Below are 288,358 nucleotides of genomic sequence, written 5' to 3'. Positions count from 1 at the left end.
CGATGTCTCCAGGTTAATTCACAGCACCAATGTTAAAACTGGAGCAACGTGACAGTGCTTTATTTGAACAGTTAATCATTTGGAAGCAAAAACATTTATGATTTAGTTCTCTGAATATATAGATGCGGTAGGAAATACAAGAAGCAGCACTCAATATTTACATTATCTTCCTAATCAAAAAAGAAATATTACAACTCCTGAAGGACTAGGAACTACTTGTTATAAAAAAGCTCTGTGTTAGTTGCCTTGCCAATGAAAACACTCATCCTGCACTTGAATATTAATCTGTACTTTCTAAGACAGGCCCAATATGACGCATCACATTCTGCTTGTAAATAAAGTACAGATGAGATACTAACTTTAAAGAATTCAGAGTTTGATCCGGCTTTCAGTGAAGTCAGTAGGAAAACTTCAGAAATATAAAACGGCCTTCAGAAAGCAATTAGGATGGCCTCAGTTTTGGGGACGGGGGAGGCTTTTGAAATGGTGAAATAAACTTGGATATCTGTTCTCTAAGTTTTCTAATCCAAAACCAAGTTAGTTGATAGCAGTTTCTACAACTTTGTGGGACTGCACTTAGATTTGGGCTGGACCTCATCTTTGCTTTGAAACCCACTCAAACCCACCAGCAGACAGTGCTGTTAACATGGTTAGCAGAGAGTGTCTTTGAAGCTTTTTTTTTCTTTTCCTTTCTCTTTCTCAGGCTGCTAAGAAAGTATGTAAAGCTCAAGTGAGAGGAACTGCCCCAAGTACCTGCTGGTTTCTGAGGTTTGGCAAGGTAAAGAGGGGACAGAGACTGGTCCTTTGGCCATGGCTGCAGACACCATTAGGTCCATAGGTGTGATTTCTGGACCTGGAAGTGCTCACACGAGTGTCAGGTGTCACAGCGTATTCCCTGGGCATCGCATCCTTCGGAGCCAGGCTGCTCTGCGCTCCTTTCTTTGGCCCACAGATACCACTTCAAATAAAGATAGGTATGAGTGGTCAGGATGGAAATAACCCCAGGAGACTGAATGCTGAGTGAGCTAGCATTAATTTCTAGGGGCATTTCTAGGTGGCCAAGTAAAATATATATGGAGCTACTGGAGAGAGGCCAGTGAAGGACCACAAAGATGATGACAGGACTGGAGCATCTGATATATGAGGGAAGGCTGAGAGAGCTGGGACTGTTCAGCCTGGAGAAGAGAAGGCTCAGGAGGTATCTCATCAATGTATGCAAATACCTGAAGGGAGGATGCAAAGAGGATGGAGCCAGGCTCTTCTCAGTGACAGGACCAGAGGCAATGGGCACAAACTGAAACACAGGAGGATCTTTCTGAACACCAGGAAACATGTTTTTGCTGTGAGGGTGACCAAGCACTGGCACAGGTTGCCCAGAGAGCTTGTGGTGTCTCCATCCTTGGAGATATTCAAAACCCAACTGGTCGTGGTCCTGGGCAGCTGTGTCTAGGTGGCCCTGCTTGAGCAGGGGGGTTGGACCAGATGACCTCCAGAGCTCCTTTCCAGCCTCAACCGTTCTGCGATCGTGCGTGTGAGATTCTGTGTGAAAACGAACAGCCTGAGGCTTCGCGACTTCTCTGTCCAGCCACAGCCCATATGCTCCAACTGCCTGCCGGCCCCAGGGCACCTCACCAGACAGGGACCCTGGCCAAGCTCTGCTGGGACAGACTGGTGAGGGTCACGGCCACAGCCACCCTTCTCTGGCCAGCTGGCAGCTGCCTACAGGGGAGGCGGGTGGCCGCCGTTGTTTGCTGTGCGTTGCGGCCCGGCGGCCAGGGTACGACCAGTGGAGAACGGAAGACCGTCCATAACTGTTGTCAGCAAGGGCGGCCGCTCCACTGAGGGAAGGGAGAGGTGTTCAGTGGCTGCACAGCAGAGGCCTTTAGAAACAAACCCCGCAAGTAGGGGTACTGATGCAACGTCCCTGTGAGACACTCTGCCCGCCACGTCCCCGTGCCCGGCCATGGCTGCCCGCTCTCCCTGGGGAGCTGGTCGACGCGCTACAAACACTGTGCAAGTCCTTTGCGTAAGCGCCGGGGAGGTCAGGCACTCCTCAGAGCAGCTCTCCCGCCCCGCCGCCATCCTGCCCACAGTCACCCAGGCCCCGATTTTGGCTCCTGCGCGGCCTCGGGCCCCTTGCTACCCTTCCCCACCGTGGCACACAGGCTGAAGTGGGGCCATCACCGCTCCTGGGCGGGAGGCTGGTGGGGAGGCCAGCGAGCAGGGCAGCCGCCAGAGCCGGGTTTGGCATGGCTCAGGGCTCAGGCAGCCCTGCTGAAAATGGCGGCTGTCGGGGTGTTCATGGCACAAAATGGCTGCGCAGCAGAGCCGCCGCGCTCGAGTCCAAACCAGAGGGATTAAGCCTTGAGCTGACTCAAACAGCCGCGGTTGTAACGCAGCCACAAGCACCGGCCGGCCGGCACGTCTGGGTCTGGCCGGGACCCACCGGCAGAGCAGGCGTTGCCTGGGCGGTCTGGGGGCAGCGAGGGACAGCTCCGGGATGCCCCAAAAGGGAGGCTTGACCAGGCCAGGCTGCTTGCCGGGCCAGGCTGACATGAGGTTTCTCCAGGAGGAAGGCAAGCTCAGGCTGCGAGGCGTCACCACACTGCCATGGATAAAATAGTATTTAGTGCTCGGCTGGGGGCACGTGCAGCTCCCAGCTGCTTCAGTTTTCCCTCCAGAAATGTGGGCAGTCATTCCCTGACAAGAGGAAATTAGTGCCTGGGTCACGGCTTCAACTCATGACCAGAAAGAGGGGCTGGCGGAGCGGCGGGCACCCGGAGAGGGCCTGTCCTTGGGGGGAGGAATGCCGGGCAGGCGGCTCCCTCCTCCGCCCCCAGTGCCGCAGGAAGGAGAAGCGGTGGCACTGCCCGAGCGAGGAGCTCGGGGGTGGTTTAGACATCCCTGAGCGCGCCGGCTGGCCGACCAGGCATTAAGGCAGCATGTGGTGGCAGCCCACGGACGCCTAGAGGACGAAGAGCTGCGCACAACTTGCAGCCAAGCCAGACTCCTCCTAGGGTTAAAGTAAGAAAATGTAGGCTAAAGATCAGGAAGAGCTTCTTGGCAGGGAAACGCGCTGAGTGGGGGGGGTCGGGAAAGCGGTTGTAGGCTGGGGTGCGCAGCTGCGTCCAGCAGGCACGCCGGGGACCACCGCTGTGGAGCCTGGCACCGTGCCGACGAAGCGGCCGGCGTGGCTTACCGGGGCTCTTCGAACCCCACCGCACTGTGCCATCAGCACCGGCGTTACTGAGCTTTCAGGAGCTGTGCGAATACGTAAGGGTTTCAGCTTGTAGGAAAAGTGAGTTTCTGTTCCTTGGGGGTGTAGAGAGAAACTTGGAAGTGTCTAGAAGTCTAACCTAAAAGAAAAAAGCAGACGAGAAATCCTATTTTTGTTCTTTACATAGTTCTTACACCCATCATGTGATTGTCTTCAGTAGTCTGAATCACAGTTGGTTTAACGTTTGTCATTGACAGTAAGCGACTGAGGACTAAAAAGCAAAGGATGACTTTCCCAACGAGGCACACTGTTTAGGAATCACACCGGGTTTCCCCTACAGTTATTTATCTGCAGGGCTCACGCAGAGGCAGCCTGGCTTCCTACGAGAGAGGGGGTGAGCCGCACGCAGGCATTTCGAGAGAGTTTTAAGCTTCAAAGTGTCACTCCCCCATGGAAGCTCTCCCACCGCCGCGTCGTGCCGTGCCGTGCCGTGCCATGCCTGCCTCTTCCACTTCCTGCTGCAGAGCCAGTTCTGCCGCTTACCTGGGAGAGGCAGGGAGAGTGTCGTAAAAGGAGGAGGAAAAAAAAACACCCAGCTGGCCGAGGAAGGAGACCCGGGCACGCCAAGAGAGCGACGGGTTGCGCAGGAGGCACGCCAGCCCTCTCGCTTTCCTCGGTCAGCTCAGCGCAAGCCTCCCTCGCCCGCAAGGTAAGAAGTATCAGAGATGCTGCCTTTCTCGAGCCCTGTTTGTAATTAGCTGTTGACCCACTTCTGGTTCTCGGGGGGGGGGGGGTCCCCTCAAATTGTTGTCTCGCTCCCTTCCCCCCCTCCTCTCGAGTTTCACAGATGGTTACAACATGTTTCAGCCATTTCACTGCAGTTTTGTTGTGTTTTTTTTAAATCAGGAGGGTTTGGGGGGTAAACACTGGGAATGGATACACCTGGTGTCGAAATGTTGTTCTGCCTATTTACGTAGCTGCCTGGCAATGCCTGGCAGCCAGGCCCGCTCCCGCTCCCGCCCTGCACGGCTGTGCAGCCTCAAGGTGGTTTGTGGGCCAATGGCCCTCTCCTCTCCTCCCCTCTCCTCTTCTCTCCCCTCTCTTCTCCTCTCCTCCCCTCCTCTCCTCCCCCTGCAGCACTGCTCAAGGCTGTGTAGGATAGGTCCACAGACCTGGTGAGAGAGAGGTGGCTGGAAAGCATGAAGAAAACAGGATCATAGACCCTGTTTGCACCATTCTCCATGGCGTTGGTATGGAAACAGTGGGAGTGAGCCGGTAGTACTTCTTTTTAATTAGAGTAAAATCAGCCATATAAAACCCGCTCCCATTTCACACAGTAACTGATTGTTCCAGGACTCGGGTTTTGTAGGGCAAATGTTGGCTGGGCAACGAGAATGGCAGATCTGAGCTTGCTGGTCCCCGACCGCCACCACAGGCCACCAGACCAGAAATTCCCATTTCCTGCAAGTCCCGGGCTTGTTCAAGGCTTGGCCTGGCCGCATCCGTGCCGTCTCAGGCGGGCGGTGATGCCCCGTCACCACCGGACGGGGCTGCAAGCCCCGCAGCGGGTGACGCCGAAGACGGGGGTGCGAGGGGTGCTGGCCGCAGGGCCGGTGCCCCAGCGAGCGCTCGCCAATGCCCCTGGCTGCTGGCGAGCATCTGCCGATTGTGCTGCTGCTGCCTGCGATGCTGTCAGCTTCTGAGGCCGGGCTTGCTCTTGCTGAGCACCAGCGATGTCTTGAAGCATGCTGTATTTTTTTTTTTTTTTATGGGGTTGGGTTTTCTTTTTGTCTTTCTAAGGCAGGAAAGAAGGCATGTGCAATTATGGTGTTCGTGTCTGTCTGTGCCCTCCACCCCCAGCAGTGACTTTTGAAGTTTGATAGAGGGTACACGTCTGAAAGAGATATACATTTTTGCACGTTCCATGAAAGCAAGTGAGCGAAGCTGTTCTCACACCAGCCGAGGGAGACGTGTCAGGTCCCCTGGGCTTCCCCATGCCCTCCCACCACCCACGCACCCTGCAGCCCTCATGCTGCAGAGCGGGGAGAGCGGTTAGGGATGAGGGATACATCAGCCCCGCAAAATGCTGGAGGTTCTCCCTTATTAGGAACCAGAGGCTCCAGTGTAAGGCACGAAGCTATAGGAAAGCAGGCTGGAGAGATTTACACCTCTCAGGGTGGTCCCCCTGTCCAACCCCACTCAGCTAGCCCCAATTTTGTGCCAGCATTTTTAGACGTCCCAGGGCTGTGGGATGTCCCAGTTTGGGGGTTATTCAGTGCCTATGGGAGTTTTATCAGCATCAGAAATAGGTGGGAAGCAATCTCTGAAAAACAAACGCATTTTTAAGGATGCCTAAGATCATTGCAGACATTTTTATATTTCACAAATATTAGAAACCTAGCAGAGAATGCTGCCTATATGTGAGATGCCTGTTTGGATCCTTCCAGAGGATGTTGCACTTAGAGTTTCATAGTACTTATTGCCTAGCATTCCTATTACGCGCGTATCAAAGTCTACACTAAAGAGGTGAAAAATATCGGGTCTATGCTAGCCATTGCACCATGGATTGCCCAGTGAAGCAACATTAGTGCTGCAAAAGGGAACGTGATGTTTGCCATGCAGGGAGGGTTGGAATTATGTTCTCCCAGCGTATGTAGACTTTCATGCCATGGCTGCAGAAAATATGTAAAAGAGCAACATAGTCAGTGTGGAAGAGGAACATTGTTTTCATATTCTTTTTCTACTTTTTCCAGAAGTTGTAAAAATAAACATTACCTGCCCTAGAGGGCTTCAAATCTGGGCTAGGAATGTGACACGTTGCCTTAGTCTTCGCTGTGGAGGGTACCCAAGGGAGACGGTTAAGCACCCGCGATGACAGCAGCCAAAATTCTTCATGGTGAAGTGTGAAACTCTGGAGCTTGGATTTCCTTGGCTGTGTTTATTTAGGTTATAGACCCAAAACAGTTCCCACATTTGCACTTGCTCTTCCTAGAAGGATTTGTCTCTGGGTTTTTTTGAGGAAAGTTTCTTTCTAGTGTTTCTGTAGGGAAAGCTGCACTGAAGGCAAGTGTACTCACACACTTACGCTTATCTGACCCCATGGCAACAGCATTTGTTGTAATCTCAACATGTGCACCCTCACGGCAGCTTGCAAATTCTGCATCCGTTTACTCCCATCCTGCAGATGGATATCAGCAGCACCAGGGATTTTAAAGGATTCAGCCAAAGTACACAGGAATTATTTGGAAATCAAGAAATTCCTGTCTATCCCCACCCCTTGTGAACTCAGCTTTGCCTTAATCTATACCCGTGCCATTTCAGAAATGCCATGACTGGTGAATAAAAAACCCTTCCCTTGTGTGTTGTGCACCAAGGAAGGTGAGCTTTCTTTCTCATCCTAATATTTTCTTTTTTAACAATGTAGACAAATATAACTTTGATCAAAAGAGCAAAGATATTTTCCCCCTCTCCGGAAGTGACGGGGAGCGCAGCTATGCTCGCATTGCAGAGTCTCTCTTCTGTTTCTTCACAACAGAAGTTTTCTAATCAAAAGCAGATAGATGGTTAGTGCGTGTTTTGGGACAGCGCATCCTGACAAGTCTTGGAGCTGGGAAACAGATGAAATACCTGACGGATTTTGCAATCAGCCGCAAGAAAACCGCACAGATGAGCCCGAGCCCTCCCTCTCCCTGGGCAGCCCCTTGCCTCTGTCGAATGTTTTTTTAGGGGAGTTTGGCCCTTGCTTCAAACTTGGGTGCTCAGGCCCGTCCCTACCGACCTGCAGAAGAATTTGTTCCCCTTCATTTAGGCTCTCCCCGCACCTTCCTGGGAGCGGCCATCGCCAGCAGCGGCCAGCCGTGAGCAGGAGGGCTGGGCAGCCTCCCTCCGGGCTCCTTGGCAGGAGCAGCGGGAGAACCTCTCCAGGTGTGGGAAGGCTCGCAAGGGAGGTGGAATGGGGTTTCTTCCCAGGAGCTTGAGTCACTGAGCACCCACCCGGGAAAGGTTATTTGCTGAATTAATGCATGTTGCAGAACTGGGTGTATGAGCAGAAGAAGGAAGAGAAGGAGAAAGGGTGGTTTAAGGAGTTCCCTCGACATTTTTGAGAGCAGTCCAGGCCTGGCTGCTCTGTCTTTTAGGAAGGGCCTCTTCACTTTATTACAAGCAGGAACATAGGCAAGAGCTCCAGCTGGTTATCAGTAATCTCCTGCATAGTCACAGGTGCAGGGGGGATATTAAATTCTCGAAGCTTTCTGGCAATATCATGATCTGACTTGAAGCTGCAGTGTCTTTGGAAATGAGATTGGGCACGATCTACGCTCTCCAGCGGTTTCCATGCCAGAAAAGGGATCAGGCTACAGGTTTCTGAGGGTATTTCAATATGCTGAAGCAATCCTTTACCCTAATTCTTCAACACGGGAGACCTAAGCAAGTAATTTTTGTGTCCTAACTATATTTGCAGGATAAGCTAACTAGAAAATTCAAAGGAAGCCTAATGAAACTCTGAGGTACAAGGCAACATAAAATACCAGGATAATGGGCTCAGCGTTGGGTCTTTTTCCAAAAGCTGAGGGTCTTCAGCAGAGCGGAAACAATGTCTTGAAGCACTGCTGTTGGAGGAGGATGTTTCTGAATCATCTGTAACATTTCCAGCAACGTGGGGATTTCTCTTGGGAATTCCCATCCACATACCATTGCCAGCATTGCTCAAAAAAGTGTTCAGCACGTCCTGGGGTTAATTTATCCTCAGGGCCATCTCTACAGACAGAGCTCTGCTGTTTTAACAGCTTCTCTCTCCAACCAGAGCTACTGAGGGAGGAGGAGGATGAAGTCACTTTTTCTCCTTTTTAATGATGTGTCTGTTTTAACACCAAAGCCCTCGGCCCCTCAGTGCCTCCTACCTCCGCCCTGCGGGAGCAGGGGCTGTGCGTGGGTATCAAAGCTCAGCTTTCGCTGCTCAGCTATCCTGCAGCAGGGTCTAAGCAAAATCATATTTTAAAAAACTAGAAGCTTTTCCAGGTAAAAACACAAGTGATGGAATCAGGTCTTTCTTCTCTCTGACCAAATTATTTTTACTTAGATATTTGGAGTCATTTTCATAATGTTTAGCTCATGTTACACAGGAAAGAAATAAGGCTGTCATTTAAATATTAAATTGATTTGAGAGATAAAGAGGTATTTATCCTTTCAGAGGGCTAAACTAATAGGAAAGGCATTTTTTAAACTATTCTGAAGTAAGCCATTTGAAGAGTTTGGTAGCTGATCATTTGCAATAAAGTTTAATAAAGTCTTAATATCCCTTGTCCAAAAGGCAGAGTAAATACACTAAATAACAAACTGAAGAAAACAAGTCTGAATTTTTTCTGCCCATATTGTGCCTTTCATTAGGTCCACACAGTCTGTGCGTGATCCGTTTCACAGATAGCCAAATGTTAGCAATGGAACTAAAAAAAAAAGACCAAAAACTTTGGAGGTTGTAGCCTCCAAAGGAATTTAGTAACTTTTAAATCCCATCTGACATCCAATCCAAAACCTACTGAAGTCAATAGAGAGATTCCCATTTCCTTCACTGAGTTCTGGACTGAGTTCTCGGTTTCTCTGCGGAAATCTGTTCTTCCTGTCATGGTGCTAAACTAAAGGTGGTTGAATACAGAGGATCTGAGTTCAAAGTGTTTTCTAGCAATTTGATCTGACTACTTCAGAGACCATCAAAGAAGCATCTCAGTGTATGAGGCTTTGCAAATTTATTTCTGAAAAGCCACGTTTGGGTGTTTGGTAGGCATTATATCTAATGGGGGAGACGCTCAGACAACACGTGGGGCTAAAGAGGTGGAGCTGTACCCCAGTACCCCACAGCTGAGCTTGTGCTTTGTGAACAACAGGGTGAATTTTGCACAAGGAACCAGTTCACTGGAGATGCTCGGGGCGGGGGGGATAAGATTTTGCAATATGATTTGTGCTGCTCGAGTGCATGTCATTCAGCTTACAAGCAAACGGACAGAGATATCTACAAGTCGAAGCACGTCTGAGCAGGCACTTCAAGGCCAGATGATCCAAGGGTCGGGTTTACAAAGCTGTTCAGATGAGGGAAAGGCAGATGCCTTGCAGGGAGTTTGACACCTAACCTTCACAGGCTCTTCTCTAAGTCTGGTAGGGGACCACTCGGCAGCTTTACACCCTGATTTGCATAAATCTGACTTTGCACCGTACTGTCCTGGTGAGTCACCACCACAGGACAGTCATCATTTAAACTGCCATCTGACCAAAGGTCCCAGGTGAGGGACATTTTGCCACCACCGCACAGGACAGCGCAGCACAAGTCCCCGTCACAGTTCTGTGCTGATTATGAGAGCTCGAGGTTTTCCCTTTCCCATCACATCGGTTATGACTGTCAGAGAACCATGACTCAGCGAGCAGGGCCGGCGTTAGTGACGTGGCGTACAAGAAAAGCGATGCAACCGCAGGGAGAAGTGTGTGGTGGTGGTGAGCTGACCGTCAGGATTTCAAGCCTGGGTGCTTGTATGGGAAGGAGCTGGTTTGGCACCAGACCCAGCGCGCTCACGCAGGGGGCTGCAGCTGTCAGAGCAGCAGCCTGTTCACTGTGTTGGTGCAACTAATAGCTGCTCTGAGGACTTGCCTACATGGGAAAATTTACCAGCATAATTATCCCACTGTAATTATCCCAGGATAACTCTCCCTGTGGATGTGCTTATTATACCATAGGATATGTACGAATATATGGTAAATCTTCTGCATAGATGGGTTTTAAGTTACACTGAGGAGGAGTATTTACACTGCAGCCCAGCAGCAAAGCACAGTTTTTATCCTACTTCCCAGCAAATGTTACACCCAGAATTTTCTACGCCAGAGGTACTTTCAGTGGGAAATACATATCATTTGATCTGATCAGCATGAATGGAAAGCCTCACACTTGCCCTATAGCATGGGGCACATCATTTGCTTTCACAGAATCGCTGTGGGAGCCAGGGTGAAGGTTGGGACACTGCCTTATACCTCTCTGTGATCCTGTTCAACTGTCTTTAATACTGTGGACATATGAATATGTTCTTCATTTGACCTTTCTGTTCAAGCTACTGTGACTGAAGTTGGGAGAAATCCTTGGATCACTAAAAGCTCCTCAAATGTGTTGTGATTTTGACTTTCTTTACCAGGCTTTCAAGCCAGATCCTGTTCTCAAACGTTGTCATTCCTGTTGCTTGAGTGCTTAGTCCATTCTTCTCCGATAACTCTCCTGCTTGGGATTTTAGCTTCTCCAATGTGATAGAAGGAAAACAGCTGGGGAAATTATGAGCACTGGGCTTGTTTTTCTATACTCCACGGTAACAGATAAAATTTGCTGGGAGCAAGCCAAACTGCACCCCTGTATAAGAGGATGAAGATGGCTGCACTTCCTGAAAGCCCACTCAGCATTCGCCCGTCACTGCTGCTGTCATTCCAAGTGAAGGTGGAGCAGAGGCATCCATCATCAGGGATCACTTGGCTGGACCAAATTTACTGACAGCACCCCCAAAAGGAAGTGATAATTTTGATGTTTGGGCCCAAGCCAATTCCAAAGGAAGGGAAAAAAAATCCAAACAGTAACTAATGTCTCTAAATTGTCTTTTAATTTTCAATAATTTGAAATAACAACAGCCATGTGGTAATAGGCTGGATGAAGTGGTTTGATAAAATAAGCAGCAACACTTGGAAACAAGATTTGGAGTTGAAATTACTCAGCTAGGTGTGTGGTGAAGTTTAGATCCGAGGCATCGGTGTAAAGCTATTATTAGAAGGTCCGGAGTAAAATAATTGCAAGTGATTTTGTTCCCTGGAATATGCCTGAGCCAAACCTCCAGACCTAAACAGCCTGCTCTTTTGCCAGGTGCAGAAATTACCTCTGAGAGACAGTTCATGTGCTTTTCCCCCCTCCAGTCTCAGCAGGAACAGTAAGTTCCAGAAATCCCATAAAAACGTCTGTTTTGCGCAATGCGATTTCCAGAACTCTGACCGGTATGTCTTTTCCAGGCTCTGAGATAGAGTTATTTTAGGATTATTGCCTGTGTGAAACTGTACCATGTTCACAAGAGCCCTTTCTCTTGTTTTCCAGTTTGCTGGAAAATCCTGGCCTTGCAGTAAGGCAGCTGACTCTCGTTTCCATTGCAACTACAAAACTTGGAAATGGCCTCTATGTCAGGTTAGTCCAAATTATAACTCTGTGCTAGCCACACTCCAGCTAGCCCTCTACTTTATTGCTTTGCCAAAATTCAGCCAGACCTTTCTTGCTGTTTTCCGCCTGTCTTTTTAAAAAACATAAAAATATAAACAATATAAAGCATACATATTGCTCTTCAGTATTCCAGCTCACAGTTATTGAGTAATGACTGATGACAGGCATTTGTCTGTACGGCTGTCCATCTACAGTGTTTCTTCTCCCACTTTTTCAGGCACTTTTGTAGGTCGAAGCATACCAGTTGAAGTGGATGAATCCATGCCATGGTCCCCATTTCCAGAACATGTCTTGGAAAAGGCTTTGCAGCCTTCTGGAGAGGATATGGAGGATGAGGAGTCCCAGAGACCATGTGTTGCTCAAACGCCTCAGCCTGTGGCCGATCCATCATGCCTCTGCAGAGCACCAGCACATCATCAGTCAGCACCATCCGTGGAGCCGGACAGCAGTTTGTGGTCAAAATATACTGATCCTGATGGAGATGGACACTTCTGTTCCCCCGGTGAATCAATAGCTGGAGTAGTTCCCTCCAAGATGCATCTTGTAGCTATGGACAAACCAGGCATGCAGCCAAGATCACAGCTTTCAGCTGACACCGGGCACAACTCCAGTAAATCAGAGCAGAGCTTGTCTGATGCTCCCAAGGACTCACTGGAGGAAAGCAGCCAAGGGAGTTCATGGTCACAGCAACCCTCAGGAAAAAGACCCCCAGCAGAGCTGGGGACCGTGGACACAGGGTACAACTCCCAGTCACGAGACGTCATGGGCATCAAGCACCTGGAGCCCCCCTTACCGCTGGTGTCTGTGCTGAACCCCCAGGACCTCCCAGGACCACTGATCTCCAGAGAGTTTTTTGGACCTGAGCATCAGCAGTGCCCTATGTGCCAGCACTTGCCCCATCCCAATGCCTCCTCGCAAGCCCACGGCTGCTTTGGGCACCGCTGCCCGGCAGAGCAGCACCCCCAGGGCCCATGTGAGTAGCACCGCTCACCCCACGGGAGGTTTTCTGGGTGTATCACAGCCATCATTCACCAAGCTGGTGTTTTCCTGCTGTACTTAATGGCAATGCACAGCATGCAATTATTAACCTTTTTAAACATCTATTTGCAGTCCATTTTATATTTCCAGATTTTCGGGTTATGCAGCCAGACTCTCTGATGCAGAACCTCTGAGCCAGATAAAAAGTTAAAGAGGTCACAGTTACTCATCAAATGAAGGCTAATGATTTTGCCTAGAAACTAGCCTTTGTCGGTCATGCTGAGCATACACAGCCTTCTCCCTGCTGTTATTTCATATTCTAGTCATTTCCTTCCTCCTTGCATCAGTCATTCAGCAGCCTCCTATACCAACTTAATTCCTGTTGTTTCCATAGATTTCCTTGCTCCCACTTGGATCCCCAAAGTTGAGAATTTCCTGCCAGAATCAGGATGGGCGGTTACCCTTGATCTCTGTAAATAGTATCTCCCAGCATTCTGACCAAACTCACCCATGTGTTTTATTTCTATGTGAAAAGAGCGTGACATCCATCATCCTCATTTTTTTCTGTTGTCAGCTGAAATGAAAGCTCATTACTTAAAATGGAGCCCTCTCAGCTGCTGGTGATTGTATCACTGAACGCTGATGTGACTCCGTCAATATGGGTGTTTTGGCTCTTGGAGACTACGACGCAGTTTACAGCCTGCTATTAATTAGTATTCCTTTTCAGTCTCTGAGATTTTTATCTGTTATGAAGTGAGCTTTGAACATTCAACAGTAATATCATTGTTTTAATATAATTTATATTACATTAGACTCATGAGACCCTGACCTGTTTTGGGCTGGCTTTGTAATAAAAAGCTGTAGGCCTGTTCTGATAACCCTTTTTTTTTTTTAACCTTCTATTGACTCCACAGCACTTATATTACATCCGTTTAAGGAGTTTTGTCATTCCAGCAATGTGCTATAATTAGGTATATGAAAGAGAGAGGGTATCAGAGCCTCAGTTTTCACCTCTGATCTTGGGACTTTGTAAAGGGGAAGGGGCTACAGATGGACTTTCGTCAATGTCTACAGCTGAACATTTGCAAAATGTCCTCTGGTTTTCTTTTCATACCTTCTCCTTTCCATTCAGCTTTAAGCAGACAAAGAGCTGGTTGCACAACACCCCTCACTGTTTACCTCCATTTACCTCCTCCACACGCTGGCATCGTGAGAAGTAGGACATTTACTGAATGAGGCTATTTTGTTTTAAAGCAGGAACTCTGAAAGCCTTTCTTTAGAAAAATCACTACCGTTTCAACCACATCCAGAGGGCAAAAAGAATAAAATAAACTGAAATGGCTGGAGCAGATTTGGTGAGGACCAAGAAGCTGGCAACTGTACTCCTGTTTCTCACACGCCTGGTACAGCGTAAATCACCTCCTGACAGCTCCTTGCGTTTCAGATAATTGTTGGGCAGTGGCAACCCACAACAAAGCTCTGCAGTTTGTGTGTTGCAACACGCCTCTCCTGGGGAACAGCAATTGTGCCCGTAGGCTCTAAGCTGGCTCCGGACACCTGCTATTTGAGATACAACAGCAAAACTGCTTCTGAAGTCAAAGAAATACTTGCAGCAATGCTACGTGCCCAGGGACCATTATCTCAGATATTTATATATGGGAGCTGTTGGTGTGTGCAGGCATGCATGCCTGGCCATACTGTGCTTCTGAATGGCAGTGGTTGCATCCATTAAAATACTGTAGCATCAGATAGATCCAAAGGAAGCTGGTGAACCATTGGCCTAAAAACCTGTAAACCAAACTGAATCTCCGAGAGCCCAGCCACCTTCCCTAGAGCTGGTCATGAGGAACCATATTTACTTTCAATTTTGCTCTCCCAGCCTCTTTCACCCTGTCCTGTTGCAAATAGTTAAGAGGGGGAGCAGGAAAATCTCCTAAAACAATCTCAACAAATTCGTCAGGAATCTCTTTGCAATTCTGGGGTTAGTTGGGTTTTTTTAAAGTATTGGCTCCTGGAATTGGACTATTTCATTGAAGCTTTGTTGTCTTTCTTTTTTTTCCTCCCCTTTAAAAAAAAATTTTAGTCCTCATGGCTGCTATGAAAATGAAAGCAGTACCCCAAAATAGCTAAAAGGATTTAAAAAAAACAGTCTGGGGGGGAAAGGAAGAGTGTTTGAGTACTGCAGCTTTCAGAGCCAGCTCATAACACCATAATCATGCAGCGCTAATAAGCCCTGCCAGGCTGGACTTTGATCTGCGCACAGCAGCTTGAAAGTGCGCAGAGCTGCTGCCTAATGAACACTGCAAGCAGAAAGACTGAAAAAAAAAGAAAAATCGTTTTCTCCGTTTGAGAAACAAACGGCTTACATATTGCTTTCTCTTTCAGTTTATGCCAACAGTTCCACCGTACGTTAGTTATTAAACAGCATTACATGTGTGCGGCCAACAACAGTAACGTTTTTCAGAATTACTTAAGCAAAATTGTAACTTTGGTCTTCCCCTACAGCCTCCTGGATAGCAACAGGAGCAGCAGCAAGGCCTTAAAAGGTCACTTAGGCAGAAAATTCATACAGGGTGAAGTAACAAACCAAGAGATTATTTCTTCTCTTTTCATTTACAATAATCACAGTCTGTTTAGCCTTAGTGTTGCAAACTGATTTGTTCCAGGATTTTGCATCTGCTTTCATGAGAACGTTGGGATGATTCATTTTCGCAAGTTATTGCCAAAAAGAAATTTAAAAAAAAAAACCAACCACCAAAAACCACTGAGGCATGGTAAGTGCAGGGACAAAGCAGCCCTGAATGTTTAACTGTCAGTTGACCCAACAGCCCAGCCCAGGGCAGGAATCTGAGCCGTGCCGTATATGAATGGGAAATAGGAAACTTCAGACTGTAAAATGTTCCTTAATCTGGGTTCTTTCAGACCAAGATACCTGCAAATGCCTCCAAACTGCTCAGTTTCCCAAGACATGAAGGAGGACGTGCCTGGAAAGGATTAAACACAAACTGAGGCAAAAATGTATTGGCTGAACTGATAGTTGCTGCCTTTATTTTCTCACCCTCCCAGATGGCAGAGCTCCTTACCAACATTTTGCACATACGTCGCAACCGTTTCCTCCTGTTCCTGGACCTTGCATGAGAGTTATCCACCCAGCCCAGCAAGTCATCCCAAATTACTCAAACCTTCGTGCTCCCAAGGGCACCGGAGACCGACCACCCCAGAGGACATGCTCCTCCCCTGGTCCTCGATTCCCGTAAGTATGCCTCGGGGGGGTGGGTTGTGCGCGGTAGAAGCTCCTCTGATCTGATTTTGTGGGCTTTCAACCAATAATTCTGAAGCCTTGTAATGTTAGCGTGCCTGGGCTGCAGGGGTACATGCGAGATGCTGGGTAGTTTTCTTTATTTGCTATTTTACACCCAACAGGGGCCTGACCTTACCCTAGAGAACTTCAAAGCCGGATACCTGATATGTTGTTACAGCGCACCCTGAAAAGCATGCATTAAGGAAGATAAACGCTTGAAGGTTAAAGGGATGAGGGGTTGAAAAATATCTTAGCTGAAACCTTAGAGCTCTCCTGCTCGAGAGCAAAGGTCAATTTGGTGGCTCACTGCGGTCTTCAGCTTTACGCTGTACCAGCCTGGGATGCCTCAATCACTGGCTTCAGTCATTTCCTTCTTATCTCTTCCATAGTGCAGAGAAAAAGGGAGGAAATCTCATCCATTGCTGATACATCTCTACCTTGCAGTTTGCAGCCTTTTCTATGATTTTTCATGTAGTAATAAACCACCCTGTCTAGCACTTCTCATCCAGGGCTTTTTGACTCATTTTCAAATATTAACTTACCAGGCTTTATATCTCCCTCCTTATAAGGATGTCATTAACAGATGGGAAATACTATCCATGCAGGGTTTTCTCCAGACTCAGCTACTTGAAGACAAATTGAAGCTTCAGGTATCGAGCACTTCTGAAATCAGACCATTTTTATTTAAGTGCCACAGTACTTTTAGAGGTGCTAAACTTACAGGTATCTGTGTTTGAAAATGTCCACTTACGTGACATGGTCTTGGAAGAAAACTGGGTGAATAGGCGGGACAAAAGAGGACGAACAGCTGAAATACTGCACTGCTCTGGCCTGCGAAAAGTTAGGGGCTGTGACAGCAAGATAAGGCAGTACTTGCAGTAGAGATAATTGCACTGAAGAATTTGTACGAAAATGTAAAAATACTGAGGAATAGTGGGTATCCTTTGGAGTAGTAAAATTTAAAAACAGGCTCCTAATTTTTGGCACATTTGTTAGATAAGGTGAAGTTTTGGGAAGATCTGTAAATTAGCCATAGGGTAGTTCTTTGTGGCCGTTGATGAAGTACGTGTTGCTTTTCTTGGTACTTTCTTCTGCTAAAAGAAATCCATAATATGCGGGGTCTGTCCTGCGGCTGCGTGGCTAGTGTTTGAATGCTGATTCCAGGAACAGCAGTTATATGTTGGTAATATTTGCCTATAGAGTATTTTGTAACAGAAAACATCTGTACTGAAATGAATAAACCAAATCTTAATGTGACAACAGAAAACATGCTGTGACCAGCCTGTCATCATTCATTTAAGGAAGGCAAAGAAAAAAAAGAGAGTGGGCTTGATTGACTAAACATCACTGCTCTGTGGGGAAAAGCTCTCAGAGAAACCTAACACTCATCCAACAGATTCAACCCAGCAGCTTCAAAGCACACCTCACGTAAAAATCTCTATAGATTTCCCTTCCTATTGACTTAAACTGTGAAGCCAAAGTGTAGTGGGACAAGAACTGCTAAGCTTCCTAAAATCACCCCTTTCTGTCTGTTACAATGGAGAAGACACTAGGCAAAGTTATTGCAGGTCTGGAGCGCAGATCCCTGACATGAGAAACCCTCATTGGGTCTGCTGTTGCTGGTCAAGAAATTAGCTTTGTTCCTTTTAGCAAAACTCTTGAGTTTTGCCCAAAACTGGAGATGCTCCAAGCTGTGCCAGAGCTGGAGGTGGAGTGCCCTTGTACCCCCATTTTTCCCAATCCCCATCGTGCGCTGTGCCTCCTGTGCTGCACAGGACATTCTGAGAGCACCTGAGGTGCGATGAAGCACCCTTTAGATAATGGAAAGAGGTTACCCAAGTGCCACCCTGCTCCCATGCGTGCGTAACAACATCCACAACATTTCTCACTCAGAAACAGCCTTTGCTTCTGCTAATTGCAAACATAACAGCTTTCAGCTAAGAGGTGCATTTACTTCCTGTGGCTAATGCTGCTTCTGCAATAAACTGCTTCTTGTGGCAGACTGTCACCAAGGTATCATCTGTTCAAAAGATGCTGTAATAACTAAGTAGAAATGCCGAGCTAAGCATTTCTACAAGAACTTTTCCTAGCTAATATGCAGATAAAGTTCTTAGCATGTTATTAAAAGAAAGAAAAAATCTGAATTTTACCTGAAAATAAATATTTTTTAAATGTTCGCTTGCTTTTTTTGTAGAAACCAGCTATACAACCAGCTACCTAATGGTCAGCTGCCCCCCAAGGCATGCGGCCCAGATGAAGCATGCTGTTGTCCTTCTGACAATTTGCCATCTCCAGCTGCCGTCCCGAGACCTCTCAGTAACCCTGCAGCCAAGGGAACTCTGAGAACCAGCAATTTGCCGGAGGAGTTGCGTAAGTGGTTAGCAAATTTGTTCTGTGCAAGATTTTACAAAGCAGCCTGACAGCTTTAGGTGGGAAAGCTCCGGGGGGGAGAAGGCAGGGGGAACAACATTAAGACACAAAGACAACAAGAAAAGAAAATACTGAGTGTCATCACATCTGTAGGGTGTGAGCATTTGTATTTAGTGGGATGGAATTATCCCCTTGAATCCTGAAAACATAATTGTCATTAATTATTTGTTATTTTGTTTACAAAAAATAAATACTGTTTAGATTGCTTTGGTACTTCTTGCTAAACAGGATGTCCCTTTGAGGCAGAGGCACTGAAGCTTACAGTAAAAGACTAATAACAAACAAAGCCCTAGGGATAAAGTGTTTCTGCCTGTCCCAAACCAGACAAATATGTCGAGTCTCAACCTCAGTTTCTCCCTGACCTGGTGAGTGGAGAGGACTTCTTTGGGCCGGGAGCCCACACGGAGGGCTGAGGGCAGCACAGGCACTGGCTGAGGTGCTTCCACTGCCACCAGCCCCTGAAACGCTTTCACCCTTCAACTCTTACGGGAAAGTAAGGTTTCAGAAAGCTGGCTTCCTTCTTAATGGCGTGCTGGCTAGCAGGTGAGATATACCATTGCTAAGAACCCTCCACATCTCTCCTGAGGTTTTGATTTTTCCTTTATTCTTCATTTTGCACATCACCTTTCAAATCCAGAGACTTGCATCTCTCTGGCCCGCAGGAGTAAGTTATGACACCGGATACCACTCTTGGATAGACCCTACTTTATCAGTTAGTGTGTCCTAGATACAGGAATTACTGGATAAAACTGTGTCATTTGTGATACACGCACAGCTGGATTAGATTAGCCAGCTGGCTCACCCTGACCTGCAAACCCATGATTCTTTAGTTAGTAAGAAAACTCCTTCCACGATGGCAAGGACAGCTGAGAACATCGCTGTCATCAGCCATCCTGCCTGCCTGCACAGGAGGTTAATGCTGCTCTAAGGTGAGGCAGTACGGCGTGCGTGAGGGTTCCTCCAGCTCTCAGTCAGATCAGTGAGGTCTGGAGGAAAGCCGTGCTGGTTGCAGCCGGTGCAGGCGGCACGAGCTCTGGGTGAGGGCCCAACCTCACCTTCGCCAAAGGGCTGGGGAAGAAGCAGCTCTGGCAGCAGGGCAGGGCGAGCAGCAGAGCGATGTTACCCTCTGCAGCTTCCGCAGGGGTGCTTGCCAGCGGCAAGGCGGTAGGAGCTTAAATCCAGAGCAAGGTTTCTGTACGGGGGGTTGAGTTCAACACCAAGCCACTGCACTGTCCCGCATCCATTTTGTAAATAATCTGAAGAGATGTAGGTGAGCAGAACCCGCAGTGTGGTGGAAAAGGAGGGCTGCGAAAGTCTCGCCCTCCGAATGGTGTATTTTAATGCATCACATATTCATATGGACTCTCTCTCCTAGGCAAGGTCTTTATAACCTATTCGGTGGATGCAGCGGTGGAGGTCATGAAATTTGTGAACTTCCTGCTTGTAAATGGATTTCAAACTGCTGTAAGTATTCCTTCCGGAGAACATGACTTTCAACCAGGAGAGAAAAGAGACATTTTTTTTAAAAAGCAGAGGCGATACACTGTCCATTTAAATGTTTTTCTGTTTATCATCACATTTTGTAGGTTAAAGAAGATACAAATAGAACGAACTAGCCTTGGCTTTAAAAACTGTAACTTAAATGATTTGCCTTTTTGTTTGCTCATATTTTAACTGAATTTCATGCTTTGAAATGTGTTTTAATAATGACCCTGGAAAATTTCATTTCGTGACACCAGACAGTAGATGGGCAATAGTATGAGGTTTTGTGAGCTATTCCATTAACTTTGTCTCATATTTGATCTGTAATATCAATATTAAAAAAGGTCAATTTTCATGTTCATCCCATCCCAGCTTTTTTTCTGCGATGCTATTACATCGTTAGTTCTTCAGATGTGAATACCTTTCTGCTAAAAAATCATCTAAAATCAGTGTATTTCACACAGCTTAATGAAACAGCCCATCTCATGGTTTCATTTGCTTTGTTATAGTTTTAAAAGGGATTCTAAAATCACTAGCCTGAAAAGGTCTGTGTCCTACTGTCTAATCCCATAAGCTATCCAGATTTTCATTTAACTTCTCATGAGTTTGCTTCATCATAACATCCTTCTCTAAGGGAACCATCCACAGAGGCTCTAGGATTCAGTGTTCAACAAAATCTTGATTCATATTTTCTTATTTCAAGTACATATGCTATCTGACCCCTCAACCTTCACTCTGGCTTCAGTTCAGGAAAGCATTTAAGTAAGTGGCTATCATTAAACTGAATGAGACTCAGTGGGGGGCTGTGCACACGCTTATTTATTTTCATGAATCAAAGATTTTTTCGAGAGACTGCAATTATACTTCTATCCAGCAGTTCTGTACTATGACCAATTCATAAGAAAGCTTTGGGCACCATAGCGGTATGGAGTAGAAGGCTCATTAATGGCACCTTTGCTGGACAAAGAATTCTTGGAGCCTGCTGCAGCATAATAAATATAGCAAAATGGTCCCAAAGCAGGGAAACAAATATTCTCTCTACTTTCAAAAGGGGAAAAATAAAGACTTGAGAGCAGAACATGACTCTTTTATCAAAAGGTTGGAGAAGTTAATACTTACTCCTTGGTCACAGTCATTGATTGCCAGTTTCTGGGCTTACTGAGTGTGCAGGGAGCTGAGTGGTGTTGGTCATATTCAGTCCTCTGAAGTCCTCCACCTCTCTGCTGTCGCTGAAGTCTGGGTTACTGCATCCAGTATCAGTAACCTGGTTGACTTCCCACCACACACCCTGAAAATTTAGTTCAATATGAAGCTAAAACTTGACACTGAGTATATAACCTTGCAGCCAGAAAATAGTTGACATTTGCAGCTACACAGATAGAAGAGGTGGGCAGCCATCCGCCTTCGTGAGGTGTTTAAAGAGGCAAAAAAGCCATTTTGCAAACTTCGCATATCTAACGTTCGCTGGCAGCGGCTGTTTCTTGTTCCGTTGAGCAAAAAATGCCTGGGAGTTGGGAGCTGGCAGGGCAGGGTGGCCGGTCGAACGGCCGGCTGAGCGGGAGCCCAGCAGTGTGCCTGCAGCAGCCCCACTCCGCCTGCCTGGGGTGCCCATCCAGCTCGACTCCGGACTGCAGGGAAAGGGAAGTTGTGCATGCACACGTTTCTTTCCTAAGGGAATTAGGCACACATGTTAGAAACTAGGGAAAAGAGCAGGTGCCTTTTCAGTGCCACCAAATGGGGAGGAAAGGTGAAAGGATGCTCACCACAGGTTTTCATTCTCTTGCAGATTGATATATTTGAAGACACAGTACGAGGTATTGACATCATTAAGTGGATGGAGCGCTACCTAGGTGATGTATGTAAAGGCAATTTAACCTTGTTCATGGCAGAGGTGACCTGAGGAAAATGGTTGAATTATTCTAATAGTAACAGGAGCAGAATCAAAATGCAAGACCCTACTATCGTCTTCCCTGCCCCTACACAAATGGCAGAGGCCTTACAGAGAGACCATAGGCAAATCTCACTCACTTCCATATCTTATGGTCCCAAAGCTCTTTCTTTAAGAAATGAAGTGCTAATCCTGGCATTCCTGCCAAATTCCAATGCTGGCTGTTACATTCAGCCTGAAGCTGCCATTGGACCAGTTGCTCCTCCATCTCATTTTTAAATAGTGGGGTTTAGCTATGCTTGGTTAAAATGATATCTGGTTTTCATCCCAGGCTGCATAGTAGTGGCTAATGTTCATTCTGCTTCTCACCTGTAGCTTTTACGTTGCTATCTAAAACACTAAAGGGTTCTGCTGGATAAACCATCTTATATGTAAACTGGAAATTGGTGTTCTGTTAGTCAAATGATAGATTTGCTCTCATCACTGTGTATCTATCTAAGCAGTAAAACAGAGATTTATGTTGCTGCCAGCACAGCCCCCCGCAGCAACAACTTCCTCTGAAGTTCAGCTGAGCAGTGAGTGCACATATCCTTCAGGATCACGCTAAGTGGTCCCATTACACCAGCACAGCTGGACACAAACTGGCGATTCTGTCTCTCGACACATGCCATCATGGGGTGGCTTCCTTTGATTCGTGCCTTGCTGGGTAGCCACTGGGCCTCTGACTCTGGGCAGATCTCCATGGCTTGGGAACAGGATGACAAAGTGGTGGGCTCTCCCCCACCTGAGCAAGGAAGCTCAACCACCTGAGACAGCAGTACCCAGGTTTCCTAAAGGTGTCCAGCAGGACACCTTGGCTCAGGTGCACTACCACGCAGGCATGGTACTACTGCATGCGGAGCAAGCTTGGGGCCTCTGTTGCGGCAATGCAGTTATCCCTTCTGGGACTTTCATCAGGGCAAATTAGGCTTGGGCTCACTATGTGCAATGGAGGTACTGAAATCAGAAGCCAGGGTGAATTTGCTTTTGCCAAAAACATCATTATCACTTAAAATGCAACCTGGCAGATCTCCTTTGGGACTCCTGCACAGTCAGTAGGAGAGACCAATATGTGCAGGGAGCAATTCCCTGCCTCCACATGAGGATCCTTCTCTGACTGCCTGCCCCAGAAATGTTTGTTTTCCTCTATTGACTGTAAAGGCAGTTTCTAACTTCAAAACCTTTACATGTGTGAGGAAGAAAGGACTGCTTGGACACAAGCAGGGGGATGTGTGCAACCGGGCATGTCTCTGCAAACCCTCAACATCTGTAAGTGCTTACATACATGTCAGGCACAAGCAAAAGTAATTCTGGAGTATGTTAAGTTGGTGTAAGGGATAATGGCTCCTTACCGTATTTGACCCTGTGGTGGGGCAAATTCCCTTGATATTGCACAGAAGGAAAGAGTTAATTAGGTGCCAGGCTGACTATGAGGCACAGACTTGGAAGCCTTACACAGCCTGATGTGGTGGGGATGAAAGACAGGCCCTAGGTAAACACAAGTAGGAGGCTTTCATCTGCTGAGCCTCTTCACCGGCCCACCATTAAGGAGGAGAGACGTTTCCCAGATATGAAGGATGGCCCCTCTGTGGAAACCTGAGCTTAGTGGGGGCCTGGGATTAAACAGGCCGCAGGCAGGATCCGGTCTGTCCCGGCAAGGCGAGGAGCATTGCCTTCAGCCCACTGCAGCAAGGTGGGACGGAGCTGCTAGGTAACCCTAAACCTGCCCAGGCCATCCCGCAGCAGCCCACCCCTCTGCACAGCCACCTCTCTGCACGCTTCGCTGCTAAGCTCAGCAAGAAAAGTTGTCATTTCTGTTGCGGAGAGCCCTAGATGCAGCTTCCATAGACAGCTGCCTTTAGTGGCTTTGTGCATAAAAAGCCATAGATGGTTAAATAGATGCACTTTTACATAAGCTGTTGGAAAATATTTAGGTCTGAATTTGAAGATAAAACTTTTCTGTGTATGTACATAGACAGTCTACACTGATAAAAAGTAGCTTTTTATTACAGGGATTCCAACTGTAAACTGGTAGCTGCTAATATATCTCTTGACATTTAGAATTTCTATATTATGAGATCTCGAGAAATAATGAGGAGAACGAGTGTACGAGCTTCTCCTGTATTTCCTGCCAGAATGAATGAGATCCTCTCATGTTTGCCAAGAACATAAAGATCACTTAAAACACAAACTGGCAGATTTCCGATCTGCCTCTACCAAACACACTGCGTTTCCCAATTTCATAAAAGTGCTTTTCTCCCTAACAGAAGACGGTGATGATAATCATAGCAATCAGTCCAAAATACAAACAGGATGTGGAAGGGGCTGAATCCCAGCTGGACAGGGATGAACACGGCTTACATACTAAATACATCCACAGGATGGTAAGCAAGGACATGCATTTGCTGTTTTACAAAGACTCTGTCTCTTCTTCTCAAAAGACAAATCTGTCTCCAAATGGCAGGTTCTTTGCTTTGTTTTCCCTAATCCCCATAGTTAAACACCCCCCTTTGGAATTCATTAATCCTCCCTCTCATCAGCTCCGTATGCTCATTAACATCTGCTAAGAGGTTCAAGGAAGAAAAGTCCTATTAAACATGCTCATCTTGTTTCTCCATATTCTTTATTGTTCTATTTTTTTTTCCCGCCTTCACCTTTTTGAGCCATTGTTGCCCTGCCATATAGCCCTGAGCACAATCTTATCTAACAGTGCCTGACCTTCCTCCCTATAAACCAGCCCCTATCGCTTCGGCCATCCTGTAACTGAGGTCTTTTTTCAGGCAGCAGTAAAGCTGGCTGAAAGGTGGAATTGCAAAGCGAAGGCCAGAGCTGCAAAGGGGGGGGGCTCCTGGGGAGTGCAGGGTGGCAGGGCACCAGTGGGGGTCACAGATGCCCATCTCTGCAGTCTGTCACAGGATGGACATTTAGCCCAGAAGAGCCCACAGAGCCGTGAAGCTCATCCTTTCTCCCTCAGTTTGCAGTTTGCTGCCTTTCTTAACCTATAACCCATCCAATTCCCCGCTTTGATCCTGCGGTCAGACTTCTCAGAAGCTGTCACCAACGAATGAGCTCTCAGCAGCACTTTGCTGTCCTTACCACCCCCAGGATGCCTGTGTCTGGGGACACGGGGGACAGGCTGGGTCCCAGCTCAGACACGGAGCTGGGACATGGGGAACAGGCTGCGTCCTAGCTTGGACACAGAGCTGGCCTCCGGCTGAAATCTTTCACCCTGTTAGAGACTGAACAGGGGCCTTAGTCAAGTCAAGCTTCATCGGTTCTAGATGGATTTCATGGGATTGAAACTGCAGCTAAACCCACAATTATTTCACACCACAGAACTAAATGCTCAAGAAATGTTGATGGATCTTTCCTGTACCCTTTCTGTAGTAATGAAGAATCAGATTAAGTGGCCAAACAAAACGATACCGAGTCTACCAGCAATAGACCAAGTCAGTTAACAGAAGAGCAGTTTAAGTAAGCGACAAATGTTTTTATGCATAGGATTCAGATGCATGTGAAGAAAAATTAACATGTCATTACAATAAATCTGGCAATTTGTTCTATTCTAGATGCAGATCGAGTTTATACAACAAGGAAGTATGAACTTCAGATTCATCCCTGTGCTTTTTCCAAATGCCAAAAAGGTAACATACATACATGCATATATACTTGTCACACGATTAAGCACATATTATTTTGATCACTGTGCACCAGATGAAATCTTAAAACCCAAGCCCTCAATTTCTTGGTTCTTAATATCCCACTAGTAATATTCCAAAGCTACATTTTACATTAAAAGTTTATAGTTTTATGTACATACAAATAAAAAACATTTCATCCACAATATAAATCAGCGCATAAATGTATTTCTGATGATGAATGTACAACTAAAACTCAAATTGTCTTGAGCATTGAAAGAATTTAAATGGAGAGAGACAATCTATCCAGCAAGCATGCTTTTTATATTAACCCTTTTATAATTTTCTCCAGATGTAATGCCGATGAGTGAGATGGGAGAGATTTATGACTGATGTGAAGTGAGGATCTGGAAGAGGGTGGGTTGAGAATACAAAAATAAAGAGGATAATAAATATTAAAGTACTAGGCCATTGCTTGAACTTTGATGGGCCCATCAAAGGCAAACTATAAGGTTTTTTAGGACTTGCAATTTCATCTGCCCTCCTTATTGGTTTTAAAGTTTCATTTGAGAATAAGAAATAAGTAATGCAACAGATTCCCATCTCTTCTTCCTCACTGAGAGAATCTCTTGGATTTTTACAAGGCCAGAAAAGTTAAACAGCTTCAGTTATACTTGAGAAATTGCATTCTTCCCCAAACATAGAATGGATGTGTTGTATTCGTGTTCACTTTTCATCGCTAAATGCCGTGTGTACCGTTGGGTAGCTGTCATGTTACCCCCTAGGTACAGCTGCATTTTGGAAAAGTATGGAAAGATTCTTTCTATTTCTTTAGGTGCCCAAATTTTGGAATGCGGGTCAAAATTTAAACAATGTTATCAATGACTGTAGGGCTGTGAAGTTCCACTGCACTTGTGGATTTTAGTGTAACAAAGTTCTTTATTTAGGCACTGATTTAATATAAGCTCAGAAAATTGAAATTATGTCCCTGGCTTTGTAAAATATGTGAGGTCCTCTGGAATGAACAGTAACTCTGGTATTCCATGTCATTCAGCTCCCTTCCTGAATGATCACAGTCTGGTATTTGCCTCAAGTGTGAAAAGCTGGGAGGTGGCCCTGGTGGGAATTGGGCAGACCAAAGGCAGGGAACTGGTCCGCTTTTTCAGTCAGTCTTTGCAGCTTGGTCTGGGGGGAAAGGGCAGGACTGCTCCTGACCTTGGGGGCTCCTTGAGTGCCTGCCACATGAACCGACCATACAGCCTGGCCACTCGGCACCTTAAGGGTTGCAGAGAGAAGTGGCCCAGCAGGCACTACAGCTGCCTTTGGGCTTTGAGGCAGACACAAGAACAATACACTTACATTAATTTTGGCTGAACTTTATGTATCAGAAGACTATTTAGCATATAGCGGCGGTTCTCTCAGACAGTGATCTATAAGGAATTTCCAGGGTTGGTTTATTCAGCTGCTGCTATCAAAGCATCAGGCTCCAGGCAGCCTTCCTGCCCATCCTCTGTAGTCCACATCACCCTTCAGTTTTTCAAGAGGTGCCTTTCTCATCTAAATTATGCAGATCAGCATTTTCTATTGCCATTGCTTTGCTCTCTTTCTCCACACATTTCTTTGGTACATCATCTACCTTCATCTAACTAGTTAAATGATAATATAATTGAGGACATCATGGGTGGGAGGAGAGCATCAGAGCCTGAACAAATTGCAGTAATGAAGTCTGTGGGCAGATAAAGCAAGGTACCTGAAAAATGCCACATCTGTGTACAATTGGATGATACTGGTGGGCAAATTACTTTCGTTTTGTCTTTTTTGTACTGTCCTTTACATGTTCAAGTACTACTGTAGCTGACAGTGGAAAAGAGCAGGAAAGCAAGGTTTGGAAGGTTTCATCTGGGGACGGGGCTATTATATGAGTTAATATCTCATACGAAGCACATCATAAAGCACTGCTGGTATGTGAAAGTTAGTCAGCCTCCAACAGGAAGGGATCTATGTGATCCAAAGAGCATTCATTAGGAAATTGAATAATGAGGGGGAAAAGCACAACACACAGTTAAGGTGGAACTGGTATTTCCAGCTTCCCATTGTACACTGCTAAAGGAAACCTGGGTCTTGCTGGTTCAAGGCTTGCATTGAGCCAAACCACAGAAATGTGTCCTCCTGATCTGGTCACCCCATGACCAAAGCATTAAGCCTGATTGCCCCACACTGGAGGCTCTCTCTGGCAGAGCAGCAGCAGCCGGAGGGGTGAGGTGAGCAGGGTCGGTGCTGGAGAAGCCAGGAGAGCTCAAACCATGCTCCGCCGACATGGCCCTGAACACACAGCCCTGCCCTCTGCCCTCTTCCTACCAGTTTGATCCTCAGACTTACCAAATACTCTCTGTGGTGTAGAGAGAATTTCCTCTCGGCTTACATATACACAGCTGAAAAAAAAAAATTAAAAGGGCGGTAACCATTTTCCCATTACTCCCACCCACAATGACAGCTGGTGTCACATAGCAAAGAAAAGCCCCCTTCTCACTTTCTCTGCTCTCCTTCTGGATCAAAATAGCAGCTATAGTTACCCCTTTACCCCTACACACCTCCCTCAGGTTGAAATTCTTGCCAGAGTTGATAAGCATGCAGGTAGTTTTTGCACCGAGTTCATTATGGAGGATATTAAATGAAATTGGCCACAGGAGCAGTTCTGGAAGAAAGGAGCAGAGCCTGTCCCTGGATGTATAGTGCCTCTCTCATTATATCCCCACTTGCTGGTTTCTTACCTACTATACATTTCTCACACTAATTCCATCTTTTCAAGCTTAACTAATGATTTCCCATGTGGACCAATATCAAATGCTTTACTGAAGTCCAGACCGACTATGCCTACTGTATTTCCTTCCTCCAAAAAATGTAGTTTCTTATCAAAGACAGAGAGACGGCTCATTTGGTAAACCCTTGCTGTATTTCATTGCATTTCCTTCTATAGCTCTTAACAAGATTTAGTAAAGAAACAAATTTTACATAATAAGAGTGTGCACGTAAACATAATTATCTTTGTGTCTCCCAGTAACGTTTGAATCTCCTGGCCAATTTCAAACAGCTTTGTCAAAGGAGTAAAGTTCACAAAGATTAAAATCCATTCCTGTGCAAAAACAGACTCGCAGGTGGAGGCAAGAAACGTTATTCATGCTCCTACCAAAGGGAACGCTGCAGGATCTTACCCTTGTTGGGCAGTGAGGTGTCCACCTGGAAGAACAACATTTTAAAACCTCCACTTTGCGGAGATGGTTGACCAAAGCCTATACTTTCTCAGTCACTGGAGAAAGAGGAAAGCCAGGCTTGATAGATACCTTTGCCACTCACCAAGCTGCTTGCTCAGAAGTCTAGGTGAGGTCAGACTAATGGGTCTGTAGGTGCCTGTGTGACTTACCTCCTTCTTCTTATACAAAAATCGTACAGATCTAACAAAGTGGTTGCATCAATTAACACAAACCGCTCCCTGAGCAGTGGAAATGATGCAGCCTCGTTCCTATGGCTATACAGGCCAAGGAAAAGGCAGCCAATTTGAGAAGCATGAGGCTTCGGAATGAAAGATTTGGACTGCAGCTAGGCTGTTTGCTGGCAGGCAGGACGTGTGCTGCCCCTGCCAGGGCATCCCCTGGCAAGGAGCCAGAGACGTGGTCCATGCCAGCAGCTTTTTTCTCTGTCCTCTTGGAGCTAGCTCCACTCGCTTGACAGGGGTTGTGCTGCTCCTAACAGGGGCCACCTTGGGAGAATACTGCCCTGCTAAATAAACTCTCCAAAAAGAAATCTCCACCTCCACGGTGGACATGAGCTGGTTTTGGTCAAGGATCAGTCTTTGACCCTCTTAATGAGTGGTATGATAATAGCCCTTCACTCCTACACATCCAGGCTGTCCATACGGAAGCCTCCCAAGGCTGTGGAGACATGGGAACATGAGGTCTGAGCAGGCTCCTCTCCATCAGCCCGCTGTCACTGTCCAGGGGCACGGCGGTCCCAGCTTCATTGTGTTAATGGACATAGCCAACCCCTCTGAAAGGCTGCATCTTTCCCAGGATCCAGGGAGTGGTGGAGGTTTGACCCTGCTAATCTGGAGATGCATTAGCCTCTTCTCAAGCTCAGCATTGGCCTCAACCTCCTGCTGAGGAGGTGGCCAGAGGACACCACACTTGGTGAAGGAAGGTGCAAGGGGAGGGGGAAGAAGGCTACCAGGATAAGAAATGCTCCGCTGGTGTCCTGCTCTTTCCCTATTGATTCTCATCTCAAGGTTGAACATGTTGTGTAGATCCTTCAGCAGCTACTAAAGTGGCAGCCTTTCCCTGGTAGGGGCACTGAAATGCCTCCCTTCTCTTCTCAATGTTTATTTTCACAAGCCTTTAGATGCCTGTCATTGAGATCAGATTGCCTTTGAAACGTGGTGAAATTAGCCAATGTGATGGCAGAAAAGAAAGAGAGACAGGCAAGCTGTGAGATCACACGAAGTTCATTTATTTAGGAACCCAAATACAATTCTGAAGCCAAATTAAAATTTCTTGTTGTTACGGGAAGTGCCTAGAACAGACAAAATGAAATCTTGCTTGGCAGAGTCTGATGGAATCTGCAAGGTGCTGGTACAGATTCAGGAGGATTTATGGGATTTTGCTTTTTTTTCCATTTGTTTTTCAGGAACACGTGCCTACCTGGCTGCAGAACACTCACATTTATAACTGGCCAAAGAATAAGAAGAACATCCTTTTGCGGTTACTGAGGGAGGAGGAATACGTTGCTCCTCCAGTAGGACCTTTACCAACACTCCAGGTTGTGCCATTATGAACGTTATTACTTACAGTGCACGACAAGCAGTTGTTAAAGGGTTGTTCTTGGCAGAGAGCCAAGGCTCTTCCAGATGGCTCTTTTTGATGACAGAAGACACGCTTTCTGCAAAAGGAATTGGTTGTCTTGGGTAACTCAGGCTCGACTTGTTCTCTACCATGTTAAACATCTACTTCTGAAGCTGATGGGACAGAACTCTTTTCTCTAGATTTTTAAATAAGCTGCAAATGGAAAGAATGCCCAGTTTTATTTTAACATCTGTTTTTAACATATTCCTTTATTAGTCGATATAGCAAACAAATACCAGAAATAATGTTGCAATAAGTGTAAAATAAAAATTACATCCTCCTTTTTGCTCAGGGTTTCTTTAAAGATATTCCTGCCTTGTATAGCATTATCGAACAGTTAATTTGTATAAACACTATTAAATATATTTGCCTTTTGTAAGGCAACCTTATATATTGCGTCAGCTTTTATTATTGCTGGGAACAACGGAGGAATGGTAACTGTTGGGTAACGCAAGTTTTCCTTAGCCTGTCTTGCATAAAGACACTGTCTTCAATTAGAGGACTCTCAGATCTGAAATCTCTGGAGTTCCATTTCCTTACAGCTTGGCCCCTAACACCTTCAGCATGTTGCAGCAATAGTTCACAAAAGGAGAGCTAAACGCATGCCTATGTGTGTGCTGTCAGTACCGTGAAATGCTACAGTACTTTTTATAGCAGGCCTTTAGCTTCATTACTGCTCTTTGGCCCTTATTTAAAACAGAGCATGTCAAAGGACAGTTGGCATTTGGAAAGCCAGCGATTGTTAAGAGAAATAACATTGACTCCTACAACTTGTATGCAGTATGAAACAATAAAATAATCAAAGATGTTGGAGAGCCATGGGGTGTTAGCAACCAGGAAGGTTCAACAACATCACATCTGCTAAAATTTGAACTTTTTTTTACAGAGCACACGACTTTGGTGAGGGTTCTTTTTTTAAAACTGCCTTAACCTTACTGAGGTAACAGTGGACCGCATTCTCTTAAAATTCCGCAGCCCTTATTCTTTAGAGTAGTTGTACAAGAATGTCCTGCTCTGACACAGAGCACTTCATGCCTGCTCAATGCAGGCTCTTTCCAAGATCCTCCTCAGCTTTATTATTTGTTATAGAATGACTCAAACACAGCTTTATAAAAAAGTACATGTGTTTGGCAGTCCAAAAGTAAATTAGCCCAGAAGTTGATACTCCTGTTACATTACCCAAATTATTTAATTAGCTTTCCATGAAGGTGATGCCAGTGTGGTGTGTTGATACAGGATGTGCTTTGTGGTGCTGATGAGAAACAACTGAAGAACCACATTGCAGATATACTCACATTTTCCTTTAGCAGGCTTTTGCATAAAGAGTTGCAGCCATTTAAGAGAACTGGGAGAAGGGTGTAGCCAGTGTTGCCAACTCTTATAATTTTGATTGAGGTATTTATTTGCTGTGCTTCTTACAACTCCGATTCTAAAGGGAAGCACAGCAACTGAAATAGGCTAATACCTACCGTGCCAGCAGCTTCTTGACAAGGCACAATAAAATTGTGTTAGGTAGTGGTACTTCTAGTTACCTACTTGCGTGTGGGGAGGGGAGATCCATTTTCCATGTGATAAAATGAAAAACTAAGCTTCCAATTAAGAAAATAACTTTCTAGTATATGGTGACAAGCCTCAAATCATGACAGAAATCCTTCTTAAAAGGTCAACAAAGTGAAGACAAAAGGAGTGGGATGTGGGTATCTAAACATTGACATTTAGGGTCACTTGGAGTGCCCTACAGTATTGAGCTCAGCCTCCAGGTTGAGCAAGTCTCCTGAAATGCTATGGCGTATCTGCCAACTCGATATGGCCGTCTCCGGTATTTTAAGATATCTGAAGTCTTTTAACACTATGAACTAGTCTGTCTCAAATGGCTTCTGAGCCCCTTAGCCAAGTTCTACCACATTTAATAGGGAGAAGCTCAAGGATACTACGTGCCTACGAGTTTCATGGAAATACTTAACCTGAGCAAAGAGCTAGCCCCAAACCTGCATGCTGCGGAGGGAGAGGCTGCGGGGGTTCAGGCCAGGGGAGGTCTCTTCCCAGAGGTGGGCAGCTGGCCAGCCAGCGCTCACAGGAGTCACAGCTGGCCACCCTGACCGTGGACGGGGCTGGCAGGGTGCTGGGAGGGCTTTCAGGGTGCACAGTCTGGGTAAGGCTGGAGGAGAGAAATCTGTAGGGCATGAGGCTGTGTCGGTTTTGCTGCTTGCAAAGCAGCATATTAGGGAGCGCAGTTAAGCATTCAAAATGATTAGCGAGGCTGGGTAGTAAATTCCTTTCATCATTTTGGCTGTCATCCTAAAATATGTGCTCTAGATTTACCACAGATTTGCTTGGTTTGGGCCAGGGAATTTCATTAAGTAACTCCTGCATCATGTGATACACAAGGTTGCATTAAATGGTCCAGTGATCATTTCTATTCTTCTGTTTCAATGATCCTTTTCTGAAAAACAATGCTAGCAGAGCGAGGAATTAAAACTAAGCATTAGTGTTTAGGAATTACAAAGACCCCAATCTATTTAACTGCTGGGGCATTATTTTTTTTTAATTGAATAACAATTCCCAGGATTCATTGATCTTTACATTAGTTAGAGCATCCTACAAGGACAGAAACCATGATGGGGAGAGTGTGAGTAATGAGCTAGCAGCCTAGTGAATCATTTCCCCTAAAGCTTTGTATTTGTAGAGAGACAGATGGTGGGAGCTGTGAAGAGGGAGAGGGAGGAGAAAAGCCTTTTTTTGCAAACAACAAAAGTAGGGATAGAGGACAGTGAAAAAAAGAAATAATCAGCAGGTAAGGGAGAAGAAGAGGCTGAGAATACACCAGCTGTTTCAAAACTAATGCGTTAATGTCAAAAAGGATTAGGGTTAAGGGAAAATATAGGAAGGAAATTACAGAAAACAAGAGCTTTGTGGCCAAGAGGGGAAAAATTTACCAAGAGCAGCCCTAAAAACATGTTTGTAGATGAACTCTTGAGTCAGTTATTAACTTTATGTGTAAATAATGGGGAAGTAGCTGAAAGTATGCAAGTCTCCCTCCCGCAGGCTGGCAGGTACCCACAGAGGCAAAAGGCATTGCTTGAACGGCGACGGTACCGCTGGGGGTTTCTCTCACAGCGCCTGTATATTTGCAAGGGGTGTGTGGGAGAGGAAGTACACTGTCCCTAATGTGGAAAATAAAAAGCAAAGCAAGAGAGTTACATACTTAATGCTGGGATGAGCGCAGCATTAAGATAGAGACAGAGATCATTGAGACAGAGCCTGCTTTGCGGGCTTGCCAAAGCTGAGATGACATTAATCCATGTAAAGATTTTTTTATGCAAGTCACCTCTGTGACAAAAATATGATTGTAAAGTTTTTATCCCAAAGTTAAGCTAGATCGGCCTCTCCAGTGAGGGAAGTGTACGGCAGTTCTCGTACAAAGTTAATCCAATAAAGCCTTGCATGCAAGACATGAAATGCTGCCCTAAGAGCTCATTTTCTCCTGGTAGGCTCTTAACTGCTATCATTTGGTGCCATTTAAGAACATAAAGCAGCAGACCTCCCTGCAGCCTCTCTGGGACCAGCAGCAAGGCAGATAGATAACAAAGCTGGCTCATTAGAGCAGCTCCACCAAAGGGCACCTTGCTAGGAGCATGCCCTTCCTTTGACTCCAGCCAGCGACCAGGCTGCAGCTACTGGAGATCTGGGCACCTTCATAACAGCATCAGTCCGGGCAGCAAACTTTGGCGACATGGTCAGCTCCACAATGAGATGTACGGATGGAGGAAAAGGAGCAACTGCCACCATTATCATGCTTCTAGGTTGTCCGATTGGAGATGCTGGTAAAGCTGAGGGAGATGATACCTGGTCTTAAAAGGTAACGGAGGGGGAGAAGGGGGAGCTACGTGGCCTCACAGTGCAAAAGGTCTACTGTGGTAACAAAGGAAAACACGCCTCGGAGAGTTTCCTCACCCTCAGCGTGCAGAACAGGTGCACATTATCTTCCAAAGCAAACACCTCTCTTGTTATGCTTTGGCTTTAATTTAACAGGTTCCCCCATGCCCACACCTGCGGGAGTCTGCCACTGTTTAACGCGTGTTTGGGAAACAGATCCTGCCTGGAAGGTCACGGCTTTCAGCGGTCTCTCCCTCCACCACCCTTTATCACGAAGTTGCTGCAGGAAAGCACTCCCTTAATACTGGGTTTGCAGTACCGATGGGCTAGTGCTGCTCCTCCCCGCTCCCCGACACAGGTCTTCTGAAGTTCAAGGCTGGCACGCAGCACATCAGTGTCATCAGAAATCTCCACTGTGTCATTTCTGCTCAAGCTGTGCCAATAGCTGCTCACACGGGTCCCTGCAGCCAGCAGGAACCATGCTGGCACACGAACACCTCACAAAAGCCACTTGCGAAGCCCTCTCTGAGATGCTAGGGCTTCAGACGCGCACCTCTCCCACCTTGTCTAATGCTGTCATAATTAGTAAAGGAAGAACAGTATCTGTGTTTGTGCGATATTTGTATTAAAACAGTTACTGTGAACAGTGAGAGGTGTTCTCTGGTCCGCAGGAGATGCGTGTCTGGAGCAAGCAGAGGCATCCATCGTGCGCCTGCTCTGAGCCACGGCCGCAGACGGGTGCTGGATGCTGCTGCCCGTGCAGGCAAAGCCAAACCAGGCTCCGAGACGCCAGCCCGCAGGACGAGGCAGCAGAATAGCAGCCTCTCCAGTGCCAGCTCCAAATTAAGCCAGGAGTAAGCTGGAAGAGCTCAGCCCCACTCCAGCTTTTGCAGGCTCGGAGCCCTGCCTCAGCCTGATCACGGAGCCATGCACAGACCACCAGCTGTGTGTCCCTCTCTGTGGCCAACATCACTTGTAAACAAACAAAAAATCATCTAAAACTAAGTTTCCCAGCCTGACCAGATCTGCCAGCTAGGCTACATTTCAAGGGATTGCTGGTGTAGATGGGACCAGACAAATACAAACGCACGTATCCTCTGTCGCAGCTCCGGGCACTGCACACCGTTGTGCCGATCTGTGCAAACTGGAAGAAATGCCACCAAAAGCAAAGGCAGGATTTTTTTTAACTATTTGTTCTTCATTGAAAGGTATCAGGAACTGCTCCCGTTTCCAGAGGGGGAGAGGGCAAGCATCTGCATGCCCACCTAACCCTCAGGTCAGGGGAGCTTCACAGCAACTTCTGCAGCCGCCAAGCCCATGGGGCTAATGGATGGATCCAGGGAATCTCAGGAGAAACACAGATGGACCCAGTGGGTGTAAATCCCTGCAGGACTGGCTGTTGTGGAAAGGGGAAAGGGGTGGCCTAAATCCTGCCAGGGAGTAGGCAACTTCCCAGCACCTAGTTTGCAGGTTGGGCAGATGAAGTCCTCTGTTGTATCGTACCAGTCTTCAAAGGTGGGGGGAAATGCATGCTGTGGGAAAGCCCCAGAGAACCACAGAAGTGTGGGCTTTCTGGGGCTGAAGAAAAAGGTACTGTAATGGCAGACACTGAACAAGAAACAGTGATTAAAATAGTTAATAATTAAAATTGATTTTAAAAAATCATGACCAGCACCACCTGCAGTGAGCTCATTCTGGCTGAATTTCATTCTTTGGATTTTCCACTTTTTTTCTAAAGAAGTGTATTCTGGAAATACTGTCTCAGAGGCTCTATTCAAAGCCACCTTCCTTTACTTGGGATGACAGCCCTTACAACATGCCTGTTCTGTTTTTCATCAGCTACCTCCAGTGAAAATCTGCTAAATGTGATGCTTTGTGACTGGCATGTTCGGCACTGCAATGCTCTCATGTGCCAGCCTCAGGATTTCCAGCAAGCAGCAGGTGCTGCAGTCCACTGTTAAAAAGCCTGCAGTCTTCAAAAGAAGCAATTTAGCGAGAAAGATTTCTAAATAGATAACACTCCTGGGGATTGAGTTGAACGGTCCAGGAGCAGCAAGTGCATCAAAGAGTCTTTCATCCCTAGGCTGGGAGAGAGAATTGAGCCTGGCTTGGCACTGACCAAACCCAGTCAAGTTAGTATCTGGTTGCACCACTTCAGTTCTCAGTGGGCATTGTGTACATCTCACTCACACGTGTGAATGCACACAGCCAGATGCACACAACACCCATCATAGTCTTCCTCCCAGATCTTCCCTCCAAGCAGGTCGTGCAGAGACACCGAGATCCAGCCTCAGCATCGATACGGGCACTAGTGGTTCCCAAATGCCAAATTAACAGCACACAGCAGACAAGTGACCATTTCTCTTTACAGCAGACTAAAGATATCCCTACCAACAATGATCCCAGGTGCTTGGTACTGGCTTTCCCCATGTACAGGGCAGTGGGTCAGGCACTGAAAAATCATTTGGAAAACAGAAGTTTTATTCGCCACTTTACTACTGCATTGCTGCAGACAGCAGAAAGTTATCAACTCACTCTGCTCCAGTCTCCTTACCTAAGAAGCTGAGACGATAGCAAACTGGCCACTCAGGTAAAGTTACTGGAGACTTATTGATTAAAGTACTATGTGCATACAAACAGTATTTATTTTTATGGGACCATTCTCCTCCCAGCCTTACTAGAGAGGCACTTTTTTCTTGAAGCACCGGCTGTGTAGAAGCTGAAACAGCAGAAAGCCAGCATTAAGACTGTCCCAAAAGAGAGATGAAGTGGGGGCTCTTTAAATAGGCACAATAGAAACTGAGAAGACAGACAGGAAGTACGATAAAGAAGTGAGAAAGAGGAAGGGAACTATACGGTAATAAAATTCAATGAAGTAGCAAAACTAACCATAGATTCATCTTTTTTGGCTTCATGCTTTATTTTAAAAGAGGTAAAATAACTTAGCATTTACTATTTTTAAAATGAAGAGGGAAAAGACAGCAAAACAGTATTTTCCTCCAGGCTTTTGTGTCCTGTTTCAACTTATTAGTTGGAAACCAACCTATTAAAGCAGCACAGTCCCTCCTGAGGACACGGCCATACCGACACTGATTTGGTATATCGGTATATCAGCAGTCAAGAGACATCTTGCTGCATCAAGACAAGACAGCCAGGTACAAAGTACATGGAAAACAAAGAGGTTTCCTCTAACACAACGAATGAAAACTGCACATCTCAAACCCTCACATCTGTTGATTGATGCAGTCCAGACTCCTTGCTCATTCCAGGCTGAAGTTAATTACTCCCAGGAGAAATCAACAGGTTGAATTTTAAAGCTCTGGGCTGGATGGACTTCAGCATCCAGTGAAACAGGTCACAAAATTCACGCCATTGTCAGGGCACCGCTTTGCTGGAATGGTAAAACCTGTCCCTGGACAACGGCGTGAATTTTGTGACCTGTTTCACTGGAGCTATGCTAGGAAAAAAAGCATCATCCCCATCAAACCAGCTTGGGGTTTTTTGTTTCTGTTGCCCATAGTTCTCAGGCCTGCACACTTCCCTGTTTTTGATGTCTTACGGAGTAGCTTGTCTTGAACTGCCCGATGCTCCTTGCCCCAGTGGCAGTTTCCAGTACAAAAAAGGGTTAACCCGGAGACCCACATCAGGCTCAGCCTGTGCGTCCCTACACAAAATCAACATTCGGTCTGGTGTGACCCTGTACTGCCTTCACACAAGCTTGGGAGGTCAAAGAAGAGGTGTAGCCAAGCAGCGCTATCATATGGAGACAGAGTGGTGCTTGGGAAAATTATTCAGGGCATTTCTACATTAGGGTTGGTTCAAGCCTACATCTGTGGTGGTACCCAAACTGGTCTTTAGTAGATAGCAAGAAGGCAAGCCTTTACGAGATACTGTCTGTGAAACAGCATTAGTGAGAAAATCCAGTGAGTGCCAGAAAATCTGGTGTCACACCGCTTGTGACAGAGCTCAGAAAAATGAATGCCTTCAAGGAGGCAGAGCAGCCCTTGACCTACCTGCTCCCTACAACCAGAACAGTTCTAGGCACATCACAGGGAAATGCATTTTATCCTACCAGATGTACAGTGTACAAACACAGGTTGCAAACAGCATGTCTGCGAGCTCCTAGCTTGTCAGACAAGTCTCAGTGTCTCAAACCCTAGCGCACGCTGGGATTTAGCAGGCTTTCAAGGCATTTTGCATCAGCCCAGATATTGGGTCTGCTACTATTATGCAGTGTATGTGCCATCACCCAGCTAAAAGCATGGTTTCAGTTCTGATTTCTCTTTTTTCTCACATGCTTCCATTAGCTAACCTCTAATCAAAAGAAGCTAATAATTTCTCATGTGTCATCTGTATTTTACAATATTAGAGCCAGCCACATAGATAGCTGCTCTGTGCCTAACGCTGAAAACCAGAAGGCTGTTCTTACGAAGAGCTTACAGTCTGAGTCTATCTGGGATTTGAGTGGCTAACTAAAATCCTTTGCAAATTATCTGTCGCTTCTTTGTAAGCCCTGCTTCCTTTCTTTACGTCTGAATTTGGACTGGGGATAATGAACTTCCTGTATCATAGACCAGGATACAAGGAAACTCATTGTACACTCACCAAGGAAGAGTATATCAGTAAGTAGCTTATAAGGCAGCTCTGAAGGGTCTTGTTAGAATGACTTATTCTCCGACTTTCAGTGGTTTGATTAAGTGGATCATGTGATAAACACTTATAATGAACTTCTTCAGATGCTGCCAGGGGAAACCCAGCAGATAAAATGCTGAATCCCACGGCATTGCTCTCTGCATAACAAACTGATTACAAAGATGGAAAAATCATGCAATTCACTGGCTGCTTCTCCTACTCAGGACAGCACAACAGTGTTATACAATTTTCTCTCTGCTGCCCCAAATTAAAATATCCTTGCTACTAAAGCCAGTTCAAACTAGTGCAATTTTCCTCCTACAACTCACCAGGCCGATTACAGCTAAATGTAACCACCTGTGAGCAAGCTTAGTCAGGCTTCTGAGCGATTTCTTTCTTATTAAAGAAAACAAAATAATACAAACAAACAAAAAAGCCCCAACCAAACAAAAACTGAGCATAAACTCACAAGTAACATATGCTAGTTTCATTTGTTTAAAAAAACCAAATCTAAGTCAACCTGAAGCACCATAGGGTAAACCTCATTTCATTGACAAGTGAGAGCGGTCAAACAGCAGGCCATGTTCAAGAGCATCCCTTGCAGTTTTGGCCAATACCTGTAGGACCAATGACCAGGGTAAGATACCAGCACCTGCTACGCTCTCTCCTCAGCCCAGTTAGCAGCTCGTTGTTTCTGCTTCTCAGCAGCACAGCCTCTCGTCTTTAATGCACTCTGCCAAGCTGTCTCCATAGAACAAGCTACAGTGCCTCTGCAAAAGGCATCCTGGCTCAGGGACGAAGCATGGGAGGTACTTGTTCCTGCCCTGTCAGCACAAATCACGGCGCTGCTTCTCCAAGGCCAGTGCTGTATCACTGACTCGGGTGTCAGCTGTAGCAAGTGTGATGGATGGGGTGCCTTTAAGAAAGTCTTCTTCAGGTCCTGGGACTGAGATGAGGGAAAGACCCCAATAGCCTCTGCTCCCTGAGTAGCAATACCCGCGTACTCCTGCTACCACGGGCGATAGCTGTTTGCACCAGGACACGCATGTTGGGCTGGTCCGATACCTGATTAAAGGATCTGTAAAGGCTCTGCTATGCAGAAAAGGGCTAAGAGCTCTGCTGGCACTTTCAGGTGTCAGGGTAGAGGGGCAACCATTTCAGCTGGGTATGGTACTGCTGTCAGTAAGCACGTGGAGAGATACACAAGTGCTGGGCTCTAAGTGAGGTAACTGGTTTGACTTGGGACCCTTAATTCAGCAAAGGTGGGGGGGGGCACAGGGGGTGTGGATGATGCCCCTTCTTTTAGCTCCTTACTGACACCGGGTTTCCCCCAGTCCAGATCCCAGACCTTACAAAGTGGTAGCTGCGATGGCAGAAGCTGCAAAGCCAGCCCCCAGTAATGCCTGTCCTCAGGCTCCCTCACTCCCTGTCATCCCACTGAGTAATCAGCTCTTCAGGGTCACTGGGTGAATCACCTTAAAGGGAATTGCGTTGGGAGTGCTGGTGTCAGGAGAAACAAGGAGGTAAAGGGTGGTAAACGTCATGTCACCTCAGCAGTTCTGTCCTGCACATCACCAGTAGGTCTGACATCCGTCAATGACGCGCAGTGGAACCAAACTGGCAGTGCTAATTCCTCCACCACACATACAGCCCTTGCATTTCCCTCCTGCTCGGCAGCCAGTACGCACAAGGCAAGAGTGCCCAGCCTGGCACAGAAGTGCAATTGCTTGTGCATCATCACTAGAAAGCCTGTATGGCCAAAAGCCTGCTTTTGCACAGCACTTCGGAGAATGATCTTGGTTTTATGGCTGGCATCTCACTGTGGTCCCCACTCTGTCTGCTCCTCATGCACATGAGCAGCCCCACATAGCCTGTCCATTGTACTGAGCAGTGTGTTATACCACCCCACTGACTACCAGCGTATTAAACCACTAGACACGCACAGATACGCAGACAACCTTGCAAATGAGATCCTGCGCTTGCAGTTTGCATGGACACTAGAGCTGGCCCAGAGCCAAGTCTAGGAGCATCCTTGAAGTACAATACCAACATATTAACACGCTTCATGGGATGACAGACTCATCGCACCTAGTGCAGCTGTTATAAAGAGTCCTAGGGATGAAATAATTGCCAGATGAAGAACACATATATGACTATCAAACTGACCTGTCAAATAAATCACAGCATCAGAGAGGTGTGTTGGGGGGGGGCCTTGCTCCCTGGCTTGACCCATCAGAATACTTATCCACCAGTTCTGCTTTGAGGAACAGTTCAGTGGTTATGGCATCTCACAGAAGTCCTAGCGGATGGTAAAAAACGTGTTTTTTTCAAGCAGCCAACCTGTAAATACAACTGCAGTTTAAAATGTACATCAAGCTTTGTATATCAGCTTTCCTATGCAACATTACTAGCCATTAAGTTTCCCCAGGTCATGACATTTTTCAATTAATGGGATTGTACAGGTGTAATCGAAGGGATGATACCAATCATCCATATGATACCAATCAGCTCTCATCAGTTGTGATGGCATGTGAGAAAGAGGGCCTTTCTTGATTTATTTTACAGCCCAGGGGAATTCATGCACGTAATAGTGAGAAAAAAGGTATCTTTAAAACACACTTTCTATGCAACCAGTAAGAATCAATAACAATAGCAATGCTGCTATTAGTCATCAGAAAACAATGGAATTTTAATTCTGTAAACCAAGCCAGAATTTTCTCTTTAAATTATGTTCTTTCCACTTGACAAGGAAGACTCCTGGAAATGTTAGCTCATTGTCCTTCATCACATTTTGCTATTTTGAACTGAATATACCCCCACAAAGTATTCCCTTCAATTCTACTTGCAAGTTTGGTATTTCAGATTAGGTACGGATGTTGGACATGAAAGGATTTTTCTCCCCCAGTTCACACTTAAAACAATTCAGGTAAAAATAATTTAATTCTAGGAAGCAGCTAAAGAGGAAAAAAGCCAGTATGGTTTTGATGTTAAATCGGTGTGTCCCAAGCTCTGCGTGCCCAGTTTTAAGAAACGGAACCCATCAAATTCCCCAAGAACTAAAGGAGACTTTTGAAAATGTGAGACATACTGAAGCTAGGTATTCCAAACAGAAAATTGGGTTACAGTACTTCATTTTTCACTCATCTAGCACCACAATAATTATCCTATTGTATCCTATGTAATAATCCTATTACAAAGGTCTATTGTGAGACTTTAATATTTAAATATTTAGCAGCCGAAGAGCATCAGTGAGTGTTAAGTAACATTTCTTTCCCACTTCCTAATCTTTACCACATCTCTTCCTTCTGTATGACAAAACAGATAAAGGTGTTCGTGGTTTAAACCACGGACGCTAACCTATCCACAATCTAGTCTGAAATTTTGAATTAGATCAATTTGGAGTACCATTCAGTAGCTGCTTTTTTACTAGTCTCATACTTGTATGTATTAAATATCGTCCACAGATTTCCTGTGTAGGCCTGTCCCCAGGGACTAAAAACCTGATGTACACAACTCATAAATAAAGCTAGTGAGACATGAGCAAGAAAAAGCATAGCATACTTCTGGGAATCACTCCAGTAAAATAAATATGCAAGATGGCACATCACCCTACACAAAGCTGGCAAAGGTAAAATAACATTTGGGTTTGATCATTATGGAAAATAAAATAATTCTGTGTTCATATGTACATGCTGATCTTCCACTGAAACAAAAGGGCAAAGGCAAGACCGGAGTTTGACTCACAAGAAAACAAACCTGCTGGTAGCAGTTGTAGCTTATTTACCTAAATTGGGGGATCAAGTCTGAATTCAATCTCTGGCTTTCAGAAGGCCCGTGAATTGTCTGGAAATGACCACCATAATTTATTTCCTATCTCTGTGGTTCATGACTCTTTCTATGGCATATGCTTGCTTTTAAGAGCCTATCTAAATTCTAGGTATACCTTTCCCTCAACAGTCACAATGCATGACTCCATAGAAAAGTAGTATCAAAACACAGTGAAGAATGAAAGAGGAACAATAGTCTTGCTTTCCTATAATGGGTTTGGATGAACACGCCCTCCCACTTCCATCTGTGCTTTACTCTTTTTTTTCTTGAGAGTAGAATATTACATTTACTGGCATTGACTCTTTCCTCAGAGCTTATTCTTTTGCTCCCCTTCTGCTCTGCTCTCATTTTCCCAGTCTTTTCTACTTTTTTGTATAGTCTCCTGAATCCTTATTTTCCTATCAGGTTTTGCATTACCTAGTCCCCAGTTTTGTTTACTGTTTTTATTTATTAGACAGTGAAAAGTTCAAGCCACTGTATATAAGCTATGACAACAATATGATTGCACAGAAATGTTCATTATTTAAGGGATGAATTGGCACAAGAGACATCCTGCAACTATTTAGATTGTAGACAGATGTCTACGTGTGTTTTGCTTGGCTGTAATTTGGAAATATACAGATTTCTTCGAGAGCAAATGTGATGTGTTCTTGCCAAGTTTTATTTCATTGTGGATTGGTCCATATTTTTGCTTGCAGGGAAGAAGGCTTACTGTTGTCTTATAACTGTTTGTTGGTAATTTTGCTTGGGTTCTTAAATATTGTAAGTGAGAGTAGAATTGCACACTTCCTGTGCAGATATAGCTTTAAAACATGATATTTATTGATGTCACATTTCATTAGAAAATTTTAAAATTTGGCGTTTAAGAATAATATCTTAAAAGCAGTAAATAACACTATTCCAAATGTGTTTTGTTCAGGTACTCTTACTGTTGCTTTGTGTGGGGGTTTTAAAATCGCCTTATCATTTGTATGATTGAACATCCTTATGCTATCAGATATCACTACTTTTGCTGCACAAAGAACCTGTAGGAAAGCTTTTCATGCCTCTGATGAAAAGTTACTTACAATATAGGAACAGAAGTTAGATGAGAGGTATACACGCGTTATCTACTGGTGTTGCACATTTGCTTATGGGACTGCAGGGCCTGACATACCTATATAGCACATGTAAGCCTTGAGACTCCTTGAGATTTTAATTTGGGCAATAGCACACTCAGTGCACCTGATGTCTATGGGAATCCCAAGTGTGCAGGAGTGTAACGAAAAGAGAACAGGGCTGTGGGGGATATGCACACATCTAACGCTGATCAGTTACTGATAGGTAACTCATTTTCTGTTCTCCTCCTGGCATTTATCTGTATGCAGTATATATCCATATTTCCACCACAGTGTACTCAATAGCAATCATTAGTTTCTTCCATGGCAGGCTCAGATTCTTAGGAGGTTGTGGTTGGAACACTTTATGTTGTATCCCATCAAGAGTTGTTAATATACCCTACATAACATCTGTTGAATTAGGAAGACAGAGCTTCAGGTTGATGCTCTGTAGATGTCTAAGATAAATAATTTTCTTGGTGAAATTGCCGGCACAGATGCTGCTCTGACAGCATATGATCTAACGGTTTACCTGGAATTGCCGTAACAATCTTAAAACAGACTTGCAGTCTGGAATGTAACTAGGTAGGAAAAGTCAAGTGAGTATCTTAAAACACTTCACTTTTTGTAGTTGACAGGGTACCTGTTACATCCCAAGTCTGGAGAGATGACTCTGTCTCCAGGAACTTGTGGTTTGAGGGAAGAATTCAGAAAGATGGATTTTCTAGTTCAGATGGAGCTCCGTAACCATCATTGGCAGAAATCAGAGGATGCCATTAAATGCTCTGTATCCATTTAGAGGAGAGGGATCTGCTGTACTCCTTCCTCACTCTTGTCACTGAAGTGATGGCCTCCAGGAGGTCATCCTAGCTGACAAAAATCAAGGGCATAAAATTTTTGTCAAGGATAGGGACTCCTGGTATGTGACATGTCCAGACACAGGTTCCAGTCTGAGGTGGGAGGACAGCCATCCAGCATGCAGGCTAAGAGAGGGAACAACTTTTAAGTACAGATATCAAACCATTCCTTTGTCCAGTGCCTCCAAATGCAGGAAGTCCATAAATTCTGCAGATACTCTATTCAGGGTATTTGGAAGCCAGGACTCTTTTGGCAAGTGGAGATTAAAATGAGTCTTACTCGATTTTGCCAAGTAATCTAGGAATTAGAAGGATTGACATATAAGTATAAAAGGAAACAGCTATCCCTGGAACACAGAAATCATTGTCTTGTTGACCTGTGCTGTGAAGATGTCCATTCAGAATAAGTCTATTTTGAGAAGATGCCTTCAAATGTATTTGATTTCCTGTGTTTCGAAGAGGAGCATCTGCTGAAATCTTTTACCCAGCTATTCTGCAGACTAAGCACAACACAAAAAAGAAGATTTTATGCAAATGACAATTTAATTTCTTCCTGGCACAGAGGCTAATGCCACATTCTCGCACTATTGACATGAAGCCGTATAAGATCGCTAACAATCATGATGGCTTTTCTGTTTTAGGTATTTGTCCACTAGAAACTGGTTTAAGGGTCTGACTTAACTGTAAAGGGGCCATCCAAAAACTATCAGATGACAGTAACTTTCTGTCAAGACTTGTGTGGTGTCAAGAACTAACCTATATCCTGTGAGTATACATTTCCTACAGGAAATTCATCTTTGCTACTATCATGTAACAGAATAGCAACCACCTATTCTGCACTGAAATATTTGTCTGCTTTCTGCTGTTTCAGTCTAGCAGGCATAATTTTCCTGAATTGATGGTATTTTTAGAGTAAAATGAGAGGTAAGGGTTCTGTGGTTTGAGGAAGTCAAAGGCAAGTTCAATGTCTGATTCAAAAGCAAATTTCTTTGTGACAATGTGCAAACTGATGGGTTTCTTTAGCTCACTGTCTCCAACAAGAAAAAAAAAATCGAGGGATAAATTGATTTGTATTTGTGAAATATTCAGCTAATCTTCCCCCTTGACTTGTAAGAAACCGAGTGATGTATTTTGGGTTTGTTTTTTAATCCTCAGTATTTGGAAGCTCCATCTCCCAGGGTAAATGAGACCACTACAGCTATGCCTACACTGTAATGGGCCAAAAAGTCCTTTGGACCAGAAGTAAGCATGGCATGTTCCGTACCACCTCTCCCTCAGCCCTATCCGCTCCAGATACATCATGGCAGCAAGGACCACCAGCAGACTGCTTGTGAGCATTAGCATGCTAGCGCTACCCACCAAACTCATTCAGGTATGCAGATGCCAACATGCTCTGAAGAAAAGGCGATGTGCCCATCTGAGGTCAGTCCTGTATGCTTGCAGTATAAAATGTGGGTAAGTGTGATTTTCAGCAAGGTTTCAGGTCTGCTTTCATTGGAGTACAGATGAAGGTCTTAAGTGATTATGTAAATGTAGTAATTATGTAAATCTAGAAGACTTATAACAATTGGAATTAAGGCTGAGAATGTAAATGAGGACCTTGCTATCTTGCATTTGGTGAGAGAAGTTTTATTTTTCTGAACAATGTAACACATGAAAACCTCAACACAGATCTTTACTAACAAATCAGGTTGATGGGTGGTAGGATAAAGGTTAAGCATAATTTGTTTTTTGCAGTTTTCAAAGTCATATACAAATCCTGTGTTCTGAGTGCTAAACTCTTATGCCCCATACATATGTTGTTTGTTTCATTAGACTACATGTGAACGAAAAGAACAGCTGTGACCTCCCCTTGTACTTCTAAAGGGCCCTGACAAAAAACCAAACCAACCCTCTTTAAGAAAAAACCTCTTAATTTTAATTCATTCATTCTGCATGTGTAAGGACCCACAGAATTATTCCACATTTTCACTACACTCAAAATTAATAGTGAAAAGGCAGCTAAGGTAGAATTGCACACCTGTTCATATTCAGTTTTGGAGTTCTCTCTTAACATTTCGGTTACACTGCATAGCTCTCCACCACTGTTTTCTAATCTAGAACCAGACTCATTGTAAACTGATATGACATTCATGTAAGCCTCTACCTGGGCTGAAACTGTGAGTTCAAGTAACGCTATTTCCTCTTTGTACAATCTTTGGTTACCTAAAATATGTTATTAAAATGATTTTTCTCTTTCCATATATAATTTTAACAATTCTTTGTTGGATTGGGTGTAATTTTTTAAGTGTAATCATTACGCTGATACAAGTATTTAGCTTATTTTAATAAATTCACTAATATTACTGTATCTGCACTGCAGGCTTATGTTGCTTTTATTACACCAAATGATTTGTTCCAAACAGCTAAAGGTATGCAAAAACCGGGTGTGTGTAGCCCATAGTTAAACTAATGCAAAGCCCTTTTAAAGGGCTTTTAAATCTTTTAAAGATTTAGCTTAAGTCGGTAGATGAAATAATTAATAAGTTTTGAATGTGACGAAAGCATAATGATACACGTATTTCACTGTTCAGCACTCACAGCTATTATCGATCACCACCCCCTTTCTATGCCTCTTGGACTGCATGCACTCCTTTTTTCCCCAGAAAATACAGATCTTCAAATACAAGCACAAGTAATGAGAATACACAACAACAAAACAACAACAACAAAAAGGCCTCTGAACTCAGCTGGAGAAGGAGGCTGCTGCCTCCCCATCAACAAGACGGTGTTGATCAGCTTGCCTTTCTGCTAGGCAGCTGCTCGCAGCTTCTGCTAAGCTCCGCACTCAGTATGGGACGTGGAAGAGCAGAGATACGGATGCTGGGATAGGAATCTGGAAACAGGGAATACTGTAGTTCATATTATGGTGGGGAAGGAGGTAAGGAAGGAAAATGCAAGCAAACAAGTGATTTGTGACTCACTAACACTGTATATTTTATTTGCCTTGTTCTTGGCCTGTGCCAGTTTGACAATCTCTGTCTTTTGGTCTTCTTCCACATACTCCCACTGCTGTCTAAGCTTTCCCATGTGTCAAGTGACCCAGATGTTTCTCCTCCACTGTCTTCCCACTTGACTGAGCTACTCCTGTGATTAACAGGCAAGAGGTACATGAACAGCGTGCATTTTCAGTAACAAATTCTGCAGCTCATTGAGAACTAAAAGTTAATAAAAATATTTTTAACATTTAGGTAGTAGCAGAGTCTGATTTGGTGTCTACTAATTTTGTTAATTTTCATATGTAATCATATTTAAAGAAATTTAAATTATACAATGAATTACCCAAGTCTGTTACAAAATCTCTCATTTTTAAGACAGGAGTAACAGAAAATTTGCTCATGCTTGCTGTATCACTGCCTGAAGAGATACAGGAACAGGCAAAGAAAGCAAGCAGAACATAGCTGTAGCTGGCTGTGCTCATGTAATCCAAATAATCCAAATATTTAATAGCCAAATGTTCCCAACAATAAATAAGCAATAATAATCTATTCTATATCAAAGGATATATTTGAACTCCCTGGGCAAGTTTTGGCTTAAGCTTGTGAGGCATGTGGTAGTTGAAAGGAAATATACAAATAAAAGATAAACATGTTCTGAATTATTTTACCAACAAAGGGGAGGGGAGGGGGCAGGAATGACCTACACTGTTCTGGACTTTGTTCTTGAAACAAGCAGAGTAACTATCCTCAAAGCACACACTGTGAACTGCGCAGTCTGTGACAAGGTACCAGGCCTGGCCAGATACCCAAATCAGCTCAGCATGCCCACTTGGAGTCACGTAATGTCAGCGGGCGTGTTAGCTTAACGCTCAAAGGCGTGATAAGAATGTATTTATCCAGCCGTGAGGAAAGTGCAGTAAATCTCCCTGTGTCATATTCCCCCATGTTCTTCAAACACAGTTACATAAACCCAACCCACATTTCCCTCTTACTATGTGGCAAATATAATCCTCTCTCTAATAAAAAAAAAAAAAAATGAATCTGAAATAACATGTTAAATAATTTGCAGGAAAGATTAATAGTTCTGCTGACTGGTAAAAATCTGGTTAGAGCAGTTAGGGTATGATGACTTTTTAGGAGCAGGATAAAGTTTATTCGATTCTCTGAGTGTCCTCAGCTGAACTTACCAGCCCTTTGCTGTGCAAGGATTATAACTCACGCTGCAGTTGGATCAGCCTCCATTTCTATTTTTAGTGCAGATCTTGCTCCTTATTTAGTCCTGATTGCATAGCCAGAACTGCATTCTCAGCAGCTCAGTGAAAAGCCTGCCTGTTCCATTTTATAACTTTTCCAGACAAAAAGATGGGAAGCCTGTAGCTTTCCAAACAGTCTTATTTTAGGAGCTTGCAATACGATACAGTCCAAAACCCAAGGGCCACATGAATCCCTGCTGAAATACTATTGACTTTCCTGGAGTTTTACACAGCAAGAGTTTGGCTGCTTCTAAGTTAACTAGGATATTAAAAAAAAAACCAAACACAAAACCAAAAAAACCCCAACCCAAAACCCCCCAAAAACCTTCTTCACCCTAAATACTTAAAAGGTATTTATTGAAATCGTAATATACATCTGGATCAAATTCTCCAGAAAACATTTTATCCTCCTTAGATTCATAGTTTATAAATCCAATTCATGGAGGCAACTACTAGCCAAGAAAGAAATAAACAAGGAAAAATGGAAAATGTTGGTTTTAAAGAATCTCTTAGCAGGGATGACCACACAGAAGTAATTTTCTGCCACTCAATTAAAACCATAAGAACATTTTTAGTTTTGAACAAAGTTTTCCCACTACAGCAAGGAGTTGCTGTAATTCTGTCAGGATCAGCTGCAATGCTTCACCTTCACTTCTAGGATTTGTTTCTGGAGTATCTCCTTAGTCATATATACTTAGTAAGCTATATTTCCATGTGTTGCACGTAAGTGCATGACTAAAAACCAAGATCAAGATGATCAAGGCCATTGTGAGGCTGTAAACACACAAAATGCAAAAAACCTACACTGATAATACATGTAAAACACATTTTTATCTACATGTACTGAAATACATTGTCAGTAATGGATCTTATTTCCATGTGTGAAGACACTTTGCATCTTACTTTACACTGAAATTACTGTCGTGGTTTAACCCCAGCCAGCAACTAAACACCACGCAGCCGCTCACTCACTCCCCCCCACCCAGTGGGATGGGGGAGAAAATCAGGAAAAGAAGCAAAACCCGTGGGTTGAGATAAGAACGGTTTAATAGAACAGAAAAGAAGAAACTAATAATGATAATGATAACACTAATAAAATGACAACAGCAATAATGAAAGGATTGGAATGTACAAATGATGCGCAGTGCAATTGCTCACCACCCGCCGACCGACACCCAGCCAGTCCCCGAGCGGCGAATCCCTGCCCCCACTTCCCCGTTCCTATACTGGATGGGACGTCCCATGGTATGGAATACCCCGTTGGCCAGTTTGGGTCAGGTGCCCTGGCTGTGTCCTGTGCCAACTTCTTGTGCCCCTCCAGCTTTCTCACTGGCTGGGCATGAGAAGCTGAAAAATCCTTGACATTAGTCTAAACACTACTGAGCAACAACTGAAGACATCAGTGTTATCAACATTCTTCGCATACTGAACTCAAAACATAGCACTGTACCAGCTACTAGGAAGACAGTTAACTATCCCAGCTGAAACCAGGACAATTACACATACGTCCAAATAGATCATTATTCCTAACCCAAGATAGAGAGTCATACCCTCGCATGCACAGATCTCTTCTTAGATGTAATCCTAAACCCTTGCTCTCCCAACCTGCCACAAATTTCTAAGAAATTGTTATGCTGGTCAGGGAGTGATCACTGAATTCAGCCATCTTTATTGTACATGTAAGGATATCCAGCATTCCTCCTGCAGTGGGGAGATTGATTGCAGATGGAAATTTCCCTCAACTGCCCCTGTATTCAGGCCGTTGACTAGTCCTTTTATGCCACACTGAGAACACAAAGGCAGATTTAAAAGAAAATTAACTGGAGGAGTAAAGAATAAAAATCAGTGAAGGGAAGGATGGACTAATATATTCTCATTGTAAATTCAGTAATTTAATTAGCCCTCAGTCAAACACTGGACAAATTACAAAGCCAATACAAAACAGAAGGGCCATAAAAATTACGTATTCAGCAGGTCTGAATTTGCATATTCTGTGTTCCCCAAATATCCTATTAATTCCATGAAAATGGAGGGTATTCCAAATACATGAAGTCAAGTTCTGTATCTTGATTTAAATGACACAAGCTTGAGAGAGAGAAGTTGAATGCCAGAAGAAGTACTCAAGATCACTATCTCAAAGGCAGGAGGTTAGAAACTGCAAGGACTGGAAGTTATTAACCGAAAAGAAAAGGCCTAAGTACTTGAAAGCCTCTTCATCCTAGCTGCTATCAGGAACATTGTACCCTTGTACCCTAAATGGAGACTACTGAAATTAGGGTATTTGGGATATGGAGTGTCTTGACTGTGCTTCTCAATCTGATACATAAAGTTGAAACTCTAACGCATTTAGAAAAATATAATCATAAAATACTGGCACTGTGCTGCCAATGCTTAAATCAGGGCAATGGAATCATGACGTGTGTGCCTATAAATTAGGAACAAAAATTTAGGTGTGACCATTCTGACACAAAGGTGTTTAAGAACAAAGCTTTATTCTCAAAGAGCCATGAAGGCCACTCAGATTTTTTTCAAGATTACACTGAAAGAGACTAAACTGCACATGAAATCCTTCAGAAAATGTCTAAAAATATAACATATCCAGAGCCTATGCTAACTTCCTTTGAGCCCTTTTCAAGAACGGGCTTTTGAGCTGATCCATGGCAGAGGAGCCCGAGAAGCTGATGCTGAACTGCAAAGGGCCAAGATATAGTGTGGAAGTCTATACCTTTAGGAGAATATGCCATATTCCAGGAAGGTTTGGAGAAATCTTCCACAGGGAGGCTCTACATCTAAGAATAAAACTTAGAGGAAACACCTTAAGGAATCATGACAAGATTTTCTCTAGCAAGCCACTGGCATGGACTTTCTTGTGAAACACCATAGTATAGTGCAAAAAGTATCAATTTGCCCACAACTACGTTCTGGATGTAATTTTTAATAAAGAAAGTGACTGCTGAATCCATTTGGAAGAAATACTGATCTAAGTGTATATAGCTTTGTTTGTAATTCAACACTATAAAGAGTACCTTAACAAATTACGAGTATTTTGTGTCTGATGTAATAACTATTTCTGTATTTTCAGTTAGGAGTGACCAGTTCTGTGTTTTGAGTTAGGAAATGTGCATAGCATTAAAATAAATTATTCAAGTGCCATTTTAAATCAAAATGAAGTAGGTCACTTTGAAGTCAGCTTTGATGGGCAGTTTTGTTGTTGGGTTTTGGTTTGTTTTTTTTTTTAAATGAGAGCATGAGTCTGTTCCCTTAGCACCACTTAATCACTGCTAACTTTCATGAAGAGCAAACAAAAGGCCTCTTTTATTTATCCATTATGTTCCTAAGAGGTGAGAACAGCTTGATGCAAATGAAAATCATTAAAGCATTCTGCACTACCATTAACTGTCGGAATATCTGTCCATGCAAATGCAGCACATAAGCCAGTGAAACTGCAGCCTCATGACCTTCGGCATTGAAAATCCATGCCTTATGACTCTCTTAACTCAACAGTTAAAATACTCACTATGACATGCCTTTGCATAAGTGCTTGGTTTGGATAGGCATGGAAATGGAGTGCAAGCCATTACACAGAAACATATTCAGTTTCAGATACCCCTTCACCCTGACTGGGCAAGGGGTAACATCAGAGATACCTGATTTGTAACAGTGCTACAGTATGAATAATAAGCTAAAATGCGATTGCCCAGATTGGATCTTGCATGCAATTACACCCATAACTTCACTCAAATGAGTACTTCCATTTAAGACACAATGAACATATAATAATGCAAAACCATAAGTGGTTTGTAGGATTAGAGGCCTAATTAGATATAAAACCTACTGACCTAATTCTTTAGAACTTTGTCCTTTGTGTAGCCATTTATGCCCATGCGAACGGCATACAGAACACTGCTATTCTCACCAACCGACCAACAAAGATGGGTGAATGTATGGAGCTAGCGAGTTTAGTCCTCCAACAGCAGTACCTAGCAACAGAAATGCACCAGAACTCTGGCATTCTTAGTAGTTTCAACCGGAGATATACTTGTGATAGCTCAGACAGCTGGTTACAGAAGGCCATTTATTGCTGTTCACTCTTGTCTCCCTCCTTGGCGAAATTTAGGTCAGTCATCAGGCACAAATTTACATCTGCTGCCTAAGAGCTTTTCTAGAACTACGTCTTGGCAAAGGTTAAGGGTGTGTCCCCCTCCTTCGGGACACATACCTCTGTTGCATACCCTTACGTAGCAGCAGAGTGGTTAGGACACCGCATTATTCAATAGCAGCTGAAGAGGCAATAGTAGATTGGATTCTAGGCTTTCCATTGCTTGAAGGACACCAAACCAGACTCTCTTGTCTCCTAGGAGAGTGCCCCTATCAGCAGGTGGTTGCACGTGAAGCATCTCTTACCTCCAGCTTGGGTCTTTGCCAACCAGCACTGAGGAATGGAAGACTTAGAGGCCAAAAAGAATAAGGAAGCTTTAATCTCCTAGGCCTGCTTATGTTTTTCATTAAACAGTAATTATATAGCTTGCATGTGTAGTACTGAGTGCAGGGACTAAAGGACTCTTAAGCGAGGGCCCTTCTTACTCATTTATTTAGATGTTATGAAAAGTAATTAATGTATTTGAAGCACTTAGGAAAGAAAGAAATCAGTGGAGCTGAATAACCCTAAAGGTCTTGTTCTGAATTTGGCAAATTGGCACATTTAAAAAACCTCATCTGAGACACTGCTGCTCTGCCTACACTGCTTAGTAAAATGGTACCAAGGAATAAGCTTGAACACCAGCTTGCTCGTCACCCACGCTGTTAAGCTGCTAGCACGCTGTGTGGCAGTTTAGGCCCATAACAACTAGTACCATCTGAAACAGTGCTCCCACACTGCGCAGGGGACAGCATTCGGAGGCAGAGGGACATAGCAGTCTCTCTAGCCCTGTTTTATTTCACAGTGTAGATGTAATATATGGTAAGGAACATTACGAAGAAGCCAACGAGGAAATTATGAATTCTACTGTCACAGTACAGTTCATGCCAAATCATTCGGAATTTTTGAACCTTTGAAGTAGCAGTGTTATCAATTTCTACACAATTAAATTAAAATAAGCTTTAAAAGTTTTGTTTTTATTGGGGACATAGAAATAAATCATGCTAACAACAATACAATATTTACAGAAACATTGTGCCTCTAACATGCTCATTCATCTCCTTTTCTGTCAGAACGTAAGAAATAAAGGATATGTTTCCAGGTAGTGCATTTTATCCCTTTTGGCAACTACTGCTGTATTTTCTCTTTATCTGAGCGAAATTTACTTCAAAACAGAACTATTTAATTTAAAAAATGCTAATACTTTCAAAGTGTGATAAAAGATAAAGCTACCCTGGATGAGCTTGAAAAACATGGATGCTGTTGATTTCTTTTGTTTAAAATAAGCAATTTCTGAAGTACTCCAGGCAAAAAGCAATTCTGTGCCAGTCATGAAAAGAAGAAATAAGGGAACTGACTAGTAATTTCATGCTGCAGCAATAGAGAGAAACTCAGGTTACTGGTAGTGAAATCTTTATCACAAAACAGGTTTAAAAAGTTGCAGCTAGAACATGGTCTTTAAACACATTTTTTTCTCTAACTACAACTACAAAAAGGTGGAGATTTTTTGGTAAGAAATTCAATTTCCTTTTCAAACAAATAGATACTAAAAAAATCTTAGTGATTTTAAAAGCTTATTCCTTACAGCACAAAAATACAGTCTCATTTTTAATGTGCACCTAAAGATTCACCCAGAGCCACCATAACTGCTATCTTTAGAGACAATGATGAAGAAAAACAATCAGGGGATGCAGGAAAGGTATTGTTTAATGAAAGACATGCCCATTTTTCTCAAAGCACAAGAAGTCTTGGCACTGACAATTCTTGCTTCAAATGTCCAGTCTTAATGCCTTATTTCAGAATGATATGGTTTTGCAGACAAGCCCACAACTACATTTGATTTACTGACTGATTCTCTTCTGTTTCCTTTTAAAGATAAAGAATGTGTTTAAAGCCAAGTGTGAGAATGTGATCACTCCTTGGAAGGCTCTCTTCCCTCTCTGAACAATCTGAGACTCTTTTAAAGTTATTTTTACAGCATAATCATTTCCTACTTTTCCCTGCATATTCGTACTTTCACTCAACAATCATTTTCTTTGAAAAAAGCATGGTCCTAATGTGAACACATCACTTAAGTATTATCACATCATTAATTATTAGAGAAAAAAAATGAAATAGGTCAAAAGCCCAAGTGCTGTCCTCAGAGAAACAGCTATGCACAATACTGTCTCCACGAAATAGTTTAAAAAGTAGCATAGAAAAAGGAAGGTGGAGGTGCAGTGGGTGGGGAGACTGGACTATGGCATAGTGCTTAATACTTTACAGATTTTGGGGGCAGTGTTGTATAATCTTATTAGCCAAGTCATCAAGTTCCTGCTTGTGGACAAAAACAAGTATTACTGATTTTCTAACTAAAGCAGCTGCAAGATTACTCAAGAGACAGCAGGAAACACGCACCATATTATAACAGAATCCAGTCTCAGTCACTTAACTGCACAGCTTCCAGAGAGAATGTATCCGATTTCTGTACTCGACTAGGAGTCTATAAGCAACACACACAATTTTCCCCCCAAGAATCTGGAAACGGAATCATGGTGTCTTTCCTTTCAATTTTTCCTAACTTCAATTAACCTATCACATTAGATTAGCAGATCTACTCTATAAATTTGTTTTCTTCCCAAGTTTGTATCTCCAACTGTACCTATCTCATGCTTTGATATATAAAATGACCAATATACTGGTATGAAAATTAATTTTATTTGCAAGACTCCAAAATTGTTGAGGTAGATCTGTGTGCTGATGGGGCCTGCATTTTCAGTGTCATCCTTTAGTAGGTACTACTAGAATTGGTAGATTAATAACAATAACAAAATAATGATAATAATATCATCTCAATATGTAATAATAATAATAATAATGTAATAATATCATCCCTTCAATGCGAGTACTGGGCAAAGAAGAATGCTAGCAAAAAGTCCTCAGTAAATGAACATTTTTGAAACTAGGTTTCAGTAGTCACAAAATTAGGTTTTTAAACATCTAGATAAGAGCACCGCCTTTGAAATTCTAAACTACACTAAACAATTTCAGGACACACAAGCCCAAAAATGTCAGCCTTAAAGGACAACAAAATACTAGGCAATATTTAGCCTATAATAAACCAAACATCAACACTTTCCCCAAAAGCCAGAACAAAATACACAGTCCAAAGGAAATCTTTAGATATTACATAATTCAAGTTTACGAAAGCATTTGGCACTCTCATGAAACCTCAAAAATCACTCAGAATGTGTTAGATAGACTATGATGCTGAACAAGAGGTACAAAGACACAATGACCATGTAAAAATTCTGAAGCTTAAGGAAAACAGTGACTATTGTAGGGCTCAAGATAAAACTGTGAAAACTGACAGCAAATAAAAGAATCCTAGGAAAAAGGATAAGTAGCAATCTGTCTATATGCGTGGTGCCACAGGAACTGTTGTGAGGCCCTGTTTTATTTGACATCTTCATTAATCCCTGAGAGGCCACCATGCAGACAACTTTGAGGACACTGATACACCTCAAAGTAACTTAGTGTGGCTGAAATGCAGTCAGAAAACAGTAAAATGAAATTGAGTACATGAAAAAACAAGCTACTGCTATGGAAATGACTGAGACAAATATTCTGGAACAGATTCTGGAATATATTCAATAGGATGGAAATACCCCAAAGGCATAATATTTGTAAAGGATCTAAGGATAACAAGCAAGCAGGAACTACAAATAGATTTGCAACAGAGTACCAACAAAGAGACTAATCTAGATTTGACTTGCATTCTTGGAAGCACTGTATCCTAGAGCATGAAGGTAACAGTTTTTATACAGCAGTAGGGCAGACTGTAGAACATTTTATTTGTGGACAACTAACAAAGTCCTTCAAGCCTCTTGGTGGACCAGACATTAATACGGTCAAGTAATTAATTCTGCCCTACACATAGAGGTCATATGGATGCCTGAAACAAAGTAAAAAACTCTCTGGACATAAACCATAAATTCTTCATCCACGCTCTTTACAACCACGCCTGGAATTCACCAATGAGTACTAGGCATATTACGAGACAGATCTCTGCAAATTGGATGGAATTCACATAAAAATAACAGAAATTCTTTGGGAGCTGGAAAGACTCAAAAGGAAATGTTACAAACCTATACAAGTGTTACCTTACTTGCTCAAGCTAAGCAAGTAGGAAGTTCAAAATGCTTCCTTCTTAACATTCAGTTTGTTCTGGAAAACTATTTCAAAGGAACAAACCCCAAGAAGGAATAATAATTATTCAAGGTGATAAGAGGTTATATATACATACTCAATTAGGAACAGAAAGATTTAGACAATACAGGAAAGATATACTGAGTTCCAAACTACAGGTAATTGTTGTAATAGAAAAAAACAGTAGATATCTGAAACTGCAGCATAAGATATACGTTCATATATTACAGGGATCAATGCTGACAGATATGGACAAAGCATTTAATGGAGCTCTGCCATCCCTAATCTAATCTTAAAACATTTTAAGTTTACTCTTATGGCAATACTCCTCTCTCCTTTTGGATAACAGATGGCTGTTTGTGATCTACATATTGGACTGAGGTTTCTTTCACTTTGTCTGATGCATGAATGAGGAATGCCTCCCGTAAGTCAGGCTACATTATAACTACAAATATAGCATCTAAAATTAAATGGATTTCACCACTTACCATCCAGCCCCATTTCTGTGATTCATTCACAGAAACACATTTCACATTTTAAAACAACAAAAATTCAAATAATAACCACATACTCATGTATATTTGGCTACATAAGTTATAGGAGACTGATAGGGCTTTTGGCAGTTATAGTACTTGAAAATTTTCCATTATGTCATCTTTTTAATTACTTACTATTTGAACCATTTGGGCTAACTCTCTTCACACCAGACATTTCTCAGTTGACAGTTTCAACTAAATGCTTCAGCTGTTTATTAGAACTAGAATATGAAAGATTATGTCTCGCTTGCCTGTTTAGAAACAATTCTTACAACCATTTACCTGTGCTGCATCATATGGAATAGAAATTTCAGAGTTTGGTAGGGATATGTATACATGCAGAGATGATGGAAGGATCAACCGCATGCAGCCTCAACTGGCAGCTCTGTTGTAAAAATAAACCAATTACTTTTATTTTTACAACAAAAGCTATTCAAATGCTCAACCATTTTTCCCTTTATACTCCACTACTTGCCAGAAACTCTCATTGTTGAACATACCATTCCCACAAACAGTATTAATGTTCAAGTGTTATATGCCATTACACACAATTTTCTCTTTTAAGTCCATATCCAACTTTTATAGTCATTAGACCAAAGCACTAGACATCAGGTTTTTTAATTATGCTGATTCAGCAATGCCACTCAAAACCAGCTCTAGCACTATTCCTTATCTAAGACTTAATCAGTTCATCTTAATCAAATTTCATCTACGAAATTCTCATTGTCATATATCCAATCACTAAACTTCACTTATTACTATACTGTTAACTGTTCCCCAACAATGTGTATGTTCTTGTTATACTAAACTTAATTCCTTATGCAATCATATAAACATTTCGCTCTTGATAGTAGGTCATCCTCCCAGAATGGGAGGGAACCTCAATCCGTTCTTGACATGCAGAATTCTGTCAGCACAGAACAGACCAGGAATCTCATCTTTAGAATTAAAATTAAGTGTTTACTGATAATTTTCTCTACCTTATGCATATGTTGCCTCTCAATTAAATACATTTTATCAACTTAAAGAAAAAGTGGTATAGTCCTACATTGTTACACGTGTAATTCTTTATTAATTTTTATATTTCAGGTAATATTATTTTCTTGAATACTTATGCACTTTCCTGTATGCACATTCACCGGTAGGTTTTTCTGATATGAGGCAACGGCAAGACCTGAAAATGTTGGAAAAAAAATTATTACTTTCAAAACAAAAAATTGAATAACTTTCAATCAAAACTTCTGTTTGAAATGGAAGTTGCTAAATGCAAATACAACCCAGGAAACAAAAATGGTCAAAGGCGACTTTGCATTTTCAGATAAACATTATGTATGTGAATGCATATACACAACTCATTTACAGATATGAACATATACATATGGCCACAATACGTGTTGTAATGGTTGCATTTGTGCTACAGTCAAGGTTTTCTGAAACAGAAAGCTATACCATATTCATGGTATACAATGTATTTTGTACAATGATGATGAATACTCATTTATCCTAATGGGTAAATTGTCTGCATCAATTAGAGGAACCCACTGTTGAAATGTTCAGGGAACTACATGTAATTCTTCTAGAATTTTGATCATCAGGTGCAGTCATGTGCGATAACCAGCAAATATCATATAAGCCTTTTCATAATCTCATCAACTTCCATATTAAAACTTGCTAAAATGCTCTGCCCTCCTACTTTCACCGAGAGAAGAAATTCATTCCTCCATTGGTTAGAAACCTTCTTTCATGGCAAGTTAATTTCTAGTTTATATCTAATCATTCTACATCAACACTGCTCTTTGGCTTAAATAATTTTTCTTTCTTGCTTACTCCAAAGTTACAGATATACTTACAAAGTTCACTTATATTCTTTCATCTTTTGTTTTTCTAGATGAAGCCAACTTATTTTTATCTTCTTGATAAAACAGGCTTTTCACATCCATGATCATTTTTAGAACCCCACTCTGTACCTCTTCTAGTTTAAATTCATCCCTTTTGATGACTTAAAAAATAGTCCAAATAAGGTATGATGAAGATGTATAATCATATCGATATATCACTTGCTTTGATAGACATAACTCACTTCATGCAGTTTAGGATTGTACTTATCTTTTAGGACCCATCATGGGGATAGATTCATACTACCCTGACTCCCAGATCTCTTCTTCTGTCATTTCTGACGTTCTAGTTCAGAGCAGAAAATTCTTAGCAATTTTAAAGTGCAAAATCTTGCCTTTCCTATGCAAGATGTTATGACATTCCTATTATTCCAATCCAAACCACACAATCCTTCCTATATGATATGCTTGTTCTCCTCCAAACTTAAGGTTACCAGTAACTTTTATTTATATGCTAAATAGGACTACGCTAAAGACATTAAATGGGCGGACTCTGCCTGTAGCCAGCTTCCAGTTTTATAGTTCTTTTTTTGACACAATCCACTGTCATTTCCCATTAGCAATTCTTTATGTTACGTATTCTACTTCATTTCTCATATGGCACTATACTGAATCTTTTTATGAAGTACAGATTAAATCTCCTTCATTTCCTTTGTCAAGAAATTGATTATTTTATCACAAAACTACCCAGTTACCCCAACAAAATCTACCTTTACTACACCAAAGTTACATTTTTTGCTATTTCTATGCCTTTGCTTATCCTACATTATAATTTGTTTCCTATGTGCCATATACTGCAACAGTTGCATGTAACACTTCCTTGGGCTCTCCTTCAAATACACCTTACTTTCCAATCACATGGCACCATTCTTGCCCTGATAGGTTTATTGAGAGTCTTTGCTAAAAGACTGCTTTGATACTTCTAATATTTTCATAATTGAGACCTAGGTTAATTTTCCCATCAGGTTTCTAGTGGTAAGACATTGTTGGTGTAAGGCCATTGACTAAATATAGTGACTGCCCTGGTTCTGTCAGAATTTGACTACATTACACTTCAGAGCCTATTGCCTAGCCTGCATCTCTTCACTGAGAAAAAAAAAATAAAATCTCATGAATTAGGATCTTAAGCATTATTTACAAAGCACAGTTACCTCCACGAATGAATTCAGCAGCCTAAGTGGCACTTTAGGCCAGTTTGGTATCCACAAGTTGCTCAATTCCTTGCTGTTCACATGCTGTCCTAGGTTTTTATCTGATAACATCCAGACAGTACTTGACTTTCTGCTGGTATGATGGGCATGTACAATGTTGCCTCAAATTCTGGCATAAATGGGCCTAACTAACTGGAGTAGAACAAGGCTTGTCATGACTCTTATATGAGGAATCCTCCTGTGTACCTTGCCTATGATATGTGATTTAATAAGCATTCTTAAAACATGAAAGACCACCAGAAATGAATCTTCCCGAATATTTACCATAGGTGCATTAGTTCATCCATTAACCTACTGTTAAGGCACTCATATGTGAAATGCAAACCTGTTTTCAAATCCCAGATCTGCTCGACTTGGAAGAGCTATCTTTCCCTGTTCTTTTATCTCCCAGATAAGATAAAAGTTGTACTTGCTTAGGTACCTAACTCTAGGAGAGGACTCCAAACTGAGAATCCTGAGAGAGGACTTCAGCCTTACTCCTTTGGGCAGGGTAATGTTGAGTTTATACTTTCTCAGCATTTCTAGACAGCTTCTCATCCAGTGTACTCATTTTTGCGGACTAAGAGGACTACTTCTTGCACTGAGCGTTTAGGGAGCCCGAGAGCCTAACATGAGACTATGGATTCGTGTATGTGGCAAAGTACATACAGGTTTGGCAGTCCAAAATTACACAGCGTAGCACCAAATATTTTAGTCTAAAGATTCAGCCTTTTTTCATTCACTTAGTCTGTGGGGCACACCGGGAAATAAACTTCCAGTGTAATGCAGACGCTTGACTGTCTACGTCAGGATACCAACTGGGTGGACCACATACTACTCCTGATCCGCGTGCCCAGGTTTTCTCCCTGCAGAAACCATGTTTCTGTCACCTGAAAAATCAACACCTGAGAATATGCGGGCCACACTCAGCCCTCATTCTGAAATATAATTTGGATAAATCCAGGGCATCCCCAGACTGAGAGAGCACTCCAAGATTTCAGACCATAGACCTCAGAAATACTGAACATCCTGGAAATCAATAGGAACTCAAACACGGATAGAGAAGTCAGTTTTGAAGTTAAGATGTACTGTTCGAAATTCTACCTTTGTGTTATAGTCTAAACTTTTATCATCAAATTCTGTTGCATCCTGCTACTATAATTAGATATTTGAAAAATGTGGCTTTTCCCTGGCCCCATCATGTTTAGTCACTAGATGATTCTGTGTCTGCTCATATTTGCATTTATAAATTTTTTGTGAATTGCAGATACTGTTTTGTGACCGTTTTTTCTTAAAAGTAGGTACACAGTAAGGATTAAGAGAAAGAAAAAACTGATGTGCCTTTTGTTCAAAAAAAAAAAGGCAAAACTATATTGATTTACTCTATAGAGGAATTCTAACTTTTACGACAGTCATCAGTTATGGTGATAACTAATACTATTACTACTCAAATTTTTATTGTACAGCTGTTTAACTGTGCATGATTAGAAGCAGTTATATATTCAAGCTTGATTATTTTCATGCAAATACATAGCTGGCTAATGGGGAAAACAGCTGCTGCTTAGCAACTGGAGGAACAGAGAAAGGGGGTGACTTGCTTTATAACAGAAAACTGGATGAAACCTCTTAGAGAGAGTACATACAGAGTTTGGAGATACCAGGGAAAATGGGTGGTAGTGCCCTCTAACCATGATGTTTCCTTTTGCAATTATTGACATCTGAGGATGGCACCATTTTCAGGTAATAAAGGATAAACTACAAGAAAATTTATATACAGTAGATGCATGAACAACAAATAAAACAAGTGCTAAAGACAAACCCTGACACAGAAGCTGAAATGTAGGAAATTCAGAAACAGGCTTTGTGACTGTCATCTACTGTAAGGGTTAAACTGACTTTTAGACTTCAGCAACTTGAACTACTGATCTTAAGCTACCACAAGCCAAGACTGCTGGAAGAAGTGTTTTCTTTTTCTTGCTGCTGCTCAAGCTCAGCCCCTGCACTGCCTCCTCCACTGTGCAAGCACAGGCTCTCACACACCTACATAATAAGGCAGATCAGGGACCTGATCTAGGTTAAAACTAACCCATATTTTTCAGTTGGATCACTTTTACCTGGATCAGTTTCCGAGTCCCATTTGTTATGCAGCTACTCAAATGCTTGCACTGACATGAGGAGGAGGGCAGGGGGACCTCCCATGACAGTGCTGACTCAAACCTTTTCTGAAAATATATTCTTACCTTGGTGTGACCCTGCAGACTAACTTGACTTGACTGCAAGAAGAAAATGAAAGCAGAAGTGCGCTCTACGAAATGAAGGGAAACTGAAAAGGCACAGCTCAGAAAGCATGTGAGTTCCATATAAATGTCTGCATGGCTGTAAGACTACCACTTGGATCAAGCTCCTTACATCAAAAAGGGAAGTCACTTAATTTTTTTCTCTGAGAGTAACATTCAACACTTTCAGAAATCAAATTAATACCTCATATGAACAGGAAGCTGGCTCTAGGTTAGGTATCAACTGTTCTTGTCTCAGCCCTGCTGCCTTCCGTTTGCAACAGTTATTCCTAATTCAAAGCATGGTTCTCTCTGATTTTAATAAACAACATAAAATTTTTTGTAATGAAATAGAAGACTCTGAATGATGTGCTTTAGTGAATCCTGCTGTATGCTTCTAAAAAGCTAGTTATTCCAGCTATCTACACTATTCTGTTGCGGGCAATTGCTTTCTCTTCAGCAGGACTACTACCAGATACAAACCTGCGCCTACACCTCACGCACCACGCTCATTTAGAAAAAGCCGGAATCCTCCAGTAGCTTAAATGTCTTGGATTATGTACCCACCCAGCTGAGGTGCAGATGCACATCATGTTCTGCTGCCTATGTATATGACAAGAGAATACAGTAGTGGACTGGTATCCCCTTGCACAGAAGCGGACTGCTGATGTCGTAGTAATCTTAAACTCATGCAGGAAGGGGCACCAGAGCACATCTGCCAGTGTTCAAAGACATTAAGCCGTCAGTGAAATAAACAGCGGTGGGAAGATACAATGCTCAGGAAGTTAAAGAGGACCATGTGAACAGAAAGACAACAGAGCACAGAATAGAGTTAACACAAGAGCAGAGCAGTGTCCCTACCAAAGTCCTACGGAAAATGCGGGAAATGTATTAGCTTAGCACCAGTTCAAAATGTATTCAAATAACAAGAGTTAGAGATGCTATTTCTTAACATGCTTCACCAGTAACCTCCTAGTGATTTATCAGCCTTTGTGAAATTTCAGTATTCATAAGAGTATTCCTGCAGTTCCAAACGTTTTCCAAATATTAGCCTTGCAAATGTAAATAACTGTGAAAAAATTAAAGTTGTAGCTCAGTTATTCTTTAGATACAATGAAAATAGTTTGGGTTTCAACCCTATTTCAACTACTTATGTCTGTGACGCAAGATTTCTTGATAACTAGGTAGTTCGACTTTTTTTCTGTTTGCATAAAAATGAGTTTAAGGAGGAAAACAGATGTGAGCTAGTGAACATAAACAGCTTACAAAGAAAGAGTAGGAAACGAGTTACCCTTGAGTAGACAGGCAAGCTTCCTGTTCATTACAATGAAAAAATGAAGGGTAGCAACTGCCTGACCTGTCTTTTGTTCAAATCTAAAACCAAAACATATGTAAGCAAAATGTGAAACATATGTTTTACATATTGGACTTTTGTCAGATTTTATAGATTTGTACGTTTGTCTCATATCATCCAGTCTTGCACGCATATGTAACAATATCATTCTAAGTAGATGTAAGAATATTTGGCCTTTTTATAGGCTGATGTTCCACGCTGCCAACTCTTTCGATAGTTTTTTTTCCCCCCAAATCCTCAGCTCTGAGACAAAGAGACTGCAATAGGAATCCCAACTCAATGTTTTTTGTTATCATTTGACATGAAAACCTGCACGAGAGAGCGGTAAAATGCAAACCAAGCTCCCCTAAAGGGCCAAATAAGAGAAACCTAAACCCTCGTGAATTTTTACCCGAATTAACGACGGGGAGCAGGAAGGCACCCAGCTCTCGGGACTCTCTTCCTCCCGATTAACGCAGGTCTCTCTGCTGGGGCCCAAGAAGCAGGGAGCCTGACCCCCGCCTCGGGGCGGCCCTCCCCAGCCGGAGAGGACCCGCCGTACAACAGCAGGCCGCTCTCTCACCCCCGCCAAGTACCGGCGGGGGGCAGCTCCCAGCCCGACCTTTATACCCCCGGGGGGGGGGCGGGCAGGAAGGTAACGGGGCAGCCATGGCAGGGGAGGTGTAGAAAGAAACGCGGTGGCCGTGGGGAGAGCGAGGGCGGGGGAGGAGCGCCATGGTGGAGCATGCTGAGAAGAAGAAGAAGAAGGAGGAGGAGGAGGAGGAGGAGGCCGGAGGGGCGGCGGGCAGGCTGCGGGCCGGCCCCCGCCGCTCCGCCGCAGCGCGCCCGGCCCCGCCCCGCCACCACCCGCGCGCTCGGCAACGGCACCAACCGCCGCCGCCCTTCTGCAGGCCTCGCCCCCCGCGCGCAGGGACCGTTACCGCCAAAGGGGGCGCCGGCTTCGGCGGAAGCGCTGTGCCGCTATGCGCCCCCCGCCGTGAGTAACGGCGGCAGGAGGTTTCCCCGTCTACCCTCCCCCCTCGCCCCCCATATTTTTCTGTTGTTGTTTGGGGTTGGTTTGTTGTTTTTTTTTTTGTTAGCCCCCGCAGCCTGCGGAGACTCACCTTCCCGCAGCGAGGCGGCTCGGCATCCAAAATGGCGGCCGACCCAGTTTAACCCCATCGTGTCCCAGCAGCGCTCCCTCCCCGCCCCATCCGCGGCTCGGGATTCCGCAGCCTCACCCTAGCCCGCGCGGCCGATCGCCGAATCACCGAGCACCCCCGCCGCCGCCTCCCGCCACCGGGGGGAGGAGGGTAAAGCATCGGAAAGGTTTCCCCCACGCCCGCGCGCACTCGCGCCCCGTCTGCCGAGCCCACCCGAAAGACGGGGGAGGGGGGGCGGGTGTGCGTGTGGGGGAGTGACACTTCCCCCGCTCGTTGCCCCCCTCTTCCCCCCCCCCAACACACGGCCCGTCCACCTCCCCGTTCCCCCAATGGTTGCGTCCGTGACATCATCATCATGGCAACAACAGCTGCAGCCCGGAGCCGGGGAGCTGTCGCCGCCGCCGCTGAGGCGTTCGCGCTGCTGCGGGGGGACGGGCCCGCGCTGCCCGTCAGGCGCTCGCGGCCGGCCGGGCTCTAAGAGCCCCGCGGGGGCGACCCGGCCGAGCGCGCGCCGCCGCGCACGCGCCCGGAGCAGCAGCAGCAGCAGCAGGAGGAGGCGGCGGCGGCGGCGGCGGGGGGGGGGGGGGATAGGAGGAGGAGGAGGAGAGGGAGCGCGAGCGAGCGAGCAGCGACAGACAGAGAAGGGCGCGCGCCCTCGCACGCGCCTCTCTCTGTGTGAGTGAGCGAGCGAGCGAGCGCGTGTGAGGGAAGGCTGCGCGCGCGCCGGCGGGGCGTGTGCGCGCGCCGGCGGGCGGGCGGGCGAGGATCGGCAGGCGGGGGGCTGCGCTCGCTCGCTCGCTCGCTGCGGCGGGGGGAGCCGTGCGGGCTCCGCGCTCGCTCCCTCCCTCAGTGCGTGCCTCGGCGGCGGCGGCGGCGGCCAACAACATGTTCTCAGTGCGGATCGTGACTGCCGACTACTACATGGGCAGCCCGCTGCCCGGCCTGGACCCCTGCCAGTCCCACTTCCGAGAGGCCCCGACCAGGCGGGTGCCCGTCGTGAGAGTCTTCGGCGCCACCCCTGCAGGTAAGGGACCCCCGTCGTCGTCGCCGCCGCCCCGCCGCTCGACGGCCGGGCGGGGACGGCCCCGCTGCGGCGCGGGTCCTGCTGGCGCCGGGCCCGCCGCCGGGCCCCCCCCCGCGGCGGAGGCAGCGGCAGCTCCTGCTCTTTGTGGCTGGGTCGCACCCCCCCCCCCCCCAACCCCCCCCCGCCGCTGCGGCGCGTCTCACCTGCCAGCGGCGGCTGTAAGGGAGCGCGCCGGGCCCAGCCGGACACCGCGGGGCGGCGGCGGCGGCCGGTGAGGAGCGGTACCTGCCCCGGGTGTCCCCGCGGGGGAGCCCGGCAGCCGTCGCCGCCGCGGGCGGAGGTGTCGCGCCGCGCCGCGCACCACCACCCCTTCCCCGGCTACCCCCGGCCGGTGGCGGTGGGGGGCCGCAGGTGCGGGCCGGGGCGGAGCAGGGCCCGCGGCCGGCAGGGCTTTGTGCGCGGCGCGGGGGGGGGCCTGCCCCGGGCGAGCGGCGGCAGCTGTGCAAACACCGGGGGTAGCCGCCGGCCCCGCGCCCCCCCCCCCCCCTCGATCCCTGTAAAGGGTAGAGTAACGGCGTGTGGGCATGGGGGGGGGGGGGGGGGGGTGTGAAGGCGGCACACCAGGAGGTGTGTTCCTGCGGGGCGAATAGCGAAAGGGTGAGCGTACAGGGGGGGAAACCTTCGACCGTAGTCACGAGTGAGACTTGTGCAGGACTTAGAAAGTGGGGGGGTTGTCTTGGTCTTACGCTAGCGTGGTACAGACCGCGTAAAACGACAGGCATGGGTGCTGCACTGCAGAAGGGAACGTCCTAACCGCTGGCCACATGTTGCCCCCCGGGACTTCCTAATGTCACACCCCGCTTCTTCGTTGCCTCTTCTCTATGGACTCATGGTTATAGTCTTCCCACGTCTCAAGTATGTTTCTGACTGTCATAACAAATTTCTAACGAATTTAGTATTTAGGAAAACGTATCTCATGTTTATTGTAGTTTACACATACGTTAAATGTGAAGTTGGAAAAAAAACCCTGTTCTCTGAGATGTTAGACATGTTAAGCGTCATTGCTTGTGATCCCTTTATAGTTACATCGTGTAATGCTGACCTTGGGAATTAAGGTATTTCTGCATATTTTATTGACTTATATGTTGAAAATGAGGTACCAGTATATACATTAAACGTTAGGCAAGACAAAAAACATGCAATAAAAAAAGCGCAGTAACAGTATCTTTCCCTTCACCCAGCTATTATAGTAGAACAGATTTTTTTGTTGTTGTTGTTTTTTGGGTTTGGTTGTGGTTTTTTATTTAGAATTATCTGTCCGTTCTCTGTTTAGGCACAGAGGAATGTGAGATATTAAAGCTGTTGTGCTCTGATGCATCTACAGCTCCAAATTCTTAAGTGGATGAGTGGGATTAATAGATACAATATTGAAATAGTGGGACCTATTTTATTGTAGTTCCAATTTTGCATACAAAGGAGATATTATGTAATAATATTTATGTAATGGCATGAGTAACTATTTCATTATTAAAAAATGTAGAGCCTGAGGTTGTCTGGCAGGTAGCAGGCTTTCTGTGGGTGCGTGTGGTTAACTCATTAAGGCTTATTTTCTTTTAAGAAAATGTTTAGGCTATGCCATATCATGAATGTGGCATCATAAAGTAAACAGTGAAGCAGTTTTAGTTGTCCAGCTATTAGGAACACAGTAGGAAATCCCTGGCTTCCCAAACCATAAACTTTAATATTAGTTTGCATAATAGAAGCGTTTCTAATTCGTCTTGGTTAGAGAAGACACTTCACTACAGTCTGCAAAGGAAGTGTGACTTGGCTATCTTCTATTTATTTCCTTGTTAAACTTTTTTAATGGCTTTTTTTTTTCCTTTCTATACCTTTAGTAATGTTTGCTAGTAAGCTTCAAGAACTTATTACATTTCTGCATTATTTTTTTCTTTTTAAAAAAAGGAGACAAATGTAATTCTGCCTCTTTTTCAGAGGTGTTGGACCTAAGCAGTCATTGTCAGAAGTAACGTGTGTGACTTCAGAGGAAGGGCTATCCAGTTATTTACTTGAGAGTTGAAATATAAAAATGAAATAAAGTATTAATCACCTACATCTACATTGATATTTTCTTTGGGGAAAAAGAAATAGTAAAAACAACTTCTAACATACTGTATAAGACAATGGGGTGTACTTATTGTTTGGCTTACAGGCAGTGTGATGCTTGTCTTCACTTGAGTTGGTCTGGATAAGAATAACCTTTTCTCACTGGGTTTAACGTGTACGTCTTGCCTGCAGGAAAGGTGTTCAGTTGCCATGCTGCCTACGTGACAGCAAACCACTATGTGTGTATAGGCTGCTTCACCTCCGGCGTGATTAACTCTGCATGAATCTTAGTATGTTTAAAGCTGTGTGTCCATGCTGTGCAGCTAATTGGGAGTCAGGTTCAGAACAGACTCCAAATTCCACCTGCTGAGTGAAGGGGGATTGATTGGTATGTGGAAGAGGCTTTATGCATATGTTCAGAAAGTCAAAGCGTCTAGCAGCACTGTGTCTTCTGTCTAGTATCAGCTATGGACGTTGGTTCTGAAGGCACCTACCTATGCTTTCTGCCTCTTCTGGAGGTATTGTGCTCAGTGAGGTGTATGAATGATAAGGGTTGCCAGTGTTCTTAGCTTTGAGGGCTTTTATGTAATCCTGTACTAAACAATTGGTTTGTAAAGGTTTGCTGGTACGATCTATAAAATTAAAGTGGTTCGTGGTATGGTGGTTGGGGGAGGTAAAAAACCAGACTTTTAGTTAAAAATAATGGAAGGATGAACTCCTACAATGGACTGTGTTGGCAATAACATTTCACAACTTCTTTAGGTCTTTTGAAGAAGAAATGTCATTGTATTTGGCAAGACTGTGCGAGTCATCTCTTGACGTCCTACATCTTTGCGTAATAAGAGCTTGAAAGGCAAGGAATCAAAATTCTGTTTAAGCCCAAAGATCTGGCTACTATTTTCTGTTGTTCTGTGAAATACAAAGAGCAAAATTCTGACTACAATAGCAAAAGGTGAAGTGAAGCACTACTAGAATTTATGTTTGAATTCATCTTAGCTGGTTGAGCCATTCCATTTTAGCTGTTTGGTGCTTGAAGCAGACTGGCATGTCTGTTGACATAGTGACTTGGACAAAAGTATAATTTAAAAAATGCTACAATGCTGCCATGGTGGTAATGGAATGAAAGCAGTGTTAAATTTATGCTTTGTTGTATAAGATCGTAGCTATTATTTGATATAGTAGTCTTTGGATCTATAAAGGAGTCTTGTAATATTGCTGCTTGTATTTAAAAACAATAGGTTTTAATTCACTAAGTAGTGGTCAACTATGAAACAAAATTTCATTATCTTCTCAGGCAGTATTTCTTTTTTGGTAGCTAGCAATTTTTGTAAATGCTTTTCATAAAAAAAAAAGAAAAAACCTTTGAGAAACTACAAGGCCTGTTTATTAGAGTGAAATCGTAATGAGAATTGAATTTTCTGTTTATGTGTGGTCTTCTGTTTAATTGGGAATTCTTGAATTGTCATTCTTGTTGCTAAGTTGTGGTGTATGGAGGTATCAAAGTTTTGATTTATTTCCTACTAGCTTTTGGCCATTTCAAGCTCTTGGAGTCGTTCCTCAAGATTTCACTGACCACTTCAAAATAAGTATGTGAATGGTCAGTTGGGTGTTTCTGTCAGATGCTTATTCAAGTGCAGGAAGACAGAACCAAAGTGTAAATCCATCCATAAAGAAATTGGGGTGCGACTAGATGTCACGTTAGGGGAGACATTAACAAACGAGCTGAGGTTGCTAAATTATTGCTTCACTTCACAAGACTGAGTGCAAGTAGCTGACGAGACCAGTTGTAAACCGCATACAAGATACTTGCTGGCGTATGATAATGAATATTGTAAAACGGAGAATTGAAATATTTTTTAAAATCACAATTCTTATTTGGGCATGATTTGAGGCTGATACATGATAAATTTTACAGAAATAGGTACACATTTTAGAATTGCTTTTGAAGAGTGTTAGGCTGGGAAATACGTGTTCAATTGGCAGGAGGGCCTTTGGAGAAGGCAGATAAGGAATTTACCTAAGAAAAAGCAATGTGTAATTTGAGGAATAATATAACTCTGCTGTCCTCAACTGCCACTTTATATATTTGTCTCTTTTTGAAGGGTTTTGTATTTTAGATTATGAAATCACTGATCCAAGAATGAATCTCACTTCAGGGCAGCACAAAAACTCAGCCAGAGAAGAGGATGTTTTAAGTTACTCTTGTGTGCTTTTGATTACGAGTTTTGCCAAGGCTAGGTGTAATTTAGAGTAGGGGTTTATAGTCAGCAAAAGCTGTATGCATTTCAGGTAGACATCCAAGTTTGGTGGCTTCACTTCTTGGTTTTGTGAGAGGGGAAAAAAGCAGAGGCAAATGCTCCAGCTCACATCTGGCTCCTTTCCAGCAGCAGTAGCTCTGGTATGACACAGTGAGGGGGCCTGCTTATCTTCTTTCTTCTGTTCTTCCCTCCCCTTTCCCCCTTAACTGACCTGGCTAGGCTGTATATCTGGTCCCATCCCAGTGTCTTTCTCTCTCCTCTGTTGCTGCTTACTTGAGAAGGAATGAGCTCATTGCAGGAACTTGCTGCTTCCTAAGGTCAGCTCCTGATTAACTTTTTTTCTCCCTTCATTTTCGCTATCATTTCAGACACTGTGTCCCACAATGGTCATTCCCCGTAGCCTCCTCGGTTCATTATCCCAATGTTCACAGCCGAGCATCGTTCCAGTTGCCGCTATTTTCCATAATCCATTTCCCAGAAGTGGGCACTTCTTGTCAACAGTCTTCCAGTCCCTTCTGTGGCTTCATAGTGAGAGGATGCAAAATAGGATACAGCCATTGTGGTGAGGCTTATGCCTCTGCCTTTTACCTTTTCACACCCTCTCCCAAAATATACCAGTGTACAACTCTTGATGGGGGTTGTTCTGTGGACTGCAGCATGGACTAGAAGATTTTCAGCATTGTACAGCAGAGCTTCACTTCCAGCATACCATTTCTGCATCTTGCACTGGCAGGCTTCTCGTACTTCTGAAGAGCTATTTGAAAAATAGCCTCATGTCCATTTGATTCTCTTTTCTCCAGAGGTTCATAGCTTCTGTGGGATGTGAACAGGGCTGGAGTACGAATGAGGAATTTGAGATAATGTATTTATTCTGAGATAGTTTCCAATGTTTGAGTTTTGTCAATGATGTGGTTGGAGGTCATTAGTTTGTAACTTACCTTGTTCTTAAAAGGATGTGTTTTCTAATGTGTTGTGGGGTTTTTGTAGGGGTTTTTTTGGTTGTTGTTTTGTGTTTGGTTTTTTTTTAAGAACCACCTCCTTTTTTTGAGGCATTTGTTACATACTTCATATAGATTGCCTGCTGAGTTGTTTGAACAATGAGAGGCTACCTGAATAAACTATGAGATTCTGCTCCACTGGCATGAAACTTGTTAAGCAGCAAATTTAGTACCCATGTATATATGGTGTCCTTTAATTCTGTGTCTTAAATAAACCTTAAAATATTGTGACAAAATGGATGCTCTAACTAGAATCCAGATACTGGTTTCATAACCAGTATACTGTTTGCTACTGTAGAGTACCTCTTGGTCAACTCACTGAATATATTTGTGCTTTTGTCAAAAAAATACATGTATAACTGACACTATGTGCTTAGAACACCATCAGCTGCAGACTTCAAAGCGTTTCACAAAGTAGCTGCACCTATATTGGGTCTAATATATAACTTGGGACTGATTTTTATGATCAGTGCCCCTGGAAATAGACTAACAGCATATCTCTCTCAGCTACAATTTCCAGTTCTGTTAGATACTTCTTGAGGGTGCTTTTTGGCTGCTTGTTGAAATATCTTCTTTTTCAGTGTGTAAAATGAACCTCCTCAAAATAACACACTGGCCTGAAAATAGTTGTCTCTCTCTCATTTTTACCAGAGTAGCACATGCATATCACAACTGAGGTTGGCAGGATTAGATAATGTGTAAACACTCAGTGAGAAACAGCTCCTGCTTAGTAATTTTTGCAGTCTGAGTAGACAAGATAAATCACTGGAAGAAGGAAACAGGTGTGGTAGCACCATGCTATCCATTTCTTCTCTGTCTCTCGTTTCAGAGTTCCAGTATTGATCATTTAATACCCTGTTCTGCTAACTGTTGTCATTACGCTGTTTTTGTCCTTTACTCTTGGTTGACTTGATTGACCTCTGTGTGCAGTGGGCCTCTGAGAAGGATGATGATGACAAGGAAAATGTAACCATTTGGAAAGAGGCAGCATGAACACTCACACTAAAAGATTTACAGCGGATGTTCAGTCTCGCAGATGAAGCAGCTGAAATCTTTCAGAATGATCGGACAGGGTCACTGGAGATTCAGTCTCATGTTAAGGGAGATCTGCTGATCAAAATTTCAGAACAATTAGCAGTCAAGTTTTTTTTTTTTTTTTTTTAATTAAGCATTTGGTATCTCCAGCTATTGCAAAGCCAGCTTCTGAAAAGCCAGCATCTCATCCTCCTCATCTGTCATCATGGGATGTCAAGTTGACAGCCGATGAATTTGCTTCTTCCTCTCTGTCCGCCATGTCATACATGCTGTCCCTGTGTGTTACAATTGTGTGTGTGTTTTTAAGTTCCTGTATACGTCTCCTCTATATTACATTTATTCTATGGGGAAAAAATGTTTCACTGTCTATTGAATTGCTACTTCGCATTTCAGGAACATGTTCTTGACAGACAGCAAGGTATACCTGTGTAAAGAAAAGAATGGATTTTCTTAGGGTCCCACATCAAATCAATAACAGAACTGATAGTACAGTGAAGAATCTACTGTCTACAAGCAATGTTATTTCTGTGGTACTACCCTGCCCAACAATAAATTAATGTAAACAATAAAATAATATTCTTTTATGTGTTGACCAAAGCTATAGTTGTGGTAACAAATATAACATTAAAGCCTAGGCTTGATTAACAAGGTCCAGGGACTGGTTGCAAAGATTTGCCATGAAATCTGTATAGTTAGGCTGTAATTGCACTGTTATTCGTGATACCTATATGTATTCTGGTGAAAGCAATAATTTTGAGGAATGTAGTGGAATAATCAAGTATATGAGCTTGTAAACAGGCAGTATTTTTCTGCTTGTAATACAGTTACTTTAAGACTGAGGATAGAGCTCAAAATATACAAGAATCTAAACAAATACTGGAGAATTTTGTACTAGATATAGGGACTGTCTGAAATGCCAGTGTTTGCATAGGCTTCATTCATGCATGTTTGTTAAGGTTCATTTCTTTCAAGAACTGCTTTTTATTACAGAGAAGTTATAAGGTGTGTAGAAGTTTGTGGGTTTTTTAGCAGGCCATTTAAATGAAACTTCACACTTGCTGGTTGGAGTGGGCCATATGGCTTATTACGGAACCATTTGATGTCTGTATGCTCCAGCTTTTCTGTGATCGGCATGCAGACAGCCATTTCGGATGACTTCTTCCCCCACTCGTATATATGCAGTCTGTCATGTTGACTGCGTGTTTATGAGTTCGTGTTATGTGACCTTGGCGTACATGTGCATGCCTTCTCAGATTCTCAGGTTGTGGAGTCATCATGCTTGGAGATACTCAAAAGCTGTCTGGATGTGGTCCTGGGCAACCAGCTCTAGGTGGCCCTGCTTGAGCGGGGGGGGGGTGGACCAGGTGAACTCCAGAGGTCCCTGCCAACCTCAACCATTCTGTGATTACTGAGATTACTCTTATCAGCAGTGAGTATCCAGGTGCTCTGTACAGTCTGTTTGTGTGTCCAAGTAAACACAGTTGCATGCAAATGGTGTGGAAAGGTTGCCAAGTAGTTGTCTTTTAAGATGATTACCTTTCAGCTGTAAAAGTTACTGGAAGGTTGTGGTGGTGTTAGTGAAAACTGATTTAGATTTGGAAAGAAGAAGAAAAAAAAGAATATTCATTACAGAGACCATTGCTAGGTTGGGTTTGTCCCTCAGTGACAGGTTCTTTTCCTGAAAATTACAGAGAAAGTAGGAGCAGCCACTGCTTATTTACATTCAAGTTGTGCCTCTGTACTGTTTGCTGACTAAACCAGTGTTTACTACAGCAAGGCTGTATGTCCTATTTTAGGTGCAATATCAACATACAGTACTCAGTGAGAATATTGAAAGGGCTGTGGAATGTTGCACCTAATCCATAATGCTTGGCATTACTCCTCAGGGGAGGTTTACAATACAAGTTTTCTGAGTTTTGTATAATGAGATGTATAATGAGTCTTTCATTTTGTGTTTGAAACTACCTAGGTGGGTTTCTGTATAGCACAGTTCTTATTAAGCAGTGGGAATTGGAAACTGATTCAGCCCTCACTTCTGCAGGTACTGCCTTCAGATCAGTAATGAACAAATTTTTATTGCTGCCACCCCTATTATATTTATTATCCAGATGAGGAGGTTATTTTCTGGAGTTCTCCATATAGCAGCTTTTATATTTCCTTTTAAAAAGTTACCTATTTAACCTAGCTAAAATGTTACAAAATAATTCCATTGCGGGTGAATCTTCCTTCATGTTCTTGTGTGGTTTTATCCATTGACCATTAAGCAAATGGTTTTGTGGCATTCACATTTGTAAGCATTGAAACAATTTTACTGTCGGTAGGAAATTAGAAGAGATTACAGGCAGTTTCTTTACGTTGAGATAAAATGAATTTATTTTTAGAAATACTTGGTGTCAAATATTTTAACTTTTGAGCTGTTTGAATTAGCTTTGTAGAACTGAGGCTTAACCATCTTTACGGTTAGGCCTAAATAGGAGCAGTAAAACCAACCCAGTTCTGCTGTATTATTTGTTTGTCTATTTCCTACACTAGAAGTGTGTTTTTACTCTCAGATTAATGTTGAGGTTGGAAGGGACCTCTAGAGATCATCTAGTTAGTCCAAGTGCCCTGCTCAAAGCAGGGTCACCTAGACCAGCTCCAAGGATGGAAATGCCACAACCTGTCTGGGTAAGTTCCAGTATTTGACCACCCTCACAGTAAAACAAAACAAACAACAGGAAGAAAAAAAAAAAAAAAAGCCCATTCAAAACTTTTTTTTTTTAAGTTTCTTGTGTTTCAATTTGTGCCCATTGCCTCGTGTCCATTCACTGGGCACCACTGAGGAGAGTCAGACTCACTCTTCTTTACTGCTTCCTGTCAGGTATTTATACACATTGGTAAGATCCTCCCCCCACACCCCCAATCCTTTTCTTGAAGCTACGAAATCCTGGCTCACACAGCCTTCCCTTGTATGTCCCATGCTCCAAGCCCTTAATCATCTTCATGGCCTGGCTCCAGTATGTCCATGTCTGTCTTGTACTGGGGAACCCAGACCTGGACCCAGCGTTCCAGATGCATCTCACCAGAGCTGAGTAGAGGAGAAGGGTCACACCCCTCGACATGCTGGTGTTGTTCTTCCTAATGCAGCTCAGGACACTGTTGGTCTTCTTTGCAGCTGAGGCGTGTTGCTGGCTCGTGTTCATCCAGGACCCCTGGGTCCTTTTCTGCAAAGCTGCTTTCCAGACAGTCTGCCTCCGGCCTGTAGTGATGTATGGAGTTATTCCTCCCCAGGTGAGGACTTTGCATTTCCCCTTGTAGGGCTTCATGAGCTTCCTCTCTGCCCATTTCTCCAACCTGTCAAGGTCCTGCTGAATGTCAGCACAACCCTCTGGTGTATAAGGCACTCCTCCAAATTTTATCATCTGCAAACTTGCTGAGGGTGCACCTGTTCAATGTCCAGGTCATTAATGAAGATGTTAGACAATATTGGCCTCAGTATTGACCTCTAGAGTATTCCATTATTGCAAGGCTGCTTCTCCTCACTTAAGTTTCATTGTTCTCCCCACTGCATAACAGTCAAATCTGGTTTAGAGCTCTCCAGTGTGTGTTTTGTTGTTACCTCTTCCTTTTTTTAACATGCCATCCGCTGAGGTGAAAGTATACGCACTTTGTTTCATTTCTGATTAGAGCAAGGTTTGTTTTGTAGTGCTTATAAAACATCTATGTAGATATCTTGGGTATGGTATGACTATGTAAAAGTAATAAATCCTGGGTCTGTATTTTCTGGGTGTTGATGGTGTGTTTTACCTGAACAGAAAACACAGGAATGATGTGAAATAACTGAATATAAGTCATCATTTGACTAAAAAGGTGTTCTGTATCAGAAATACAGTTTTAAATTGTCCCACGTTTTCCTTACTTCAGAAAAGTAGTATATGTTGTGCGTAAAGTAATTTAACTTGCCATGGTAATTCAGGGCATTCTTCATTATGTTTTTTTATGTATGGTTCTTAAGGAATTTGTGCATTCACATGTACGTTTGTAAACCTGCAATTCCCATGAAGAGGTGAATTTAGTATCTAGTATCTTTACAGTCTCGATTCCTGTTTTGAGTCTGATATATTAAACAAACAAACAAAAACCCCACCAACAAACCCCTCCACCTTAGGATAGATGGCAAGAACAGAATAAAGTTCTGTTAAGCACTTACAGATTGTGCCAGCACGTCAGGTTTTGGTGAGCTTGTGTTCTTATGCCAGCAGTTGGAAACCTAATCAAGGAAATAAATAGTAATTTTTAACCACTGCTATATTAAAGATGAAGGAGTTAAGAACAGAAACAAGTTGTTTTAGGCAGTGTGCAGATAATGGTGGATAGTCCTCACTCCAAAAAAATTATGTTCTGTATAAACGGAGTGTTAAAAGGTGTAGAAAGAGTGATATGTTACAAAAACAGATGGCGTGGCAATATTGTTAGTCATTATTTTGAAGTGGAATTTTGTAGGAGGGATTGCCTGAATGGAAAAACAGGAGGAGGGGAGGATGTGTTGAAAGGAAGGCTGGGATCGGAAAGGGATATGTAGAGCATGTGAGGTGAGCTGGGGGGGGTGGGGTGGAGGAAGGAGAGTGCTGAGAGCCAGGACTGTGGAAAATACTGACGCTGGTGTTGCAACAACAGGGACCAGTTATCTAAGGCTGCTCCCTTTTGGTTTCACTTGCTTTGGCTCATGGGGCTGATTCATCCCCTGGAATTTCTTATCTCCAGAATTGTGGCTGCTCTGTGCAGTGGGAGAAGAGAGAAAGAAAACAAAGTCCCCCTGACTGAGAACTGTTCAAGAGGTGGAGAACTACAATATTCTCATGAGCACTGCGCAGTTTGTGTTGCCTGCTTTCATGAAAATTTGTATTATTATTTTTAGGTTAAGGGATGTGAAAATGTAAATAAAACAAATTCTAAATAGCTGGTATTCATCTTCCCAGTGTATCAGTAGAAATAAACTAAAACCAGCCAGACTTCAAGCCTGACTCTGCAGTGTGATGCATGATGCATGCACAAGAAAATGCATCTTTTGCTGGCAGAGAAAGATTAGGTAGACCTGCATAATGTAGGTACATATGTGGCAGATTTAAAAAACAGAACAAAACCCAAAGACAGTGAGAAACAAGTCACTTCTTCAACTGATCATCTCCTCTTTAGTGTAAATGAGCTTTCTGCAGCCTGTTTGTTTGTCATGTTCTTCAGTTGCATCCATAAAAATATTACTCATTTTGTGTAAGCTTGATTTGTTGAAAGAAAACCTTCACAACATCTTATTCTTTCCAAGTTAGTCTTTGGCTTTTTAGAATGTCATTCTCTTATGGAAACCATTAGCAATGCAGTGTTTTAATTTTATTAATAATTTGGCTTCTGTAGCCATCTGACTCATAGTAAACCACTTAATTTCACTGAATATTTGAATTCTATAGTTTTTAAAGGATGAGTGATTGCATTTTTTACTTGTAGTACCCCCATGACCAGGGACTTGGTATTTTGATAGCAGAACATTGGTGGTGAAAGGCTGAAGCTTGTGCATTTGACAATAAAGTTGTGGAGATAAAATGGTGATGGAAAAATAACAGTAGGTCAGAGTGGAGTTGGCCAGAGAACCTTTAGTAAGAAGTTGTTTTAGGAGAAAACCTGGTTACTAAGATTGCAGTGTAATGCTTCTGTTATCTGAAGATACATAATTTGGTATACAAGGGTCGGGAGAAGCACAAGTAATGTTTAGAACTGAGTAGTACAAAACTTTGCCTGTTTTTACAGCTGCTCTGCAGCAGCCATCAGTTGAAACTTAAAGCTTGATCATACAGTTGAATCTCTGCACATGCCTCTAAGATAGATTGATGAGTTTTCAAATCTACTAGCTTACATTTTTTTTCTATTTAGTTAATGATTTTAAATGTTTTATGGTGTGCAGTATTGAACAGGAGTTTCTTAGTCCAAGAGTTTGATGCAGTAACCATCACACTGCCTAAATGTTGCTTTCTGAAGCCATCTGATTTTATTTGACTTGTGTTTGGACAAATACATGGTGTGGGTATTTGTTAGTGCTTCTACACTAGGAAGTCACTTAGAATTGCAGGGAAGGGAGAAGAGGAGGGGAAAGACTGATGCAATATATTTACTGAGCTGCGGAGGCTTTGGGGGGGTTGTTTGGTTTGGGTTTTTTTTATGAAGGTAGACTCTGTTGTCCTCAAATAATTGGGTTCTTTGTTAGCACGGTGTAATTGAGGTTTCAGGTGTTCTAGAGCTGAAAATAACTTGCTGTTTCAGAGTATTTTGTGAGCTGCTTATTGATGCTGTAATGAGTAACTAAAGAAGGGTAGGTGATTTTCTACCAGTTGTGTGTTCTGAAATATTGCACACACTGAAGCTCTCGAGAAGAATTCTGCTGTTTCAGTTCATCAAAACAGTAAAACAGGATACTGCTAGTACTACTAGAGGTAGTATATTCATTTAAGGATTACAGGAGGAGACATATATGAAGAGAAAAAGAAAAAAAATAAAACTTGAAGAATTGGAAGTCCATTCCATCTGCATTCATGAAGGAGTCTCAACTTTTTTCCATCTAAACATGATTAAAATGGTTTCTTAATAATTTCTTCAAATGTGTAGTGATCTGTTACAGATACCGGCTATTCCTTAATGTAACTAGTCATGATGGAGTTAGATCATAGAATCATAGAATCATTTCGGTTGGAAAAGACCTTCAAGATCATCAAGTCCAACCATTAACCATGCCCCCTAAACCATGCCCTGGAGTACCCTGTCCACTCGCTTTTTGAATACCTCCAGGGATGGTGACTCAACCACTTCCCTGGGCAGCCCGTTCCAATGTTTGACAACCCTCTCAGTAAAAAAATTTTTCCTAATATCTAACCTAAATCTCCCTTGCCTCAACTTGAGGCCATTTCCTCTTGTCCTATCTCCAGCCACCTGACAGAAGAGACCAACACCCACCTCACTACAACCCCCTTTCAGGTAGTTGTAGAGAGCGATAAGGTCTCCCCTCAGCCTCCTCTTTTCTAGACTGAACAACCCCAGATCCCTCAGCCGCTCCTCATAAGACTTGTGCTCAAGGCCCCTCACCAACTTGGTTGCCCTTCTCTGGACACGCTCCAGCACATCCATGTCTTTCCTGCAGTGAGGGGCCCAAAACTGAACACAGGACTCGAGGTGCGGCCTCACCAGTGCCCAGTACAGGGGAACAACCACCTCCCTGCTCCTGCTGGCCACACTGTTCCTGATACAGGCCAGGATGCGATTGGCCTTCTTGGCCACCTGGGCACTCTGCTGGCTCGTATCTAGCCGGCTGTCAACCAGCACCCCCAGGTCTTTCTCTGCCGGGCAGCTTTCCAGCCTCTCTTCCCCAAGCCTGTAGCGCTGCATGGGGTTGCCGTGACCAAAGTGCAGGACCCGGCACTTGGCCTTGTTGTACTTCATACGATTGGCCTCAGCCCATCGATCCAGCCTGTCCAGATCTCTGCTATTCTGAATATAAGTCCGGCTTTTCAATATCTGTAAATTGTATATTTAAATGCGTACCCAGAATCATAGTCTTATTGACAGAATAGAACCCAGTATAGCTGTTACAAATCTTATGATACAGTTTTCAACAAAATTTTGGATGTTAAAATGTAATGTAAATCTAATTTTTCGCCTTTTTTTTTTTTTTTTTTCAATTAAGTCATCCTTGGAGAATTCTGCAACTGTTGTATTGATGTCCTTTATTTTCCTATAGTTTTTAGGAGAGGAGAGGAGGAATATGTGATGGGTAGAGCTATCCACTAAATCTTTGGCCCTGTCAATACCAGAGGGATTGGGTATGAGTGCAGTCTCTTGTGATCATACTTTGAAGTGTATGTTTCATTTGTTGGTATGGGTTTGTCAGGGAAAATTAAACCGATTTTTAAACTATTTTCCCAGACATTTTAAAGATGAAATTTGTAATTAAAGGTGATAGCGTCATCTATAGAAAAGGAATGACTTCTAGTAAACTTTTATAGAAGTGATGCCAGTTGGGGTTTTTTTGGTGTCAGTTTTCTAAATATTCTTAAAAATAGGTTATTGTCACTGGTGCCAGCCAAAATCTCTCAGTGTCACTTTATTACTTCTTGGGTAGATTTTTCTATGAAACTTACAGTGCTGGTGAAAGGGATGGCATGATGTGGTTGTCATAGTGGTAGTGAACTGGACCTTAATTGTAACTCCACAAATTCTTTCCAATGTTCTAGCTAAGGAATATGAAATCCTAGTTGTGTTTACTGTTAGAATACTAATAAATTATTTTTTAAAGTACGATTTTTCATTCCTCCTTGTAGTGCTTGTATTCTCTCCATTTTAAAAGAAATGTGAGAACTAAATGTAGTTCTATGCAATGTCTTAAAAAATCACTGTATGAAGGAAGACAAGATTACATACTCCAAAGAACAGCAGCTCTTTTACAGCATCTGATTACAATGATTGTTTTTTTGCAAACCACTGTGTTTTAAGCAGTCTCTAATTTGAGTGTTTAATGTATTGTGATTATTAATACCTAATATAAAGGAACTTTATATTCTCTGATATTATTGTTTGCAAGCTAGGATCAGAATTGAAAGGAAAGAATACAAGCTTTTTGTATGTAAGGAAGCAGTCTTTTCTTTTTTTTAACCTCTTGGGTTGTTTTTTTTCTATTTTTGATTAGTTTTCAGTTGCCTGACAGAATTCATCACCATGATACATTACATATTTTGCAAGAAGGAAAGTGTTTTTTCATCAACCTATGTTCTCGTAGCTGCCAGCATTTAGAACAAGGAAATCTCCAAGTTGATACTGGAGGCTAGCCATGTAAAAGGATAAGGTGCCAACTGCATGAAGTGTTGTTTTTCTGGCAAATAGCTTCTGTGTACACTCATCCCTAACTCAGAAGTAAATCTGATCTGAGGTGGTTTCTGCTTTTGTGAGTTAGTTCAAGTTTAGCTCTGAGTTCATGAAGCATAGGTCACATCTGTAGTGAAAATTGTTGCTCTTTGACTGTTTTTGTGGTTGCACAGTGAGGTCAAGAGCTCTTTTTCCATTCAGGAACTTCAGTCACATTATTTTAAAATAAGCTCAGTTGCAACTGGACATCATTGTCTCTCATTGCCAAGCTGTATGTTGAACTATTTAGCTTTAAAAGGCTTCTAAAACTCATCTCTCGTGAGGCTTAGTGGTATTTCTACACAGGCCCAATCATAGCCAAAAGGCTTTACTCCAAAGAGGGTTTGTAATGGTTGGAATTGTTGTAGTTTTTTATTAGAATTTGGTCAAGCAGTTAAGAAATCTGTTTTTAAAAAAAATCAGACATTTTCTACTGTTAGTAAGAATGTGATGAAAATGGAGTGATCTTTTCCAAAAGTGAGAAATAAACTGATACAAAAGGAATTGTGGATGCAATTAAAACTCATAATTTCCATTAAGTGAAAGGTGAAAAAAGTGAGAAATGCAGTAGATGATGATGATTATGATTAATATTTATTTAGAAATGAGTTGCATTTTTTCCAGTGGGGAGACAAGTATTTATGTTCTGCAATTGTCTGTTAACAGAGATCTTGATCCCTAGCTATTGAACAGTAGCAGCCACAATAACAGGATTAATGTGTCAAAAATGCCACATTTTAAGATTTTTGTTAACTCGCCATTGTTGTAGGAAGTAATATATTAGATCTTTCTTTGTTTTAAGACAGTTTCTTAATATTTAAGACATTATTAAAATTTCAAGGGACAGTTCTTCAGTTGGGTGCAAGGAAGTTTGTCAGCAGGTGGTTTGGCTAATGTGGTTCCATAACATCCAAGACTTAATTTTTTCAAAAGTATATAATATTCACAATTCCTATAAAATCAGTGTATTTCTGGCTACCTCCAGGAGTTCCATCCTTAGAGTCTTTTTTATAGAAATGTGCTACAAATGTTTTTATTTAGAAACAATTAATTGGAGTCCTGTGTTTTTTCTAATGCATAATTGTCAAGGGTAGTTACTTATTTGTAGGAGAGCATAAGCAGAACCCACAGTCACATTTGTGATTTGCATATGAGGTTAAGTTTTTAGGTCTTTATGACCATAATTTTTAAGTGATTGCTATTTTTCATGCAGTCATAACTTAAGGTTTTTGTCTCCCCAACAACTCCCCATTTCATGTACTAAGCAGAATTTTGTACATCAAGACTTGAAAACCTGATAATAGCAAGATAAATCAAAAGACTTGCCATGTCAAACCACTGCCCTTTTAAACAATATCTTTGTTGTTTGGTCATTACTTTGTACTTTTACTAATTAGAGTTATTTTAAATTGTATAAACTCTTGCAGGAGAATAATTCATTCAAGTTGGCCTTTCAAGATTATGTTCAGATTGAAAGCTGAGAATCATGCATGTGCAGAACCTTTGCAAAGACATTTGACTTTTCTTTCTTTTAGTTCTACTCCTGCAAAGATTTTGTTTGTTTGTTTGTTTATCACATATATAGACTGTGTGACTGCATTTCTGTCTGAATGCCATGTATGCAGTTAGCAAATGATTTTTGCTTTAAAATACTTAAGTAATTCTTAATTTGGTATTATAGATGTAGAACCAAGACTGAGAGATTGAATGACTTGTACAAGGTCATGAGGGGCTTGAAGTGGGAGTCATCCTCCTTTTTTTGCCTTTAGGTGTCTTAATCACAAGACCATAATTTAAGATAATGATATGCACCAGTGCTTCTGAGAATTCCTCACAAGATATGTGTCTTTATGCTATCATATTGTGTGCAGTTTTGTACAGCTAAACCAATAAGCAATAGACCAGAAACAGACATTGTAAAATATGTATTGAAAAGTCATAAAAAAGGTCTTCTTAAAAGGTTATATTTTGAGGGGAACTAAAGATGGCTGTGTTCATCAATTTCAGCCTATTTCATTAAACTTTATGCTTTTTTCATCACATGTTAAGAAAGATTTTGAATATTCTGTACTGATAAATTATTTCAAAGGCTCACAGCATAGCATTTTGTTTTCTGAAGATTAAAGTTTTGACTGTGCTGTGTCTTCTAATGTTTTTGAACTATATTCAAATACAAGTCTGCATACATGCTAGTGTACTTCCACTTTCTGAAAGAATTGTTTGAAGGATAGTCCTGACATAGTTTGGCTCACACAGTTCCTTTTTTTAAAAAAAAAAAAAAAAAAAAAAAAAGCCTGGACAGGGAAACTTGGCAGACAGTCATATTGGAAAATAATAAACACGCCTCTGCCAGAAGTGATTGAATTTGCTACAGTCATCTGGTCTGGACTAGTAGCTGCTTAGAGATCTATGAATAGCAACAGCAGAGGCAGAGGAGCAATTTTTCTACAGGCATAGGGTTGAAATGATGGAAGTCTGCCTTTGTCATCAAAGAGTTAGAAACACAGGGGTTTTTTTTCTCTTAAAGTTTTTTTCTGAAGAAATTAATAATATGTAGTAATAAACAGAATTTAAAATTTACTGGGACATTCATTTTAGAACAAGACACTGCAGAAACACCCCGGTGACGCTGATGAATGATTTTCGGACCAAAGCCAAGACAAAAAATAAATAACCTTACCTGTGTTTTTAGATCTCAAGGTCTTTTGGTGGTTTTGATGGCAATTCTCTGCTTTTCCTAGAAATAAAGGAATTCTTTATCGCTTAAAGGGCTAGAGCCCGAGAGATTTTAATAGCTTCTCTTTAGAGTTGAACAAGACTTACTACTGCTTTCTCTCAATACAAGGTTTTCAGGTTGTTTTCCCAGTCTGCAGCCATCACTTAATACTACAATGTAGCGGTCACCTGTGTGAGAAGTTCCTGTTGGTCTGTGCTTTGCTCTCGATGCACTTCGTGTTTATTTTGCTTTTGATATATTCAAGTTAATTGACTAGGATTTGAAATAATCAGTTAAGTGTTGGTCTTAACTATGCAAAATACTTTTTAAGCACAGATTTTTATTCCTGGTTGTGGTCCATTTCCTCCAGCTGTCCAAATGTTTGAATGTCCACTGGGAAGAGTAAGCGTTGAAGAGCAGTCTGATGGTTAGGGTGTTAGAGTTCAGATTTTGTTTTTTCCATCAATTTCCTGTGCGGCTTTGGAAAATGCTTCTAATATCTATAGAAATATAAAATAAAGTAGAAGAAAAGTCCTAGTCTATAAATTGGCACAGTGCTGCACTGGTAATCTGATCTAAATAATTTGAATCTACATTATCTTATTTTCAACTTTTGGTCTAATTGCAAGTAAAAAATACATCCTTTTCTTCATTGTCCTGAACTTTGCTATCAATACTTCCAGGGTTTTTTATTCTGGATGTCTGAACAAGTTCAAGTGTGTCAGTTGTTTCTTAAACTCATTGTTAATAATCTCATCATTATTGTTCAAAGGATTGAATTAAACATTTCTCTCAAAAGGACCAGGAGCTGGGACAGCGGAATAGATTTCATTGTCCCGAATAAAAATGATACCATTAGTACTGGAAATAAAATGCAAATACTTCCAAATCTGAAACACAAGAATGAGAATATTGTGTTCTGTGCTGTTGGTGTTATCAGATATGTTTCTAGACTTGAACTAGGGTCTCTAGTTATGTAGCACTCTTACTGCTTTACAAAACTGGGTACATCCTGAGAATCCTTTTTTTTTCTTTTTTTTTTTCTTTTTTTTTTTTCTTTTAACAAGTGAGAGACGATGGTGACTTTATACTCCAGCAGCCCCAAAACATTTTACTAATTAGTAATCTTTATGGACTGTGAGTTAGCTGCAGCAGTAACTGTCCAACAGACCTCAGGGACAAAAAAATTGGAGGTATGATTTGTCAGTGTACTTCTGAACTTGTATAAACTTTTTCATCTGCCTCTTGACACTGGATGATTAGTGTGAAGTTCTTGCATGGCTTCAGGAAGACAGCCTTTCTTTTCAACTCTTGGAAATATAAATAACTGCTTCTGAGGAAGACTCTTAAGTGCTCCTTTAAGCTATGTCTTCACTAATCAATTAGCAGTAGTGGTTTTGGTTCTTGCCCAAAAGTGTATCATACCATTTGCATTAACAACCTGCATGTACTTTCAGATTTGGTCAAGTTTACTGACATTAGGGAAAGTCATACATTAGAATTCAAGCACGTTTCTTGCTCAAGCTTGCCATGTTGATGCAGATAAAATTACTTGAGGGCCTGTAGTCCTTCAGTCTTCTTGCTGCAGTTGTTCTCGAAGGACATGTAAGCTGACATCATGTGCTGGTAAAAGCTCGGAGAGGATCTCAGCATGAAAATATATACCACTAGAGGTACATGGATGAACAAAAAACAGTACTGAAGATGCAGAATCACTGAATAGTTTTACAAGGTTAACCTGGGTCTTCAGACTTGGTTGCTAATCTGAGTTCTCTATGGGGTAACCAGATGCAAGGGTATCTAAACACATGTGAATAAAGCAAAAGCTATTTTCAAAGAGATGGAGACAATCACTTCTCTGACAACGAAAAGAAAAATATGTTCAGTAGCTTCTAGTCCTCTTTGTTTTCTTTTAGGGCTAGCTTCTACTATTCCAGTAGTTGTAGCATGGGAAAACAATGGTTTGGGAAGATTACCGTATGTGTATTCTGCCATCAGCTGAAAAGAAGACCTAATAAATGCTTGTTTCTGTAAGCCCTTGGGTAAAAAAAGCAATAAAGCCACTACAGAAAACCAACTAGCATGGAATAAACTGGTTTCAAATGTTTACTAGTTTCATCAAAAGTTATACTCAAAATGCATAAAATTACCTCTCGTAGCTAATCTATAGTGTTATCCCCAAGTTTTACCTGTTACTGTGATAAAGAGACTTCATCCTGTTTACTTACAAAGTGTACAGTGTCCTGGAAGTTAAATTATATTTATTATATAATTATATTTTGTTCAGTTTTGTCCCCACCCCATTGCTCTCTCTTTAGCTAATATTTAGTCCTAAAACTCTCCAACATGCTTTTTGTTGGTTTGGTTTTTTTCAGATCTGTACTACCGTTGCTTTTGTACAAAACCCCTTTAGTACACATAGACCTTTGATTAATGCAGTGAGATGTCTGTATTTTGTTTGGATGTTCGTTATTTCAGTTACCAGGTTGTAGTGAGGAGCTTAATGAAGTCCTATGGGTATCTTAAATGTGGGATGTCCTCCATCCTATTACTAAAATATGTGGCTTTTAAACAGATGAGAGATAAAAAGTGAGGACTGACCTTGATCCAACTAGATGATGATGATGATATTCTCAGTGCATTGGAAATGCAAGTTCTCTTGCATTCTTCAAGATTTCCTGTTGCTTTTGATGATCCATTTTGCTCAGAGGCTTAATACAGTAAGATTTGAAATGTTTATATTAAACTTGTATAGATACTGGATTCCTTTTTATAAACATAGTAATCGGTAGACATAAATTTTCAAAACCTGAATCAATAAAGTTCTGTTAGTGGAACTTTGTACGCAGGTTTGTATAATACATGGTATTCCTTGCCATCTTCAATTTAAGCGGGATTTTGTGTAAAGCAAAACTTCTTAGAATAATAGCAGCAATCCCAGGGGACATAAAAGAAAGCATCTGGGGAACACAGGTAGACCTGTGTTTTTTGATTTGTCATCTTAACTTTGTTTTCAAATGAGAACCAGTTCTGTAGTTGTAATTGCAAGGAAACATTCAATGCCAAAACCAAGTCAATCCAATAAAATGCTGTCTGCTTGAGCTGTCAGAGAGCTTGAAACAATAGCTCCGAGGTATTCTTAAAACTATGCCAATCTGGGTGCCAATAGTTATGTTCTAAAATGTCAGAGTACTTTACTGTTTCACTATTCATTGAGGTCTAGAAAGTAGTACCATATTTATATGCATCTTACTTGCATTCTGAAAAAGGTAGAGCCCAGACAGGCTGATAGAGTCAATAAAATGAGTGAGAGAACATACGTATGTGGATATTATACTAAGCAGCAGCAAACTCTTAGATTTGGAATTGCTTTTCTGAAATAAGTATCGTAAAACTTTAGACTTAATAATAGTGAAACTTTAGAATTACTGTCAATTCAGGATGCTTCAGTCGTACAGCATACACATGTTAATTAGTGAAGTTTAGTGATATTTATTTCCTTGAAGAAAAACTGCCTTCACTGCCTTTTCTTTTGTTTCTCTTTGTTGTTGGGCTTAAGGTTAACTGTGATTGGATGGCACAAACATTTGTCAAAATACTTTTGTGTAGAAACTGGAGTCAAAAAAAAAACCCCAAACCTAACTAAAATACTAGATGAGATCATAGGCAGCCTGCTTTAGGTGACCCTGCTTTGAGCAGGGAGGTTGGACTAGATGGCGTCCAGAGGTTCCTTCCAACCTCAACTGTTCTGTTAATCTGTTATGTGACAGAAGAATTGCATTTAATATACCTGCATTAAAATAGGTTTATCCAACTGGCTTGTATTTCAGATTATTTTGTTCTTTGCTTTGTTGAAATATTTTAACTCATTCTGTTGTCTTCAGTTAAAAGAAAGAATACCTAAGTAATTTCTACATATTATTTATTAATGGAATTAGTAAATAAAAACTAAATTAAACTAAAAACAAGTTTTCAGCTCTTTCTCAGTTTTGAGTGAATATCATTGATCTATTTGACAAAACTGAAGTGAAGATACTTGTTCTGCACCTGCTTGAGAAAGATGGTCTCTGTCACAAGCTGGATTTAGAAAAACTCGGTAGTTCTAGGCCACTTACTTTTCCATTTCCATGGTTTGATTTTCTTTAGAAATGTTTGTGTTGGAGATGGTTTCCTGAACTATTAAAAGCATTTAATTGAAATTATGTTAATAGTTTACAGCAAACATAAACCTCTGTATAAGTTGTTACACTTCCAAACTTAATCCTTACAAGGTTTACTTTAAAAAGAAGCGGTTTGTTTGAAAGTTACTTAAATTGAAACAATTTGGGTTTATGGCTGTCTCTTCCTAATACAACCCTATCAAAAAGTTTTAATAGTTTTGTGGTATTTAGTTGCTGAGGGTTTTTTGGTATCCATTTTGTGAGAGTCACATGGTACTGCGCACCACTTCAGTGATTTAAGGCTCAGGACTGGCTTGATTATATTTTAGTTTACATTAATTGGTCTTTTTCAGAAATGTGATTAATGAATAGCATTGACATATAATTTGTGACTCCCTAAAAATATAAGGGTGACAGTTAACTATTTGGATAAAGGACCATGATTTTAACCAGGTGAAATTAAGGGAGAAATTCAGTACCACTAACAGAGATGCACTCTAGTTGCTCATGCTGACATACTGCAGCTGTTGTGCTCAAGCATTAGACTTCGAAGAACTATCTGAGTTTGAGGAGAGACATACTATTAAGTCAGAAGTGATTAAATCTTCAATCATGGAACAAAGGCAAACAGCCAACACTTAGTAAAATTTGCATAGTTCAGACTAAGTTACATTTGATTGTTGGCATTGAACAGCTTGCTTAGCATGCAGAGTATCCCTTCAGCAGATTTACATTTGTCAGTTTTGGTTATTGCAATGAGTACCAAAGAATTTTAAACTAGGAATACTTAAACACAAGTGAAAAGAAGAAGGAAAAAAAGAAAATCTGAGTTTGGCAGTGCTCTTTTAGTCCTGCAAGTAAAATTTTAGAATGCAGACATTTCAACTGGAGTGCTCCTTGTTTGAATGAACATACCCACATGCTGCAGCTACCATATATATAGATAAAATGTATGTAGTTAGAAAAGTTACTATGTTTTTAAATATACAATGTATCTTGTGTTCAATTTGACTGGTTTTGAGCTCTGATAAAAATAATTCTTGCATGCTTTTGCACATATGTTTTTGGTATTGTTATTGATGCTTTTTTTTTTTTTTTAATCCTTCTACTGTTTGTTTTATTGCAGCTTTATTGTTCTTTAGCCATGTGCCATGAAGTGTAAGCATACCGGCTCTTTCTGGCCTGGTGATCAACAATACTCGTTCTAACTGTAATAAAACTAATGAAAGTAATTTATTGAGAGTAGAGGACACAGATGAGCTGCTTGGCAATTTTTTTTTTAATTTCTTTTTTTTTTTAAACACTCCCTGCAATGTACAGAATTCAAGGTAGAAGTTTTCTAATAATTCAGAGCATGTCACCTGATACTATATGCTTTCATTTGTTTTGAATTATAATATGCGGTTGCAAAGTAAGAGCTGGAGTTTGATTTTTAGAAAAGTTTAATAACTTTGGGGTTTTCATCCCTTGAAGGAGCATAAGTATTTCACATGAGAAGCTACTGGCTATAATATTTATTTCTAATGAACTATTTTACTGCAAGTTGACTGTGTAATTAGTTTGTATCAATAATGTATACTGTTGAATTCAAGGAATGCAAAGAATTGCAGAAAGTTAAATAGTGCAGCAGTCATACATAGTTAGGTAAATCACTTGATAGAGTTTGGGTATTCCAGGTGGGATGTTGTATGTAAGAACAATGAAGATAAGCAGTGTCCATGGTATAGAAAACAGCGACTGTGTAAAGAATTTTGGGTCATTGCAGACAAGCAGCTGAATGAATATCAGTGTGACGCTGAAAGAGCTAATGTCATTTTTGGTGACTTTAATAACAGGAGAATGCTGAGGCTGAAGGTAGCATTTGTGAAATGTGGTAAGCAGTGTGTCCGACTCCTGTGCCAATGTATTTTAAATGATGTTGAAAAAATACAGAAGTCTCAGAAGAGAGCTCAAACATGTTTTTTCCTCCTCTAGAGGATATTAAGATATATTTTTGTTAGTTTGTATCAGGAGCTTGTGAAGAAGTGATGAGAAGTTCTGGTCTAGTGAAGAAAACCATGGAAATAACAAATATCTGAAATTTAAGCTAATCAAATTCAAACAACAGCTCAAACAAATATTTAAGCAAAGAGTTTTAGAGAGGGGAATTTAAGGGATTTTGAACTGCCTGTTAAAGGAAAGTGGTAGCTGCCTCTTCTCCTAAAGCTAGACATGGATCTTTCTAGAATGACTGCTTTTGTCATCTGAGCTACTGGATGACCAGGTTAACTTCTAGGTCTGTGATATCCTGGAAAGCAGATAAATTGTTCAAATCTTTCCCCATAACTTAAAAAAAAAAAAGTACATTAAGTATCAATCCACTGCATCAATATGATTCAGTGGTGTATCACCACAGCGTTGCGTCTGGGTGGGAAGTACTGGTTCTAGTTCAGTCTCAGCAATGTGGAGTACTAACGATAGGCTTGTGAAGTAGAAAGATTTGAGTTCCAGTTCCCCATTAGGCTCCTTGCGTTATCTCAGAGCTTACTGGCTTGTGCTGATCTGAGCTGTATGTAAACAGCTGACCCCAAGTATTGGGGATTTATATAAAAATCTGTGGGTAGGATTGTGCTTTCTGTATCCTGGAGCTCATGAGAGAGCTCACTAGCTTTGCAGCACCACTCTAATGGTGTTACCATGTAGTAACAGCTATGCAAACTGTCATGGCAGGAGCAGCTGATAGGTTGTAAATGTATGCACTAGTTCAACCAGCTCTAACTTGTGCATGTGCTCATGCTTCCAGGGATGACAGGCAAAACATCATGCCTGTACTTTCAAAGCATTTGAGCAATCAGTTGTAATGTCTTTACTTGGTGTCACCATCACCATGGGCACTGTCACAGTGGAATCAGAATTTGAAGCTAAATGTAACTTTTCTATGGAGTGTGTCTTTGGGTAATCAGGGTGTCTGTCTGCCATTATCTTACTATGGGGAAGGGAGGTTAGTGTTATAGAGCAGGGAAGCCTTTCTTGTCTTCCAAAAGCAGCTGTAAAATGCACAATTTGAGTAAACTTTAGCTTGACAAACCAATTTTTGAGATGGGCTTGTCCTTATAAATGTATCTGACAAATAATTCAGCATGCACAGGATTGGATTCTTCTGACTGCTTGCAACCTGAGAGAAGATGCCAGTATCGGGAGTACTATCACACCGTGTAGCTCAGGGCGTAAAAGGCAAGCGGCTTCTACCTGCTGTCTGTTCTTTCTGGTTATGAGAGAGAATCCTATGATGAGTGCATACCTTACTTTTAGTAACTAATTCAGTTCTTAGCTTATAAAATAGATGTGATGTGGATAGAATTTACTTGCCCCTTGATTCTGTCTCCCTTTCAGATAAGATAAGCAGTGTTTTTTACATATAGTAGCATTTTGGCCAGGTGCAAAGCCAGAAATGTTTGGGTTGAATCATTGGGCTTCATTATCTATCCATTATTGCTAAATATTTCTGAAGCTTATTGCATTTTGGCAGATGCCATTTCCTTGTTTCCTTTGTGTGAAGAAACCCTTCTACAAAAGGATGTGAAAGACACGACATACCTTTTCAGGCAGTGTTTGATCTGGTTAGATCTACAGAAAAATCAGGCAAGTGTGTCAGCCTAATAAAGCCGGTATTTTAGTAAACAGAGATGCAGTTTAGCATACCCAGTCTATTTTTATTTAAACCTCTTTTTAGTATATAAAAAAGCAACACTGTAAAAAGCAGCATCAGGAGAGCACAGCATCAGGCCAGACCTGGTTTGATTCTGTACTGTGTAAAATAGAAATAGAAAGCCTCTGCTGTTCTTTTCTAAAGCAAGTGTATATTTGTTCTTGTTAGTGTTGAGCACTTCAGTAAGTGTACTAATGCAAAATACAGCATCGCAATATTCTTTGAAACAGTTATCTTTGTATCTAGACAGATGTGTTTATTTTTGGCAATACAAGGATTTCACTGGTATTGCACCGATTTATGGCACTGAGAGACCTTCCTGGCGCTATCATTGCCCTTGTCTGTTTCTGAGAGTGTGAGAGGTCCTTCCAAAATACCAGTCAGTATTGTTTCGGAAACATATGTTTCCGAATAGTCAGGCCCATCTACTGAAAGAAGCTCACCCCTTGCTGTCAGAGATTTCTTACTCAGTCATACTTTATACAACCCTTGTTGATGAAACGCAAGTCAGAATCAATCATTGGAGAAATCTCGAGTGGAATGGGAAGATAACCGTGGTCATACAAGGAGCAGCTGACATAGTCATACTTACTCCAATACCCACACCAATCACAGGAGGATTGAGCCTCTTCTAGACAACCGGCTTCATTTGTTGTCTCTGAAGTTAGATGTCCTTCCTTGAATATTCACTGAATTCAGTAGTATTCATTTATGTCCTTCACAGAGTACACACTCCAGCTTGATTGAGTATTGTCCTTGTTGAAACTCAGTTCTTAAAGGGGAGAAACTAATAAAGGAAGAAACTATTTGTCAGATCACTGCTTTCTGGCCAGTCCAGCTATCAACAATTTGCCTATTGTTCGCCTTCTGTCAGCTGTCTTCATCTGTCAGTTTGAGGGTTCAGACGACTCGCAGAAACTCCTAAGCTACAAAGCTATGCAGCTATGCCAGATCTTCCTTTCTGAGGGGCAAAAGAGAGGTCTAAAAAATGGGCTTAGTTGAGAGGACTTTATACTCTTTAGTGGCAAACTATCAAGCACCCTTCATTGTATTCCTCAAAGCTTCGTAGCATAGAATCACTGATTTGCTTGGCAATGTGAGTTGCATTTGATATTTCTGTTCAAACATTGCTGTGGCTTTGATTCTTTAAGCAGAATGTGTTCCTAAGAAGACTTTAAGGAGGTGATGACCATTCCTCTGCTTAAGGAAGGCAGTGAGACATATAATTTAATTTAAAATGTCACAAATATCACAAATAAGTGATTCTCTTTGTGCTTATGAAAACATCATTTTGGAGGTTTTCTTCCCCTCAACTTCAAAGAAAAGTGACAGCATGACAAAAAGCTGTGCTCAGTTTCTGTTTCGTGTTATATATTGGTGTAAAGTTCTAGCTTGGATGGTAATAGGAAGAAACCAGACTTAGTATCATCTGGTAACCACAACACAGAGGTGAAAAGTAAGGCAACTTTAGAACATGGTCGAAAGTATTGGAAGTTCGTTAGAAAATGCATCTGGTAGTGACAACCTGAAATTTCACCCAGCTCTTCCAAATCTTTAGGCATGTAACATGCCTTGAAAATGTAGTTCTAAATTTACATGGCAGGGAATCACTTTCCCATCTTCTATTGCTATTCTGCTTTCTGGCTGTTTCTAGATGTAGCTGACTGTGCCCCTGAAACACTGGAGAGGTGTTGTCTGTACAACCACTGTCTCAAAGTAGGATGATTTACCTGTTGGAGTCCATCTGTCCCTATTCCTCTTTTGACTTAGAAGCAGCATAATGCTTAACTCATTAGACTGGATGAACCTCATGCCTAAAAGAAAAGGTAGGCCTCTGGACCAAGAAAAAAGATCCATCCAACTCATACTAGGTATGTATAATATGCAACTTGGTAGAGATGATTGTGCAGTTCCTACTATTTTTTTATGATTCTTTCTCAATGCTTACCTTCTTCCTTTTTCCTCGTAGGTCAAACTTCAGTGGTAGGAGTCCTTAGGCTTGTTTCACTGTTAGGTTCACATAAACAGTACAGTTCTGTTGACAATTAGACACATAAAAATAAATGTACTCTTTTTTTTCCCCGGGGGACAATAGTACAGAAACATCTTTATGGAGTGAACAGTAGCACGAAGTATGTGATACAAAGTTTTGAATTCAAGTACACACAGTAAAATGAGCCAAGATAGGGAATTGCAGATGAGGAGCCTCACACATGTAGACAGGATGCACGGGCCTGAAAAGTGCAGGCAGGTAACCAGACAGATCATGTAATTTATACATGGTGTGATAACTACATGAAGAGTAATTTTTATCAGTATATTGTCTTGTGTCTACTCATTTTTGCAATGATTCTACTTTTGCTGAAATAATTGACTTGGGACTAGGAAAGTTTTAAAAATTACTTTGACTGTATTAGCTCCATTTGAAGTTAGACAATTCTTTACTAGATGTGTTTCCATTCGAAAAAGGGAAGTTATATTCATGCATGTTTATCGTGTACACTGGGGGCTTGTCTGCACAATTTCTTTATAAGCAATGAGCTGTAAATTAGACTGTTAAGGATATTTTTTTTTTTAACTAGAATAAAGAGACTTTAGAAAATAGCATGTTTTGTAATACATATCCCTAGAGCTATATATCTTCCAGTTGAGTGCAGATGTTAATTATTAGTTGGTTAACCTCAAAATTTCTCTGGAGCAAAAATGTAAGCCTGGTCACATGGCAGGCCACGATGCTGATTTCTATCATCAGTACTTCTTAAAAGTTTTCTTAACAATAGTCTTACTCTTTTCTGAATGTTTTAGTAAATTGGCATTCTTTGCATGCCTAGCTACAGATTGTGGTGGGTGTGTCTTGAATCCTCTATTGGGGGTATTACAATTAGATTGCTTTTGTTTCACTTTTTTTAAAGTGATGTGATAAATCATAATTCTGACATGGTAACTAAAAAGTGTGCTGTACTGTCCTGATTTCAGCTGGGGTAGAGTTAATTTTCTTTCTAGTAGCTGGTATAGTGTTTTGGATTCAGTATGAGAAGAACGTTGATAACACACTGGTGTTTTCAGTTGTTGCTAAGTAGTTTTTAGACTAAAAGTCAAGGATTTTTCAGCTTCTCATGCCCAGCCAGCAAGAAGGCTGGGGGGGCACAAGAAGTTGGGAGGGGACACAGCCAGGACAAACTGGCCAAAGGGTGTTCCATACCATGTGATGTCAGGCCCAGCATGTAAACTGGTGGGAGCTGGCCGGGACAGGTGGATCGCTGGTCAGGAACTAACTGGGCATCAGTCAGTGAGTGGTGAGAAATTGCATTGTGCATCACTTGTTTTGTATATTCCAATCCTTTTATTACTGTCATTTTATTATTGTTATTATTATCATTGTTAGTTTCTTCCTTTCTGTCCTATTAAACTGTTCTTATCTTAAGCCAGGAGTTTTAGGGGTTTTTTTTCTGATTTTCTCCCCCATCCCACTGGGGGGGGGGGAAGTGAGTGAGCGGCTGCGTGGTGCTTAGTTGCTGGCTGGGGTTAAACCACGACGTGTACTATATCTGTGGAAGCATTGCTTCATTTGTGCAGATATGTTTGAATCTTCAATGCTGAGCCAATTTCTTGTGCCTTGATTTCTTTGAGAACTTTCATGCACGTTTGTTTTCATTGTGTAGATCTATCTTTTTATAAAGGACATTCCCCAAACTGGCATTGGTTCACTCTGGGGGGCAGGAAGTTTCTTGCTGTATGATACTTTGTCATGTTTGTGTTCTCTTTAATTCTCAGTTTGGGAGTCATGGCTCTTTTCTGACCAGTAGGTGTTCAGTAAATCTGTCTTGAAGTGGTGCACTTGAAACTGTACTGGTTTCGTTCATTTCTGGTGTATTGTGATCCCATAGCCTTAAAAGTATGAACATATGATTTCACATTGGTTATTTATTCTGCCCATTTATGTTGTCCAATAAATAGCTGCAAAGTATATAAAGCTTTATTGGTACATTTCTTGATTATAAACAAGCCCCCTTTTTAAAAAAAAAAAAAGGCAGAAATCAGAGTTTCCCCATTCAAGGGCCACTGTCCTAACTCTGATCCAGTTATATTAACATTGGTATAATTGTTCTGCTTTTAGAAACACTTAATTTGCTTTACACTCTGGATTAATTAGTTCTTTTTCTCCACATGAAACTCAAGTCATCTTATGTTGTTGACAAGTGATAAGAATAATAGGATTTGTGTCTTGAAAATGTAGAACGAATCCCTTTCTGTTTTTATTAGTCTTTGGAAGTTACTTGCTTTGTCAATCTAGTTTGCCAAAACTATTGTAAAATACTGTCTGGCCAGCTTGCTTTAAAAGTAAGGAACATGTAGAGATTATTATTGTTTTTAAAACCGCTTACAATACTTCTAAGAGTTTTCTGTCAATAGCTAATGAAAGGCTGGCCTCAAAAATGACTTTGCTCAAATATTTTATAGTAGTTAACTGGCATTCTAGTATTTCCTTGTATTTGCAGAAAATACTGCTTTTTATCTCTCTTTAGTAAAATATTGGAGGGGGCACAATGTAAAAGCTATATGGGTGTACATACTGTCCAACTGTTCCTTCCCACTTTTAAGAATGTGGCAGTACAGGATTGTTTTCCTTTGCTTTCAAAGTAGCTAGCATTTAGGTTATAGTTTTGAATGCTGCTTACACTGTCTACTAGCTGACATTGATACTGTACGAAGCAAGAACTGCACACAGCTGCCCTGTGCAGCTTTGCCTCGGTGTGTGCTGGCACAGTAAGTTGTGCAGTTATGGTGAACTTGGGGAACTGATATATGTTGAAAAGGTAATGTTTTTTGCAGGATGAATTTTTAGCCAGATCAGTGTTCCAGCTCAGTTCCTACTGCGGATGTCCCAAGTCTTGTACAGTCTCAAAAGAAAAATGGAGAACGGGAGCAAGAGCAGATGACTTAGCTTAGTTTTCACCTGATTTTGGTTTTACTGTACAGCTGAATTGCTTTTTCTAAAGAATGATCTTTCTATGTCATGTCTTTTCTCTGTATAAACACCTGGAGGATATTTTTGTATTGAAATGGTTGGAGCACAAAGTTGGTTTGGGGGTTGGGTTTTTTTTTTTTCTTATGTTGTATTTTGCTTTTTTTCCTTTCCCTTTCCTTTCCTAGAGGAATAAAAGGGAAAAAATTAAAAACTGAGGAGCATATGTAGCAGGTGTAATACTTTGGGGTTGTGTATCTGTGTGTTATTTCACTTCTTCCTATGTGGTGTTAGTGTTAAAAGTAGGTGGGGGCAAGGAGGTAGTATCTCGAATGTTGAGGTGTTTTCCATTCAATTCACTGTAATCTGAAAACTCAAAGATCTAAATGGACAGTTTGCTACATGCTAGGTTCAAATAATGCTTTAATAAATCTCTGAAAAAATTACTTTAAAATGTAATAACTTAAAACATACTTATATTTCAGCAATAAGTCATAGGTCATATTTAAATAAATTTGACATTTTAATTTGGAAAAAAACAACCAGTAAGCAGGTACTTTACCTCTAACTCAAATGAATCTATGTGCTTTTATAATGTAGCTTCTGCTGTGCTGGTATGAGAAGGAAGTCTTTAGCAATTCAGCTGTAGTACTTGCAACCAACTGCATTCACTGTTTCACCTTTTGATATGCTTGCTGAAGCTGATGTGTGCAGATGCTGAATGTGCAGTATTGTCACAAAACTGTTTTTAGATTAAAGTTCATAAGGAATCTAGTACATTATTCATTCCAGCCACAAGGTGACTCATGCTGTTATATTGCTCTTATAGGGCTGGAATTGTATGAGAAAGTATAGATTCACAATAAAGGACAGCATACATCAATAGCTGAACCAAATGTGGTTTATAGTGTACCAGCTTTGCTCTTTTTGGCCTGGCCTGATCTTGGCTGAGAAGATTAAATAGTGTGATAGATGTCAGCTGTGCTGAGGTTAAACTTAATGTTGGTCAATTTGTGTTTGGTAGATCGTTGTTCTCAGAAGTGACATGTAAGAACTGATGTCATTGTTACGCTAGCAAAGCCTATGTGTCCTGATACCATACATGGTTGCTTAGTTCTGTATGTTCTGGTAATATGTTGCTGTTTCCTGTAGGAATTTTATGACTTACCAGCAACCCTGAACTTCAATAAATTGATGCGTTCAGCTTAAACACATCTAGCTTTTACCTATCTCAAACTCTTCCATTATTCAATGTCTTATTGTTAATTGGCTTGCTTGTTTATACTGTTTGTAAAAACATAGTAAATCATCAGAGGCCTAGCCTGAAATATCAGCAACACCTAGGCAACAAAGGAGAAATACAGGCTTATGGACCCTTAGAAATACCAACAGAAATTTTGATAATAAAGACTTTTGGTCTTTCTGTGTCCTGAGGAAGGAGCAAATTATTTTAGTTCTTATCTAGCTCAGCAAGGTCTGTCAAGTGGCATCTACTGGCCAATTCAAATTGTTTTTTCACCTTCATAGAATCATAGAATGGTTTGGGTTGGAAGGGATCTTTAAAGGTCGTTTAGTCCAACCCCCCTTCAATGAGCAGGGACATCTTCAGCCTTCAGAGTTGCCAAATTTTAACTAGTTCCCCTCCCATCCCGTCTTTTCCTTGTGCTGTGTAGGAGTTCTGCAGTCCTTGTTTATTAATGTTGCATATAAATTCTAAAGAACACCAGGGTTGCAGTCACTAAAAAGTGTGAAGGTATGCCAGAAATCTTTTTCCCTGTGTGAAAGCATTAGGATGATTTTCAATAACGTGATCAAATGCAATTTTTTCACATTCTCTCTAGCAATTAGCACATGGTGCTTAGTGACTTTTTATCCAATTACTCAGCTGGTAGGCATAATCAAATTTATCATCCACAGTCAAAAACTTAACCCAAATAAAACATCCACTTTGAGAGGGTTTTTTTTCTTGTAACATTGATGTATTTATAATTTTCTGTGAAGTTATGTGCAAGTCAGAGCTGAGGTAATGATATTATCTTGTACATGAACTGAGATTCCAAAATGAAGATACTAGATTTTAAATTTTTTGAACTTTTGTGGGGTCTCAACCTGAAAGTATTAGGGTTTAAGTTTTTATAACAGGACAGTGCTTAATGATTTAATTTAGCATAGAAATACTTAGCAGTTCTCTAAATCATTTTTAGCTGTCTCAGTGTAAAAAAGGCTCCCTCTGCCTTTTTTAACGTATGACTTAGCATCACAATAAAAATTCCAAGACAAAGGTGGGAATGGTATCTGTTTTCTAGAATGGCATTCATTTGCCTTGATGATGAATCTTTCTGTATGTGTGGGTGCCTGCTTTATTGGCATAAATTTCTAACTACTGTGACAAATGATATGCATTATCCAAGTAACTCATTCAGCATGTAGTTCTGACTGACTTGCAGATTCCAGGTCTTTCCTGTGTATGAGGTGAAGCTAAGGTTCAGTGCAAGAATCACTATCAGTTGCACAATTAAACTTTAATTTAATACATATACCTGAGGAGCCAAAGGCTTAACTAGTAGCACTCAGTTCTGGCACTTACTAAGATTTCTGTCAATAGATTGGGTGTTTGAGTTGCAAGTTGAATTCAGGTTGTTATCGGTGGTTATCATCTGCCAGAGTGCTCTATTTTTCCTGTCATTCTCAGACTCCAGCTTCCTGTTTTCTCCCTGCATTTCTTTATCTCTCCATTAATCTTTTCGGTCTCCCTCTCCGTGTGTGGTTTGGGTTTTGGGGTTGGTGATTTTTTTGTTTGATTGGTTGGTGGGGCTTGTTTGGGGGTTTTTTGTTTGGTTTTTTGTTGTTGTTGTTGTTGTTGGGGATTTTGAGTTTGGTTGGGGTTTGGGGGTTTTTTTTTCATTTTTCTTTCTATGGTTGCTGGATACCACCAGTAGGGCTGCTGAGAACGTAGGGAGGGGGAGTATTTGTATTTGATTGCAGTTATTCTGCTCTTGCTGCACACTTTATTAATTCTCTTAGACAAAACCACAGAAGAAATCCCCATTATTGCTCAGATTTTATTATTATTTTTAAAGGAAAACTAGTAGTGTGTAATGTATCATTTAGTCACAAAGTATTAACTTGTCTTTTCTTCTGGTTGGTCCTACAGTTATTCAGGCTTTTTCCTGTTAATTTTTCTCTGAACAAGGTGCTACATTAAAGAAAAATTAAATACCTGAACAGTTTCCATATAGAGCACTACTTAAAAGTACCATGATCATCCACATGGTTGTTATTGTAAATATGTGCATACACAGTCCATTAAATTGTCAATGATAATGGTGATAATAAAGAATCTTTCAGTAGGTGTAGGATGCATCTGTGCTATTAAGATTTGAGAATAGTTCCTAGCAAGCTGCCCGTGTAGTGAGTACATTCCAGAGTGACCTTTCAAGAACATGAACAATGCCGATTATACCCAAAGCATATATACTCTTATCTTCTCTGCCTCTCTGATTTCAGTCTGCTGCAGGCCATTCAAAACACAGGATGAAGGGAGCTTCTAAAGTGTAGTATCCTGACTCTTAAAAGAACAGGAAATCTCTTAAAGCATTAACAGAAAATTACATTTTAGAAAAAGCTGTGAACTGGTAGTGAAAATTAAAGATCCTTTTTGACAACGCATCAGTGCTGGAAGGAGGTTGTCACATTTCTGTCACTTTTGATAATGTTCTAGTCTTGATCTTAAAATTTTAAGGTCAAATGTGAGGAATACATTTTTGGGAAGGCTGGTTAAAAAGTGTCAAAACATACTGCCTGTGTATCCCTGCTGTCACTGGTTTGGGAAAATGGATGGGTAAGTGGGGGTAGAGAAGATTCAGATCTGAACAGAGCAAGGGAGGGACTGGTATTAAGTAGTCTCTGAGCATTTGTTGGATTAGCTTAAAATGTGAAGCTAGATTGCTAGCTCTTTATTCTCCCCTTGTTCTTTTTAATTATATGTGAGGGAGAGCTTTTGTTTTCAGTGCAGAAAGGTAGTCAATAATTAAGAGTTGTGCTGTGCACAGAATTTCAACAATTTAAAATCTAATAGCCAGTGAGATGACCTTGTAAAATAGGAGTATCTGGACTGGGTGGTATTACATCAATGACAGATACTTCTGACTAACACCTAAAAACATTTCTTAAAGAATGCAGACATTGCTATAAATACCTTGTCTTGGCAAGTGACGCATCCAGTCTCCACAGTCTTTACAGCCACTCCGAAGGTTATTGAGTAACTACAAGACAACCACATGAAATGATCTGTACAAGGCAAGCAGTCTTTGGATACATGCTTTCTGTGAAGTGCTTGTTGTGGTTTAAGCCCAGCTGCCAACAAAGCACCATGAGGCCGCTCACTCACTCCTCCTCCCTGGCCACGCTGGGATAAGGAGGAGAAAATACAAAGAAAAAGCTCGTGGGTCGAGGCAAGGACAGGGAGGGATCACTCACCACTTGTGGTCACAGGCAAAAACCAGACTCAACTTGGGGAAAAACAGAATCAATTTAATTTACTACTAATCTAATCAAAACAAGGGTAACAAGTAAACCAAACCTTAGAACACCTTCCCCCCAGCCCTCCCTCCTTCCTGGCTCAACTCCATTCCCGGTTCTCTCTCCCTCCTCTCCCCAGCAGCGCAGGGGGACGGGGAATGTGGGTTGGGGTCAGTTCATCACACGCTGTCTCTGCCGCTCCTTCCTCCTCAGGGGCAGGACTCCTCACTTGTCCCCTGCTCTAGCGTGGGGTCCCTCCCACGGGAGGCAGTCCTTCACGAACTTCTCCAACCTGAGTCCTTTCCGTGGGCGGCAGTCCTCCAGGAACTTCTTTGGCATGGGTCCTTTCCGCGGGCCAGTCTTCAGTCACAAACTGCCTCAGTGCGGGCTTTCCCACAGAGTCCCGGCCATCTTGGGGGGCATCCATCCCCCTGCTCCGGCGTGGGCTCCTCTCTCCCCGGGCAGCAGGTGGGCATCTGCTCCCCCGCTCCCCTCCGCGGGCTGGGGGGTGGACAGCCTGCCGTCTCACCGCGGGCTGCGGGGGCATCCTCTCCTCCCCCACTCCTCCTCCCCTCCTTCTTCACTGACCTTGCTGTCTGTACAGGGGTTTCTCACATTCCAATCTCCTTCCCCACTGCAGGTTCCCCTTCTGAAATCTAATCTCCTTCCCCACTGCAGGTTTCCCCTCTTAAATCTGTTCTCCCAGAGGCGCTACCGCCGTCGCTCAAGGGCTTGGCCTGGGCCAGAGACGGGTCCGGCTTGGAGCCGGGGAAGCTTCGAGCAGCTTCTCACGGGAGCCACCCCTGCAGCCCCCTCCCCTGCTACCAAAACCCCGCCACACAAACCCAAAACAGTGCTCAAATGTTTAATTTTTTTTTTTTTTTTGCTGTAGCACTGAGACAGAAAAAGATCTTGCAGTTCTAATTATGTGAAGAACTAGAACAGTGTGTATGTTATCAATTAATGACTGTAACAAGCCTAAGATAAGAGTGCTACAAAGACTGGGCATTCTTTGGAGAAAGAAAGGCTAGAGCAGGCAAAAAGCCATGAAACCCTTCAAGTGCTGCCAAGAGACAGCAGACTTTACAGAAGATGAAAAGAGGGGGATGGATGCCTAATTCAAGATGAGGAAGTGAAGTAGCATGTCACAAAAGAAACCAAAATAGGAAGTAAGATACTTAATAGTATTGCAAAATGTGCGGAATAAAATAGTAACACCAGCTGTATTACTGAAAGAGCATTCATTTACATATTTTGTAATATATAAAAGAACAGAAGAAGGCATAAAAAGATCACATTTGAGGAGTGGCAGATGCTGTGCCTGCATTTAACATCTGTTGACTTTAGTGGATGCTAAGGTCTTTGTTTACCTGGAGTGGGGGGAAAAAAAAACCCCTGCTCTTTGGTAACCACAGCTGAGGGTGTGACAGAGATCTGAGGACTATATTCACAGCAGAAGACAAAAAGCTAAAATATAGATTCTTTTGAAATACCGTAGATAAATGTGTGGGAAAAGAATAAGTCTAAAAAGAGCTACTTTCATTTACTTTTAGTTTCAAGAACTTTTTTTCTTGTATAAGACTATTACCCTCCCAGGTCTTTTGACAAGCAAGCAGACTACCTAGTATTTTGGCAAGCAAAATAAAAATAGAGAAATGACATTACTGTAGCATGATTTCCGTATACCATGCTATTGTACTGTAAAGGGGAGAACATCATTCGTCAGAATAAAAAAAAATACTGAAAAATACCGTAATACGAATTTGATTTTTTTAATGCTGCTGTTGTTTCTACTGCTTAAAACAGTTATTTTTGCACTTGCACAGTACCTCTCAAGAGTTAATCCTGAATAGCTATTGAAGATAAGAATAATAATTATTGAAAAACTGTTAAACTGGAGCAAAGAGGCTAAAAGTTATCTGAGGGAAAAGGGAGCATTAAGATTTTTTGTGTGTGTGTGTTCATGTGTGATATAAACTATAGAATTGCTCAGGATTTACAATTCTGTTAGATGAATCAGGATTCAGACTACTAGCTTTCAGGAATACAGCTTCTGTAAATCATCTGTTGACCTGCTCCCTCTGTAACAGCTCTGTAGAATTGAATTTGACTGGGGATTGGTTTGTAGCAAACCAAAGGCTGCTATATCAGCTGAAAATCATTTCCCTTGTGTAGCTGGTTGAAGGGTCCTATCATGAGAATCCTTAGGAAAAACTTCAAATAAGGATTTGAGGTATGTACAGTCTCAATTTATAGCATCTTTTTAAAAAGCTTCAGTGGATTAGAACATTTTATCGCCCTATCTGCTTGCTGTAGCTTCTTTTTCCCCCACTTGGAAATGTCTTGAATATTCTGCACCTTCATAAGTAGCCTTTCTTGGAAGACTCATGAACAGGCATATCTTTCACTAATATGTTTTTAAATAGGTTTGTTGTAAAGGATAATACCTTCTCCCACATTGTTTAATTATTATATTAATACAACGAATGGACAATCTTTATACCACTACATTATTTAATGTAAGTTATGCTAATATGACTAATTTATGGAAAGTTTGTGGTTAAGTATGTTAATGTTGCATTGAAAGATTTATTACTTTGGGGATTGGGGCTGTATGTTGTTCTTTACTAAGTTAATATGGGTAGGCTGAAACTTCTACTCTGAGTAAAGGTTTAAAGCAGAGACTTGCAGCTGTAACACCCTCTGAAATCTTCTGGAGAAGTTAGGTCACAAGATAGCAGGTGTAAGTCTACTAACACTAACACTTGCTTTACTTTGTTACCTTTTCCGCACCTTCTGAAATAATTTGTAGGCTCTAGAGGCTGACATCCAGGGGATCGTTTTTGTTAACTGGTGTGTGCTGGGTTAGACATGGCTAACAGCCAAATTCCCACCCAGCTGTTTGCTTCTGCCACCACCGTGTTCCCCCCCCTCCCTGCCCCGTAAGGCAGAGGGATAAAATGGGAGAAACAGAAACGGTAAAACAATAGGTTGAGATAACAACAGGGGAATTGCTTAGCAATTACGGTTTCGGGCAAAACAGACTCTACTTGGAGAAAATGAACTAATTGATTGCCAATTAAAATTGATTCAGGTGGTGAGAAACAAACTCAAACATTAAAACAGCACGCCTTTCCTCCCCCCTCTCCCAGGCTCAGCTTCGTTCCTTCACTCCAGAGTCCCCAAACCACATACCCTACCTCAGCCCTGCAAGCTTACTTGGAGGATGGCAGGGGGGTTGCAGTCAGTATATAGTGGTATCTCTCTGCCACTCCTTCCTCCTCACATCTTTGCTCTGCTCTGGTGTGGGCTCTCCACGGGCTGCAGTTCCTTCAGGAATATCCTTGTGCTCCACTGTGGGGGGTCCTCCACAGGCTGCAGGGGATATCTGCTCTGCCATGGAGCTGTTCCTCCTCCTCTTTTCTCTGACTTTGGTGTTCCCTTTCTTAAACATGTTTTCCCAGAGGTGCCCCCAGCTTGGCTGAGGACCTCAGCTGTGCTCTGTAGTGGGTCTGTTGGAGCTAGCTGTGTACCGCACAGGGCAGCCCCTGGCCTCTTCCCTCAGTGGCCAACCCTGCAGTCCCCTGTCTGCCAACAGTTTGCCTTGTAAACCCTGAACACAGAGTTAGTAAGATACTAAGAACACAGTTTATTTTCTGGATCATGAAGTTCTGTTCCCTGCTATTACTGTCACATGCCATATAGCCCTTTCAAAAGCTTATAGAGAAATTTAAAAGGTGTCTAAAGTAAGGAAGTCCTCCCTAAGTTGCTGCTTGTCCAAAAATAGTAAGCTTAGAACATACAAAAGTTGTTAAGAACTTCTTTAATGAAATAAAAAGATATGTGTGATAAGGAGTATCAGGTGTCACAAATATACTTGTTGACGTGGAAGTCACGGACACTGCACACAATCAATATGATCAAGCAGATGCCACTTTATTGCCAAGATAGCTCGGTTTATATGTTCATTCTAGTTACTGTTCACGCATAAGCAAATTAGAGATTGGTCAGCATGAGCTGTCCACGCGCCTAGTTACACCTAATGATTGGTTGTATCAACACTGTACACGCACATAAACATAAGGCATAATTGGTTGTATTAACTAAAACATGCGAAACTTGTCTCAGTCTAATTGGTCAAGATAAGCTGCCGAATTGAGGTTCTTTGTGCCAAGTTCCCTTTATCGTGGAATGCGCACCTGTGTTCTAATTGGCATCTTTCTTTTTTTGTCTTCTTGTTTATTCTGTTCAAGGCCTTCTAAAGGCATCTGGAATGCTCTTACTACCGTTAGCTAAATATGTGTCCACAAGCAAAGCGTCCTTGAAGCCTGCTGCCTACAAAACATCCTTGGCTCACAAATTGATCAATTCCATCGAGTCTGGATTGTTCACTATGTGCCCATTACTTTCCAAGTATCCCACATATACTTACGGGTATCCTAGAACAGGGCTTGTTTTTGTGGAGCATGTCCTCTAGCTTTCCTCAGCTAGAGGAACAGGCTAACATGGCACCTACCTGTGAGTGGGAGATCCTAATGCAAATACAAAAGAAAAAAATTCCAAGAAATACTCATAGAATTAGTTAGCACTGTTTGAAGAATAGGGGAAGAGACAACAAGCAGAATGTGGTGTCATTTACTTGTTAATGTAAACTAACCTGACTCACAAGAGTGTGTATACTCTACAGTGTATCATTTTTCTGGGATTACACAAACTTGCTGGTGTTCAGGAGTTTATAAATAGTCAACATTTCTGAAAAGTGTCTATGAAAGATAATGCTGATGAAAAACACTGTTAACCTTATCACAATTAATGTCAGGGGGTTTTGCCTGCAGTTTAGAGTAACAAATAGTCTCTGGCAATAATTTATTTTTTTCTTTTTTTCCAACTAGCTATCTAGTTGCTAGAAAGATACCTGTTGAACAAAAATGTTTCGACTGGTTTTGTCTGATACAGGAAGAAGAGAGGAATTGTGACCGGAACAATGCACACTCATTACAGTACTTAATAGACAGATGAGCCTCATACAGAGGTGAAAGTTCAAGTTCAGTTACCAACCAGCAGAACTTTTTCTCCTTTCAATATATATGCACCAATTTCTATTTACATGTGGCTTGTGTTGATTTCATCAAGAAAGGCTAATAAGATAGCTAAGGGAACTTGTGTAGCAGTAACGGTCTTTAATGAAAGCTAGTTGAAGGAAATGGAAACCAAAGGCTGTGTGACTACTCTGTTCCCCCTTTTTACTACTGACTTATTTTTTTCACCTTTTACAGGGTGTGGTAAAATACACACTATTAATTTTTCTGGGACTAGTAAATACACTCTATTCAGTTATGCTTTGGTCAGTGTAGTCTAATACAGTCTGCCTCTTGCATTCATGTGGTTGCTATTCTTACCAGAATAGCAGCTTGGCCTATGTTGCCGGCCTGTGCATCCCAAGAGCCCAGTATGATAGCTAGAATCTGTAGCTGGGGCCAGCTACATTTTCCTCATTCCTGTGTTTTAGTTCATTTTAGCTGGCATCCTCATTCTGGAAATATTACTGATATTGTCCAGCTGCTTACATGAGTAATCTGTCAATAGAGGAAGCAAGAGTAACATTTTGTAGATGGCTCATTTTGCAGATGGGCGTTTAATAAGCGAATACTTAACGAAAATCTTGTGTGTGCTTCTTTCTATTAAGAAAAGAAAATACTGTTGCCATTTCTCGTAACTCACAAGTCATCAAGCTTGTGAAGAATGGTGGGTACATAGCTCAACCTTGGTATCTGAGGTGCTTAACTTACTTGGTCTCCATTATTTCAGGAGACTTGTACTTTTAAATTATCTTCTGCTTCTCTGGACTTTCCTGGTTTTAGTATGACTGCGTAACAGTAAATTTAATGAGTTATATTTTTCCTACAATATCCACTATGGATTCAGTTATTTTTGTTTGGTGATAACTGTAGTTAATAGCTGTTTCTTTCAAAAAAGGTCCTAATCAATTCAAGGCAGGAGGAGGTAGTTTTATGGAGATCATCAGAATATCTTCACTGAATTGACATATTAAATATCCTGTCTCAGTTTTTATGCTTTTCTTGGGGTTTGCTTGCTATTTATGTGAAAAGGAATAACAGAGCCTCTCTTGCATATTGGAATAAAAGAATGCAAATTAAAAATTCTCAGTAAGGCAAAGATAGTAGCCTTGCTTTTGGGGCTTGCAGTTGATATTTTCCATCAACAGTAATGCCCGATGTAAACTCTAGCCTGAGAGGCCTTGAAGGTTACTTCTTTTCAAGATACCTCACAGTTCAAAGTATCTAATGGACTTCGGTTTTGTGTGATTTTTGCATGGCTTTCTAGACTGGAGAAGACAAGACTTGGTGAACCAGGTGGTCTGTTACGCTTAATGTTTCAAATGATTAAGACAACATATACTTGATATGAAAAGCTCTCTGTGAGCAAATTAATTGAATGGATATCGGTTGGAGATGTGACAACTAGCGTATGTACTTAGGCACTCAGTAAAAATCAGTTTTTCAAATGTAATTTTGTTTGGTGTTACATATGCTATTATCTTTGAACCTCTGAGCAGCACATCTGTTCCAGGGTTCTCAGACCTCTTGACCTTGCGACCTGACACATTTGGTGGAGAACTTGAGAGGAATTTGTCTTTTGGAAGATAATAGATTCAAGGAGGCTTGTAGACTTCTTGCTCAAATCTAGAAACTGCCGAGTCATCCAGGATTCTGGGGAGAGGATCTTTGTGCTGCTTTCAAAAGCACAAGAATGCTATTATGCTTCTGGGTTTGGAGGGGAGTACCCTGTCCCCAAAACCAATGATACATTGGATTTTCTTGCAATTTGTGAGATCTCCTTATCTGCTTTTAGGCACCTACTGCAGTGGTGTGATGCTTATTCCAAATTTTGATCTTTGTTTTTGAATATAGAGAGAGACTTTACTTATACTAATTTTTTACCTTTTTTCTCTTGTAGTGGTATATTTAGGCATCTTATATGTTTGGATTCATTTTTTTTAAATGTAATTCAACTTCACATCTGAATATTCTGCTTTTCTCTCACCTTTGTTTCCCTCCATAGTTCAAGTGGAAGAACAAATTTGTTGACTTACTTTTCTTGCTGCACTGAGCCATCCCATAGATGGAAGATTGAGGTCATAGATTTTTCATATGGTCGGGTTGTTTCAATTTTGCTGATGCAAAAGTGTTAAAGAAAGCTGGGTACAATTTCAGGCTTTAGTAGTGTGAGATAAAAAAGGATGTGGGGGGCCTGCTATGTGAAGAATAATATGTTAAGTAGTGTGATTCTAGGCCTACAAATTGCTCATGAAAGTTTGCTTTCCTTCTTGAAAGCTTGCTGAGTCAGACATGGCAATATCCTGAATAGGACACTGCTGCTGGTTTGAACATTTTGTCCTATGTCTTTCTAGCCATTGCGTACTCCTAGAACCCATATTTTTTTTGTCTCAGAGTATTCCTTTTGTATATTTATCCCTTTAACAGATCTTTCAGATAGAAAAGTATGGTTACATCAATTTCACAATGAGAAAGTGCATCATCTATGGTAAGTAACTTGCCCAAGGCCACACATGAACTCTTCCTAGATGGGAATTGGACTCTTATCTCTTTGATTCTAGGCTAGGTATTACTTCAATATGTGCCTAGTTACAGAGAGATTTCTAATTTTAAATTACAGATGGAATACTCAGCCCTTCTCTCTCTCTAAGGATCTCTACATCAAGGATGAGGAAAAATCTATTTGTAATGAGTCACAGGCCCTCATTTTCCTAGTGGATAAGCTTTCTTTTATTTTTTCTTTTCATGAGAGTAGAGATATTACATGTTACAAGGAACAGCTACTGACTAAAGAATTTTAAATAACCAAACACTACATTTAGATTCAAACAAATTTAATTTAAAAATATTTTTTTCTGTCCCATTTACAAATCTTACTGAAATAAGCGTTTTCTCGCATGCCACGGAAAAACTGAAAGCCTTGACACAAATATCTAATATTATAGATGAAATATCGTTTTTGGGCGCTGTTCTTGATTTTGTTTTGAGGATATCTTGCTGCTGCAAGACCTTATTTTATTATTCTTGTTTCTCTAGTATCCAGTATTTAAGACTACAATGTGTGTAGTCCTCCCTTTCTTCTCACGCCTTGCAAAAAAGCTGACTTGATTCAGGACTCTGGGAAAAGGTTGAAAGTTTCACTTAATCGCTGAAGAAGTTACATTAATGTGATATACTACTAAAGAACTCTTTGACATTAAAAGATTAAACTGTTTTTTTTTTTTTTTAATGACATAGCAAACATTTTAAGAGGGAAAGACCTTCCCAAGTTTCGCTAGGGAAGGGACTTGTCTTCATCAAGGTATTACACGGACTGATACAAGTAAGGTATGTGATTTGTTTGCTTTCTGTGAGAGGTAAAGAATGGTGACTTTTCATAGGCTGTATTAGCACTATAAAGTAATTGAGTCCTATCCATTTTCAGTAGGTCAGTTCTGAGTGATATTCAGTGTTCAGTGTCTTGACAAGCCCACTCCAGTGAGCAACATAGCTTAAATTTAAAGCAGCATCTAAACTGTGCAGAAGATGCTCATGTTGCACCTGCCTAGCAGGGTAGAGTAAGTACTCCAGTTACAACTTGATGTTGCTCTCTGAAGCCTATTCCTGGAGAAGGGGTAAGTGAGATTGCCTATGGTATGGTAAATTTTATTGTGGGGAAAAAAATTAGTTTGAAATTGAGTTCTAATATTTATCCCATTTACAAATTTTCATTTTTAGAATTGTTTTTCTAACAGGATTGTTACTTTCCCCCACTCTCTGTAGTCGTCATTGTTCACAGTTTGGTTTTCAAATTTTTTTAAATCTACATGGTTCAACAGTTATTTGAAAATACTTATTATCGTTTAAAGATGGTAGTGTCATGTCTTTTGGTTTCTAATGACTTCACTTTACTATTGCTGTTAAAGGAAGGAAATCCCTTATGACTATCTAACCTTTTCTACATCCTGCAGTGACACGCTTGATGTGTTCATGTGCGTTCTTTTGCTAATACTGTCCATGTTTAATTAGTCCTGCCACTTTACAAAACTGCACTTAAAGTACTTTTAATAGATGGCAAGTGTATAAAAAGCCCTTTGTCTTCCATCTTCTGCATCCTTTCTTTAATGTCCAGCCAGAATTTTTCCTAAAATCATGGGATTTTACCATATATTTAAATGCTGCTGCATGCTCCTTTTTACTCCCACCCTATTGTATTTTACAATGGTCTGGGAGAAATGGATCATAGTTCAGCAATTAAAATAACAGTTTTAGGGAGAGCTTCAACAAAACTGGTTGTTCATTTACATGGGAGTGGATCTGTGTAGTTGTTCCCCACGGCTCTGTTTAGCTTCATATAATGGGATAGCTTATTCTGTGGCAAAAATACCACATCAAAATACGTTTGCATGTAGACCAGCATTGAACTGTTTTCTGAAGTCATATTTATATAGATTTAGTTTTTGTTTTCTAAATACGAAATGAGGTGATGTCTATTCAGAATGTTTCCAGTATTAACTTCAGCTTGTGAGGGTTCTATAGTCAGTTCCTAAACTAAGAATTACAGAACAGGAGCTAAATGGCTTTGAGTGTAATTTATAAAAAGTTAGTAAAAACTGTATCACAACTGTAGGACGTGCTCTCATTCATTATTAGAAATCTCAGATGCAGGGATTTTGTATTTTAGAATCATCCTATCTAATGCATAAACAACACTGAGGCTGAAACGCCCCTGAGCTGTGGAGTCAGCCTCTTATTCTTACTGTAGAAATCTTGCATTCCTGTCTGTGGTGGTAGAAATTCAGGTCTGTAGAGCTTTGCCTGTAGCCTTGTGATTAGGCCAGTCTAATGTGGAAACATTGGGTTTGGCTATTGGTAGGTAGAGCAGATCCTAAAACCTAGCGTGGGGTTTCTTTGGGGTGCCTTGACCTCAGTATTGATAGTCATGTGTGTATGGAATTACATCCAGAACAGGTGGACTTCTGTCGTCTTCTCCTTGAATATATATACACAGATTTCCATGTGGTTAGGTGCTCCTTGCCTAACTTTTTTGCAGAATTTATTCCTGAACTGGACAATACAGTAAGGTCCCTTATGAATAATTTTCACATTTTTCTTTTGTACAGAAATTTGTCCAATTTGATCTCAGCGGAAGGAAATTTTTAGAAGTTAAAAAAAAAAAAATCAATTTTTTCAAATGGTGAAAAAGCACTTCTCTGAGGACACTTGAATAATAATTCTCAGGTTCTCTAGCTTGTTGTACAGTGAAATTAGGTGTTCATATGCTTGGGCGGGGGGACTGGACCAAATGACCTCCAGAGGTCCCTTCCAACCTCAACCATTCTGTGATTCTGTATAGATTGCATCTCGGTTTTATCCATGCTAGATCATCCTGTGTGGCTTAGCATTCTGGTGGTCAGAAGATGTCTTGAGTAGTTGTTGAGCAACTTTGCATTCCTTTATCATACTGGTTCCAGTTCTCTTCTAATTATATTGAAGTTTTCTGTCTTAAGAGTTGCTGCAGATTTTTCTTCTAATATTTTAAATGATACAGTAGCTCAAGGGTTATGCTTGGTACTTGTTCCTAATAGTAATGTATATGGCAACCACCTTCAAAAAAATAGCAGGCTGGCTTTCTTAATCTCTCTCATATGGGTTTCAAGTATGCAAAATGCTATATTTGGTTTTAATACTTCAGTAACGTTTATGCCACTTGCTTTTGTAAGTATGGGTTTCTGTACTGTCTGAAAATGTTGTGTTTATATTATTTTTGGAGTATTGATTCATTATTATTCTGGCTATTCATCTATATTGGCATTTAGTTTGCAGTTTCTTCTTTTCAGAGAAAATGGCCAGTTTGCTAGTTGACTATCTCATAATATCTCAAGGTTTTGTGTATTGCTTCTTTTCGATGTTATAGCAGCACTTTTTGTGTTCCTTCATTCACCACTTCATTCAGTGCCTGAAAAAGACTTGTGAATAAGCCTCAGCTTTACTTCTAGATTTCTGTATGTTTACTCAGCAGCCCACTTGTCATATTCTGGGATGCTCGATCTGTGACCTGCAGATAATTCAACCAGTGCAGACCCCATTCTTTAAGAGAGCATGGGCCAGAGAAATTGTTGGTGCAGCAGCCTCCTCCTGGCTGATAACCCATGATCACCACCGGTCCTAGCATTTATGTACACATTACGTTCATTTTGTTAATAGAGACATCATACGTATGGCTTGTGTACAGAATGGTTGTGATGCACGTGTGCAGTAGGTCCGTGATGAAGCCACAGCATGAAACATTTTAGTGGCCTGTCCCATCTGAAAACTCGGGGAATCAGTTCCAGGCATCCAGTTTTGCATTGGGAAATTCTGAGGAGAGCAATCATATAAACTGTATGGCTTTTCTGCAGAATCTGCTGTCAAGCACCAGTTCCATTGATTCTACAGATATAAAGAAACTGATGAATAGATGTAAAAATAACATCCGTTGGTCACTGTAAGTGGTCACTGTAGCAGTCACTGCTGTTCTAGTGGTACAAATTTGCTTCTGTCTGTATCTCTGAAAAGAAACAGAAATATAAGATTGACGCATTTAAAGCATAAAACTTCTTAACCTTATCCCAAGCCAAGTTTTTAATTTATGTTAATTGATGAGTCTGTGTGACCCGAGATCCTCAGTGAGTAGATCTGTTTTCTCCTTGTGACTCTATTGGAAAGAATGCACTAGAATTTGTAATGGCTTAGTGCAAACCATGGTTGCTATTACTGGAGTCTGGGCTTCAGACTCAACACCATGACATTTGGTGCAAAACGATGCTTTTACTTAAACATTGGGAGCAAATGACTCTGTTCTTAACACTACCAGGGTAAGACTTGTAGTAATGTGGATTGTAAATAAAAGTAGCAATATAACCAAATATCATGGTAAATGAGTCAATACTAACAAGGATCAAAGTGAGTAGCTGTATAAACCTATGTCACTTGACAGCTGCTGGCCTAGTGGAAGTCTTAGATCAGCAGTGGCTTGTTTGCTTTCTTGGCAGAATCAACAATGAAAAGCAGCTCAGTGTGTGTATCTTATAAGATTTCCCTGAGTTAGGTGGTAACTACTATTAATTTTCTGTTAATTATATCGGTGGGGGGAGGGGGAATGCTTTATTTCAAAATCAGTCTTAAGTACAACCATGAGTAAACACTCAGATTTGTTGGTGACTCCGGTACAGAAAATAAATGGTCTGCTACCACTTCACAGATCGATACTCTCTCAGTTCACATGCTACTAATAAATGACTTCTCCCACGTTAGGGGGCAGAGGTTTTCCTGCCATATAAAGCTGTTACTGTCCTTTATTTTGCCATTGAAAAAACCCCTCTAGTTCATAGTTTCTCTTTCTTTAGTTTTCCCTTTTTCTTAGCGTATTATTCTTTGAAATACATAATACATAAATAAGAAATTTCTTCTCCTGAAATAGTCTAAAAGCATGGGCAGAATTCATCGTAGATGATGACCTCAACATTATGAATGTGTATGTACGTTGTATTTAAACACTGCTGAAGAGAAAGACTTGATAGGGGTGACTTACAGGAAGAATAGAAGTTGCCGTGGAAGTTGGACTTGTACTACCATCCTTTAAGCCATTTCTTTCACTTCTAAACATTATGTGAAGGTCTGATAAATATTTGAAGAAAGAACGATACATCTGACCCCCAGTAAAAAAAAATGCTATGCTGTTTTTGGTATTTGGAGGCATGCATTTCACAGGTGTAAAAACTTGCGGGTGGTCTGGATTCTGAAGCTCTGTTCCTCCTGCGCTTTAATGGACTTACAGCTGACTTCACTGGATGGCCAATGGTGCACTGATGTAGGTATGAATGTTCAGGCAAGGTCCACCTGCTGAGAAATAATCTCGGTTTGAAAGAATGGACTTTTGGAAGTTTTTCATTGGTCTTGTGGACCAGTGAGGTTGTGCTGCTGCTTTACCTGTAATATTTATCTCCTAGTTGATGAAAGCACTGCCTTTAGATACTGTTTTGCTATCTTCATGCAGGGAGTTAATCCAAACAAAATGCAAGATGATGTATTTTGCCTATCATTACAGTGTGGTGGGAGTTAATCAGCAACATGTGCTTATATAGTATTTTTCTGTGAAACTTTTTCATTGACCAGTGAGAAGTCATGAATGATTTTGGGGGCTGGAAGGGTGGCGAGCAGGATCTGATGTTAGTTTCAGCAGTGAATATATGCTCTGTTGTATTGTGGGGAGGAAAGAACAGAGAACATGCATTACAGTTGAGACTAGCCCCACAAAACACATGGTATGTTTAGGAGATCCTGGTCCACATCACTGTACTGCCTTGTCTGAAGCAGAAGCTCAAGCTCTCGTCTAGCACAATGATTTTCATGGTGTGTTCTTTCATTCAGCTGTTATCACAGACTCATGACAGCCAATGCTGAGAAGTAAGTGTGTTGTTAGAAGGCTAGAGGTCTGCATATGCAGTAGAGGCCTCTCAGGGATCCACAGATTAAAAAGCTGAAAATCACCTGTTTTTTTTCCATATCCCAACTTAGGCCTTAACTAGAATATTGAATGGCCTCGTAGATGCTCTGGATGTTCTTTTTAATTTATGAGAGGTTGCGTGCTTATTCCGGTGAGGAATGGGAAGAACTGCAAAATTTACACAGAGGCTTAGAAACCATTAACCATCCAACACTGACTCAGTATGCAAAATTATTCTCAGAGAGGTGTTGTGTTATTAGTACAAAGAAAATTGTTAGTGGCAAATTCAGCTGTTACACAAATGTAATCCTGTGTATGTCATGTAACCACATCTGTTCTGTATTGCTTTTGTCAATGAATCAAATGTGAGAACTGCTCTAAATTGGTACCTTTTGTTTGAAATACACCTGAACTTGTTTCATAAATTTATCCTGTCTGTAGAACCTGAAAATAACCTGAAAAAATGCAAACTTGGGGACTACTTAAAAGAAGAAAAAGATGTAGTCATTAGAAAATAAATGTTTACCTTTTCTTTTTAGGTCAGAAGACTTGTCTCCACTTACATGGTATCTTTCCTTACCTCTATGTACCATATGATGGTTTTGGACAGCATCCAGAATACTATCTTCGTCAAGTGGCATTCAGCATTGACAGAGCACTTAATGTTGCTTTAGGCAATCCGTCTTCTACTATTCAACATGTTTTCAAAGTGTCATTAGTATCTGGAATGTAAGTATGACCTGTTAGCATTTTTGCTTATTTGTTTTTAAATATTTTTGCAGTTGTACTACATAGAAGCACTTACTATGGACTTGGGTAACTGCAGTGCTTTTCCTTTTTCTTTTCCCCTGTGTGTGTCTTCATACAGCCCTGTACAACTACTAAATAACTCTTCTCACTTGCTTTGACTTTAACGTAATCAACAGGTTTTCCCCCAAATGCTTGACACAACCATTTTTTCCTAAACTTGGATCCCAGTATCTATCACTTATCCAAATCTGTTCCTTTTAGCTTTTTTTTGTCTCTGCTATTACAGCAATACTTTCCAGCCAGCATTTTCTGTGTCTGGGTTATTCTAGGTTCCCTGTGACCAGGCATGTCTTGCAGGAGCCTGACTCTAGGTCTCCTTTTCTTTGTTTGTCTAAGACGGCCCCTTTAGGAAGCATATCACAGAGACTGTCAGGTCATGTTTATCCATCTGATTCTCCCAGCAGCACAGGCCATGAAGTGGAGGCTCTTAAACATTAATTTACTTATCTGACAAGCTGACTGTTCTGTTTTATTTGGTGTAGCTTTCTACTGCTGCTGGAACTATATGCTATTATTGCATGTTAACATTTTAAGGATTCTCTTAATCAATTTTTATTTAACTTCCGTAACCAAGGACTGAAAAATAATGTCAAATCATACTGAATAATAGGAAGCTGTCCTGGAGGAACACAGTCTATGCATGCATTGAATTTTTCATCTTCAAAACAATGTAAATGCTAATTTTCAGTACTGTGCAGCACTATCTTTTACTTATCTTTTTTTCATGCACTTTTGCAGTATGTTCTTTCTGACTGTTAAGTTTAGGAAGATAATCTTTCTGTTCCCAGCCATTTTTAGTGGTATCTTCCACATGCTGCTAGTAAAGTGGCTGCAATAACTTCCTTTCATTTTTAATCAGAACTTTCTGATGTGTTTTTGTAGTAACAAAGAAGGTAACACACCAAATTTATTTTTGTTCCTTCTGTGAGAGCTATGTGAATTGTAGTATAGCTCTTCATCTCAACAGTGAAAGCTGGGCAGAGTAAACTGTTGAAGACAGTCTTTCATCGAATCAGTGAGAAAACACAGATGGAGAGTAGGAGAACCTGCCTCTTTTTCACCTCTCTTGCCTTAGAGCTTCAAAACGGTCATTACTGAAAGTCAGATGCTCATTGCCTCAAAGAAGCATAGAAAAGTGTTTCATGTATTTTGTTTGCTTGCGTAAGAGGCTAATGGGAGGCACCTAACAGAAACTGTAATACGTCTTCATCTTTACCTGGGTAGATAGACATGCTTATGTAGTCACACAAATTTACTTGTTTTCTTCTGTTCTGACCTGAGTCAGATTCTGCTTATAGATACTATAGTGTCTCTGTGGTGAGAAACCTGTATTTTTCTTTAAATCTTGGAGATTGTCTTCTCTTCTCTTCTGCATTAGCAGGAAGATTGTTATGTAATACAAGATTTTTGTTGCATTAACTTCCAAACATAGTGGAGAGCCAGGAATACAAAAGAGGCGAAATACGCTGTTCTTGTGCATTGTGAAGTTAAAGTAGGTGTTCATAGCTAACCTTGGAAGTGTTGTAAATCTTGCTTTCCCTGCTGCTTTCTCAATGTGAGTATGGATCACTTGCCATGCAAGTGCTGAGGTTTTTTTTTAAAGTAGCTTTTAATTTGCATGCCTACAGCACATTGAGTCATTATAACTCAATGTTTATAACCTGTCACTAGGTTTATACTATCTCTATAAGAAAGAGATTGATTCATTATGCAAGATCTGATCTCCTTTTCAGCTTAACAGCTTGAAGTTTGTTGTTTCAACTTAGCTCAGTTTTAACATCATAACTTTTTTTTTAAACAGTTCAGTCTAGCTTTTGGTGATATTAAATGTGTACACATTTAACTGTATTAAGGATAGCAGTATTAATGCTGTAGTTGTGCAGTCCTACTGAGTTTGCATTTAATTTAGGACTGAAATCCCTCTTACTTCTGAACTTCATTTTGACTTAGCTGGTAAGCATCCCAGTTGCATTTTTTTATAATATTTTTGATGAAGAGATTTTATTTTATTTTGTAGAGGTAACATTTAAATGTATGCTTTCCTGAATTTCTGTTGACTTTGGTTGTGATTACCACAAACTGTAGACTTCTTGCATTCACCTGATGTGTTGAATTATGGCCTCTTCCCTTAACATGCTGTTCTACAAGCGTGTTAGATTAGATTAGAATTCTAGATGCTGAAAAGTCAGTAATTCACTCAAGTAATACCAGAATTAATGCTGCCTGTTCAACCTCAGTTTAGTCTTGACACATTCATTATGCTATGTATTCTTTAATTGCATTCTCAAATCCTATTTTCTTCAGGATTCATGCCTCATTTAGTGCATGAGATGATTAGTAATCACCGAAAAGGGGCAGCTGTTCACTCTTTTAAGCTGTTCTCATTGTTCAGTTATTTGTATTACACAGCCAGTATTTACTCATTTACACCTGATCTGCAGAATTGATGTCCTTAAGGACTTTGTTACAGCATTTATCAAAAAGGCTGAACGCTGTTTTTGAAGCATTCCAGCACTAGTAAATTTATTAAAAGTACTATTGTGATGGTATGCCGTGAGGGGAAAGTGAGAAACAATGCTAAGCCAGAATTGCCTTCTAATTTTCTCTTTTTTTTTAGATACTTTGGCATGCATAGGGCCTATTCTTTTTATCTTTATATAGTAACTTAGTGGTCCCCTTTGGCCTGACATATGGGAATTTTCATTCTCCTGGATATGCAGTTTATCTTCTAATTTTTCTCCCCTGCATTTTAATACTTGTTATAGTAAAATGTGGTTGAATAAATGCCACAGCATAACTGGCTGGCTTCTTGCTTTTACTTCTTCCTCTCCAGGCCTTTTTATGGTTACCATGAAAAGGAGAGACAGTTTATGAAGATTTATCTTTACAATCCTGCAATGGTAAAAAGGTAAGGATGTGGTGATACGAAGTTGTGGCTGATTTCCTTATAACTTGAATTAAAAAGTAAATTTTGAAGCAGGATTCACCTACATCTTAGCAAAATAAAAGCAACAAAACTATTGTCCAAACTTTTCAAAACACATAAGAAAATTGCTAATTTTAAGCACACCAATAATCTTTTTAAAGTAGTAGCACATTAGGAAAGCGAGGCCAAAGTATACTTGCGTTTAGTTGTCTTGTATAAACTGTAGTTCTTGAACACTTGAACAAATTTGCATCAGGTTACTTTTCCTGTAACTCTTAAGGAACACAATGTAGTACTCATTTGTATGTTATGAAGTAGATTTTGGTAGTTTTTAAGTTTTTTAAATTCCAGCACCCATTATTAAATTTAAAATATACTTGGAAAACTGGATAGTTTTTGTTATTAGACAGTTTCTCTGTTTCTCAATAGAGTAATGTTCTGTTAGATGAAAGCACGGTTGATCTCAATCTTACTGTCACAATAGTTGCCGTAAATTCAGGAATAAATAAGGAGGAATTATTTCTCAAGCATAAACTGAAATCCCTTGAGTGTGTAGTATTACCTATTGTAACTGGTTTTTTAAAGATCTAATACATGATCATAAGATAGGATTGTCTGGTTTTTGTTCTAGGCTAGTAAAATTTTGCATTATTTTAAATTTGTGTCTTTAATCTATATGCATATATGACATTACAGTTGTTTCAAACTTTGGAGCTTCTCATGTTTGAATTACTCCTATCGGAATAAGGAAGGACTGACACTTCACTTAAGTTATTTCTTTAATTTTTCTGTATAAAACTTTATTTTTGAACCTAATTTGTTGCATTTAGAAATGCTTACTGCTTTTCTTTGATTTAGATATATCCTGTTACTTTGAGATAAATTTATTGCACCAATTTATAATTATCCAAATACCTCCAGTTATTTTTTTAGTATGTAGATGTCTAAAAGAGCAGATTTATCATACTTCTAGGAAGTTGTTAAAATACTGCTTCTCTGTATATAGTATGTAACTTTAAAACTGTACAGGACATCTTCATATATGTGTCGAGGAGAACTAGAGAGACTTTCAAAGTTATTACTGATGTGTAGGCATACAGCTGCCACAGTTATTCTGTACAAGGATTTCCATGGACTGTAGTGGCTTTGGATCAGTTGCAGGAATAGTACATGGTATGATGTTTTTTCAGAGATTTTTTTTTTTTTTAAGCTGGAGGATTCACAGCTCCTTTGTAATTAACACCCGAATATTGAATCATTATTAGCAGAGATCATTTTTGTGGGTCTGTTACTGTGAAAACAAAATTCTGAAGTTAAAAATAAAACTAAGGCAAAATTTAAGAAGTTTAAGTATTTTGTATTTCGATAAAATCAAATATAGATATTGTTGTAGTGGAATGATTTTTTTGGTTTATGTCCTAATTTGTCTTTAATTTTAGAGTATGTGAGCTTCTGCAAGGTGGAGCCATAATGAACAAATCTTACCAGCCTCATGAAGCCCATATTCCCTACCTCCTTCAACTCTTTATAGACTACAACTTATATGGAATGAATTTAATAAACCTGGCTGCTGTCAAATTCAGAAAGGCAAGGAGAAAAAGTAAGGTGTTTATTTCTTAAGACCAAATAATTGTTTTGAAGGCTAAAAGCTACTGTTTTGAACAAAATGTCACTAGCTGTCAGACTTTTGCTGTAGTTCATGGCCGAATGGGTATCACGTGTTGTTTCCCTATAGCTTGCTTTCTGTGTCAAAACAAAGTCTGTGTGTAGCTTTCTATTTTTCCTTTTTGTGCCTGTGTATTGGGACTGAGGAGGAGTCTGCTTCCTGAAATGAGATGCTGTGTATCAAGAAACGTGTGTTCTGTCAGCAGTACAGCAGTGACCATTTTCACAAGATGGCTACACCTCTTTTCAAGTTAGAAGATTAAAAATAGTTGATATTTAATTGAAGAATTTAGGTGAAAGATAGCATACTAATACTATTATTTTAATTTTTTGACATTTGTTTTTGATCCCTATATCAATTATAATTAATTTTTTTGCTGCAGTAGTGTCTTTACAAAATTACGGCTAACCATTATGCTCTGCTGACAAATAATGTTTTTAATTAAAATGCTTGTGTTTGTACTAAGGTCATTTGCTCTAAGGTGAAATTTGAAATATAAATGTCTGAGCAGAGGAGGTATTTTAAATTTTCATTTTAAAAAAATTAGTTTGGCATTTTGAATGTACACACTTAAATAAAAATGAAGTTAGGCAAGAACATCCATAATGTTATCGAAATGCTTCAGTATAAAGGGAAGATAACAGTACGAAAACCAAATACTTAACATTTAGAAAAATAAGTATTGTTTACTTAAATCATAATTGTTCCTACAGCTAACACAAGAGTTGAAAAGAATAGTAAAGTATCTTTCTGTAAAAACAGCAAGTAAGAATCGTGCTGACTTTAATTTTGTCCCATTATTTTTATGCATGTATATTCAGACAGTAGATTAGTGCATGAGGTTTCATAACTGATTCTCATATAAAGAAAAATATTCTTTTCATACTCAACAATAGGCCACACTCTTTGTTGCAGTCAAAACTGTAGGAAGACAAAAGCTCAGCCACAGACAGAGGATCTTCAGTCCTGAGGAAGTACAGTCAGGTAGCTTTAGTCTTCCAAACATCCAAAGCGGCCTTCTGGAGACATGCAATGTGATTGTATCGAATAGTTACTCACATTCTTTTTCCATAGCTCTTTTCCCTCTCTCTTTCAGATGATAGATGAAAGACATAAGCTATTTATATTCTCCTTCATCATTTATTTAAGGATGGAGAGACCTAGGTCTTGAATGGGAGGAAGAGAGTGAAAGAGGAGCATGGGCTGAGACCAGTGGAATCTATTCTGGTAGGGGAGAATCCAATAGGATAAAAACAAGAAAATGACAGACTACCTTGTCCTGGCTTGATCAGATAATGGCAGCAGTGCTCCTAGCAAGATTCATACCGTTTTGCTTGGCTCCACATCACACGTATAAGTAGCCTGCCTCAGTCTGTTGGCAGTCCCCAGGCGCAGGATCACTATCTACTACTCCTAGCATAGCAGCTGGGTGACAAATGTTTTGTCCCTGGTACAACCTTGTAGAAGCAGTGCTGTCAAGAGGCCAGTCCTTGCACAGCAGCCCTGAGAAGCGCCATCCTTTCTAAGCTCAGACCTGTTGGAGTGGTGTAGAAGGTACAGCCTCTGCTTATGACTGACACTTACCTACCTGTTCCACAGCTTCTTGTCTTGGGGGTTTGCATTCATTTTAGTCAAGTGTAGTTTGTGCTGTGCAGGCCAGGCTGAACATTGTTTCTTAGATGGCAGTAAAAGCCTTTGCCTAAAGATGTGCAGCAAACACTTATTTTTCTTCCCTTGCAGATGACGATATAAAAATTGGTCTGGCAAGGAATAGAAAATTCAATAATAGATCTGTTCCTAAATATAAGTAAGCAGCCTCAGGAGCCTGTTTCCAGTGGTATTTTTCTCACTGAGATAAGTAGACAAAATGTTTTGAAGGCTGAGAGACGTTAGCAGGCAAATTTGTAGTAGCAAGAATACTCTGCCTTCATCAGGCTGTATCCAGAAGATGCAGGAGTTCTTTTTTTCAGGTTCTTCTCTTTATGGATGGTGAGGAAGAAGGCTGCAAATTCATTCGTGCACCACATGCCACTAAAACTATTACAAAACATTTATTTTCAGTAGTTGAATCTTCTTCTGTAATATAAGTCTGAAAGACCTTGATGTGACTCTACTTCTGTCTTTAAAGATCTTCATGTCAAGAAAAGGGGAATATTGAGTGTCCTTAAATCTCTATCCCTATGAGTAACTTTTCCTGTATCAGTTTGTTTCTTCAGAATTTGAGCCTTGATTTTTAGAAGTATTTGAAAGTAGCGTTCATAGGGAATAAGAAAGGGAGTAATGCACTGAAACTGCTCTAGTGTGGTATTTGAAATGCATATGATTTTTAGAAATAATAGTATATGTTTTACCAGTTAGCCTATAATCTTGCATAGCTACTGTGATGTATTTTCCTTTAAAATATACAAATGTTCAGTCCCATTTCGTCAACTCAGAATAGAAAAATGCACATGAAAAATAACAAGAGATGTGTCCATGCATAGTCAGCTTGCATTTTAATACGGAGAATTAGCTGATATGCCACACAGTAAAAACATGGCTGTATTTCTTCCTGGACCAGCTCTGCCCAGGGGCAAGTTGTCCCTTTTGAACACCACAGACACCAAGCTACACTAGGTTTGAGCTGGGTCTGTGCAAATGGGATCAGATATTTTGTGTTGTCTTTCTGGAATCACCTGCTTAGGCATTGCAGTGGATAGACCATCTTAGTGCAGATGTGGCTGAATGTGAGCTAGCCCCTGCATAAACACAAGCATGTCTTTTCACCACACTTGAGTGCCACGTTTCCTGTGTGAGTTTAGTGTCTGTGTGCCATGTCAGTGCGCTCAGGAGTCTGATGTCGGGGCAAGGTTTGCAGGAACTAGGCTGGGTGCAGTAAGATTTGTCTGGAACATTTTTAATTAAGCCTGCTGGATTTCAGTTGCTTCTATTTGTAGCTTCTAAGACACTTTGGCATGGTGTTTCCCAGTTGCTTCTGTAGTAACTAAATTATTCAGGGCTTTTTGCTACGTGAGATATCCCTATCCCTGCTATTCCAAGTAGTGGAATTCACATTGGCAAGACTCTGTTATGAGATCTACTTTAAAATTATAGAATAAAAATACATGCTCTAATAAATATTTATTTATTGAAGGCCTCTGACAATTGAATTGTTCAATTAGTGTACCTTTAACAAATGCAAAGTGTTTGCTGTTGCTGAAAGGCAAATTTAATACAAAGAAACCTGCTAGTATGTGACACCAACATAGCTGAGAAAATTCAAGATTCAAGCTGGTCTTTCACAGAAGTGAGAGACTGAGTAATTTTCAAGGTCTTCTCCCATTCCACCTCCCCCCGCAACTTCATTCCTGGGCTTTTTTCTTCCTTGTACCACATCCTGTGTATATTGTCATTCCTTCCTCTGAAGAGTGAAGGTTCAGGAGGAGACCACAAGGGAGGCAGTAAATCTTCAGAGGGGACTTCTCTAGCATTACTTTGGAGTACACATCCTTACGCCGAGACCTCTGAGCAAACTTACATGGTGTTTTCTTTATTTGTAGGTCAGACAACATCTGCTTTCATTGCAGGTTTCTACTTACTGCTACTGCCACTGCATCTGGAATATATTGTGTATTCTCTTTCAGTTCACGGATAAGAAAGAGGAAAAGTGTGAAGTAGAATTTAGTGTTTTCTTTGGCTTCTCATTTCCACTGGGATCTGACCTGAGGACCCAGACACTTGAGAATTCTGAAGTTTATATCAGACTCTGTATGATTTACTTTGAAACTTGCACAAATAGGAAAAGATTGAATTTAGGTTATGATCTGACTAGAACACAGCAAGTGTAATTCTAATAATGTCTGTGTTGAGAATATATTTTTCTTTTTATATGTATCTACATGTTAGAAAGAAAGTCAAATCATTTAAATGATAGCATAGTTACTTTTTGAAGATGATATGCAGTGCTATTTATTCTTTAGGAGCATTTGGACTGGTAATATTAAATAATGAATGCAGTTATATAATGATATGTGTAAAAAATATTGTTGCATAAATGAATTCATTTCTCATTCTATTTTTTTTCTAGGTGATACATCAGGTGTAAGTAAACGTCATAGAATTCATTTGTCAGAAAATTCAAACAGCGCATCTTTCATTGAGTGGGAAGAAGATGAAATACCAAGGTCAGCATGCCAAATTTTTTTTTATGTATGCTGTATTTTCTTACGTACATCAACTTGTATATACTACAGGGTTCCAGTCTCTCATTTAAAGGACCCTTATATGTTTTATATGTTAAAAAAAAAAAAAAGTGCTAATGTACACAGACTATCGTTATTTAGTTTCTTTGTATAATTCTGGTCATCTGACACTTTCTGGTATATGGTTGTAAAAATCTAACTGGGAGATAACAGTAGGAATATATATGGCAAATTCAGCTTCCTGGTTTTTGGAAGATATATGTTTCTAGCTAATGACTTGTGATGAAAAGCTAAGCACGTTTGATAGTTATAGAGAATACTTACACATCAGTTCACAGATCCTGTTTTTGTAATCACCCTTAACTAACATGAGTAGTGTGCTGTCAGTATTCCAATTTGTCCATTTCAAAGAGTAGCTACATAAGAATCTCAGCTTGGCATTTTTATGTCTGTCTCCCATGCTATTCCTTTTTTCTAGACATTTCCTAGTCTACAGCTTGTAATTTGTAATAGCTTTACTTCGATAAGAAAAGGAACACATCTGGGGTGTCGGTCTTTTTGGGGTCGGGATGGGGAGAGAAACAGACAGTATTTGGTGCTACCTCGATTTTTATAGTTTACCCATAGCAAGTTCATTCTTCAAGCTACTTTCTAATGCTTGACAAATCCTGTAAATGCTCTGTCATCTAGTAGTCTTCGCAGTCTTTGGGTAATTCCTGTCATTCTTTGAATAGCTTATCAGGTTCAATATGCCACGCTGCTTGCTAGCGTTATGTACTGGGAGCGTTTGCTTCCCCAGTAGAAAGTAAGTGCCTTAAACCATACTTCAGATTTTTCTAGTGTGCAAAAACTTGAGCTTGTGCAAGGTAGCATCTGTTTTTCTGATTCTACAACTACTACTTTAAGGAGGTTTTGAAACAACATTCATCTGATGGTTGTCTTGTGATTTTACTTGGGGTCAATTCATATCCAGTTGTTCTTGGGCTATTTCTTCTCCTTTTTGGCTCCATACTTCATTCGTAGTCCATTTCAAACTCTATTTGGCTCACTTATGTAAGCCAAGTTACTTAACCTCTTGGGGGATGGATCATAAGTTAGACCAGGATTACCTGATGCTGCTTTACACAGATCTGGGGAAGGCAGATAAAAAGAAAGCAAAGTAGCACTTCCTGGCTGTCAAACCCAGAGAGGGATGAGCACAGCATAGCAGGAGCCAAGGGTGTCTTCTCTGCAGGCACTCATCCTCATGGCTGTATCCACAAGCCTTCTTTCCTCCTCCTTCCACCCTTTTGTGTGTACAGCCAGGGGTGCAGCACCTCACTTGTGCCAGTCCTTCTCCAGCTCTCTCACACGTTCCAGCAGTGGAATGTTAGCAGTTAGGGGGCAATTACCAAGCCTGTCCGTTTCCCTAGCGTTCATCCTCTGTACTTTTGCCAGTAGGAACTTCTTTCTTGAACATAAAGCCTGAATATTACATAGTATACCAAACAAATTCTCTCTAGTGCCGTATGCAATGATACGGGTAGTTCTCTCCCTGATATGCTTTACAGTCTCATTCACCATGCCACTTTGGCTTATAAACATTTTAGGATTTATTAGTACAAGATGTTTCTCCTCTTCCTTTGATTCCAAGTGATAATCTTCCATTTGGATTCCCTTGTAAGTTCATACAGGGTCTTGCATCCCATTTTTAAATTTCATCCTGTTTCTATTATTCTACTTCTAAGTTATCCTGCTTTCATTTTATGATACTATGATCTGGTTATGTATGCAGTATGTTTACCAGCTTGCCTTATCAGCATATTTCATTAGTACACTCCTGCATTTCCTGCCAACAATATTAATGAGATGTGAAGTAAACTCAGTCCCAGAAACTGGTCTATATTCTGTTCTACAAATTTTGTATCAACCCTCAGTCTTTTTTATATAACCAATAGGAATTTCACCTTTAGCCAGCTCTTAAAATGCTTTAATAATTTAGGAACTAATTTACATCTCCTACAACTGAAATTGTTTCCCATTTGATACTATGTCAAACATTCCTTTGTCTAGAAAATGAATTCTTTTATTAAAGGTGTTCTAGCATGGCTGTCTTCCATATGCTCTTGGATGTACATGCCACTGCAAAGTAACAAACCTAAACTCTTTTCCATTCCTGATTTTACTCTGTTCTGTATCTACACAAAATTAATTGCCTGTTGTAATTTCTCCTGGATTATTTATGGGAGGCATCATCTTAAAACAGTGTTCTTGTAATCAAATCCATACTGCAGTTTGTCTCACTTTCAGGTCACCTTCCTACTTTATTTCCTTTAAAATTCTGAAAATTTGCATCTAGGTTGGTTTAATGGACCTGTAATTGTCGTGATCAACCTTGCTGAGGGTAAATCTGACCCAGATAGTATATGAGATATCTATCCAAGGAAACCCTTTTAACTATTCCCTAAAATGATTGAGACTCAGATTTTTTTCCTTGCTGTTTTTATTCTTGCTGACTACAGCATGACTTGATATCTGTAAAGCTGCCCTTCTTCCTTTATTTTTGTCTTTCCTTAACATTTGGTTTCTGTGTATAGCTATATCAAGACCTATATTGATTTCTAGTTTCATGTGCAATAATACCCACACAGTCCCCTCACTTCATTATCCAGTCTTCTTGAGTTCAAGTTCAGAAGTTTACCTGTTTTGTGAACTGTTTAGCAAAAAATTTTTAGTTACTGTATTTCACCATCTGACTTCTATTTCCAGCAGCCTTTGGAGTTTCTCCTCTATGTCAGTACTGAACTTCTAAGTCTTTGTTTGTCCTTTATATCAGATATGAAGAGCTTGTAAATCTTTCCCTACCTTTCACCTGTACACTTGTTAGTTGTTCTTTCAAGAAAAAGCAAAAGAGGAAAAGACAGTCAAATGTTGTTTGAGACTGCAAAATATCTAGGGCTGCCTTGTATTCTTAGTGATTGGGATGTCTTTTTAGACTCATTATCCTTGGTTTTGTGTACATTGAGAATAAATTTTGGAGGTAGTCCAACGTGTATCTGCCAAGTCCTTGCTGCAAGTGGCAGTTGACAAGTTCTCTGGTTTAACCAAGCAGTGCCAGTGATTTGCCATTTCTTGACTTTGGAGTAGAGTATATCAAGTGGTTGAAATCTGATGCTGGATGCCTGGTAGGTAATATGCAAAATGTTACGTACTAACTTTTGAATAATATTAGCAGCATTTTGCATGAGTAAATGCCGGTGGTGGTTCCTTATTTCAAAAAACATTTGAGAACTATGCCAAAGTTTTTTGGTGACTGAACTCACTCTTCAGTACTAGATAACACCTTGCTACTCTGCCACTTCTCCAGAACAGTATTTAACCCATCCATGTCCTGCCTTGCTCCTGGCAAATCTCTGAATTACTAACTTGCAATTATAATTAGTGTACTGTATTAAGCCAGGGACAGTTCTTCTAATCTAATTCTAGAGCGATTCTGTTATGAAGTAGACAAACGTCCAAAGCCACTAGTGCCCAGGAATCCCTGATATTGTAAGGCTTTTAGGTACAATACTTGCCAGTGTTATCGGACTGGAACCTACAAAGCCCACCTTAAAATAGGCAGTAGTCACCTGAGCCTGGAAGTGCAATCCAACAGCTTTGACAAGAGGAGTTCTTCACACGAGACACATTTACGTTATCCCTCAGGCAGCTGATAATAAATGATGAAACACTTCTATGAGTTCCAGTGAGAGAACTTTCTGGTAAACATCAGGCTTGGAGTAATCTGCCGGTCAAGTCTATGACTTGGACATGATGTGTTAAAAGCAGAATGATTGGTAGAATGCTTTTGAGAAACACTTTCTTTTTTAACTCCTAGATTTGCTGTTGAACGCTAGTTTATATGGAAATAGAGAGATCGGACAAATAGCACTATTGCACAGTCTAGCAGTTACATAATGTACAGATTTGTACTAGGTTTGTGGCTGTCATAATTGCTTTTACTGCTTGTCAGGATGTACATGTTTTTGTTTAGCTATTTGATTCTTAATAAAATGTGCGCATTATTCAAGTCGCTGGAACATCCTGCAACAAAGACATGTTTTCTTCCATGAACAGAATATGGAAAACGATTATGTCAAAGTTTAGAGTCCTTATCAATGTAGTTGAGTGCCACCTTTCAGATTCTCTGTGGGCTTAATTTTTTATCTACTACCCTCAGTTTAACATTATAAATACCTGAGATGTGGTCATCACAGAACTTGTTTCCATAGGTTGTCATTAGTGTTTTTGAATTAAGATACTGACCTTGATGTCCATTCTTCAAGGTTTTTTGAGGGTTTTGATCTAGCTAACTGTATGTAGTGGGAACTTTTTAAATTGCGTCTCCACTATTGCTTTAATTCATTGCCTCAGCATCTGAGGAATCAAACCTTGGTACTTTCTCTGAGCACAGGTTTCATCCTACATTGTTATCACTATTGCTGCTGCTGCTGTTATGATGATGGTGCCAGTAGATAGTACCAACAAAGTTTTACTTTCTTCAGAAATAAGGACTGTTCTTTCTGTCTGTTCTGAAAATATTTTATTTGAAGCTTTTTCTGCAAAGGTATGCTGAATTTTTATGGCAGTTTTTCAGCATGGTGTGCAGGTATAAAAGGTAATTTTAAATTAATTGGTTTGAGTATCTCAAGTAGCCTAGCCATGGCATCTCAGTGTTGTGCAACCCTGATTTATCTTGCTTCTTCAGAGAGTAAACTTTAGTTCTCTTGCAGCTGCATTGCTTCCATTCCTATGCCACCTCACTTAACCCTGCCTTTCATATATCTGTATTACAAGTTATACCTTGTGAACTATTCTGTCTGCATTCTCTTTTACAAAATGAAACCTAGATGCTATGAAAAGCTTTGGCTGGGACTTGCTAACTCGTCTTTTCTAACCTTGTTCTAATACAGATATTCTCAAGTCATGGTATTGACATTACATAAAATTACCTTTTTCTTTCAAAACTGATGCATGTGATGTGAGGCAGGTTGTTAGTCCATTGTATAGGGCAATCTGTGTCAAACAGGCCACTTCTGAGTATCTTCCAAGGCTTAACAACTGCTAATGACCTGAGGTAGTTCATATTTGCAACTAACTATAGCTAGAAGACCGGACATGTTCTGGCTTCTTCATGCTGTCTTCTCACCTGCTAACTGCAGCACTGTAGCTGCTCAGAAATGTGGCTTGATCTGGGAGAGTGGGAGATAGTGTTGCTTCATGTATTTTCCTGATGTGTTGTGCATGTCTTAGGTAAGCAAAACCAGCAAACCTAACAGCTTACCAAGCTATTGGCAGTACTCAGATGAAATAGTTCTCAAAGCAGCACGTAATCATGTTAAATAACTGTACTTCAGGACAGTTTGTACTCCTCCCTCTCCCCCTGACATTTTGTTTTAATCAGAGTAAATTAAAATGTTAGAAGGGCCAGTTAAAGCTGCTCTGCTTTCATATGCCCTTTGAGGTTTTTCCTAAAGTGGGAACAAATGGCTCCGTGCCCTTTGTGGCTTACCTAGATGTTGCAGAAGCTTGTAGTGCTACTGCCCTCGCTTCTGCTAGTGCAAGTGTCTAGCTACTCACCTTGACAAGGATGTAAATGCCAAGTTAATGACCTGGTTGTATTGAGAAGACATTTTTCAGGTCTTATGAAAATCTTACTGTACATGTCAGTTGTCTCTACTGGCCTCCACATCAGTCTTTGGATCGTGCAGTTTTGACTGCCAGCCCTGCCTTAATCCTGAAAATGTTAATGAGAATTATGGTGATAAATCCTAAATTGTTTCAAAAAAGGGCTCTTGTTAGCTCAGTGTTTTTAATTTGAATAGTATGCCATGTTAATTGGAATACTGTCGTTTTTGACAGAAAGACTGCTTACATCTGTTTGATTTAGAGCTTGGGCAAAATGAGCTTTTCTGCTTCTAATTGCCCAAATCGTTTGAATCTTGCTGAGTTACAGACAAAGGACATGCTTCAAATTAATACTATTATGGAAAAAGACTTAAGTTACATGACAACTACCAGTTTGTTTTGAATTCAGAAATGTTGACTTTAGTGTTATTTATATAGGATAAATCCATATTAGAATCCCTTATAAATAAGAAATCTGATTATTTGGAAAGCTCTTGGCCAATTCTGTCTGTGGTATTGATCAGTTCTCAAGACAGATCACTGGCCACACTCTTGATGGGGATGTGGAAAACCAAAATGTGTTTGTTTTTTTACAAAATGTCCTAACTAGTTAAAGGGAAAAGAATGGAAAGCTGTCTTTTTGTCGGAGGAAAGGCAAATGTTTCAGTTTAATGGTTTTAGTCATCAAACAAACTCTTCAGAAATAGGTTACTAACACTAAAAATGTATCTTGTCTTAAACTTTTCAAGAATTTTCTTTTTTTCTCTCTTCCAGTCCCCCCCCCTTTTTTTTAATTGTATTCTTTTTAAAGGGGAAATCAGTGAAAGTAGAAAGCTCAAGAGTTTTGCTGTTGTATCTACCAAACAAGTCAAGGGCAGATCTTGACCAGATTTCTGGTCATTTACATGTGCCATTTAGCAAAGGAAAGTATTAAAATCAGAAACTCTTCTGATATAAATGACCATTGTGTATTGTGGTACCTTTTCATTTGTTCCCAGAAACACTTGGCTTTCATGAAGGGAGCAGACAAAATTTTTGTGGTCTCCTCCCTCATTCTTGTTTCCCAGTGATCTTACAGTTCTTTCTTATTATGTGATCAAAATGCAAGTCTCAGCTTGCCTGCAGTTCCTGTCGCCCGCCGTGCAGGCAGGCTCTGTTTGAATGCTTTGATGAACACGTGCACCTAAAGTGAGTGACATGAAAAGTATGCATTTTGATCATATTATGGACTTGTTTCTCAGCTGATGGCATGACTGGGAAGGGAGGGAAGTAATGACAATGAATTGTCCTTTAAGTGTGCATTACGGCATGGGCAGTCTACTTCTGCTAAAAGGCTGAGCTGCTCTGGTTTAGGAGTTCTATGATCTGCTCTCTTAATTCTCACAATAACTCCAAAACAGTACTGCTGACTTGAGGATTAGTAATCATATATTAATGCACAGCATCTTACAGTTGTTAATGAATTCTACATAAGTGCTTCACAACTTCTGCCAGACTACTTTCGGATGTTTAGAATAAAGAAATATCCTGCTCTGCCTTCTTTTGCTGTGACCGAGTGAAACATACATTTACATACAGAGTGAAAAATACATTTACTGAATTAATGCAGCCACAAAATGTGACATCACAAATTTTAAAAGTATGGCTGCCAAGAAATTACTCTGGAAACTTTGTTTTCTCTGCTTTTAAACTATATGCTTTCAAAATGTTAAGTGTCAGGCAGTTTCTAAAATTGATTTTCAGGATGCCTATTCCTTTTTTCTTATCCCTCACTCCATTAAAAATCCAATTGCTGAGATTTCTGTTTTGTTTCTCAGTTTCATATTATGTATAACACAGGATTTTACTTTCCAATAAAAATTCCACTATTATAATGTGATACAGGAGGAGAGCAGAGATGATTCTTGAAAGCTGAGTCTGCTGTAGAGAGGTTGGGGTTATCACAGTAAACCCTATCAGCCTTTCATAGGAGAATATTTCTTTCTTACCCCAGAATCAAGTTACGCATCAGCTGAGCAATTGAACTAGTAATACAAATTGAACTTTGTATTACTGTGATATATAGAAAGAGTCAATGACCAAATAACTAGATCTCCTTTCAGTCCTCTCTGTCTTTTCCCTTGTAAGTGCAGGTAAATAGATATTCTAGGACTGGTTTAATTTCTGCTCACGCTTCTAACACTGTTTATTTCCATCTTGTCCAGTTCTTTGCCTAAACAGTTAAGCTAACAAGCTGTAAGTTTACTGGGGTTTTCTATCTCCACTGGAGATTTAAAAAAAAAAAAAAAAAAAAAAAAAAGTGCATTTTTCCAGAACTTCATTCTTTTATGGTAAAAATAATTTTCTGATTTCCTTGTAAGGTTTTGGTGTTCTCTCTAACAATGCAGGAAGCTATTTCTGCATTATGCAAAATGCAGTTGGTATTTTAATTGACTGACATTATTTCTTCATAGGTGGACAAATAGATACAGGCGTAATGAAATAGTTATAGCCTAACAATGTCGGTTTTCTCTGTGCATGATACTGCCACTTAACAGTCTTACGAAGCAAAGTATTTGTTTGCCAGTGCCTTTCTTAATCTTTATGAAGTTGATGCACTATTGTGGACCTAATAATTCTTGCTTTTGTAATCACGAATGAATGGGTTTGGTATCTTAAACTAAGTCATATGGTACATTGATACACTTCAGAACTCCATTCTACTGACAGAACTGGGCAGCAGTCAATAAAAACTCACATTGTGATATCCCTTCAGATAAGTAGCCCTCTTAATTTGTTGTGTTGTGTGTCCCTGTCCCCACACCCTTTCTTGTTTTGAACATACCTCAGCCTTTGCCCTTTGGGCACTAGGACCTCAGTTTGTGGAGGAAAGGGTTGTTCTTTTGGGGGAAGCAAGGAAAGCTGAGGGCCAGGAGGAAGTGAGACAGGAGAAATGTTGCACCTGTTTAGAAGTACTCCTTTGTTCTGTACTTCACTTACAGTGTGGACTCTTCACGTGGGCTAAGTATGTCAGGAGTTCTGGTGTGATGGTAAAGCAGTAGACCACTGAAGCTGCCATGAAAGCAGCCCTTTAAGTTTGGGTTCGGGCTGTTTAAACCAATTTAATTGCTGCAGTGCATTTGAGAGAACCTCTTGGTCTTCTGCTGCTTCAAAGTCAGGAAAAATATTTTGGCGCTTTCTTGCAGGAGGCATCCTAGCAGTTTTAGTTAGCTCTCTATTGAGCAAATCTACATGCTTTGCCCCTAGATGACCCTCTTAAGGAAGAGCATGTGTCTGAACTAGCTTCAGTCCTAACTTCATGTAGTTTATAGTTTGCTGATGGTCTGTACCATAGGCCTCTGCAAAAGGAGTTTAGAAGTAAATATTTTTCTTTTCTAGAATACTACAGATTGGGAATGTGATGAAGGGGTCAGTTTGGGGTTTTTTCTTGGCATGGTATCTTATCTCTTGATAGTGAATATGGTACCCTGAAGCCTTTTAGAAACTCAAAATATTTTTGTGGTTGAGTTCTCTGACGTTTTCTGAGAAGTCATTAGATTTTTGCTCTTACATAGAACAGTTTGGGTTGGAAGGGACCTTTAAAGGTCATCTAGTCCAACTCCCCCTGCAATGAGCAGGGACATCTTCAACTAGATCAGGTTGCTCAGAGCCCCATCCAACCTGATCTTGAGTGTTTCCAGGGATGGGGCATCTACCACCTCTCTGGGCAACCTGTTCCAGTGTTTCACCACCCTCGTAAAAAAATTTCTTCGTTATATCTAGTCTAAATCTATCCTCTTTTAGTTTAAAACCATTACACCTTGTCCTATCGCTTCAGGCCCTACTAAAATGTTTGTCCCCATCTTTCTTATAAGCCTCCTTCAAGTATTGAAAGGCTGCAATAAGGTCTCCCCAGAGCCATCTCTTCAGGCAGAACAACCCCAGCTCTCTCAGCCTTTCCTCATAGGAGAGGTGTTCTATCCCTCTGGTAATTTTGTGGCCCTCCTCTGGACCCACTCCAACACGTCCATATCTTTCCTGTGCTGAGGACCCCAGAGGTGAACACAGTACTGCAGGTGGGTTCTCACCAGAGTGGAGCAGAGGGGCAGAATCACCCCCCTCGACCTGCTGGTCACACTTGTTTTGATGCAGCCCAGGGTACAGTTGGCAGTCTGGGCTGTGAGCTCTGTGGCTCATGTCTAGCTTTTCATCCACCAGTACCCCCAAGTCCTTCTCTGCAGGGCTGCTCTCAATCCCTTCATCCCCCAGCCTGTATGGGTACCAGGGGTTGCCCTGACCCAGGTGCAGGACCTTGCATGTCAACTGCAACAGTCAGCTTGGTGTCGTCCGCAACATAAGTGAAGCAGTTTAATTTTACATTTCTTTCAGATTTCATTTTTCTAGATAGTTAAATACTTAATTTTCAAAGAAGATGTCAGGGATATCCAGCTTTTAATTACATTAGCTACTACCTCCTTGCACTATAGTGACTTCTATTCAAAGCTTATAGAGAGCATTGAAAATATTAATGAATTATATTCCATGCTGAGATTTTTGAAGCTGTGTGTATGTCAGGGAATGTAGGAATACAAGTAGATGTTGTAAGTCACCAGTTAATTAACCTAGACAAACGGTCCTGAAGAATAGCATTGTTTTAACCATGGGGAGCTTTGGGGAGGGTTTCTGTGTTTCCCTAAAAATTTTCAAAGGTAAACAGGCTTCCACATAAACCTGGGAGAAGGTTTCTTTTTCCTAGCTTCCTCCATGGACTCCTTAAAATTAGTTCACTGACAGCAACAGGTGGAAGGCCACTGACCTTAGCAGATCTGAAAGGCATGGCAGGAAGATGATCATATCATTATACAATAAGCTTGAATCTGTTTGTAGTATTTTAAGTCTTTACCAAGCCAATTATCCTTAGTTCTGCTCATGTTTGGGGTGCTAATACTCTGTTTATATTCACCAGGCTACCCCTAAGCCCCCTAAATAAATAAAAAAATCTGAAAAATAAAACATTTTTTGCTTCATTTCCCTTAGTTGGAAATGTGAAACTGTTTTGCATTGCTCTGAACTGTGAATGAGAGAGAAAAATTCTTGCCACTATGTTTTCTGGGTGCAAGATCATGCAAATGCAGGTGGTTCTATTGGCTGAGAGTTCTGTAGAACATTTCATCTTGTATTTGAGGAGAACATTATTGTAATTGCTGTAGTATTTAGAGTTGTTTACCACTTCTTTCTCTCCTCCCCACGAAAGAAAAAGCTAATCCGTCTAAGTTGAAGGTACAAATTTCTCATCTAATTAGACTTGAATATGACCATTAATTTAAGGACTTGCAGGTGAGGATGAGAACTGGTAATTCTGTATTCAGGTACTCGCCTTCATTCCCCCTGAAATATTTTAGATGTTAGTCCAGTTAGAAAACAGTGATGATGCATGTTTCAAAATCAACATATTGATAAAATTAACCTCTGTGGTATTTATGTTGTCACAGCTCTTTAATGTTGAAAGGTGTTGAGCCACAAAGTACCTGTGAATTGGAGGTGGATGCAGTAGCTGCTGACATTTTAAATCAACTGGATATTGAAGGTGAAGTGTTAATAACTTTTCCATATGTAAAATGTTTTATGACAGGAACTATATTGTCATCTTTTTTTAAGGCTCAGCTTAGTTAAGCCACAATTCAGATTTCAGTGTTAGTGAACTGTCGATCTACAAATTTATAAAGTTAAAAAAAAAAAAAAAATTGAATGAACTCTGAAAGAAAACAGGTTATAAGAATAGCCTGTTGGCAGAGCAATAGAAAGATACCTTCTGTTACGCATTAACAAAAATATCAGACCTATAAGGAGAATAAGTGAAATATCAACATGAAGTATGCATGTGTATGTACATACATACACACACATACTTGGTGGGAAGACCAGCAAAAGCCAAAGTTATAGATAACAAATAGGAGATCTAGAAAATAAATGAAGTTACACCTTAACTTCTACATAACACTGAATCCTAGAGTAAGGCCAGAATTGCAATTAAAAAAATAACAGGTTAGAATGACAAAAGAGATGAAGAAGAGTGTCAGAATCTAATTTGAGGGGAAGAATGCTTCGTCACATTGACGGACTTCCCTTCATGTATTATTGTGTATTTCAGCCCAGATTGGCAGGAACCCTGGTTTGCAAGCTATATGGGAAGACGAAAAGCAGCGACGGAGACAGAAATGTGAATCTTCTCAGATTAAGCCACCTGAGTCACAAGGTAAAAAAAAATAAAATTGTGTAGCTGTTTATTGAAAACTTTGAATGAGAAGCAAGCAGGAGATAGAATTTAAATCAGTGTATCAAGTTTGAGGGCTTTTTAGATGTACTGTTTTTTCAGTTCCAAGCTTACTGATTGCCCAGTATGTGTATTCTAATTTTAAAAGCAAGATATATAACCCTGCCTGAAAACTTCATGATTCAGCTAGCTGCAAAGCATTCTAGGCAGAATGAGTGATAATGACAGTTAAGATTGCATGCTTTATGATGGAAAACATTTAAATGTTTAAATACTGGCAAAATTAAATCTCTTATCCTGAAGCTTTCCATGGTAGTTCATGCACAAGGGCAGTTCCTTTGAATTTCTGTGGAATTAGAGCTAAGGTGATATTAGACAAACATTCTAAAAGGGTGGACAAATCCCTGTATTTCTATGTAAAATTCATTGCACAGGGAAGACCATGCTCTGCAAATTAATTGCATAATGAACAGAGCTATTCTCTGCAGAACCTAGGCCATGTTTTGTTTAAAATATGAATGATATTTGGCAAGTAAGCCAGAGGATTGCAAGAAGAAAAGAGGCAGGTTCCTGGCTAAGGCAGACTGCTTTCTGACTGTGTTTTTTTCCTGTGTTTCTGTGTAATATTATTGAGGCTGCATAAACCAGACTTTTCAAAATTGTTCACTGATTGTTCTTTTCCTGCATGTTCACGTTGGTGTAATTGAAACATGATTTGTAAAGGCTCTTGATACTCACAGTTGCAAATGAGATCAATGGGAGTATGTGTAGTATTTTAAAGTGTTTAAATATACTTGAAAAATCAGCCCGCAAATTTGGCATTTAAAATTAGTGGACACTTCAACTTTGAGCCGTTTCCTAATAGAATTAGTAATTTTAGCTGCTCTCTGTGTTGAGAGGTCAAAGTAAAACTGAATAACAAATATTTTTCAAATTTTAAAGACCGTGGATTTATGCCAGCAACAGAGAGTGAAAAATTTTTTCAGAAGAGACTTAAAGAAATCCTCAAGCAAAATGACTTCTCTGTGTAAGTGTTTAGCCATTTGCCATAAAGTATAGTATTCCATGCAAACCTTAAATATGCGTTTAAAAATTGGTTTTCAATTAACTAGAACGTTGTCAGGATCAGTGGACTACAGTAATGGATCAGAGGAGTTCTCTGCTCAGCTAACACTACATTCTGAGGTACTTTCTCCTGAAGCCTTTCAGTGTACGCCAGCTAATATGGTAGAAGTGCATAAAGATAAAAAGATGAACAAAGGTGAGTATTTTTAATAGCATAATTGTTTAGGCATAAATCTATGACATGCTTTGGCTCTTTATACTATTAGCGGAAGTAAGCCGAGGAAGATCTGATTGTCAGTTATGAAAAAATGAAGAGTAGTTTTGCTTTTATTTTCATCATTGTTAGAGTAAGCCTTCTAAAATTGCGATACCAAATAATGGAAACATACTTGAATAGTAAAATCCATTTTAAAGTGGCTTGCTTTCATAATGTATTGATGTCTGTGACTCTTTGAAGTTTTATCCTTTCTCTTTTTGTTTTTCTTCTAAAGAATCCAGTAGGATGCATACTGTTAAAGAAGAGGAAGCACTTATTAATGAAGAAGCAATTTTAAACATTGTGGAGAATAGTCAGAGCTTTCAGCCTTTGTCTCAAAGACTGAGTCAGACTACAGTTTTTAGTGAGTATAACTGGAATGTCTTTTCTTCCAGGTTATTTTATTGTTCCACAGTCTTTGTTGTGTTCATTTACATTACCAGTCACAAAAGAAAGATAGTTTACCTTAGGGAGTTTGTCAAGCAGATTGAGACTTCACACACACCCCCCCTACCACCACTGCCACCAAAAAAACACCTTATATTTTCTTAAAATGTCACCAGGACAGTGTATTTGTAGAGGCTACTATGCTTTACTGGTTCACTAAGCCTGTCCTCTTGCCACATCAGCTCAATGCAATCTCTTATGGGTATTGCTCTTCCTTATGCTGCTAGGGTTATAGGACTAAAACTATCAGAATAAAGAGGATTTTGATATATATCCATGATATTCTTGCAGTTACTGCATCTTTCATATAGTTATGGTAGGGAGCATGCTCATTGGCTATCTTTAGAAGCTCAGCTGTCTGGAGATACTGGGGGATAGTAGGCTGATAATGAGAGGCAAATTGCAGCAGAGCATTTCCCAAAATTTATGGATACAAAAGAATGGTTGAAGGCAAAGAAACAAGAAGTAAAACATTAAAGAGGGGGAGAAAAACCATGACAGCAAACAAATGTGAATGGCATGAGGGGGAAACAACAATAACACAACAAAGGAGCTTGTATGAAAAGCTACTTCAGGTAGAAATAGTTCAAATACTCTAGAGGAGATGAAAAGCACATAGTTTATGCTATCTCATATATATACATTCTTATGTAAACATGAGGTATAATGTTAATATGCACTAAAGTTGATACTACAAGGTGTGGAGGTCGGGGGGGAATATCTAAAACCCACAGCCTCCAGTGCTTTTGATACATATGGTGTGAATATGTGCATGGGCAACAAGAAACAATATGGGCAACAATATATGTCTATGCATAATACAATATACAACAATATAGTCTTTTCTTGCAAAGAAGGGAGGAGTGGATGGAGTGAGATTAAAAGTATTTTTTTGGTGCTGTTTTATTTTTCAGAAAGTAGGCAAGATTTTGGTTATGGAAGTTTTATAGGCAAGGATTTAGATTTATCAAGAGAATTAAGTAAAGAAGTTATGTGGGAGCTGGCAAACATGAACATTGATTTATCTTTTTTTTTGGAGTGAGAAGGTTGTACTGAGAGGATGAGAAGTGGCTAAAATAATATATAGGGTACGTCTTATGACTATGCATTTGAATTGCTTAACCAAATAGGAGTATTGAAATGGTCTGTTTTTTCCAGTCGCTAGGGAATCAAATGGGGACTTTGACTTTTTCTCCCCCCCCCCATCCCCCCTCTCCTCCCTGTCTCCCCTGTCCCCTCTTCTTTTCTTATCATGGGGCTACTAATTGCTGGTGTCTTGTGTGGCCATGAGTAACATGCTGCATCTTTGGGTCTCTTATGCTCTTTCATAGCATGGACTAGTCTTTACTGTGCCTTTGTACAGTCCTGGCATCACAGGGGCTGTGAAGCGCACTACTTCTACTGCTGCTGTGAAGTACACAACAAGGTTTATATTAATGGGAAGTAAAGGATGGAGTTTAATCATGGACCTCACAAAGGGCAAAAGACCCAAGAACAGAAAATACAACTGAAAGTGGGTTAATTCAGAACTCTGGCAAAGGGGATGGTTTCCATTCTGAATGGTTGCATGGTGTCTTGTGAAGCCTTTGTAAAGTGTAGAAAATGCCTTCCTCACCAATGTTGAGACCTATTTTATATGATTCTCAGGATCATTGTAAATCATATGATATTTCCTGAGGAAGGAAAGTAGAGATTGTAGTTCTTCAGCCAGAGGAGGAGGAGAGAGAAGTAACAAAGATGCCTGGTAGACTGGAGATCATAAATTGGTTATGAGGTCAGATGAAAGGTAAGCAGGAGGAGAGTGAGAAAAAATTGTGACTTGGAAGGATGTTTAAGAAATAAAAATAAAGAATGAGAAGGCAAGTGCATGAGTTAGTTTAAGCTCGGGTCAAATAAAGGAAAATAAAAAATAAAATTTAAGGGAGGAGTGAAAGCAGGTAAATTTTCAGTGTTTAGAGGAGCCCAGGAAGAGAACATGTTATAGTGAAAAGAAGAGGGAGATGAAGTTAAGCATTATAGTAAAGGACAGAAGGAAAGAAGTAGTTGGTCAAAATCAGCATCACTTTTCATGAGATGCAGTGATTGAAAGTCTTCCAAGTGATACAGAGAGAAGTGCCCAACAAAGTTAATGCAGCCATTGAAATGGTGAGAGCAAGAGAAGGCAGTGATGCTTCAGAAGCTGGCACTCATGCTGAAATAAAAGGGGAGAGTGAGGCTTTACTGAATGTGAGGAGGTAATAGGAGGGTGGAGAGAGAGAACTGCTTCCACTAAATCTACTACAATCAGAAGAGGAGGGCAGAAATAAAAAAAGAAGGTTGTCAAGATTCTAGATAAAGACCTAGAAAAGATAACAAATCATAAAATAAGATATGAAAAGAGCTTTGTTTCTGTAGCCTGCCTTGCTTTAGACAGTAATGAACTAGTAGATTTTAAAATGTTGAGGGGTTTTTTGGTTTTGTTTCTTTGGTTTTGTTTTTTACTGGTAGATTATAACTAGTCATTTACAAGTAAAACAAAATACAGATTCTACTTGTATGGGCTTTTTCTGCAGTGGACAGTAGTGCTGATGAGGCCATGATTGATCTGTTGGCTGGATTGGAAAATGATGGATATCAGATGGGACATCACAAAACACTCTCTCACCACCGTTCTCTCGGAAGCTGTCGAAATTCTCAGAACAGTGATGATGAAGAAAATGAGCCACAGTGTGAGAAAGAAGAAATGGAACTTAGCTTGTTAATGTCCCAAAGGTGGGACAGTAGCACTGAAGAGCCTGGGCCAAAAAGAAGGTATGTATGTGATTTTCTTTTCTTAATATGTTCTTTTCTGCCAGATCGTTCCTCCCTCCCACCCTGTTTTCAAGTGTGCTATGAGCCCAGTGAGCTGTAGAGAGGTCTCTGTTGACAACATTGGAAAAATCTATGCAGATCTTCAGATAGAATGCAGTTGTTCAGATGATGCTGTGAATTATCAGTTTTACACTGAAATAAAGATTAAATGTTTAGGTTTGGCTAGACCTAAGCTTCTAGTTTGCTATTTGAGGAAAAATTAAGTTTTTTGTCCTGCAAGTCCAAATATAAAAAACTTTAGTTCTTATCTCATTTTAGAGGTCACACCTTGGATGTAGTACAAATGTTAAAGTGTATCTTGTGAATCTCATGTGCCTGTAACTTTTACTGAAGTGAATATTTAAGAAGTATTCTTGTAAAGACTGACCCAGAAGCCTGAGAAAAACACCCATTTGTTTCCATGCTCAAAGCTTAAATCAAAACATGAATGTTGCTCACTCTGCTGGACTGCTAAAGGTCAGCAGCTTGAATATTTTTAAGGCCAAGATTCTTGGAACACCTTCTCAGGTTGTAATGACCTTTTGTACAGTCTGCACTGACAGGTGTTGAAAGAAGCTATATCCAGTTTCTCTTCACCCCAGCTTTGGGCAGACCTGCTGGTATTTATAATTCTATTTGAAAGATGAGAGACTTCACAGTCATAATATTTCGATATTTGGGGTTTTTACATCAGAAATCATAATTATACTATGATTCAGAGAGCAAGAGAGGCATGGAAATATTTAATCTTTTCTTTCCTGAAGACATACAGAAAAGTTGTAACAATATCAGATCATTAGTTTCCTAGTTCTAGAGATAATTAATCTCTAAACCTACTTTTCCTATCTGACCTTTGATTTTCTTTGGGTTTTTTTCCCCTCACAGTAGTCTGAAAAATTGGGATTTCCATCTAAAACACTTAACGTTAATCTTCACTTTAGTGGTAGTTTGTGTGTAAAACCAGCCTGTATCTTGCAGAATTTATTAGCTCAGGCTCAGGTCTGTATGGGCATGATTGTACAACTTCCGGAGTCAAGTAGGATCCTGAAGCAATTAACTGCTTTTATGCAGTAAAGAATCCTATTTAAAAACGCATCAGACTTGATGAGCTGGCTCATGAATAACTTGCTCATACATGCCTACATCTTAATCCCAGACAGAAAGCACTAGGAAGAATGTACATACCAGGTGCCTCCACGGGGAGTCAGCTCATGTTCAGAGGGAATTACAAGCTTTGTTTCAGTGTGATCTATGTAGAATTTGGACTGACTTCAGAAGAGAGCGTGGACATGGGTATCTCTGCCCGCTGCGTGATTCTGCTCATGCATAAAGAGCCAGTTTGAGTCTGACGACGGATCCAACCTTATTCTGCTGAAGTTCATTCTATCTGTACTGCTTCCTAATGCATCCTACCCTATTCATACTATCACTTTCTCTTATATTTGGTGTTCACCAATCTTCCATTGTCTCAAAAAATACGTTGAGATAATGAGGAGTAACAGCATCCTACTGAGTGAATTAAATGGCTTGGGTTTGATTTGTGCTTAACTGGAGAAAAAAGCACATCAATACAAATTTTCCTGGAATCTAAACTGATGGGCTTGAATGCAGAGAGATATAAGTTATTATCTGCAGAAGTTGTCTCCAGCCTGACTGGGTTTTCTGAAGTTGACAAGGATCTGCTTCATGCGCAGGATTATAGCATAATTCACTTTGGAAGAAGCATCTAAATGCTATGTAGTCCAGTGCCCTGGTCAAAGCAGCTTTGGTTAGATCAGTTGCTCAGGGCCTTGTCTGGTCAAGGTTTGAGTATCTCCAGAGACTGCATAGCCTATATGGGCAACATGTTCCAGTGTTCGAACACCCTCGTAATGAAGAATGTTTTCCTTGTACGTAACATTCCCTGAGGCAGTCCTGTGCCCATTGCCCTTTTCATATCACCGCACACTTCTGAATCTGGTTTCATCTTCTCTCTACCCGCTCATTGGATACTTGACAAGTGCAGCAAGATCTTATCTTGGTTTTTTTCTCAAGGATTAATAAATCCTGTTCCCTTAGCCTGTCCCGATACATCATGTGCTCCAGCCCCTAGTCACCCTGGTGCTCCTCAGCTGGATTTGCTCCAGTTTGTCAGTGTCTGTCTTGTAGTGGCATGCCCAAAACTGAGCACAATACTCTAGATGCAGCCTCAAAACTACTGAAATTGGCTACAGTCTGGCAGTCACAGCCCAAGATGCAACTGGCGTTCTTTGCTACAAAGGCACACTGCACGCTCTCAGATTAAACTAGTTGTCCACCAGGGCTTTTGTATCCTTTTCTGCAAAGCCACTTCCTAGCCAGCTCTCTCCCTGTCTGTAGCGGTGCATGGGGTTATTTCATCCCATTTGTGGGACATTGGATTTGTCTTCTTTGAAGTCAATGAGGTTCCTGTCAGCTCATTCCCCAGCCTATTGAGATCTCTCAGAATAGCAGCCCTACTCTCCAGAGTATTGATTGCTCTCCCCAGTTTTGGTATTCATTTGCATATAGAGCTGAATGTCTTTGAACTGTACTTTTCCATGTTTTGGAAACATAGAAGAGAGAGAACTAAGCTCACTTAGGTCATGGCCACTGTGTACCTAGCTGTGCTTGTTAGGTCTCTCTTCCAGGTCATGCTGCTTCCAGACTTGAGTAGTCTGGAAATTATATAGCCATATTTGAGCCTATTGTTCCTGAACTAATAAACATGGCTAGATCTAAGTTGGCTCAGTGCTGAGCACATTCAGATGTCTGTGGTGTTATGATACATGTAATTCATGCTGTGGTCAAACTTCACAGATAAGAGTTCTTCAAAAGTTGACTGCGTTTAGGTTATTGTGGAATTCCTTCCTGTAACTTCAAAACCTTTGTATTTATACCTTTTAAGGTACTACACAATAATGTTTTGATATATCAAGCTACTAGGATAGATTATTATTATCTTAAAAACAAAAACAAACAAACCAAAACAAACGAAAAAACCCCACCAAACCTCAGTTCCTTAATATTTATCTGGATTTCTCTCTTGTAGCCACAGAATAGCTTATGTCTATGAACAATTATGTCCATCTTGCACTTTATTTTAAAGAAGAAATCAAATTCCTAAGTGCTTCTAGAGTTCTAATGTACTGGAGGGTTTGGGGCTTAGGTTTTTCTATATATTTTTTTCTTTTTTTTTTTCCCCCATATAAAGCCATGCCACCTTAAAAACATGAAAAATTCATAGCAGCTTTTCTTTGTAGATTTATTACTTTTTTTTTCCCCAGCAGATTTGTGACTGTAAAAGTGGCGGCGTAAAAGAGTTAACTTGCTAATACTTCAGCCACTTTTACTAACAGCAATATCAGAAAGTTCAAGGAGGGATGGAAACAAACGTTGTTTTGGTGGTTGTGCTTTAGTTAAGCCTGCTGAGAGAGAACTGTTATAATACAGTAAAGACTCCTTAAAAAAAAAAAAAACCAGATGTTTACAAGAGCTAAACTAAAATAATTTTGCGTAGTTGGTTTAGTCTTCAAATTTCAAGCACTTTGAAGCAATGAAATTAAATTTCAGTAAAATTGAAATAAAATTAAGCATCTAAATGCCTTCTCTCTAACTTCTTAAGCTAGTGAATCACGCTGGTTTTGTCTGTAGTTTTTAAATGGTTGGCTACCACTGTTGCCTTTTAAAATGGTAACATTGAATAATATTTTGAGTTTCTCGATGAGAAATGTAATAATTTTGTTTGTTTGTTTCCCTTTACTCCCCCAAATTATACAACCATATAGCACGACACCCGTTTGATTTTGAGGTTCCCTGTGGCTGTTTGTATTTTCTAAGAGAATTATTGTGCATTAATTAGTTCCTTCATTTTCTCTAGGTCAGCTGGCAAAAGTATGCATCGAAGTTCAACAGAAGAGGATTCATCTTCAGAGGAAGAAATGGAGTGGAGTGGTAACAATATGCTCCTAACTAATCTCTCTATACCTCAGTTAGATGGGACTGCAGATGAAAATGGTGGTAAGTAAATAGAAAAACAGCTTTGGAAGTTGAATTATTACCTGGGTCATAGTTCGTTTTCAGATCAATTTGCTACTTCTCAAAAGTGCTAACCATTTTCAATTCTTGTTTCAATTGGAAGGAAATGCTCTCAACTGATTGCAAAAACAGGCTCTTAACATTGTCCTTGTAAGCCAACAATATTTTAATCTCAGTGCCCTCTACGAATTACCAGAATCTGCTTTTCCTATTGTATTAAAGATCCAAAAAAGGGCATTGTTTAGTTAGTTTTATGGAAAAGATAGTTGCCTTCTTGCAAGGGGTATTTTTCTGTTGTTATGTTGTGCAAATATGGTGTTAAAATTAATGATTCTGTAGGATCATTTATCTTTATAGGATTTCATTGTAAATAGTAAATGTATTGTTGTGTAAATTTAGATGGTTCTTTGCTTTGCAAGTATTTGCCATGCATGCTAAAATATAGTGAGCCTTTGTATGAGCCTATGTTTGGTTCAGCAGATTGCGTGTTCACATCTTGGGATTGCATGAGTTAAAACTATGTAGTGGCAAAGCTGATGCAGAAGAAACTGCCTTTCAAAATCTATAAAAAATTAAATTAATCTGTAGAGCTATCTCTTGCCATCTCTTTATAACCTGCTGTCTTTTATCAAATAACCTTAGTTAATAAAATGCATGCTTTGAGGTTAGGCAAACATATAAATATTATTATTTGTTTCATTAAATAATTACATATTTTCACACTTATAAAATTCTGTTGAGCAAAACAATGTAAAGTGTATGGATCTTGTGGGGGAAAAATACGTATCTGTATCCAGGGTTTTCTCACTATTAGGTTCACTTTTCTTCTTGGTCTAATCAACAGTAGTTATTCTTCTTTGTTCAGAAATGTTGTATTAGTCATACTTCATTGCCTTTAAAATTTGAAATTTGTGGTTAACATCACTTTGTACATAAGCTTCTTTCTTAATCCATAGTACAAACTGGTTAATGTAAAATCTTATTTGTGCTCATGCATGTACCTCACTTCCTATTACTGCATTTGCTCTTCAGGGCAGGAATGTAATCCTTTGCAAAATTTCTGTATTAGTTTGTGTCTCTTGAAGCTAATTGACAAAAATAACAAACATCATACATTAGTATATAAAATACATACGTCTCAGATATATCTGTTAGCAATTCTTTATTAGAGAAAGTGAGCTATGTGATCTTGTTACATAGACAACCACAGCTATTCTTTTGTGCTCACTGTTTAAAGCATACTTTGCTTTTTCCTTTGCTTTTATAGGTATAATGGTAGGGTTAATACGTGACTTGATGTACTACTAATATGATTTGGGTTTGCAAAATATACAATTGTAATTTCCTTATTTGCAGTACTTTGTAATTTAATGAAAAAGGGATGCTTCTGGCTAATGAGACTATATCTTAAATCATTGTTTAAGTTTTAGAATATTTTAAGTATATGAAGTATCACATGCAGAAGAATAATGTCAGTTTAGAATGAGTTTATTACTGTGAACTTTTACATCAACTTCTCATAATAGGAGATACAGTAAATTCAAAACAAATCTCAGTCCAGTTCCTCTAAATTAGAAAATGCTTATCCACCCATGAATCTGTGTCCATAACATCTGACTGACTGACAAATATTTTTGCAATTTTTGTATCTGAATAGTCGGGTATCTTCCAAGTGTTCTTTGACACTTCACTAAACTCCCATTTTCTTGTTTTTCAGTTAATCTTCCTCATTCTTTGTGTGGACTCCTACCCTCAAAGAATCATAGGTAGCATCTCCCAGCTGTGTTTCACAGCTCAGGGACTCTGTGTATGCATTAGAAAATGTTACTAGAAACAGACTGAGAATTCCTTTTATTTTTCTCACCCGGCAACAAATAAGTTGCGAAGCTGAAGGCAGCATGAATCTAAGATAATCCCCAAATTGGTTGAGACTTACAGTAAAGGCCCCAAGGATCCCCCATCTAGTACAACAGTGTGCAGCGTGTGCTTCCAGGTCATACAGCATATTTCATAACACCTATCTCCCTTCAACATTTCACCTAAAGATGTGGACACATGAACAAATTGCTGTGTGCCAGGAGCTCTGTGGTAACTGCCTCTTTGCAGAGGAATAAACTTAAATTACTTGGTGTTCATTGCGGTTATGAGCAAACAGTTGCTGCAAACCAGTCCTTCATTTGCTACTTATCACCTGCCTGTCCATGCTTATCCTGCAGTAAATGTGGTGAAAGTATCAGCAAAAGAGAGAGAAATCGTCCAGGTATCATGTGATGAGTCTGCACAGGACAGTTACCACAGCACATGCTGGTCACAGATCTGTGTGAGAATGTTAATGCGTGGATATGAATTCATGTTCTAACTAAATGGTGCGAGCTCCTTGCATAAACACCTGAATGGGTGGTGGATTGCTCTGCTATATAAAAGTGCAGCAAACTACCTATGCTTAGTGCACAGGACAGTTAATACAAAGCCCTTACCATGTTGTAAGATAGTATTTTAGCTTTCTGTGCAATGATTTTTCTAAATGGGGAAAGTCATGTAAATAAGTTCTTTGTTTTTCAGAGCCAATGAGTATGCATACTTCTCAGGGACAAAGCAGGATACAAACTTTTCTAGAAGTCAATGTTTGTATTTAGTTATCTGAAGGTGATTTTAGAAGCCTTCCTTCAGAAAACCAGCGTGGAATCTTTGGCAATTGCATGCAAGCCTACCATTTAGGAGTAACTGACAGAACAGCTGAGACACAAATGTACTGATGATGCGATTTTGATAAAGCAACTTGTGCTCAGGGTCTGTAGTTGTCATTATCATAAATGCAGTGTGATTTAGAAGAGTTTTGTTTCTTCTTTGGATGGGAGGGCTTTCAGGAAAATGTCATTAAAATGATTAATGTCTTAGGTTGTTTTTTTTTTTACAGGAAAACTAGAGTAAAATTGCTTGTCTTCCATTTCAGACAATCCTTTGAATAATGAAAGTTCTCGAACTCACTCCTCCGTCATTGCAACAAGCAAAATGTCTGTAAAGACCTCAATCTTTCACAAAGATGCTGCTACACTAGAACCCCCATCTTCTGCTAAAATTACTTTTCAGTGTAAACACACAAGTGCCCTTTCTAACCATGTTTTGAATAATGAAGATTTAGTAGAAGACCTCTCACAACCAAACACAGAAACAAGACCTGAACTTTCAGTCCATTCTCTTACAAAAGAAAGCACTTACTCAGCAAAGTACCCAACTCCATTCAGCAACAGTACCCATGCAGAAAACTCTCACAAAGAGAGTAACAAGAAAGATACTCTCCCAGTTCCTTCATGTGAAAATAATATTTTTGAGTATGAAGATGATATTTCATCAGTGAGCAGACAGATACCTAGTAGGAAGTATACTAGCATCAGAAAGGCTGAAAAGGATGTCTCTTTTATGCATGTGGGCCGCCACATTGGTGACAGCATGTTGAATAAAAACTTATTTAACTTTTCCGATTTGAGCCACTCTAGCCACTCCAAAGGTAAAATGTCCTCTGAAGTAAATGAAAAATCCAGCACTGCAAGTATAAATAGTTTTTTTCCAGCAGCAGTTACAGAAAATTGTGAATTGGTGTCTTGTTCAGGAGGCAGTCGAACTGTGGTACATTCACTTGAAAATGACACTGATGAAGGTGGCCTTAATAAGCTTAAAATTAGGTATGAAGAATTTCAGGAGCATAAGGCAGAAAAGCCAAGCCTCAGTCAACAAGCAGCACATTATATGTTCTTTCCTAGTGTTGTTCTTTCTAATTGTCTCAGTCGACCACAGAAGTTAGCTCCTGTGACATATAAATTACAGCAAGGCAACAAACAGTCCAGGTTGAAGCTGAATAAAAAGAAACATAGTTTTATCAATCATCAGGAGCCTGCAAGTGTAAATGATGTTGCATCAGTGAAGGAAAGCTGCTATACACAAGGTAATGCTTGTAGTAACATTCCTGATAAGGATAGTGCTTTACCTAGTGACTTAGTTCAAGTTCCTCTTGAGGCTTTTGAAAACAAAATGCCTACAAGTACTGCTAATTATACTGACTGCCAGTTTGCAGATGGATCTCTTGAAACTGAGCAGTCATTTGGATTATGTGGGAATAAATATACACTCCGAACGAAACGGAAGGTAAATTATGAGACTGAAGACAGTGAATCAAGCTTTGTCGCACACAACTCAAAAATTAATCTACCTCAACCGATGGAAAGTGTTGAAAGTTTGGATGGGTCTCAGAAGTCTCGAAAGCGTAGAAAACTTTCTAAAAAATTGCCACCTGTTATTATTAAATATATTATCATCAATAGATTTAGAGGGAGAAAAAATATGCTTGTTAAACTAGGGAAAGTAGATTCTAGTGAGGAAAGAGTAGTACTCACAGAGGAAAAGATGAACTTATATAAAAAGCTTGCACCTTTAAAGGACTTTTGGCCAAAAGTTCCTGACTCTCCTGCAACCAAATATCCTATTTATCCACTAACACCAAAGAAAAGTCACAAAAGGAAAGCAAAACATAAGTCAACCAAGAAAAAAGCTGGAAAACCACAAAAAACAGGTAGTAAAAACATTAAAAGAACTTTATCTTTCAGAAAAAGGACTCATACAATTCTTTCTCCTCCTTCGCCATCCTACAATGCTGAAGCTGAAGACTGTGACTATAACTATAGTGATGTTATGTCTAAGTTAGGTTTTCTTTCTGAGAGAAGCACAAGCCCAGTAAACACCTCTCCACCTCGCTGCTGGTCTCCCACTGATCCAAAAGCAGAAGAAATTTTGACCAACCTGGACAGAGAAGCTTTATTTAGTAGGGGGCCCAATATGTACAACAGCAAGACTGTTAATTCTAGTGTAGGAAAAAATAGTCGAGCAAAAACTCAGGTTAAGAAATGTAAAAAGAAATTTGCTAGCCCCACTGTATCTACCAAGAAAAAGAAAAAGATTAATCAGGCTGATAAAACAGGAGATGATGGAAAGAAGAAACCTAGAACAAAACAAAGACAAAAAACAGCTGAAAAAGTGTCCTCAAGAAAGCGTGTTGTATTTAAAGATGAAAAAGGAAATACTCGCTCTACTGCAGAAGTAAAGTTTGTGCTGAAACGTCAAGATCTGCCTGAGATTTCATACAACTCTGTCAACTCGCAGGCACTTCATAACCGGAAAGACAGTCCTCTTCCTGGCTATTCAGCAGGATATCTACCATCAGCACAGATCCCTTCAGCAGCTGATGCACAAGGTAATTCATCAGGCTGTTTTCATTCATTGATGGAAATTGATAAGCCTGTAGATGCACAGTGTTTACCTGCTCCACGAGAAGACCCTCATTCATCTTTTGTATCTACTCCTGTGGCATCTGGAAGGGAAGTACCAAAAGTGAGCTCTCAAAGGCCCAGGACTCAAAGTGCTATATTTAGAATAAAGGATTCTGCTCTCATTCAAAACATATTTGATCCATCTAATCACTCAACTCAGGTAACACAAAATGCGCGCATCTCTAAAGATAAGACTTCTGCAAAAGTAGAAGAGATAAAAAATTTGCAAAACAGATACTTACCACCAGCTGGGAAATTAAATGAAGCTCGTGAATGTTTGGACACAGCAAAGATGGATCAGTTACATGCCACTAACTATTTGCATTGTAAAGACAATATTCAACAGCAGATTTTTTGTTTACCAGAGGCATCCAAGCATTCTGATCCTTGTTCTTCTATTCTTAAGTCATCGGAGGAAAGCCCTGGGCCACTTCAGTTGCCTAAGAACTGTTTTGTAACATCTTTGAAGAGTCCAGTGAAACAGTTAAATTGGGATCAAAATCAGAGAGGATTTATTTTGGATATGTCACATTTTAAACCTGAAACAGTAAAACAAAGGTCTCTGTCAGAAACAACCGTGCAACCAAAACCCATCTCCCAGTATAAAAACAGGACTATAGTGGCCCCATCAGCGTTCAGTGAAGGGCAGTCTGGCCTAGCTGTTTTGAAAGAGCTGCTCCAGAAGAGACAGCAGAAAGCTCAGAATGCAAATGTTACACAGGAACCATTACCAGCTAAAACACAACTGAGCAGGAGTATACCATGCCCTCTTGAACAGAATAAAGCAATCAAAAGGTCACGATCAATCACATCACCAAGAAAATCTCGTGCTCCCAGGAATACAAAACCTAAAGAAAAACCACCAAAACTTTCAAAAATGGAGTCTTTAAGCCAGCAGATCACTAGTCGCATTGATCACTCTGTATCTGATGACAGCCCCATTTTTTTTTCAGACCCTGGTTTTGAAAGCTGCTACTCGCTTGAAGACAGCTTGTCTCCAGACCACAATTACAACTTTGATATTAATACTATAGGGCAAACTGGATTTTGCAGTTTTTATTCTGCAAGCCAGTTTGTCCCAGCAGATCAAAATTTACCCCAGAAATTCTTGAGTGATGCAGTTCAAGATCTTGGTTCTGGTCAGACAACAGAAAATGACTTTCTGTGTCATAATGACCAAAAATCAGAGGAAGAAAAGCAGCATTCTTCAAACACAAGTAAATGGATACGGTCTGGTTCCCTGAGCCCCGAGCTTTTTGAGAAAACCTCACTGGATAATAATGAGAACCACTGCCATAGCCAATGGAGGAAAAATGTTCATCCTTCAACTTCTAGATCTAGTTCTATTGATACCTCTTGTACACAAGAGACTGAGGTCTGTTTAAATGAAAAATTCAAATTGAATAGAAATACAGTAAATAAAGAGAGATTTCTTAACCTTCCTCAGCCAACCAGCTCAGACTGGATTCAAAGCCACATTAGAAAAGAAACCACTTTTGAACCCTGTCAACCACTTGATTCAGTTAATACCTCTTTTACATCCATATTGTCTTCTCCTGATGGTGAGCTTATAGATGCAGCTTCTGAGGATTTAGAATTATATGTTTCGAGAAACAATGAGGCATTAACTCCAACTCCAGATAGTTCACCAAGATCAACCAGTTCCCCCTCACAATCAAAGAATGGAAGTTTTACACCTCGTACTGCTCACATTCTTAAGCCTCTCATGTCACCACCCAGTCGTGAAGAAATCATGGCAACTTTGCTGGATCATGATCTTGCAGAAACAATTTATCAGGAACCATTTTGCAGCAATCCTTCAGATGCTCCAGAAAAGCCAAGGTACTATGTTAAATGCATTTCGGTCTACATATGCCTGTGATTATATTAAATTTAATTTATTCCTGTAAACAATTTTATGCTGTTATGTGGCACAGATGCATGAAAGATCCCATCTGATATACATACATCTGAAGTTGAAAATTACTGTACCTCCTGTGCAAATACCCGTTTTCGTTCATGACACTTTTTTTTTTATTGCTTGATATTGTAGTAAGTGCGAATGTGCCTGCTTGGTTTGTGAAAGAAAGATACTGCCCACAGGTATTGCATAGTGAGAAAGCTAGTTAGCAGGACTCTGCTTGTATATCATCTTGAGGACTGCCTGCAATGCAGTTTAGAGCAAAACAATAATTCAAACTATTTTCTTCACAGGGAGATTGGAGGACGGCTTCTCACGGTGGAAACTAGACTTCCAAATGACCTGCTTGAGTTTGAGGGGGACTTCTCATTAGAAGGTCTACGACTCTGGAAGACTGCATTTTCAGCAATGACAGAAAGTCCTAGACCAGGGTCTCCTCCTCGTTACGGTCACTCTACTGTTAATAAAAGAGAAAGTAATAGCCATAAAACTAGTGAAGACAAAAAAATAGTCATAATGCCATGCAAGTGTGCTCCAAGCCAACAGCAAGTTCAGATATGGCTTCATGCCAAAGAAGAGTATGAACATTTCAAGAAATTGCCTAAGAATCATCCTGCTGAGCTGGCAAAGGCAGCTGAGAATTTCAGCTCTGCAGTATTGTCTGAAGAGAAATCTATAGAAGTAGTAAAAGCAGCTAAAGATTTAAATTTATCTAGCCTGGAAGACGAAAGACCTATTGTGCCTACAAAGAATTCTCCTGTTTCTGTGGCAGAAACCAAGGAAACCTGTGATAAGTCTATAAGCACTATAGGAACTTCTATAAATACTAAAAATGATATAGACTCTAATAAAACTCCATATGAAAGCAAGACACTTACTACTTCAACACTAGAACATGATAAGGAGGAGGAGGAGGAAGACTATTACGTCAGCTACAGTTCACCAGATTCTCCAGTACTTCCTCCTTGGCAGCAAGTAGCATCTCCAGATCCCAAGCAGTCTAATTTAGAAGACACAGATTGGAAAAGTCAGGATATTATTTTGTCTTCTGTGGAGGGAAATGATGTAGTACCTGTTGGAAGTGCACAAAACTCTCCATCCACCCAAGAGGACGTTAGGACATCCTTTGACACATCTCCATTTCCAGTTAATGAATATCCTGGAAATTCCGAATCTGTTTGCCTACATAGTACACCCATTGTGCAGAGAAAAAATCAAGATGGCGTACCTGAAGTTCTTGGTTTTACTCCTTTATCCACAGGTAAATCCATTAAGTGATTCTAATGATGCACAAAAAAAAATTCTGAATATATTATATTTCTTTTGACGTAATGAGAAAATAATTACATCTCCATAAAAATATATTTAAAACTAGTTTTAGAAAGAAAAAGACCTGTGCATTATTGTTAAAATAACTATTGAATTATGAAAAAAGTCTAGAAGCAGAACACCCTTTTGCTTCCCGATGGTCTCTAGTATCTGAACTCTGAAGTGCCGGTTAAAGACTTAAAAGTATAGCTTATTTTGGGGATTTTGAAATCTTGTTGGTTATATTGCTTGTATTTTTCAGAACATGATCTCAATGTAGAGTGTGAATAACATTGCAATGTTCAAGTTGATAATCATGTGAGGTTTGGTAACTTACTGGCCTTGTACTATATGTTCCTGTATGTCCATAAATACCAAATTGTAATAGTTGTGCTTTGGATTGGATGGAGAATAAAGTTACTTTTGTTTATATATATATTTGTTTATAATGTTAACTAAATGCCTCTGTTAATGTTTATATCTGTTTATAATGTTAACTAAATAACATAGCATGTTATTTAATGTCTAGACAATATTATTGAGGCTAAGCAGTTTTGCACTCATGTATGTTTACAGAACCAAAAGCCCAAAAACTGAGCCACAAGAGGGGAAATAATACTGATGGTCTTCGAAGAGTACTTCTAACCACACAAATGAAGGTAAATTAAGATTTTTATGTACAGGTGTATTTTTATTATGCCACATACACATTTCCATTCTTGTTCTTCTGTGTTGTGTTTTTTCTTTTGCTGTTAAGGTCTTGAAAGTACATTTAAAATGGTAGGGTGCAATTGCTGTAGAATCAGTGTACACTCAAAGTTAGGATGAAGAAATCAGTTTAATTTGTGGGCGGGGGGTGGAAGTGGGGGGAAGTTGGCTACTGAGAGTATGTTCTGTGTTTTAGGGTTGTGAGACGCTAGTGAAACACTGAAGAGACACCATGTAAGGATGTTGTTTTGGTCTTTTAGTTACAACGTCCTTTTTAAGTTGTATTATGATTTCCCTTTTATATTTGTGTGTGTGTGTGTATATGTACACACACAGAGATGTGTATATTTATGTGTCTGTGTGTGTATTAGTTTTGAGACAATGTTGTAAGCATTTTCTGAAAACAACATAGGCAGTGAATAGCACTGGTATGCTGACGGAGTAGAAAGGGAATGGATTGCATACAGTGATCAGACTCACATGTTTTCCCTAAACAGTGTTTCTGCTCCCCATGCTGGAAAAAGAACGGTGGGCTAGGTGCATTACCAGAATGACCCAATAGTCTTTTCTTGTGTTCTCAACATACTGGTATTCACCCAGTTCAGGTGGGTACTTAAGTGTACCCTTAATTCAGTGCCTTAAAAAGTGGTGACCGAAACAGAGGGGTTTTATGAGTTGTTGCTCAAGAGAGAATACAGATTTGCTGGTTCTCCTGTCTGCAGGCTTTTAAGAAAGCCAGTATGTGTGGGGTTTTGTGTTTGTTGGTTGGTTGTTTTTTTTTTTTTTTCAAGTATCTCAAACTGCCTCCTGCTTTACTATGAGGTTTCATTAAAATCATTCCTAAAAGGCAGAAAGATACAACTGTTGCTTCCCTGTTGAAAAATGACATGAGAAGATAGTGAAAGCCTTTTTTATTTTAGTAATTATAGTGTAGTATTTGCATTTTCATTGATAAATTTGTATTTAATGTTGCATATGAATTTAGCAACCTGTAATTTTTTCAATATTATACTGTGCTTTTTTTTTCTCCCCCCCCCAACAAGAATCAGTTTGCTGCCCTTGGCGTTCCAAAGAAAGAGACTTCTCAGATTGAAGGACCATCTTTAAATAACACTTATGGGTTTAAAGTCAGTGTGGAAAACCTGCAGGAAGCAAAATCTTTACATGAGGTAACTTACATGGTATTTTATAAAATGATAGTTTATCAGACCAGTTTTATAATGGCAGAATTTAAAAATCTTTTCCTCCTTGGTCCCTGCCTGACTTAAAATTAATCAGTGTGTGATGTCTGCAGCTTTAAGTAGTTGCTCTGCTAGTTTCAGCTTGTTCTCTGAGTGCCTTTATTTAATAATATTGGACTAAATTTCACAGTATTTTTCTTGAGAAGTTGGTAAACCTTTCTTTAAAAAAATAAAAATCAGGCAAAGATCAGAAGGAAGAAAAGTTTTGTATAAAAACATTACTGGAAAAACTAGTTGACCGTAACTTTAATGGATCGTTTCCTTAAGAAACAAGGCATCTGGCATCATTCAGTCAGGCCCTCCCAGTATCTCTGCATATTACCTTCTCAACCTGTTGGCCAACTCCTACCACATTTAACAAAATGGTACATGTCTCGAAGAGTGTCTCTACATATTACATGTAGATCAGTGGTTGCTCTGGGAAGAGAGATCAAAATTGGTGCTGGAGAAAGGGATGCAATGTGAATGTAGTACTGCTGTGTTTGGTTGCTAACTGGCCAGCCAGCATGTATGTGCTCCCAGACAGTCACCACATCCATGGCTTGGAATTAGCTGTTGACCAATTTACAGATGAGATGGGGAGATAGTCGTTTTATGTGCTGAGTAGATGACGTAGGAGAAGCCACAAGAAACTGATGATTTTGCAGGAAGTGGAGATAGAGCTTGATAGTAAAATTTAATGTTGGTGATGGCTGTAGTGATTCAGGATGCAAATATAGAGGAAATCAGGCTGCCCTCAGGGCAACTTACATACTCATAAATATCTGTAACTTTTCCCTTGTAATCCCTCCAACTTGCCCATTAGTCCACATTATCAACTGTATTATGCAAGATGACAGCAACAACATAGTGTTGAAACAGTATTAAATACTACAGTATTTATTGTAGTCAAAACTGTACAATATATAGGGATTAGCATTTTCTTAATGCAAACCATTCTGCAAAAAGCTGTAGCAACATGATGCGGAAGTTCATTAATGCAAGTGAAGGGAAAGTCAGGTACTCTCCATATCTTCCTGTAAGTGACTTAGTCTTCATGCTTGTTTGCACGTCTTGGGTGAAGGAGGGAAAGGAAAATAAAGACCAACAGAGATTCTTTGCTCTTGATCAGTCTGGAAACTTAATTCAGCTCAATATGCAAAGCTGTTTGAAAACATTACAGGAATTTACAATTGTCAAAGTTGAACATTTCTGTTTGTTTATATTTTCTGCTTTTGGTAGAAGATAGTACTCGGAAGCAAATATTGAATTTTAATAATTGAGTATTAAAAATGTATTAAGTGATTAATCTTTGGGGGGGGGGATAATGCTTTTTGCAAAAAAATGAGATCCAGAGATGCATGTTTAATCACTTCTATTAATTTTCAGGTGTGACCTCTTAGTTACAATATAATATGACCATATAAATATCTGCAATGCACTAATCTGCACTAATAATTTTCTCTTAAATTTTTGAATAGAGCTCCAAAACATACTAATTTATTCTGTTTATTTGTTGGTAGGTCCAGCACCTTACCCTCATCAGTATGGAGTTACATGCTCGAACCAGACGAGATTTGGAACCAGACCCAGAGTTTGATCCGATCTGTGCTTTATTCTATTGCATCTCATCAGACACAACTCTGCCAAATACTGATAAAAAAGAAATCACTGGTGCTGTAGTGATTGATAGAGACAGGACACTCTCAAGCCAAGGTTCCTATTTCTTTTTTCTTAACATATTTTACAAAAGTGCTTATTTTGTAGTAATCAAACAGTAGCAAGCAAAATATAATCGAGTATCTATATTACTATTTAGCTCATTTAATTTTGTCTTGTTGACTGTTGGATGAATGGCCATATTAAACATAGAGAGAGTTTTCCTGCTTATATCTTCCAAAGAACTATTGCATGGGCTGTAAACCACAAATAACATAGACACATGCAAACTATCTATGTTTGCATACTTGTGGACAAGCTCCTGCAGTGTTCTAAAAGTATAAAGAGGAAAACCTGCCTTTAGTTTCCTACTCAAGTTGCTGGATAGCTACAAGTAGAAAATGTTAAAAGCAAGACAGTATGTTTTATATTTTACTTAAGGGTTATTTTTGTGGTTTTATCTGATCCTTTTAGGATCTAAACAGGGGCCCTTATTCTATTGTACCTTTTTGGCTTTGTTTAGACCAGTGATACTCAACCTGTGGCTCTAGAGCCGGATGTGGCTCTTCATGGCCCTACAGGCGGCTCTCGCAATGTAGGCGTCTGATCGGCGCTCCACTCTATCAGGCAGCGCGGGGAGCACTGAGCAAATGGACCAGCAGTGTGGGAGTCGCTGAAGTTCCCCCTCCCATAGGGGGAAAGAAAAGGAGCTGCTGGGATCCCCCCACAGGTAAGAGTAGAGATCACCTCCCACCCAGCAGCTGTGGGGCAGAATGGGGAAAAACTTGCCCTTTTGCCCCTTCCACCCCTCCACCCCACTCCTTCCTAGCAGCCAAAAGGGGTTGAAGACAGAACGCTGCTGGGAGAGAGGATTCTGATGTGTCATGTCGTGATGTATCAATATGTGATGATGTTGAGGCAGCATCATCACACATTGAAGTGTCATGATGGAGAAAAAAAATCACACTGTGGATACTTGATTTTTATGGTGCTCTACAACTCCATTTAATAAAGAAGTGGCTCTCCAGCTGTTAAAGGTTGAGTACCACTGGTTTAGGCTAGTAAAAATACAAAAACAAAACAAAATGAACAAAAAAAAAGTCCTCTTTCTTTCAGGGTTTCTTTGGCATTGTGAATGTGTATTAAACCACAAAATACTGTCTAAAATTTAAGTGTGGACAAAAACCTACCAAAAATAAATTTAGCATTAAGGCAACAGCTCCTTCTTTTACCAGTTTATTTTTCAAAGTATTGTAGATATTATATCATGTTAAGCTAAGTTCTTATTATTGTCAGTGAAATTTATTCTGGTATTATATGCTTGTTACTATCTTTAAAAAAATTATCTCCATTACCTTACTGACTGAGACTTTCCACAGTATAGCCACTATGGCTCCCTAGGTATATGCCACTGATAAATTACCAAGAAAAAGCTCTCTGTAAAGAAGTCCAATAATATTTTGAAAAAACAAAAGTTCTGATCTATTTTTGTTAGTGAAATAAAATGATGTGTTTAAATGTTATTGTGACATTCCTTGCTTTAATTGGTGTGTGCTGTCAATATTTTCTTGGTTAGAACTTTTTGAGTTCCCTGTGGAGTGAGTTGACATTGAGACACACCTTTTTTTTCCCTTTTTGTATTATTATTGCTTTGTAAGTTATGGTAATCATTTTAACATTTATTTCTGAAAGCGCACTTTTTTTCATTCTCAAGAATGTGTCAAAGTAGAATGCCTTTTAAAAACTCCACATTGTTGCCTTAATCAGAGATGCTACTATCTGTTGTATAGAGAAAATAAAAAGGCAGAGTGTGTGTTGCATATTATTCATTTAAAGAGGGGTTTTTTATATGGAAGGCAAATGCTGAGTTCCTGCATGCATGTGAATTTAGCTATTATTCACACATTATCAATGTAGACACTCTTAATGTGCACTAAGTGAGCAGTTGCTCGTGTTTTTCCATTTCTATTAGTAACTAAGCAGTGTTTTTTTAAGAAGCGTACTGAAAAAAGAGCTATACAATGTTATGTAACATTTTCATTCTTCAAAGCATTTTGCACTACTCTAAGCTAGCAATTAAAATTGATATTTTGCATGAAAGCAGTGTGAGCTGTCATGTGGTCCTTTAATATTTCTTATTCAAAAATAATTTTCTAATAGCTAGACTCTTGTACATGTAAAATGGTGAAATTTCTCTTGAATCAGATTTATTTATATCTGACAATTTGTGCTACATTACTACTATGGCAGAATTTTACAAAGTGAAAAGAACAGACTTTTCCACCCAAGAGGAATAAAATAAGTCCACGGAATTAATTATGAAAATGATTAGTGTTAAAGATAAAAAAAGGTTGTATTCCATACTTCTTTTCAGTCGTATGTTTTATTCTAAAGCAATATTGTTGACTGAAGTCATGGAATTCCTTCTAAATTGTAATGATTTTTTTACTTTATTTTCTAGGGAGCAGAGACCAAGCCCCCTTGCTTACAAGATCTGGAGTTACAGGACTAGAAGTCAGTTACGCTACTGATGAAAGAACTCTTTTCCAGGAAGTAGTGAATATTGTAAAAAGGTAGCATATCTGTACGTTCTGCTTTTATTTTTCAGGCTTGGTACAGCAGTTTTAGTTCCTTCAATCCTTGCCAGTCTCTCAAATACTGATTTTTGTTGTTGTTTCCCTCGAAGGCTTATTTCTAGAGTGGACAAGCATGGTGGTCTTTCGAATAAAAATACTTTTTGCTTTTCTTTTTCTCTGACAGCAAGAACATTCAGATCCTCTTAAGCAGCTGAGTTACAGTCTTGAAAATAATCAGCCATATAAGTAATCTTCTTTAACGTACAACCTTTCCTGTTAATCCCAAAATTCATTACACATCTCTGAAACTCTCGGAATAGTAGATATTAACAGTGCTGAGAGCTATAGAAAACGCCTCAGATGGGAAGAATTCTTCTAGGGACTTTGAGGCAAGACAGAAAAAAACCTACATGGTACTGAAACTGCTATGGACAGATTAAAATAACCAGTAGTTGAAAAATAAGTTTCCTTCATTAGTTTTGTCTTCTCTGAATGGAAATCCCCTGCTCCATCAGACTTGGAAAACTGCTGGTTTTCCCCATCTCCACCAAGGCTGTGAAGTCTGTTTGGTAGCCCTCTCAGCTGGTGAGTGGGTGGAACCACAGACGTCTCTCCAGGTCCTACTGTCAGAGGTGCAAAGCTGTAAAATTGCAAGGAAAAATAAACAGATTTAAACTATGAGTCACCCTGCTGGAATAGAGGCACAAGAAAAAAATGTGTACTAGGCAGAGTACATTTGCAATTCTTTCTCTCTCCAACCAGAAAACCTCTGATGAGAAAGACATTGACCAACCCCATGAAGCCAGAATACAAAAAGAGTTGCTGAATGCAACCAACACAGGGTGGGTCCTGACAGAGCAGCAGATCCCTGTTCAGAGAAGACAAAATTCAGGTAAGGAACGTAATTTTATTTTTCTCTTTCTTGGAAATCTAGTGCTCCATCAAACTTAGGAAGATTACTGAGAATGAGAAGCTGCCAATAAATGAAGAAATCTCCACCAGCCGTGTGGAAGTTTAAAAAGTGACAGTACATAAAGAGTATGGGAGAGAGAACTCAGCAGTTAGAATATACATTTATCACTGAAGAACAGAAGTCTACATCTGTACATATTGAAGGCATTATGGAATGAAAAAAAGCATGCAGTTTTTGTAGTACTTCAAGATGGAATGTACCAATCACCAGGTTGCTGACTGAGAAATCTCTTCTTAAGAGATCTTGTCTTTCAACACTGTGCTAGCATGCCTTTTTGACGCAACAACTTTATCTTCAAAGATTGAGTTAGTTAACTTGTGTTCCTAGAAGATAAAAGATTTGATCTATTAGTGGAGAGGCAGACTGCTGTCATCATCTTAGTCTACTTCCCTTCCCCCTCTATGCAATATCGCCTAAGGAATCAGACTTCTGCTAAACTCTCAACGAATGTGTTTTTAAAACTTGGACTGCATCTAGATGGCTGCTCTTTTCTCTCTTTATTTTCTGTAGCCTAGGCAAAAGAGAATAAGAAATTTTGCTGGAGTAAATGTTTCGTATTTCTAAAGCACAAAGCAAGTGTCTAGGCTCAGAGTAGCTTTAACTGAAGGAAAAAGTATGGTAAAACTACTTGATTAAAAAGTAGTGGACTGCAAAAATCTTCCTCAATAGGAAATGAACAAGCAAGCAGCTTTAATGAAAACTTTCAGCATCAGGAATTATTTTTTTAAACAATCTTCTGTTGCTGTTTTTAGTGTTATTTTTTCCAGCACAAGCTAGGTGCTCTAATTGTTCTGGTAGGTGCACTTAATAGTAGGTCTGATAGGTTAGAGAAAGAAAACAATCGGGACATGTTTAAGAAGCATTACCACTCGGGGTTCATGGAGCAAAACTCAAAATCACCTTAATTTATCAGCAGAGAGCCATATCAGTACCTTATATACTGATGTATGCATCAGGCTAGAGGATAGTAGGTTCTTGTGACCAAATAGCATGCCCAGTGTGACTGCAGCTTGCTTTTGGTTCATGTTCTTGGCCTCTTTGGCTGTTGGAGGGAAGGGTGGAGGAGTGAAATTCCAGATTCCTGGTACAATGAATGACAGAATATCTATTCAATTGATAGATTGAATTGTCAATACTAGGAACAGACTTTATCAACTTGCTGGTGCACTGAACAGAGGGTGCCTCAGCTGCGGGAGGAATTGTCTTGTGCACTCCAATTGAAGAATTCTTGTTCCCGTTTCTAGTCATTCTCTTAGTAGTTGGCCTAATTCTTGCTCTTATTTCATATGTGTGAAATTGTGGAACATACTCATTTGTTTCAAGTTCAAGCCTTCTGTTTAGGCCTTTTGTTTCTATTCCATTCTGGTTATTGAAAATAAGAAATGGTTGATTCTGTCACTTCTTGTCAATAGATGTAAACTCCGGAAGAGCACAGTAGAGAATTCTTGACCACTGTCCTAGCACACAGATGAGGGAAAGGTGATTTCTGGGAGATATATCACTTCCTGCAATACTCTTAGTTCATCAGTCTCTTCTTCTATCAGAGATCCGCAAGCATTTTGTATTTGAACAAATGATCCAGAATATCTACACAAATAGTCTTTATAACGTGCTGGCTGATATTGAGGGACACAGATGCTGAAGCAGAGTGATAAATTAGTGAGGTTTTAATGCTTGCTGGTGTTTTATTCTTGGGCTGCACTGCTAGCCTTTTGTCACTGAATAGTGTTTCCCAAATCTAACTTTTTATAGCAGAGCTAAAGTTCCTCTGTAACATGTTCACTGAAGATGAGTATTGCTCCAGAAAGCTCACTGGAATTGATGAGCTGAAGTTGGATTCAGTTTTACCTTCACTGTGAAGTTGTTCAGCGTGTGCTAGATCTGAATGACCACAGTAAGATTAACGTGTGTTTCCACCTAGACATCCGTTAATACCAGGTTAAATGTTCTTCTGTGAAATTAGTAGACGTTGTCTCTGATTAACTCAGGGTAGTTGGCAAATGAAAATAAGTCATCTTGAGGTCTATAGACCAGAAGAAGACCTGGTTGTTTCTCTGGAATTGTGATCTATGATTTTGTCTATGCTGAAAACTAGCAGATTATTTCTGGGAAATTATTACTGAGTGTGAGTCAGCTGTGAAATGGGAGTACTTATGAGCGTGAGTACCAAAATCTATGTAGAGACAGCTAAAAGAAAGCACATCGTTGTAAAGGGAATTTGAGAATTCTCTTCAATTCTACAAGGTATTGAAATACTAACCTGCTTGAGGGTTGAGAGGCAGGAAACAGTTTGAAAGGAAGAGCCGTAGAGGTGAGATTGGAGAAGGCAGGGAAGAATAAACAACATGGATTTGCAACAAAGAAAAGCATAATTAAAGTGGTTCTTGGTACCGTGACAACCGTCCTAGAGTTTGAGAGGAAGCTTCACCTACGTAGGTCCAGTTTTCCCTTCTTTGGTAAGCTGTCCTCTGGCTCTAAACAAAAAAATAGGACTTCAGCTCAAAACTGGCATAAAGCAGCTGAGAAACAACCTCTTTCCCATCCTGTGCAGCCAGTGTGGATGATCTGCAAGCACAGAGAGCCAAGTCGTAGGCTCTTTAGAGTTGTCATAGGGGAAATAATTTTTTTTTTTTTCTTGAAACGAAGCCTGTACCTATTTTGCTGTCCTAAAGGATTCTGTCACGCTGCCTGAACAGCCTTCTTGAATAGACCTTCTCTTTATCATAAGGTGTCAGCTGCAATGAGTTGGGAGAAAAATTGGAAGATACTGTCTGCTTGAAAAAGTAAAACAGAACCACCTCTCTGTCTGAACCTAAAGGCAGCAAAAAGAATAAACACATTCACATAGTTCCATAAACCAGTCAGTACAAAACACAGGAAAGCTGGCTGTTTAAGGAGGAGGAGGAAGGGAATGCTACAAGAATATTTGTCTTGGAGATTTAAAAAACACAGGAAAACTAGAGATGTCCAAGCCTGATGGAGCAGTGGATTCCCATGAAAGAGAAATTAAATGTCTGGGCCTCTCCTACACTTTTAAGGCAAATTGTGCCACTCTTCTGTAAATGCAGATACCAGAAGCAGAAAAGGGCTGGTCCTGCAGGCATGAGAGGAGGAAAATTTGGGGAATTCATGTGTGAATGCACAGTCCCCATCTCTGTGACACACAGAGGATGTGCAAACAGGACAGGCTTGAAAAAAAGTAGTAGATTCACTGCTACTTGAGACTCAGCAGCCACGCACAGCTCTTTGTCCCAATGGAAGTAGTTTCTGATAAAAGTACAAAACCAGAGTATATAAAGTTGCAAGATTTTTCTTAAAGATTTTGGGGATAAAACATTTGTAAATTAAGTAGTTGTTAATACTTAACATTTAAATATTTTGTATAATGTTTTTCTTGTAAAGTATGATGCTAATCAATTTTTTGTATTGGATACAATGCATTATATTTGTTCTTCTGCAAATGCTCTAGCACCATTTTCTTTTTAAAATCGAGATGTGTTAATCTAACATTCTTTTCCCAGGCCAGTATCATCTTCTGTGGCATTTTCCTGTAGAAATCTCTACTTAATGTCCTGTATCAACTTTATGGATTTTTATTGTCCAAAGCAAACTGGCAAAATGTTTTCGGATATTTCAGTTATGTATTTGAGTCACCAGGTATTCTGCTGCCATGCACAGTTACTGCTTTTGTCTGTATCATGGGTCTGGCCTAAATTTTTTTCCCCCTTTTTCTCTTAATTTTAGCTGGAAGAAAAATAGCAGTGAGGAAAACGAGACACATAATAGAAGGGAAGGCATAACTGGGGGCTTCAGTGTTCATTCATGAAATTATCAAATGAGAAAGAGGAAAAGATGGCATAACAGCCCATATGACTTAGCTAGAAAGGAAAACAATCGCATTTCTTCCCTCTGCAGCATGTATGAGTTGAATGCTAATGCTGTCATCTTTAAATCCTGCCAGTATAAATGCTGCTTTTCATCTTTGCAGAGAGACTGGCAACAGCATGCAAAGCAGTATCAGTGCCCATCCTTTTAACAAAAGAGCACTATGTTCGCAGGCACACCTCTTATTCCTGTTGTGTTAGTCCTAGCCAGCAGCTTTCAAATATCAGTATTACAACTTACTAGTTTCTTGCAGGTGTAAAAGCTGGTCTCATTACAATTTCTTTTAATAAAACAGCTTAAACTGATGATGAAGACCAGCTGGATAGTATACTGTAAAAATTGTGAGAAGGGAGGATGAAAAATATAAAACTTGTCCTCTCCTTAGCTCACAGCCTGTCGTCTTTGTCGTACCACATGAAAAGGGGAGAGAGAAAGTGAGACAGAGACAGACTTCTGTCGAGCTTACATCAGCTAAACCTTGGGTTTACCTGTTCGTTTTCCCATTTGGGATAACGTCTTCTTTTAGCTCCAGGCGTCTCTTTTTTAACAGCAAAAAGAATACCACAGGGGACCTCAACAAATGATACACTGATCCATTGGTACAGCTGGTGCATGGGATTGGGCTGCAGGAGGGGGCACTTCTGCTGCATAAATTGAGGAGGAGTTGATCAGCAAGGAATAAACAGCAAGAAACAGCAGAGCCTTATGTTAGGTGCAAGAAATCTGATAGGTCTGTTAAACCTGTTGCATAAGGTATACCTTATGCATACTGCAGTGCAGGAGTTTGGGGTCCCAAGTGCTGTTCAGTAGAAAGGAGTTCTACTTGAATTTAATCTTACTTTGTTTTTTCCTTCAGAGATAATTCAGAGATACACTTAACCAAAACTTATTTTGATTGTGAAGTTAAGGAAATACCTAAGCATCCATAAATTTGTTAATACTAATTATAGTCCTTTGTGCATATACATTGTGAATGCATACAGATATACATACAAAATAAATGTATGTGTAACTTACTGCAGTATCTGAGCAATTCAATTGCTGGTAGCATGTTTATTGGTTTTTATGCTTTCAGAAGGATACCGCTTGGATCCAAGTTTTAAATATGGGAAACTGAGACTAAGAGACTGTGTTTACAGGGAATTTCCAGTAGTGTTTGAATTCATCATTTACTAGCTACTCTACCTTGATTTTCCATGTCGATAGCTTTGTATGAATCATCTGACTGAAACTTAGACGTCTATACTTCATTGTCAGTGTCTAAGTAGCTAGCCTCATCACCATGTACATTAAACAAAGAATAGGATCTCATTCTGCAAGAGGTGGCTGAAATATAAGGAATAGTTCACCCAAAGAGGCCTTTTGTCTTCAATGACAATAAAGAGACCAGCTTAGAAAACTTGAGATGCCAAAATTAGTTGAAATGAGGCCCTCCCCTTAATGAATGTGCAGTGGCTAGTTGGGAAGGAAAAGCAGAGTAAGTAATGCACTGTAAAGTAATACCCTGTGACTCAGTAATACGCCATTACAGGCAATCACTAATAGCCTGTACAAGCAAGACTGAGTTCAAAACTAGCACACTGATTTTTTTTATTTTTTTTTTAATCTTTTGGGTGGTAAATTTAACAAAATTTTATGTAAATTCACATGTAGATTGGAAAAGTATGTAATACTTAAGTTAGATACAATGTATTTATGTAAGAAAATGCATGTATCTGAAAACATGATAAACTAAAGTGGTTTTATGTCTTGTCCTATAAAATGTCTTCCCATCTGAAGGATACTAGAGAAACAATTCTTGCGTTTATATACAGATGGTTTACAGAGGTCATTTTATTAATCAGCTTAAAAGAGAATAGGAAGATTAACTCAAGAATTGACGAAATGTTGTATTCAGTTGCAATACAAATAGGAGTATTTGCAGTTGTAATGTAATAGCCCACTAAAATTTGGTTAAGTAGGAAGTGAGAGAAGTAATGCACTACTTGAGCAAGGAAAAACCCAAAGCAACTGTCCTTCATCACAGGTGGTAGCTGCTAATATAGTTATGGCAACTTGCTGCTTCCAAACAGTATGCTTGTTTCTGTTCAGAACAGGCTTAAAAGAGCAAGCAAATTCCTGGCATAATGAATACTGTTTGATGTACCACATAAGCAGTTCTTCACAAGTTTCTCATTCACGTTTGCATCTATCATGGAACCCATCTGCATAATGTCTTGCCCTGCATAAAATCTACAAGTATTTTCCATTTTGAATTATGTGAAACCAGTTTTCAAATATGAACATAAATGACTACTTCCTTCATTTTAAATAATCAGTAGTGTTTTGCAATATGCTAGGACCAGGATAGTGTTGCTGCAAGAATTAATGTGAAAATATGTTAATTTTTTTAACATTTATTCTATGACTGTATAAACCATTACATAATTCCTTTCTATTTCAAAGCTTAGATGAAGCTATTCATAATTTTGGCACCTCAATTGGCAATCATTGTATGTTGTGCAGGCCAGCAAGTGGTCATAACTCTTTTTGACACTGATTCCACTGCTGGAAGGAACTGCAGGCTAGCTTCATTCATTTGTCCATAAATTGTTCCAAGTAGCTTTGGGTTTGTACCACTGGTAGAATAGGCTTCCAAAATAGGTAAATTTACTACTTCCACTCCTGATGATCATTTTCTGTCTCCAAAAACAAAGAATCATTTGTTTGACATTAACAGCAGATAGCAAAATACCCCCCAAATGCAAAATGCTAGATCTTTTACTTTCTCTAGATTGCTAGAAGTCAAAAACTTAACTTTAGAATCTTCTGCTTTAGCCAAAAATGGTATCAAAACCATTCCTTCACAGGTAGAAGTAGGTGGTAAAAGGGATTTTTGCAACTTTTGCTGGCTGGTGCAAAAGCCCAAAGTGTAATTAAGAGAGAGCTGTGCTGAGTAAGAATAGTCAAACACTTTTCCTTTTGTTTTTCACAAAAAGTTAGTGTCTGTGGCAGAAGTGTGGAGAAGCTCTTTTCTGGAGCTATTCTCAGAGTAGTTAGTTATTTCAAAGTGAGTTGTCATTTGCCTTTGGCTGGGACGTACAAGCAAGGAAGACACTTTCACAATAAAGTCTGAAGCTTCATTTGTAATATCTGTGATGCAACTTTAACTTAGGATTCAGGGAAAGGGTATTCTCCTATATCCAACAGTCAGGAAATGTTGGCATTTTTTGATGCGTTTAAGGATGCAAAAAGTACAGAGTTCCTGTTCATAAGCCAAGATCTCTGCCTACTGCTCCCGTAAACTAAGGTCTACAAGCCTCCATCTTGTTGTGGGGTTGGGCACAGACTGTGGTACAGGACCCTCAGCTTATAGTCCGGTCCTCTACCTCCTGATTGCTGCCCCTTTGTCATTCAGTTGTATTGAATTTTTTTTTTTTTTCTATAAAAGTAACATATCTGATGTTACTTTGGCCAGTCTCCTTCTGCCCAGCCAATGAAAATAATTCTTTGGCCCTTCAACAAGTCATCAGATCATAACTTCTGGTTTTAATAGTGCTTACTCAAAAGGTAGGTGATACAGACTCCTCCAAGCTAATTCCTACCTGTGCTTTGACTTTGAAGCCACCTTGTTTGTCCTTCTGTCTAGTCAACTCTTTTCTGAGCCTGATTGGAAGATGGACAGTGACTGTGTCAGAAGACAGTTCTGACTTTTCTTTTTGTCATACCTGAGCCAGTCAAATTTTCCACCTGGCATGAAATACAGCATAAAATGAGTTTTTCTTGTGTATCTTATAGAAAGAAGGTTATCTTAAAGGAAGAGGTATGTAAATAGAGCTGGTAGATACAGTTGCTTTTCTGCATGTTTCAGTTTTGACAGCTCTCAACTGCAAATTGTAACTTTTCCAATAAAGAGTCACTATTTAGGACCAGAAGTGTCCTCTGATTATTACAAGTACACTGCAGTACACATAAAGCATCATTATTTGCAAAACATTCAAGTAGCCTAGTAGCAAATTCTATTCAATTTCATAAAGGAAAATAGTACAACAAAGTTTGAGGACAGGACTATATTTCATTGCACATCTGTCTTGTGTGGGCAGCTAGGTTTCAGCTTATGCTCGATACAGCCTGATTCCATTGATAAAACCTGATTAGACCTAGGTTTTGTTCTTTATTTGTAAAGACTGAAATAATAGAAGTATGTTTAAAAAAAAAAGCCTTCTAAAAAATTTTTCAGTTGAATGTTATTGAAAATCCTAAAATATTGTCTATTTTAAATATTGTTTCCTAGTCCAGATGCGGCTTTCATAGAAACCCATTGTGGCTGCCTCTTTTTTAAAATCAACATGATTAGCATGTAATCCTGTTCATGCTCTGTTCATGGAAAATATTTTCTTAAATAATATGAAGCTCATTCTCCTTTTTCCCCCCCCTCTCTAGATATGACCCAGACATTTTGTTAGGCTATGAAGTCCAGATGCATTCCTGGGGTTATCTCTTACAGAGGGCTGCTGCACTAAATGTTGATTTATGCCAGATGATTTCTCGTGTGCCAGGTAAGTTATTGTATAGGGTTTCAGTTCAGTTCCAATAGAAACAAGTTGAAGTCTATGAATAAATTAAAAAAATAAATGCAGAGTATTTCTTCAGATGGACCTCTTTTTTTGTTGTTGCTGTTCTGTTGTTATAGGTATAATCACACACACGCACAAAAAAAATTTGAAATACCAATGAGATTCTGGTTTTCAGTGTTTTCTGAATTTTTAAATTCCTTGTGTATTCCACTTCTGGGTGTGTCCCATATCCATGAACCTAGATTCATTTTCAGTTGTCGTGTGTGTTAAGTTTTCAGTTCTTGGAGGTGCTTCTGCTACCAAACTTTCTCTGGTTTCTCCTTGGCTTCAGTCATACGTATGTCATTCAGGGTACCTACCATAATCATTATTTGTGGTTTATCTGGCTGGGATACGAGGACATAAAGATGCTCCTGAGCAGCACTCATCTTGGTCAGCACCTCTGTAATAAAATCCTTACTTTCAATAGCAATTATTGTATGGTGGGCAAATTTTACTGGTCCAAGTGCTGATGCTTTCCTCCAACATTCAGAAAAAGACCTGTTTGGGTTTTTTTCTTGAAAACCTTGGGAAAGTTTTCCAGGAGAGTGGTAAGCTTAGTGTCTAAACTTAGGCAATCAATAGAAGCTGTCATTCTGAAGAATGCAGTTAGTGAACAGCTAAATAAATGTGTTGCACCTGAGAAGAGTCAAGGTGACTTTGTAAAATTAAAAACCGTCTCAAAAATTTGTTGTAGCTCTTTGCAGTCATCAAGAAGATGTGGATGAGGGAGATAGGATTTTAAAAATCAAAACAATTGAAAAAGCTGCTTTTGTCAGGGCTCTTGCCAAAGATCTGTACAGAAACTAAATAGCCATGAAATAAGAAGTGCTTTCCTGTGATTGTCCTATTAAAAACTTGATCCTGTTACCCTGTAATGGTTGAAAAAGTAAATGAAATATTAAGAATTATGGAGCAAGGAAAATATAGAACAATGAATGTAAATGTCAAAGTCTGTAGTGTGCTTGCACCTCAAATACTGTGGTTCTAGCCTCTTCATAAGCTTTCCCCCCTCAAAATGGATATAGGAGAACTGGTAAAGATGAGAAGGGTAATCCAAATGTGTCTAGTAATTTAGTAAGTTAGGATTCCAGAAGAGACAAAACTGGGTAAGGAAGGTAAAAGCCTATGAAATATTGAGGGATATAAAGGGAAATATGGATTGGCTGTTCATGGTCTTTTCCAATGCAAGAACCAGAAATCATCAAATGAAGCTAGCAAATGGCATCTACAGAATAGGAGTTCATTTTTCACCCCTGGGTTGTTGAACTGTTGAGTTCCTTGCCACAAGGTAGTACAAATGCTTAAAGTGTATGTTGCTTTCAGAGGAGATAAATTCTTGGGACAAAAAATCCATTGGGAACTATTATATATGTGAAAATAATGTCTGGCCCAGGAAGCTGCAAACAGTTAGAAGCTGGGAGAGTTCTAGAGAGATTATCGATAGCTGCTTCCCCTGTTCTTGAAGCATCTGCTTTTGGGTACTTGATAGAACACGATACTGTGCTCGTTGCGTCTTTGGGCTTACCCAGCAGATCAATAGCATCTTTTATGTTGGCATCCTGTGTGCCTGGCCAGAAGAACACGATGTTTTAGAAGAGCTATGTTCACATACTCCTTCCTTGACGTTTGAATATTTGTGCACTCTTGATGCCTTCAAAATCTTTTGATGCTTTTGATACCTGTGACCTGTTTAGAAAAGGTCTGAGTTATAGGGACCTCCCAGGGACAAGAAAACATAAGAACAAATTTGCATCTTCAGTTGAAAGTTGTTGGCAGCTGGACCTTGGTGAATTTTTAAATACTTAATATATGAAAACAGGAACACATGACAGTTTAAATATGAATTGGCCATCAAAGGTCACAAGTTTTCTTCTTCAGCACAAAGGTCTCAATTTTGTTCTTCAGGAATAATTACTGATTGCATGAACCTTGTTATTAAATTCCCCTGATGGCTCAAATTGAGATGATACACTGGTTGCAATAATAATGCCTCTGGGTACAGTCTTCAGAGGTATTGAAGGATGTTCAGAAAAACTCCTGATCCCTTACACCTCAAGATTTGCAATGTCTTTGGTAAGAGGAATGGCAAGTCTTGCAGTCAAAGGTTTCTTAAACCTCCAAAGATCACAAAAGTTTACTCCTCTACTGTGGAAGTATGGCTGAACAATCTCTTCAGTTTGGGACAGGTAACTAATGTGTCTCTGCTTTTGTTCTCAAAGGCTCAGACACAGCTCTCGTCTTGCAGGACAGCTATGTCTGCACTGTAGTTGATGTAGAATCAACATTTACATCAGCAAAGCTCTCGATAGTACCCATCTTCATGACATAAGCTGTTGTTCAAGTTACTGGAATTGGGATACGCATGAAGAGTTCCTCAAAGAAGAAAGGTTACTTCTCTGGGAACTGTATGGTTCTTAATAGTGATGTCCCTATGTATTTCGCAGTATTCCTTCCCTACAACTATGATGTCCCACACAACATGGCTTCAGTTCTAGTGAAGGAAACCAGGGTTGTAGTCCGTAACATCTTTGGACATAAAGTTTGAGTGGGCATGCAGGACATAGGCATGATTTCCACAGCACTGGTATTCATAATACAGATGTTCTTGTGCCAGGTGATGGATGCACACCCAGAATTGGAATACATAACACTTAAAATGTTTCTAAGAACTAGTGTTTTTGTAAGGTAAGTAATTATTCTTTTTTGACTGAACTGCAGGAGAAAGACAAGGAAATGTTCACACTGATGAGCTCCTCCCAAAAATGTCATGCCATAAGTGTGGGCTTGCATGCATGGCCATAAACGTGCAAGTGTTGTGTTCTCTGTTGCTTTGTGGCCTCCTTGTCCATGGTTTTGACCCCATCTATGTTCCTCTTGCTTTTCCAACCCCTATGCTTCATATTTCCCTCCCTTCTTCACATGCTGTATTTTCAGAACAGGAAGTGCTCCTTCAAGCAGTATGCTCCTCTTTCCTCCTATTGAAATAAAGATGGAAGGTACTTTTCCTTCCCTTTCCTGTGATTTCAACTTAACAAAAAGAAAGCTGGACTTCTCTCTGGTTTTGCTTTATTGGCTGAGTCTGGTGCTGCCTCTGCCATTTACAAGTGAACTATTCATAAGTCATTAGGACACACCACAAGAGAAGTGAGTACTGTGCCTGTGCGTAGTGGCATTTTTTGTGTGTGCACTGTGGCCTCCTGTTTCCTCCTTTGCATCACAGCTCAGTGTTAGGGAGTGGGTAACAGAGGATGAGGAAACTTACTTTTATTTCGTCTTATGCACTGGAAAGATAGGAAGAATGTCCAGTTCTGCTTCTTAACAACTTTGTTTCCAAAGACGCTCACGTGGTTCTAGTGATATATTCTCCACACCAGTTGTGGAGCACTACGGGGTTTTGTAATTTTGCAATGCTCATCACATGCAGAGTCCCTTGTTCGTCAGGGCAGTGGGTCTCTTTTGTGACTGCATTATACTTTGTTGCCTGTCTTTACCAGCAAGACATGAAGCAAACTTAAGAAACATAGGGAATCTCCTAAAAAAGTCATGAGAGAATTAGGATGACACTGCAGAAGGTAGAGCTAACTGATAGTTTCTCCTTCTAATAAAAAACAAAAATTGAGGAGGGGAAAAAAAAAAAAGTAAGTTCCTCACTTTCGCAGGAGATCCAGCATGTGGAAATGAAAAAGAGCAGAAGAAGAAATGTTGCTGTTTGTGGGGCTTTTTTTCCACCCAAGCATGAAAAGAGAAACTGCTATTTTTCCTCCTTAAAAATCTGAAACAATAAGGAGGCTAAAAAGATGGTATGCATTTTGATAAAGTGTATGAAAGGTCTGCTAAATTTTGTCAAGGCTCTGTGATTTATTGATAAGGTCAGGAAATGACAAATAGGTTTTCTTAACCATATTTTGACTGATACACACATTTGAAAGATCAACATATGAAGTTAGTCTGTATTATGTTGTTTCACAGCAGTTCTGCAGAATATCAGGCAATTTTTACTTCTGTCTTCAAGGGTAAATGTGCTTCATGGCTGTCTGGGGAACTAATAGCTAAGTTCTGATCATTATTGCAAAGCATTATGTATCCACACTTCTATACACTCTGTCCAAAATGTTCTGCTTTTTGTTAGTAGGGTACTGTACAGGGTTATCTGATAAATGAATAGTGGCAAAGTACACAACCAACAGTTGAAAAATGGGTATGGATTTAGAATTGTAGGAAAATTGCCTCAAAGTGCTTTCTCTTCCATTAAACTAATAAGAAGGAACAAGACTGGAGGATCAAATAATATAGTGTGTTTTCATATTGAATTTTAACTTGTGTTGTACATATGTAAACTCAGGAAAGAATACGAAAACTGTAGCCTTAGGTTGACTGAAAAAAAGACAGTTTCAAGAAAAGTGTACCAAAAAGACTGTCTTCTGTTGTGTTGTAGTATTTCAAAGCATAAAAAAACCCCAAGGATGGCAAAAGAGGGTATCTTTCCTGTACTGTAGTCGCCGCTGTCTTGCAGAAAGATTCAGAATGCTGCTTCTGCCTCTGCATTTGTTCCTTCCTATTTCCTTCTCTCTCTGTTCGTGCTATCCAGAACTCATGTCTACCTGCTCCCACTGCAGTGGGTTTGCTTTTACTGTATGAAAAGGCGCTGAGTTTTTTCTCCCATGACCTGGTTCCAACTGTGTAAGATCATTACAAGTAAAGCCTTGAGTTATAAACTCTTTAGGGCAGAAATCACTTTTATGTTGTGCACTAGTGTGCGTGCAGCTAGCTCTCAAGTAACATTCAGCATTGCTTAGCCAATATATTCACTATGGAGAATATATTGCCATGGACACCATTTCAATGAAACCGAAGTAAGAGTTCTCTTCAGAGGGACGTGCAAGAGCAGAAAGACCTGGGGGAATTTTATTTAGAGATTGTGTGGAAGACTGGTAAATAAATAATCTTGTGCAATCAGTAACAGTCTTTATGAATTCTTACTTTTCTAGAGAGCTCAAATTGGAAGAGGGATAGCTTGATCTGGTCTTGATGTCCTATAACTTGTCTAATTATATTATCTTTCAATGTCTTTAGATGAAAAGAAAGAGAACAGATTTGCAGCTGAGCTGGATGAATATGGATCGGATACAATGAGTGAAATAAATATTGTTGGGCGAATTATCTTAAATATTTGGAGAATGATGAGAAATGAGGTAAAGTTTTTAAAAGGTTAATGTATTTGACTTACTGGGGTGTTTTAATTATTGTAGACTTTGTTGAAAATTTCATGTAATTTATGTAACTTTTCTTTATTTGTACACCTTTTCAAATAGAGCAGTCTGCCACTTTGTGAGAATGGATTTTGCATATCACTAAAATGTAAAATACTGAAGCCCTTATCTTTCAGTAATGTTTCTTAATGATATTTCTTTTCACTTCTTTGTGGGTTTTGAGAACAACTTACCTGTTTTAGCAATTTGTCTAGTATGGTGCTTTTAACTAAATTAAATACTTGAACTTATTTTAAGGTGTCAGACTTACTCATTGTTTTGGTGTTTATGAGCTTACATTTAACACTCAAATGGTTCAGTCTCTACAAATCTTGTTCTGACCAAATTCAGACCTGATCTTTGTGATCTACTTAATTCCGCATATTCTTTTCAATTGATGAGGGATATTCTTTCCTGACTTGTAGATAGTAAGGGACTTCTAAGTATAAATGTTTACCTTTTTAGCAAAGAATACTAATAAAAAGTTAGTTAGTCTAGTTGTTACAGTTTTCAAAAAGTAGAGATTTCTTTGACTATGAAAGACATCATGCATGTTAACATATACTCTGTGTTTTTCTAGGTGAATCTAATGAATTACACTTTTGAAAACGTGGGCTTTCATGTTCTTCATCAACGTTTTCCTTTATTTACTTTCCGAGTTTTGTCTGATTGGTTTGATAATAAGGCAGATGTCTACAGGTAATGATCTATTAATCCATTTTGTTTGTTCTTTTTAAGGCCAGATCCTTAACATTGGATAGGTATAAGCTAAAGTCGGCATAGGAAGAAATAATCAATTTAGCTCAGGTACTAGAACAGTCTATATGCAGCAACATGAGCTTATTTACTCTGCTGTTCTGCTGTGTTCTGTTCTGTAGTTATACCTTCAATATTTCATCTTTGTGTATTTTTCTGTTTACACAAAACCAAAACATTTTCAGTTACAGTTTCAACATATCTGAATAGATGTACTATTTTGAAGTTCTGTAACATCTTTATTTTGTATATACTATTAATCAGAAGGACTTTTAATGAACTGTGAGGTTTCTGTTTTACTTCACAGTGCATGTCAACCAAGCTAGGCTTAAAAATAGTACAAAACAGTGTGCAAGATGTTGAGACAGTAATTATAGCTGCGTAAAAATACCTTTATATGACACGTATCACACTGGGCTTCATTCTTCCTTGGAGTGATCTGGTATTGTGTGATATGAACAATTCATAAAAATGAGTACTGATCTGAACGTCATTTGTGACATACATATAATTTCTATAGAAGTTCAATACTTTTCAACTATGTGGAAACTTGGTTTTGTGCTGCAATTATAAATTTATGTTCAACTAAGATAGGTATTCTTTTAATACAGAAGGATGTTTCCACAAAAGTCCACTCGGTTAAAAAAAACATGTAAACAGATGAAGAAACTCAAGTTTCTGTTTCAGTAATCCTTTAGGGCAGTAAGGACAACAGTATATATTATGTCATTGAGAGATTCCTTAACAGTAGTTTGCTGTAACACATTCTGTGTATATCTTTAGAATACGTAAGTGTATGTTTATGTGTGCCACATTTTTGAAAGAGCCGTATGAAAATATCCTAGGGGAAATTTTATTTGCTAGTTTGTAACAAGTTATCATAAAAAATACTTTTTTCTTAGTAGAAAGAGCAGCACTTTCCTGATTGTTTATAATGAGGCGTTCACTTTCACAGGTGGAAAATGGTTGATCATTATGTTAGCCGGGTCCGTGGGAATCTCCAGTTGTTAGACAAACTGGATTTGATTGACAGAACAAGTGAAATGGCGCGACTTTTTGGCATTCAGTTCTTACATGTATTAACAAGAGGCTCCCAGGTAAGATCTAGTTTTCCTTACACTTCACAAAAGCAAAATAGTCTTTACAAAATGTTTTAGTTCCTCAGTATCTTTTCAGTCAGTATATGTATTTTTGTAACATCACAAAAGACTGTTTTGCATAACATGAAATTGAAACGTAAAGAAGGCAATTCAAAAGCAGTAATAATGGATTGAATGGTTAGTCTTGGAGATCAAAAATAGCTGTTAAAAATAGAGTGCCCAGTAATCATGCCAGTGAGTCTCTTCTACAGACTTTGGGAGCACTAAGTTTTCCCTTTGAGCTGGTATTTTTCACACTTAGATGAGTGAAAATGAATGTTTATTAAAACATTAAGAAATATAATTGAGCATGTTTTAGAAAGATGAGATTATTTTCTTGCAGGACAGACAAAGCTGCACTGAATATGTTCTAAGTCACATTTCCTGTGAAGCAGACCTCTAGGTGAGATTTTATGATAACACAAGAAGGGTTCTGGCTTTATTAAGTACATGTGTCATGCAAGTTGTGTGTGGTTCTGTTATTTTGGTACTAGCATCAGAGGGAAAGGGAGCAGGACAGAGTGAGATTTACGCTACTCTTTCTTTGAAACCCCAGCAGTCTGCAGTTGTACCAAAGGCTTTCCTTGCCCAGGTTCTGAGTGACTAGGCTAACCAGACTGTTTTCATGGCTTCACGTGAGCCCTGAACAGCACCTGAAACGAGAGACAACTACTCTCGCTCACGTCTGCTCTTCTGTTGTCGTCTTCTTTCCTACCATAATTCTTTCCTACCATCTTTCTGCTTTCTGTTTTAATAGACATGTAGCTGAGCTGACCAGGATTGATTATTTTGCCAACTCCTGCGGACGAAAAGACAACCTAAAAAATAATGTCCTAAACAGACCAGCATTGTCTTAAGCCAGAAATGGGAGTGTCTGAAGCTGCAGTTCCTTAACAATTCAACCCAATTTAAAAATGTTGCCACCTTTTTTCCTTTGGCTGCAGTTGCCCATGTAATCTCTTGACTCAGTGCAGGTTCTTGTCAGTTTTGCTGGTACTGGCCCTATATTTGGGGGGGGCGGGGGGGGCCGAGGGGCAGGGACAGCACTGTCAGCAGAACTGTGGTGGCATTCAATAGGTATTTGCCAGTTTAGCTCCCTGATCTGGTTTACCCTGTTATCGGAGAAGTACCGCTCTTGGAGCAAGGGAAGAGAAATGCACAGTTAGGGACAGAGAGGGTGGAACTGGCATACTGCCAGCATAGATATGCTTAAACTGTCTTGATTGCAGCCCACAAAGACTGTTCTGCCTGTCATTTTCTCAAATGGCTGTGAGTGGGAGTGAGCAACAGAAACATGCTGCATTTTCTATCCTGACTGTTCTTTTCTCTTTTCTTCTGTGCACGTATATTTTGTTTCCACTGAAACTTTCTAGATCACAAAAATGGTAGTTGCAACAATTCCCAGTTACCTCACATAATTTTTTTTTTTTTTACTCAGAAGAATCACCACTACCTTTTATGAAGATATTTCTTTTCTCCTTAGCTGAAAAAGATGTTAAAATGAAATAGTACTAAGAACAGATTTCAGATATTTTAAGTCATTTTTTTCTTTTATTTTATTAAGCTATCTTGAATATACCCTAGTAGACTAAACAAATCTAACAGGAGATGGTCATAGGCATACAGATTATTAGTCAGATGCTTGAAGAACTTGCTAAAAACTAGGAGAAAAAGAAGGAAAAAAAAAAAAAAAGAGAAAAACAACCCAAAAAAACTAGCTCTTGCCAGATCCAGTCCCTGACCACCTCATCACACATCTCAGCACTGGACACAAATTAGTGCGCAGTTAGCGCAAGGCAGCAGCAGCTTTTGCAGCAGCATAACTACACTTTCAAACCTCAACCTATTTGTAAGATGCCAGAGTCTTGTTAAAGCTGTTGGTTGTGTAAGTTCATTTATAACATCACAGTTAAAGAAATTATACCTAACCCATTCAGTACAATGACTGAATATGTAGTGTGTCAAGCAGAGGGCTTTTGAATAGTGATTTAGTAGTTGACAAAGCACAGGATCTTAGGATTATATAGGATTGTTCTTTGATATTTTTGGATTTTCAGTCCTTTGCCGCCCATGTATGTAATTTTCACCTATTCTGGTTTTAACTGTGAATGGACACAGTGAATACCTGACTGTTAGTGCTGTTTTTTTCTCATCTTGCTACCTCCACAGATGACATTTTGTGGTGTCTTGAACAAGCTGAAAGTTCTTAAACTTTTTGTTATTTTATGCTTCCTGTACAACTTGTGGCATCATCAGGGAGAAAGCATGATGCCCAGTGCAAAACAGCAGACTTTTGAAATGGGCTGACTTAGATTCTTCCCTTGGTTCTCTTGCTGCCAAGTACATTCTAGTTACTTCTCACGGTCAAAAGCTTGGAGGCACAATTATCAACTTACACAACTTGCATGTCATTACTCTGTTTTCCCAAATGTTGAAATAAAATTGCTGTGCAGATTCCTACAGAAAATGTTCGTCAACTGCGTATTACGCTTTTTCTTCAATGTTTGCAGATCTAATAAAAATACAGTTTAGCAAATGCTCGTTCACTGGCTGTAGCATGGCCATCCGTATATATCGTTGCAGCCTGTTGGATGTTTATTTTTTTAACCTGAGTTGGATGTTGGTTTTTTCCATAGATAAAAATTAGAAGTACTTGATTTTCAATTACTAGGGCTAAACGATGAGGAAACACATGGAAAAGTTCCACTATATGTGATAGAAAATATACATTAAAAGTAAGAGTATGGCTATTTATTTTGGAAAACTAGTTGTCTGTACTTTAAATTCAGGAAATGTAAGTGTGTATTTACACAGTTTTAATACACCCATGTTTATTCTTTATTTTTTAAATTATAATGATTATATCCAAACTGTTTTGCAGTATCGTGTGGAGTCTATGATGCTGCGCGTTGCAAAGCCAATGAATTATATTCCTGTGACACCCAGTGTCCAGCAGCGAGCTCAAATGAAAGCCCTGCAATGTGTTCCCTTAATAATGGAGCCAGAATCCCGCTTCTACAGCAATGCTGTTCTTGTATTAGATTTCCAGTCGTTATATCCTTCCATTGTGATAGCATACAACTACTGTTTTTCAACCTGTCTGGGACATGTTGAAAACCTAGGAAAGTAAGTTGTTATTCTTTTCTCTCAAACTTTGATTCCATAGAGACTTTAGCATCTTTTCTAAGCTACTGAGAACCCTTGGTTGTCATTGGAAACAATGGGTGTGTATGAATAGCACCATTTTCTGTTACACAATAGAGATGATAAAGATCTACCCTGTGTGCGTGTGTGTATACACAAACACATATAAATATACACATCAATATGTATTTTAAATTAAATGCAGAATTAGACTCTGTTCTGTTTAAAAAAAAGATTAACTCTGTATGTGCATGTGTGTACACCTGTTCCATTATTATGGTGATGCTGGTTTTCAATATTGCTTCAGAATAAGTTAAAATGTTAGATAAATCCACTACCTATTTTCAAAACTGGACTAGTATTATTCTGCTGTATGTTAATAAATTGTTGTTGTTCTCTTTTAACAGTTGTAGTTCACTCTGGTCTTAACTATTCAAAACGAAAAGATACAATGAGTTATTCTGTGTAGCATCTCTTACGGAGCTTAACAGTAATTCTGTTAATTGGAAAAAAAAATCTCATTGCATAATTACCTCTATAAAACAGTATTTGGAAGAATGGGAAGATGCATGCAATGATTGCTAGGTGTCACTATCAGGTTTTCAAGTTTTTGATTTGAAATTCTGATTTGTAAGACAAAAATATATGCAATGTGTTACTTGGTAAACATTCATGGTTTCCATAGGGGATTACAGTATGAGTATGTGCCTCCACTAACTCGGCATTTGGAAATAATGCATTAATGCAGAACAAAATTGATAAATTACACATTTATTGGCATTTAGCCATTTATTACTACTTTCTTCCTAGAGCTTTTTGCATGTAGCTAAGAAATTTTAAATTGTAATATGTTTGTTTATACCTGAGATTAAAATTGTGATTCTATCCTTGCTGGCATTATCAGCATTTTAATGTAAGTTGATGCTTTTGCTTGATCAGGCTGTAAATGAATGAATTGTCTTCATATTTATTTTTTCTCTTTATCAGATATGATGCATTCAAATTTGGCTGTACATCTCTCAGAGTACCTCCTGACTTACTTTACCAGATCAGGCATGATATCACAGTGTCACCCAGTGGAGTAGCTTTTGTCAAGGTAATGATATTAGTGCTCTGTGACAGGCATTTTCACTTCCTGTTGGCTGACTAGCTTAAGATCAAATTGATACTGTAGTTTATATTTTGCTGCATTAAGAGCAGACAGAAGGGGGGAGGTTCAGTCGCTCATTTCCCAGTGTTTTTTGGTATTTGTCAGAGTGCTGAACTTCTGGCAGTTCAGGAAATAAAATGTCATCTTTATGCTTTCATTTATACTGAAGGCTTATTTCATCTATAATTAAACTGTATTTTACTTGTGCAGTTTGGGGATCAAACAGTAATTATCTGTGTGTAACACTTCATTCTTCTCCTGCCTGTATAGCAGAATGCTTTCCTAGAACAGGAATCATGGTTCGGGAGATGAAACTCCCTGACTTGCTTTCTATTGTTCTCATTTTATGTTATGTGTACTGCTGGCTGATTTGTAATGAATTAATAAATATGGCCTGGAGCTCTTACAAATAATTAGCCAATCACCAGCGTGCATATATTTAATGTAAAACAAAAACTTTAAGTAAAGAATATTTGCAGAATTTTTAAAAGATAATATTCCTTTAGCATTTAACATTTTGAAAATTAACAGTTAAATATTGAAGTCCTGTTTTAGTTAATAAGGTTATCTAAACATTGCATTAGCAGGGCTGATGAAAACAAAGAACAAAAAGCTATTTACCCTGCCCTTAAGAGCTTTGCCTGTATTCTAGGTTGCTTGTAATATTTGTGGGAAGAGCCAAACCGTTGGTGCCTAGGGCATCTTGCTAATTAATTTGTCTCCTTAACAGTGATTATCTAACAGTTCTGGGTTTTGCTTTTACTCCTAACTGTTTAGGCTGGGCTTCTTAATGTAATTTTTTTCTTTGTTCCCTTTATGGCAGCCTTCAGTAAGAAAGGGTGTGCTGCCAAGAATGCTAGAAGAAATCTTGAAGACTAGGATAATGGTGAAACAGTCAATGAAGGCCTATAAGCATGACAAGGCTATAACTCGAATGCTTGAAGCTCGTCAGTTGGGTCTTAAATTTATAGCTAATTTTACCTTTGGTTATACTGCTGCTAATTTTTCTGGAAGAATGCCGTGTACTGAGGTAAGGGTTGCAGATAAAAATGCAGAAAAACTGTGGAAAAGACACATTAATAAAGTATAGTCAGATAACACAGTATTATTATATGAAATATATTTAATCTAAATACCTTCATAAAAGCTGTTTTATTTGTAGTACTGAAAATCAGCAACTTGAGATTTGTGATCCTTTTAAAAAAAAATTAAAAAGTCTTATTTTTCTTCTTCCTATAAAAGAGCATTTGGAGTTGGCATTTCTATAGAACTCTCTCCAAAGGTAGATTGGATTACAATTCTAATAGTGGAAATAAAATAAAACATTGTAACTGTTTCACAGTTTTCATAAAAGGAGGAATCAGCAGAATCCAAAAACCAGAGAAAATGATCCTAAGCAATCTTGTCTTGCTTCTTACACTTTTAATATGCCTAAATAAGTTTAAACCAAATTTTCCTTTATTTTAATTCTTAATAATTTTTCATTGCTCTTCCTTTAATTCTTGCTGTTTTGGGGTAATGTAAGCAACCTTTTTATTTATTATATGCATTTAAACCATTAAATAAAATACATTGTCTCAATATAGTAATTTTCATTAACAGATCAAGCAAGGTTAGACTATGTTTACCAAGAGCTAGTATTGGGTTTAGCAGTAGAATAAAGATTTTCAATATATCTTTAACTTTGCAGGTTGGTGATAGCATTGTCCACAAAGCCAGAGAAACATTGGAGCGTGCTATAAAACTGGTGAATGATACAAAAAAATGGGGTGCTCACGTTGTGTATGGTGATACTGACAGGTAATTAATGGTCTGCTTCTTACAATGTTTTAAAGTCATAGTGGTTCTTCCTAGATACAGTTTTCTTCTGTCTCAACAAGGGGAGGTTATGATACTGAAAGAGTACGTGGACCCTCTTTGGGGTGTTGCTTACTGTCTTGCATAAAATGCAAAGTAAATAATATTTATTTTCTTGGAGTTTCTTTTTGGACTTTTAGAAAGCACTCTGAGGGTTTTCTTTCTTTTGAAAATAATGTGAAACAGAAAGGGGAAAAAAATCATATTTTTTCAGGTGTGAATCAATGTAAGTCCTGCTTATCAAATAAGTATTTTTGTGCCTCTTTCTGATGTCATTTTTATTTTGGAAAACAGAGTATTTATAATATAGTAGGCATTGCATGTTAATACTTAGAGGAAGGCACTATTTTAAGCTTCAAAAGTGGATACAATTCAGAAGCAGTCACCAGAGCATACAAAGATATGATTAGGCTGCCTGAAGTACATCATATAAATATCTCCCCTTTCTCAGTCAATCTTTCATCTGAATAATAGCCATGCTCTAGGCATATAAATCTCTGGTGCTAGACTTGGATAATTTTTCAGCCATGGGAAACAAAGCTTGTGGCTATCCTTCCTTAATAACTTGTGAATCCAATGACTATTTCAGCCAGATTTGATGAAAGACTTGAAATTTCAAAGATACTAAATTCATAGTAGCTTCACCAAAAAAAAAAAAAAAAAAAAATGTTGGAGAAAGGAAGTAAAATCCTGTTGCTGCCCGTAACAGAAAAAAAGGGTGTACCCAGAGCTCTTTACATTTTTCTCACGGGAACTCAAGTTTTGCAGTGCCTGGGAGCAGTCACGTTCCCTGACTCACCAGAAAGTCGCAGCGTTCATCGTGCCTTCGGCATGCCTGATCTCACACTGAACACTGAAGTTTCTCAGGTTTTTGGCTTTTCTAGCTGAAGGAAGGGAACAGAATTGATAGCAACATCCCTGCCTTGCCACCAGGAAACTATAGCTCATAAATTTCAGGAACTATGTTGAACAGATTTGTGCTTATTTCCTATGTCTGATTTCTTGTAGCATGTTTGTACTCTTGAAAGGAGCCACGAAGGAGCAGTCTTTTAAGATTGGTCAAGAAATTGCTGAAGCTGTAACAGCAACAAATCCGAAACCTGTTAAACTGAAGTTTGAAAAGGTAAAAGGAAAATATTTTGCTTCAAGTGTGTTGGGTGAAAACACTGTTATCCAAAGAAAAAAAAAAAGAGTGAAGAGAAAAGAGATAAAAGATTTTTATGGACCCTAACATAGCACAAGGATATACAACAGTCATGCTGTACTCTTTCTGTGGGTATATTGCAAGCTCCTTAATGCCTCAGGGACCTTGTCAGACAAGCGCTGCAGCGTGAACAACAAAAAGTAGTATTCCTACTTTCACATCAGGTTGTGCTGGCAGCACCAGGCAATTTGAAATTCCTGTCTCATCAATTTTTGGAAACGTCTCCCTCGGTTTTGTATTGTATACACACAATCAACCCAACGTGTGCAACTTGGTAAAGAAAATGTACACCATGCCTTGAAATGATTCCAGAGCATTAATTACAAACCTGATATTTATTCTTCAGCTAGCCTTAGCACACTTCAGGATATGTCCATATGATACATATACATATAAAATGAAAAATTATAAAAATCCATTCAGTAGGCTTTTGGAAGAAGTATTAATGACAATAAGCCTTTTATAGAAGAGCAAGGCAATGTGATACTAATTTTGGTGGAAGTTTGTCACTGGAAAGTCATTAGCAACCAGTTCAGGTGCTCTAGATGTTTTCAAAGTACATACCTGACTCAACAGGTTCAATCCGAATTTGTAAGCAAATTGCCATTTTTCACAGAAAATACAGTAGAATAATATTAGCAAGAAAAGTCAGGATACCTGTGGAAGGGCACAGCAACTTTTCCTCACTGGCTAATGTACAGGGACCCTTCCCACTTCGAGCGATTCTGTGTCATTAAGCTGAAGGAGTAATTAACCAGAAAAAAATACTAGGTGCAAGGATATACTTGAGAAGATGTTCAACTGCTTCACTTCAAGTGCCCTTATTCACGTGTGGATCAAAATATTGAGTACTCTCCTAGGGTAGCTTCCTAGCACAGGAGGAGGAAAATGCCTCAAAGCTGGAGCATCTGTTCAAGAAGGGGGATACCTATGTGCAGGACCTTCTTCAGGCAGAGGCAATCTAAACTCACTGCTTCCTCTTCCATGAAGATGCGGTGTTATCTTAGTAATACGGGGAAGAAATTGTTCCCCATTCTTTCTTTTAAAACTGGTCAAGGAATACTGACAAAATCAAGAATGAAATAAGAGGTTGGAGAAAACAAGCAAAAGAGATCATGACCCTAAAAATCCATTCATGAGGAAACTGTTCTCCAAGCATAGGCATTTTAAAAGCATGCTTTTTCCCCAAATCAAGATACTAACTGATTTTAGGCACCTTGTAATTAGATGAAGTTTGAAAATAGGAGGATCAAAGCCACTAGTTTTCCTGGGAAAGTTTTCTTCTCTGATGTTTAAAATGAAGTTGTTGCCTTTTAAAGAAAGAGAGATAATACAGTTACATTAAAAATGCTGACAGGTGCAATCCAGAAAAGGGTACTAGAAACAAATTATACTGTGTCACACTTTTCATCTGAGTTTCAGGTTGCTTAGCCTTTACAGCTAGATGAAATATAAAGTGATTTAAGAATGGAACACCACTGAATCCCAACTTCCTCAGCTATTCTTTAACAGTCCTTTGATCTAGCTTATTGGTTTTAATGATTTTTTTAAAAAAACAACAACAAAGCAAAGTATTCCTTAGGAAACCCTCTATGTTCAGAGCCACCTTATATTCCCAACACATGCCAGATTGGGCTATCTTCTTTCTAAACTTTCCAGGTCTACTTGCCATGTGTCCTGCAAACTAAAAAGAGGTACGTGGGTTACATGTATGAAACATTGGAGCAGAAGGACCCAGTATTTGACGCAAAAGGCATAGAGACAGTCCGAAGGGACTCCTGTCCTGCTGTTTCCAAGGTAAAATACTCATGCATTTCATCCTGAATGAAATTACAGTATTCTGTTATTTCATTGTGTATTTGTGCTTTCTTAGAGTTTCCGGTCCTTTTAAGTTGTCTGAGACTTCATCTGTTTTTCTGGTATGAACCATTTGAAAGATAAATTGAAGATCTTGCACAGCATTACAAGGACTTGCACTTTCATCTTAACTACTGTCTTTCAGCCCCTAAAAACCTCATAAAAAGCCCTCAGCCCCATGTAAGTTCTCTAGAAGACCATTCTTGATCCAGTTCACTTTAACTGGAAGTATTACTCCAAGATGAGTGAGGCACACTGATGTGTCTGCTAAATAGCTCACTTAAATAAATCTAGTTTAGCTAAGAATTCATTTAAAATAAACTTCCTTGTCTGTTTATTTTAAGCCGAGTGTTGGGGGGGTTAAGAAGAAAAGGCCCTTGTTCTTAATCAAGTCAAAACAAATTTATGCCAGTAAGGAAGGTAACCACTTAGGAGGATTTACTTCCATTTTTCTTCTTAATCCCAATTCTTTTGTTTGCTGAGGTGGTCAGAAAGTCATGGCAAAATATTATAGATGACGGGAAAAAACACCTTCTCTCATACTCTGGAAAACCTCTGTAATTGTTGAAACAGTCTTAGTGCCAGAGTATGGCTAATGTCATGAAAGATGTGTCAAACTGAGGAAAAAGTTGTCCAGTAACATGTTTATGAATGTCTTTGAGTGGAACAGAATGCAACCTGTTGTCATATTAACATTCTAGTTCACAACTGATACTTTTTCTAAGCAGTGTATTAATATTTGCTTATAATTTACTGAATTATTTGGCATTAATTATTTTTTAGTTAAACATACGTGTTTTTCTCACCTTTCTCCTTTGGTTCTAAAGATACTTGAGCGTTCTATCAAGCTGCTATTTGAAACACGGGACATAAGTCAGATCAAACAGTACGTTCAGAATCAATGCATGAAGTTACTGGAAGGAAAAGCCAGCATGCAAGACTTCATCTTTGCAAAAGAGTACAGAGGGAGCTCAGCTTACAGACCTGGATCCTGTGTACCAGCCCTGGAAATCACCAGGTAATGAGATTAAGAAATGCTAATCATAGATATTTTTTCTGTTGACCTTTGTACTGCCAAGTTATAGTTCTGGGTAGCAGTGAGATGTCTCCTTTCGATATCGTTGCAGCAGTTGGCTCTGACTTTATTCCGTGTGTGAAGAGAGATCATGCATCAGGTAGTCCTAGAAAGCCATTTCATAGTCCTGGAAAGAGCTGCACATGTTTAAGAGTAAAGTCTTGTCAGGATGCTGTAACAGTGTATTACTTATTTGGGTTTTGTACAAGGGCTTGACACTCTCCAAGATTGTCCATCACTCACAGATATTAGATATGTTAAAAATTGTAATAGTGATGTCTCTCAGTGCTGTGAAATACATTACCAGGCATAATTTTTTCTTTGCTTTTTTTTTTTGAAGTACCTTACTTAAAGTTAATATTTCATCCTGTTGATATTGTTTATCAGTAACAGATAATGTGAGCTGGCACATTTTGCCACCTTGCTTAATATAAAAGGTCTTCAAATTAAGCCATGCGTTTTAAATAAAATAAAATTCCAAGTCCTGGATTGATACCTGCTCAAATTGAACGGTCCTTTGCTTTCTGGGTACTTGAACTCTTTTTAGTACCCTGGCTGGCCTTTATTAGATTTTTCTTTAAGGAAGGGGTAGCTAGAAAGCAACCTGCATGCAAATCCAAGTGACCTGAAACAGAACATATCTTTAGGGCTCATGTTCCAAGTTCTAGATTTTGGGTCTGACCATGAGACAAATTAAAAACAAAACAATTGGGTCCTGTGCTTTATAATAGACACTAACTTCAGTCACCTGGAGAGCTACTAATATCAGATGGGGAAGCTTACAAGCAAATGAAATGACTATGAATTGTCTCCGGATGCATTATAAAGGCTATTTTTAAACAGGAGAATGCTTGCCTATGATCGTCGCTCTGAACCACGAGTTGGGGAGCGAGTGCCCTATGTCATTGTTTACGGCATGCCGGGACTGCCCCTGATACAGCTGGTGAGGCGGCCCATTGAAGTCCTACAGGATCCCAACCTGAGGCTGAATGCTATGTACTATATTACGAAACAAATTCTGCCACCGCTGGCTAGGGTGTTCTCACTTATTGGCATAGATGTCTTCAGCTGGTACCATGAGTTGCCACGGGTAAGTGTTTGAAAACAGATTACAAATGCAGTGCATTTATACAGTGTTTGGTTTTATCGTGACTTTTAATGGAATGAGGTTTATACGAGGCAACAGCAAAGGTTATTTTACAAGGCAGTGTTTGATGCCCAAACAGGCAGACCTGATTCTTAGATCTTCTGTGTGGTTTTTTTCGCTTAGTAAACCAGGGTTTTTTTGGCCAGCCCTTCTGTGCAGGGTTGATTGCACCATCATCTTCTGTTTTCTGACCCCTTCCATAGTTTAAAAGAATATTTTGCTGTAACTGTATATTTTTAGCAGTACTTGTATATGTGTCTATTTGGCTGTAACACCTTTTAAATCTCTCTGTAGTAGATATTGGAACTCCTGTTTTTTCAAGATGGTCTGAAGATCTTTCCTCTTTATAAAAAAAGCAGTAGTGCCCCAGCAGCAGGAACACTTTTTAAAAAATCTGCATCACCAGAAATTTTAAACTAATTCTATCCAAAACTGACTTTCCTAATAGTTAAATCACTGAGATGCAGGAAGAGAAGTGTTAGATAGCTGGATTTTACTTTGTCATTTCCCTGACAAAAATGGATGGTGAAAGACAGTGTATCTCTGTAGTTTGGTTACTCTGCTTAGTGTAGGCTTCAGCAGCATAGTAGTACATCATGTTTCCCACTGCAGACTTTTAATATAGCCCTGATTGACTTCAGCTCTGCTTCTTTTCTGTACCTTTCCGATGGCACTGTGACACGCACCTTAAATATCTCCAACAAGCTGCTCTAAAAAGCCAAAAAGAGCCAGGCCAGGGAGCACCAAGGAGGTCATAGGGAGCAGAGCAGCTGGGCGTTTGAGGCAGGAGAGTGAAGGATAGCACAAAGCGTACGTCATGCAGCACCAGGAGCGAGTGCAGAGAAGGAAATTCCCTGGTGGAGCTTTGTCTGGGGAAATCGGAGCATGAGCTAGAGCCACAGACCAAAGGACGGTGGCAGCTCTGTGACCGGGACTGCACCGGCACAGAAACTTGAGGGGAGGCAGGATCTGGAAGGCAGCCACTGGGGCTGCAGCCAGGGCACCTTTGGATGTGAAGCAGATCAGCATCTACAAAGGAACAACTGCAGGAGGCAGAGTTTGAGATGAGATCAGGAATTTAGCATGTGACTGAGGATTTCTTGGGTTAGTCTTGCTCTTTTCTGGTGAGATTCCCTGTGAAATAGGTGTGGGTGGGCTCTGCTCAGTGTGTCGCTTCAGGGCAAGTGCTGCTTCAGGGCAAGTGCTACGGTCTTCAGAGTGATGCGGTCTTCAGAGTGATGCAATCCGCGTTAGTAATTTGTGTATGAACCCATGCCCTGCAGGCTGTGTTGCACTTTCATACTCCTTTTTAAAAAAATAGGCTATGTAATCTAGGAATAAGGCAAGCTGCTCTCTTGAAAGTTCATTACCTCTTAATTACTTTTTTTAACAGATTCAAAAAGCTGCCTCGACTGCCCGCAGTGAGCTAGAAGGACGCAAAGGCACAATCTCCCAGTATTTCACCACCTTACACTGTCCCGTGTGTGATGAACTGACCCAGTATGGGATCTGTAATAAATGCAGAAGCCAGCCACAGCATGTGGCAGTGATTCTCAACCAAGAAATCCGAGAGTTGGAGCGTAAGCAAGAACAGCTGGTCAAGGTATGATTAAAGCATTGTCAGATGTCTGTCAGCCAAAGACAGGGGCTGAAATTTCAAGGCAGAGTGTTACTGAATGCCCCCAACAGAAATGGGAAGTACAGTCTGGGTGTTAAACGTGTTATGGCTTGTTTGCTTTTCCCATTGCTGTTGAAGGCAGCATAGCAGCTGTTACTCTCCTTAGCTTTGGATAAAACTGAAGGCAAAGGGCGCAATCAGAACAGAAGATGCTTTTCTCCTTTTCTTCTTTAAGAGTATCTTACATGGTTTGTAGGTGCCTTTTTATAATGACAGCGATGGAGAGTTGTAAAAGTATGAAAGATTCACCTTTTTTGCATTAAAATAACTGACAATGTTCAAGTAAAAAAACGTTTGTCCCAGAAAATTTATTTATTTATGTGTATAATATGGATGGGGTTTTTTTTAGCTTGGGGGTTTTCTTGTTACCTTTCCTCTTGATAGGAATTTTCCAAGCTGGTTTTTTTCCCTCGAGCTAGAAGTCAATTAAGAGGGTAGCTGACTGTGCTCATGAATATATTACAGCAAAGCACAATGCCTCCCCTTGCAGAAACATATGCATATCCTCACCTAATTTTTGTACTGTTGTATTTTATAATTAATAAATATTTTTGTTTAAATTTATTTTTAGCACTAGCGTGTGAACCATTTTAAAGACTTTTCTGAATTGCAGGGATATAAATGTATAAATGTTAGTGTAGTCTAGGCATTGATTTGATAGGTTCCCATGGGGCTCTCGCTAGAAAACCATTATAATTCACCATTCATAAATATTGCATTACTAAGGTGTGGACTTCTATTTCTTGCTGTATTTTGTAATATTTGCTCCAGTCTGCATTGTAAATGGTAGTAAAGGAAGGTAATGCATGTTCTGCAGTTTCCCTGTAGTACTCTGAACCTTTTACATTGCTTTTGTTCTGGAATAAATCAGAACTTGGCAGATTGGTCCAGCCCCACGGAAGGATCAGTGGATTTGATCAGAACATGCTCTTGTCCCTGCAACATGCAACAGGTCGGCAAGGCCTGGGATCCTGTTCTAGTTAGGGTTTGATGACTCAACCTCTCTGTAAGAGCACCTGTCTTATTTTAATATGAAGATGTACATATCCTTCACAGCTTAAATTCTTGGCCCTCCTAGATTATAAACATGCCAGAGCCAGCAGAAAACTGATAACGCTGAATTGTACCTTATTTTAAAACACACTTAAAAATTACCTGCCATAGATGAAGGCCATAGACTTCTCCCCTCTACACAAACTGAACTTAGTGTCTCGAGTACCGTTTAGTTTGGTCCCTTGTGTTCAAACCAGCCACAGTCCCTCTCAAAAGAACTCTTGTAGGCTTATTTCTGAGGTTCTTCTAGTGGTTACAAACCTGGAACAAACCGTTTAAATCCTGTTCCTTTTGGTCATAGTTGCAGGTCAGAGGACTGGTTGGTATCCTCTGAGGTGCCGCATGTGGGACATGGCCGAGAGGGGCTGCTCCTCTCCAGCTGTTGTCAGTTTGAGTTTCTGGTCTGCAGGGATTCCATGCTGATACAGGTCTGGCTGAGCGGGTCACTGGTGCCCAAATAATTTTAACATGGAAAGAAGGAAAAGAACTGATACTAAAAGCAAAGGATATGATTTTGATGTGTTGTTCAAACTATGCAAACCATAGGATAACATTGTGTAACATTTTGATGTTACAAAACACAGGTCTGGTTGGAAGCAAATTTCTGAGTTTTTGGAAAAACCATTGAAGGTGGCAGATACTGGAAAGGATTAAAAATAAAATAGCAAAGCAGGGGCCTTTAGCTACCTTTGGAGAATCTGTGCCTGCTGTTATTTTATTCCATCAGGCATCTCATGTTACAAGTACTTCCAAGCAGCATGAACTACATTAACGAGTAGTTCCATGAATGAGGAGAGCAGTGAAACCTGTGTGCCCTGTGTGTTTGTCTTGGGATTGATTAACTCTGACTTGGGAAGTAAAACTCTAATTGAAGCTTATCTTGAAACAGGAGTAGTTTAAGTCCCTCTCCTGTGTAGAGAATAACTGCAGAATAAGAGTTTTGTCTTTTTTCACTAGGAAACTTTTATACAGGGTAAGTTTATCATGAATATAACACACTGCCCCACTGAAATCCACTCAACTTATGGACCTTATTTTTCCAAGTGCCACCACATATGAGTAGACCTTAAATTAGCAGGATTGAAACCCAAGCTGTACAGTCAAGCTGTTGATCTCTGCTGGGTTCCAGGTGCGGGCTGGGCAGGCAGCAGCAGCGAATGGAGCTGCTCTGGATCCCTCTGCGTTGGGGAAAAGCTTGGTGCTGGTAGGGCTGTGCCTGTTCTGCTGATAGAATGTTGAGGCCTTGGTAGTCCCAAGTGATTATGCCTTGCTTGTGTTAAGATTGAAATAATCTGTTTTGCTTTTTTACATGTAATCTAGATATGCAAGAACTGTACAGGCTGCTTTGATCGGCAGATCCAGTGTGTCTCCCTCAACTGTCCAGTACTTTTCAAGCTCTCCAGAGTAAGCAGAGAACTGTCAAAGGCACCGTATCTTCGCCAGCTACTTGACCAGTTTTAAATGATATGTGTTACAGGATTCCAGGTGCTATTTTTTTTTTTTCTTCAGTGTTTACCACACTAAGACTATTGTGCATGGTGCTTTTTCAATTCTCATCTAGTCCAGGATTTCCATTTTAACTGTTGGGTTTATTATCTGAAGAATAATGAACGCTTATCCTAACTAAATTAAAAAAAAATAAACAAAAAAACAAAACAAAACAACAAACATTTGTTGATCTATGAATAGCTCACTTTTTAAGATGTACAAATTTCTTCTTTCTCTCATGTTTCTAACATACTGTTTTATAATGCTGATGTTGAAATAGCTATGTGTAACATCTTGTAAATCCATTTCAAAGTAGAAGTCAAGTTTACTTCCTGGAGGAAGGAGCACTGAAAACCTCTTGAAACGATAAAACCGTTAGTGTGTGTTCTTGAACTGTCAGTATCAAGACGTGTTACTTATATATTATCCATTCACTTTATAATTTTGTCTGCGAAATATTTTGTAAATACACTTTTTTACTTTTCAAACTGAGTAAAATAATGTGCAATGACTTTTATACAGATAATTTTAAAGTTGGTTGGTATATCTCCTAAGTTTTGCTTGATTCCAAGTAGATTGTTATTTTGATCAGACTGTGCAAACAGTAGTATCATGTGTAGCATTTTGAAACATTATTTTCTAAAAATTGCTGTCTTGCTTTAGCTATTAATGGGGCATTGTGAGGAACTGTGCAAAGACATTTTTGTTACAAACCTGTGGGACTGTTGCAATACTTTAAATATAAAATTTTATTCCATTTTTGCTTGTTTTGTATAGACATTTCTATTGCTTCTAAATATGCTTAAAATATTTTCTTTCCTTATGTACTGTACAGTTAAATCTTATTTGCCACCATCTTGACAAAATGTGTATTTAGAATATTTGTATAACTGTATAAAATGGAAAAGGAATTATGTGGTCAGTGCATTGTTTTCTAAACTGGAAATCATTTTGTTTTAGAAGTTAATAATGGAAACCATATTAAAGTTGAATAAAATGATATGGTAAAAATTGCATGCTGTTTTTTTTTACATTTACCCTCAATTGCAGACATGTTTGTTTCCCTCATTTGGCACACAAATAGTAATGTAAACAAGACAACTCTTATTTGAGCAAGGAAGCCACAGTTCGGTTTCCACCTTAAGCTTTGGGATTTAAAACCTTGGTATCAACTCTTGAAGGCCTTCCCAAACCAGAAAAGAAACATTTCCAGTTTCCCATTAGTCAAAACAGGAGTAAGTTTTAAATTTAGAAGTCCAGGGTAGCTTTGAAAAATAGAACAAAACTTTATTTACATCAAGGAACCTGAGTGCCTTCTCCAGTTAAGAATTTATTACATTCACGATACAAGTCAGTCTATTAAATTTCACATTATACGGTACAATGTAAACCCACACCAAGCAGAATAAAAACTATTAAATATATAATAGAACACCCACAGATTGCAATGCGCTTTTATGCAAAGTAACTAAAAAAAAAAAAAAAAAAAAAACAACCATCAAGGCACAAAACTTTCCCGACTCTTGCATTCTAGCACTGGTCATGGACAGAATAAAAGTGCAAATGCCAGGACTAACACATTAGTGCTTGTGGTACAATCCAGCGGGGATAAAAAAAAATATTTAATGACATTTAACTGCAAGAGGTTACCTTTAACACTAGAGTAAATGGGCAAGTGCTTATCTTCAACTCAGTCCTGGCTTTATGGACAAAAATATGATTCTTAATAAATTCAGATACCTAATCTAATCCACGGACTGCGGTTCTTGTCCTCAACATCGAGACGACTTTTCTAGCGTAAGCAAGACAGTGGTAAAGTAAAGTAATACAGTTTGCTTCAAGTAATTTCAACCCATAACATGTAAGTTTAAGCTTTCTGGAGGATCTGTAACTTAAAAGGCACTGTAAATAGATCCTCACTGTATATGCCAGGAAGCAATTTACTTACTTTGGAAGGAAATTCAAACCTGTGAAAACTAACATTCATTGTCTAAAAAACAAGCCTTGAGGGGAACACCAAAATCCAAGAACTATGGAAGCTACAGCCTTGAACATCAAGGCTGTCTAGAACTGCTGTGAGCTGGGCTCATTGGAAATGTCCTAGATCTGTTTTAATCTTAAATTGCTTTAAACATTTCATTCTCATCAAAGGGCAGCCCCTGCTATTAAAAGCATGCTTTTAGGGGATAAGAACAAGCTCTGTAAGTACATTCCATTTCAAGTCTGAGGCCAGACCTAAGACATTGAAGGCTCATAAATGCTCGCTGAGATGACTCAGAATTTAGACACCATCCAGACAAAGGCCTGCACATATCAATCAGACATGATTCTACACAGTACTGCTCAAGATAACTACAGGAGTTCCGCTCTGTCTTCCTGCCACTGGTTTTTGGATCCTTTACCTTCTGAAAAAGGCTGCTCTTACCTTGGCATTCCAGGCTCTTGCTGCATTCCTACTACTCAGGCCTCCTGTTTTAAAGGGGGGAAAATGGTGATGAATTCAAGTGACTCATGCAGGAATAATTAATACAGCCAGTTTAAAAAAAAAAAAAAACCCAACTTTGTTTTGCACAGTATTTTCACATTTGTTGGGAAGACCATCAGACAGAAACACAAATAACTGTATATATAAACAGTAAGTAGATAAGGTTCAAAGAGCACATTTCCCAATGTAGCTTTAGTTGCATTTTCTGGTTTTTAGTACTCGATCATGCAAGACATGTTAGCTATCCCTGAGAACAATCTTACTTGGAGGACATTCCAATTTGGAATTTCATTCCAAAAATTAGCATATGAATTGGGGATTATTTAAAATCTTCCTGGTTGCCAGGTGGGTTTCTTAAACTAATTCTCTTCTGGCAACATGATCTCAGGAATGGGGAAACTTTTTTTACATCGCAGTCCGTTCAGGTAAAGCCTATGGATTGCCATTACAGCAGGGAGCTGCCACAGAACCACGGCCGTATCTTTTGTTGTTTGTCCTGCACCAAACCCAGTTTCTGCCAAAGGAAACCTGTGACCTCCCGGGGGGGGGGGGGCAGAAACTCCTGCAAAAGCAGAGCAGAAGCAGTTATCACTCCCCCCACACCCCCATCAGGATTTGTCCTGACCATCAGAGACCACCCCTTGCTTTTTACACACACGGAGCGGTTACTGTAGTGTGCAGGAGGAAAAAGGGAACAGGGAAGTTGAAGAAATGCAGGCTTGATCTGCACTTATTTAAGTAAGTGGCCACCTCTGCCACACCACCTCCTCTGTTACCATATGAAACCAACTGAACACACGAGGCCGTACAGCCTTACTCCTCTTGAACAAACGCTGTCACGTGTACCTAGGACAGGATTTGGCCTGATACTTAAAAGCATTTACCATTACTTCAAGCGAAGAAGAGAACCCTTGTGTAGCAAGTAAAACAAGGCTGTATTATTTTAAAGTGCGGGTTCATGCATTGCACTGGAAAAGATGCCATGGAAGTGCACGTACAGACATGAGAAAAAAAAAAAAGAGGACTCAGGCAAAAACACAATGGCATTTAAGTGCCAACAGCTGGGGGAGAGGGAGGCCCTTCAACATGGCGAGATGCAAAAGCTGTATGCGTTTCGCTACAGGCTGACTCCTGCTTCTTACTCCGCTTCTCAGAAGAAAGGAAAAAGCCAAGAGATTCTAGGCTAGAATTGAGATTGCACACTCAAAGGACAAGAGAGGGAACAAAACCAGACCTCAAAATACACTGAACGTCTAAGGTTCTGTGCTATGTTACATCTAGAGCTCTCGCGTTGGTAAATTAAACTTCTTAGCAAGAAAAATACTAATAAAAGTGCAAAGTAAAAAACCCCAAACATGAGCACATTCTGATCACGCAGCCTTAAAAAAAAAAATATATATATATTTAACCTACAAATTTGGAGTTTCAAGTAGACAAATTGCAAGACTGCTGCTTCAGAGTCAGATTTTGCCATTAGCTGCTGCATTTTTGGCTCTTACTGGGGAGGGCTTGCGGGCATGACTGGTCCTTCCCCAGGACTTGCTGCTTAGCAGCAATGAACCTACAACTACAAACCACTCCCGCTCCAGTAGGAAACGTCTGCCCCTAAGTCATCACCCAAAGAAACAAAACCCAAATGGCACCAATCCAACTGGCAAGGGGCACGCGATCGAAAGGACTGTCTCATCGACAGTTCCCTCTCTCGTTTACAAATTTTCACTTTAACACATCGCTATGTTCAAGTCTTGGCACAGGAAGGCAGAAAGGTTATAACCTTAATTTAAACAACTGGCTTAAAATATCACAGCTCTGTGTCAATACCACATATTAAGTAAGTAATCTGTTTACATATAATTTTATCATCACACATTTCTTGATTTCAGTGGTAATGCAGTAATTAAAATCAGAAGTACAATCACAAGTACTTTAGACTGTTTAGATTTGTCACCACTGTTTAACTAGTAAATCAGAGTTATACATTATAGCAGATTAATATGACCCATTTTGTCCCCCTTCCCATACACCGCTTGTAAACGACCCAAAGGCATGGTTCCACCCCTAAAAATTAATTTTTAATTTTTTCTCGTCTTAGTGACAGAACCAGGAAATTATATAGTTTGCCAGTAGGTTATCCAATTTACAGCCGCTGGGCATCACCTGAAATTTGACTTGATTTCCTGGTTTACATCACTCACAAACTTTCAATGCAGTAGAAACATTCCTCTTTCACGAGGTAGGGAAGTTCAGCATCACAGATAATGGATTTCGCTCCTCTCTCGTGAAAACGTTTTGTGACCAAGCACCTCAGAACTGCACCCTTCACCCACCCCAAAAAACTGAGTGGTCTGAGCAGTCCCCTTCTTTCCTAGTTAGTTCTTATTACAGCATATATTACTTAAACGCATGCCTCACATTTAGAAAACGTCTCTTACGTTTTAACATTTTTTGTATAGTCTATACATTTTACCACGTTAACCTCATTCATGTCATCATAGGCTTTCCCACACAGCTGCAGACTGAAAATGAAAGAGGAGAAAGGGCCGGACAAACACAGAAATGAACACGCTGCGCTCTGCACCACTATAAAAGGATTCCTGAACCACTTTACAAGAACAGCTACAATTCAATTGCATTTCCCTTTAAAAAAACAGAAAGTCAGCTTTTACTTTAATCATTCTTCTCCCGGTCAACATTCACGTTTTTCCTCCCAGGGGAGCCACCAGCAACCACTGGAGAATCGCGCAGTACATTGTCCAGATGGGGCTGGAGCGAGACTTTGGCTGGAGAGCCCCCTGGTATCTTACGGGAGGTCTCTATCACAGAGTTTCTCAGCGTGTCATTCATTTCTATTACCTCAAAGTCTGCTTCGTTCCACTCTCCCACATCCTCCTCATCCTCTTCATCCTCATTAAGCCCCGAGTTTGACAACAAAGCTTTCCGGTCCTCGCTCTCACTCATTTCTTTCAAGTCACTCTCACCAGGAGAGTTGGCCAATTTGTACATCAGAGGGAAGAGCATAACTGTCATTGCAGAAGTCACCAAGGCAGTGTACATCACCACGGGAACGTGGTGAAACCTTCCTTGAAGATACCCCACCACGGCCGGAATGCACATCTCACCCAGCGCGGCGCCGATCACAAAGAGGGAAGCCGATTTTCCTTGCACGACCGTGTACTGTTCTATCCAGGAAATGCCGCTGGGAAAGATGGTAGCCATCGACGCGCCGTACACAGCGGTTCCAACCCACAGCGAGGCTGGGTACCTCGCAAAGAAGGCCAAGCACGAAGAGGAGGCAGCAGAGCCAATGATACTCAGCAGGATCATGGTGCCAGGGTACAAGCAAGCAGCACAGAATATTGCCACTCCTCTGCAAGCGGCAAACGCACCCCAGAAGACAGAATTCAAAGCGGCTGCTTCGTTTTCTTTCATCTCGGCAAAGACTTTTGCGTAAGTAAATATGTAAGAGCCGTAAGTGACCTCCGCTCCCACGTAGCAGAAGAAGAATACAAACAGGAGAATAATAAGAGCGTAGTGGTATTTGGCAAACATGCACTTCTGCAGAGAAGCCTTTGATTTGTCTCGAGCTGAGCTGCCCTTTGAATACAAAATAAAAAAGAAGAAAGAAACTAACAGAAGATAGGTCCCTATGACAACATAGGACCACAAAAAATCTGCACCAAGGTGGTGTTTCAGTGCTGACATAGCTGATCCAGCTGATGCTGTTGGCACAGACCTCAGGACAGACTGGTTTGTCTTTTCAGCTACTGGAAGAAGGTCTTTAGATTCGGAGCCTCCCAAGGCCATTTTAGCCAGGATCGGAGCCACAAACGCACCGACAGCAAAACTGAAGTGTAAGGCCTGCATGTGTGGCCCAGCCTCTGCTCCCCAGGTATTCAGTGCCAGTACATTGCCACCTGCAGATCGGAGAGAGGAGGATTCGGTCATTTCAGTCTGAAACCAGATACTGTTCTAAAGAAAGAACAGGACAAAGCAAACCATAACTTACGTTACTAATTCAATTTGCAATATTAGGTTTAGCAAATACAACGTGCAAAACTGCAGTTAACTGAAATTCTGCCTGTAAGCACCTTAAGCCCATGTGATTACTCGAGCTTCAGGAGGGTATTCACAGCAGTCAAAATGAAGAGCCACGCAGTGGCTTAATCCGGCTGCAATAGCCATACTTCATTACTCTGCTTGACAATTTGCAGCATTTTTTCAGCCTTTTTTCAAAAGAGCAAGTTTAACTGCTTCTCATTTCTGTAAGTATTAAAAGCAACAATGCACAATGCTAAGAATCAGAGGCTTCATTAAACAACATCCCAGGAAACATCAAGAATCACTTGCTTCTGATAGGCTCGGACTACCCCAACTGCATTCAAATGACTTTCCAGAAGCGGAAAAGTTTACAACAATACCGCTGCAAAACCCAAACTACAACACCCTCAGATCAACGATAATGCTAGAAAAATAAGATCTGAGAGACGTTTTTAAGTAGCTCCTGAGAAGAATGCAAGAAAATGAGAACAATAATCAAATTCCTGTGCTACAGTACAGCAGCCCTTGTCACTCAGCACTAGCACCCTTCCAAATGAATTCAGTTATACTCTACTGCCTCGCTCTTCGTTTCTCCTGCTACTCCTGCTCAGGCTGGGAAGTCTCCCTGCCTCCAAGGTCTGACTTCCAAGCAGCACACCCACTACTGAAGGCATTTTTACAATTAGCCGACAAGATTTTCCCACATGAAGAACTTTTAAACCAAGTGCTATGTATAATGATCCTACCAGAGACAGCAAAGACACTTCTGCACTCAGGTTATTTAGCATAACCTGTGCCAAGCAAAACCACCTTTTTCAATACCGGATCCTGTATCATGCTCTTTTTAGTGTTAAGAGAGCTCCCTCAAACTCCGCAGCATTACAGCGGATGGTTCATCATTCCTCTGTGTTGCCTACCAGCCAAGCCACCAAAACCAGGCCCTCCTTGGCTGGGATGCTTCCAGAGCTGTTTGGCTAGCTAGGCTAATTCATTAGCCAGCTCTTTCTCAGAAATAAGCCTACCCTGAAGCTGGTCAACCAGATCCAGTAGTACCTTGCTGGCTAGTAAGTAACCACAGGCTCCCTCGGTAAGCCAGGGAAGTTGGCACGCTGCTGGGACACGACTGGAGAGGTGCCAGCCGAGTGGCCGCCTGTTGCAGCTTCACCACCACCTTCTACAGCAATGCCAGAACACTCCACTGCTGACGTGGTTTTGGTTGTTTCCTGATCCCCATCTGCAAGTACGCCAGCATTCCTCAGTCGTCTCTAAGCGTGCTTAGGTCTCTTGCCACGGCCTCGCCTCACGATCCAAACTGTCTGCTACAGCCAGCCATCACTAACTCATCCCTTCTAAGCCATGCCCATTGAACTTATTTTTGCGGGAGTTTCTTTTTCGTACCTCTGGTATAACTGCACCTGTAGACATTTGCTCTGCAGCTTCACCAGTACATCTTCCTCCGCTAAGGAGCCTCTCCTAAGAAATTGGTTTTGAATAGCTTTCCAGCAAAAGTGTTTTTTCCAGGCCATCTGCAGTATGCACATGCCACAGACTTACAATCTAGAGCACAGAATAAATGTGTATTGCCGACCACCTAAGCAAGGCTGGCCAAGGGCAGCAAATAATCCCTTAATTCAGGGAGATGGATGCCACAGTACTGTGAGCGAGCTATGGCAGCAAACGTCTGCTGTGAACCCCCTAAATGCCACCCAGCCAGCTTTAGGTGGCCAACTCTCCAACACAGTAACTGTGAGAATCTCTCTCTCCTACACCAGGGCTTGCGTAGGACTAACTTAGCTCCAGCTGGCACTAATGAACCATAACCCGACTAGCTTCCTGTAGATGAGTAATTTAAAGAAAACACTGTTTAAAGAGCACATGACACTTTCTTTAGGACTGTTAATTGTCCACTGAAACCCGTACTGATCTTCTCCAGGAAGCATGAGACACCCAGCTCCCCAAACCCGTTAAGGAAGGTCTGTTACAGAGACACAAACACTGGAAGTCTCAGGACCCGAATAATCGAAGAATCCCGGCCAGGTAAAACAGCTCCTCTCTTTTAATTTAAGATGTGTCACGTGAAATACAGCAACAGTTTTGGTGAGCTTGCAGTTTCCAATTAGTTCAGTGAAGGAACTATCATTGGACCACGTGGTCCCTTACCTGTGTCTAGAATTCCCATGGAAGCTCCAATAACTGACATCAAGACAGTTAACAGCAGGGATTTCTTACACCAGGGTATTCCATAAAGACCAACTGTTGTTCCAAACATGGATAATGCTGGAAAGGTTAAAAAAACAAAACAAAAAACCCCACATACTACAGTTTCCATTTAAACTACAAAACACAGAGAAGACCAAGAAATGCAAATACATACAAAATTATTAAAGTTACCGATAATCCTAATAGGTGATGTAACCTAACTACCTCAATTCATGATTAACTGAAGCAGCTAGAAAGTTCAACAGAATCATTTTTCGCTTCGAAAAAAGGAATTTCATCAGAATATAAACACTACATGAAAAACCTGTTTTGCTAAAGCTTTATTTGCAAAGGGAGCAGCATCTGCTGCTAGAACACTAAGAAGTCTTCTGCAAACTTTTGATTTTGAAGTGCTATTTCAGTACCTTCTGCAAACTCCTGATCTAGAAATGTTACTTTACCACGAAAGAAGTAAAACGTGGTTTTGAACAGTGTGAAGTTTTCCCTCTGAGAACTGCAGAGCATTAAATTTGGCTCTACTTTAAAAGAACCCAAATCACTAAACTCTTAAAATCCTATAAAGTGATTGCACCTTGGCCAACATGCGACCTCCACATAAAAATGCTGACTTTCATTTATATTCTGTTCTCACATAAGGGATGTATTCCAAGGGATTTCTGGAGTTTTAAGAGACAGAACAACAAAATTTCTCATCATAAATTTAGTGGGAATTCATTAACTGTATTAGTTTTGCTATTATTAACTACGCTTACAACACGCCCTTTCAAAAAAATGTGGTTTAGCAGATAGAAATTATTTTTATTACAGTTTGGGAGGAAGTTCAGCAGTTAAATTCTATGCTTATCATCACCTTCATAATAAAATAATCTGTAATTAGTATCTTGAATATGCAGCATTAGGTTTTTAGAAAGCTTGTACCAGTTCAAACGTCCCTATTATTTTTCAAATCAATGCTTGATCATAGGTGGGGCAGATACTTAAAGATCAACGGGGACTGATGTAATCAAGAACTTATTTAGGTTAATTCCCAACAAAAACAACAGCAGCAGCAAAGGAAAAACTAAATATCCAAAACCCTAGAGCCCTAGCAAGATACTTGGATTACATGCTTCAAAACATTTCTGAAGGCAAGCACGCTGAGCTGCATAGAGAAAAAGCTAAAGATGGGGTGTATTAAGTACAGCTTCCTTGACAAAGACAGATTACGCCTTCCATTTTTTCTCTGTACAGTAGCAGAGTTTCAGAAGTTGAAAGATGGGAGGTAAAACTACATGAGCCAAAATCTCTTACAGGCAGCCCTCAGATGATAAAAATGAGAGACAATTCAGTAGTTCAAATCATGGTTTTGCCAAAAGCACTACCAAATTGGAAAGGATTAGGAGATGAATCATTTTCCAAGCGTTGTTGACAGACAGCTAGCCTGTGTGATACCTCAGGAAAAGAAGCAAATACTAAACTATTTCAAGATAACACTCACTTCCCCGGGTGTATTAATTCCATTACAGAAGGTAAAGTCTCAAATGTCAGACACAGACAACTCTCACCTTGTCAGATGCACAAAGAGGCTAAAGGAAACCCACTTTACAGGTGTTCTGGAGAAGAGGAATAAAGAACAGGGAGGAGACCAAATAAAGACCTCTTAGAACAGGAGCAAATGAGAACTGATCCAGGAAGATGAAGACAAGAAGAGGGGGGAAAAAAGAGAGGAGAGACAGACGTTCTATGACACGACTGCTCCTGACAGCAGGAGACAGGCATACAGGGATAAGAAGAGACTTAGTTCAAACGCTAGCAATGAAAAATGGATCTTCTCATATTCCCTGAATTGACCCTGTGATTACAGCACGGTCCTCAGGGGAAGCACAGTTCTGTTTGAATCTCCCCAAGTAAAAGCATGGGAAGGAGAAGAGTGAGCCCCAGTATTTGGTTTAGTCCCTAACCTACAGCATGAAGGCACATACTGCCATTGCTGCACTTGGAAGAAAAAAAGACATGGCTTCCAACTATTTTAGGTGTGCTCCGAGCATCTCTACCTGAACGGGACACTAACAGGACTCTAAAAGGAGCACTTTGTTTCTGGATGCCGAACGTGGCTCTTGGCGACACGAGAGCTGAGCAGCCGCGCTCTGCCAGGACGAAGCCAGTCCTGTGCTCCTGCCAGAGAGAGTTTCCATGTGTCCAGAAAACTTGTAAGACCGCGAACTGTGGTTCCTATAGTTTAAATGTTTTCATAGCTAAGCAGCAACTGAGCAGCAAGTTTCTACCATCACAGGTGGTATTTAATGTTTTTCCACTTTAAGTTCTAATTTGGCTAAGGCCCTCCAGTCAAAATCTCAGTACTTTCGTCCAGTACACGAAGATGACGGCTTCTGACGAGCTTTAAGAAAGGGAAGGCTGTGGAGAGAGCTTCGTAAAAGAAGCATGCCTCAGCATAACTGCTAGAGGTTTCTGCTGTGTGCATGCAAAAGCCAAAACACAGCTTCTCTTGTTTTGTATATGTGTTTCATAGAGTGACGTTACAGAAGCCTGTCTGTTCCAAGAGGATCTATAGTAAGCGTATTCCTTGATACAAAGCGGGGGGGGGGGATCCCATTATACTTTTTCTGTCCAAACGAAAGGCACCTTTTGGTCAATCCAAGCAGGTTTTGTCAGTTCAAAACCGGTTACCACAACCGATATGCCCAAGCGAGCCCAACCACTTGTAAACAACGCTGTACGGCCGCAACACTCGGGCACACGCGACGTCCAAAAAAAACCGAACCCAACGGAGCGTCGCGATAGCGAGCGGCAGCACAAGGGCAGCGATACGGGGGGGGAAGACCAGGCGCCACAGGCCCCCGGTTTCCGCGTCTCCACACGGCCGCCATCAACGCGACACCACCATCCCCCTCACGGGCGGCGTGAGGGGAAGGGGGACGGGGAAGGGGGAGAGAAGTTGACCCCAGCAGCTTCTGAGGGAGCCGCTTCCCTCAGGGCCAGCGGCTGTGCCTCGGCAGCGGCCCGGCCCGGCACTCACCGAGGAGGAGGTGGGCGTTCATGGAGTCGAAGAGCACCCCCCCGAGCACCGACCCCCCCAGGTAGCCCAAGGACCGGCCCACGAAGATGTAGTAGATGTCGCTGACGTTCTTGTGGACGTTGGCGGCCAGGTTTTGGAAGGTGGGCCCCAGCACCGCGATGCTCATCCCCTGCAACACATCGTAGAGGGGGGGGGCTGACCCCGCGCCCACCCCACCACCACCTTCTCCCCCCCCACCCCCCCCCCCCAGGCCGAGCGGGCGGAGGGACAGGAGGAAGGAAGAGAGGAAGGAAGGGGCCGGAGGGGCAGGAAAGCCCCCCCCCCCCCCCCCCCCGCGCTCACCAGCCCCAGGAAGGCCGCGCACAGCGCCCCGGAGATGCACCACCGCAGCGCGGCTCCCTCCCCGCACCGCCAGCCGCCGCCGGTCACGGCCACCTCCGCCTGCGGCGCGGCGGGGAGGCGCGGACCCGTGGCCGCCGTTTCCCGCCCCGGGGCGGCGAACCGGACGTGCTTCTTCCGCTCCGCGCCGGCCATGGCTCCTCGCGCCGACGGCGCCGGCACCAACGGCCGCTGCGGACCGCGAGACCGTCGGCCCCGCCCCCTCGCATGGCGGCGCGCGCGGGGGGGGCGGGACTACAGATCCCGGCGTGCTCGGCGGCGCGCGGGAGGGAAAGATGGCGGCGGCCGCCGAAGGAAGGAAGGACTTACCTTTTTTTATTTTATTTTTATTTTTTTTGGACGTTTTGCAGCGACCGCCTCCTCGGGGCAGGTTCCGAAGGGTGGGAGGGCTGGGGCGAGTAACAGCTGAGCTTGCACATTGCCGAGAGCCTCTGCTTTCTTTATATTGAGGAGCCAGTTAATTAAAAACCAGATTTATTTTTTTTTTTTTAAATCCTGTGTTACTACATAACTCAAAGCATACTGGACCTGTCAGACAACTGAACTTAAAAGGTCTTGGCTTTCTACAGGGCCTATGTCACATCACACTTACAGAGCTTGCCAAGACACAGAGGGGGGGTGACCGGGAGGGTCTCCCCTTAACTCGTACTAAATCACTCCCACGTGAATTTCTACCCCTTGCCAAGAGCAGTTACAGGTTTTTCAAAATGTCTCATTAGTGCTGTTGGGCACAGAGGTGCTACTCGGTGTAAGAACGGCTTTAACTTTCATACCTGTCACTTTCAAGCCCCACAGCGGCAATTCCAAGTTGAATTGTGTCTGTTTTTGGAGTTGCTCTGAACAGAAATACATGCTAAAATAAAACAGGCATTGCATGTAGATTACAGCAACCTAATCCTTTTTCTCCTAGCACTGGTTAGCATGTTGCAGGTACAGCTCCAGTTCAGGATAACCTGAGGGAATGGAGGCATGCATTAAAAAAATCTAGCTACAACAAACCACCATGCAAGATAACATTTAAATCTGACTGTTCAGATCTTTGCAAGGACTGCAAAGTCTTACTGTCAAACATCTGCAGAACACTGCTGAGCTTCTGGTCATAGGTCCGTTGGCAGAAAGTATTCCAAATAAAATAATTTCAAGTATAAAATAACAGTATTTCTTTTCTGAAAATCATATACAAGTTAAACCGCATTTCCAGGTGTTAGTATTTTGCCTTGTTAACTAGCTTTCATGATAAATGCTGGTATAAAAATAGCTTCCTGAAAAAGGTACAAAAGTATTTGAAACATTCCATAGCCATCTTCTCATTTTTGTTTTACATACTTACAAAGAGGTTTTGTACCTTAAGAATGTACAAATGGCAACAGCACTCAGGCTCTCATAAAGGTTTCGGGCATCTTTTTCAAATTTTAATTTGCAATACAAGCAGTCTAGAGAATAACCCCAGGTGGAATGGGAGTATTTCCCCCTTATCATCAGATATGTTTGTTAAAGAAAATGAAATATTTTGCCCTACTACAAAGGAAAGGTGAATGAACTCCTGTGATTTACTGAAGCTGTCAATGAGGAAACACTTCATACTGCCAAGGTAAGTCAAGGTGAAATTGGTAGTAGGCCAGTAAATGATCAAAGGTCCACTGAGTTATACTGGCAGTTCGGGGCGGGGGGGAACAAACACAAAACACCAAAAAAGACCACCCACAAAATTCTTTAAAAACACCACTCAAGTCTATTCTACTACAGTTTCCCTCCCTCCCTCAATTTTACTTCTGCCTTTTGTGAATGCAACTGTTTGATATTAAATGCCGGAATGGAAAATAGAGTAGATAAAATTTACAGAAGCATGTAACTCTGGAACTCAGTAGTTTAAGTTTGTAAACCATTGGTCTTAAAATGGATCGTCAGTGCAATCCGAATGAACTGGTTGCACCATATATTAATTTGGGGGCAAATGTAATGGGGACATTCCAATCAGAGCACAGTGGTAATAAGAACTGTAAAGACTTTTGTATAAAGTCTGTACATGAGATTCAATAATTACCAGAATACAACATAAAATTACTTTTAAAAAAATGACAAGTTTTATAGGAGAACAAGACTAAAAATGATGCATGCAGTAACAAATGGGGCACTTAAGAACTACCATCTTTATTCTGAATAATTTGAGACTGATCACAGTTACTTCAGCACCATCAAAAACATTAGACATTCATTTCTTACCCTTCTAACAATGCAGAACTTTAAAGAATGGGAGTTAAGGCTAGCAAAATGTATATCCTTTAATATCAAAAACAACATACAAAAGATTATGTCTATAAAGATACTTAAACATGTCAGTGTTATCAATATTGGCACACATTTTAGTATAAAATCACTCTAATCTTAGCATATGCAGTTTGAAACATTAAAAATGTTGACACAATATACATATGTAAGACTAAAAAGGCATACTGAAAATACGACAAGTTTATACAACTAGAAACTCACTGGCTGTCTGGAACTGTAATGGTACTGTGCTTGTCAACGCTGAAACACACAAATGAAAACAATTACTTTTTCCTCAGCTGTCTCCCACATTCCAGTGCTACAGCTCCTGTAGTTAAATGCAGAATGTTTGTGTATGCCCTGGTCAGAACGCATTATATTTATATATACATACGTACACAGGCTCTTCATATCAGAGGGTCAGTTCCAACAGGAGAGTGAAGATGCCTGAAGTCAGCTTCCATAACACTTCCAGCTCCCCAGAGGGGAACCCGGGCCCCAAGCAAGGCAGCACCTCTGCTCGCTGCTCAGAGAGGACAGCCCCTCTACGTGGGCTCCCATGCAGCAAGCAGCGAAGCAGGGCGCTGCCCCATGTCAGCACAATGAGAACCCAGCTGCTCCAGCTAACCCCTAAGGATGATTTTAAGGATAGTAGTATTGATTCCCATCCTTAGGTACTTCCTCTGGGGCTCCAAGGAAGCATCTTCTGTCCCTTCGGCATGTACTACTTGACGCAAAGAACTGAGCCGGGCATTTTTGCTTTAGAATGGTAGTGTTCATTTTTTACATCATAAGCACATGATCAAAGCATTCATCTAGTATGAGAGAACTGCCTTCAGCACTCCTGTGAACTGATCCAGCCTCACATCTCCCACTTCACAAAAACTCGCCTAGTCTGTCAGGCTATGGCTATTCAAAGGTTTAATGCAGGGAAGAAGTTTGAGAATGGAACGCTGAACGGTACTATCCATACCCAATATAGTGTGCACCAGCTTTGACAATCCAGTGTCTCCAAAGGGAAGGGGGGAATGTATATGCCCACACTGTGCATGAAGAGCCAAAGGAGAAAAATGTCAGTTGTCTGCCTCATCTGATCCTGAATATACCCTGAAGGATGGCCACAGAATGGCTACATCATCTTTGAGTTCAGTGAACAATTTAGGAAGGTCCATAAATGGTCACTGAAAATAAAAACTTAGGAAAAAAAAATTAAATGTTAATGCTGAACAGACAAAGATCTGGATGAAAGAAATTCTAACAGAGTATGTTAATTTGAAGTCTTGGTTTGAGACTTGTACAGGTCTTCTAACATGTAGCCAGAATAAATTCAACAACACTTTTTTTTATTAATTATACATTGTATATTGTTGCATAGCTTAGATGTAAATAAGAACCTGAAGGGTTTTCATTATTTAAGACTCTTTGCTGAACAGCTATATTAAGATTTACAAGGATTTCATACCTACTGAAAAGAGCTAAGTGCCAGCCACACACAAAACCAGCCCCTTGCTCAAAATTAGTCTTGGTTTTCAAGATGTGGTGTATTCAATTACAGCATCAAGTAGGACTGGAAATTTCACGCTGCCATTTTAAGTGAACTTCTTTCTACCCAATTTCTTCTGAAGCTCACCCTGAGAACATTTAACAGAAAAAAGACGATTACTCTGTTTATAGGATGGGAGAACAATGTCTATGAAAAGTACTCTATGAACTGTTCTGGAGACAGGGATAAATCTGAATGATTTAAGGGTTTTCTTGAACTAAGCTAGTATTTTAATTTTAGAATCTATCCCCAACAAGATTAAATCTGGCATGAATTAGGTCATCAAAATATGAGTTCAGCAGGTTTCTCATGAACAGGTTTTCATAACAAAAATTAAATTTTGTTACAAAAATTTATTTACATATACTCAGTCAAAATAAAAATTTACTCTTCAGTGCCTTTCTCTCCTAGTGTTCAGGATAGCAACTGTTTCTACATTATTCAATCATTTTTTCATAAATGTACTAAATAGTTGCTATTTGTGTTGGGTTTTGCTTCTTTTTTTAAAGGGAGACAGCTAAGCTTATTTTTAAAACCTCAGAGCATACAGAATCCACTATATCTCTAAGTAAGTTTCTCAATGGTTAGCCTCACCACTAACAATCTGAACTTCACTTTCATTTAACCTACATCTTACCTAGCTTTAGAACACAATCTTCTTATGCTTATGTCTAATAAAGAACATTTTCTATTGGACATTTTCCCTATAGATACAAGCTAACAGTAAAGATGCTAACAGAATTCTCATGCATTAATTTACTTTTTTTTACCTTTCCTGAAAAGTCATTTTTTTCTGAAGCCTTTCCAATTTTAGCATTGTTGTTAAACAAGCACAGGCTTCAGAAATAGATTCATTATTCCAACATCATCACACCAACATAGCTTCCTTACTCCTAAACTCTGTTTCCCTCTTGTCTAACATCCCATTCACTAGCTGGTTTTAACATAGTAAACACTCCTGAACAATTATTCACTCATTATATCCTCCTTCTAAAGTCTCTGCATTTGGTTTGTGTTTTGTTTTGGGGTTGGGGCTTTTTTTGTGTGTTTTCATTTTGGTTTTTTGGTTTTTTTGTTTTTTTTTAATGTGTCCTTCATATTTGTGACATAATTTACATTTTTAGTTACTCAAATATGAGAGTTTGGATTTTTATGTACAGGTATGTTTTTAAAGGGTATGGCAATAATTAATCCATACTATTTCTGTATTATTTCTAAAACTTAACAACAATTATTTTATATTCTCTCCCAGATAATTTATATAGATACAGAGCAGCAAATCAGGAAGATGCCACAATTACATCAAGATACCTGGTCACAATGATTTCAAATTGCATCAGTGCTAAAAAGCAGCCTGTGGTTAAAAACTCAACACTAAAACACATGAAATGTAAGATCTGTGATGAATACTAATTTTTCATAACAAAGCCATAGGAAACAAGAGGCTTTTACCACACTTACTCAACACCTTTTGCATTGCCCAAATAGACGATAATACTGAGTAACATTTCCTGCAGAAATACTTCAGACAACAACAGCATAGGCTGTTAACATCATTTCTGTAGTGAAGGCAGCACTTTGTAGTCAATTAACAATACTATGAATATTTTAATCAAAGTTTTAGAAGTACTCATGAGGTGCAGAAGCACAAGTCCCAGTGAACCTAAAGGGACCTCTGTTTTACAGATTGGTTTGGGGTTTTTTTCCCACCTCCCAGTCCCTCCCATGCACCTCTAACATTTTAAGATTCAATTCTTTTAAAACTCACTCACGTAAAGCAGGGATTGAAATTCTGCAATATGAAAAAGGTATGAGCTTTGGTCTCCAATAACTAGCATGCTTTGCATGATTCTTTTTAAAGAACTTTTATAAGTTGATAGATATAAACATTCTATGCAATAGTATTGCTAATATAATGTTTTATATCACAAACATACATGGGCTTTCTGAGCAATTTACTACAACTCTGGGGAAAAAAATAATAAAAATAGAAAAGAAAATAAAAGTTATGATTTTAAAACAGTATGCCTCCGTGGCTTATGTAAAGAACAGGTATTGTTACTAATTAAGACAATGCACTTAAATGTGCATTTTGTCTTCAGATCACATTTAGTTTACTCTTTGCTATGACACTTCTAAGCAAGAAAACAAAAATTATTGTTATTGAGTGGACCTGAAATAAAGAATGATTAAGTATTCCACTGCATTGCCAATCCATATCCACAAATGAACAATGTACTTGGAAGTGTTTTATGATAAACTGAAAAGCAGTGTTTTCATCTCAAAGTATTATGCTTTCAAATATTTTTCAGAGAAAAAGGTTTCAGAAATACCTGCTTGACAAACAGTGCATAACACCTAAGAATACATAAGTAATAGGGTCATATGTTTAGTATGTTAAGCAAGAAATAGGACATACAAAGACATTTCTTTATATTTGAATAAAATATGGAGCTATATCCTACACGCAATTGAACACAGCTATAAAGACCTATAATAAACCTGCATGTTCACTTAGTGCAAAAAAATCTTCAATCGTTGAATGTCATTTTAATAGCTTGTATATACTTCCACATTAAAAAAAAAAAAAAAACAACTTATTGCACTTAGAATGTATCCTTTAAAGCTGTCTTGGTTTTAAGACTAAAAAAAGAACCTAACAAGTACAACAGAATAATTTGAAATTTAGTCTAATTCACAACACTGCTCCAAAGTATTGCTGTCAGTACAATTTCAAAGCTACCAGCTATTCCAAGGATTAGCTAAAAAAAAAAATGTACACATATACATTAATAGTATTGCCTTCACCAAATAAAAAAAAAATCTATCATTCAGCAGCTTTACTTCTGAATGTGTTTGCACTCGGAGCTTAGTTTGCACATACTCGAAACCTGTGCCCATCAAAAATTTCATCCTTAATGTTCTTTGTTTGGGCTACTGTGAAAAGGTGAATGCAAAAACAGGTGAGTGTTTAAGCAAACTGAGCTGGCTGGGGTATTTAGAGAAAATAAAACAGACGTTTAATAATTTAGCTTTCTAATGCAAAATGATTTCAGCAAAAGTTAAAGGAATCAAAAAGATGCATATTCACATTCATGATATAGAATTGTAAGACTGTAAAACAGCATGAGAAACTTCAAAAGAAATCAGTCATAAGAGCTACTACATTTTCGAGTATAAACACCCACGGTGAGCCTGCATTGAAAGGACCATAAAAGTTATTGAAGAATCCTGGGTCAGTGAACCAAAAACAGCTTTCACCACTTCCAGAAACAGGTTCTGATGAGTTAGAAAAATATTCTCTTCACACACAGAATCACTACACACGTACACACTAATGCTACAAAACTTCAAATACCTTGAAAATGTGGTTTGAAATCAAACTCAACGACTCATCAAAAAAAAGTTCAATGGTATAAAAGATTCTTATAGCAGTTTTGCAATTTGAGCAATAGTTCAAGACTTCTTTAGTATCTTATAGTATCTTCAGCCAAAAAGTACAAATCTAGCTTCGGTAGAAGAACGTCAGGCTGGTACAGGAAAAGAAAGCATCAAAAACCAGATTCCATTTCTTTGACTGGCTTTTCTGTAGTGTCCGACACCGAAGTGGTTTCATTTTCCAGCATTTTCTCAGTAGTTTCTCCATCAACAGGTTTTGCTCTTTCTTTTAATTTCTGCCGTTCATGAACCCAGGGGATCAAACATAATACAGCCCCGCCAATCAGGGGAGGGACCCCAGCCAGGTAGAATGCTATATCATAGGTGCCGAGGTGATCATGCAGCAAACCTGGAAAAACAGAAAGTTACTACAGATAAATAATGGGGCCTTGAGAATCTACAAAAGACATGTCTTTTCTCTGGATTCAGAAACTTGAGAGCTGGCACAGATGATTATAACCACTAATCTGACTACCGGATGGCTAAACATAGGTATATGTAGGTAGAAAGGTATTCCAGAGCTGATTTAAAGACTCCAAGCAACAAAGAACTCAGTAAGTCACCACTCGACTGCTTAGTTACCACCCATCATTAAAAACACATACCTTATTTCCTATTTGAAAGTTGCTTATTTTAGCTTCTCTAGCACTTGAATCTTGCAATGAGTTGGAGAAATTGTCCCTCTTTTGGTAACACTTGCCTTTGATCAAGGTGCCTCAATCTTATTCTAGATATACTGCATATATTGCATTCCTGGTAGCCTCTTATTAAAAAGTGTGTTTTCCAACAATTCGCTCTAATTGTGCTCTCAAAAAATCCTCCCATTAATCAAATTCTATTTAAGTATTAATAGCTGTGATGATGTATCCAGATCAGGAAGCACTTAGTCTATGCTGTTCTAGCTTTAAAATGTTGTTCTTTATAATGCTGCATAGTTCAGTTACGTCTTACTAAGTATCTTTCAGTAGCACTCACAAGACCTTAGGGTAAATTATGATTGAAAACCATCAGTGGTAAGAATTATAGCTTAAGCTATTTCTACCTCCCAAATAACTTCCAGTTTTCATCTTCAAAACCTGTACTTTGTCAGTGTCCCACCAGAGAATGAAAAAAGCCAGTGTTCCTACTTATAAGAAGCAATTAAAGTGACTGGAGCTTTTATCCTCACAATTGTTTTTGCATGAGCAAATTTGAGTCCAATTAATTTTCAGATTCTAATTTGGAGTCCTTCTGTAACAAAATCAACACATAGGCTGTCACCTCAACAGTATGGAAAATGTCAGGTCCTCAATCCAACTGGAATTCTATCTTTCTTTTGAGGAATGTTTTACATCTGCATAGCTTACAAAAAAGGCTGAAGCAAACTTTAAAGAGTACAGTAAATTAACAACCCAAGAGCAGCAGTTAAATTCACCATATATTCTGGAGTAGGTACCAAAAAAATTCCAAGTAAGTGCACTGCATACGATGTAGGAATGGAAAATAAGGCCAAAAAGCCATGCAACCATAGAAACATACTCACTGCTACAGACCATATCTGTACTTACCTGCAATGGGTGGACCAACTGTCATCGGTATTGACATGAATCCTAATAGAAATCCTATGGCCTGGGAGACATCCTGAGCCCCAACAAGCTCAAAGGCAATAGGAGCCATAATGCAAATGAAGCACCCATCAAACAGGCCCATGAAGAGACAGACAGCAATGAGACCTCCAAAGACATTGCACAGTGGAATCATCATAGACATGAGGCCAATAAAGAAGAATGAGACCACCTAAACATGACCAAGGAAAAAAAATATAAAAACATGTTGCATCAAATCAGCAAAGGTTAAGGGAACAGATGAGCTTTCTTGCATTTGTAGTGAATTAAACTGTCTACCTGCATTTACTTTAAAATAAATATAAGCAGTCTCCGTGGATTACTACCATCAGAAGTTACATACCAAGATAAAAGAAACAAATATAACTATCATGACATGCAATCAAAGAAATTCCACTACCCATTTCACAAGTTTTCAAAATGCACTTGTAATCGACTATCCTGCACTAATTATGTAAGGCCATTTCTCATACACCAATGTTTTTTGAAAAGTTACTCTCTGCTCTTTTCACAAAAGAGCGCCACAAAAATATCAAAAGTTTAATATAGCTAAACCACTATAATTAGACTCCTCACTGTTGTAATTTAAGTAAAAATATCAGTATTATGAGTGACTACTTCTGGGTGCTTATGTTCCACAGAGGTAGTATTTTAAAGTCTTATTTCAATTTTTCCACATAAAGGTATCTTACTGTATTCCTGTAGCCATGCATACTTACAAAGATTTTGTATTATAATCTAATCTAAGATTATTGTTTGTTTGTTGTAAATTAAAGGAATAAAACTCTGTCTTTCAGCAAAATGAAGCCGAATTAAAAAGAAAATGCACCATTCACATGTTGGCATAGGAAACCAATTTCCCACCTAACTGCACAAACACATTTTCCAAACAAGACACGTGCATTATGCATTGGTCACTTGTAGACCATTAAAGAAAAACAAGGTCACTTAAAAACTACTAGACATCACAATTTTTTGACAGATAAGTAACACTAAATAAATTACTTTATTAGGAAAAGTCTTTAAGCAGACAGCTAGATGAAACTTAACTTTCAAGACAGCATAACAATTTTTTTAGGTAAGGTACTTTATTTAGCGTACTAAAGAAAAACTGTTGTGAAACATCTGAAGCATGGTACAGAAATAGGAACACTGAAGAACTGGGCTTCTTATAGGAACTTAAGGATAGAGGTGACGAAATTCTCAGTTCTGTGTATTCTGATACAGAAAATACAAATATTATTTGAGATGAGTTTATATCTAAGTAGTAATGTGGTTATCTGTAGACAAACTCTAAACAAGGTATTGTTGACTAGATTCTTTGTTTTATCAAATTATGGTAAAAGCAGCACTAAAACCAGAATCACTAAACTTTGTATCCAGAAGAGACAGAATGTATCGTTCTGTTACTAAAGATAGAATTTATAAAGCAAAATCCAGCAAAACAGGTCCCTAAAAGAATGCAGAAACAGAAGATGAAGGTTGAATTTGCTCGGTAGAACTCTTGTAAGTTGTTCAATTATAAGACAGTAAAGTTCTAAGACAAAAGAGGTTTCATTTGCATTAGTCAAAATTAATTCTTAAATAGTTTTTGCATGAGATACGATGATAGTATGAACTGTTGGTCAAGCCAGAATAATACTTGAGGTGAACATCCACTTTCCCTCAAAAATGCTGATTTGAAACAGGAGAGCTGAAGGTGCTAGGGCATGGCTTAGCAAAAGTTAACATGTTTTTCCTGCTTAAAACTAGGTGAAACCAACAGTACTCAGAAGCACCTAGTTCATGCCCTAAACAAAAGTCCATAGCTCTCAGTTCTAGTTATTCAAGGAAAAGAATTAAAAAGCTTGTAGTTTTACTGCAAGTTTGGTATTTGCGCTTTGGAAATCATGTGTAACATCTCAATGCTGCCTTTTCATTTTTTATCTTGACATTTTCTGAAAGTGTAACAATAGGTATTAAATCAATGCAAATGAATGAGATACAGTCCCAGTCTCTATCATCAGGGAATCTAATTTTATCTAACTATGGCAACAAATACTCCATCTTCAGAAAGGTGGTTCTTTCCTAAAAATTTTCAATAATGTAATACAGATAATAGCCATTAGATGTCGCCCTTGTTACTCATTTTAAAACAACAAAACAGGAACACCCGGTGGTTCATAACATCCAAGTTACTAACTAAAGCTTTTCCAAAAATCTACGCTAACACTGCTACTTTCTCAAAAAAATATCGTTTATAAGTGCAGAGGGGAAAAAAAAGTGTATATCCTCCTTCATCCCCAAGCTTCAGCATTTCTGGAAGCTGTGACTCTTTCTGCAAGTAACCCCCTCCATTCAGCAAAATCTCAGCTAAGCACCTCTTACATTCCCATAGCTTTACCCATGTGCACTATGCACAGAACATACTTAACACCGAATTATCACCTATCAAAGATAAAGAGATTCAAAATCCTTAACAGAAGAACATAGGGAAACAAAGTAATGTTTTTGCAACCATTATGAAATCATAGGATAAAACAGGGAAAGCAGAATCTAGAGAATCCCCAAAGGTTCTCTCACTCACATGCTAACAATTAATAATTCCTTTCTTTCCCAGCTGAAAACAGCCAGCAAGTAGTAGACATGTTTCCTTAGCATTAGAGAAAAAAGAGCACCTGCAACTAGACCCTTCAGAATATTGTTTGTATATTCCTTCAGAACAGTGTGAAGACATACCTGTAAATAAACTTTTTTTGCACCAGGAATATAATCTGCAACTCTGCCAAAAATCAATCTGCCGATTCCTGAAGTAATGCCCAGACACAGCAGAAGCACTTCTTCTGGCACGCTGTCAACAAATCTGTCTTTTACATGCTTCATCTGTTTAAAAAGAAGGTTGAGAAAATAAATTGGCTTTAGAATTAGAAGGAAGATAAGCCTTAGAAAACTTGAGTTAAGTAGGAGTAATCTGTGAATCTCAGACTTACAAATATGGCTACAAATGGTCAACTAACTTACTCTGCTTCTACAGATTTTAAATTTCACACTGGCTTATCAGTATTAAGTGCAATACAATAAAAACAATCTGAAATATGTTGTTGCTTTATTCACAATTAAGGAACTTAATTCAAGAAAACAGCAAGACTGCGTTTAATACCAAGAAAATTGAAGGGAACCTAGAAGTGTTCTCCGCAACCACGTCTAATTTACTAGTCATAGATTTAACATAACGCAGAATCCACAAGGACTGTCTAGAATGGGTTGCTTCACTGGCTGGGGCACGCTCTCGGGTCTGAAGGTACTGAATGATTAATGAGCATCACCACAGTACTGTTCTGTGCATTAAGACAGATACATGCTACCAAACTTGCAATGGAGCTCAAGGCAGGAGCAAGAAGCAGAGGGGCAGAGAGTTGGTGGCCAGATAGTGCAAGTAGGAAGGGCCCTCCAGACTGCCTCATCCCAACATCCATGACATCCAGGGGCAAGGACAAAGAGGAGCAGGAACCACCTGCAGTGCCAAACACAACACCAAGCACTTCCAGGAGAGGGTGCAGCTACATCAGCAATGACCAGGGCAGACTGGAAGAACGATTTATCAGCCACTTCAACCTAAAGAACTAAAGCAACTGACAGTAGACTATCAACTACAATGTGATGAGCTACCAGTGTCAGTAATTCTAACCTTTCAAGTCATGTTAAAAAAAACCAAAACAAAACAAAACCACCACACACAAAACCCACACACACACAAGACTGGCTTGATGGATTTGGATTTTTTTTAATATTCTTTCTGGTTCCACACCAGTTTTTGTTGGTTTGTGTTTGGTTTTTGGTTTGGGTTTGGTTGGTTTGGTGGTGGTTTTTTTTTTGGGGGGGGGGGGGGGGTAATCAAGCATGAAGACTAGAAATTACCCATAAGAAATATTTTTCGCACAATCACTTTTTGAAACATGCTTGACAATACCAAATATGCCAAATTGGGCATTAGAAGATGTAAAAGTAATTGGCGTAGTCCTGTGATCTCTGTGCTTATAACTAGTTCTGAACAAGAAACTGTAAAGTCTCAGAGGTGTGAAGAAGCAACCAGAATAAACTGATTTTAAGTAAAGATGTAGTAAAAACATTTGAGAGACAAGGTGACCACAGGCTGACAGACCTGTATGGCAAAAGCTGCACACCAATTTTTGTTACTAATTCTGATTATGTGATACCACTTCAAACTAAAGAACCCTTGATTTCCTATCTATAAAATGGAAAAGTTCAGTTTTAGTAAACACTTTTAGAGCAAAATAGTCCAGATGCTTTCCTGGCCAGAGTGTTAGTACACAAGCAGAGCCTTTTTTGACCCGAATATAAACAGGATTTGCTGAGTGATGGTGATTTTCTTAAGTAAAAAAAATCAGTTGGGTTTCATTTACATGTCACAGAAAGTCTATTAAATCTAATGTTAATTTGTCCAATATAATTGATTTGGTCAGAAAGGAAATAAAAACAAGGGTTAGTGGTTTTGTTTTTAAAGATTAACTTCTAACTTCAATTGAAGACAGAAGCTTGCTCTTTCTATGTTTTAGTTTATTTTTTTCTTTGCTTTAAGACACATTTGGGAACAGAATCTGAAGTTTTTAATCTGGAACGATATTTAAACATAAAAGATAAGTTGTTCTATTTATTCCCTTTCTGTCAAAGGTGAGAAGATGAAAAGCTGAGTTTTCCTACACCCGCCTTTATGTGCCCATCCACACCTGCTGTCCCAGCCCATGAGAGAAGCCAAGGTGTTTTCTGCCATTCTTGTCACCTGTTCCATGTTTCTGCAGCCTCTACCTCGTTTAATTAACAGACCTGATTCATCCACTCCCCAGAGGCTTTCAAAGAGGTAAGATAAAGCTCTACATCTAGATAACTATTAACCCTGCATCTGCAACTGAGTAACTGAATTTCTCAAAGCAGCACCCTGAGGGTGAAATGCTGTCCTCTTAGATCAATGGGGGAAAACACTGGATTCAATGAACTCCTTAAGTAGGAAAATAACCACTACTCATCTCGATCTTCAAATATCTAAATTAGGATTTATTTTTTTAGGTTTCACTCCTCTTAAGCATACCATAACCTTAAAGAGAGCTTCCAACTAGATGTAAGGAGAAACTTTTTTCCCCAGGAGGGCAGTAGGCAGTGGCACAGGCTGCCCAGAGAGCTCCTTCAGTCTCCTTCCTTGGAGGTTTTCCATACCTAAGTGCACAAAGCCCTGAGCAACCTGGTCTGATCCCAGAGCTGACCCTCTGATCCTTAACAGCATATTCAATCTTCAGTGATACAGTCACTAAGTAAGCTGTAACTAACAGCAGTATTATTAACTGAATATCTGAAAATACAGTGATTCAAGATTAATTCAGTACTCTAAGTGCTAACTCATTATGGACTTAGAGACATTTCTTGTAACTATAGGTTAAATGTATTTATTTATGATGAAGTAGCTCAAACAAGATTTCCACAGATTTTTAGCTGATAGAACTACTCAAAAATCCCATGATGGGCAATTACTTGTGAACCTTCACAGGCAGCATCTCATGCATTAACGCTCTTGTCACTGCAGAACTATACAGGCTGTAATTGTATGACTCCTTAGGCATTATCTACAGCAGTCAAATGGGGACCCAGGCACACAGACACATCAAAGACCAAAGCATTTCCCTGTGGGTTTTGCCTGTTCTCAGTAATGTAGCTAACTCTTCAGTCAGAGCTGTGTGCATGCTGAATTGCAGGTCTGATTTTTCCAGATGTAGAAAAGGCCTGTAATTTTCCCTGAGCCAACTAGTACAAGATTTTCCAGACTAGCACAGCTTCTTTACTATTTTAAAATCAGTTATCTTTGTAAAATCCAATTTTCCAGATCAAGACATAGAAAGTGGACAATATAACTGAATGCACCCCTGGCACCAGCATTCTACCTTATACCCTTGCTCTGTATTATCAGAGTAATGCATACAAACTCAGTTCTTACTGTCCAAATTCTCATTACTGTTAGGATAAGACTAGAAGAAAGATTAGCCACTTGGTAGTGGCTGGAACGCTTTAGATATACTGTCTTGGCTAACCTCTCTCCATCCAACCAAGACCCCGATTTTGCCAAGATCTTCCATTCAACACACACACTTCCACTATATTCATGCACCAAATCAAAGACAGAGCAAACTGAGTGTAGCTCTAGTTTCTTTTTCCAAACACAAAGAACCTGAATGAAGTGATAATGAACTAGTAAGAAACAATTCTTTCTGTCAACTGCTTTCTTCCTGTGTATATTCCATTTTGGGAATTCCCAATCAAGTAAGGCTTTAGTAGGCTAAATGCAACGCAATCTCTTTCTCACTGAAAAAGATGGCCAACAGCAATATATAACCTAGAAAAGTTTGAGCACATAAAACCCACCATTTTCTTCAAGTGAATTTTCTTTCTAGTAGCTGGTATAGTGTTATATTTTGGATTTAGTAGGAGAAGAATGTTGATAACACACTGATGTTTTCAGTTAGTCTAAACACTACTTAGCAACAAGTCAAGGATTTTTCAGCTTCTCATGCCCAGCCAACAAGAAGGCTGGAGGGGCACAAGAAGTTGGGAGGGGACACAGCCAGGGCAAACTGGCCAAAGGGGTATTCCATATCATGTGACATCAAGCCCAGCATGTAAACTGGGGGGGGCTGGCCAGGACAGGTGGATTGCTGATCAGGAACTAACTGGGCATCAGTCAGCAAGTGGTGAGCAATTGCATTGTGCATCACTTATTTTGTATATTCCAATCCTTTTATTATTGTCATTTTATTTTTATTATCATCATTGTTAGTTTCTTCCTTTGTCCTATTAAACTGTTCTTCTCTTAACCCAGGAATTTTACTTTTTTTTTTTTTCTGATTGTCTCCCCCATCCCACTGGGTGGGGGGAAAGTAAATGAACAGCTACATGGTGCTTAGTTGCTGCCTAGGGTTAAACAACACACTCATTCAGAACCAGTGTAAGGATAAATGGAAACGTTTACAGAGTACTGTTGGTGCTGTCTGTAAATTGGAGATACTACTCCTAACTGCTCCAAATTAACAGCTTCCTGAAAGAGCTGAGGGGGGTTCTTTTGGTTTTGATTTTTCTTTCCCAAACAGGAGCCTACACAAACTTTTCACTCTTCACACTTCCCAGAAATGTACAAGTTGTATAGAAATCCAGGCAAAACCGTGATTCCTTGGAATGCAAAGTGGTGAGCCGTGCCTGTAAGTAACAAAGATGAAGCTTTGCCTGAGGTGTCAGATGAGTCTAAAACATAACCTTACAGGCAAAAACTGTGATCAGAGATGGAATCTATCATAGTGCTTATGGTATGGAATCTGCCTTGAGGTATAAGCACTTGTAATATCCAGAACTGTTTTAATAATACTGTTTTTTCAGTACTTAATTGACCCTCTTATCCATGCAAGAATTTTAAATCCAGGCACCCAAAATAATTCTAGACTTGTATAACGTATAAGACTTAGCCATCAATCTAGGCACGGCAATACCTCCATAATCTATTGATTTGATTATTACTACCATGGCCTTCGAAAACCCATTCAGTATTATTAGAAGACATGATGGCCTTGTCATTCCATCACTCAAGATATTTTTTTTTCCAAGCTGCAAGTGCAAAAAAGGCAAAAGACAAAAATAAACTAAGTGCATGTCCAAGTAAGGGTATTAGCAATTGACAGGACACAACTGGAGCGGGTATATGTAGTAAAATTATACGGGTGCTCATCTTCAAGACTACAGTTAGATCCTCCAAATTTCAGAAAACTAAAAGCTTATGTTTATTCCACACACATCTCCTTAGAAAAGGACAGCCTTACTGATGATGCACAACCTTTCCGTGCTGTTCGTGCCATCACACAGCAGCCCTCCTTCAATGAACAAGTCAACCACATGCCTGACTGAACAAGCAGATTCCTTCAAAGGCCTAGAGAAAAATACTAACTGGTGCCTTGATAAAGATAGATAAAGAATTTTGCAGTGAACTGTCCTGGAAGATTGAAAGTGTCAGGATGTGCCAAAAAACAAAGCATAAACTAACTCTGGACAAGTCACTGTTTATTCTCTAGGACTCACCAGAAAAAAAGGGGGGCCGGGGTGGACGGGTGGACACACATGACACGACACTACAAAATCAGAGAAAGAAACTTGGTTGCCAGAGAACTATATGATACTAGGCACAAGGGAAATCATTTAATGCAAATACATTTCTGGTCCAGACTCCATCAAAGAAACTTTTACTGATGAGCCAAAAACTAGCAAATGAACCAGCAACTCCTGACTCCTGAACATCTACTGAAACAATGATCTTCATGTTAAGGGACATGAAATAGCATTACTAACACCTAATGCAATCCATTTTTAAGGGAGTGCCATTGTCCCAAGATGGCTACAGTAGCATTTTTTAGAAATTAAGTGCCTTCACATGACAAAAATATGCATATATACATTGTCAAGATAATTCCCATTTACACACCTGCCACAACAGTGATAATACCTCTTTCTATCTCTGATCAATTTAATCTACATAATGAACAAGGATAAAAATTAAAGAAACAAGGTGATTATTACATGACAATCCAGAAATTTTCTATTATTCAACTAAGTAAAGCAGATTAAACAGAATAATCCATATATCATGAAGATTCGGAACAAGTACAACCTGAATTTCTTAAGTAAAACTGAACATAACAGTTAACAGGTTAACTGTTAAAACTATTTAACATTAAAAAAGGTTAAGAATTCAGATTAGATTAAGAAACACTCAAGCTGACAATTACATAGCTAAAATTGTTTGTTTTTTCCCAAAAAAATACCTAGTCCTGAAGAAATTTGCCCTAAATAAAAAAAAAATAAAATCTCAGAGCCGTTATCTTTAAGAGCATGTGAAGGATGAGCATGATCCCAGAGATCAAAATAGGCAACCAATAGCATAAAACTTCCATTGGAGAAACCAAGACAATGGTTAACCAATAAACAGTTTTTCTGCTTAAAGTCACAAATGCTAATCATTAAAGCAATTAAACCAGTTCTCAGGTCTTCAGAGGGTGAATGCCAATTGATAAGCCTGAAAGATATTCAGGGAATAGTGCAAGAAAGCATGCTGGGGACTGAGAAAAGCCTGAAGCATGGGGGACAACCCCTACACCGCAGCACAAGACAGTCCATGACTTCTGCTCTTTCCCTCTTCCATTCCATGTCATCTCTCAGGATATCTTCAGGTCCTATCCTCCACTAGTAGCTCCTGGAGGTGCCAACAGAGACTGGATCCCACTGGAGCCACAAGAGACAGCATAAAGAAATGGGCACAAGGATACTGGTGGATCGGTGTGCCTTAGGCAGCAGCAGCAAGACAAATAAGGCACACCTGTATCTGGGGAAGCTCACAGTGACTGAGAACAAGGATGAGGAATAAAGCCAGGGATACGTAAGAAGTGAAGTGTTACATACATGAGGGCTGAGAGTTAAACTGTTAAATAACTTACCCTTTTTAAGCATTTTTTAAATTTATTCCCATTTGTGACGACAATCCACAACTTAGTCTCAGTTCTGTCTGTTCCTTGTGACCCTGAAGCCATGTTTCCTGGGCCTATCTTACTCAAAACTCAACTAGCCACTATGTCCAAAATTAGCTACTATCAGCAAGTCCTAGAGAGTTACAGGTCAGTCACATTAACTCGAATTTCCAGAACAGCAGCAGAAAAGGAAACAAAACCAGAACTATTCATAAACATCTAACAGGTAACATCATAAGCTAAGTAAGGATCAACATAAATTTGTGCGAAAACAATTTCTCTCTGTTACATAGTGGGTAGCAAACTTTGACAACAGAGGGAAGGACAGATGTAACAAATCCTGATCTTGGTCAGCATTTTGAAATTCTCTGAAACAATTCTCATAAGCTAGTTTGGAATACCTGACTTAAATGGAACAACTGTAAAGATGGATGTTCAAATGTTTGGAAAAGCTATTTTTAATTAGTGATCCACTGCAGAATTGAATATGCCAAAGAAGACTCCATAAAAACCCACCCCAATCTACCACTATTTAACATTTTCATTAATGATATGGACAGTGAAATAATCGAGACTATACTTATTCAATTTACAAATTACATCAAATGATGAGCATTGCAGGCACTGTAAAGAAAAAGACTGGAATTCAGAATGATCTGGGCAACCTGGCATCTCAGTCAACAGTGTGAAATAAATATGATTAGTTTCCCTAAAAACATTAATGTTCAAAAAACACTATATGAGGTAAAAATCAGATGAATGAATACAAAATAGAAGAATGATTTGGCAACAACTCTTTAGAAAGGGAACTGAAGGTTTAGCAGATTAAACTTCAGCATGTTCTAATAATGTCATCATATTGCAAAAGTAATAGAATATACCAATTCATGACACAATGTGACCTTCACATACTGCTCAGTACCAGTAAGGACATAATTCTTCAGCTGAGGCCTATTTTGGTCATTACTCATTATTAAAGACATGGATTATGTGTACAGAATCCAAAAGAAAGATCAGGCAATAAGCAGAAATTTGATAAGCATGACTTATGAAAAAAGATTAAAAAAAGAAATATTTAAAGAGGTCCTTTACCAAAGTAAGTCTGTACTCAAAAAAACTGGGTAAATTGGATAAGGTACTGGGTTACCTCCAGTCTTACGTTCTATGATTCATGAAGTGATTTGACGGATGTCTTAGTATAGTCACAAAGAGATACTTACTGAGTGTTATAACTTGCAAACTTTTTTTTGTAGCTCTAGCTTGGTAAAACTGCTGCACATTTGATTAGAAGTAACCTTATGACTGAAGGAAGGAATTTCTTGACATGTCCACTTACTTAAATTTTAGAAGCGTAATGTAAGTAATTCTTTTCAAATCATTGTGGCATTTTAACTAATGTGATAAAGTTATCAGGTTATAACTTGCATAATTAAAACTGAGCATATTATATGATATGCTATGATTAAGAAATTATGGAATATCAAAACAATGGATTAAGATATCCTGTACAAATACCCAGAGAAACAAGAAAATACTTCATTAACCTCTGATTAACATTGTATGCAATGGACTTATTAAAAAACCACTTTGGCTAATTGTAAACACAATTTAAGATGGATTCTCAAAGCAGCCAATAGAAATGAAGCAACTAAAACCCAATATAGCAAGTTCATCCTTTTTATAATATTAAATTAAAAGCTTATAGTATGGATTAATTTTATTTAGCACACTAAGTAAAATTTTAATACAATTCTGCTGCTACACATCCAGTTTAGTCTTCCTCAACTTTAAAAAAAGAAAAACACATGTATTGTACTATTCTACCTTGTGATGATAACGCCTTGGCCTTGACTTCCAAACAAATAAGATCAAACTTCATTACCCTAGCTTAAAATTACAAACAATAAAAGAATACTGAGAAGAGAAATATAACAGCATATGTTATTTGTCCAGAAATAAGTGCAAAGATATGCTAACAGAAGTGATTTTTTTAAACTAAGAACTGTTAGTAGTTACAGTTACTTCAGTTAAATATCTGATTTCCTTCCTTATTTTTGCCTAAATTAGACATTGCCGGAAATATTTCATAATTTTTATAGAAAGCATATATTTAGCTTCTGACAATTCAGTTCAGCAAAGCTGAAAGTAAGCTTCCAGATGACTATATGGGAGGACAAGTGGGACTAACTGTGTATTAACCAATTAAATGAAGTAGTAAGTGGAAAAAGGGGAGTGCTAACACGATTATAATACAACAAGCAAGACTTCTATTAGAATATTGTTAGCTACAGTATTTACATGTCACAAAAGGATGTCTTCTCACTGCTGAACTTAAGATGTCTGCCTTAGCCAGCTAGTCCTCCTAACTGATTAAAAAAAAAAAAAAAAGAGAGAGAAAAAAGATTCTTTGAGAGGCAATGCAGAAGCCTGAGCCTGATGCTCCAAATTGCTCTCTGGAGAAGCTTCTTATTCTTCAGACTGTATGGACTAGTCAGTCAAACTAAAGGTCTTCAAGTCAAGTGAGGCAAGTACCCCTCAGATTGAACAACAGCTACAACACTGATTCAAGGTCTCTGGAATCTACCATACTGAAAAACTTATCAGGAGAGAAATTATGTTCTGTAACTACTCAGACAGGAAGATGACAAAGGCAAAGAGAAACACTGGAAGCTAGACTAAGATCAGAATGAAAATAAGTGTTTATTTGCATCAGTGAAAGTAATTAGCCAGGAACAAAAAGCTTTTACAAAAGGATGGGTTTTCATTTTACAAAATAGTGCTTTTACCTCAAGTAAATTTTTCAACTCACCAGTAGAATTTAGAAATAAGATTACCAGACAAGATTGTACAACTCATTTGTGTGAAGAGAAAGCAGCTAATACAGTAGCCCCTTCTAAAATTTACGAGCATAAAGATTGTATTTTTTACCGATGCTGAAGTACAACACAATAAGCAACTAACTTGGAGTTAACTGATTAAAATAGGGATTCATTCATCTACCTACATGTTACAATGCTGTCACCTTCTGAGAGGTTGACTTCCTTACTCCACAACAGAATTTGTGCTACTTTTATCAAGTCTCTCAGGACTAGACTCCCTAAACCATAGGACTTAGGCGAGTAAAATCAAAACATAGATTCTCAAATTTTTATTCAGCTGCCATATAATTCTGAGGCCATCCATAACACTTCAATATTAGAGATCTACTTGTGGACATGGTCACAATCACCTCAACTTTCACAGAGCTGAGTGAAATGCCTGTCTCATTCTACTGGGACACACGGAAGAAAGCTCTCGCAAGAGTCTGAATTCTAGATGGAAGTCCCAAAGACACTGCCAAATATCTACCAGATCAGAGTCCAGAGAAATTGAATCAAGTAGTTGTATTTTCATTTAAAACACAACAAAGAGATGATAATGATAGTCTCCCCTCCTCATACAGAGATATAGCCCTTACTCAAGATACAGGTATTTACGTTCAGTTTCCTTTCCTGCCCAGAGAAATCCAAAACCACCTCTCCCTTTTCCTAGGAAATATTTCACTCAGTAGTAATGACAAATTTTAACTCAATCATCAGAAAAGAACCTGAAATATAGCTCACAGCTTGACAATTACTGGCAATCAAATGGAAAGAGCTAGGCTCCAGGATTTCCACAAAGGAAAATTCAAAATACATGGAGAGAAATTCAAAAGTCTGAACAGGATTTAAAAAGCAAAGAAGATTTCTATGCAGCTCTTCTTGAAGCACAAACTGGACACAAAAAATGGTCTGTATATTAGTGAAGGAGGGTTCTTCACTTAATTTTGGTTACTAGTTTTCTTTACTCTGTATGAGGATAGCACAAAAAAACATCAACTGTGATCTCAGGCTTCTGGGCACTTGTGGAGCTTGAAGAGTTTAGTTCAGGTCAAGGTGCTTCAAGCATCCAAAGACAGGATGCTGAGTTTACCATTAAAATAGTATTTAAAAAAAAAAGAAAGACTACACTTTACAATTTAATCTGACTTCAAACTATATGCTCTGTTTGCTATTGGAATAGTTTGTATTATGCAGGAGTACATTAACTAGCATGCTGTTACAGACTGATACAAAGGAAATCATAATGTAACTCAAATTTTTCAATCTGCTAATATCGGACAGACCTGAGGAAGACTGCTTTGCTCTTATCCTTCAACATCATCTTATTGTTGGTACCTGAGTATACCTGCTACCTAAGGTATTTTTTTGCAAACTTTCATTTACTTTCACTTCTAAAAAAAGAGAAAACATTTATTTTATTCTTTTCAGTTTCTATTCTTTCTGTACTTATGATTTTTATTCTTCTCCAGTACTTATTTGGAAAACAGTCTAAATATGCTTTCATAACAGTTACAAGTATAAAGTAGGAAATAATTTATTTCTTTTCCCACCACCACCCCCAATCTCAGAAGTGGACAATCTAGCCAAGAATAAATACTGCCAGATCAACATTGAGAAATACTGGGAAAGAAACGGGTGCACAGGATCATTACGGAAGTGGATAGAGGGGGAAAATTTCACTAACCTGGGCAATCAAACTGCAGCAGATGTTGAGATCTGAAGGGAGATAAATGCAAAGATTAGAAAAGCAAGTAAAGCATGGGAAGCCACTGAAAATTTGGGGTCTCAGAGATATCTGCTTAATAATTACATTGGACCTTTACAAAACCAGTGCCTTGTTAGTCTTCCATTGGAAACAGAAATATGGTAGATTAAGTGGATGAGAAAGGTAATAGTGCTAAAATTGACAGCTATACCTACAGTTTTAACTTTTTTTAGATTATCTACAGTAGAGAGAAATACCTGTTTGACGCACAGTTATCTGTTGGTACTGGACATAATTTAAAAGATACTATCCCATCATTACAAAACAGACTAACAGCAGATTCTGGGAAATAAAAGATGTAGTAGACTTCAGACAAACGACTGATGTAGGAGATCTGAAGAAATGAACAGGTTTCTTGAGCAACAGCCCACAAAAGCAAGTGAATGTAGTGATGGAGACTGATTTTTTTTTTCCAGTTTGAGTAAAAAAATCTAGACATACCAATTAGATATTAAACATTATTTTACACAAAATTTTAAAAGTAGCAAGTTTATGACATAATACAAGCGACTCACAAAACAAGAGACAGTACTTACCTTGTAAGAGCTGAATTTCTTCAAGATGCGCTATGTATATGCACTTTACTGTGGACATGCATGTGTTTTATATATTTAAGTTTAGAGATTTTTGGTTACTAGAGTCCATACAGTATATGTCATACTTTTCCTCATACTTGTCCTTTATGTCTGAATGCAGCATTTATATCTGTGCTTCTATTTGTCTCCACTGTGGAATCATGGGGCATAGGACTTAAAGGGAAGAGAGGGGTGCAGGATTAGGACTGTACGCACAAAATGCACAACTTAAAGAGCTTCACTTATTATAAGGTAAGGTATGTAACTTCTCTGCTATGGCTCCTCGAGCAGGTACCTGTCCCGCTGAAGAGAACACAAAGCAACTACTACTGTCTATGCAGAGATGACCATGGTTACAAGGACAGAACTGAAACAGTGGTTTCTCAAATGAGGAGTCTAATCTAGAGATGTCACACCTGACAATATTAGTGAACACATCAGCGGAAGAGGCTTGAAGAGTTACAAAAACATTTGTAAGCAATGTTACAGATGATGACTAGGGTCTTGTTGGGCAGAACATCAACTACTGCAGTGAGATTCAACCTGACTGTCCTATAGCTTGTCCTGATATGGCAGCTCAGATCTCCTTGGAGAATCTTGGGTGGTTTCTATACCCTTCATATTTTCCAGTATAATTCTTCTTAATGACCCAAAGGTCTTTCTTGGGGAGGGTGCAGTTTAAAAGTGGAAAAGGGCTATTTTTCTGAATGGGCAGAATAGAGAGACTATTTTGTCCTGAATAAATAAGGCCTTTCAGAAACTGAACATATGGAAGTGAATAGTTTTCAAAGTACAGAGCAAGAATTTCAGGTAAGTTCCTAGAAAAACTGTGGCTACAGAGGATCTCATGAGAGCTTGGCTCTTCATTTCTCCAAGTTGATTGCACAGGAAGACAGTTTTTATTGGCACAAGTTCTAGAGGGTAAAGGTTCAAACATTGAATTTGCACAGCAGAATCTGATCTCTTATTAACAAAAACAAGGCATATCACTGATAGAGTGAGAAATGGGTACAGACAAGTCAAAATAGCTAGCTGGTAAAGAACAGACTGAAGGACAAATCATCCTGGTTCAATTTAAGAAGGCAGTCAAAGGTCATAAAACAGTCAGAGTAGTTAAATCATGTAAACACAAGGATCTTGCACTACAGAGGGGAAAAGAGGGGGAATTCAAATCTGGCAACAAAGATCTGCATCATCTATAATCCATATCAGCACGTCCTCCCGTTCATTATGTTGTTTCTAAAGGAAAAAAAAAAAAAACAAACAACAAAACAAACCACCCCCCCAAAAAACCCACAAACAACATACCACACTTTTCTTAGCCAAAGAACAGGCACAAAATGGATGTTCCAGCAAAAGATAGGAAGTATAGACCAGTAGACAGCACTATCTTTTTGTCTGAGAACCGACTATGTGGGCACAGCATTAGACCCAGCAACTTCAAAGTCACAAAACACAGAAGATCTGGAGACAGACTAAGCCACAGGAGGACAGACTAATATTTATCTGAGCTGTCTGATTTTGTGATGCAGCCCAGAAAATGGGTTCATTTATATGCATTAAAAAGTCCTTATGACTAACAAGGACTTTACAGATATTCCAACCATCTCCATGCCCCTCCCAGGAATAAAAATGTGTCTTGTTAGGATGGTGAAGATTTTGAATACAGTTTAGCTTCTGCCCGAGAAGCAGACTGTCCAAATGATGGGCCTTTAAGTGCCAATCATCCATCCTGATGACATATATCTGAAATACATTGCTTTAAAGCTTCCCTATACAGCAGAAGGACCATGACCTTTCTCTCCGATAACAGAGGATACAATTGCAGTATTGCCCATAGCTACCTTTAAGCCCAGAGATTGTCTAGAGAACAGATTCATGAGTTCTGAAAAGACAGTTTACATTGAGGGCACTGTATCTGTCACTAAAACCAGTGAGCTTCCCCCAGTGAACTAGTTGCCCTGGATGTCAAAGGTCCCCCACAGACACTTAAACTCTTCTAGAATTTCAAGGCGGCAGAAGCATATATATAAAAAAATACCTGCCCGTGCCAACCTTCAACAGGTCATATGTGATCACAGATATAGCCTGGCATGTAGCACAATGTACATTTATGTTTTGATCTGCAAGCCTGAACAGGTTCTAGAACTTACTGCAAGAGAGGTATACCATTACAAATGTGGAAGCCAAAGAGGCCACCATAACCTTCATTACTCCAAGGGAAAAGGTTTGGCTGCCGAGGGTTTAAAAACCCTATTGAGCTCTTTCATCAGGTCTCTAAATATTTCACCACTATTTTCTGCAGAGAAGATCTGTCTGTATTAGGCAGCTACCTCAAAGACCAGGGTTAAAATCCTCAAAGCTGTCAATAATTCAAATGACAAGGGCCCTGGTATTGTTAATAGTTTTGACCTAACACAAGCTAAGGAACTTCACACATGTGGTAATGTAATGGAAATGTTGAATTCTGAAAATTAAGATATAACAACCAGTCTCTCAATTACATCTAACTTCAGTTTGCAGGTGAACAGGTTTCCCTAAACCTATTCTTTTTTGAAGATGAAAGTGAGTAGTTTCCTATTACAATAGGAAGTTTCCTGGGAAAAATATATTATTGGAAGGACAGCTGAAAGACCATGGGAGGTAATGACTAGGAAATGAACTGAACTGGAAGGATTATCCAGATGAAAGAGTCCAAGACGACTAGGTATGCTTGGTAATGCAGACTCAAATGCTCAAAATGGCCCAGTGGCCTCCAAAGGAAGCACAGCAAGGCACTCAATCTGTCAGAGCTGTTTGTGGACTGAGCAGAGCAGAGGATTAGTGGCCTGGTAAGAATGCTTGTCATCGCTGGCACTTTTTTCCAGCTGTTCCTAAGGTCTATAAAGAGAGAAGGCAGCTAAACTGATTACCTTCATGCAACATATAATACCATGGGGAGCAAGGAATCTCCTCTGAATTCTTCCAAACATAGTGTATTCCTGGTTTTCATACAGCAAAGTACAGCACCACAGAGGACATACACACTACCATGTATTTTATTTCCCAGTGAAAAACAGCTACACTGCTGGCAGCCAGGCTTATTTAGAGGCTAAACCTTCACTTCATTGTTACAAAGTTTCCCCAAGAATCTGAATAGGCAATTTCCCAGTGGAGCCCGCAAATCTCGTGTTTTCAAGTAAGATGCCATCAGAGCCTGAGAGTCTGTACCTAACAGTGGTCCTGGGGCTGCTATATCTTTCCGGAATACCTTTTAGCTGGCCAGCTGCTTGGAATTCTCTTCAATTTTCATTGAGATAAATTTTCTTTTCCAATACAGTTGATGAAAATCTTAGAGCAGAATCCAAGGTGATGCTTTGTTTCTCGGTAGCAGTTTCTAGAATCTGAGAGAGTATCTACGTATTTTTTTTCCAAGCATTAAGTCTGCAGTCTCACTTCCCTGTTCCTTGGAGGTCCAGCTGAACCTATTCCTGGCATGTGCAGATTCAGAGAAGCAATGAGATACTGAATCTTCAGGGAATCTATCTATGGAAGAGAATAAATCCAGTATTTAAATGTCTCCCAGGACAGATTCTCCCAAGGAAGTTGTTGGAAAAAGTGGCCAGGCACACACTATGTTTTCATATCTTAAATACAAAGCACACAGACACAGAACACATGCACTCCTGTCGTGGTTTAACCCCAGCCAGCAACTAAACACCACGCAGCCGCTCACTCACTCCCCCCCACTCAGTGGGATGGGGGAGAAAATCGGGAAAAGAAGCAAAACCCGTGGGTTGAGATAAGAACGGTTTAATAGAACAGAAAAGAAGAAACTAATAATGATAATGATAACACTAATAAAATGACAACAGCAATAATGAAAGGATTGGAATGTACAAATGATGCGCAGTGCAATTGCTCACCACCCGCCGACCGACACCCAGCCAGTCCCCGAGTGGTGAATCCCTGCCCCCCCCCACTTCCCCGTTCCTAAACTGGATGGGACGTCACATGGTATGGAATACACCGTTGGCCAGTTTGGGTCAGGTGCCCTGGCTGTGTCCTGTGCCAACTTCTTGTGCCCCTCCAGCTTTCTCACTGGCTGGGCATGAGAAGCTGAAAAATCCTTGACATTAGTCTAAACACTACTGAGCAACAACTGAAGACATCAGTGTTATCAACATTCTTCGCATACTGAACTCAAAACATAGCACTGTACCAGCTACTAGGAAGACAGTTAACTCTATCCCAGCTGAAACCAGGACAACTCCACATAGCTACTGCTAACCAAAAATCTCTACATATGCAAGTATGTACCCATCATGGAATGTGAATGTGGATAAGCATCAAAAGTCAGATTAAGTAATTAATCTGTAAATTAAGAAACAGGCAGCAATGCAAGGTGAGAAATATTGAAATCTATTTTTCCTGAGCTATTCTGAAGTTTTAAGAGTACAGTCAGTGTTATGGTAACTTTCACATTGCTTACCAATTAATGGGTAGCTTTGTATACAAGCCTATAACCACATTTAAACAATAAGCCTAATTTTCAAATACAAAATAGATCTAGCCATTCTTTAAGAGTATGTGTTTTGTTTAGAAAAAAAATTTAGACTTAGAAAGGTAAACTTTATCAATACACATTTTTATTGTATTGTCTACCATCCAGTTGCTTTTTTTAGAGTAAAACATGTAATAAATATTTGCACTAATTTGTTCAACTATTCAGTTGTTCAATTCAGTTTTTCATCCCACAAGGTGTCAAACTCTATAAATAAGACAGGACCTATCATTAGCAAGAGGCATTTAATAAAAGTAACTGCTAAACTAAACCATGTCTTTGTTTGAAACTGAATTAATGGAGATATTGTAAGTGTCCCAAGACAAATTACTACGGGACTGAAACATTGCACTGAAAGTGGTAAGATGATAATTTCAGTCACACCAGTATTCCTCAGAGTGGCTGAGTATTGCTATATCAAAAACACAACACAATACTGGGCCCCTTTTTTTGTAAATGTGTTATAATTAATATAGTCCTAAACTCAGACTGAACCTTAGTAGTGACCTTAGCCACTGCTTAGAAAAGACTAAGTGGTGACAACACCCGTTTTAAGCGGTATTTCTTTTCACTCCGCTAAAGCGCAAAAAGCGACAGCGTATCTTTTAAACTACCTAACATGTGACCTTCTAACAAATTTTAACAGAATTGACCTATCACTCTCATAAGAATTAAGGATGTATGATCCTGATTAAGTACATACTTTAAAGGGTAAGAGAGAACAGCACTAAATGCTTAACATTAGACCGCAATTCCTGAAAAACAGCAGCTCTCTGTTGATTAGCAGAACAAGCACAGGACAAGTGGCACAGAAACTAGGTATATTTTCTTTCAAATACACTTAGTCACTTCCTTGTGAGATAGTCCTTATTAAAAACAACCTGGAAAGAGTATTTTGCATTAATCAGACAGATTTCTGTTGTGGACTCCCAATTTAAATCTGAATGGACTGAACTAATTTTTTTATTTGGCTATTTGCCCATTTTAGAGAGACATCGAAAGAAAAAAACCTCCCAGTCACTGCAGTTTACACTGGTTTTAAAATTGAGAGGAATAACAACAGTTTGATTTAGTAATCCTATGAACTATCAGTTTGCTCTTCAACAATCTGAATTAATGCTAAAAGTATATAATGAAATTAAGTCAAAACCTATTTATAATACTTCTCCCAACCCAGTTTCCTAAAATCACATGGAATGGAACACCTACTAATGGTATTTGACACCAATTAAACTGGGATAAGAAAAGCTCTCCCTTTTTGGTTCTCCCCCACAAGAGCCAAGAGGAATATGATGCCTATTTCGCATGCAGCTGATACCTACCAGTCAGAGGCCAGTAATTGTCGCCAGCTCCTTCATACAAATCCTATCTAGCATGCCATATAATGAATTTGTTGATTTTTTTAATTTTATTTAGAGCCTAGTTCATGAGCAGGTTATTTTCTCTGGTTTTAACAGCTTTTACCCTATCTAGCAAATAGGGTGCAGATGGTTAAAATTGCAAAGACCTGGCTAATTCTATCATTCCAACCCCCAAAATGAGCTTTTATTTCTTTCTTACTACAAGTTTTACAACATGCATCCTCCTTTCCAATATGCTTCAGAAAACACAAGAGACACAAACAGAAATCAAGGCTGGCCTGAGAATCACTCAGAGACCCCGCCTGGGACCTTAGATGCTCCTCTGCTGTGCCAAGCCAGCAGACAGCAGCTGATGTGCAGTGACTAGAGCACACCAAGCCTGCAACCTCCAGTTACCATGGACCCCAGTGGCAACACGTAACCCTAACCAGTAGGGCCTGTGGCACCTGTGTTCCATCACATGGTCAAGAACACCCAACACTCTGGCAGAAACTGCCTTTCCAGGTGGGAAAAATGGGACTTGGTAAGTACAGGAACCAGGTCTGAGGGCCAAGGGAAGAGTTGTAGGCATGAGGCTCCATGTATAAGTGTTTTTTCTTAGGGCACTTGCAACCAGCATCCCATTCTAGCAGTCTGGCTATTGTTGGGAATACTTCAAGAGTTTTTCGTATAACAAAAGCTGTCACTTGTCCAAGTATCATATCCCTTTTCCAGAATTGCTACAATTTTAAAAATGCAGTAAACAATGGAACAATAGTAACTTTCATTTTCAAAAGCTGAGGAAAGTAATCTCTGGTTTGATAGTTAGATGTACCAGCAAGAAGTTATTTGTTCTTATAGCCTTTGACTTACCTTGAAGTACGCACTTTTATGTACTTCTGGACATACATAAAATGTGTTTTTTCATCAAAAGCAGACAAAACTAGGATAAAAATAAAGTCCAGAGGTATCTACTGGAGTTGAAGTATCTGTGATGAAGGGCAGAATCCATGCTGTTCCTTCATAAACACTGATCTATTCACTTTCTCAAGCACAGATCCACAGAGACATTCCAAGGTTGTAAATAGTTCCCCCCACCACACATCATTACCCACCAGCAATATATGCTGTGGTTCTTCACTTACTCATGTTTTCATAAAAATAAATATCTCTTTCAATTAAAAAGATTCTTCTTTTTAAAATTACTAAATTTGAGTTAGAGGGATGAGTGTTTGCTCAGTTCTAAAAGCAAACCTAAATTCTTGAATGAGTTGAGGTTTATGTAGAAACAATTACAGAAATGGGGAGGTTAGCTGCAGGAACGCTTCATTCTTTAAGCCCCAAGCAGCAAGCTTACTGTTAGTCCTACAACTGCATCCTCCAACCCAGCGATCTGAACTCCTGCTTTCTGTCACAAAGATTTCTGCTACTGAGGATATATCCATCCTTTGCAATCACATACAACATAATTACAAAATAATCCTAAATATATGACCTGCAGGTATTAAAACTCTTTTCATCCTGATCACTTATCCAAGACCAAAGGTTAGAAAAATCTTACACATTCTGGAAGTGGAAATACTGCTATTTATGAAATTCGAGTTTTAATTTTCCATTTCAACATCAGTAAAGCTAGGGATTATTTTATTAAACTATTTGTATGTCAAGCTTTCTGAAGATTAGCGAGCACTTACACAGTACTTAATGGACCATATACATAAGCAAACAGAAATCTGACATTGATAGTACCTACGTAGTTTTTTTATCAGTAAAAGCACATGAAACTTTATTCCAATTCATACTGTTTCTTACCATCCCTATCGTACTCACTGATCAAAGTTTGGTTTGGGCTTTAAATATTTCAGAGTATGGTCAAGAGTCCTGGGTACATAACACACTAAGTAGTACCTCAATGGTCCATGGATTCTTTGTGAATATTCAAAGGTACCTAAATTAAATTTTGGATAGAAACCCAAATCATAAATAATCAGATGTTTTAAAAGATTAAAGAAAAAAAAAATCAAGCTATTTTCTATTTAGTAATACTATCTGCAAAGCCAAGGATGAGAGCTAAGCTTCTTGTTTAGAATGGTTTTCTTAAAAAGTAGTAGGAGCTTACTACATGTTGTTTAAGAATATTTTCCTCTCTTGTTTACAGGAGGACCAGAGAATTATACAGCAAAATTGAGTATTTAGAGACAAGTAAATTAAAACAAAAACTCATGGGTTTCAGGAGCAGGTTTTGATAATAAAAGTTATCAGTGAAGAGTTCCTAAGAGCTGGTGAAGCTTGCCCTCTCAGAAGTGGCATACAAAGCAAACTGACTACCACTGAAGATTTTGTTATAAATAATTAAGCATCATGGCTCCTCTGAAACTCTGAGCAAAAAAAAAGCTGGAATTTAAATCTCTTAGTATAATTTTGAGATAATCTTTAAAATATTAGATTCTAACTGTACTTTGGAATAGTTTTATAGTGTTATCAAACATTATATTAGGAACAGCCTTGATCTAGTTGTTTTCCTGTACTGGAGCTGTATTTTGCAATCAGAATTTGTGCCAATCTGATATGGGGGAAAAGGCACTCCACAGGAGTGAAAACACACACTAAAAAAAAAATTGTACAATATAAAAAAAATAAAGGGTTTTGTCCTCTCCAAGTCAACCAGCAACTTTAGTCCAATCTAGAAACAAGAAGCATTTGTACAAGCACCTTGGTAAAAAATTACAAGCTTTTTGTTAAATAAATGTATTTTAAAGGTTCTGTATCCTTGTATAGCCTCGTTCTTCAGTTCTCTGCAAGCATTGATGATCATTTACGATCTATCCAATAGCTTTTGCTACAATACTTCCCTTCTACTCCTCTGAACACTGTTTTATTTCAAAAGATCTCTACAAAACTTCGGGGGAAATAGCATAAGATGTCACAATAGCTTAGTCATCTGATGGTACAGTCCTTTGAAGTATTCTATAACACTTTGAAGTAGACTAAGATCTACATTATTAAAAACTAAGTAACAAGAACTAGCCATGAATAAAAGTCAGTTTACAACTGCTCAAAAACAAACCAGCCCCCACCCTAAGGTAATTTTTAAAATAAGTATCTGATGCAGAGTCAATAATCCAACCAATGTATTACCAGAAAGCAGCAACACTGCTTGCTATATCATATACAAACCCGTGGGCTTTTAAGGAGTTGAAGTTTTTTTTACAGAATTCAAGACATTTCTTATCATTCATCTTACTGTTCTATCATGGGTGAATAATAAATATTAACATGACCCTTCTGTTTTCATAGTGGGTACTAGTTCTACTATTCCATACTCTTTATCAAATACTCGAATATGAGGATGTGTAATGATCTAAATAGAGCATCCCATTGCAGGCTGTGGGCTTTTTCCCCCCCCCTTTCCCTTTTAAGTCTTTTGGTTTGCACCACTTTAGTTTAGACAGCACCACCAGGAAACCATTCAAAAGTAATTCACCATTTAAGTAGTGCAGTGAGTACCAGTCAGATACATTTCATGTAATGCATCTCCCAGTTGCATCAAAATTTCTTCGATTAACAGTGTACTACCAGAAAAAAAAAAACCAAACACAAAAAAAACCCTCTGCTAAGGAAACAAATTAACTTTAGTACATGTATAAAAAATGGCTGATTAACAGCTTCCCCACATTAGAAGCTAAAGTTCTATCAGTTACTGTAGACCGCAATGAAAACCAGCTGAATTGGCAGTTAGAAGCACCGGATAACAGAATCAGTTATATTAGTGCTATAGTGGTAAACTACAAAGCTAAAGTCTGGGAAACAGAAAAATCCAAGTATTTTACTTTTAACAAACCTGAAAAATGTTCAGTAAAATATACCCTAAAAATAGACATTTTAACAAACACAATTAGGTAAAACTTCTAATTTTTTTTCTGTTATTTAGTCCTTCCATTATTCTTCTGAAACACACAAGTATCATTGGCAATGTATGCAGCTGAGTACCAAAATAAAGAATTCACTTTGGAATAGTACAGAATACCTTTCAAACACCTCTTTTCATGGTTGAAGTATTTTAAACCTTAGATTGAGAACAAGGAACTAAAATTTTAACTGGCTCAAAAGTTCTGATTAGAGCCCTGGAACCTCTTCTAATCACAAACAACATCAAAATTTATTTCATGTTTCTCCCCAACACAACTTGCACTTTAAATATTGCTTCCTATCACCAATAGTTTTCTTAGTCCGTTACACAAAGGGAAATAGCTGTACATCAAATACATTAAATACATCATATGTAGGAAGGAATGTGCACTTACCAAGTGAACATAAGGCACAAAGTATCCAAAAAGCGCAGCTGGGATCCCAAAAGCCCAGATTCGGTAACTAAGAACTTTGAACACAGAGAAATTGCAAATTTTTTTTTCAGGAGGAAATCTGAACTTTCCCTTCTTTCCTGCCTCCTTGTCTTTGGCATTGGAAACAAGGGGTTTGTACGTAAAGCCAGCCAGGAACAGAATAAACAGAAGTATGCACAGGACCCGCAAGGTGTTGTATAGGCCAACAGAATCAATCAAAACTCTCAAGAGGAAGGGCAGTGACACGGTGAACAAGCTGCTGCCTGCAGTGACAATGCCATTCACTAGTCCAAGACGTTTCTTGAAATAGTGCCCAAGGATGACCAAGGATGGCTGGTACGCAAATGAGCAGCCACAGGCAAATAAGACTCCGTAGGTGAAATACAGAGGTTCAATGGTGCTATATCAAAAGAAGAAAGAAAAAATCATTAGTGTTTTGTACAACACTGTATGCTCACATTCACCTACCACATGCAAGACAGTTTTTCAATGAACTGACATATTTACAGAAGTGAGTTAAGAGTTAGTATGCACTTATAGTTGAAATACGCTGTGCCAGCTTAATTCAGCAATTACACTATTTTCTACCACTGAAAGTTTCATAGAAGTCACTGAACAGGTAAAAAAGCAAAATTATATTTAAGTATAATTACACCAAATAGTCTGACTAAAAGACAGTTTTAAAAGTCATTGTTAAGGTGAATTAGCCAAACATAAGTTCAACCACTGCTAGGTTTTTGGTTTCTTCTTTTCCAGAGAAAATTATATTGTTTAGATTTATACATTTCTTCACTGTGCTACCAGTTCAAACGTAATACTGAGCACTCCTCATGAACCCAGAAAAATCAAGTATTTATAGTTTATTATGAAAATACAATAGCAGAAGTAGTAAACATCATTAAGAATGAAAAATAAAACAAAAATACTGTCAAATTTTGGCAGTACAATACATTATAAGCAAATTATAGACTTTTTAGGTTGTTGGGGGTTTTTTTAGACAAATAATCTCCTTTTTATTAAATATTCTAAATTCAGTGCTTTGATCCAGATATTAGATATGCTAAGAAATAAATAGGAAAAAAGATTAATAAAGAATGAAACTTTTCAGCCCATATTAAGTAGGATCTTCACAAGGTTCTCCAACATTACCATCTACTAGACAACTGAAATGAAGCAGAGCCATTGTATTAGATCACAGGCAGACATGGGACATTAAAAGATACTTGTGCAAGAAATCTTAACAGTATAAAGTAACAGTGTTAGTATAATTAATTAAGTATTAATAAGTCAAAGCAAATATTTTCAACATTCAGATGAAGGAGGCAATGTGTGAGAAATGTTTTTATAGAAGATGTGAGGTTTCAATGAACCATGGGCTCTTTTCTATCAGCTAACACCTGCTTTTAAAGCAGTTATAGAAAACCATTTAACCTGTTAGCCAGTATATTAACTTTTTTTTAAGGAGTATGAATGCTTTATGCAGTGCTTTTCATCGTATCGTAGGATGTAACCTGCCAGCATCCTTCTGCATCAAAATATACTCCGCAAGCTTCCCATGGAATTAGAGAAATTCTTAGAAAATAGTATTTGACCAACAAAGGTGTGACAACAGGAACTCTGGTTTTGTGTATTATTGTGAAAAAGAATATTTGTGTAACATAATATTGTTGCTTTCTACATTAAACTATCAATTCCTAAAACTGATTATACACAAGCTAAGCCAGCAGAAACAACATAAGGGGAAAGACTGATTACCTTTATCAACGGAAAATAACCAGGAAAAATAAAAACAGAAGTTATAAAATGAGAGGAAGAACATAATACAGTAAGGACAGAGAAATTCTACTTCCATCTCTAGATTCATTCAAAGACTTTGCAGCATGACATACATAGTAGAATATTTTCCTGCATTACAAATACTCTTACATCTCAGCTTCCTAAGAGATAAAATTTATATTAAGAAATCAGTACGTAACAAAAGCAGTAAATCATATTTACATCTACCTACTGTACAATATTTTACTTTTAGAACATTGACTTCTATATCTGAACTACACTCCCTCGATTAACTGAAACATCATAGGCATAAATCATTTAGTGTAAGTAACATAACGAAAGACCAAGATTGCACATTAACATGGCGTGTACTCTAACAAGAATTCACCTCTCCTCTCAAAGTGCTCCTCAAATTCTAAAACAAAACTCAAATAAGCTAAAATATTTTATAAAACCTTTACAAATTAACTTCCTTTCACATGCCTCTTCTGTGCCCTTGTTCCATTGGATATCACGGAAAACACAAGGATGATAGTATTTTGTTCAAAGGAAAAAGACACCTTTCCTTTATCAAGGAGTTTAATTATAATAACAAGACTGTTTAGTATTCATCACTTACACTACTGGGAAGCAAGGAAGAAGACAGACTTCCAAGATGCATTTAGTTTTTACCTCACCTGTGGTAACAAGCCTCTTTAAACATATCAGGAAGTGGAATTTTTGTTTGTTTGCTTTAATAAAATGAACTAAGCAAATATTTGCACTTGTATAAACCAAAAAATAAAGTAAAAATCAGAAACTTGCTCAAGTAAAAAGAAAACAAAGCTTCCTTTTTCCCATAAATGTAAATTATTCCAAGAATAAATATAAACACTAGTCTCAGTACCTAAGACAGAACTATTTATCTTCTCTTCCTGTAAATTTGTGGATATGTTTTCACATTAGGGGACATATGCCCAAACTAGACATATTAGCTCAGGCATAGCGCCACACAGCATGGATATTCATCCATCCAGATCACAGCCAGCTCACATCTATCTGGTTCAGAGTACAGGCATAGAAAACATTTTCACAAGCCTGTCTGTATAGATGTATTTTCATCTATGTAGGAAACTTCTGAATTTTGGTTTTGATTGTTCCTGTACTTATTCTGCTAAGGGTGGGGAAAAAAAAGCAGACAGAACTAGAGGTAACTGTCACTTATTTTCCTGCTACTTATTACCCTATCTTCACTAACCAATTTCTGCTGATGACTAGAATAAGTAAATTTCCTGTTTCCTCATCTTCTATTGGGCATGTCCAACAGATCAGCCGCTCTTGAACTTCTTAGGATTTATTCTGCAAAAGTTACAGAAATGTACAAAATGAAGTGTAATCTGGAGGAAGAAAAACACTCAACTACTGTTCAAGTTTTTTTCAATAACACAAGAAAGAACTGAGATTTTCTTAATAAAGCCAATAAGCCCTAAGCACATGTCAGTATACAAAGGTTTTCAGTATCTGTGTTTGGCAATCAGACCAGTAAGAACAGAAGACATCAAATTTTACTAGAACATTAACACCTTCCTGGAGGTCCTACTGCATATTTATCAACATTAAAACAGTGATTTAAAAGCAAATTGAGGGGGGAAGACAAAAACAATGTTTAGGTACCTGCTAACACACAGCATACATCAAGCAAGCGTACAAGTTTATCCAGGACAATGCTGTTGATCTCATAACCTTAGTCTTGCTGTTAATACATGTATATGTAGTGGTTCATGTTAAACAGGGACTGCTGTTATAAGGTTATATGATATTTTTAAAATTACTTCTGAAGTTGAAAGTACCCACTTGGAGTTTTCACAAGTCATAGTTAGAAAGACAAAAACAAATAAAAAAAGATTTCTACTCTAACAGATAATATAAAGTAGCACTGCTTGCTCCTTCATATTCTGTTGATAGGATCAGCATTACCTCTACACTGTAAGATTGATAAAGTACTTTGAATGTAAAGAAAATAATTTTTTTTACCTTACAAAAGAACTTGAAAGGAGTCCAACAAACCCTACTGCAGGTCCAATAACAGCTACTTTTCGACAACCAAACAGGTCTGTGAATATGCTGACTATTGGAGAACAGAAGAAGACCATCCCCATAGAAAGAGAGCTCACCCATGCTGCAAAATAGAAGATGACAGCATTTTAGAAGACCAAGTGATTTAAGCTATCAGCTAGCATTTGTTTTAGTTCAGCAACATAAAATCTTAGATAAAAGCTGGGTAACAATTATTTAAATATTTTTAAAATAGTTACCCACATTTTTAAATATATTTACCTAACATGGTAAAAATACCATGACCAATTTACAAAATCAACTAATTTTGACTTTATCAGCTCAAGGAATGCAATTAGCTACAAAAGTTATTATTACTTTTACCTTTTTGGGGGTTTTTTTGTTGTTTTGTTTTGTTTTTTTTTAAACACAATTATTCCTCCAGTAACTAAGCTAGTATTCAAACTGATAACTAGGCCATTAAAGATACCTTTGAGGCTCCATACCCATTCTGACATCAATTAGCACATTTCACTTGATTTAATTCTAGAGTTTAATGACTTCAAACAGCTAGGTTTGCTAAAACAATTAACAAATTTTTAAGGTAATTACATAGATATAGATCATACTGAATATTAATAATGATTAAATGAACAATAGGCTTTTACACCATAATATACCCATTAGGAATATTTACTTTAAACTAAATGAACTTGAGCTAGTACAACCATTTCCATACATAACAGAAAAAGTGTCACTACATCTGATACTGCTCCAGCTTTACAGACATAGTTAAAATGTACTTTGCTTACAAATAAGTCTTTAGATCATTAAGATTCAGTTCAGGTGAGTACACTAAAGTTTCAGCCACAAGTGTGTTTTTTATTCCAAGTGTACCAAAAATACCTTCAAGTAACTTAGGTAGAAGAGAATTTGATTAATTTTTAAAGTCAACTTTGTGCTTCACTTCATACAGGTGTTCAGAACCACATCTTTTACCTGCTATCATCTAATTGTTCTTTCAAACATGCATGCATTACTGATGTTACACCCAACAGTTCTCCCAGCACATAAAGGTAAATCAAGCTGCTGTAGCATAATAGTTACAACAAATATAGTCAGGTGAGTAAGTGTCCCCATCTATTTGGAAAAACAATTGGCCTAAACGGGTAGTGGAAAAAGCTGCTGATGCAAGATGCATTGGAAAAAATGTTTTAATTGTACAGAAGATGAAAAAACTCTTTCAACCTGGAATGGATTTAAATCTGTGTAACTGGAATTGTTTAGAATATCTTTCCTAAAGAGACAGTTAGATAAACACTTGTGACTCAGTGATAAGGGCAAATAAAATTACCTGAAAAAAAAAATATATATATAATCAAGAGACCTAACGAAGAATATTTATCAGTATATCTACCAATACCAAGACTTAGAAGTAGTGCTGTTAAAACGCCAGTGAGCCCTACACATTGATGGAAGACCCCATTGTGCAAGGCACTAAAGAAGACAAAGCCAAACACACAAACAAAAAAATTGTTTCTTCAAAGAGCTTACAATGTAAATGAAAGACAAAAGAGAACAGATGGCTAGAGAAAAACAGAAACAAGAGTACAAGGAATAAACCCTTTATTTTAGGGCAAACAATGATCTCAATGAACCATGACCTAACTGTTGGGGGGGGGGCGCCTGTTACTGGGGTTTTTTGAGCATGTTATAAATATGATGGAGTTTCAAGGTGCTGAAGAATCTGAAGAAGAGTGAAGTACTTTCATGGGTATTTGCTGCATTTCCTGGGTGTGACTAACCCAGACAAGATAGTCCTGCCATCCTTGCACTTCTGCAGTAGAAACATGAGCTCTATGAAAGGAGAGCACAAATGACTGGGAAGAACAAGGCCCCTGTGATGCTGACTGAAAGGCAAAGATGAAATTCAGGCAAACACGAAATTTATGGAAAGTCTGTCCTTTCTCTTCCTCTGCAGTTAAGGAGGGCTCAAATGCACCTTGGGTGTGGCAAGAGATAACTTTGAGATCTGTCCCATTTTACAGCCCAGATGGCTCCTAATGTTGCAAGACAACATTATACCAACTACAATTTGTAAGCAGGAATCAGAGGGAGTAAATGCTCTCATACAGCCTGGAGACCAGCCAGTTGCAAATCTTCTTAGAAGTCCAACTTCTACAAGACTCACATCTTTTTACTTACCTTTCCCAGAGTGAGCTGTATAGAGCCTGCAAAGGAAACTGCAGACACTAAGAGGTAAAATGCCCATGGCTTCCTGTCACCCCCCCAAATAAATGGTAGCTCCACCACCATGAACAGTCCTCAGCATCTCTGCATGACTTGCAGGGGAGCACTAGGAATCACAGAGTACCTGTGACACCCGGGGGATCTACAAGGCCAAGAGAAAAGGCAGCTGAATCTTGAGAAAGGGACATTACAAGACTCACTGTCATCAGATTGACGGTGGTACGAAGGTACCAATGCATGGTTTAACCTCCTGCCAGCCTTCTTGCCTAGGTGTGACAAGACACAAAGGCAACTGTGGCACTAGAGAAGACCACCAGAGACTACTGGTTATGAGAATCCAATCTCACATGGACAGGTACATGCACCCCATTCATGGAGACAAACTGGTAAAGACACTGGGCAACTGAAACAGACTAAGTAGCTTGCATAAAGTCACAGACCAAATTACTTCAGAGTCACAGATACAACTCCAGCAGTCCTAGTTTCCAGTTAACACAGGCTGTGATTCAACTAATCTTCTCCTTAGTGAAATCAAATACTTTACTTTTTAATGGCTTATACAGCTAATTAAATAATTGGAATATAAGAGCCTGAAGTGAAAACGTTCAGCTCAAATCACATTCAGTTAACAACATGCTGACTTTGTATCTTCATGCTTCCAGGTACTAATGAAAGAAATATGCCTTTCTTATCACTTGTTTCTCTCTTCTTTTTGTTACAGCAAAGCCTAAAAAAGAAAGGTTCCCACTGATTTTCAACACAACAGACAGTTAAGGGGAAAGACAACAGTCTTATCTGAAGTGTTTCAGAATAGCACTGCATTAAACTGCAGAAATGGGAGCCCATGCTCTACCACTTATCTACCTAATGGAAACTGGAGCCCTTTAAATTACAACTTTAAGTTAATATGAGGCTCTTGTGTCCTACGGAAATGTAACTTAGAGATGTTGTTGGCATGTCTTGTATGGACAGCTTTATTTAATGAAAAGAATGTTCTTGAAGCTTAACTTCACATGTATGCATAGCTCAAGAAAATTTACTGTATTCATCCTTTATGAAGAAACCTAGCACCAAAAAGAATTAAGATCTACTCAAAACAGCACATGTGTAAATCGTTAATTACCTTAAGGCAAATAATTCTTGCTGCAATACCTTGATCCTATGAAGAAACTGATGGCTATAAAATATACTCAATAGACCCAAGTAATTTTCAGTTTCATAGAATCATAGAATCATTTCGGTTGGAAAAGACCTTCAAGATCATCGAGTCCAACCATTAACCATGCCCCCTAAACCATGCCCTGGAGTACCCTGTCCACTCGCTTTTTGAATACCTCCAGGGATGGTGACTCAACCACTTCCCTGGGCAGCCGTTCCAATGTTTGACAACCCTCTCAGTAAAAAAATTTTTCCTAATATCAAACCTAAATCTCCCTTGCCTCAACTTGAGGCCATTTCCTCTTGTCCTATCTCCAGACACCTGACAGAAGAGACCAACACCCTCCTCACTACAACCCCCTGAATATGAGCCAGCAGTGTGCCCAGGTGGCCAAGGCGGCCAACGGCATCCTGGCCTGTATCAGGAACAGTGTGGCCAGCAGGAGCAGGGAGGTGGTTGTTCCCCTGTACTGGGCACTGGTGAGGCCGCACCTCGAGTCCTGTGTTCAGTTTTGGGCCCCTTGCTGCAGGAAAGACATTGAGCTGCTGGAGCGTGTCCAGAGAAGGGCAACCAAGTTGGTGAGGGGCCTTGAGCACAAGTCTTATGAGGAGCGGCTGAGGGATCTGGGGTTGTTCAGTCTAGAAAAGAGGAGGCTGAGGGGAGACCTTATCACTCTCTACAACTACCACTTTGCTCAAGCAAGTTTTGAAGCACTCTTACACTTTTTCACTCAGTATGAAACAGGTACAATGACTTAACTTCTTTTTAAAAACGTGGAAGACACAACCACTGTCCCAAATAAGTAATATGAGAAATTACAAATGCAGCTTGCCAGAATAATGAGAGCTCTCTAGAGCAGTCATTACATTTTAATTAAAACATTTCTCCTCCAGGCCATTGGCCGGTTTCCTGGCCACAAGCTGGCTATATTCCAGAGCTGCTAATTCAGATACTAATACAGCACCTAATTGCTACATATAGCTGCATTCATATTCATACACAAAACATTTTGATTGCCATAGAAGAAAAGCTATTCCTACTTTAAGGACTTAAACCTTCCTTAAGGCCCTAGAAGGTAAGAATTAACTCCTCAAAACATGTAATTGCAGAATAACCAATTGCCAAGCTTTCCTAGAAGATGGAAAAGAAGTTATCCTTAAAATTAAAATATCATACCAGAGAGCCTATTGGTAGTATCTACACTGAAAAGTCTGTTTCTGTGCCACTGAAGCACATAATAGATTAAAAACAACCCAAATTTTATTATAACTAGAATTATTCTGAAGTGAAGTCACAGCTACATGTTCTTTTCTTATCAGTTCACTACAAATGTGCGTACTTCAGCTATAATCTATGTTCTCATATTTCTTTAATTATTTCTCTGTTCAAAAGTCTATAGCAATGAAACTATACCACATAATCCACAAATATGCTGCTGTTTTACCATGAGTTTTTAAAAATCAGCTTTATTTTAAATAGTGTCTTTTGTCTTCAGCTATAAATACAGTATCTTATATCTGAGCATTCACAAAATCATTCCTATTGTCACAGCTAGATTATGTAATCATAGTTTGATAGATAAATATGTAACCAAGCTGTTAAATGTTTTAGTTCATTCTTTAGACTCAAGCACTAGGACTTACGAGACAACAGAAAAGAAAGCATTAATACCATATCGCATTGGAATGCTTTATTGTACATAAATTTAAATAAAGGCTACTCATCCATAGCATTCCTCTTCACAATCAAGATTTTTCTATGCATTACAATAAGAATCTTATCAGTTTTATCCTCACAAGTGTCTTTCAAGTGGTTGGCTTAACACAGTAATAACACCCTTCATTCTTTAATGAACTTCAAGAATTTTTTTAATATCTTCCCTGAGATTTTTCTGGTTGAGACAGGGAACAAAAAGCTACTGTCTGGAAGACAAGTGATATGAGGCAAGTGAAGAGAAGAATATTTAAATTGAGGATTCAAAATTGACTCAGAAATATTTTGTTGCCCCACATTAAAAAAAAAAATCAGATATCTGTGTTTGTGTAGCTCGTACAGCAAACCAAGACAGCAGTATAATTACAGTTCACTGGATAGGTTGCAGAATAATCTACACATACTAAGAAGCACAGACTGTGGAAAGCCAGAGCAAGCTTCCTACATTTAATATAACAGATTCTCATGTGCAAAGACCTATAGCTACACTGGTTTTGAGCACTTGCAAAACAGACTGGCCAACCATCCCCTAAACCAGTACCTCTGCTCACTGTCAGATATCCTTCCTAAAAATCAGTTCTCCCACCATCTCATTATATAACCAGTACAGTAGTTCAGGCCATACTACACAGCTAATACTTTTAAGTACAAACTATAATGATGCAGATAATGAGAAATTCTTGTGTTAACTCATAATGAACAGAAAGTACAGAATCAGAGACAAACTGCTTTGGAGTCAAATCATTTATTGCTCCATTTATAAGCTGGAAATAATACTTCTCTCACACCGAAAGTATGTGAAATGCTTGTTGTTTTGTGGAAAGTACTGTACAAAGCAGATTTCTAAGAAATACATTTTTTTAAATGTGTAAAATAAACAATATAGGACAAGTTATTTGAATGGCAGATGTTTAAAAATGTTTTACTGTCTCACACTGAAAAGGTTTGTGCAGAAGTAACCTATTACAATAAGTTTATAATGCAGAGTTAATGCAATTGCTTAAATAATGGCTCAGCTTCAATATTTAGCAGGGCTCTCCTTGTGTTTTATAAAAATACTTGACAAAGTTTACAATATGAAAATTTTCATGCTTCCATTAAGTTATTAATTATGATTTATGCAAGAATAAGGAAGCCTGTATGTACTCTCCCAGCCACAAACCAGTAACAGCTGAGGGACTTCAAGCCAGGGATTTTTGGGGGGTTTTCCTACTAAAATTTGGACAATCCTTTTTTTTTTTTCCCTCCAGTGTATTATCAATATTCTGGTGATTTCTTCTCCGTGAACTGCCATCCTCTCCTGCAACACTTACACATTTTCAGCATCCACAACATCTTACAGCAAACTACTCCATAACTTAACTATGGGCTGTGTGAAACACCTCCACTTCTATTACAGCCATTTACATACAAGGATATTTTCCTCAGCAAAGCAGAAGATTGGCTTCCATAAGATTTTTTTATGAGTGTAGCTCAGGAACTTGAGATCCTGTTTGGAGGAAACAGAAGTGGCTGTTCAAAGTTATTTCTGGAGATAATTTGCTCGTCTCCAGCTAGTATTAATAATTCCTTGCCTACATAATCACATTTACGTGACATTTACTTTTAAGAACAAAAGAATTGCAATACTGTGCAGATCAAAGACTGATGTAGCCCAGTATCCTGTTTCTGACCACCACAAAATACTCAAAGAACATTTGAAAAAGGGCTAGCATCCTGCAATACTTTCTCCCTGGCTATGTCCTCCCAACATCCAGCAATAAGCAGCTTAGAAACCTCCTAAGCAGAAAGTCGCATTTAACCATTCAAGAACATTTAGTTCCATCAATATTACTTTGGCTTCACTGCATTTTACTGTAAACAGAACATGCTCAGACACCAACAACACATAAAAAATAAATTCCCCTTTGTTTTGAACATGCTCGTACTCTTAATTCCTCTGCTGTAAGAAATATGAACTAATCATCCCTGCTAAACTTCCTCTTGCAACCTATGATTTTATAGGCCTTTATCAGATCTGTTCATACTAGTTTCTTCTCCAAAATGAAGAATCTTTTTGACTTAGTCTTTGTATAGAAGATATACTTTTCCCTCTTCCCCCTTTACATAGAGCCTAATTGTATTATACTGTTTCTGAGACAGGGTACTCAGAACTGCATACAGTATTTAATATGGGACAAACAATAAGTTTCTGTGCTAACATAAACTTTTTTTTTCATTCTCTATCTCCTAATTATCTTTTTTTTTTTGTTAAAGTATTGCAATGGCTTCAGAGTAAAGATGTTTAGAAAGTTATCCATGACCTTATTTTCCTCCTAATGGTAACGACTGATGTAGAGGCCATTTTATTTTTTTCAGCATGTATTTGGTTTATATTTCTCCCCACTAGACACATATGTACACTGAATTTAGCCTGCCATATTAATCTCTCAGCAATAACACAAGAACCCAGCAAGTCTTAACAGCCACCAACATGCTCATGTATGAGGACAGGCTATAAAGTTTGAATTTGTTCAGCCTGCAGATGAGAAGACCAGCAGCTCAAAAGTAATTTAAGTAGTGCCTCCAGATACCTAACGGGTGATTATTACAGAATATAAAGCTAGTCTCTTTTCAGTGGTGCACAGTGACAGGACAAAAAACTACTGAAACTGCAATAAAGGACATTCCAAGTGGATGTTATAAAACAATTTTTTACCATGAAGGTAGTCAAACACCAGAATGCGTGGTCCAGAAAAGCTGTGGAATTTCCATCCTTGGGTATATGGAAAACATGACAAGGCTGTGAACAACCTGATATAACTCAGAAGCTCAATGTATTTTTTTTAACTTGGCCCTGCTGAGTGAGGGGTGTCAGACCAGATAACCAGAGTCTCTTCCAAACTCAAGTTTTTTTATGGAAGAATACTGTTCTAAACCCCTGCTTCTTGAAAAACTAGATTCTGAAGATCATGTTAAACCTTAGCAGTTCTTCAGAAGAAAAAATTTAGGTTAGCAATATTAGGCCAACCACCAATGACTTCAATCTTAGATGTAAAAATTCCTTCAGGTAACAGAAAAAAAAAAACCTAGAACTAAGCCATAAGATTAAAACCCTTTTTTTTTCCCCCCCTTCACAAATGGGAAGGAGTGGAGGGTACCTTGAATTCTAAGCCAAAGAGATCTTTACAAGTAGATCTCATGAAACCTATTGTTAGCATTATAAATGTAGCTTCATTGCTTAGAACTGCTCTATTTCCCTCCTACTGATGCACTTTTTCCATCAATATTGTTTTATTCTTGTTTCCTGTGCCCAGAAGCACAGGGTTACCCTTTGCCTAAGGCAGTCCAGATACATCATCTTTCATCCATTATCTGTTTTTCTTTCTCCACAGAAAAGCTACTAATTTCCAAAAGAGAATTGTTCCAACAGATGTTAGGCAACCAAGAGAGCAACAGAACCATTAGACCCAGCAAGTGTCAGAATATCCTCCCATGTCCAGAAAGCCTCTGTAGGTCACCCTCCTGGAAATTGCCAACCCTATTTTTATCCAACTTATCACTACCCAAAGACAATGTCAAATGCCTTGTGCTACATGCCTTCCTTACACATGCCTGTGAAAATTCAGACTGCTCAGTAACTTCTCATGAATTCTGAGGAATTTCATTAGTTGTGGGTGCAAAAGGGAGAGCAACTGAATTTCCACATCGCTGTTCCCATTACTGAGAAATCCACAATCACAGAACAGTATGTCAGTAGAAAAGGAAAGCAGACATTGAAATGCATGTATTGACGCATTTAGAATTCCTACTGTCAAAAAGTGCACTGCTTGTTCTACTCAAAAGAGATCTGCTGATCCCATTAGAGAAAGTATACGTTTAAGGACTAAAAATAAATTTATGACATAATGCTGCCACAGGAAGTATCCTATATTCTGAACTCAGGTTACATGACTACAGCTTTCGGTTTGCTTACTTTCAAGTGTCTAGTCTGCAGATGTCTGAGCTAGGCTCTCCCTTAAAGCAATACTATCCAAAAAAAAAACCAAACAAAAAATTAAGCCCCAATTTAAATAAAAATTCTAAAAATCTTTTGGGCAAAGAGGATTTAGCATAAGGAAATACCATCTCTTTTGGACACCAAAGCTATCTTGAACAGGCTTTAAGAATCAGAATTATCTACAGAGGATCTAATCAGATTTCCACAACACACTCAAAGAGATCATGGCCAATACAAAGGTTTATGAACCAGGGACTAGTAGAATTATCCAACAGGAATACAAGACATTGTTTTTTCCCCACTCTTTTTATTCTTGTCCCTGAGGAACAAGTCTTTTATTGAATAACCTTATTACTGAAAGATACTGGTAGTTATAATGAGTCAGAAACCAAGACCTATATATGACCCACTGGATCCCAGTAAAGACATCTTTGAACAGACACCCCGTTTCCAGTACCACAAGCGTGAAAGCATAAGCTCTGTTTTCAGCAGACATTAAGTCATGATCAGACATTCCGAACTAGTTTATTCTGAATGAAGAGATTGAACTCACAGATTTTATAAATAGCTGTAACATTTCCTGTGATAATGTATAGCATTCTCTTTAGTATACATACCTTGTGACAGTCCAAAATGCTACTTCAGGTTTGCATGTGCCACTTTGGCCTTGAGGCAACAAGGTGGAAAAAAGCATAAACTTGCCAATACATTGTAAAATTAGCAAAATAAGCTCATGTAGTAAGAGTAAGAAACAAAAACAACCATTGTATCAAGTCAGAACATACACTGATTTCTTCCAAGGCTTTATACACCATAAACGTTCTCTGACATGATGTGTGACAGATGAAAGACCAAGTGCCAGAAGAGATTCACATATATCCTTAATACAGTGACCTTCCCCAAGCTTGCCATTTACAAAAAAAGGACTAGTTTCACCCTCTGCCTTCATAAGTAACAACAACACAAGATCAGAATTTCTACTGAGATAAAGTGCTTGTCAGCATAAGCAGCAGGAAAACAGAAAAGTCAGAAAAATGGGTATTCATGCACTGACAAAACATCCCGTACCACTGCAGCTAGCTGATTACTTAACTACCATCTAATTTACACTCGATGTAATAACACAAGCTTAGGCAGAACTTGGGGGCTTTTTTGCTTGTTGGTTCCCCCTTTAACAAATCAACAAAACAAATAGTAATGGTGAATCCAAAGCAAGTATCATGTGAAACTGATTATGACATTTTCTTCAAACTGTAAGACACAAAATGGGAACCTGAAACAGTTAAAGAAAAAGATATGCTTAGAGGCAAACAGCTTTTACTACTAGGGAGACTGCAGATCTTCTATGTAGTTTAAAGTTAGAGGAAAATAAACAAATGCTTAAGTTAGTAAAAGCTAAAACAAAAGCTCAAAAGTTAAACCAGTGCACTGTTAGGCAAAATATTGCTGGTAGAGATTATAAGTATTAAGCCTTCAGGAACCTTTAAAGGAAAGCTGAAGTCAATCATTAACAGAAAAACACATGCATTTGGATTTCATGGCAAACTGAGCTTGACCTTTGACACTTAACAAAGTCTGAAAATGCTGTGGTAGGAAGAATAAACAAGGAACAAATCGATAAGAAATGGCTGTAACCACTTGTTTTTCCTTTTATAAGTCACACAAGAATGTTTTCTGCTGAGACAGTTTTCAAAGCACAATGTAATCACATTTTTAACTAAAGGCCTAAAAAAAATTGAATTCCAGAACTAATTTCCAGGCACATTTTTATCTTTCCTTTCCTCCCCCTCCACTCAAATTAGCACTGGCTTCTTTATTCACTTTTTTTAATTACTAAACAGTTGAACACAAAGGATCATGTTCTGTTTCGATTTAGGATCAGTGACATTCTGTGTAAGAAAGTATTAGCTATTAACTTCAAAGATGACAGCCTGATTTGCCAGAAAGGTTTAATCCTAGCTGCTCTAACAAACAACAGCTATACACATATTCCGAACATATCTGCAACCAAGCATGTCATGCAATGGTCTTCTGTTTTAGAGTTATAACATAGATTAGACCTTAAGATCCAAATTCCTAAGTTCTTAATGGAGCTACTAGTCTTCTTCCTTTCCCCCACCTCACTTGCACTGGGGCAAGACCTGCAAATCAAGGTTGCCTTTTAAATGGCACAAGCATACATTTCACTTCTACAGCATCAGAAGTCCTTGTGAGACCATGATGCAAATAAAAACAGACAAGACAACAAAATCTTAATTCACAGGTTTGGTACACTATTTCAGTTCAGGAGTGTAGTTTGCCATCAAGCAGCTCACAATCTAACCCTAACTTTTCACATGCAAAGATCCTTCTGAATCCATCAGAATTGGCTAAGAGACCCCATCACATCTCAGGAACTTAATGAGCATCCTCAGGACAGGTAACAGCACATATTCTGTGATTACATCAACATATATTCCCCTTATGTTCTATAGGGCCCTATGGAATAATAAAGCTTAATTTAGGCCTTAAATCCATATATTCAAGACTCAAAACTGTTACCTAAAAGATCTCCTAATGTTACAAATCACCATTCCCCATATCCACTCCAAAATAGTCATTAAGAGCATCACATTTACAGCTTTATAGGCAAACAAGTCCCCATTTTCAGCAAGGAACAAACTATTTACCATAAAGAAAAAAGTACACTAAGCAAACCCAAAATACTGTTACACCAAGTAAATAGAAGAACAAGCCATTTTAGGACAAATCATTTAGATGCTGTAACAGGTAAATATTTTTCAAGGTAAGACCTGATTGTTGAACTAGCATCTGCTTCAGAGAGCAAGAATGTACATTTATATAGGAACAAAAGTGTCTACTTTGAAACAGGACATTTCAATCCAAAAAACAGACAAGTATTCAGAGGCATGTGCCAGCATTTAGTATTACAAGTACAAACACTCAACTACACAGCAAAATTCTGTCTTTGCAATTGTAACATTATTTTGTGCTATAAGATATGTGGAAAGCTAAATTTGCCTTTAAAAGAAGCAATCTTAAGGTAAAGCAAGGTGACAAATAACAAGTTCAGTATGCCTACCTCAAAGAATGCTTACTTTTTTTTTCCAATATTTACGTATAAATTTATCAGTCTCATCACAAATACACTGCCCAATGGAAATACAAGTCCAAAACTGGACTATTTTTAAGTGACACTAAGAATTAAATGTTGTTTTCACAAGCTGAGAAAAGAAGGAGATTTACATGCATCATACTTTCTTTCACCCATATCTCCCATTCTTTTCCCTTCAAATACTGAAAACTTAGTAAAATAACAGGGGTACCATAAGTTTTTGCCCAGCAAACAAATGAATTAAAGTGTTGGCCCTTTCAGAGAATTAATAGGAAGAGGGAATCATTTGCATGGAAAGCTTGATAAGAGCAAATACAAGAAAAAGCACATATGACAGGGTAATTCTCTGTGTCAGCATGTGCCCTCTGTATCAGTTACACGCACGTATGACTCAGCTTGTGCCCTCTGAAACCCTTGTAACCAAGTGAACCAGCCACTCTAACTCTTGACCTTGTTCTTCTACCTCATCTTCATCCAAAATTTTCAAGTCTGCTAATATCACTTACTGGGACAATAAACTATTTCTCATTAATTTAGTGTCCAACTACTCAGGCATTTATCTTATCTATCTGATTTCCAGCAACCCACATGCCCAGGTTGCCATACATGTAGAAAACGTAATTGCTACTTTGCACACACAAAGTAATTTTGTCTTAGATATACAGCTGATAAACCCTCATGAATGTGGCTTGCTGCATATATAATATTTCACATAAGCAACTGAGATAAATCAGTCTGACAGATACAGGACATATGAACTACAGCTTGAAATACTTAACAGATGTGAAATTCACATCTGTCCCACCTAGTCTAATATCCAGTTTGCAAAAAATCAAAAGAGCTTCTACATATTTTTCTTTATTCATAATACCAACAGAATTTTGATTAGAGTCTCCTGACACTGCAAATACCACTGGTAACAGTTACAATTTAGGTGATATTTACAGTTAGTAAAAGTAGAAAAAAATTTTTAACAAAAAGCTTCCTGTTGAGCTGTTAAATCACTGGCCCCTTCTCCCAGCCATTAAAATGCTTTTTTCTTAAGAAACACTACTGGGTCAAACATGAAAGCAAACGTTTCCTCAAAACTATTTTAGAAGTGTACCATATTTAAGTTCATACTCTACAGCTGAGAACTTAATTTTTACTGAGTCTACCCCAAAAAACCCTATTTAAACTCAGTTTTTCATCGCCATTTTCACACAACTTCGATATTTCACACTCAGCACCAGGTACTTCCACAGTAAAACACATCAATTTCATTTTAAAATACAAATAAATGGGCAAGTAACCAAGCTACTTGAGCATTGTTTTAATTTTAAAACTACAATATTTCTTTTGAGCAAAAATTCTATTTACTTGAGATAGGGCACAAATTTTATTCTGCGACATTTGTCACATATATAGGCACTCTTTAGCATTACAGGTGGTCGGTCTCCTTTACCATACTATATTACTCTGCAAAAATTATTTTGTTACACTTAAGATATCCAATCAGTTCTCAAAGTACTGATTATACTTCTAAATAAAACATTTCTTTAAGTTTCATATAGGTAAAATCTAGTTTAAAAAAAAAGGGAGAGTAGTAAAGCATATATAAACAATGATATCCGAAATAAATTTGTTGTTTAATTCAAGAAACACATCTTTCTATCCCAATAATATTCTTACTACATTACTTATTCTTTTACTTTGGATCCACCTATTAGTGATCCTTTACCAAAGGTATGATACCTACTCAAAAAAAAAAAACCAAACCACCAACCAAGCACCAAACATCAAAGTTGGGTTAGCAGATACAACTTTCTGAAGATTCTTTCAAAGAAAGAATAGTTTTGCTTGGTAAAGATCCCACTATCTTAAAAACAAAACCAATAGTTTTACTGAATATTTTGCCATATTCTGAAAAATAACTAGTAGGTAAATACAATAGCGCAACACTGAGCCAATCATACTGCTGGTTCATTTCCTCCCCCATTTTTCACCAATGCCTTTAGCTCTTCAAGCTTCTGGGTGGCTGTATTAAAAAGACTCCTTGTACCCACCATGAGCAAACGGACACAGGCACACACTGTCTAGTATAAATTTTTTTTTCTGAAGTCCCAGATTAAAACGTTGTTTATTACTTCCTTACAGTATGAAAGTCTTCTTTTAAGAGAAACTGTAAAATTTAGTCAAGAAAACTGCTGGAATCAGTCATCTCCTTCAAATATCTGATGAGGGTTGGAAGACCTTAGGGAGTCTTAGGGAGCCTTACTCCTTAATCATTCACTAGAGAATCTAGTTTGTTGAAAAGAAAGAGCAGTTTGTTGAAAAGAAGCGTAAATCCACCACTCTGCCTAACAATTGCAATGATCTTGCTTAAACTGCACAAATCTGTAACACTTTCCTGCAGTGACTCAGCCATTTTTGTTGTGTAAATGGCAAGAACGAGTGCATAATCAGCATACGGATTTTTTTCTTCCAGTTATATTGCGTAATAGCACATTATAGAATAGTATAGCAGTTGTTATCAAAAAAGAAAAGCACTTAAGTCCTTCTGCTGAAGGATCAATTTCCATCCATTAACATTGCACTCTAATTTCTTAGAAGAGTCTGAGCGTTTAAAATGTGTTTTCATTTTATCAGCTTGCAATCTAAGCACCAAATAGCTTGGCTACTAGCATTTCTACAACCATGTTTACTTTAATGCTATTTCCAGAACAGTAACCCCACTAGATCAATTAAAGAATTACATCAACAATTTGCCATCTTTGCAGTCAGATCTTAACTCCAAATGAGTAAGTGAGCTATTATTACCCATTTCTAATTTTAAGGGGAAGGAAAGGAAGGTCTAAAAATAGCATTTTCGTTAGGTTTAATATTATTACATCATAAACAGTAACTGTCACTAGATAACGTGAAGAAGAATAATAATAATTTATTAATAAAAATAATAATGTGCATATAATACATATCCACACTTCACAGAAAACAGTCGTATTACATATATGGGGGTTTGTGGTCTTCTAGAATGTAAAAAAAGAAAGCTTCTAGCTCTTCTAATGATCCAAGAAGCTTAAGACATGAGGCTATTTCCACTGACAAAAATATTACAGCTTCTGAAAGAAAAAAAAAATGCAGAAAAAGCATTTTCTTCTCTCAGAAGAAAAACAAGGAAAATTGCTGTTACATGTATTACATGCAAGATCCTGAGCAAAGTCTTTTGAGTTCTGTTGCTCATGTACTACAACTCTGTTGAGCCTGGTCAAAGGCCTGCTGCAGGCACCAGTACTGACATTAACAGGTATCAGATTGTGTCTTCCATCAAGCTCCCTTTGTCGAGTGTTAGGTTATGTGATAAAAGATCACCTGCACACCCAGAAAGGGGCACAGAGAGGCGATGGCGGGGGGGGAGCCCAAATAACATCAGCCCCGCTAGCACCAGCCTGCCTCTGTGTGCCCAGAGGAGCCCAGGGGCGAAGGCAGGTGGGAGGCCAAGCTGCGGGCTCAGAGGGGGGGACACCCTGTCCCGGGACAGCCTCAGCCCCCCTGTCCAGGTGTGACACCCAGCGGGACGAGTCAACGCCGGGGCACTTTCAGAACTTTGAGGGGAATTACTGCCTTGGGGCAAGGGGCACGCTGGGGCAGAGAGGAGACGGAGGAGAGCGTTTCGGGATTGCACGGAACTTACTAGGAGATGTTCAGGGGAGGGAACAGGGAGGGATTTAGGTGATCTGTGGAGGAACAAGGGATAAGAGGGTAAAAAAGGGTTGGTCACATGTAAACAGTTTGCTGGTTGGTATGCTTGTCTGGCCGTGCTCTACACCTGATCAGTGAGTGCAGTCAGTCCTGTCTTCTTGTTAAATTCCTTTCTAACCTTTTCCCCGGCAAGGGACTTTCCCCTCTGTGTGCGTATCTGAGTGTCTGAGCCCAGCACCTGAAGGGATCCACATTGCAAACATGTACACATATATTATAGATAGATAATAGATACATATACACACACATTCTCACTAGTAGACCTCCATTCTGTTCAGCTAGAGGGGAGGAGGATGAGGCCACTAGTGCTGCGTTCATGTGAGTGTTATGTGAGTGTCCATCAGTTCATCTGTGTGGCTAACCATGTATACATGTGTATACATGATGTACATGTGCACTCTGTATGAGTGCACCTACCAGAAATACATTTTCAGCCTCACTACTGTTTACACTGGGGACACAAAGCTACAGCAGCCTCACTTCTCTCAGTCTGTCAGATGTGGCCCGATTATTTTCCCAAACACTTAAGAACTAAAAGAAAAAAAAGCTATAGTCCTATTTAAAATACACTAGTCCTTCCCTTCTGGTCCAAGCTTGTATTTTCAAGAAGTTGCAGTTGTCATACAAGAACAATTACTTCTGTCAGTTAAATTCACAAGTAGCTTTTATATTGGGAAGAGTACTTACTGGTATTTCTCTAACAAAGAAAACCTCTGGGAAGCGCTGCACTTCCTCCCAACGACTCTCACAGTGTAAGAAGAGTTGCTAGGGCAGGACACTCCTTGCAGCAGCTGGAATACAAATTGGGGAACTTAGCAGCTGCTCTAAACTACACCAGCCAACGCATTTAAGAAGAAACAGGATAGCAAAGTCCAAATATCTTTATGGAATAAGTAACAGACTTCCAGGTACTGATTCCTAATGAGAAATATGGAAATTTGGTGCACATAACTTCACCTTCATGGCATAACATGGTGTAAACCAGCATTAGGCAAAAGCTACTGGAAAGAGTCTCTCAAAAAAGATACCAGCAGGTGCAATCAAAAAGCATAATAAAAAAACTTTAATTACTAGTATGCCTGCCCATGAGTAGAGTTTGGAAGAACTTTCAAGTAAGAAATAAAAATTTCAGTCCAATAGACTGCACAAGTAATTAACTATTGGGAGTGTGGACAGCAAAAGAATCTATTTTCAGTTATTCTGAAATTATTAAAAACTGAAGTATACTGTGAGTGTTCCTTTAGCTGAAGTGCTTTGAAGAAAAATTGTTAACAGTCAGCATCCCCTAGCCAGCCCAAAGAAAACAAAGAATCAGTAAGGCCTGCTTGCTTTCAATCCACCCTGTAGACTGGAGTGCAGAAAGCTCTGTTGCTTGTGCTTTATTTAGTAAAAAGCACCAGGTGCCAAAGGAGGAAGAAATCAGCAGTAGTGTGAGGAGCCCTTGGCAGTTCAAACGTGGTAACAACTACCCCACCAGTCCTCTAAGAATCCATCTCCAGAAGAAGGTGGCTGCTCTTCAGAGAGTTTCTTTGAAGAAAACAAGAGAAGGTTTACTGTGCAAGGAATGCATACTCAGCCCATGAAAGGAAATGCATCAGGGGCCTAAGATGCAGAGAAATTGCCAAGTATTGAGCAGGTTAATAGGATTTGAGGATGGGCAAATCTGCATGTATGAACAAGACAGGAGCCTGCAATACCAAGAACAAGAAAAGGATTAAACTGATGAGCCCCAACAGCTAAAGCTGGTGTGACAGCAGAGTCCTATGTTTCCTCTGGCACCAGCAAGGTAAAAAAACCAAGAAAAGGGGGAGAAGGAAGACTAGAGAGATTTCTTGGATGACAGGATAGGAACAAAAAGATTCTAGCAAACAAACTGGAACCCCACATGAGAACGAGTAGCTGAAGTTACACTAATAAAAAGTGAGTAATTTTAATAACAATTCAGACAATAGGTCTGATAAACATATTTTTGGTAGTTTAAGGAGTAGTAACAGATTAAGAGCTGGTAACCTGAAAACAGAGGCAGGTGTTCTCTCCCTTTTTGTACAGACACAGAGACATTTTGTAATTAAAACATTAAGAGTGGTATGATTGGACAATGAATGGGAATGCCTGGGTGTGGAAACACCAGAAAGAATGGCAGAAGAAATGCCTTTAAAAACAGCATGTGTTGATGACACCTAGATAAGCAGATCAAAGATCACAGTACAACTACATATCAGCTCCTCAAAATACCCAAGTCAGTAAAACAAGGACTACATTTACACTAAAACAAGGGACAAAAAATAGACTTAAGTCATTAAGAGATAATGGTGGGAAGATAAATAACAGGATGCTGTTAGACAGTCAAGACAGGGAGACAAAAGACTGAGCAAATCCTAATGACTCAGAGGTAGAACAAGATGAAGATATCCTCACCACTGTCAGCTCCTATAGGGTACAAAAGTCACATCCAAATTCAGCATGCAGCTGCTGACCTAAAAAGAACCCAGAAGACAGGAGGATTTGATAGCAGGAATCTCTCATCACTCATTTCATTAGGAGGATTTCTAGCAAGACCACTTTTGACACATTCATCTGTGTGGTCTGGTTGCTTGACAGACTACTTTGATACACGTGTCTCAATGCTCATGAGTATGTGGGTATGACTGTGTGAGTGTGTAAAGCGTTTGTGGTTTTGTGTGAGTTTTTGGTTTGGTTTGGTTTAAATAAAAATCACCTCCCCATCCTCTAAGGGCTCACAATGAGCTTTGCTACAATGTTATTCATCACACAAATGGAGGGGGATGAATGGGACAGGTAAGAAGAAAAAAATTATACTATACCGACAAAGGAAACAGTCCATAACATCCATTCACACATAATCCAGGCATTAAGGAACCACACATACTAGCCTTAGTACAGACCATTTTATGTCTGACTCAACATTTCCCACTATTTGACTGAGGGGAAGACTTGGTTGCAGAAAAAATTCCTGCTTCCTAAATAGCATGGCACCAGTTTATTGTGGAAAAAAACTAATACAGCAATTTAAATGCCAAACCACTCCAAATTCAACATTCTTTTAACGCTTCAGCTTCATTAGTTCTCTCCCTGGGTATCCCTGGCTTATGAACCTCACAATTTAAAGACCAATTCAGACAATTCCATACACCAATACAATGATGTTGCATTTCAATACATTCTTAGGCAGTAATTTACATGTGGTGCCTTCCATTTAAGCTAGATAATGCAACATCACATCACTTGCATCCTTCAGTCATTACTTTGGATTACCTACTCAACCCAATGAAATTAGCAAAAAGAAAGACTTGTTAAGAAAACAGGTGAAAACAAAAACAAAGTAAAGCTTGTTAAAAAACAAAGGGAAACTAATTAGGACAGGAATTTGATCTAATAAATTATTCTGCATGAATAATGATCAGCTTGTCAAAATTCATAGTGTTTGTTCATGAAGCTCACAGCTGGAAACAGCAGGGATATTTCAGGTCAAGAATGAGGTTCTTTGGCAAAAACTACACAAAGAAGTTTGCATAGCTCCTGCCAACACCATGCTTAGCTTGAAGCAATGCTTTTACTTTCAGGAGCTCTGAAGTGACTCAATTTAAAAAAAAACAAACTTACTAACATATTCAGTAATGAAAACAAAGCATTCTGGTAGTTCTACAACCAGTTTACTCTTACGAATATTACAGACTTCATATGAGAAATTACAGAAGCTTGAAAATAAAAAGACTCAAAACTGCAATGTTATTTTTAAGTATTTAACTTCCTTTGGTAAATGCAACTGGGGACAGCCCCTTAGAAGACAGAGGACAAATTCACTAGTTTCTCACACTCAAGATGGCTACTGTCAAACAGAGTCATTCCTGCTCTTAAAAAGCCTGCAAGGAAGAAGACATTAGAGTATTTTTCTCCCTTGCTCCTCACCCCCAGTCAAAGAATATCTTCACATAATCCTGCCAAGGCAAACAAATGATGCCATACACTTCAGTATTGGTGACCATAAATAATAATTTTCCTGACAATCGGAACCAAATATCCTCTAGGTGCAGACTGGTAGGCGCTTCATGAAGAACACTTACCCTTTTCATAGCTTTAATATAGCCAGATACAAGAAAAGTATTATTAAAAAACCCAAAAGATGGAGATAGAAAACCCACTTTTTGTTCTTGTTTGACTGGGGCGGGGGGTAACCACATCAGCATTTCCACATGGTGGAGATAAAACTAGGAATTGTTTTAGAAACTAATTCTCTAGAAGAACAAAGGCACTCCAGTAAATTATTTCAGAAATTATATTTAAGTATGTTTTCTGCATTTTGTTAAGAAACTAGAATAAAACTTACCAAAAAAAGTGAAAGTTATCTTTTATAATGTTTATTTTCTTAAAGGAGGATTCTCTTCATCATCTAAATTTTATTCTAGAAAGCACTTCTTCACCATAATGAAGAGATCACCTCCTCTGATACAAGGCCTCTTCCAAGTGGCTGAATATCATGATCTTTTGCACATCTAAAAGCAGCTTTAAATACTTATCATTCATCAAGCAATCATGAATAATGTGATTAAGCATCTTTTGAATAAAAATGTTTTTAAAAACAGTGTTTAGATATAGTCACTTCCTGAGAATTACCTGGATATGCTAAAATAACATGCCGTTCAAAATAAGCCTGATGTTAATTGCTTAGAACTTCTTACAGCTTTCAACAAAGGGTTCATCTATCACAAAAGATTCTTAGAAAAACAAAGTTTCCATTGGATGAGAGGAAAAGCCCTCAGAGGTATGAATAAACTGGCTAAAAGAAACAAGAGGAGGTCAAATTAGCATACAGAGAGCAATTCCCAGCAGCATCCACAAAGAATTCACATTGAGTCCCCTCACTGTTTGGTAATATTAACAAATCACCTGGAAAAGGGAGAAGGGCTAAAGGGACAAAACTCCTCATCTTAAAACAGAACTCAGGTAACTGCAGCTGAAGGGTGGTTTTTTTGTTTGATTGGGTTTTTTTGAAGGTGAGTTTGGGTTGGGGGGTGGGGGGGTGTGTTTTGTTTGTTTGTTTTTAGAAAGAGAATATATATGGATGATAGAAGTGGGTGGATAGTTGTTTTTTTTTATTGATCATAAAACAAAAATGGGATGGGACTCCCAAAGTTATCAGAAAGCACATTTAGAACACAAGGAAGTGTGAATTATGTTAAGAAAATAAATTTAACTGTACATTCTCTACAACTGAGTGTTCTGAAGTCCACAGGTATTAAGTGACTTTGAAAAAAGCAGTTGATATAGGGTAGGCTTCTCTGTGTCTCCAAGTCCAAAAACTACTGACTGGCCAAAGGAAAGAAAGTATATAGCAGGAAGGACTACTTTTTAAGCTTTGTAAGCATCAGTTACTAGTATTGGATACAGAACACCAGCTTAGATCAATCTGAAGTGTGACCTATTATTTTTATGTAATTCTGTTTGCTCATGCATGATCCACAGTCATGCAATATGTAGTGTTATATTCTCTTTTATTAAGGATTGAAGCCATACAGCTTGTTTTACAATAGATAATACAGACAAAAAGAAAGACTTCACATGCAGCAAGTCTTGATAATACCACATTGGAAGGAGTGACTGGTATGCTGAAGGACAGGGCTGCAATGTGCAGGGACCTCAACATGCTGAGAAATGGGCCAACAGGAACCAGAAGGAATTCAAAGGCAGATGTAAAGTCTTGCACCTGGGATGAAAGAAACTACAGGAGCCAGTACAGGCTGCAGGTCAATTGCTCAGAAAGCAGATTTGCAGAAAGGGACATGGGAGACCTTATGGACACAAATCAAATTTGAGTCAGCAGTGTGCCCTTCGGCAACAAAAACTGACTCCGTTCCAGGTTGCATTAGCAGAAGCATTGCCAGCAGGCTGAGGGACACGGCCACCTTCATAAGGCCGTATCTGGAGCTGCACTGAGTTTTCTGCTCCCCAAAACAAGAGACAGACATTGACATACTGGAGTAAGTGCAGAAGGTCACCAACATGATTGAGGGCTGGGGCACCTAATACAGGAGGAAAGACTGGGAGAATTGGGTTTGTTCAGCCTTAAGAAAAGGATTGGGAGGCAGCAGCAGTGCAGATCTTATTGCTGTCTGTAACTACCTAAAAGACAGAGAAAACGGAACCACACTGCTCAAAGGTGCACAGCTATAGCACAAGAGGCAGAAGGCAAGATAGAACATGGGATTTTTCACCACGAGGGTGGTCAAACATTGGAACATGTTACCCAGAGCAACAGTAGACTATCTGAGCTCGACTGGACAAGGCCTTGAGTGATCTGATCTGACTAAACTTGCTCTGAACAGTGGGTTGAACAAGATGGTCTCCAGAGATCCTATCCAGCCTTAATTATTCTATGATTCTATGAATACAGACACCACAGCTAGAAGAGTTTCGCAAGTAGGGTTATTTCCTCTAAAAATCTACTCCCAGGGCACTTGAAAAGAAAGGTCATAGATCTTTGTTGCAATTAATAGGAGGGTCCATGCAAGCACAGCATTATAAATTGAGGTTTTGGAATGTTTTTATGCAATAAGATTCTCTTCCCATAGCTACCAAATACAAATAAGAAGATGGAACTGAAATAACGATAGCCATATTTTTTGATAAATGAAACATTCCTTAGTTCACCCTAGAGGTTTGTTCCCAAGTGGCTCAAGCTGATAACTCTTCCAAAGAGAATCACGAGCTGCTGACAGAAGTATGTAAATCAGCTCTCTAATTTTCTGGCAGAAATTTGATGATTAACATTGATGTTTTATTTACAGTTATCATACCACTGAAGATGCTATTTTAAAAGACAAAAGTTGAATTCAATTATTCAGAAAGCTTTATGATCAGGTTTAACACCAAGGTTGTTTATTTTCTAAACCGTAGTCATGCCACTGAGGACACTGACATAATTTAACCACTCATTAGTCACAACAACTCAAACCCCATTAAAAAAAAGCAGTAAATCACATGGTCAGGGATGCATGCAAGCATTTGTGTCCAAAATAAAAGCTACCACTGCTTCTTATGATGCCATGTTCTCAGTTTGCATTCAAAAGTTGAAGTCTGGACAAGAACAAATTTTGACTCGGGCATTTTAACAGCTAAGAACTTTGAAACCCAAGAGCATGTGAATGGAAGTTGTAAGAAATCTGACTTTTGTCTTGCACAGTAATCCAAAACAGTTATGTTATTAATAAATCAATGCTAATTCCATTAACAGTTATGTATAAGAGCTTCTTGATTTTTAAATTTAATAGAATTCCTTAACCCTAAAGTTATGCAGAAAAAGCTAAGACATTATTATAGTCAAGACAAAACATTCATCAGATACACCACTGGAAAGTTAAGAAAAGCATGGTAAAGACGAACCAAAATAAACTGTTCATCAAAGAGTATGTGGACCCAATAAAACTTTACCTTACTAGACAGAAAAAGAACCTGGAAAGTGAAGCCCAGCATCAACAAGAATAGCAGCCATTATCATGTTTGCGCTCATTTGGAAACCTTTGTGCAATCTAACAGTTTAAGTAGCTGGTTTATATCAAAGTTTGCAATTTCAGGACCTATATCTACATTTACACTATGGTGCTGAGCAAATGCTCCAGTCTACCACACAAGCATTTTGTTTTATTACACTAAATCATGCCAAAATATATATATATTATAGGTAGATAGATTCTTTTGGATACACTAACTTCTTTGTAGAATTCAAAAGTTGAGCCACCTGGGTTTAGATCCAACTTTCAAGCGTTCAAGAAAGGTATAAAGGAATTCTAGTTAACTTCAAATTACCAATAAAAAGACATTAGGAAATACCAAATCAAGTAAGCCTCTGTTAGCAGTAGTCCAGGAAAGCAAAACACTAATGAAAGTACTTACAAACTCAAGGACAACACTGGGAAAAGAGTAACATGGTTCCGTTTGCTCTGCTTCTGATAAGCTGCGCACAGTGCAATACCCCTAACTACTGAAAATGCCAAGAATAAGCCGTTTTCTCATTTGCACGACAACTGCATGTGCATGGTACAGGAGACCCATAAATCTGAAATCACATACCTCTGCATTTTGTATCAGCCTATTCAAATATGTTTTGAACAAATCTAATTTTTATTACTCCAATCAATATTAATATCAAAATTCAGATCTGTAGTGATAAATATATTTAATAATATTGACCTCCTTCCCTTAATGAATATATTTCCACTATGTACAGGTTTCATGAACAAAACACTGATGACAGAAACAAATTTGAAAACAGCAGGCCATGTGTGATTCTGCTTTCATACTTTCTTAAAAATGTGTATGTGTGTGCATTCAGAACAGAAGTTCCTGTGTGCAAAAGGAAATGCTGTTTTCTGTTCCTGCGATAAGAGTAAAACATTAAGTATTTGCAGCAAGTATCTGTCACTCTACATACCTTTTACACTTCTACTTTTACCAACCCGTGGATGTCTGAACGTTGACTGAAGTCTCCATGCCCACTCTCCTCCTGCTCCCCCTTCGAGCACTCTCGCAGAGCCTTTCCTCCCGGGGCGGGGGGAGTAGAAGTGCTTGCTGTAACCTGTCTCTCGAGAGGAAAATATGCATACACATACCCCCTCTTTCTTAGTGTGCTGAGAACAGCTGTAAAATGATCTGCTCAACTGAGGGTCTGACCATGGCTAGGTCTAAGGAAAAGCAGTTTCAAAAGTATAGCTAGACCTACCTCCAACACTAATGGTACATCTGTAACTAGAATGTATTTAAGATTGTGGAGGGTATCACTTTAGTCCTTATGGGTATAGAAGCATTTGACTTCTTGATGCACAAATTTAACCAGATGAAGTCTGTGAAGATTCAGAATGTTTTTTTCCCTATATTTAAAATGGCACTCTGAAGACACATTTACAGCAGTATTAAAACATGAAATTCTGTGACAACTCTAAGGATAAGTCAAGCATGACTTTGAGATAACTTTGTCCTTAAAGAATATTAATAATAGTGTCCTTATATGGCAAGTCTGCTATATCCTGGTATTTTGACAGTAGTTAAAATAAATGGAAGGAGATTAAATAAAGCCTACTTTAAATTGAGGAAGTTTCAAGCAGAGATTCCACAATGAAAAGACTGTCTACAGGAAATAAGTCCAGTTCTCATTGACAGGCAGAAACATACTGCATGGAACAATTACTTCCAATCAGATTATTTAATCTGAGTTAACCAGGGTATTGTTATCCCTTTGCCAGAATCCCTGTGGAATTTTGATCAAAGATGTAATGTAATAAATGTTGTAATATACAGTGTAAGAGAATCAGAAGGAATATATCCTGTTATTTGTAAAGACCAGCTGCAGAATAGGAATTTGACAGAGGCAAATACAGATTTTTATAGCCTCAAAAAATGCATAAACTGCCCATAGCAACAATCTACAGAGACAGAAAGTACCCATCACATCAGAAAGATCCAGGAACCACTTAAATTACTCATTAGTTATCCTGCAAATACAAGGTGTTGAAAATAAGTCAACAGGCATTGTATTCAGATAGAGTAATAGATAGTGATAGAGTAAATTTTTAGATGCATTTGAGGCTTGCTTATCTAGTTATTTTGGGGCCCTGAACATTTCCAGATGTATGTGTGGGGGAAGAAATCTGCTTCTAGACAAAGTAAAAGACTCCAGTGAGGTCAAAGCAGTAAGGGTGGCCTAAGGCTATTGAGTAGGAGCTGTGAGTAACAACTCCTAACACCCTCTTTCAGGCTGCTCTCCAAAGGCAAAGTAGTGATGAACATCAGTGATAAGGAGCGTGACTTTCAAATACCAATACCTTAAAGACATAGATTACAAGTCCACCCAGTTATCAAGAACAAGAAGGATTTTGAAAGCTAACCTGCTCAAGTTACGTCAAATAAAAGTGAACCGGCAAAGTTACGTGCATTATGTAATGTTTCAGGGTAGGCTGTCTAGAGCTAAAAAGCACACACCTTCCTCTATGTCCGAGTTAGAGGACCAAACCAAAATGAGCAGAGTTACTTCAAACCCAGAATGGTTTGGTCATTCAAAACAGCAATACATACTGTATCTTATTCCACATACATCCTAACTCTGTACTGCTGGAAACACTGACACAGATTTCAGTCTTCAGCTTAAACTTCAGTTGGTAAGTTATACTAAAACTCCGAAGGGGAAAGATAATGTCTCCCTCCACACACTAGGTATACCGCAAGGTTCAACTGCAATAGTTACAAATAAAAACTGAAAGGTCAGCTTCTGTTCATTTATGGTTAACCTTTTTAAATAGTTCACTAGTTCTGACAGTTCTATAAACTTACAAAACTAATTTCTTTAAAAGCTAAGATCTCCTGCTCAGCAAGCAATTATCCAAAGATTAGTGTCTGGTAATTCATTTATTCCCTTCGATGAGCAGAAATAATGGGAATTGGGTTTCTGTGACTAAGCAGCTCATGCTCAGTTACTACCAAATGCGCGAAGTCATCACAATGAATCAGAGCAGGAAAACACATTAATTGGATTAAGTGTTACTTTTACATTTTCCTCTTCCCAATCAAAAATGGAGAACATTTTACCTCATTTAATATGAGGAATGTAAAAGTAAATGTAATAACAATAATAAAACTAGGAAAATAACAGAAGAGTAATTCCATTTTCCTGCATTTCTTCTCTGGTTTGAAAACTCAGAAAAGCTAACTGTTGCAAACAACTCAACTACAGAAACTGTAGAAACCAGCACTTCGTATTGGCAATTTGCATCAGTAAAGTATTGAGAGCTGACACATACAGGAAGTCAGAGACCTTACATCTTGCTGCTGAAGATCAACAACAACAATACAAAATCTTGAGATTGTCTAGATAACATTCTTTCTTAAGGGGAAGAGGCAACAATTTCAGAAAGAAAAAAAACTGAAATACTCTTCAAGCCATTTTCTAATAAAGCAGCACTGACCTTTCCAGATGCTGCCCATATACAGACAATAAATGTTAAGAAAAGAAAGAAGTGGCCCTTCATTTGCAAGCAGAACCTTAGGAGTGCCACTGGTTGCCTACACCTGTTTAAGCCAAAAACAGGCAGCATGCTATCCCAACAATCTCTTTTCACAGCAACTGGTCTATTTTCAGACAAACTGAAAGCATTACAGAACAAAAAACAAAGAACGCTCAAGTTAAATAAATGATAAAAACAAAACAGTAGTATTTTAATATACAATATATATTCACCATCTGTAAAAGTGAGTACCAATGTGACCATAATCAGGACTTTTTACCTCCAGAGACCAGCATACATAATGTCTAGGCTTTCAGATTCAGTTTTTCAATTATTGTTCTATCTAACCTGTAACACCAACATAACCCAAAAGTATCTTTCAAGTTTTATTTTGCTACAAGTTTTCTTAAGTGTTTTCCTTAGAATAAGAAAACATTACCAGAATGCTTCCACTTGTATTTGCTTATATCCAGCTAAATCCTAGTCAGCTAATCTATTTATTAGATAGCTTCCTCCTAAAAAAAAAAACCTCTAAACTTTATTTACAAGTATTTGGTCATCTTCACGAGATATAATTACCACATGACCAAAAGTCTCAAATAGCTTATTAGCCCAGCCAACACTTTAAAATTAAAAAAATAGTTGACTGGCAGGTACCAACTGGCATCTCCCAGATGCTTTGGCAAAGCATTATGCCCTGCCATGACAACTTTCAGGAGCAACACACTGCTTCAGAGAAGAAGCAATTTTCAGTTTCCAGCTCCTACCAAATACGGGGCTCAGCACGAATTCCCTCTCCCAGAGGGACAGGGCATAACTGACTGGCACTGTCTGGCCTCTACGTATGCCAGGGGCTCTGTAAGCCTGCCAAGATCAAAACTGGAAACAGAAAGGTTACAGAGGCAAAAAAAAAAAAAAAAAAAAAAAAAAAAAAAAATCACACTGAGCAGCTATATCTTGCCTCTGAGAACACGCTTTAGAAGTCTACCAACGTTGGGGTAAACTACTTCAACTCTCTTAATGTATTCACGTGGATTTTTTTTTTCTTCTGTGTAGCTTAACTTTGCACATCAACAAACCACTGGCCACAATCATGCCTGGAAAAGCTGTCTATAACTGCCTCATATTTTGAAATGGCTAAAAATAATGCAGCACCTACAATTATAGTTTAACCATTGGGAGCTTTATGAACAATTTAAGCATTCCAACTACAGGATGAATTTACCTTTACTTCTGAGGAACAGAATCATACAAGTGTTGGCCACCAAAACTCGGCATCAGCCTGTTTTCCATACGCACGTAAACTAAATTCTAGAGCAATTAGAGGTTGAAGCTCATACAACATCACATGGAAGACAGTTCAGCAAATACAGCTAAATTAGTAACTACATACAACATTAGAGCATCAAACAGTTCTGTGGGGCATTATTCGCTGTACCGATCTTATCAGGTTCAATAATCCTTCAAAAGGGAAGATAACTTTGACAATAAAGCCCCTAAAGATCCAACTAACTGGGTTTGTAAATGTGATCTCTAACTAGCAGGCACTGGCATACACGTCAGAGTGTAGATACTCTTAGAGCAGAGACAGTACAGATGTAGCACGTACTCACAAGCATATGACAGTATTTTTTGTTGTGCCCACCAACAAAAATGAAATGCTCAGGGACAAGACACCTGGAGTTAGATTCAACTTCCATGTTAAAGCACCCAAGCATAGATGTCTGTGTGAGGGAGAAGTCAAAGCTCCCGCTAGAGTCAGCAGAGATCTAGTCAGCACAGCTAGGGTAAACTGCAGAGTTTCAGCCAACCCTGAAGTTGAAGCCTGCATCTGGCCAGCTGAGTAACTCTCCAGATTCCACTGAATGTACTGATTAGACCTCCATCTACTATAATCTGCAAGTTGAATCCCATACCTTGCCAGTTATCTCCTGGTGTAACACCACTCTTGCATATTTTGCATCACTGGCTGAAAATGCTTGTCACCCAACATGCCAATGCAGCAGAACAGACAAGCAGAGCAAGGCAAAAGAAAACACACCAATAAAAGCAAAATGCACATTACAGGTCCAGTGTGATGCCAAGCATCACTGAGTGATTGGCACCAGTGCCATTTAGGAAGGCTGCACTGTACCTCAGTACACATCATGCCTTTTGGAACACAGCAAAACCCTCTGACCATCACATTTGCTTCAACAGTTCCACAGTGACCCAGATAAAAAACAGGAAAAAGAAAGGCAAGGAGGGGAACAACTATATATAGTTTACCTATTTATGATTTTTAGCACATGCCAGAAATAACTACTGAGGGCAAGAATGCAACTATAATACTTCAAACTGATACTCCTTAAATTGGGGACAAGCATAGGAACAGGCTAGCTCTAAAATCCTATGGTACTGTGTTCTATCACAAAACATTTGTGATCCTTGTCTTACTAAATTGACATTCATTACTTAAAGAATTTCAAAGAACCTGTGCCTGTCTAAGCTAAACAAACTGCACATAGAAAAAGGCTTTACAATTACGAAGTGACTTCATAAAAAAATGGAGAGAGTAGCTAAAGGGCAAAAAGTAACTGCTAAAACAGATGACAATGCCAACAGCAAAGCATAGCTGTAGTGAGAAGCAGTATAAATCAACTTGGAAGATAAGAGCTTACACAAGCAACTAAATCTGTGTGGATGCAGCATTCTGACTAGAGTGGCTTAACAAGACATATCCTACCTTTAAAATAAGCAGATTGATTTTTGATCTCTTTGATCTCTTCTTCACCAGCACTAACACTTGGTGGAGGCTCCTTCCTTCCTCTGCATTTACACTAGTCCCAAGCTCCCCCTCACTTCAACTATCTTTGTGTAATCACTGCTAAGCCATTCTCTAACCACCTCTCAGATTCCCACTGAACATCTGTGCACTCCCCCAATCACCAACCCACTCCTCAATGTCTTTGTGTTACACAAAGCTACGCTCAACACTTCACTAAAAGGTTGGCCACTACAGGCACTCATTCAAGAAAATGAAGAATTTTATTAATTATGCAGTTTCACTTAGTGCCAAGATTACCTTAAAATTAATTGATCACACTCCCAAGCTCTGAGGGTTTTTTGCACAAAGACAGGAGGTAGTTCTGGTGGTAATGGCATGGGGAGGAGCCTGAGAGAAAAGCAATTAGTTTATAGCCCTTATGATTCTTTTATCAGGAAATTTAAAGTTAAGAAAAAGTAGAGCTTACAAACTGATGGAGAGCCCTGCATTACAGAGCAGACACACTGCCTTTGCCAAAAATAAGAGTAGGCAGTGAGGGTGTATAGCTTGTTAGGAAACTGGTAAAAGTATACACAAGACAGAATAGTTGTTAGAGGGCAACCTCTCCCCCTCCTCTAGTTGAAAGGTTTATGGGCTTTTATGTCACATATGTATAAAATTAACAACACATTCCTATTAAGCAGGATGCAGAGCAAAAGTCAAAGATGCATCTTAAGCTCCAGAACAGGAAATATTATCAGGATTGATTTTTAAGTATATTAACATGTATTTTACCAGAATCATCACTTGTTTATAACACAGGAAACAGTGCCAAAAACTGTGTGGACAAAATCTGGCATTTAATGTCTTAAAAGGAAAACAAGTATGATTTACTTAATTTCTGAGAAGATCCAATATATCTACTGATCAGCTACCATCACACCAGCCAGAGATTCACAAGCTAGTCACCTTGTTCACGTTACTGTTACTAGCCATTTCTAAGGCTAAATATGACCACTCTCAATTATCTGTTAAAGTCCATTGAGCCTCCCCTATTTCAGATTTTAGTTTAATACACAAAAGAAAAGCAGTGACCAGGTTTTAAGCCATTATGACCAAGCTACGGTATCTCAGTCACAGAAATTGTTCTCTTCCAGAAAACCAGAAATAAGTAAGTTGAAGAGGAATTACAGAACAGTTCATGCAGTGCTCTAGAGAGCTCTGCAAAAGCTTAAGAAAGCAGAGCTTTAACTTTTTTTTTTTAAAGAAATGTCCTGATAAAAAACAATGAAAGCCTTCCCATTCTAAGAAAACCATTTGTAATAACCAGCATCTTCTGCACAGTAAGCACTAACCAGCAATCTCTCAGGCTGAGTTCCTATCCCAAAGAACTAGCACTCAGTTTCCAGAGAATCCACACTACTTAGAAACAAAAAGCTGTGAGAAATGCTAAGATTTATCACCTTCAGAAGGCAATGTAAAACTTGCAGCAAATTTTCATCTTGAAATTAAGTTTATACCTTTCTCATTCTGATCCTTGATTTGAAACCTACAGGACTGCTCTCACATTAAGAATCTACATCCTTTGTTTGAAACTGCCTACAACTGGACCTATGTGGTTGTTCTGGAATCTTAAAGACATGATACAATTTTTCACCTGGCTTTTAAATTTACTGTTTATAGCACCACGCTTACCATCTACCCTGATCAGTAAAATATGCATCTAGAAGACTGGTAGGTGGGATACCTCATAAAACAGGAAAGATACCTCAGTTGCTTTGCAGCAGCCATGACAGTATCCCAAAGAACAAGCAGCAGAGTAGTTTGTAGGATATCTGCCTGTCCCTACCTGTATTTTCCCCAATACAATTATCCTTAATACAGTTAAATTATTTACAAAATATTTAAAAATATTTTGACCAATTGCCAAAATAATACATGTTCAGCTAGAAAGATTAATACAGTATACAGTTGTTTTGTCACAGACCTTAATGTAGATACTGAACCTGTATCACATAACATACATTAATGTATTATACCACATGTACAAAAGATTAATACTGTAGCATGAATTACATGCAACATACTATTTTCTTTGCCTAATATTACAAAAAGCAATAAAAAAAATCGAGAACACCAGAGTTGCATCATGTTGACTAAACTTCTGACTGTGCATACAAATACTAACATGATCCATACCAATTTTGTGCAGTTCTACTCCAGCCTTCCTAGTAAGCTACCCAATTCTGTCCCCATCCCCCGCCCCCCCCCACCTTCAAGGGTCAGTGATTTCACTGCATGAAACTAAATGTTCATTAAACTGCAGCACTATGAACAAAAGACTTTGATATGTACAGAGGTGTAAAAAGCTGTTAATGCTCCATGCTTCAATTTGTAAAAAATGGGGTTACTCTGATAGGATTAGAAAATACATCTCAAGCTCGCACATTTTATTTAAGCTTTCGGAAAACTTCCTAGTGTTGATTTGATTTTCTAGATCACTGCCTGCACCCAGCAGTGTCAGAAATTATAAGTTGAGAGCTCTGATTTCTTTCAAGTTTGGAACACAACGTTGGGTTTTGAGGAGTGTAAGCTACATAAATATTTCAAAGGTAGGAAATTACTTGAAGGTATAAAAGAACAAAGGACAATTTCAAATTCACTTTCATATGCCAAAACCATAAAAGGTTTCTTTATACTACATACCTTCAGTTTTGTCACACACGTGACAACTTAAACCAATGAACTCAAGGGGCCACAGGAAGTATTTTTGCAAATTAATTGAAGGAGAACCCAAAAGTCATCATATAAATTGTACAGTCAAGATTTGAAAAATTATTATCTAGCAACACTACATTGACTTTCCAAGGCTGTTACTCTGAACCATGACACATACTACTGACGCATGTCCAAAATATGCACCATAGTTCAGGTTCTCGATTTCAATCTCACTGGCTTTGAGGTTAATAGCACCTTTATCTAAAGCACCATTACCACACCTCCTTTCCTCTCAAAAAAAATAAGCAGCATTATATAGCAGCTGATGTCATCAACCAGTTCAAACCACTTTGAAACTACTATACTATGCACTAAACATGGAACAAATTGACAATTAAGTAGGCTTTCAATCTCACCTATGTAACCCATTGAGATTATTCCAACCGCAGCATGTTCTCCATCATGACTAATTATAACACAGCATCAGGTTACTGTCCAAGAAAGCCCTGGCTATGTGGCCCAAGAACACTCAGTACTTCCAATTCTTTTGATAGGAGATACAGGCCTCCTTGGGCAAACCAAATTGGTTTTTGTTTTACACAAATGTTCTTGTTGAACAACTGTTCATTCTGTATACTGCTTAGCTGCCATCCAGACTCTAGTCTAGAGCAAACTAAGCAACTCCTTCAGAGACATCTGGATAGTACATGCCTGGGTATAGAAAATAAGACAAGAGTCACAACAGTCAGCCCAAGGACATCAGGGGGCTCTGGAGTGCCAATACCAGAGACAGCACAGACAAAAACCTCCAAAGATATGGCCCATCTCAACATTCACTGAGGATCACTTTTTAATGAATACTAACATTCTCTTTTCTTCTTTAATTCTTTGGCTCTTAAGCATTCAATGCAATACAGTAAGAGCTCAAACTAGGACTTCTCTGATTAGAAGAATCCCTTTTTGGTGTTGCAGTTAAGAATTGGGGGGGGGGGGGGGGGGGGGCAAAAAGAGCAGCTTTCCTACCTTGTACACAAGAACACTATTCCTGGTCATCATATAATGAACTTGCAACTATCAAAGCTGTGTTTTGTTCCAAAAGAAAGGACTGTTCATTCCTTCCAGACTACAGAAGCAGACAGCTTAAGATCACAGTTTATTTAGAACATTCTACCTTAGTGTTTTATCCTTGCTCAGAGTTACAGCATTGATAAAATAGAGTTAAAATTATAGAGTATTTTTAAAATCTGTCAACTGTGGTATCAACATACTTCTTTACAATGAACTAGAAAGATTTTGGGGGTACCTACCCAATACATTTTCTATTTGGAACCTTATTATTGAAGCATCTTGAAAAACGGGCTAAAACCCAGACCACGAGCCAGAAGACAATCCTTATTGCCCATTTTACAAGCCATTTCCAAGAGGACAATAGTTAGAGGCTAATGGAATTAATAGCTAGCATGTTTTAAATTACTTATTATTTCTCATACATATATGTTCTTAAAAATGCAAAAGAAAAAACTCTTCTGAGGTACTTTGAACATACACATAAAGTACAGCTCTACTGAACGAAGCACACTGCAGAAGATAAATAGCCAAAGAATTCACTACTTCTGCTTATTAGAGGAAAAAGGCAACAAAAAAGTTGCTTTACAACTTGCAGTCCAAATACAACCCCACCATCTAAGGGAGACCAAGTTTCATGGGATTATAGACATGCTGCTGATAACAGCAAGAGGCTGGGCTCAACATCCCAGTAATCCTCTTCTGTGTGTGGGAACTAACACTGATGATTTTTAAATTGGTCCCATCCTTGCTAAAGGGCTGCTACTTTAACTTAGCTATTAGAACAAGTCATTCCTATCCGGTTCCCATGAAAATTAACAGCAAGATATAAAACAGAGATGCTATTATTGTAATAAATTATATTTCTGGAAGTAAAACAGATAATGTAAGATCACAAAGGAATGTTTTCTCATAGAATTATCCTTTCTGTACATATTTGCTGAAGGTTAAACTGCAGTAGTCTAAGGCTGCATTAACTGTGTATGTTCACAAAAAAAAAAGATTAAAAAATTTGTGGAAGACATGGAAGAACCTATATTATTCCTTCTGCCACAATGAGTGTTCTAAAATAAAGCAGTTACATTATGAGTGCTACATTAGCTTGGATGCAGGTAATCAGTCTATGTCCCTCCTTGTAGCTCACAGAGCAGAAGCAATTTCAAATTGGGCAATTACTTGCTAAGCATTATAGATGAATGTTTATTGGAAAACCTTATTTTCCTTAGCAACACACAGCAATCTAAGTTAGAATTTTATGAATATTCCTCTCATTTCAAAGCATGATCTTTGAGGTGTACAATTCTATTAAGTTTTTATTCATAATTCAGACCAACAAACCCTTTTTTTTCCCCCTATGATGATGTTACATTACATGAAGATTTGGAAAAAATTATCTTAAAAACCCAGACTAAGATTTACACAGGTAGTTCTGAAAACCAAACTGAAGAATTTATTTATTACATACATTTTGTTTAAAAGTAAAAGGCTAGAAAATATCAAGCATTCCAATTACAAAATTTTCTTAACATTTAACAAACTAAAGAAGCTTTCACGTGACTTACCAAATACTTATCCTCAAATGTTTTAAAAGTATTAATAAACTAAGCCATAAATCTAGAAATGAGGAATTGAAATACAGATTAGGATAATTTCCAAGCGTGTAACAATTCTACAGCTAAACCTGAACTGCCACTCAGTTCCTCAGTTACGCTTATCTGCATGTGGCTCTTCAAACAGTAAATAATATCTATGTAAAATTTAGAAAACATTAAATCCTAGATTTCATATGACTGTTGAACCCCTCACATTATGAAAGGGGCTGGCCTAGAGCACAGCTCTGACAGCACAGCCGAGGCAGCCAGATAGAGCAGTTTGCACAGCAGCTAGCCAACAGCAGGGCATACCAAAGAGGGCCAGCAGCTCTTCTCAGAACAGCAAACACTTGCTCAGCAGTGGTGCTGAGCCACAGGGCACAGGCCCCAGCAACCACTGGAGCAACTGTCCCTGTGACACCACAGGTCCCGACCCAGACTGCGGAAGGATGCATCCGAGCAGCTCTGGGGCCCCTCACCGAGGCAGCAGGCACCAGACTACTTGCCTGCAAGAGGTGTGTGCTGGTAGACTGTGTGTGTTACCAAGTGAAGGAAATGCAGGAGGAGGTCAGCACACTGCACAGAACAGCATGGCAAGAAAAGGATTGACTTTATCTTCTCCGAGACCCTGAAGCTTCACGAGTCTGAACACCCAACTAGGTTGAAGGAGGAGCAGGTAGTCTGCATATTACTGTTGTCCTGGTTTCAGCTGGGATAGAGTTAACTGTCTTCCTAGTAGCTGGTACAGTGCTACGTTTTGAGTTCAGTATGCAAAGAATGTTGATAACACTGATGTCTTCAGTTGTTGCTCAGCAGCGTTTAGACTAATGTCAAGGATTTTTCAGCTTCTCATGCCCAGCCAGTGAGAAAGCTGGAGGGGCACAAGAAGTTGGCACAGGACACAGCCAGGGCACCTGACCCAAACTGGCCAACAGTGTATTCCATACCATGGGACATCCCATCCAGTATAGGAACGGGGAAGTGGGGGCGGGGAATCGCCGCTCAGGGGACTGGCTGGGTGTCGGTCAGCGGGTGGTGAGCAATTGCACTGCGCATCATTTGTACATTCCAATCCTTTCATTATTACTGTTGTCATTTTATTAGTGTTATCATTACCATTATTAGTTTCTTCTTTTCTGTTCTATTAAACCGTTCTTATCTCAACCCACGGGTTTTGCTTCTTTTCCCGATTTTCTTCCCCATCCCACTGGGTGGGGGGGAAGTGAGTGAGCGGCTGTGTGGTGTTTAGTTGCTGGCTGGGGTTAAACCACGACAACTGTGAATCCAGCACAGGGCTGCAAAGATGACCAAGGAATTGGAGCATCTGACATATGAGGAGAGGCTGAGAGAGGTGGGGTTGGCTAGGCTCAAGAAGAAAAGGCTGGGGGTGTGCATAAATACCTGAGAAGAGGAAGTAAAAAAAAAAAACCCACAAAAAACAAACACCACACAAACTGAGCCAAACTCTTCTCAGTGGTACTCCAACAAGAGGCAAGAGGCAATGGGCACAAACTAAAATACAGGAAATTCCATTTAAACATAAGAAAAATCTTTTTCACTGTGAGGGTGGTTGAACACTGACACAAGTCACCCACAGAGGCTGTGGAGTCTCCATCCTTGGAGATGGTCAAAACCCAACTGGGCAAGGTCCTCAGCAGCCTGCTCCAGTAGACCTTGCTCCAAGCAGAGAGGTAACAACCTTAATCATTTTGTTATCATCTGTAATTACTGAATTAACTCAAACTGGCTAAAAGAATAAATAGATTAATTATGCTATAATAGTTTGAGAACGGTGTACCACATTTCTTCATGCAAAGCTAGTAACTGAGTAAAAGGAAGAGAGACCAATAACATTTAAACTTCAAGTTGGCCTTCAACAACACCCCTCTCAAGAGGCTAAAGAAATCAAATCATGAGAAAAGAGAATATTATTGTGAAACTGGAAGTGTCTGGAGGCAAAGCAGACTAAGTTAAAAGATAAAATCTTTAGAGATAGGCAAAAAGCACTAAGCACTGGTACATCTTGCTAAGTCAAAGAAGAGAGTCTGTTAATAAACATATAGATTTTGCTGACTTCCTCTTTAGACAGCATTTATTTAGGTCAACTCAAAAAGTCAGAAAGGGATTTGAGGAACCTTAAAGAATGGTAGCCAAAATGGATGAGTAAGAAGACAGTGAACAGACTACAGGGACCAATTAAACAAAACAAAGTTGAAGAGTAAGGAGCAATACACACTGGAAAACTTCAAAGTCAACTAAACTCCACTGAATGCAGGTAGTACTAAAAGCAGCAAGAAAAACATTACATTATTTAAAATAATGCAAACTAGATAGCACAATGTCATCATAGTACATCATGCCATGCCAAAAAACAGCAAAGCCTCATTTGGAATATGACACACAGTACCTTTCTTCTCCATATTTCAGAAGGTTATAGAAGCATAAGAAACAATAACAAAGAAATAACATTAACTGAGAGTACAAAAAACATTCCACATGGAACAAAACTGTTAATACTTGAAAGATTTGTCCAAGGAAAAGACATAAGGAGACACATGCATGAAAAAAAAAAATATATATACACACATACACCAGGCCCAAGCCACTTTGTCTGAAAGCAAAGTGGCAGATGACAGACCAGCAAGCCATCTAGGTAAAGTATGTTCAAAATGAAGGACAAAAGTTTCTTCTGCTACTTGGAAACCAAGTTTGAGTTTTAATCCATCTGCAGAACAGTCTAAGCACATGATACTGCTGGTTACTTGGATTAGAAATGAGAGTGCTCAATAAAAAGATTTTACATACACCCTTTAGAAATTGCCATTCAAGGATGAGACTGGAAAACAGTCAGTTTTAACACCATCTTAAGAACCATCAAACAAGGCATTTCTCTTATGAATGAAAAATAAGCTAAATATAAAGTTTCATTTTAACACTTTCACTTAATTTTTTTAAAGATGTTTTAAACTGTCTTAACATCACATTTAAAAACTCTTTCATTACTTTGACATTATTATGATTTAACAGTGATGTAGCATAGCTACAGGCAGGCACTAAACTACATTTAGCTTTTTAATGTCATACCAATGTAATAGCTTTAAGGGAACACCTTTGTTGATAAGATTACACTAACAGCAAATTATTCTGCAGGACATTCAATACCATTTTGCTTTCATCCAACTTTTCACCTCATGAATAAATTACAGTAAAAGCTTAATATTTAGGTGCATTTGGTTGAAGATTTGAGAGGATAGTTTTGTCTGAAAGGCAGCACACAAAAGCTCATAACTTGAGGCATGTGCATTAATGCAGAGTGGTGGCAATAGCCAGCCATCTTCAGATTTTTATAGGGATGTTTCATCCCTGTGAAATTAAAGTACTGCCTCTAAAGAAGCCCACAAAAATAAATTGTTAAATAGCTGTCAGACACATTAGTAATATTATTCTAACTAAGCAACATGTTGCAAGTTAATCTGCAATTGGAACAGGAAGAGATCTAACCAATGTGAATTCTAACAAGAAAAACACAAAAAGACAACCTAACTGTCAGGCACAAGGCTAATCAGTCTGCAAACCAGTTAAAGAGAAATGCTCCAGAGCTGGAGGCATCAAGATACATGCGCATGTGTGTATGCATGAACAGTAGTGCCATTAACTATTCTGTCCTAAAGAGAGACAGCATACTAAAGAAACTACATTTATCTTTCCACTTTGACCTAGTCATAATTTCAGCTACTCCAGAGTCTTCATTTACATACATATTTATAACCACAAAGCCAAGTCAAAAGAGTACAAAAACATGACTGGAGCTGAATAAAATGAATCATTATTTTTACAGCAGGTTAGTTTTCAGCCAATCTGCTCCCATTGCCGGTTCCCTGCACTGGCTTCAATGGCCACACAAACATGGGAAGGCAGGCAGACTACAGCAGCACTGATATCCATCAGTCCAAGTTTTTGTGGAACTACATCCTTCATTGCAATGTAATCCTTATTGACCAAACTGTTACATAGTAGTGTGCTTTCTTGTACCTCACACAAATTACAGTTGCGTGCTCTGATAACTTCCATGCTCCAAATTTGATTTATTTCTTCTTTTTCTCTCTTTTTTTTTTTTAAGAAGTCAGCTGCTCTCTCATAAGCCATGTGACAGTTCCAGCTTGCCAAGCTTCCCAATTTACTGGAAACCACATGCCATAATATTAGAGATGAAAGTGTGATTTTGAAGGACAGTTGCAGAAAGTGAATGATAATGAAAATGCTGATAGTGTTTTTATCTCTTAAGAAAGCTCAGGAAGATAGCAAAAGATTCAAGGAAAGAGTAAAGGAAAAACTTCAAACTGTCCTATTAAATTGAAAAGCCAGCCCTGCTCAGCAAAATTAAGTTACCATATATGGTAGCGGTTCACTTGTTCTCAACACTTGCAGATCTTTGTAGTCATCCAAAATTATTTTCACAGTATCCGAGTTATGGCCTGGGTATGACAGCAAAGGCAGAATTCTCCTCCCTGCCCTATCTATTGGGCCCGCAACAATCCAGCTCCAAGAGTCCCGATGGTGCTGATGGTGTTAAGCCAGCTCAATGAACTACCAATCATTCTGATACCCAGATACGTCACCAAAGGCTGCACCTTACAAAGTCAAACCAAGGTAGATACATATGAGCACACAGATGACCAGTTCAGGCCAGCTGATGCACTGTCTTCTAATAACACTTGCTAACACAACACAAACATGAGGATGCAGAACAGTAATAACAGTATATACTCTTGTGCAAGGCTATTTGTATAAGTGAAGGTGAACAAACATACAGAGAATAATCCAGTGGAGTTACAGAACCAGCATTGTAAATCATAGAACAAGAAGTAACTGAACTAGTAGAACTAGTATTTTTATCTACCTTTTTTTTTTTTTTTTTTTTTTTAAGTAAAACCCAGTATTTTTGTCTCTGTTGATACTAGTATCTTAGTATTTATTTGCCTTTTGAAGACAGGTATGTGTACATACACACACAAAAACCTATACAGTAGAGGCGTCTATCAAGAGAGCACAACACAGGACTGGATGGGGCTCACACACCAGATCTCTAACCGAGATAACCGGGGGGCTGGCTCAGTGCTCCACGTCCCTCTGTGCCAATGCCAACAGGGACAGGAACCAAGGGCTCTTCCTGCCAGAACCTGGACCGGCCCCAGGGCCCGATCCTTCCCCTTCAAGGACAATCAGACTACAGCTGCGTTTGTACGCTAGAGGCCTACTAGGTCTGCCCCATTTCCAAGGACTAAGAGCCTCCTGTATTTCATTGCCATTGTGTTTTTCCACCCAACTTGTTCCTCAAACACAATGGACTATAAACAACAAACAGTAGTTTCCTGAGACTTCAGGCACACCTTTCTAGAAGTTTTATACTTATGTTGGGGGCTTTTCCTCTTCTGTAGTTGTGCATCAATTAGCTTTTGAACAAAAAACTGGCTACACAAGGAAACAATGGAAATGCTTACACAGTGCACTACCAAAGAAACAAGCTTTTTACTAATGTGAATACCAAAATAGTGTATACTAGTCATGTTCAAAATTTTTTATAAAAAATATGAATTATAATTAGATGCCCCTTGAGGACGTTTGTGAACCCTCTATAACCCACAGCACAAGTTTTTCCATTAACATTCCTAAATCCTGCAATAAGGTTACAGTTACTAATCTTATTTATCCATTGCTGATGCTACATTCTGGAGACAGCCTCACTGCCTAGCCTGTACTTTTGGTTCCCTCCAGTTCTTATCTGCAAGGCAGAGTCGCTTCTTGACTGCATTGTCCTCCCTACTGCCTCCTCCCATTTTGCCTTTCATACTGATAAATATCTATCCATCTACTAAAAATAACAAAAATAGCACATACTATGATTCCTTCCCATTTTGCCTTACATAGGGATAGGCATCCATTCAGAGGTTACAAAATGTTATTAAGAGATAACAAAAATAGCACATACTTATATATATAGACTACTTAATTCCTCTTTTTGAGGAAAACACCAGGCAAGAGACAACTACTGACTGGTCCCAGAAGAACAGGCACACAAAAACATCTGGCAACAGCTAAGTACTCTTGCAGGTAAAAAAAGTTGAATACTGTGGTACTCTGGATCAACTGCAAGATTCCACAGGCACCTGGGGTCCCAGGAGAGATTATCATGCCTCTCAAAAAATCAGCATTCCAGATTTTAAAGAAATTTTTTTTTCAGAAGGATTAGAATATTAAACTTTGTATTCCAAGGCAAAACCACACAGCGAGAATATTTTCGTTACAAATCCCAGTTTTCAAATTCATTCAACCTGACTCAGTTTTCACTGCCAGTTTTGAGTCACAATCAGACCTAACACAAGAGACTAACTAGATTAAGTACTATAATCAATACCATGGAAATGACCAGCCTAGGGTTTTCTCTAACGCTAAAATCATACTGACTTTATCCCATTAGTCATTCTTTTCCTTTCTACAGCACGCCACCTAATCCATCAGCGTTCAATAAGAGCTACATTAAGTGCAATTTGCCATTTCTGATCATAGCTCCCCTTCATGGCAAGCTAAATATTGTATCAGAATCTGTTTAGTTCAGTTCACAGTTGGTCCTATCTTCAAGAAGATAAAAAATAGCAGACATCTTCTAGGCGATGAAGTTCAACATTAAGAAACAAAAATTTCTGTTTAACAGCTGCTGCTCAGCCCTTATGGTGCCCAGACTGATTAAGGTACTTTCAGGTATTAAAAGGAAGGATACCCTTTTATACCCTTTTATCTGCTGTTCTGCTATTTACAGGAGGCACTTTTGTATTTGCAGTCCTCCTTCACATGCACACAAGTCACCTAGTCAAGGCAACTATCTCATGCTATTTCCCCCAACTTAAACCCATCTGGATTTAAAAAAGCAAAATGAGTGTCTTCTGCATTACCCAAACCAGAGCACATCTGACAGAGCAGAACAAAATGCAGCTGTAGCTTTTTTTTTTTAATAAAATAAAAAAAGAAGTGGTGCAGGAGGTGCTGGCTGCATCCAGGATTCAGAATTCTTCCTGCTCTTCTAAGCAGAACGCAAAACAACTAGGCTCTAAAGCCATTTTTTTTCCCCACTTTTTTCTGCAGTTGGGCAAATTTTCAAAAACATAGGTGGAGCACACCCACAATCTCACCTCACTTAAACACCAGTGGTGCAATTAGGCTTCTGGAAGGTAAGAGAGAGTAATTTCAATCCTCCTCTTGATTACTTTGACTACTGCACTATTACCTAAAAGTCAATTATTTTTTTAAGACTAGTTTGAGAGACCATTACTAGAGAACCAGATCCTCAGAAAATGCAATTACACCTCTGTACCATGAACAGACAAGAGTATCAACCACACATATGTTTCTGCATTTCTGACTGGCCAGTGGCTCCCAGGTCAGCATGCAAATGTTCACAGCATCTCCTCCAAACAACTGCATTCTTCTCCTGCACGGGCTAAGGAGCCTACTAAGTATCCTACTCTTGGATACGCGTTTCCCTACTGTGAAGCAGGCACTGCCACACCTGGTGTGTAGACATACATAGCTTCCCATCTTTCTAGCTCAAGAACACCGAGCAATACAGCTTGTACATCACCACAAACAGTCCAAACGCTGGAAAGCACATCACTTAAAGCTCCACCACAGCTTTCCAGCTTGCTTTCTTCAGTCTAAACACCTGCCCTGGTTTTCTACTTCAGAAAAGAATATTAAGTCAGGGGAGGACATTTAGCTTCTTTGACTCTTGCATCTCAACTTTAGGCCCACTTATCCTGGTATCAAGGAAGACATAAATTTCAAAACTCTTTTAAAGGTCCGTAACACTGAGAAAACTTCCTAGAAGGTTTACACCTCTGCAGGGCTACATAGCTGTAACACCTTTTTTAGTAAGGAAAAAACCATAAAAGACAATGACGGTTTTTTAATATTTCATTTCAATATTTTACTATGTAAGCTACCTTTTAAATAAGCCAATTTTATTATTTACTATAATAAATTATTATAATTATTAATTCGTTATTATTGGGAAAGCCAAAAACCACATTTCCTCGGCTTACAAAGTCAAAGCACAAGACACTTTTCAAAGAGAGCTTACATAAAATAAATATATGCTCACCTTTGAATTAATCGATACTTATGTGCCTAGAACGACTTAGATCAGTCATGGTAGAGTGGCGATTTGATTGCGATAGCGCTGTTATGTCTTTAGAGTTTAGTAAACATCATTAACTTCACTGGTGAGTTTGAGGATATCGGTTACAGCAGTAAACCCGCCCACCGAAATGCTGGGTTTGGCAACCGTTAAGCCCATTCTTGACATCAATTTTAAGTGCCACTACACCCCACTGTTAATTTAGACTAATCGTTAGGCTAACGGGGGCAGGGGAATAAAACTTTGTGGGACCAAGAGTACGCATTTTTCCCCACAATGCACGATGACAGATGCCTAAAAATACTGCTGTGGAAGGAGTCAGCGTACACCTGCTTCTCTCCCTGCAGCTTCTCCCCAGATGTCCCAGGAGCTTGCTGCCCCGAGCCCTGCCTCTGGGGCACGGCTGTGAGCACAAACCCTCGCAGGGCGGAGAGAGGAGTTCCTCTTCGCCTCGATGAAACCGTATTTCCGAGTCCCTCAGCCCAGCCCCACGTGTTTGCGGCGGGAAGACTCCGGCCCGGCGCGGAGGGGTCCCGCTGCCTGCGGACAGCGAGGCGGGACGGGCGGCAGCCGCCCCCCCCCCCCCCCCCCCCCGGACAGCCCCGCGGGGCACGGACGCTGACAGCCGGAGCGGCCGCACCGCTGGCAGCGAGAGCTACCGGCCGGGGCACCTTCTCCGCCCGGGCCGGGGAAGGCCCGAAGCGGAAAGGGCTGGAAGCCGCCACCCCGACCCCTTCCCTCGCCGCCCCTCACCTGTTTTGAACGCCAGCTGCTTGTCCTCGCCGCCGCCGAAGAGCTGGAGCATGGAGACGAAGAGGACCCCGCACGAGTTCTGGATGCCGAAGACGGCGCCGTTGCACCACATGGCGGCCAGCATCACCACCCAGCCCCAGCCGCCCTCGGGGGGCTCGGCCGCCGCCGCCGCGCTCCCGGGGCAGCCCGCGCTGCCGGGGGCCTCCGTCGCCGCCCGGGACCGGGCCCCGCTCTCGCCGCCCGGCGCGGCCGGGCCGCCGCTGCCGGGGCACCATTGGCCGCCGTTCTCCCGCCGCGGCTCCGCTACCGTCGCCGCCGGCGGGCCGGGTAGGGGGGCGGCGGCAGCGGGGTCCCCCGCGCCCTGCGGCGCCAGCTGCTCGCTCACCGGCGCCATCCTCAGCCGCGGAGCGGAGCGGGCACGGTGCGACACCCTCCCCGCGCGCCGCTCCCGCCTTCCTCCTCCTCCTCGCGGCCCCGGCCCGCCTCAGCCCCTCGCCGCGGGAGCTGCGGGCATCCTGCGGCGCTGGGTCTGTTGCCGGTCGGTCGGGGTGTGTGCGAGCGAGGCCGCCCCGCCGCTCGCTCGCTCCCGCCCCACACACACGCACCCCTGCTCTTCCCGCCGAGGGGTGACCCGCCGCCGCTTTATTTTAAAAGGGGGGCTCCCGTGGGGGCGTCAGCGGCACGAGGGCTTTCCTCCGCGCCGATTGGCTGAGGGAAGGGAGGCGGGGGAGGGAGGTGAAGCGACGCTCCCCTTCCCCCCCCCCCCGCGCCTCTTCAGCGGAGGGGGGGGGCGGGGCCGCGGCCCCTCGCCGCCGCGCAAGGGGAGGGGGGGGGGAGCGGGGGCGCGAGGCTGGCAGTCAAGAGTTAACGGCCGGCGCTCGTGCTGAGCGGGAGGGCGGGAGCCGCACGTCTCCCCACACAGAGACACACACACAGAGACACAGGTACCGCACGCTGCTCGCGCCAGCCGAGGCGGGGAGAGCAGTAAACAAGCCCCTGGCCCCGCTCCCAGAGCGAGCGAGTTCCCCGTGAGGCAGGGCAGTTACACCCAGCGGTGTCCCGCTGCGGCCACCCTTTCTGGGTAGCCGTGAAGCGAGGGAAAAGTCTGCAAGTCCCTCCCCGGCGGTTTGCTAACAAACACCCAAGGAAAGAAAAAAACACCCCAAAACGCTGAGCGAGGGGCCGCCCTCCGCGCCTCACACCCCGCCCGCGTGGGTTGACAGCCGTTGCTCTGGCCTCATGGCCGTTGCTCGGCCCTGCCCGGTGCTCGATGGCTTGCGGGGCCCTCTCCATCGCCCACCCTCCCTCTCGGGTGCTGGGCTGTCAGGCCCGGTGCGGAGGCACCCCGCTCCAGGGCTCTCGGGGCATCCGCCATCCTCGGGGAGCTGCGCTTGGGGACAGCTCTCCACCTCCCCTTGGGCCAGCCTTAGCACTTCGCCAGGGGTGACCATGGTGAAACCGTTTCTCCCTGCTTTTTGTCACAAAGGGAGAGAAAATACTGCACTTGCACACCTTACGAAATGTTTTTCCCGCTTGCACAGAGGCATCAGCTCTTGACCTTTGCTCCCCACAGCCAGCAAAGTGAGAAGATAGGAAAAGCTGAGGTCGGGGGTGTTAAATGACAAGCATTTTGACCAGTGATCCTGCTTCCAAACTCCAAGCCGCACATCTGTTCATGCGTTTGGCAGCTCCTCATGTTTTAAGCAGTTTGGGCCTGATGAGGAAGAGGAGCTTCTTGAAAGAAAATCAGCAGATTAAATCTGGATACTTCATCCCTCCCCACGAGACCTGGAGGGCTCAAAGCAGCCTCTTGCATTGGTATGCCACCCCCATTTCTTCCCTCAGAACCTGGGCTGCTACTGCTGCGTCTGTTGCGCCATCCAACTCCCCTGCCTGCCTGTTAAAGCCTCTTCCTCCTTTTTTGACCCTGAATCACTTTCTCCCTCCTACCTACCAGTTGGCCACATGGGGAAACAAAACTTAGTCCAAAACGAAGCACAGATTCTTAAGACCATGCCTCGTTCAGCACAAATTACTTAGTTGCTCCCCACGTGAAAAGTGGTAGCTAAAGAAAGAAAACCATATAATGACGTAATGAAAGCCTGTGTAATAATGCATATTGAATGGGTGTCAGCTTTAAGAATGCCTGGCTTTTAGAATTAATTGACCTTCGGATTTTTTATTTCGCA

At 39.7% G+C, this 288,358-nt stretch overlaps 4 protein-coding genes and 2 long non-coding RNA genes across 12 annotated transcripts; 2 read left to right on the top strand and 4 right to left on the bottom strand.

Annotated features, from left to right (window-relative positions):
- Positions 1 to 2,583: 2,583 nt before the first annotated feature.
- Positions 2,584 to 30,372, top strand: TRAF3IP2 (TRAF3 interacting protein 2). 5 transcript variants are annotated; one of them, XM_052781277.1, is made up of 11 exons: positions 2,584 to 3,024; positions 3,572 to 3,926; positions 11,322 to 11,408; positions 11,659 to 12,414; positions 15,486 to 15,672; positions 17,915 to 18,090; positions 19,526 to 19,614; positions 21,419 to 21,487; positions 23,827 to 23,943; positions 25,129 to 25,203; positions 29,875 to 30,372. In XM_052781277.1, the coding sequence occupies exons 3-11, from the start codon at positions 11,393 to 11,395 to the stop codon at positions 30,019 to 30,021; spliced, it is 1,632 nt and encodes a 543-aa protein (XP_052637237.1). In that variant the 5' UTR covers positions 2,584 to 3,024; positions 3,572 to 3,926; positions 11,322 to 11,392; the 3' UTR covers positions 30,022 to 30,372. The 5 variants fall into 5 exon arrangements, with proteins under 5 accessions (XP_052637237.1, XP_052637236.1, XP_052637235.1 ...); XM_052781276.1 differs by having other exon boundaries at positions 3,558 to 3,926; XM_052781275.1 differs by having other exon boundaries at positions 3,475 to 3,926.
- On the bottom strand, positions 29,675 to 40,752 carry LOC128139208 (uncharacterized). Its single transcript, XR_008234276.1, has 2 exons — positions 32,190 to 40,752; positions 29,675 to 32,159 (listed from the first exon to the last, which is right to left on the bottom strand). It is a non-coding gene; the product is annotated as an uncharacterized LOC128139208 (long non-coding RNA).
- A 9,358-nt stretch (positions 40,753 to 50,110) lies between these two features.
- On the bottom strand, positions 50,111 to 65,873 carry LOC128139209 (uncharacterized). The gene is made up of 3 exons (XR_008234277.1): positions 65,291 to 65,873; positions 58,606 to 58,646; positions 50,111 to 57,857 (listed from the first exon to the last, which is right to left on the bottom strand). It is a non-coding gene; the product is annotated as an uncharacterized LOC128139209 (long non-coding RNA).
- A 215-nt stretch (positions 65,874 to 66,088) lies between these two features.
- Positions 66,089 to 193,342, top strand: REV3L (REV3 like, DNA directed polymerase zeta catalytic subunit). Of its 2 annotated transcripts, XM_052781272.1 has the most exons (32): positions 66,089 to 66,353; positions 115,802 to 115,991; positions 118,906 to 118,980; positions 120,438 to 120,598; positions 124,731 to 124,827; positions 135,963 to 136,057; positions 136,622 to 136,726; positions 137,687 to 137,771; positions 137,857 to 138,005; positions 138,301 to 138,429; positions 141,065 to 141,302; positions 145,219 to 145,358; positions 148,330 to 152,539; positions 152,912 to 153,879; positions 154,503 to 154,585; positions 155,678 to 155,803; positions 157,378 to 157,570; positions 159,975 to 160,086; positions 169,370 to 169,485; positions 174,619 to 174,737; positions 175,375 to 175,493; positions 176,506 to 176,647; positions 179,571 to 179,815; positions 180,821 to 180,929; positions 181,807 to 182,013; positions 182,674 to 182,783; positions 183,849 to 183,963; positions 185,704 to 185,841; positions 186,729 to 186,919; positions 187,820 to 188,066; positions 189,517 to 189,726; positions 192,175 to 193,342. In XM_052781272.1, exons 1-32 carry the CDS (start codon positions 66,215 to 66,217, stop codon positions 192,313 to 192,315), a joined length of 9,504 nt encoding a protein of 3,167 aa, XP_052637232.1. In that variant the 5' UTR covers positions 66,089 to 66,214; the 3' UTR covers positions 192,316 to 193,342. The 2 variants fall into 2 exon arrangements, with proteins under 2 accessions (XP_052637232.1, XP_052637233.1); XM_052781273.1 differs by lacking the exons at positions 66,089 to 66,353; positions 115,802 to 115,991; positions 118,906 to 118,980; ... (5 more) ...; positions 137,857 to 138,005; positions 138,301 to 138,429 and adding an exon at positions 140,143 to 140,298.
- A 262-nt stretch (positions 193,343 to 193,604) lies between these two features.
- SLC16A10 (solute carrier family 16 member 10) lies at positions 193,605 to 286,741 on the bottom strand. Of its 2 annotated transcripts, none has more exons than XM_052781281.1 (6): positions 286,170 to 286,741; positions 242,115 to 242,259; positions 238,287 to 238,725; positions 216,072 to 216,215; positions 213,293 to 213,525; positions 193,605 to 196,206 (listed from the first exon to the last, which is right to left on the bottom strand). In XM_052781281.1, the coding sequence occupies exons 1-6, from the start codon at positions 286,561 to 286,563 to the stop codon at positions 196,011 to 196,013; spliced, it is 1,551 nt and encodes a 516-aa protein (XP_052637241.1). In that variant the 5' UTR covers positions 286,564 to 286,741; the 3' UTR covers positions 193,605 to 196,010. The 2 variants fall into 2 exon arrangements, with proteins under 2 accessions (XP_052637241.1, XP_052637240.1); XM_052781280.1 differs by lacking the exon at positions 193,605 to 196,206 and adding an exon at positions 206,632 to 212,098 and having other exon boundaries at positions 213,297 to 213,525; positions 286,170 to 286,736.
- On the bottom strand, positions 196,204 to 204,652 carry MFSD4B (major facilitator superfamily domain containing 4B). Its single transcript, XM_052781274.1, has 4 exons — positions 204,444 to 204,652; positions 204,102 to 204,270; positions 201,026 to 201,142; positions 196,204 to 198,741 (listed from the first exon to the last, which is right to left on the bottom strand). Exons 1-4 carry the CDS (start codon positions 204,633 to 204,635, stop codon positions 197,495 to 197,497), a joined length of 1,725 nt encoding a protein of 574 aa, XP_052637234.1. The 5' UTR covers positions 204,636 to 204,652; the 3' UTR covers positions 196,204 to 197,494.
- Positions 286,742 to 288,358: the final 1,617 nt, after the last annotated feature.

Source organism: Harpia harpyja, chromosome 3 (genome assembly GCF_026419915.1).
Source record: "Harpia harpyja isolate bHarHar1 chromosome 3, bHarHar1 primary haplotype, whole genome shotgun sequence".
NCBI classification, from domain to species: domain Eukaryota; kingdom Metazoa; phylum Chordata; class Aves; order Accipitriformes; family Accipitridae; genus Harpia; species Harpia harpyja.
Note: the sequence above shows the minus strand (reverse complement) of the source record. Positions and strands in the feature narration are given on the sequence as shown.

Excerpts from the sequence above, each read along its gene's own strand:
- TRAF3IP2 (XM_052781278.1), top strand. Across the intron at positions 15,673-17,914 it reads TCCCCTGGTCCTCGATTCCC|AAACCAGCTATACAACCAGC; the intron begins GTAAGTATGCCT and ends CTTTTTTTGTAG. Across the intron at positions 18,091-19,525 it reads CAATTTGCCGGAGGAGTTGC|GCAAGGTCTTTATAACCTAT; the intron begins GTAAGTGGTTAG and ends TCTCTCTCCTAG.
- REV3L (XM_052781272.1), top strand. The coding sequence starts at position 66,215 with ATGTTCTCAGTGCGGATCGTGACTGCCGACTACTACATGGGCAGCCCG. Across the intron at positions 153,880-154,502 it reads TTTTACTCCTTTATCCACAG|AACCAAAAGCCCAAAAACTG; the intron begins GTAAATCCATTA and ends GTATGTTTACAG. Across the intron at positions 157,571-159,974 it reads CAGGACACTCTCAAGCCAAG|GGAGCAGAGACCAAGCCCCC; the intron begins GTTCCTATTTCT and ends TTTATTTTCTAG.
- MFSD4B (XM_052781274.1), bottom strand. The coding sequence starts at position 204,635 with ATGGCCGGCGCGGAGCGGAAGAAGCACGTCCGGTTCGCCGCCCCGGGG. Across the intron at positions 204,271-204,443 it reads GCGCGGCCTTCCTGGGGCTG|GGGATGAGCATCGCGGTGCT; the intron begins GTGAGCGCGGGG and ends GATGTGTTGCAG. Across the intron at positions 198,742-201,025 it reads CATGGGAATTCTAGACACAG|GTGGCAATGTACTGGCACTG; the intron begins GTAAGGGACCAC and ends TCCGATCTGCAG.
- SLC16A10 (XM_052781280.1), bottom strand. The coding sequence starts at position 286,563 with ATGGCGCCGGTGAGCGAGCAGCTGGCGCCGCAGGGCGCGGGGGACCCC. Across the intron at positions 216,216-238,286 it reads TTGTGCCTTATGTTCACTTG|ATGAAGCATGTAAAAGACAG; the intron begins GTAAGTGCACAT and ends CTTTTTAAACAG. Across the intron at positions 212,099-213,296 it reads AGTTGGTCCACCCATTGCAG|GTTTGCTGCATGATCACCTC; the intron begins GTAAGTACAGAT and ends CTGTTTTTCCAG.